The sequence below is a fragment of the Rhinolophus ferrumequinum genome, chromosome 9 (assembly GCF_004115265.2).
Source record: "Rhinolophus ferrumequinum isolate MPI-CBG mRhiFer1 chromosome 9, mRhiFer1_v1.p, whole genome shotgun sequence".
Taxonomy (NCBI): domain Eukaryota; kingdom Metazoa; phylum Chordata; class Mammalia; order Chiroptera; family Rhinolophidae; genus Rhinolophus; species Rhinolophus ferrumequinum.
The window spans coordinates 90,534,135-90,800,239 of NC_046292.1; the positions used below are offsets into that span (position 1 = coordinate 90,534,135).

Consider the following 266,105-nt stretch of genomic DNA (forward strand, 5'->3'; position numbering starts at 1 on the left):
AAGGTTATTTCATTATAAAGAGAAAATCTGATAAAAATATGGCAAGATGTTAATATCTACATAATATTGTTGTCTGTTATGATATATTCTGATTGTTTCTCTTTGCTTGAATTATGTTACTCAAAATTAATGTGTCAAAACTACAGGCCAGTAAAACAAACATTAACTTTGATTACTTTTTTAAAAGTCAGTGCCTACAATTTGAAACCTATGCCTCAGTGACTTTCCAATTGGGCTCCCAGATGAAAAGACATGAGACTTTCTGAGCCTACCTTAATGCTTGGGCTACGTCTCCTCTGGGCCGGCACACAGCCCCCTGCACTTCGTGCAGCCGTGCAGGAGGGTGGCTTTGTAACTCTTTGAGAAGTCCCCCAGGTCTCCAGCATGGACTAACATTCAGATCAGACCATCCCAAAGGTACCACTGAATTCAGTGGGAACCTGCCAAGCTGTTCCTGCAAAATGCAGTCACAAGCAAGTAGAAACTTGATTTTTGTTCAAATAGGTAAGAGAGAGACAGCAGTCATTAGATATCATTAGTGATGTGACTTTGAAATAAAAATTTACCACTGATAAAGTTTTCCGGCTTCTGGATTACTTTAAGGAGAGACTCTGCAGAGCTGGCAGGGCAGGTGTTGGTGGTTACAATAACTTCTAATCAGTGTCAATCATGACTCCTTGACACGGTATAACTGAAATAAAATACAGTGATGACTGAAGCCCTGGGCTGACAAAGGCTAAGACTGTCATCCTTAACTTTGATTTCCAGTGTTTGCTCCTCCCAGGCAGGGCGCCGCGTTTTATATAATGAAGTTCTAAGGGAACACAGCCACGTCAATTCCTGTGCGTGTTGTCTGGCTGCTTGCATACAAAGCAGAGTTGAGGAGTTACAGCAGAGACCTTATGGCTCACACAGTCTAAAATACTGACTCTTTCAACTTTTACAGAAAATGTGAGCCGACCCCTGCTCCAAACAGGCATATTGTTCTCTGTCACTGTCTTATAAATATTGTCATAAATGGAAACTTACAAAATGCATGGATAATAAAACAGTAGCTTTTTTTCTATTGGCACTCTTCACAAGATTTTATCCTAAAAGCAAGCAAACAAGGAATCTGCTGCTACTAAAACTTGAGAACTACTGTGTTATGGCATCATCTCAGGGAGAGGTGACTTGCAGTTCACAGCAAGATGAAACTAATTCTATAGGTAAGCCCCGTGAAAGTCAGTCTGCACATCTTCAAGATCTGAAAATAATTGTCAGGTTGCTAAGATTGGGGGCATTTTTTAACTTAAAATTATCCTATTATTGGTTTTTTTGTGACAAAATATAACAAAAGCAGACTTTCAATGAATTGCTTACACAAGCTTTTGAAATCTATGGTTATTTCTAAAAGTATTCATACACTGATTTTTTTTCTTCTTCTTCTTTTATTATTTATTGGATACACTAGTTGGTAGCATGTTGTTCCTATCTGCACATTTTAAAAATAACAATTTTTATACTTTCTAAAAGAAAATTGGCATCATTCCAGTGCCTACAGTCTCATCGCCCCTGATTGGGCTAATGAGAGTCCTGAGCACTCACTGGCCCTCCACAGCCCACCAACTCCTGCAAAGTTCACAGGGCCAGGACATAGGCCGCACTTCTTGATGCCCTTCAGAATCAGAAAACATTCACCAATTCCCTTTGTATCTTTGAAGGGTATTCCCCGAGTCCCTCCGGTGGCTGATGGCTACCCAGCAGTTTGAGTCTGCAAAGAAGCTGATCCTTCACTTCACACAGAAGAACTGCATGAACCCTGAAAGTGACATCAAAGGCGTGATGCCGGGTGAGTACAGCCCAGCGGCCGGCCCCTCCAGCCTTGGGAGAGGTGCCACCTGTCCTGGACCAAGTCACCACTGAGCAGTTCCCTGATGCTGGCATTGGTTTTGTTTTACCAAGCAGCTGCCCTTGCTAGCTGTTTAATTTCCTGTGACAGTTGGTCTACAGCGAGGCTAGAAACGTGGGTGAATTGAAATTCTCTCCACCTTCTAGGTAATGAATCTTTCCTGATCAAGTCTAACACACTGTGGGGCCCCACATAGCCTGTCCAAACCCAGAAGTGAGACATGAGCCTAGTGAGCACCTGATTGTTAAGGGAATATTTGGGAGGGGTAAGAAAGCCCAGGTTTGGCACACAGCCCTGCCTGCCTGCCTGCCAGGTTTAAATGCTGGCAGAGTTCTGGCCGGGAGTGCAGCTGGCCTTCACTACCTCTGTTTTCCTAAGTATAACCTTCAGAGAGCTGCCATTGTTTGTCATGACCTATTTGTGGGGCAACTGAAGAGGTGGAAAAGTGAAGTATTTTCATATATGGGTACTTGATGGAGTTTGTGTGTATCAGGAACATTGCATCACAAGCTAGACTGGAGCTTTCAGGCTAGGGATCCGTAATATCCCCAGGAGGTTGTTAAAATCCAGACTCCTGGGCCCTCGCTGGCACCCAGAGATTCTGATCCAGTGGTCTGGAATAAGACCTAAAAACTTGCAGTTTTAATAAGCATTAAAAGAGATGCTGACACATGAGATGCTCAGAATTCCTTTGGAAAGCCCCTGGTAGACCAGTCCCACGCTCTGACCCACTACCCCAACCTGAAGGCCTGGTATCGATGAGACTGTTGTTACAAATTTCCCAGGAGGGTAATCTGCAGCCCTTGTCCCAGGGAGACATGCACATTTCCCCGTGATCTGACATTCCATCCCACATGTATTTACTAAACGCCCACCATGTGGCAGACACTGATCTAGAGCAGAGAAGAAAATGGCAAAGCCTTGCTCTCGTGGAGCTTTTAGGCAATTGGGGAAAGGCAGACAATGACCAATTACATGTATAACAGTTAGCAGGGTTGCATGCTGTAAGAAAACGCCACAGAGTGGAGGGATAGACGGTGGTGTGCGTGACCACCACCAGAGCGTTGGGGAGCCTGCCTCCAAGGTGACAGGTGAGCAGACACCTGAACAAAGTAGGAGAATGTACCCTGCAGGTCTCCATTCTCAACAGGGAAGGAATACGTGGGAAATCTGAACCTGGGAAGGCAGAGTACTCTGGCCAGGAAGGGCTTCTGGACTCGCCTATTCCATGGCTCCTAGACAGTCTGTTCATTAGACTCCTGACTCAGAAGATCTGGGGTTCAGTGTTAATAGAAGTCCCCCTAGATGCTGCTGCTGCTCAGCCAGGACATCCCTGCGTTAGCCTATGCCCAGAACCCGGTAGATGGGGACAGGAAAGCTAAGTCACCTCCACCAGTGGGGCAGGCATGGTCGACTGAGCACTTCATACAGGCAGAAGAGCTCAGGAAGCATAGAGCCCTTGTTCACTGGAATAAAGAAGGACATGAGCAGGTCTGTTTTACATGAAGAACATTGAATGCTGGTGCTTTGCACAGGGCCTCTGTGGTCCCTTTTTATCTAGTGACAGTGATCATAAACAGGACGTTTACATAGTGCTTGTACATCAGTCACTTTTCTAAATAACTTGCAGATAGTAACTTATATCTAATATTTAATCCTAAGTGCTTGACACATTTTAACTTATGTTTCTTCACAACTTGCGTCCTATGAGGGAGGTACTATAATTATCTCCATTCGCAGCTGAGGAAACTGTGACATAGGGAAGTTGAGTATCTTGCTGGTGGTCACACATCTAGTAAGTAGCTGAGCTGGGACTTGAAACCAGGAAGTCCAGCCGAAGGGGCTTCCCAGTGCTGTTTCTGAGAGATCAGGACAGAGATACTAAGGGGACTGTATGTAGAGGAATGAGTACTGAATTAACTTTTCCTCTTTTGGGCCATGTTTCCCAATTTTGGAATGTCCAGCTATCTTCCCCAAACTTCTCCGGGCCCCATTCATGAGGAGATTAACTCTCTTAAGTCTTTCAGTGTGATTTTTTTCCTGGCATTTCCCTAATTAAATCACACGCTCCACTTCTTTCAGCTTAAAATATTGTCTAGGAAAAACTTGTTTTCTCAATGCAAATTACACTGATTCATTTCCTTCCTATTTTTAGAAATTGGTATTAATTTTTTTCCTCTTTCTTTGCTTGTGTTTTACTGGTGTTTATTTGTATGGTGCCCCAGCAGGAGGCTGGGGGAAAGTAGCTGGCACATGTGACTTCACCCCCACTTGGGAGCATAATCACAGCATCCACTCATGGGGGCTTGCTTCACATCTTCCCCTGGATCCTGCTCACTCCCAGGCCCAGCGATCATAGGCACTGATGGCCGCATCATGGCAGAAGCCGGCCGAGTGCTTGCGGGGAAGGCAGGTGTCTGTTTTATCTGAATTGGATTCGTTTTTCTGCTTGGAGTCTTCCCATCACGTCAGCTAATCCACCTGCCAACGCATTAGTCTATTACTCCACCTCTTACCTCTCTTGACTCCATCCTCACTGCCTCCCTTCCCTTCACATCACTACCTGCTCAAACACTCTTAGTGGCCTCCCAGGGCCCGGGGCTAGAGCCCCAAGTCCTTCAAGCCACTCTGAGACCCTCGCTTACCTCTGCCTGCCTCTCACAGATGCTCTGGCCTGTGCTGGGCTCTCAGAATGCACCAGGCACCTCCCCTCTGCAGGGCCTTCCCATTCCAGTCCTGCTCTCATTTGGCAGCTCCTTGAAGACCAGGCTAGCCCGATTCCCCAGGCCCAGGCCAGGCCTGCGGTGATACCCCATCACAGTGCAGGCACTTTGCCCTGTGGCCCTCATCCAGCTATAACAAAGGGTTTGTGGAGCTTGGGGTCTGTCGCTCTGTCTGCAGAGCCGGGTTCCACTGTTTCCTGACACGAGCAGACCTGACTCGTAGGAGGCATCCCATGAATGTCTAGTGAATAAGTGACTCTCGGTCTCTTGTGGTCAGGGCTAGGGCAATTTCTCATGGGAATCAGCTGCAGTTGCCGGCTATGTCACCTCTGGATAGAAAGGGTCTCCGGTTTGGCTGTAGATACCTGAGTGTGCTGGGAGGTATGGGGTGCTCCTACCCGGCCAGTGCATCCTAGCCTTGGAGTCAAGGTAGAAGAAAGCTTCATGTTTCAGGATTTTCCATGCCCTTTCCTCGTTTAAAGCAATCTTTGGTTTATCTTTGAGCATGGCAGATTTTCTCAGTGGAGTTTGCAGCTGAATTACTGTACATAGGTGGATGTTCTCCCAAATGTCATTCTCACAGTATCATTCCTACAAAGGTTCATGTCACATGATGTGTCCAAGCACTGACAGCTCTCCTCATATCATAATCCCCCAAATTTGAAGACTACTGCAGGGTTAGTCCTGCTGGTTTCAAATGTAGATGGCAGCTCACTGTACAAAGGGATCTTAGAATAAGAGCTGCACTCAACCCCATCCTCCTAATCATTAATACAAGCAATCAATGGGCAGTGACCCCAAAAGGCATGAGGTGAAACACTTTTCATGAATTTGATCCTCATCAGAGCCTTAGGAGGTTGATAATCAGATCATCCCTGCTTTACGTGTGAGGAATTGGGGCCCAGAAAGGCTAAGTGTTGGGGAGAACTGCTTCCCTATTGCCCCCATGCCCTCCACGTGAAACCCCGAGGAAGGAAAGTGAACTCTCTCCCTTCTTTTTCCCCTTGGAAGTGAGCTACATGCAGGGAGTGGGTCCTGTGTCATCACATATCAGGCCCTCTCTGGGCAGCACCCCGAAGAAGCCAGGCTGGCCCAGCCTTGCCAGGATGTGCCAGTGAGTCTGTACCATGCAAGCATCCCAACCTCAGGCCCTTCCCAATGATCCAGGGTTGATTCTGCCCTCACCTGCCTCACTCTGTCTTCTCGATCTGTTTGGAACCTGAGGTGAGAAGAGGTTCCAGGTATCAGACTACCTCACAGTCCCCGGCATTAGGTAACTTGTCCAAAGTCACATCACTAACAAGTAATAAAACTAAGGTTGACCCCAGCAGGCTGACTCCAGTGCCCTGGAACTAACCACTGCGGCAAGCCACTCCTTCCCAGTAGGAGGCTTCCCCAGCTGCCTTTACTAAGGGACTTACAGAGGTCAGAGGTGCAGGGTGACTTGTGGGAAATTTGGATAGATGTTGGAGAGTGGGCTGTCTGAGGTAACTTTATGATAAGATTCCTATACGCGCTCTCATCTGCTGCTTGCATCTAACGCAAACTCATTCAATTGGCCAAGTGCCACCATTTCTAAATCCATACGTGAGTGGTGAGGGCCACATGGAGGAGACAGCAGGTGCTTCTAAAGTGAACATGGCCTCAAGCCACTTCTTTGAAGCTTTTAGTACCTGCATTTTGTGATGAATCTTGTAGGGGTGGATGCAGCCCCTCCTCCTCTTTCTGCTCCTCCTCCTCCTCCTGCTCCTACTCCACCTGCTCTTACTCCTCCTCCCGGAGATTGTCTCCTCCTCCTGCTCCTCCAGATCCTCCTCCTCCTGCTCTTCCTCCTCCTCCTCCTCCAGCTACTCCTCCTGCTGTTCCTCCTCCTCCTGCTCCTCCGTCTGTTTCTCCTCCTCTTGATCCTGCTCCTCCTGCGCCTCCTCCTCCTGCTGCTGCTTCCCCTCCTTTTCCTCCTCTTTCTCCTCCTCTTTGTTTACCTTTTTACCCCCACTTTCTTCCCCGCACCTTCTGTTTTGGTCTGTTTTTGTTTTCATATCTCTAACTGATGATTTCCCCATTTCACTTGGAATGTATTAGCAGTGTGCACAAGTATAAAGGCAAAGCCAGTTACTTTCACACCCCAAGCCAAATGCATGCAAGTGTCCCTCATTGTGTGTGTGTCCCTGCATCTCTCAGGCTGGCCTTAAGTGGCCTACCACCATATTCTCCCTCTGCTGTTCTCTTGCAGCATAGTTTGGCCTCTCCCCTGGATCTCTAAGCCACAGAGACGTCATGACACTTCCAGTGTGTCTGTAGGGACTCCTCCCCTTTCTGCAATCAGTGTTGTGAAGCTGGGACAGTCTGGGTCAGCTGGAGCCCTGAGGGCCACACAGCGCTTCTTATATTTGGTCTTCATAACAGTTCTCTGAGGTGGGGGCATTGTCCCACTTAACAGATGAGAAATTGAGGCACAGACTAACTTTCCCAAGGAACTCCAACAAAAAGGTTAAAAGCTGGGACTCTGCTGGGGTCTCAGACCCCTTGCTGCACCAAGTTCAGGAAAGGAGATCCTACCTAGCCAGGCCAGTGCCCGCTGGTTGTATGTCACAGGGATCAACTGAAATGCAAGGGGGCAGGGGCAGAGAAGGGCTGAGGGTGAAGTAGGAGGTGCCTGGCTTGTCGAAACTAAACAGGCTCCGCTTGTTTTTCGTTTTGAAATTTTTCTGATGGTTCTAAATCAAGTGGGTTAAAGAGTTTGGCCAGAGGAGCAAGGAGAGGAAAGACTTTCACAGTTGTTTCCTTGATGTTCAGAGTGTGGTTAGCACTAAATGCCCTTTTTTACTCCTATTATTTCTATGTGCAAGGACTTTAGAAAGTCCCTGAGATTTCTGTCTAATAACCAGAGAGCTGGAAAGGCCTCTTTCCATCACTCACCTATTAAGTTACCATGGAGGGGTGGGTCTCAAAAGTCATCTAATGTTTCCTATAACTCACAGCTGGTGGATTTTTGTCCCAGAAGAGCAGACCTAGTGCTGAGCAAGTTTTATGTTGTTGTTGATAGGCTAGTGATGTGTGTAACAGAGAGAAAATATCAATAGCCCTAGACAGGTTAATTTAATTCCTTTTAGAATAATACAGTTACCTCTGTAGACCACAGTCAATTCTTTAGACTTGGGGCTCTAGAGTTTAATGCTATAAAAGAAAAAAAACACCTCAGATCATAATTACAGTTGTTGTAGCTTCTTCATTACCATCTATTTAATATACAATAATGTATTACAAGTTAAATTTGGGCCACAGTGCAAAAAAAACAACCTTTAAACTTATATAAACATGCTAATGGACATTTAAATTTTCTTCTTGTAAGATTTCCATGGTGAGCAAGTGTAGCTATTGTACTTGATTCCTGATAAGTTTTACAAAACTGAAGCTACCTAGACATTGGATCCAACATTGTCTATTAACCATAATACTTCTGTGCTCTTTAAAAGTTTTTTAAATTTTTAACCATAGGGAAAGTATGTCTGTAAATCAAATTAGCCTATTTTACAAAGGGGAACATAAAGATCAGGAAGACCTCACCAGAGATTTGTGGACAGATAGTGACAAAATGCCAGCCATCTGGCTTTTGTACAGACCTCAATCTTTGCACCTATATATGGTAAGGGAGAAAGTTCTAGAAACTCAGGTGGCATAGTATCCCTCAGATACAGGAAAGATTTTTCCTTTTCCTTTCTATGCTCCAACTGTTGATACTGATCCCCCCCCAAAAAAAAAAATTTAATAAAAAAAAACAACCTCCTAAACCATTATAGTTAAGCAACATCTTTTTCTTCAAACTGCAAGTGATGAGGTTTGTGACCCTCCTACCATTAGATGGCAGGAAGGAGATAGAAGAGGAAAGAAGTACGATGGGGGCAGGTGGCTGGGGGCGGGGGCATTTGGGGGGCTTGGGGGGGAGTGGTTGGAGGGGGCACACTTCAGAGACACAGTCTCCTGAGGGAGCTGCCACTCCTGGTTGCTCCTGAGGTGATCGTATTTCCTCCCAGCACCAAAGGCTTGCTAAGTACTGGGGCCTTTTCACCCCCACTGCTGTTTCTTTTTTATTATTATTATTAAACTTTTTTTGGAATAAATTTAGGTTTACAGAAAAGTTGCAAAGATAGTACAGAATTTCTGAATACCCCCGACTCAGTCTCCTCCCTTGTTAACATCTGATATTACCATGGTAGTTGTCACAACTGAGAAACTGTCATTGATACATTACTGTTAACCAAGCTCAACCCTTTGTCTGGATGCCACCATCCTTTCCATTAACCTCTTCCTGCTCCAGGATCCATCCAGGATGACATTTGTCCCATCTCCCCAATCCCCTCTGGTCTGTGACAGTTCCTCAGTCTTTCCTTGTTTTCATGACTTTAACAGAGTACTGGCTACCCATCCAATTGGTTCAGTCTCCTTTTTCTCTTTTAGCTCTTGACGAAGGAATTATTCCCCAAGGACATGCCTGGTTAAGAGAGCAGGGTGGGCCTGGGAGGCTGAATGTCTGGTTTTTCTGCTCACAGATGCATGCGGAGATCCTGGAGGTCTGGGCATTTTCTGTTCTGATCTTCCCTGTTAAATTGCTAAGTCAGCACCAGGACCTCAGCAAACTCATTGACACCGTCAGAGTCTGTTCAGAATGCCTTTTGGAGCAAGTCTGAGCCTCACAAGAAACTCTGTCTCATAATTTTGTAGTTGGTCACATCACTTTGAGCCAAAACGTCATCTGTCTTCTCCAGCTCCCAAAGATTTTGACCATCATTAACTAAGACACATATGTGGATATGTGCATATATGTGTGTATACACATATCAGCACACATGTTCCTTCATGTATGTATTTCTCTTTTGAAGATACATGCACTCAACAGGCAGCTTCAGAAGCAGCTACAGCCATCATACGTTCTGCCCACAAAGTTAAGGAGCATATCAGCGTGTGCTTCTCCCGGCCTCTGAGCAGTGGGAGATTGAGACAGATCCGACTCTTTACGGAAACAAACCCCTGTTCTGATGCGCCCAGAACCTAATTAGTGCTCCGTAATCTAGAACATCATCATTTAGCCAGAGTGGAATGAGCCTATGCTGATGGTTTATGTGTGTGTCCAGCCTGGTTCCCAAGAAAGGCTTTGCAATGGGGAGGTACTGTATACTGACAGCGTGCCATGGCTCCTTTCAGACCCCATGGGGAAATTGGAACTGCAAAGTTAGAGAATTTGTGAATGCATTTTCTACTCTTCAACCCCTGGCTTAAGGGGCGGGGGGTGGAACACCTCCCCCTTCCATCATGCCCGAATTCGGGACATGGGGCTGTCGATGAGGCTGTCTGTCCAGCACTTGCCAAGAGTCACAGGTTCTCTTTCTCTGCAGAGCTGGAGAAGGAGCTTTCCCGGAGACCCAAGAAGGTCTGTATCGTGAAGGTGGTGGGAACCAGGAACCTATGGAAGAACATCGTGGTCCTGTGTGTGAACTCGTGAGTCATTAGAGGGACACACCCAAGTCGAGGCCATGGTCAGGGAGGGGCCGGAAAAGAAAGCCACTAGAAGGAAAGCCAGCAGGACCCCCCTCCTCCCCAGCTGGACTTTTAATTATGACCGCGCCACAGTCCTCTGGCCTGCCCAGGGCTCCGCTCTTTGCTAAAGGGGCCTTGGCTATGCCTGACAAGCCTGTCAGAGCTTCCTAACCAGCGGTCTGAAGGTTACAAGTGCTGGAGGATAGGCACCCCCACCCGCCACCTCAGGGTAGTTAGTGCCCCAGCCAGCCACCCCCAGCCCAGGAGGCAGGCATCTTACACTGTGTGCTGCACAGGCCGGGTGCCCTGAGCTAGTCCATACAGACATGTGTCCTTAGGCTGTCAGAGAGCAGGTTCACGTCCATGGAAATCCTGGTCACCGTGTGCCTTCCAGTGAATGCACCTCCTTCAGAGGCACAATGGGTAGGGGACTCTAAGTTGGAATTTTCAGGCACTGGCACAGGAGAGGGGCTTCGAGACCAGTGGGGCCCTAGATGTGTCCTCAGCCAGGCTGCTCAGTGGCCTGGCTCCCACTTGGAGCCGGCGCCTACCGCCCAATCCTGGTCAGAGGCCCAGACTCCAAGGCAACTGCAGGTTGTGGCGGGCCAGCCTGAACCCCCCACAGTGAAACCCAGATGTGCTCTAAGACACACGTTGTCCACATCTAGCCCTATTGCCACAATTTTGGACCCTGTATCCCCCAGTCACTCACACAGTGTCCTGACAGCTTGTTCCAGGCTCAGTGTGTACCTAGAAGGTATTTCCTGTTGACTCATAGCTCAGCAACCCTGTCCTTTCCTGACCACACAAGGTGGGCCCTCATTCAGGGTTAGAGGTCATCTGAGGGATTAACTCTCATTCAGGGCGAGAGGTCATATAGGCAAGTGGGGAGGGTTAACTCATTTGGGGTGAGAGGTCATGGGGGGGAGAGGGGATTTGTACTCATTCATGAAAGGTCTCAGACTGTTGTCAGATAAAGGGAGAGGCGCATGGTTACTCTGGACCCACTGTTCCTCACAGTTATTTCTATCAAAGTAGCTCCATTTAATCAGTTCTTGATATGGGGTTCCACATTAAATTTGGGGAAGGATGCAAAAGGTTCTACAGACAAATGGTGGGAGAGCTCAGATCTAATTTACGCCCTTCTTGTCCTACAGATGAGGAGACCAGGCCCAAGCAAGGGAATGACCAGCCATGGCTCGTGGTCAGGGCCGAGACTTCAGGCCTTACCCTCCCGGCCCAGGGTTGCTCTGGGCACAGCCACCATACCACTGTCCAATCTTGGCAGATACTGGCTATACCAATAGGGCCATTAAGAATGGAGTGACTTCTCCAAGTTTTATTTTGGAAAACACAAATTGTGACAGACAAGATGACGTTTCCATTTTAATGATTCTTATTGGCGGGGAGGGGAGGAATCCATCTCTCCAACTTTGTTATCTTAAAATTACCTTTTGTGGTCTATCATAGCAAAAGTGGACGATTTCCCTGAGACATCAGTAGGCCCAGAAGAAGAGACAGTCATCCAGGATCCTAGGAGGCTAACCAAAGCAATTGCTAGCTTATAAGAGGGTGACACATGGGAGCTGGGTCCTTGGCTATTTCCCAAGTCGAAATGTATTCGTTTGGCAAAGGGCAGCTTCCTACTGCGGTGGATGGGAGTCTGCTGCAGTTGACCTTGATGCATTCTCAAGGTTTGATAAAAGCATGCAAGAGTCGTTGGGAGAGAAGGGAGGTGTCAGCTCTAGGATGGATGCTGAGCACCGACGTGATGAATGGGTTCTCACGGCACGCTGGGCGTTTCACACACAGCCACGTGCGAAGGAGCCCTCCGGAGCCCTGGGGACAGCCACGCGGTGTGCATCGTCACTGCTGCAGCCTCCCTGGGCATGCGTGTTTATGCCTGTTCCCCAGAGTGTACATCTGTCTATAGCAACTGGGACACACACTTCCAAGCAGGTCTCTGTGATCCTGTGGGGGCAGTAAAGAGGCTTGACCCAGAAGTGGAGGGAAACAGTGGGAAATGAGGAATTGAAACAAAAGTCTCCTGCCTTCCTCCTGGCTTCTTCAGGGTGACTTTGTCAAGCAGCAGCAGGAAAGGGTTGAATAGGTAACTCTCTGGATGGGTACCCAAGTTTCCACAACTCTTGAGTGCCGAAGAAAGAGGCAGAGACGCAGATGGACAGTGTGCTTTAAAAATTGTCACTTGCCAGCTGAGTAACCTTGTGCAAGCTGCTTGCCCTCCCTGAGCCTGTTTGCCCATCTGTGAAGTGGGTCTGACAGTAGCTCTGACGGTATCCATGTGGGATTAAATGAGTTGCCACACGGGGAGCACTTTGTCTTACATGTGGGGTTCCCATGAAAGGTGCTGTTTGAACAGAAGGTCTCACTGCTTTTATGCTCGTATCTTTCTACCAAAGCGATGGCAGGGAGAGTGAACCTATGCCTCCATGAGCGGGCACGCTCCTGCCACGTCTCTGAAGTCCTCTCTGCATTTCACTCTGTTGTACATTCATTTATGCATGCTTTCAATTACATGTGGAGTCGCTTGTATATTTCCTGGTTATTGGACACAGTGACCTCCTGGGGGTGGTGTGGTCTCTTGCGTCTCTGCACACCCCACACGGCCCTCTTGGTGTGTCTCCCGCAGGCTGACAGGGTACGGGATCCACCATTGCTTCGCCAGGAGCATGATGGGCCACGAGGTTAAGGTGCCGCTGCTGGAGAACTTCTATGCTGACTATTATACCATGGCCAGCATTGCCCTGGCATCCTGCCTGGCCATGTGCGTGGTGGTCAGATTCCTGGGGCGCCGGGGAGGGCTGCTCTTCTTCATGATCCTCACTGCCCTGGCCTCGCTCCTGCAGCTCGGGCTCCTCAACCGTGAGTGGGGCAGGGCTGGGTGGGGTGGGGCGTGGGGGTCTGGCACGAAACAAAGGGTGTTTGAAAGGCCTGGGGAGACTTGAGAACAGTTTTCACTGACCTGTTATTCCAAAATCAACAGTTTGGGAAGAACAGATTTAATTGGAATGTGGACAATGACTGCCTTTCTTCCCCTTCCCCATCCTGATCCTGGGGCTCCAACTCACAGCCTTCCTGGCTGCACCATGACTCTGGGCACATGAGGCTCTCGGGATCCTGGGGGACGTGGCTTCACTAATGGCCAGTCTACCTTTTTATGCTACATCACCCAACAAAGAACTTTTATTTTTCCTGTGAAAATAAGGGGGAAATAAATACATTTTGACTTTCTTGCATTGGGACACTGCTTTTCAGTAGATGTTCCCAAGTTCATCAGCTTGTCTTTGGACTAAAGAATTTCACATTAAATGTTTAAAATAATTTAAATAAAAGTAAGCAATTCATGTAGCCCCTCCAGCTATAATAGGCCAACTCAGGACAGTACCTCGTGAACAAACACCCACCTCTGTGCATGGAAAAAGCAGCAGGCATCTCTCTGACCTGCCCACAGGGAGACATGAATGAGCAGGGCAGCTGAGCCCTCCTCGAGCCAGGCACTTTCCTCCCAGGATAGGTTGGGACGCTGCAGGGGCACAGACGCCACTCATTAATTGTTCTCTCCTTCACCAGGAGAGCTAACTCGACTTGTGGGTTGGGGCTCAGTGACCGTCCAGTTGCACCATAGATCAGAGCCACTGAGAAAACAGAAAGACTTCTAGTATTTCAGGTTTCCTAGTTGTGTCTGACGTGCAAGAGTCAGTATCCAAAACAGAAGAGAAAGAAAAGACTCACAACCTTCTCAGCCTTATTGTACAAACTGGATTATAGAATAGCTGGTTTCAACCTCAGGAGCCATCTTTCTAACTTGGGCAAGTTCTCATGCATTCTACATCTTGCTGGGAGACTGGTCTTTGTTTCAGCTGTGACTGACAAGGCCACCAATAAGTGGTGTCTGTCTCCCAACCATCCTGTCACCCTCCCCCCGCCCCCACCCCCCACCCCCAGGTGGGGCCTCTGTGAGCTCACGCAGTTCAAGTGGACATGCAGGGAGCAGCAGCCCCCGGGAGTGTACAGTGTTCTTTGTCACCAAGCAGGAATGCCACAGGAGCTTTAGGCAAAGGACAAGTAGCTGGGAGCTGGGAGCTACAAGAAATGTCTCCTGGTGAATCTGTCCCCGCAGCACTCACAGCACTCATGCTCCCTTGAGCAGAGACCAGCCGTGAATAATTTTATGCACAATGAAATTAACCCTTTGGCTTGAGGTCAGGGAGGTGTGCAAGACTCTTTCTGAAGAGCTCAGTTTTCTCACCATGATCTGAAGCCAGTAGGGCTTTAGCTGCCCTTTAGAACACAAAGAGCTTTGTTTAGTCCAGTGCTAATTCCAGGACAGCCCCGGGACTGTCCCCAAAGATTTTCTTCCTCTCTCTGGCACTCTGGCCCCAGACCTGGAGGGAATGCACTGAGAAACAAGTCACATGGAAACACGCAGTAGTCACTTCATACCTAACGTGCTTTCTTTCTCCCTCTTTTCCCACTTTCTTCATCCTCATCCGTGTGGGTGCCACCATCTCCTTGACCCAGTGATTGGAAAATACAGCCAGCAACCAGGCTCAGGTGAGCCCCAAATGCTCATGCGTGCGTGTCATCTTTGTATTGCATCCAAATGGGCATTTTCATAAACACTCACGGACCTGTGGTTTTCCTCCCTCTCTTTCTCCTCCTCCCCATTACCCTCCAAGAGTTGCAGATGAAGTTGGCCGTAGGTTGGACACTATAAGCATATATTTGTGTTTTCTACCCCGTCTTGCCTCTAGAGAGCGGCTCATTCCCGTTCGCACCCAGCTTGCACGCATGCCCTCGCCTCTTCCCCTGGCACCAGTACCGGCAGTCCGCACAGGCCCTTGGCTGCTGCCCATGCAGTGATGCACTTTGTCTTACGGACAGTGCCTGAGCGAGATCAGAAAGCCTGCGAAGTGTTGGAGGCCCAGCTGACCATGCTGCCAGGGGAAGCTGCTGTCCCCTGGTGAATCACGCAAGCCTGCTGCTCTCCACCACGGGGATGGCAGAGCTGCTTCCATGCACCTCAGTGCTGCTGTAATGTGTGCCTGGCCTGACCCCAGCCTATGCCACCAAGGCCTTCCACAGTGAGAGCCCTGAGGTCCTGATGCAGCCTTGCAGGAGCCTGAACTATGCTCTAAATGTATGACCCCAAAAGCATGCCACTGCCCTGCGCTACACACCACCTTGGCATGAGGTCAGACTCTGGTGCCGTTTGCAAGATGCTTGGGTTGGTTGAGCCCCTTTCCCTCCAGGCCCACAAATTCTCCTGTTTGGGTTATTTGAGTATTTGTTCCCTTAAATCAAGCTTAAGATACCCTGTCCTGTGCATTGGACTGGGCAAACCTGAGGCCCGAATAGCCAGGGCTCTCTGAAAAGCAAAGACCTTTCTCTGGAGCCAACGTGGAAGGCTGGAACAGGAGACCCCAGCCTTCCTTCCTGCCAGGCTAGCTTGTGGCCTAAGGAATTCTGGCAAAGTCAGTGTGTGCTCCAGCTTTCAAGACCCACGAGGGACTCGCAGGAACCCGGGCAAAGTCTTCTGCCAAGAGGGTCTGACCTTCTATGCCTGGAGGTGCTCCTCCGTCTCCAGATGGAACTGAGCACCCTGGTCTGCACCTGAGACTGCAGAGAGAGGACGAGGGAAGACCATTCGCATGGTCCCAGGCCTCCCTCCTCCTCTCTCCCTGCTCGCTCCACCCTGGCTCGTACTAGCTTCCTTTCCCCTTCCCTTCTGCCCACCCCTCACCATCCCCTTCTGATTCTCCTTCAGGTATGAGTGACAGTGTCAAGGACAAATTCTCCATCACGTTTTCCATCGTGGGCATGTTTGCCTCCCATGCGGTGGGAAGCCTCAGTGTGTTCTTCTGTGCAGAGATCACCCCCACGGTGATAAGGTACGTAATGGGAGACGCCCCACAGGACGTATTCTTAGGACCCAGGGAGGCTGCCTGCTTATTATTCACCAGGCTCCTGGTGAGTTAACCAATGTCAGCTTTGTTCTGCCCTGGCCTCTGGGAAAGGGTGATGCATGTGCTAAGGTATAAGCTGCAGGATGGGGTTATAGTCTCCACCCTGCCCCTGAGGCAACTGAGAATCAGGTAAGAACTCCACCCTGGGTCCTGTCCAGGCAGTAGCCAGAGGAATGGGGGGGAGCAGGGAACTTTTGGGGGGACAGGAAACACAGCAATGATTGGAAAAGGAGAGAAATCCATAGATAACTTACACCCATACGTCACCTAAAATCAAATGCTATCAACTCTTCTAAGAGGCCTCAATTTGAAAAATCTATTTCAAAATAAAAACTGAAGTAGAAAGGATCTTATTTTTTCACTGGCTTGAAAAGTTGATGTCACTAGTCCAAAGAAAGATCTCATGGAGAGAGCCCCGGAAGTTGTATCTTTGGTATTCTTAACGGCTGTGTATCATGAACCTGCTGTGTGCGGGCAGTAGGCCCAGTGGTCAGGACAGCACAGACACAGCCCTCATGGTTGGTGGTTATTTCATGCTTTCCTGAAACGTGGTGTCAACTTGTGCTTAGCTCCTTTTGTTTTAGTTCTTGAAGTGAGGTTTGGTCCTTTCTGGTCCTGTCCCCGGGTAGTGGTCAGCGGGCACTCACACCGCTTGATGTTACTAAGATTATAGCATAATAAAGGGTTTGCCTTTATTTAAAAAGGCACCACTTAACTGCAAAGTCCTGTCGTTTTCCTATAATTACTGTGTGTGACTTACAGCAGAGTTCATCTTGATTTACTTTGAACTTTGTATGAGAATATCATTAGCATTTCTAACACACGCTTTTTTCACATATAAATTGTGAATATGGGCAATTATTCAGCTGTGAGATAAAACCCAGAAGTCAGCATGACAACACCCTTTCCACCCTTACTTTCCCACCTGGGAAAACAAGCAGAGGCCGCTACAGTTCAAGATAGGATATGTGCAGACTAATTGTGTGAGCCCCGAGGCTGCGGGGAAGGACTCTGGGAGAAGGCGGGTAGGTTCACAGGTTCTCCTCCTTCCCACATTTCCAGTAGGCATGCTGACAATAGAATTTTCACATGACCTCATTTTGATTCATTCACCTGGATTTTTACAATACATGCCAAGCCTGAAGATTCCTCAGTACCTGTGGAATAAAATGCCAAGGAATTGTATATTTAAGAAAAAAGCAATTAAATGGCAAGTAATTCATCCTGTCCAACCCTCTGCCTAAGCCAAAGTGAAGAAGAGTAGAGCCTGAAGCTTATTTTATGCTAGAAACTATAAAATACGTTAGGCAGACAGCAGCTCCTTCTGTCTTTTCTTTACCTAGTTAAACTTCCTTTACAAAAGATGACTGCAGAGGATTCTTTCAACAGAGCAGAAGTCAAGTTTAGACCTCTGGCTTTCCGCTGCCCTCTCCCAGCCTTTGTGTGATTAGGGATATTTCTCTGGGGGTGGCCACCCCTTCACTCCGGTAGTGAGTAGACCTTGTTATTCATTGTGAGATTTTGCTTAAGAAGCTAAACTGAAGGAAATGCAGTATCCTTTTCCTCTTTGATGCAAACCTGGAAAGATGATTTGGGGATAGAAATTCAACAAATATGTTCTCCGCTTCAGCTTGCCAAGATGACGAACTAGAAAAATACTGGCCCCTCGGTGATGTTTTTGTACTTGTAGAGAATGAAAGGAAATTCAGTCCAAAGGTGGAGAGGGAGGCGGGGGGGGGGGGTCTCCCGGCCGGGGTGGAAGAACTTCTGGTGTTACTGATGGACCACTCTTCACACCGTTTCCTTCAGAAGACCATCTCTTCTAACGTGTACACTCAGGGACAGTTCCCACAGAGCACCTAGGACAGGCGTGGCCTTCTTACCCGCCCCCACACTTCACACAGATAAATCCACGGTAGCTAGGATGGGCAACTTGCGGTTTGTGAGCATCATTTTTCTTAATACAAAACTAGCCTTTTTCTAAACACACCTTCTGAACAAGAACGGTAAGCTGCCAGGATTGATTACCCGCAAATGGTAGGATAAGAACCTTCCTGCACAAAAACTTGCAGAACTCCATTGTCCAAGAATGACAGTGACTCACCAGAGTCCTAATTAATGAATTCATAGTTTTGTGAGATTCCATCCAGACTTTCTATTGCAGAGAAGCGTCTCCCTCCTGTGCAGGCCCATCCAGATGCTGTTCAGGTATCATCAGCCGAGGCAACAGGTTCCTCTCAGATTTGCTTCTCAGGCTTCAGGGGTGGGGTAACTGCAGGCGGGTTGGGAAAGACCCCGGGTCTGCGGCACCGTCTCCCCTTTGGCTTGGACAGAAGTGGCCGGGGTTCGGGGTTGATCCAGATCCAGTTGGCAGGTCATCTTTTCTATGCATGTCCACCTGGAAGCTGCAGGTGGGAGCCCCTCAAGCCTTCGCTGTCTTCTTGTCCCCTCACGAAGGCGTCGGGTAAGAGAGGAGGCAGGTGCTGGCGACAAGAAGCCTGCTTCATTTTCCCACAATTCCTCACAGGTTCCCTCAGAACTCTGGGCCTTCGCTGTGAATCCCCCACTCCGTCTGAGCTCCTCTGCAGGCTGCCTCTCAGTGCCTCCTCCTGCACTGCTTCCCCTCAGGCCGTCCCACCCCTTTCTTCTAGAAAGGATTCTTGGAACATGCCTTCTCTGGAAACTTCCTTCTGACTAAATCATCCCTGTTCCCACCTCAGGACTAAACCCGGGCCCTGATGTCCTGTTCTAAAGTTGCCTCAAGAACAGGCACCAAGGGCAAAGATGGCCTATGTTTAACATGACATCTGGAATCTGTTTAACTTATTTTAAAACTTATGTCTTAAAAATATACATGTATATAATGTTATAATAAATGCTCAGTGAGTGACCTGAAGCCAAGGAGATAAAGCACACATGCTCAAAGTTGAATAGTAGGATGAGAGACAAAGTGCAGAGGATGTGGCCTAGAGCCTAAGATTCGGGTCTTTAGCACGGAGGAAAGAGCGGGATGGGGTGGCGTGTGGTCCCAGGGGCCACTCTGCCCTAAAAGGAGACTCCTTGTGACCAGCTGATGAGGCGGTCATGATGGGGGAAGAGAAAGTGTATGTAATAGTCTGGCCTCACTAAATGAAAACTGATTTTGTGCACTATTAGCCCTGCCTGAATATTTTTGACAGTTATTTTTATTTCTCTAAAAATTGACACAAATATTTGTTCATTCTTGACTTCACAGAAATCTGGTAAAGACAAAATAAGTAATATAAAAGAGGAAGTGAAAAATGGGAGCTGTGTTTAAATGCTGGGATTCACATGTATAAGCCAAATGTGACAAAATTAATTCATTTGCTACTTTCAGTAAATTTCCTTGTATTTGAGTCTTTCTATCCTTAAAGTAATTTAGAAATTCTTACTAGTAAAATAAAGATATCCTGTGGATGTCCAAATTTTTGTGTTCCTAAAGCAGAGGTAAATCTTGCCCTCCTCTGTTACCTTTTATCTGTAAATTGAGGCGGCCTACTGTGCTGATATTTAAACATGGGCATATGCTGCCCTCTACTGACAACCTAGAGAAAAGCAGAAAAGTGCACAAAATCAGCTTTTGGGGGGAAGAAAATGAAGCTATCACTTTAAAACCAAGCATGTAATGATCCCATTCTCTAAACTGAGATTGCAACAAGAAAACTCAAAGCCAAAAATGGCAAACCATACCAAATTCTGCCAAAATCGTTTCTAATCTTACTGAATAATTTTAAGGTATCTTTGATAGAAAACCAAACAGAAAATTGCTTTCATGGAAAAAAATATATAGATATATTGCACATTATATATACATGTGTACGTACATATATATGTAGGTACTTTTTTAATGATCCATCTAATGCTACCAAAAATCAAATATATTTCATTTCATTTCATATGATTTATTAACATATCGATATGATATATAGTTCATTTGGTATGATGAAGGGAGACTTGTCCAGTACTGAGCACTATTCATTTAACCATGATTCTGTGTTCACCTTTCCTTGTGGGGCTGTGCATTCTACCTTCCTGCATATAAACCCATATGTGGTCTTTACATGCACTGAGCAGGGTAAGTCTCTCTCACTGTTTGTCAATGGCATCCACACTTAGTGGCAAGGTCAGGTGGAAACCTGGGAGGTTTCAGAGAAAATGATGTCTTATTGGTATCAAAGGCCCAATGAAACACATCCATTATCCCTGGCATCCGATATATCCCTTGCAACATCCTGTGGCTTCCTGAAGTAGACGGAACTATCAAAAAGACTAAGTGGCTATTTTAGGTGTTCATATTATTCATCTTACAGATGGAGTCACTCCTTGACCTTGAAGGATTCATAGACTAATAAGGATGGTGGTAAGCATATATTCAAACACTAACAGAAAGGTGTAGAGTGTCTTTAAAAGGTTGTCCGGAACCCTCTGACTGGGAAAGGGGTATCTGGGAGACACTCCCCAAAACACTGCTGTTTCTCATTTGTGTCCCTTTGGTGGCCCAGTAGCACAATGATGTGACTGTTCCTATAGCACCTTCAGTCTCTCCCTTGGCAAGAGGCTTTCTAATACATAGTACCAATGACACATCACAGCCTGGGTGAGATGTGGCTGTCTGTTTTCCTCCATGGCTAAGATTAGGGAATTCTATCACTCATTGAGTGTATTAGTTATCTATTGCTGTGTAACAAATTACCCCAAAACTTAGTGGCTTCAAACAATGCATGCAATTGTCTCACGGTTTCTGTGGGCAGGAGTCTGCATGGCCTCGCTGGGGCCTCAGCTTCAGGGTCTCCTACAAGCTGTAATCAACTGGGGTAGAATTAGTCTTCAAGTTCATTCAGTCATTAGCAGGTGTCTTAGTCCATTCGGGCTGTTATGACAGAATACCATAGAATGGGGGTCTTATAAACAACAGAAAGTTATTTCTCACATTTCTGGAAGCAGGGAAGTCAAAAATCAAGGTGTCAGCAGATTTGGTGTCTGGTGAGGGCCTGCTTCCCAGGTCATAGACAGCAGTCTTCTTCTTGTATCCTTATATGATGGAAGGGGCAAGAGTTCTCTGGGGTCCCTTTATAAGGGCACTAATCCTATTCACTAGGGCTCCATCCTTATGACCTCATCACCTTCCAAAGGCCCCACCTCCTAATGCCATCACATTGGAGATTAGGAGTTCAACATATTGTTACCAGGAAATGATGTTGTACCTCGGTTCTTGTCTTCTTGAAGGAAAGACTTCAATTAAGAGACAGAATTTTGTGCAGTATGAACAGCACAAGTTTATTAGTAAAAGAGAATACATTCCGAGACATGGCGCAGGCTGACCCAAGAAAGGGAAGCAGCCCCGCTTACATTGCAGGAAGGCTTTTATTTCTGTGGGCAGAATTACCTCCCCCTCTTTCTTCCCTGGCATTTAACAATGTATTTCTTTAATTTAGGGATACATGTAAACACATCCCCTTGGGGTATGTGTAAACCTGGAATCCTGCTGGGCCAATAAGGTGTTGGTGGTCCTGAAAAGCAGGATGGATTCCCCCCTTCTTTGACTTTTAACTACATCTCTTTGATTTAGAGGTATGTGTAAGCCTGGAGACCTGCTGGGCAGCTGCCAGGGGTCTTGAGCCAAGTAGGAGCTGCAGCAGGGGGCTTTCTAACCGGGGCTGTCTCTCCTTCTCCTGCCCGTTTCTATCCAACTACCTACCCTACCAATATGAATTTAGGGGGACACAAACATTCAGACCATAACGTCAGGATTCAGTTCCTCACTGGCAGTTAGGCTGAGGGCCTCAGTTCCTTGTTGGCTGTTGACTGGAAGCCACCACAGTTCCTTGCCACGTAGACCTCAACAACGCAGCAGCCTGCTTCATCAGAGCCAGCAAGAGTATCTGCTAGAAGTCACAGTCTTTTGTAACCTAGTCATGGAGGGACGTCTCATTACCTTTGCTGTATTTTATTAGTAAAAAGTGAGTTACTAGGTCAGCCGATACTCGAGGTACTGGGTGTGAGCACTGGTGGGAATGATTAAGGCCATTTTAGAAATCTGACTACCATGCTGAATAAATACCCAGGCGCCAGGCCGCTCTCAGCCAGTGCCTGGGTAGAGGCTAGGAATAGCTAACTGAGTCAGATCTGGCTCCTGCCCTTGAAAACCTCTTAAGTCTATTAGAGACACACAGACATGCAAACAGGAGTGAGTCTGGGCTATAACTCAAGTGTGCTGAGGATATGGTGGGAGCACCTGAGAGGGAGGGAGGGAAGCGCAGAGAGGCTGAGAGCACTGTGACGCACGCGCAGCCTATGCTAGAATGCTGCCGGGAACTGGGAGTTCCAGGAAGAGGATGCAGCGAGCAGAGGTCCAGGAGGGAGGCGCATGCACAAAGGAACAGCACAGGGAGTGAGGCTTCATTCCAGATGATGCAATGAGCTGGAGCAGAAGTCTCTGGAAGGGAGAGAGTGATGGGCATGAAGCAGCTTCCAGAGGCATTGTTTGCAGGGCTTGGGGGGAAGGAAGAGGAAGAAGGACCAAAGTGCTTCCAGCACCCTCTTGCAACCTTCAGGTCGCCATGCTATCGCTGGCAACTTTGGGCCCATAAGAAGTGCTCCTCCTTTTAGCCTCTCAGTTCTTGAACGTGCTCAGCTCAGGCCCTGCTGTCAGGCTCCTCCCCAGCCCTCACCAGACTCCACCACCCCTGAACCAATCCACTGATCTCCACTGTCCTCCTGCAATTTGTCACTTATTTAATATTGATGCAGCAAGAAAGAAGTTAGAAGTGCATCGATATTTCTGCTCTGTGGAGCCAAAAGAAAAGGGGAAGAGAGAATAGACAGCTGGAGAAATAACCGCAGCAAACCTGTACTCAGCCCCTCCTGTACCAGCCTGGTACACTAGTGCTCCCGTGCTCTTCTCGCCCCCATCTCATGATCCTCACTGCAGCTGACAGACAGAGGGGAAGCTGCTCAGTGGTGAAGCCAGAATGCGACCCAGGCCAGCGAACTCCTGAGTTACCTGTCCAGGAAAGCTGGGCTTGAAGCACCCAGGGAGCTTAGCTGAGCCAGGGTGAGAGAACCTCACGGAGGGAATGAAGGAGAGAGTGAGGAACTCTGTGGCCAAGAGTGGTGGGGGAGAGGGTCCCCGGAAGAGCAAGACAAAGGGCAAGGCAAGAGGACAGGAGGGAGTGAAGGAGCCCTCAGGAACTGCGTCATCTGGATGCAGAAGGGAGCCATTGAAGGACTTGGAGCAAGTGAGTGGCATGATCGGCTCTGTATTCTAGAAAGTTCACTTTGTCAGCTGGGAGGAAAGAAAGTCTGAGGGGATGGGAGGAGGATCCCTGTGGGAGACACCCCAATTAGCGGGATGTGACCCAGATAGCAGCCATCAGGACTTGGTCACTGGTTGGACTGGAAGGGGGTTGGGAAAGCAAAGTCATGGACTCCCAGGCTCTGGCTTTGTCCCTAGGGCAATGTGCCTGGTGAGACTGTCCCTTTCCCAACCCAGCCCCAGGCCTTAGCCTGCAGGCTACAACAGAGAACTGCTTCCCACACCCTGCACCTTCTCACCTCCTCTCCCAGCACAAAGGAAGTGAGGAGAGCCCTGCCCACTGTGCCTGGGGCAACACCCTCAGCAAACAAATAAAGCCATTCCTAATTTAGAGAGAGAAAAGGGGGAGAGAGGTGTCTTCCATTTTTTTGTTATTAAACGTGACAAAATGGGGAAAGACCACCCATTGTGCCACCCATGTACACACAATTGTCATTCTTATATTTTGTTCTTTGAGAAAAATGTTTGCAAGGCTGTGCTAAGCACTCTTTACCATGGAACTGTGTGTCTGATTTAAAGTGACCCTCAGGTACAGTTATCCACGGAGCCCCAAGACCGCCCTTTCTGCCTGAGGGCCCCTTGTCCCTGTTACCCTGTTGATTCAGGACTGGCCAGCCAGAGGGCCTGTTGTAGCAGGACAGCAGGGAACAAAGGCAGGGACTCTCTCCCCTCCTTGGTGACAGGAAAGCCCCGAGAAGGTCCTGGAGAGGTGAACCTGCAAAGAAGAGCAGCAACCCCCACCTGAGCAGCAGGGGTGACAGGCAAATGGGAGCCAGACAGTCTGTGAGTTCTCAGGAAGAAAAGGTAAGGCCTGAGTGGCCTCCCTAGACTGGAAGCTTTGGAGATTTGTGTCAACAGGAGGCCCCCACAGCTAAAACAGTTTTGGGGTTTTCTTAACAGCTTTATTGAGGTATAATTTACACACCATAAAATTCATCTATTTTTAGTATACAATTCAGTAACTTTTAGTGCAGTCATCACCACAATCCAGTTATAGCACATTTCCACCACCTCAGAAAGCTCCCCCATGGCTCTTTGCAGCCTGTTCCCACTCCCAGCACTAGGCAACTACTAATCTGCTTTATATTTCTATAGATTTGCCGTCTTTTGGACATTTCATATAAATGGAATCATACGATCACTTAACATAACATTTCTGAAATTCACATGTTCCTGTTCTTATCGCTGAACACTATCCCACTGTACATGACATTTTGTTTCTCCAGTCACCAGTTGATGGACATTTGAATTCCGTCCAGTTTTTGGCTATTACAAATAATGCGACAATGAACATTTGCTGATAAGTTTTTATGTGGACATGTTTTCATATGTTTCATAGGAGTGGAATTGCTGGATTACACAAAAGTTTATCTTTAACTTTTTAAGAAACTGCCAAGCTTTTCCCATGGTGGCTACACCATTTTTCTTTCCTACCAGCAACGTATGAGGGTTCTAGTTCTCTGCATCCTCATCAGCACTTGTTAGTGTCTGTCTTTTTTATTACAAGCATCCTAGTGTGTGTAAAATGGTATCTCACGGTGGTTGTGATACACATTTCTCTAATAAGTAATGATGTACATCTTCTTGTGTGCTTATTGGGTATTTCATAGTTTACATAGTTTCTCTAGAGAAATGTCTATTTAAATCTTTGGCCCATTTTTTTAAAATTGGGTTCTCTTCTTAATGAGAGTTCTTTATATATTCTGGACACAAGTCCTTTATCAGATAAGCTTTGTAAGCATTTTCTTCTAGTATGGCCTGTCTTTTCATTTTCTTAGGAGTGTCTTTTGGAGGGCAGAACTTTTTAATTTTGATAAAGTCCAACTGATCTTGTTGTTTCTTATAGATCCTGCTTTTGATGTCATCTGTAAGAAATCTATTTCCTAACCTAAGTTCACAAATATTTTTTTCTTCTAGAAGTGTTATAGTTTTAGCTCTTACATTTATGTCTATGATCCATTTGTAGTTCATTTTTGTATATGATGTGCACGTGGATATCCAATTGTCCCAGTACCACTTGTTGAAAAGACTCTTTTCCCCATTGCATTTGCCTTTGTCAAAAATCAGTTCACCATAAATATATGGGTTTATTTCTGAACTGTCAATTCTGTTCCCTTGATCTAGCCATACACCAATACCACACTGCCTTAATTACTGTAGCTTTATCATAAGTTTTGAAATTGGAAGTTAGTCCTCAGATTCTGTTATTTTTCAAAATTGTTTTAGCTATTCTGACTCCTTTGCATTTCCATATAAATCTTGAGATCAGCTTATCATTTTCTGTAAAAAAAAAAAAAAAAAAGTCATGGCAATTTGATAGGGATTGTGTTGAATCTATAGATCAATTCAGGAAGAATTGCCATCTTAACAATATTAAGTCTTCCAATCCATGAACATGGAATGTCTGTCCATTTATTTTTATCTTTTTAATTTTCTCTCTGCAATGTTTTGTAGCTTTCATCATGCACGTCTTGCATTTCTTTTGTTCTTTATTTCTAAGTATTTTATTCTTTTGATTGTGAAAGGAATTTTCTTAATCTCAGCTTCATCTTGTTTGTTGCTAGCATGTAGACATACGGTCAGCTTTTATATGTTGATCTTGTGTCCTTGTAGAACAGTATTTTTGTAAGTCCGAGGCATCTACAGTGTCCACCTCTCATCCCAGGCTCCTCAGGACCTGGGAGCTCACATCCCTGTCTCTCACACACTGTAGGGGCCTCCTCTCTGCTTAAGCACATCCAGGAATAAAGGTCACTTCACTAAAGGACAGTGCCCAACTACTAAGCAACCAACCGAAATCCGCATCCCTGTACCTTCTGCCCAGTGGTCTGGATCTGCTCTTTAAGGAGAGGCAGACAACTGCCTTGAGACAAGACCTCCTCGCCTGGCCCTTTCATTGTGACCACAGAGCTGACTGTCCAGCCCTGTCTGGCTTGTGCAGTGAGGGCACAGTGGGACCATCACCTCCTGTCACCTGAACACCATGGTAGTCTTTACTGCAGCCCAGCACCGCACTGCTTTCTCCATGTCCACATAACACTTTCTCCCCAATAACATACCTTTATGTCAAAATAGATGTTAGAGTTATAACAGTTTTTTCATATATTCTGTATCTACTAATCCCTTTGGGACTTTTAATAGGTTCCCTCCTATGGCAGAGGAGCAGAGGTAAACATGTCAAGCGCTAGGCTTGCATTGAGTACTTGCTGAGCTCAGTAATGCAGTGAATTTCTGTCGGTGCATGGCTTCTGGCAAAACATTTCCCAGAGATGGGACAGTTTCCACTGGTAGCGTGCAGAATGATTTTAGGAAATACATGGGACACAACAATAAATAACATCAACTCAGTGAGAAAATTACTATCTTTTATAGTATCTTCCGATCTCTCTGATTGTGGCAAGGAGAGAAAAGCTGTTAGTGCTGGCATGTCTTTAATGACTCTTTAATCCGAGTCATCCTTTACCCGACCCTCACCCCCACCACAATACCCCTTTTCTAAAGGAAGGGCAAGCCTTGGGAAGATAGCATGATTTAATAATACTGTTTTTCATTGTACGTATATTATTTATGGCAAGTGACATTGGTTTTCCATTTACAGTGATATTATAAAGTTGTCTTTCAAAATAAAGTAAAAAGTTCTGAGTTGATGAGGAAACTATTAACTGAACTAGAGGTGGTGTACAGATACGGCCCAGGTGAAGGTGCTTTGGGATGTCCCACTTGTGGGAGGCTGCACTGGTGTGGGGCCCAGGGCCCTGATGGCCAACACCCAAGCTGGGCTTCTCCGGTCGGCCATGAACTTGCCCTGTGATCCCAGTCAAGCCGTGTCCACACTCCGGGGTCACTGTGCCCCTGTGCACCTGGGTCTGACCATGGACACTGACCGTGTGCGCTCACGCCCTCCTGCAGGTGCGGCGGGCTGGGGCTGGTGCTGGCCAGCGCGGGCTTCGGCATGCTGACGGCACCCATCATCGAGCTACACAATCAGAAAGGCTACTTCCTGCACCATATCATCTTCGCCTGCTGCACGCTCATCTGCATCATCTGCATCCTCCTGCTGCCTGAGAGCCGGAACCAGAGCCTGCCCGAGAACATCTCCAACGGGGAGCACTACACGCGGCAGCCGCTCCTGCCGCACAAGAAGGGGGAGCAGCCCCTCCTGCTCACCAACGCTGAGCTCAAGGACTACTCCGGCCTCCACGACGTGGCCGCTGCCTCCGCTGCGGGGGACGGGCTGCCTGACAATGCCACGGCCAACGGCATGAAGTCCTGTAGCTCTGGGCACGGCCTGCCCTGACGGGGGCGCTGTAGGGTCCCAGGTTCAGGGGCTGTTTGGGCACAGGCTTACTTACAGACAGGGACCTGCACGTGGCCAGGGCAGGAAAACCCAACTCTGACGCCACCGAATCATGAGACTTTCAACTGGTGTGGGGAAATTCTGTCTTTCCAAAACTCTAAGGATCGTGTGTTTGAGGAAGCAAACTCTTTGGAAATAACCCTTCAAAAACTTTCTTTTCTGCCATTAAATGTTTGTATTTATTTTGGTCATTTTTACGAGAAGCACTTTATTCCCTTTCCTCTCACTGATCTTGAAATGGAAGCACCTCCTTTGGAAGAGGGACCCAATTGCCCGAGGAAGACGCTGTAAGTAACCGAGCACATCGGCCAGTCTCCTCCCTGCAGGTCAGCCGGCCACTCTCACCCAGTCCCTCAGAGCAACCAGATGTCACCTCTGCCGGCCAGAGCCGCGTCCCAAGGCTGCCTGCCTGTGTACAGAGACCCAGCCCATCATGGAGCACTTCCATGGCTGCAGTTTAGAGTGAAATGTAAATGATTAGGTTTTTGCTAGAGTCTGTGTATGGTTTGTAAAGGTTTTTCTCTATTTGTAAGGTCAGAGCTTCTGTTCCATGTGTTGGGGGAAAGCTGCTTACCAGTATCATTAAAACCAGCTTAGTCTTTCCTTCGAGACCATCCTTCTAAACTTGATGCTGGAAGCTCCTTAGGATAAAGCTTAACCATTTCAGCCCAAATCTTAAACAATTAGTGGTAATGTCACCAGTCTTCTGACACAAGTTTGCCTAGTTAAGATCACAACTAGCCAATGTGTTGAGGACTGAGACATGTTAACATTATTAATATTCCTTCCCAAATTTAGCTCCAGCAGAAAAGTTCCCTCTTCCACAGTAAACATGGCTACTTTCTGGACTGAAAACAATAGGAAAGAACTGAAATAAACGACTAAGACAAACCCGCAGAAGGGAGGGTGCTCTCTCAAATATGGCCCGTCACCCACATCTCGAGCACACACCATGTAGAAATCACCAGCTTGGATGACTGTCAGCTCTCACTGACTTCACACTGAGAGACTGCAAAGCCTGTGGGAGACAGTCCCCCTCATGTCTGCCTCTGCCTACTTCCTGCCACTTTTGTCAGTACAGAGGTGGGGCTTAGGGCAAGGAGTGGGGTTCTCACTGGTTAGTCCAACTGACCTCCAGTCTCTTAAAGCATCAAGAGCAATTGAGAGAAAGCAATAACTCACCAAAGTTTAACTCGTACCCCCATCCCCAGTATCCAAGGGTTTTCCATTGTGTTCTTCATTTTGTTCCAGACAATGAAGGCTTCCACTTGCCTTTTCACATCAGGTTTTCTCCACCTGTCTGAGGCGTGTTTCAGAGGAAACTCGGAGGGCCTCCTCAAGGACTCCCAGGGAACCACTAAGAAACAAGCTTCACTGGCACAGGCAGGCGCCACCTTGTAGCAACACAGGCACCTGATATTTTGGACAGCCTAGGTCCCTTCTAGAATTGTCCACCTCCCTACTTTGTGACATGTTGTCTTTGTCATGGGCTCTGTTCTTCCAGGGGAATCGTAGTCTTGGGTCTGTGTGACCCCCAGCTGATGGTTACTAGAACTCAAAGGGCCTAAAAAGAGGTTAACTCAAGTTCCCTTTCTCCCCTTCCAGCTTTCTACTTGTTCTGCTTCTTACTGTCCCCACCCACCACTCTCCTCCAAATCTGGTAGAAATCAACAGGAGCCTGCTGACTTGATAACAACACTGGGAGGAGGCGAACACGCTAGCAGGCATGTGTGATTCCAGTGAGTAAACCACACGTTCTCTGTCTCATCAGTGGGGCCTGGGGTGTCCAAACTCGTCCAAGGGCCAGCTGCCCAGGAAGGCAAGCCCTCTGGCCAGTGTCCCCAGCTCCACCTGCTCCAAGCCCAGCTCATCTTGCCTTCCCTCATCTCTTTTAAGTCACTTTTGTTCCATGTTTCAACGTTAGTCACATTCACCTTACTTTAAAAAGGCCTTTACAAATGTGCAGCCTTCGCGTGCCAAACTTGTGAAATACCCTTTGCCTTCTTTAGAGTACTTGGCAGAAAGCCACCTGGTAGCAAGACCATTAAGTCCAAGACACGACATATGCAGCGGCCAAGCCATTGGGCAGTTGGGGAAGGTGGGAAGGAGCCAGTGAGGTCCTGGGCCTGCACCTACCAGGTATACATCTGCATCCATCACCCCAGCACTAGGACATCTTGCAGTCCCTTTACTGTACAACAGAAGGACTTGTGAGACCTTCTTTAAGAAACACTGAAGCTATAGAGTGCTGACGGTTATGCCTAGGAAGGCGGAGGCGAGGAACAGCACATACAAACTCCACGGTCTCTAATCTCCATCTTAAATGACAATAAAAATACTGGTCCAGCGGAGACAGCACTGTCACTTCAGCAATCAGAACTAACTCATGGATGACTAGAAGAGAAGCTAGCTGTGAGGACTGGGTTCTTGGGACGTGGACGTGAATGAGGTTGACTTGCCGACATTTGATACCGTGTTTCCCCGGAACTAAGACCTCGCCGGACCATCAGCTCTAATGCGTCTTTTGGAGCAAAAATTAATATAAGACCCGGTCTTATTTTACTATAAGACCGGGTGTTATATAATATAATATAAGGCCGGGTCTTATATTAATTTTTGCTCCAAAAGATGCATTAGAACTGATGGTCTGGCGAGGTCTTAGTTCCGGGGAAACACCGTAGGTGACATCTCTGGGCAAAGAGGTCTCATCGCTCTTCTCTCCCGGCAGCTTCAGGATTAGGCTGAGCTCCTGTTCTGTTGCTAGTTCAGCTTAAGGATATCTGAAGTTCTTGAGGAACACCTTTATGAAATGTAGCCAAAGCAGAAAAGCTTCCCTGTGGGCTGAGCCCCATGGAATCCCACACCACGTGGGCAAGGCAGCAGGGGCCCACCGGAGCATGACACATGTTCGGTCCTGCCTTGCTCTGCGTGGGAAGGGTCCGCGGCCACCAGCGACCTAGCACCCGCTGCTCGTGCTTGGACTCCTCAGTCCCGTTTCCTTCATGGTCAGTAGGGAAACACTTCTCAGGCACCTGCCGTTTCAGGTCTGCCCTGCCTGCCGCGTCCATCCCCGCTGCCGGGGAACAGTCCCGGGTATGTGCTGCTGCTACTGTCCTCCACCAGCCACTCCTGCATCCTGCTGTCTCATCAGGGATCTGTGATCCCTTTTCAATAAAAGTTACGCACAAATGTGAACACCTGAGGTGAACCCAGGGCTGGAGAGCTCATTTGTTCTTTTCCAGAAGTCAGTAATAACTCTTATCAAATACCCTAAATACTAGCACCCAAGACAAATAAGAAAAAGTTTGAAATGTTTTGTTTTCTAAAGGAGTATAATCACATGCAACTAGAGGAAAGGGGCTGGTAAGTTGTTTTGGCCACAACAGAAAGCAAAAATAAACCTTGTAAAGGAAGTATTGCACTCAAACATTACCACTTCCTAGAGCCAAACAAGAAATGACTGACGTGCCATTAAATGAATTGTGACCATCACATCGCCAGCCCCTAGGTGGCGCACGTGCTGGGGCCGGCCCACACTTCAACCCTTTCCTTTAAAGGACACCTCACTTTAACGTATTGTTTTGGAAGAGCAGCACAGTGTGTTATGTCTAGTGGGAATACTTACCTCTGTCTGTCTCTCTACAACCCCAACATTTGAGGTGTCTAGTAAGAACCGTGTTACTATACATGTCACCCGGGATCGCTCTGGAGGTGCTCTTTCATAGCACAAGCCTAAATAGAGTTCTGAACTGTCGTTCAAAGCTAAATGTCTGCATGATGTCGCACCTGTTATACCTTTGGGGAAAATTTGTATGTAAATGTACAGAAATAAAAATGTTGCCCCGTTAACAAATTTCCTCTGCAATGTCTTCCCTACCTCATCTGATGGTATCCAGTGAAGGGCATTTCACGACCATTGACGACAAGTAATAAAAACTGTTTATTCAGCTCTTGCTGCGTCCCTACTTTGGCGCCTCTGTAAACCGAGTCTCCGCTCTGCCTGGGAACGGTGGGTGGTCTCTCATCTGCTTGCACAGTCCCAGTCTCAAAGGCAGGCAGAGGCAGAGACAGGATTAAACATACTGTTTACTTAGTGCCCATCTCAGACCCCTGAGAAAGGGCCACCAGTAAGTTTAAGAGTGCTTTTCTCTTGTATGTTGATGTCCTGCTAATCCACGGCCTGCAAGTTCCTCGAGAGGCCAAGAAATGACTACCTTACACTGTGACTCTGTGAGGAGAGACTGGTAACCCAAAACGCTCTTCTTTAATGTAGTATTTTTTAACAAGAAAATAATGTTTCTCTAATAAAGTATTTATACCAAACTCTTCTCTCCATAGCCCTGATTTTGTGTTACTTACTTTTCCTAGAGAGGTGTCCACTGTGCTTCCAAGCTACGATAATGCTGGCTGAAGCCTCAGAGGTTAGCCCAGGACGTCTGCTAAAGAGGGAAGCATCTTAAACCCCAGACGTACTCCTCTCAAGTGCCTTCATGTCCCGGCCAAAGTGTCACCACCAGTGGCTGCTTACCACTGGCTCAGTGCGAGCCCTTTGCCACTGCATGAAGAGTGTTAGAGAGCCCGAAACCTCTTCTAGTAACAAGAGAGGTCCAGCTGGACCCCGAAGATGAGAAAGTTCTTTTCTGGTGGTCCCCAACTTGCCCGTGCTGGGAAGCACCTAGGAGGCTATTCAACCTGGCCAAAGCCTGGGCCCCAGGTCATCTGAATCTCTGGGGAAGGGTCAGGCATAGGCAACCCGTGAAAACTCCCCCCAGAGATCCTAATGTGAAATCAGGATCAGGAGCCACTGACCCATAAAATATTGGCTTTTGGGGAAAGATGTGAAAACAAAATGTGTAGCATGTGGCACTACACATTTTGGAATCCATTTCAAGGGGCAGGCAAAAAAAAAGGCTAAGGATTAAAGATGGCCAAAGCAGGTACCTGGAACTTGAGAAAAAAAGAGAAGGGAGAAGGAAAGACAGTGATAACAGGCAGAATAAGCATTTGGATCCACAAAAATGAAGCAGGTGAAACTATAATTAACATCTTAATTGCCATGGCACTTAAAGTTTGCCAAGTATATCGGTGTATTGCATCCCAACAATAACCCCGCAGAGTGAAGATTACTCAGGGCCCAGCATAATGAGAGACCACCAAGTCCACACATCTTGTGAGCAGCGAGGAGCACGTGGCTGGGCCTACGGGAGAGCAGAGCAGGAAGAGATGTGCTGGGGAAGGACAGCGCTGGAACTGGAAGGAAAGGAGATAACCTGAAGCATATTTTATAAAGACTTATTACTTCAATTCTAATTGGAAATGGACATAACAGAATCATGACGAATTTACCCTTCAATCTAATCAGCCCCCTTCAATCCCAACAAAATCTCATTTTAACCCCTTTTCTCCATTATTTAGCAGTCACAAGGAAACTACTGTCCATTTTGCTTTTCTCCTTCCCCAGCTAGATCAATCACAGCCTTGTGGCCCACACGCTGCTGAGGGGAAGAAGGAAAATTAATAAGATCAATCCTTTAAAAACACATCAACCTGGTGACAAACGGTGAAATTCAATCCATTTATTTAAATGTATATTTTACATAAGTTACAAATCCTCACTTTTGCGACTCAGCTAGAACTTTTCGGGAAAAGCCTCCATTTCTTCCTTGATCCTGTTTTCTACAAGTAATGCGAAGTTGCTCTCTGTGTTTTGAAGGTTATAGCTGACAAACACCTGCTTGTTGGTCTTCCTGGCTAAAAAGAAAACACATCGACACAGCCATGACTGAAATACCAGAGGTTCTGTGTGCCTCGTGCCTACCTCACAGCTGAGAAATGCCTGGAAGACAACAGGGTTTCAGGGAGAGAAAAAAGTTCTAATTTTTATGGCTCTCCACAGGCAGCTGCTGCAAATGCAGACTACAGTCATCTGGACCCTCTCCTAGCCTCTAGGACCAGGGTTCTTCAAGTGTGGTGCCCACATCAGCAGCATCCCTGGGAACCTGGCAGACATGCAGATTCTCAGCTCCGCCCCACCCCCAGGCCAACTGAATCAGAGGCTGGGGTTGGGGCCAGCAATCATGTCCAGGAGCCCTTCAGGGGATCCAAAAACTGATGCTAAGAACCTACATAGATGGTTGATTGGTTTTCCTTTTCAAAAACACCGATAACATTAAAGTATTTAAAATATTAAAGTTCCCATTCAGTACCACCCTCCCAGTTCTACCCTCCTCCCAGAGATACTACAGTTCTACATTTCAGTGCATGTATGTACACACACACATACAAATGTGTACTTTCCAATTCGATGCTGAATATATGTTTTAGCCCCTCTCTACAGAACCAATAATAGTTGAGCTGTACTGCTCCAAATACAGAAATCAAGCAGACTCACATGCCCACAACCTGAAAGACAAGACAAACACCCTGCAGACAAGTCAGGCAGTAAGCCTAGAGCAGTTAAATCCTGCGACTGCACCAGAGCTGGCACCTCCTCCCTGGGCCTCGCCCCGCGCACAGGGCGGGCGCAAACTCCCCCTCCCCCAGAGGCGCGCACCCCACAGACTTCAGATGACCAGCCAGCCCTAGCATCAAAGGCAAAAGGTGCTGAGGTGAGGAGGTGAGGCTGAAGCCTGTCAAGTCACACCCGCTCGATGGTAGAAAATTCAGTCCCCGAAGGGGGCTATTCTGATCCCAACTGCTCTACTTGCTAAGACAGGGTCTTACAGGGAGCAAACACATGTCTTCCTGCATCGTCTGCCTAGCAGATCCAGCTCTGCCCTCCAGAGCTACACAGAGTGAGGGGGTCCCCATCCACACTACAGCCCTCCAATGCTTCCAAGGTTACTCAGAACCCTCTAGATTATCTCTTTTCCAACTTCTTTTCATTTTCCTTAGAAGATAATGTTTCGGGACAATGCTCTCTTTTCATTATCCCTCTAGACAACTAACAATGACTAATAATGCATTTTCGACTAATATGCATAATAATAATAATAATGCATTTTTCAGGGTTGCACTGGACAGCCCCTTCGTGATCTTAGCACCGTGTCACCAGCCTTTGGTGATAGCAGCAGCCACATTACAACACTGACTTTTCAAGCTTTTTCTGTGTGCCTAACCTTGTTGGGCAATGGCTGAGAGCTGCCAGTTTTTGCTAATACAGGCAGGATGGGACTGTTTGTTAATATTTGACTTTAATAAGTTGGTAAGGATATTATTTTTTGTTTGTTCTATTTCAATTGGTGTAAATTATTGTAACTTGATATAAACCACATGAGAGGAAAATGTTAATTTTAAAAAGCCCCAACATTTACACAAAACTCAAAAAAAACCAGAACCCTAGTTTTTTGCATACAAACTGCTAGGCCTCCATCTCAAGGACAGCCAAGAGCCCATCTTACTTTCTCGGCATAAACAATTAATTTGTGGCGCGCCAAAGAAGCTCTCGCCACCCTGCACGACCGCAATCTGTCATCCACACTGGTGACCCACCCAGTTTTCTGTCCCTAGAACTATGAACACCCCCAAGTTTTCACCGGACCAGGCAGGGCACAGGACGGTCTGTGGGACACAGGTGCGTTATCCCTTAAACTGGCAATACACAGTGAAGCACGTGGAAGCAATCGTGTCTGCAACTTACTTTCATGTGGTTCAGAAAAAACAATGATATGAATACACAGCGGGGATGATAACAGCTGGGAATCTGGGTGAAGGCTAAGCAGGAATTTTGCATCTTTTCTTGCAACTTTTCTAGAGTAAATTTAAAATTACTTCCTAATAAAAAGTTACCAAAATAATCTACTCGTCAAATTTCTGTAAGTTCAGGATAAAGAAAAAGTATAGTAACTGCAGCTGCCTTCGTGGTCTCCACCCTATGCGTGCAGAGAACTCAGTGGCAAGTCTAGGCCGACCTGCCCTCAGCCGGCCCACGACACCGGGATCCACCTGAACTGTGTGGCTGAGCTGTTACATGGGTACATTCCAGAGGGACTGACATACCAATTCCCACTCACCAGGGATCAGGTGGCTAGAACTGGCAACACAACTAAAATACAGGGGCTGGGTCCCTTTCGCCATGCACCCCCAGCACCAGCTCAGGGCTCCAGAACTGGCACGAGCACTGAACTGCCTGGGAACACGGTAACCAGGAAGACTGAAGGAGACGGAGGCTGCCCTACTGTCCAAGGTCCCTGGGCAACCTGTGATGACACATGCTGTCCTCACCTGAACTACCTGCTTACTTACAGGAAGTGTGTTTGGGCTGCGGGAGATGGTAGACCTTTCAACCTCATGATCTGAGCACTGGCTCTACGTCACACTCAAGCCAGGCCAGTCTCCTTCTGAACTCTGAATGATGTCACAGGGAGCAAAAGCCAGTCCCTCCTGCGTGCTGCTGGCACCCTGCTCCACAGGCTCCACTGAATCCATGGGGAGGTCCAGGAGGCTACCTGCAGCCGCTGCCCACTGGGTGCTGTGGGCATCATTCACACTCTCCCCCCATGAGTTGGAAATGTGCTTACAGAAGGGAGCTAAATCACCTGTCACTCATCGGCTTAGATGACAGCCTAGGATATGGGAGTCCGCTGGGAACATGCTGGCCCTGAAAGAGCAGTGGAACCACGTGGGCATGGATACGCTCTCCTTAAACAAAACCCAATATACAAAGGTCTGAGCTTATCCCACAGTGCTGAGTTGGTTTATCTCTCAGTATAAATACCCTTTATTTCTACAGTGACCTGCCTCATGGTTCCAGTGAGGCCCCATCGGCTGCTCTTGCAGGCCCACTGTGGGTACATACCTAAGCGCTGGGCAAGGCCAGTGGAGGTCGTGTCGGAAGTGTCTCCGAGGAGAGAGGTGGACACCGGGATGGAGTCCTAAAAGAAAAACAGAGAATGCAATGCTGCTTCTCCCTCAGCCAAACTTCTGTGGCTTCTGATTCTGCACAAAGGTTGTAGTGGCAGGTCCTGGGAGGTAGACACATCTACCAAGGAAAAGGTCTGGCAGTGTGTCAACAGCCAGGTAAGTTGACCCTCTAATGCATATGAGGTAGTACAACTGGGAAAGATGAAGAGAAGTCACCTGAAGATGGCATCACAGTGCTGTCACTAAGTTCTAGGACTTACTATTCCACATAAAGAGTTTGTTTTAGTGTTGGAACCTCCAAAGCATGCTGAAGGGCAACATGACGACCAGATCATTAAGGCCACCAAGAAGAAAGCTATCAGAGTCTGAGCCAGGTGCCTCCAGCTCCCTCTCGCCCCCATGGTGGCCAGCAGCGGAGAAGATATGACACCTAATCTCCTCACCTGGACCTGTACGAGAACACACAGCTCCACTCTCCTGAGAGTATCTGGGCTCTTCAAGGTCAACAAGGGCCCTGGGATTTTGCAAACGGGCACCAGTCATCAGCATCCAAATTTCTGAATATGCTTAGCCAATCCTCATCTCAGATAAGAAGCAATAAAACTAAAGATAAATAAATGTGGCCCTTCTGAAATCTAGAGTTAATCTTACTTCCAATTACTTTGGAAGTAATCTCCCTAACCATTAAAAAGGTCTAACTTAAAAGGAAAAAAACGCACCCAACTTATAATACGACCAAAATTACTTTTATCGTGAACAGAGCACAGATCAGAGACTGTTCCGTATCTCCTAAGGGCTCAAAGTCACTTCAATACAGACAGAATTTGTTCAGGTCTATTAAAAACAACCAAAAAGCACAGGATGCGAATGAAAGCTTTACTACACATTTTTTGTTTCTTGAAAAAGATACAAAAATATGATCTTAATGAATTTGTTTACAGCTTTCAAGTTCAACATTTAACTATTAATAGTATTTATAGTTAAACCTTCTAAAACCAGAAAAGTCTACCCTGTTCAGGTAGGTAAAAATCTACCTTAACAGGGTAGACTTTTCTGACCAAAACCAAAACTAAAAACCCAGTACTGCTACCCTTTGTAATACTTCATTATTTCTGAAGTCATACTATGCCACGCTGGTCTCCCAGGCAGACCCATGCCTCGATGGTTTTACTGTGGCTGGAGCACCGCCTTCCGCTCAGCCAGGTGGGCCAGATGCATCCCAGATTATCTGAGTACACAGGGCCCCACACCCATCTTCCTTGGTCCCAGGCCAACTGCCCTCAGCATGGTAGGGCCCTGCAGCATCGTAGCTCTGCAGCCTCTCTAGGCAGCACAAACAGACCCGCTTGATGCAAGGCGGGCCACCTGGAAGAGCAACAGAGCTGTGTGGTTTCGTTCTCCAGGTCTAGTCTTACATGTGGGGCTTTAGAAGGCAGGGAGGAGGGAGAGACCTCACAGACCCTTCAGTGCCGTCCTCCACTAAGAAGGGCCAGATGGCAAACCGTTAAGTTTTTATGGACCACAAGGTCCAGGAGCAACTGCCAAACTCTGCCACTGAAGGGCAAAAGCTGAGACAGACACTACTGACTGGATGGGCATAGCTGTGTTCCAACAACACTTTATCACAAATAGTATACACAGGCCAGCCCACAGGTCAGTCTGCCCAGCCCAATTCCACAGGAATCTTTGTTTTCCTGCCTTAAGCTTTGGCCTGCACCTCTTCTCTCCAGCTGGCCTGGTCCTCAGCCCCTGGAGGGCAATGTCTAGGCACACAATGTAGCCAGGCAGTGGGAATGATTCCTTTCCTTCTCCTGCCCCAGTCTCGATGGAGGGTGACTTTCCAGCTGAGACACTCGCACTACTAAGAGCTATGACTACCGAGCGGTCAGACCACCAAAGCAGCCCACAGGAGGAGCCTTGAAACTGATTCACACGCTCCCCGCACTGAGGTCCTGGGCCTCACGCAGCCCACAGCCTTACACAGGTCTCTGACCGCGTCCTTAGGATTAGGAGACAAAGGTTAGGTGGCTCCAGGGCGCCATGACCTCCAAACACAGCCACACCCATCAAACCCCTGCCCCTCTAGGCCCTCCTTGTCTCCTCTAATAAAGGAAGACCTGGAATTGTCACCTGCCCAAAGGCCCACCTGCTGGTACCCACCAGCAAAGAAATACAATAAAATAAACCTAGGAAAAGAAGATTGAGAAGAAGGGGAAAGGCATATGAGAAGAGCAACCAGAAGGCAAGGGGGAAACTGTGTGAGGATATCCAGAAGCCCCATTCAGAGGCTGTGTCCTTCCCGACGCTTTGCCCAGGTCCTGCCTGATGCCTCCCTCCTCTGATTTCCCACCATCCCCGAGGCCCCTGGCTATGGAGCCTGGTCGTCCTCCCTAGCAAAGGGGGAATTCCCTGCGGCTGCCTCCCCCATTCACTCATCAAGGGTTTAATGGGCAGCCTATCAGGCACTAGGGACACAAAAACTCATAAAACGGACAAACTGCAGAGGGAGCAACACCTGGGGGCACAGCAGTGGGCTTAGAGCAGCCAAGAGGCCAGGCAGGAGGGTAGGAGCAGGAGAGCTCTCCCAGGTAGCAGGGTCTGGGGGTCACAGAAAAGGCTCCGGACTGTGCTGAGTTTCTCTCCGGAAAGGTCTGGAGCAGAAGAATGACATGTCTAACTGCAGTCTGCTGCCCCACGGAGAACTGGCCGTAAGGCACTGTTTGGGTTGAACATATCCAAAAAGATATGTCCACGTCCTAAGCCCTAGTACCTGTAGATGTGACTTGACTTAGAAACAGGGCTTTGCAGATAAAAAGATGTCAGCTAAGATGAGGTCATACTGTAATAGGGTGGACCCTTAGTCTATTACGACTCGGGTTCTTATGAAAAGACACACATAGACAGAGACACGCAGAGAAGGCCACGTGACACTGGAAGCAGCAAGTCAAAGAACACCAAGGATTGCCAGCAACACCAGAAGATGGGAGAGAGGGAAGGGATAATCTCTCTCTGAGCCTCCAGGATAAACCAGCCCTGCCAACACCTTGATTTCAGACTTCTGGCCTCCAGAACTAGAAGAGAATAAATCTCTGTTGTTTTTTAAGCCACCCAGTTTGTGGCACTTCATTACAGCAGCTCTAAGAAAGTAATACAGGAAGCGAAGGGGGAATCAGCCAAGGAGGAGAGATCCTGCAGGCCTGGCCCAGGGCACCAGGCCTGAAGGAGGTGAGCTGTGGTCGGATTCTGTGTATGTTTGTTTTTTTTTAAGTATGGTTGACATACAATATTAGTTTCAGGTGTACAACATAGTGATGATTATACATTTGTATGCCTTACGATATGGTCACCACAGTAAGTCAAGAAAACATGTGACCATACAAAGTTATTACAATACTGTTGACTATATTCACCATGCTATCCATTCCATCCCTATGACTGACTTATTTTATAACTGAAAGTTTGTACCTCTTATTCTCCTTCAACTTTTTTACCCATCCCCCTACTCCATTCCCTTCTGGCAACCATCAGTTTGTTCTTTGTATCTACGAATCTGTTTCTGCTGTGTTTGTTTGGGGTATTTTTCAGATTCCATATAAGTGAAAATCATACAATATTTGTCTTTCTCTGAACACTTAGTATAGACATGTGTGTTCTGAGGGCAGTGCCCTCAGATTCGCTACCATTCAGCACGTGGAGCGTGGAAAGGAGAAATCAAGGCTAACTCCTGGTTCCAGTGGAGTTATCATAACAGAGATAGGCTGGCTGTTACAGGAGCAGCTTTGGGGGAAGAAGTCAAGAGTCTGGTCTTGAATATGTCTCGTATGAGATGCCTATTAGACTTCCAAAGTAGAGACACAGGAGTCTGACGCTCAGGAAACAGGTCTGTACTGGAAACACAGATAAATGTCGGTGTGGTCAATACAGAAAGAGCATGAAAACTACGGCAGATGCCAACCCCAAGGATGGGAGTGTAACGGGAGAGCAGAGGTCCTACGGTGAAGCCCCTGGACACTCCAACCACAGAGGTGGGAGCCAGCAGAGGAGCGGGAACCGAAGGAAGAGGCCTGCCTGTGGTCCCACGTGCTGGCATGACGGCACACAGCCCCCCTTCGGGTGGTGAAGGTCCACACAGACCCTCCCTTCCTTAAGACATCACAGAAAGAGTTCTGGAGTGGATCCGGGGCCCACGCCCGCGCCGAGGCCCTTCACTCACCCTCCCGCCCAGTCACTCCGGCCCCCCAGCTGGCCGCGCCGCCTAGGGACCGCCGCACCTCCCCGCGTCCTCTCCTCTTCTCCACCCGCGCTCCGCCCGCCCAGCCCAGGCCGACACTCACGTAGCGGCTGCACATGGCCACGGCGAGGTTGCGCAGGTGCGGTGTGGCCCCCACCCACAGGAAGAGCGAGTCCGTCAGCCGCATGACGTGGAAGTGGACCAGCTGCTCCCACAGCCTCGCGCTGAAGTTGTGCAGGGACACTTCCCCACCCGCGGAGGCCCACTGCCCCTCCATGCCGCCCGGCGGGCCCCCGGCCCACAGGAGCCGCAACTCTAGTCCCCCTAGCGGTCGGTGATCCGGTCAGACCGGAGCAGACGAGCGCCGAGCGACCGAGTGTGCCTCCGCTTTCGGTCCCGGGCAGTGGGTGGGGCCTAGGGCCGGAGTGGGTGGGGCCTAGGGCGGGAGTGGGCTGTGCCTAGAGCTTGAGTGGGCGGGGCCTAGGGCTGGGGTGGGCGGTGCCGAGGGGCGGGGCCAGGCAGCTCAAACTCTCGGTGCAGACAGGATCCTGGCGGCGCCACCCCGCCGCCTTCTCTAGGCGCTTCTGTTCATCGTTGAACGCTGGAGGGAAACCCGCTCTTGTCACCAACCCGGACAGGCACCTACCGCCGCCCGGCAGAACTCGCCCTCGCTTGTTCCCTTCCTCCGCCACCCCAGTTAGTGCAGACTAGTAGCACTGCTGTGCTGGAGCTAGGGGCAACGTCTTCCCAGGTCGTGACACGTCGCCCTACAAAGACAATCCCGTTTTAATTACGTAATTCCTTAAGCACCCGAGAGCAGCCACCACCTATCATACCATCTTGTGTTTAGATTATCAAAATCTTCCTCCTCCTGGCAGCCCTGTAACTCCAGGCTTCCCTGGACATAGATAGCCTGAAGAATGGCAACGATGTTGGGAGAAAGCTTCTATAAAGGAAAATTGCGTGGACTGAGTTGCTGGGAGAATGAGCAGGCACGCTTATGGATTCAGACCTCCCTCTCTCTCACACACACACACACACGCAGCTGCAGTTATGTCCAAGCCTTGAACTAACTTTTTAACGTCTCTGAGACTCAGTTTCTTTATCTACAAAATAGAAATAATAGGTACCTCTCAGAGAAGTGGAAAGGAATATGAACAAGTACGAGAGAAACACAGTGAATGGTGGCCATTATCCCTGAGGGACTCTTTAATTTTAGTCACTTTGAGACACTACAAAGTTGAAATAAGGAAGCCTTCAGAATGTTAAAGGACATTGCAATAAAAGCAAACGGTCCATTTTGTCCGATTCTGTTAGAACTGACTGTTGGATTTTAAGTCAGAACTATCAGTTCTGCTTTTTAAATCTCTAATAGGTTTAAGTTGACTATATTCAAATTTTAAAGAGTAAGTATTCTTATAGGTTTGTCCTATTTGCTAATTATCAGTGATTCAGTAATATAGTTAATTTTCAGGTCAATTTTTAAACAGCTTTATTAAGATATAATTGACATGCAATAACTGCACATATTTAAAGTATATAAATTGAAGTTTTGACATATATATAACCCATGAAACCATGGCTATAATAGAGATAATGAACATGTCCACCACCCCCAAAGGTTTCCACAAGCCCCTTTGTAATCCCTCCTGTCTCTCCCCCAACCACGAGTCTGCGTTTTGTCACTACAGATTAGTTTGCATTCTCTAGAGTTTTACATAAATGGAATCCTACAATGTGTACTATTTTTTGTCTTCTTTTTCACTCATAATTATTTTGAGATTCATCTAGGTTGCTGGGTGTACGAATAGTTCATTCCTTTTTATCGCTGAGCAGGATGCTATTGTATGGCTACTCCACCGTTGTTTATCCATTCACATGTTGATGTTCATTTGGGCGGTTTCCCATTTGGGGATATTACAATAAAGCTTCTATGAACGTATGTGTACAAGTGAGTCTCTGTAAGGACATATGCTTTCATTTCTCATAGATAAATACCTAGTAGAATGGTTGTATCATATAGTGGTTATATGTGTAACTTTTCAAAACCTGACAAACTGTTTCTCACAGTGATTTGCATTTTCTTAAGTTCTAATGAACTTCAATTCATATTTCACATCATACACAAAAATGAATTCAAATGGTTCATGCACCTAAACATAAAACATCAGACTATAAAACTTCTAAAAGAAAACAGGAGAAAACTTTTGTGACCTTTAGTTAGATAGACAAAGATTTCATAGATAAAACACCAAAAGCATGATCTACAAAAGAGCAAATTGACAAACTGAATTAATGGAGCAGATGATCTCACCCTCACCTCAACTCTAATACCCTCTAATGCTTTGTACTCCTAGAAGACAAACACAATTTTTAAAATGGAGACTTTATATCTAGAGGATTTTAAAGACCTGTCTGGGGAAATGTAATAGTTAACACCCTATTGCCTCACTCTCCTCGCCAACATCCACGCAGCACAAGTGAAAGCATGCTCCTCTCTGCTTCTTCGTCTAGGCTCTGAGCATGCCTGGGAAGTCACATGACCCTGGAGGAATGGTTAACAACCAGTGATGCCCCTCAACATCAGCTGCCCCTTAAACACTGCCCTGCCTTCCCCAGACTGTGTACTCTCTCGCTTACCCTGAGGACTATGCTCTTCAAGCCCTAACCCTACAAACCCAAGTTCAGCAGACGACCCTGCTTCTGATTCTATAAAGAAAACAGAGGTTATCAGGCTTGATGTTCCCAATTCCTTGTCCCTCTACTCAAACCCTCATCTTCATCTGATCCCATTCTTACCTCCTCCTACTTCTCTTACAGGGAAAGACGCGCCTCCTCTTGTCAAAGTTTAATCTATCTACTTGTGCTCTGACCCTATCCTTCTCCACGTCCTCAGGAACCTCACTCCATCGACTATGGTGGACTCTGAGATGTCCCTCCTACATCCCCTTTCAAGAAAGGACTTCTTGTCCCAGCTGCTGGAAATGCTGTTAGCAGAATTCTTCTGCTGTGTCCTCCTTCAGAGTCTGCACACACTTCCTAGGGCAGCCCGTATCCAATGACTCATGGAGGTAATAGAATAAAGGCCAGGCCATTTTGACCCAGTGCAGGACAAGGACAACTGTGATGGGCCATTTTCACTCCAGAGCGTCTGTGGGATCAGCGGAGGCTGACTACTACAAGGGTAGTATTTACTTTACACCGTCAGAAGGAATCAAGGACAGATGATCAGGAGGCTGAGTGCAGTCATCCTAATAAATTCTTATGGTCCCTTGATCAGTTTCCAGACCTGGAACTCAGTAACTGAAGAAATGGCCCGGTTCCCTGCAACACCGTGTCAAGTATACACGTATTACTTCCCAGCCCTTCCCCAAAGGGTCCAATGGCCATTTATTCAGATAACCATATACTAGGGAAAGAGGAAGACCCAAATATTTCAAGGGTCAGAGTTGGAATGGAGTTCTGGAGACCTGAAGTGTCATCAATGTCCTCCTGCTACAGTGGGAACATACAGGAACCAGACAACAAATGGAGTCCTGGCCAAGGATCCATTGGGTCTACAGACCTCTCTGGGGTCATTTGCCTGGTCCCTGAATATATAATTGGAATGGACATAGTTGGAAGTTGGCACAGTCACCACATCGAGTCCTTGGCCTATGAGTTAAGAGCTATCATAGTGGAGAAAGCCAAGTGGAAGACTATGAAACTGCCCCTTCCCCAGCCAATCAACATTGCATCCAGGGGAGGATGGTGAAAATTAGTGCCACCTTTGGGGACCAAAGGATGCAGTAATGGTGGTCCTCATCATATCTCTACTTCACCATCTGCATCCTGGAAGACGGCACTGGACTACCATACTCAGCCAAGAAGCAGTGCCAGTTACAGCTGCCATAGCAGATGTGGTATCTTTGCTAGAGCAATATAATAAGGCCTCAGGTACATGGTATATGACCAAGGATTTGGGAAATGCATTCTTTTCTATTCCAATCAGAAAAGAGGAGCAGAAAGAGTTTGCATTTACATGGGATGAACAGAAATATTCATTTATAGTTTTGCCCAAGAATATGTTAATTCTTCACCTTCTATCAGAATGTAGTTTTGAGAGACTAGACTATCTAGATGTCTAGACATTCTACATAATATCACATTGATGCATTATATCATAGTCACCTCAGTTCACCAATGCCCTGTCTTTGGTTCACACCTATGGCCATACGGGGATCCCACAGAAATAGCTGAAGAGTGAGGTAAACGCCTAAGTTTAGCTCTTGGATGGGTCGGTGTGGGGTAAAAGCTACAAATGGATGGCAGCTGCACTACAGCCTCACTCTAGCATTGCACCCAGCTGTCCATCTTGCTGCTGCCACCACCAAATGTCCTAACTACCAACAGAGATCTAGCCTTAGGCTCTGTTATGGCACCATCCACATGGTAGCAAGTTGGTGATGTTGGGCTCTTTCCAGCCAGAGGGGCCAACAATTTGTTCTGACAGGAAAATAACCATGTTTCAGGTATGGGATTTCCCTCCCTGTCCACAGGGCCGCAGATGGCGCCATTATCTGAGTACTTTCAGAGAGTATGGTCCTCCTGCATGGCACTCGCATAATATCACATGAGGCAGCAAAAGAGGTGGGAGAGGGGGCCCAGACCCATTCCAGCCACTGACATACCACACTGTATGCCACCCACAAGCTGCTGCCCACAGCAGGTAGAAATGCTCAGAAATGATCATTTAGAAGGATGGAGAGTTGTCTTCCAGGACCCTGTATACAACTTGAACCAAAGTTTGTATGATGCTGTGTCTCCAGCAAGAAAACCTCATGAGTCAGGGATCCAAGAAGTGGAAGCAGAAGCAACCTCAACTCCCATCATTCCCAACAACACATTTAGGGGATTGTGCTTCCCAAACAGATTAGGGGCTCTGTTTCCCAAAAGGAGGACACTGCCACCAGGGGACACAGCAACAGTTCCACTAAGCTATGTTATGGCTGCCACTGGGCACTTGGGGCTCCTGTGTCCAGAGTCCAGCAAGTTGAAAAAGAGTCACCATCCTGACAGGGGAAGTCCACCCTGATCAGCAGGAGGAGATAGGGCTTATCACCCAGTGGGGACTGGGAGGAAAATGTCTGACACCCAGGTGATGTGCGTGGGTACTATTTGGTACTACCTTGTGCAATTGTGACAGTTAATGGACCAAACTGCAACTCTGGCCCAGGGCAGACCCTTCTTCCTGTAAAAAATTGCTGTCCAGCTACTGGGAGAATGGGGCCTTCCAGGGTCAAGCCCCTTAGGATTACTTCAGCTACCATGAGCTGTTTTGCCCAAAGGTCTTTCCTGAGGTGGCTCTCGATGGGAGGCAAGGAAATGAAGATGCAAAGAATTTGGCCCAACACAGTCAATTCCAACAGCCATTGTAGCTCCGGAGCTCCCCAAGGAATCAACTGAAGCTTTTGGGTCTACATCACAACTTTCCTTCTCCCTTTACCCAATCCTACTTCTTCTCCCGCCCTTCCATTAAGTGTCAATTCCAAGGGTACTTCTAATAAATATTCATACTGAACTCTCTGAATTTGCTCTCTGGAGAACCCAACCTGAGACAGGCTTCTTCTGTGGTCTTTTCTTATCTCACTTTATGCATTCCCTGGGCAATTTCCTCAATGACCATGATTTTGCTTGTCACCTAATTTCTAAAGCATGTATCTACAGCCAGCCTTGCTCTTCTTAGCGCCACATACATACCCAACTGGCCATCACTGCCTAAGTGTCCCCTAGCACCTGGACCCTCAGCACGTCCACACCCCATCTCTTGCATCCCCTCCGTCCTGCCCCCAAGCCCTTTCCTTGCCCTGCATTGGTGAATGTACCACCACTCACACAGGTTTCCAAACCAAAACTCAAACCCATCTTCTCTATTACTGCAAACAATGCTGCCTGCTGATATCTCCCACAAACCCCCTGCCATCGTCCCCACCTGCACTGCCATCCTGGTGCAGACCTCACCTTTCTCTGGCCTGGACTGCTGCTATGACTTTCGGACTGGCTTCCCTGCTTCTTGTTTCCCTGGCTTCCAATTTGTCTTTCTCATTATCTCCAGAGAGATCTGTTGAACAAATAAGTTTACTCATGTTACTTCTTCTAATAAAAAATCCTTCAGTGATGCTTAGCCTAGACACCTATGCAGACACACGAGGCCCCTCACCCAGTTGCCCGTCTACTTCCTGGCTAGCCTATTCCCTCACCTCCGAATTTACGCTCTCGTGATGCTGAACTCCATGAGGCGGCTGGAACCCCCACTTCCATTTGCCCTGTGCCCCATTGCACATGGTGCCCCTGCCTGGGCCTGCCCTGGACTTACCTGCCAAAGAAACCCCTGGTCTGGAAGTTAGTCTCAAAGCCACCCCTGGCGGAAGCCTCAGGCAGGTTGGCTGCAACTTCATTTTTGCCTGCTACAGAGCAGTCATTTTATGCAGTGGCCATCTTCTTTCTCCGGAAGCTCCTTAAGGGAAGCTAGGGGTCTTCCAGGTTCAGTGCAATGCACAGCACGGGCCCTGCACGTAACAGCCGTAAAACAAATATTGATTGAATGGTTGAGTATGTAAGTGAATAAATGCTGAAAGAATAAATAAGGGTAAATACAATACTATATTAGTTTCAGGTGTACAACATAGTGATTAGACATTCATATAACTTATGAAGTATCCATCCAAATTGCTTTTTATTTTTATAGAGTTGCTAATCACAAGTGATGCCTGAGATTTGATTGTTTTTTTCTTGTGCAAATATTTCAAATCAAGTTAAAGGCCTTTTTCGGTGGCTATGGCTCACTTTAAGTCATGCTGTTTGACTATGTCAAAAGGGAAAAAAAAGAATAAATAAGGGCCTCCTCCGGGCCTTAGGCTCTAGGCCTGGCTCCACCACTAATTAGATCGTTGCCTCTGTTCTAGGTCTCTGTTACTTTAGCTGAAAATTGAGAAGATTGGCTTAGATTATCTCTAGGGCGCCTTCCAGAGCTAATACCCTATGAAGATCAGATAAGAAAGCACAAAGGTAACGCGAGCCTTCTTCCGCCAGCCCTAGGCCGAGAATGCCATTCTCCGGGGAACCACTAGGTGGCAGGTGGGAAGGAAGCGGGTTAGACGCAGTGCCTGGCTTTCCCTTTCATAAAGGGAGAGGTGAGGGCCTTGCTGTCTTTATTCTCCAGATTCTGCAATTTTAGAATACTCCGATGGAGCAGGAGGCCCTGTTTCCCAGATAGCCCAGAGCCCACCAATGCAAAAGTACCCAGCAGCAGACTGTGAAAAAGGCCAGCCCACCAGCTGTCTGCTTGAAGAGAGAGGGTGAGGGAGTCTCGGATATTTTGATTCATCCCTCTCCTCTTCCTGCCACCAGTTTGGGTTGTGAGCCTTTGTCTGGTGTGAAAGTCATTAAAAACCAAGAATTACAGAATTTTTTAGATTGTGGATAAGAAAACTGCTCTGTGGGAAAGACACCTGTCACCTCCCTTCTAGGTGAAGCTTTAAAGGTAAGTCCTGGATTTATAATGTACGCCATCTGAAGATGGAGCTGCCCCTGGCATGTTCACAGTGCTAGTCATGAGAACCTCCAGGAAGTTTACAGCATCACAGTAGTCTGTCATGAGATCCTTGGGCCTTTAATCCAGAGTCAGCTCTGATTTTTGTTATTTGCCATGGTTGGTAATGTGGTGTTTGGGTTAGGAATAGGCTAGGTTATGCTATGCTAACATTTTAACCCTGAAATGGCAATTGCTTGATGAAATAAATTTTATCTTTAGCTCATGATGTACTTCTGTCTTAGGATGGGAGGCAAGGGGGTAGGAGGTGAAGTGAGGACTCTGCCCCATGTAGTCCTTTAGGACCCAGACTGACACCTTGGGTCACAACAGCAGAAGAGGGAGCTGCAGGGTTGTATCTGGCCTTTTGGTGCTCCAACCCAGAATGACACATCACATCTTCTGCCCATTAGTCAGAAATAGTCACCTGTCACTGCCTACCTGCTGGGGACGGGAGGAAGGGGTTGGGTACAAAATGTGAGGAGCAGATGGAATTTTTTTAACCTTTTGACCTCCTTTACTCATTTCTCCCATTCCCTACCTCCTGCATCTGGCAACCACCAATGTGTTGGCTGTATTTATGAGCTTGGTTGTGTTTTTGTTTGTTTGTTTTGTTGGTTTTTATAGATTCCACATATAAGAGACATCATGTAGTATTTGTCTTTCTCTGTCTGAGTTATTTCAATTAGCATAGTGCCCTCAAGGTCCATCTGTGTTGTTGCGAATGGCAAGATTTCATTCTTTTTTATGGCTGAGTAATATTCCATTACATATATATATATATATATATATATATATATATACACACATATATATATGTATATATGTATATATATATATATACACACACACACACACATATATATATATATATATTATATCACAATTTCTTTATCCACTTATTCATCAGTGGACATTTAGGTTTGATGAACCTAAGGTTTCCTGTGGCTGTCTCCACTTCCTCTTCCCCCTTTCTTTCTTTAACTCACTGCAGTCAGGCTGCCTTTCCCTTCACTGAACTGTTCCCACCTTCTCAAGCTGCACTGCTGCTTCTCAGTCCCAGCCTCCCCTGTTAACGTGCTCCAGTGTCCAACCACTGCTCTAGCTGCTCTCCCTGCGAGGTGGTCTCCAGCAGCCCCTAGCTATGTACCTTCTGCACACCAATGAGGACTCACAAATTTGAGTCTCTGGAGACAAACTCTTTCTGAGCTCCAACTTTATAGAGTCAGCTGCCCACCCAGCATCACCATCTGAATGTGTGCTGGAAACTAGTGACTTAACAAGGGCTCCCCCAGGAAAGTCTGCCCTTCCCACAATCTTCCCCATCTCAGAAAGGAATACATGCCTTCTTCCAGGCAGTCAGTTCAAAACCCTTGGTGTTCTCCTTCACTCCTCTCATCCTTTCACACCTTACATCCCCTTCATCAGCAAGTCCTGTTGGTTCTACCCAAACTCTGACCACTTCCATCACCTCCACCATGGTCTTCTTTTGGACTCAGTGCGCTAACCTTCTAAATTGTCTCCCTGCCTCTGCCCTCATCCCCTTACCATCTATTCTCAACACAACAATTTGAGTGATTCTTTTAAAGCAGCTTTTCCTTTTACCTCATTTTTGAAATAGGAGGATTATGTTCTTATACCAAGATTGCCTAATACAAGTAATCTACTTCCAGGGAAGACTTCTTGAATGTTAGATTGTCTTAGTGCTATAAGAACCCTTCATATATATTTTTTAACTTCCCCTATCAATCCTTGAATCTCCTAAAAGGCTAGTTTCTCAACCACATCTACCTCTCCTCCCCTGACCCTGCCCTCTGCCTCCTCATCCAAGCTTTCCCCACTCACTCTTCACAAATGCAGACAAAATATTTTTGTTGGCAGCAGTTGTCCCATAATGTTTCTTAGCACACAAAAGAAAACCCTCTGCCCAAATTCTGATGTCATCAGGCCCTGGCACAAAAGGAAAATAAGATAATCGTATCTTATTGCTCCAGAGGGGGGAAACAACTTAAAATGAATGGAAACAAGTTGAACTGTGCGTCACTATTACTCACAGGCAAAATCGAAAAAAACTGTTTTAAAAATGCCAACACAGTTTCTTAACTAACTAAGCTTCAATACAGCTCTGCCCTTCCCAGAGGACAGCTTGTTAGTCAGCTCAGCCTCTGCATTAGACTGGGCGGCCCCACCCAGGGCCACAGTGGAGGCTGCCCCCTTCTTCACTCCACCCTGCACTCCACAGGAGCCCAGAGTCTACCCTCCCAGAGTGCAGATCTGGCTCTCGATGAACCAGGAGTGATGACTAAAAAGGTGCCTCCTCAGTCGGGCGGGACCAAAGGAACAGCTGGGTGCACATCCACTCATTTTAGGGAAGGCACAGACAAAGAGCCTAGGATTTAGGAGAGCGAAGCAGGAAAGGGGTTTCCAACAAGAGAGCAGTTGGCACCCACCTTATTGATCCCTGCTTCTGTCAGCAGCTTTTGTGATATGCTGAGCTCTGAGCAATAGAGTATCTAACCATGATTTCCAGGCGTAGAGAGCCTGTTGCAGAGACAAGACAATAACTAACAATGGAGGGCAGGGCACAGAGACGGTCAATGAGGGGTGGAGGCACCAAGAGTATGGGCCAAGGGTTTGAAGAAGGCTGAGTTAGGCTAGACAGGTCGCCAGGCCGAGTGGGGTGGGGGTGGGGGCTACCAATCAGTTAGGCTGAAAGAAGAGAAGGGGGTGTGCTGGGGCAAGGGGAAGAAAAATGTGAGCAAAGCCTCTGAGCTGGGTATCATGACTCACATTTTCAAACAAGGAAATGAACTGTCAGAGAATAGACGAGGAGCCCAGAAGGCACTTGGTTGCTGCAGGGTGAATCTGGGCCTTGGATCCTGCACCCAGCCAGAGCCTCCTCTCCCCTGCAGCTGGAAGAGGGAGGGGGAATGGAATGCCAGGCCAAGTAGCCCGAATTGAAGGGAACACACAGGCTTCCAGACAAGGGAGGAAGACTTGCCCGCAGGCGCCAGATGGAGCTGCACCATGCCACCTCCCCGGGTCAGCTCCTGAGGGCTGTCCCTCCATGGTGGGCCCTGGATGAAGATGGACAGGTGCTCTGGGGCAGTGCCACCAAAGTCAGTGGGACTTGTATTCTGTCCTCTTGCTCTGGTTTCTTATCTGATACCTCAGAATTCCCCACACAATCCCAACTTTTAATATTTCAATTAAGTGTCAGTCTCAGTGTGATTTTATTTTGTGACTCAATGCTTTTTCGATAAGCAAACACCCATGGGGGAGAATGTTTTTCATGGGTGGTGTGTCCCCTTATTTGGGTGAGAAGATAGGTGGTTGTGTGTGTTGTACCCGTGAGTGTGCTGGGGAGTTACTTAAGGCTCTGAAAAGAATGTCGTGTCGGGTGGCACCGTGAGACTCACTGAGGAACCAAGAAACAACAGCTATCACATGGAAGACAGGACTTATATCCCTAGGTTCACATCAGTGACAAGTGAAAGACCATCCTGTCTCATGGGTGAATCTTCTGATGTTTTATTAAAATCTTCCAGCCAGATAAGCAATCATGGAGGATAGCAGAACAAAAGACTCTCTCTCTCTCTCTCTCTGTTGCTTTCTCTCTCTCTCTCCACACACACACACACACACACACACACACACACGCACACCCTCTTGCTAAAAGGGACCATGTGATATAGAAACAGATTCGTCTGCAGAGGTCCTGCAGGTAGGAGGGGGTGGTGGGCTGGCCATTCCGCAGTGTGGGTTTTTTTCCCCAGAATGTCAAAACCCCTCCCCCCACTGGTGCTGGGACATTGCCTGAGTCAATGACCTGTCTGCCAGCCCGTCATTCTGAGTCTATACACAGGCCCTTTGAGTCCTGATGGACTCTGAACCCCCATCTCGTGTGTAGACAGTTCTATTCTTGGCACAAAGGAGGTCTTTTTTTGCAGAGAATATGGCTGCCTTGGAGGGTCCGTTTCTGCACTTGTTTTTTCTTCCTGGCACTGAAAACAAGCACAACTGCCCAATAAAGACTCAGCCCATGAAAGCAGCTGTATTTCAAGGAGAGTCAGGGAACAAGCCAAGGAACAAATGAAAAGATCCAGTGACAAAATGCCCATTCATCGGGTTCACTCAGCAAACATTTACTGAAGCCATCTGCTCCTGGCCCTGCACTGAGTGGTGGGGAGACACAAAGATGCCCTTGAACACGGTGAGCACTGCCCCCCCGCGGGCTGTCCACTCCCCGGGCTCCACACAGGCACCCAGCTTCGGGGTCGAGGCACACCTTCACATAAATCAGCACAGCTCCTCATCACAGTACCAAGGAGGCAGCATGGTGTCAGTGGTATCGTGGCATCGTAAGGAACTGGGAATGGCGGGGGAGGTGTGTGAGTGTGTGTGTGTGTGTGTGAGTGTGTGTGTGTGTGTGAGTGTGCAAGCAGATGAATGAATCTCTCAAAAAGGAGCAAGACACAAAAGAGTACAAACTGTTAATTCCATTTCTATAATGTCCCTCTAGGGCAGGATACTACACCCCTGGTGCTAAAGGTCAGGGCAGAGGTTACTCTTTGGGATGGGGATGGGAGGCACCCAGGGGCTCCTGGAAGGCTGCTGGTGTTTACTAGGACATTTATCGAGCTGTACACCTACGGTCTGAACACTTTCTAAATCTATCCTTTCGTAGTTTAAGAATCTATGTATGTCTATACATATATTTGTATATTAAATCAGAGAGCAGGAGGTCTTTAAAGGCGCCAGATGGAGCTGCACCATGCCACTAGTCTGTGCATTACCTTTGCTCAGGACCATATCTAAATACGTCTGACCGTTTCAGTATTCACCCCAAACTTTAATATGTCTCCACCAAAAAGGTCTCCTTTATAGCTAATCTCAGTTCATAAAATGCAGCAATCGTAATCATGGCACCTGGCTTGTACAGAAGGCCACTCTTCAGAAGGTGAGTTCCCAAGCACGTCTTTACTTATTCATGCATATGTTTATCCTACAAACAATTATTGAATGACTACTGTATGCCAGGCACAAGTGATACACACACACACACACACACACACACACACACACACACTGCAACAGTAGTCACTTAGTAACTAAAGACTGCCAACTATGGGAAAAAAAAGAAAAGTTCAATGACACTTAGTGAACAATGTTTTTAGTCTAATCTATGTACTAATCTATGTACTAAGAGTATGAAAGAATACAGAATCATAAGAAAGTTAAGTTCCAGGGTGCAACTACAAGGGTTATATTAATCCAACTTTGACGCATTACCACCACTGCTATAATAATACCCTGCTATAATAATCCTTCGGTACCAACCTTAGAAGAGTTCAAAGAACATGGCAACATTATGTCATCTTAAGAAGGCATGTCATTATTCTTATTATTCCCAGGGACCCAATCTGCCGCAGGGACAGATTGGGTGGCCTGTCCAATGTCACATAACTAGTCATTGAAAGGCTGAGGAAGCTAATGTATGTGGGCAACTCTTCTTCCTAGTAAATTGAGCGCCTCTTGTATTTTGAAACCAAACTGTCATTGTAAACATAGTCACCTACCTTCCAAACCTTCCCTGGCTAACCTGACAGTGGATAAGGATGTTGGGGAAACCCTGGTCTTTCTGTGTGGTATTACGTGTGGAAGAGCCCAAAGGGTGGAGTCCTTTAGGCATTGAAACTTCACTCTTGCCTGGCTATCGCTATGGGAAGAAGGAGTAATTTTTTGGTTACTGGTGGGAATTGCTGTTCAGTTTGGGTCTTCCAACATGATTTGGCTTTTGACTTAGAGGTCACCTTAGTGATGATCCTCTAATGACTAAAGACACCAATTTTTAGGCTGAAGGTTTGTTTCTTTGGTGTGTGTGTGTGTGTGTGTGTGTGTGTGTGTGTGTGTGTGTGTGTGTGTGTGTGTGTTTTCAATGAAATCTCAGAATCACTTGTTTTCCTATAGCAGGTTGTGGGGACAGAGTCCCAGAGAGCAGTTTCCAGGCTCTCGGCCTCATGTGGAAAGGTGCTGGCTCGGGTAGTAGATGGTCATCAGCTGTAATCAGATGGCCATCCGCTGTGGCTGGATGGCCATAGCTCTTAACCGGTTAGCCATTAGCCACCTAATATAACTGCCGTGGCTGTGTTGGTTGGTTGGTTGGTTGGCAGGCAGAAAAGTAGACGGTGGATTGCGGATCCTGTGGATCCTACTTCCTGTGTGCATCTCGCCCGGCCTCCAGCTAGACTGGTGCAGGAAGACCCCTTGTTGGAGTGCTGGCAGATGTTTGCTTCCTGTGTCTCCAACCCAGCCGCCAGCGAGAATATAGTGGTATGACTCCCCTGTCTATGGCTCCATGGGTGTTCCTTTTTGGCCTCACCATATCCTGCGTCCTTATGTGGGGAGCGGGAGCTGAGACCCCGCATGACACCCAGCATGACACAGGTAATAGAGAAAAAGAAATAGAAAAGGGAGGAAGGAGAGCCAGACTGGAGAACAGAGCAGTGTCATTACTGAAAGCATCTGTGTGATTCAGATAACCTTGATTGCACCTTGTCTAATAAGCCGTCCCGGACACTTTTTATTACAGTATCACCTAAGTCCTTTGAAACCTTTAATTACTCTGTCTCACCACATTCTATTTAGCAGGAGAAAGAAGGAAGGTACAGAAAAGAATAAAAACGGAATGAAAAAAACCAATGATGGAGAAAGGAAACAAGGAAGAAACAACAACAGCAAAAAGGCCAGAACCTGCAGACTTTTCTAACTTGACAATTTCAACTGAAGCGTTAGCTGCAGGAGGGCATGGATTTAGGCTGCTGTCTTTCCGCTGCCTAGACCAGTGCCTGACACACAGTGAATGTCTGAGGGATGAATTCAGTGGCCTCTAATTGTCACCTTAAATGATGAAGCTGAGTGCACCAGGCTGCAGCCCGAGGCCCTCACACAGGATCCTAGTTTACCTGGAAGAGGAGGCCAGAGCCATCCCATTCTCCTTAGAAGGGCTACCACATCTTTTACTTTGCCTACCTGGGGATAGTGCCAGTGTATCATATTTGGTCCTACACCTAGAACCAAAGTGGCTTTGAGAAGCATTGTGACGCAAGCCCTGTTTTCTCATATTCACTTTCCATGGGACATAACACATTCTCCCTGGCAACTCCATGCACCCTTCAAATGGCAGTGTTGCCCCTCTCAGGACACATATGATTTCAGTCAGTTTCTAGGATAAAGGCAACAACTAGAACAAAGGAACCAGTCACAGTGGTGACATTCCAGGTCATTCGATTCCTGAGTAAGGGAATTAGTATGATGTGTAGATGGAGACCTCCTCACTACACTTCAAATTACAATAAGGGTGTCTTTTTTCTCCATGTTAGGGTAGCTTAACAATATTTTTAAATTAAAAAAATATATTAATTAAAGATATTTAGTTTTCAAAATATTTTCATAATGTTTAAAATAATTTGCTAATTACTTGAATTACAGAAACCAAAATAAAACAATCAGGTAATACTGTAGGTGGCTTCATCTTCACAGTCTGCAAAATGTGGCTCAAAATGCACAATTTCAGGTCAGCTCAAGCAAATAAAAAATTCAGCAAAAAGTAGTAGGATTTGAAATATAAGGGATGTTTTCAACAGTCCATTCATTGTCACCATGAAGGTCTGGGGAGATCTGTGAGTTGTCCTGTGACAAGCCAGGAGAGAAGGATCAGCTATGGAGCCTAAAGACATTCCTGAAACTTGCAAAAGGTGAAGACAAATAGCCCCTGGCCCGGGGATGGGATGAGGGGGAAGTGGTCATCTCAGGTCAGAAGCAGAGGACTTGAAAGGCTCAGATTCTGAAGGGTGGATTCTCTTCAGGGCCAGAAGACAGGTCCCTTACTCTGTGTGAAAGCCTGCTTCAAGTATGCAATGTTCTCTAAGTCTGGAGGAGAAGCCCAGCAGGAATGTGACATGAAAGAAGATGCAGAGGCCCAGAGCCACCCATGGTGAGGGGGTGCCCCAGTGGACTGCGTGGGTATCCTCCTATTGGAAGTCCAGGTTCTCTGACAACAGCATTACTTTTTTTTATTATTATTATTGGGGAAGGGGAACAGGACTTTATTGGGGAACAGTGTGTACTTCCAGGACTTTTTTCAAAGTCAAGTTGTTGTCCTTTCAATCTTAGTTGTGGAGGGCGCAGCTCAGCTCCAGGTCCAGTTGCCGTTGCTAGTTGCAGGGGGTGCAGCCCACCATCCCTTGCGGGAGTTGAACCTGCAACCTTGTGGTTGAGTGGACGCGCTCCAACCAACTGAGCCATCTGGGAGCTCAGCGGCAGCTCAGCTCAAGGTGCTGTGTTCAATCTTAGTTGCAGGGGGCGGAGCCCACCATCCCTTGTGGGACTTGAGGAATTGAACCGCAACCTTGTGGTTGAGAGCACACTGGCCCATGTGGGAATCGAACCGGCAGCCTTCGGAGTTAGGAGCACGGAGCTCCAACCGCCTGAGCCACCTGGCCGGCCCCAACAGCATTACTTTTGATATTCATCACTGTTAAAGGGAAGAGGTTACTTGGGTTTATTGATAAAGCCTCCTGGAGCCCAGGTCCTAGGCAAATTTTGTTCCAGAAAATTCATATCATGGCCCAGATCATATGGCTTCATCTTCACAGTCTGCAAAATGTGGCTCAAAATGCTCATTCAGACTTGGGCCCGTTCACAGATTATTTGGGACGTATCTCTTTCATGAGAGAAGTAAACTTCAGAGCTGTGAGTACATCATCCGCGTGGATACAGGGCAGAGCTTTTGTGCCTCCAATTTAGTGGGTACAGGAGAGGAGCATGGTGAAGAGGATTTCTATCTGGAAGTCACTGGTTAAGCTGCATTCATGTCTGTCCAGGCTGGCGTAGTTCACCTTCCACTTCAGTGAGAACCGTGGGCCAGCTGTCATGAGATTTCTCACCAAAAGAACAATCTGGGGTTTTGTAAGATCTCTCTGTTGGCCATAATTCATCAATGTCTCTTCATTCTGCTTGTAAGTTTTCACTTCCTCTGCAGCTGGTAGCTTCTGCTGTTTCTTTTCCTATTTATACCAGGCATGAATCAGCTTCTTTTTCAGAACCATGTATTTCTCGAGATAAGAAGTCATGAAGGATTCGTACATTCTGCTGCAAGGTTTTTTCTTTTGTTTTCCAGCAGGATTCTGGACAAATGTTATGCTTAAACGTCACCTCACTAGTCAGTTTATGTTAGAAACCAAGGATTTAACAAAGATTTGTCTATGAGCTCTTCATCTTCCTCCTTCTCCACAATCTTTAATAAAATCTCACTCCAGTGATCTGCCTCTGCTGCCACTACAAAATGCAATGATTTCAAACTACAATTTCCTTCTCTTTGCACACAAGGTTTCTGGTATCTTTCTAAGAGTTCCCATACAATTTTGTTAGCTCACTGAGCTCAGAGTATTTCTTTCTCCAGTCATTTTCCCACAAAAACTGCTCCTCTTAAATTGGGTCATTTTCTTCTTAAGCTTGGTGGAAACTAGACTTCATCTTTTCTTTACTAGTTTAGCTTCATTACAGCATATTTTTGCCTCTGAAAGTTTTTACAAAATTCCTTATAAAAATATGTGATGTTTCCAGAGTTTTGGCATGTTTCTCTAACATGGCATTCATCCTTAGTTGTCAAAGTAAGAAGCAGATTTTCTATTGCAATCTGATTCCTTTCTTCAAACCCTCTGACCGTGTCTGTAAGCCCACTCACCTCTTCAGACAAACTCTTATTTTGCATAGTGAGATCTTTAAAAGATGCCTTTGTTGCTTTGATCTTCAGTCTAAAAGTCTTACAATTTGTTATGATATTTTTTATGTGATACTTTTAAACATCTGTGCAATCTGTTATTCCATCACTTGATATCTTCTACTCTTTGTGACAGAAGTAGCTTCCAGAATAAATTGGCAAACAACCGATTCCCTGTAAGGCAGTAATAATCTCAATTTGTAGGAGACTTGATGAAGACCTGGCAGTCTAATGTCCTTAGCCAAGGTCACCACCAGCATCTTGGAATAGCATTTTCAATGCCCTTCACTGAAGGAGCAGAACTTTCCCCATCTGAAGGACTTCTGTATTTGTTTCAGAGGCAGCATTATACCTTAGGTCACATGCTATCAAAGAGCCAAACCTTTCTAAAAATCTATTTCTATATTCTCTGGGATCCTTTTTTTCCCCAAAAACAATTACTCACAAAAAGTACATTTCCTTAGTTCTTTTACGTTCAAAAATATTTATTTGTTACCTTTAAAATTAAAAGGCAATGTAACTGGATGTATAAATATGGGGGCACATTTTCCTGGAAAATTTTATAGGAATGTTCTATCATCTTCTAGCATTGAATATTGTTTCCAAAAAGTATGGGACAATTGTGACTTTTCCTAACTTTATACATGACTTAATCTTTTTTCTAGGTTTCCCAAAGGAATCTTTCTTTACAAAGGGAATCCAGAAAGTTGGTACTGACTGTTTCATCTTTCCTTTAGGTTCATGAAAGATGGGATTCACATTTCTGTTTCCTCTCCTCCTTCAGGAGAGGGAAATACCACTTTGTTCTGTCATCTTCAAACATGCTTGCTCAGAAAATAGCTGCCTGATTAATTCCCCTGTTTTACATGCCAAGGAGGACACAGTAACTCAATGGTGATTCCTAAGGAATCTCTCCTTCCCTTCTGCCCCATTATGTAGTCTTAACCAGGAGTCTCAGGTATGCATTCCCACTATGGACAAGAGAGTGTAAATGTGAGAAAAGGGCTGGGCAGCTTCCGACAGCGAATTGAAAGATAACTCCAGAGGAGGGAGTACCTTCTGGGACCTGCAGTATCCAACATCCCCCTTGGACAGCAGAGTCTGTGAAGGATGAAATGTGGCCTGGCTAGGCCAGGCGGTAATGATAAAGAAAAAGGATGGTTTTCTAGTGCTTACCTGAAGAACAACTTATTCCTGTTTGGGTTAGAAATAACTGGTTTTGTTTGTTTGTTTGTTTGTTTGTTTGTTTCTGATTTCCATATATTTGAGTACTTTAGTTGCTCAAAGAATATTTATTATTTGTTTATACTTAGTTTCAGGCAATGTGGGAGATATAAAGGCTAATAAGATATGGTCCTTGTCATCAAGGGGTCAAAGAGAAGCCAACAGAGGCATCTATGGAACTAACTCTAATCTAATCCAGAGGTCTCGATGTGGGGCAGCAAGAGCAGCCCTTGCAGTGTGGGAAGAAATGATAAGAACTGTTTATACTTCTTTCCTATAAAAATAAACTATGCTTTAAAATGTTAATGTTCCAAATGATGCTGGTGTCTTCATAGGATGCTTATGTCTTGAGGCTGTGATTCATGAATCACTCCCTGGAAAAGAAACTCCACAAACGAGGAACTGACCATGTTATCTAGATTTTGCTCCACTGATCCTCACAACTGGGCAAGTAGCTTAAGAAACTACAGCAAAGAAATTGCAAAGTGAAGATGATATCAGTGATGCAAAGACATAAAAAAATAAGGAAATGGAAAAACTGACACTCTGCTCCTTATAAAAGCTCTTAGTTAAGCCCATTGCCAGGTTAAAAAAAAAAACAAAAAAACAGGAAGAACTCAAGTCTGACAAGATGTTGGCCAAGAAAAAATTAAACCTATGGAAAAGTGTATTTGAAATATTGACGAACATCTGATATGATACACCTCATTCTAAGTACACGTATATTGTACCTTGAAATACTAGGTTATAAAAATAAATACAAATGGCTTATGAATAAATAAATATACACATATTGGGAATGTGTGCTTAACCTTTTTTTTACCTAGTAAAGGTGTGCAATGAAAAAGCTTGGTGACCATTGCTGTAACGTAATAAACATAAAACCCATAGTACCTATATGAAGAAACCTTTGGGAGAACAGAGCATTGGAAGTTCATTATTTCTGGCAACCAGGGGACGTATCACAGATAGTTGAGGTGCATCATGAAGAATGAATGAAATGTCACCAGATGAAAAAGGGGAGATGGTCATTTCAGTTGATAGAACAGTACGAGCAGAGGCTCAGGCTCAGAGAGCGCGTTCTAAAAAGGAGACCAGTGGGCAGGTCCATGTCTCCTGGAATGCCTAGGCAGAAGGATGGCAGGTAATACTGGAAAAGTCGATCACATCTAGATTTGAAGGGCCTGGATTCTCTGCTAAGAATTCGGAACTTGAGGTATAGGGAGTCAATGGAAGCAAGGAAGCGTCATGATCTAATTAGTCGTTTAGATGTCCCTGACATCACTTTCAGTGGTCAACTGGCCATAAGACTGAGCAATAAATGATAATATGGATATTGGTTTTTAAAATATCTATCTATCTGTCTATCTATCTATCTATCTATCCATGTGAAATCAACAGCAAATCATAAAAGACTAGGCATATTAGAATTTAGCTTTTAGTTAAAATTACTAAATTAGCTTTTTTAAGAGTCATAGCTGCACTGGAACATGGTCATGTTCTGGAGCCCAGAGGCCTACCTATAAAGCAAGTTTCAGGGAAGATTAGAATGGTATACTTTGCGTAAGATAATAGAAGAATGTAGCCTGTTAACCACAAGATGTAAAGTCTATTGTTTTTTTAATTGGGGAATATTGGGGAACAGTGTGTTTTTCCAGGACCCATCAGTCGTTGTCCTTCAATCTAGTTGTGGAGGGCACAGCTCAGCTCCAAGTCCAGTCGCCGTTTTCAATCTTAGTTGCAGGGGGCGCAGCCCACCATCACATGCGGGAATTGAATCGGCAGCCTTGTTGTTGAAAGCTCGCGCTCTAACCAACTGAGCCATCTGGCCGCCCCTCTGGAAGCTCAGCTACAGCTCGTTGTCTTCAATCTAGTTGTGGAGGGAGCAGCTCACTGGCCCATGTGGGAACGGAACTGGCAACCTTGTTGTTAAGAGCTCACGCTCTAACCAACCGAGCCATCCGGCCACCCCTATAGCTCTATTTTGTTGTTGTTATTTTTGTTTCCTGCTCTTAAGATAGTATCACTGACTCACAATCTCAAGATGTCCTGCAGAATTCTGTAAGCAGGAAAGACCACCTGGCTACAACCACAGAGACTCTTGACAGGATGCCACCAAGAGCTAAATAAATCAGATGAAGAAAATTACTGAAGCTTGCAGAAGAATTGACCAGTCAACACAGCTCATGACCCTGAACCCCGTACTTACGATTAATCATGATTTTTTGCCTTTAAAACTCCCTGATTGCAAGCCATTGGGGAATTCTTGTTTTTAAGCAATAGCTTCCTGTTCTCCTTGCTTGGTGCCCTGTAATAAAGCAACAGTAACTTCTCCACTGCAATTCTCGGGTGTTCAGTGTTTGGCTCTGCTGGGCACCAAGTTTTAGTTTCATTACATATTTTTGAGAAACTTGGAGCACTATATTAGCACCAAGACAAAAAAATTCCACTCATTATTTAGAAGATACTGGGAAACTAATCTTTTTTAAACAAATTTTATTTTCAGTTGTGGTAAAATTCACATACAAAAAAATTTCTTCTTAAGCATACAGTTCAGTGGCCTTAAATACATTCACGTTGTTGTACAACCATCACCACCTTCCAGCTCCAGAACTCTTTTCATCTTGCAAAGCTGAAACTCTGTACCATTAAACACTGACTCACCCTCCCCTTCCACCTAGCCCCTGGTAACCATCATTCTTTGTCTTTATGAATTTGACTACTCTTGTACTTCATATACATGAAATCACAGTATTTATCTTTTCATAACTAGCTTATTTCACTCATAATATCTTTCAGTTCATCCATGTTGTAGCAGCCTTTTAAGGCTGAATAACATTCCATTGTATGTATTGTTAAAGAGAAAACCACAGGCCCAAAACAGTCACTTGTGCTAAAGCCCATGATACCAAACCTAGATTGAATACCTGACCTAATTGCTACAGAACAGAAAGAGTTCATCCAATCGACTCTAGCAGAGCCAAATACTAAACACAGAATTGCAGTGGAGGAAGATTGGCTATTTTATTATGAATGACACCACCCAGGAGAATGGGAAGCTAATGCTCAAAAGCCTGAACTCTCCAGCAGTTTAGGGTTTGTTTGCGACAGGTTTTTAAGGGTTTGGGGGAACAAGTGTGTAGAAGCTCTGGCCAGGCAAGTTTTAATTGGAGGAACTTGGAGCTTGGCCACTTAAGGTAAGAGACATCAACACCAGATCTTCCTGGACAATGGACCTTCTGCTTCTGAAAGGGTTCTGGTGTTCAAGTTCCGGTTATATCAAATTCTCTCCTCTGCACATGCTTTGGCTGTATGACTTGCTGTTCTAGTCTGTTGTCTCTGAAAAGCAACTCAGCATCTCAATAAACAGGATAGGACAATTTTGACCTGGTTCTGTGGTTACAACCGCTGTTTCTACCTCTTCCATAATCATAATCTTAATCAACCTGGCTGGAGTTTTCTGGTCAACCCCAATGAAGTAATCTGTTCTATCATGTGGGCCCTCTCCATCCCCCCTTAGAAACAAATGGCAATCTGCATTATAAAAACCCTTGCCATTCCTTTCTCCCCAAAAGAGGGTATCCTGGTCTAAATATAACCCTTTCTTTGCTTTTGTTAATGGCTCCCTTGCCTCACCTTTCTTCCCATTAAAAAAACTTCCATTATGTACAACTCCTTAGAGCTCTCTTCTAGTTGTTAGGTCGGATGCTGCCTGATTCATGAATTGCTTTATAAAGCCAACTAGATCTTCAAATTTACGTAGTTGAATTTTGTTCTTTAACAGGATATACCACATTTTGTTTAATCACTCATCGGTTGATGTACACTGAGATAGCTTCCACCTTTTGACTATTGTGAATAATGCTGCTATGAACATAGGTGTCCAAATATCTGTTTGAGACTCTGTTTTCAATTATTTGGGGTATAAGTGAGAAACTAAATCTTTTGATATGTTTCCTTTCTAGGGGTTATTTTGCAAGAAGTAGTGAGTTATCCCAGAAGTTCTCATAATGCATTCTTTTCTTGAAAATGCATGAATATATGGTGGCCATTCAAAAGTAGGCTGGGCATGTCAAGAGTTCCTTTTCAGAAGCTGACCCGTTTCTGCAGTGAAGACATAGTTAATGCCCACCAGGCAGCTAAATCCAAGAGGAAAAATGTTTCTGTGTGTATCTATTTACCTAACTATGCATGATTTAATGGCATGCGAATCTAAGTCTAGGGCAGATTTAAAAGAGAAATGGTGAGCTGCCTAGATCTTTACAAGCAGCAGTTGTTGGTGGAACAGTTTCTAATGTGGAACAGTTTCTAAGTTTCTTAGAATCGCATTAACACTGTAACAATCTGCTGCTGAAACTTAAAATGGCTCCCCCATCATATCTTCCTGTGTGTACTCATTCATTTCATATTGGATTTATTTAACAGCTTGTTGATTTCATGGACTGCACCTTGCAAGGGCACCCTGTCAGTTGTAGTATTGTATAATGTTTTATTTAAGAGTACCATGCGCTCTTCCATTTCTGTTTTTTACACAATCTGGACCTGTATCATGAAATGCCATTTACCTAGGATTCAGAAAGCGAGCCCTCCCCTAGCCTAGGAATCTTACAAATCACTGATAGTGTGGGGCAGGGGAGAGTGCTTATAAAATGGAAATGGTTGCTGGAAAGCCAGGCTCTACTCCCTCTGCCGATTTGTATGACAAAGAAGGCAAATCCCTTCCGTGAAAGCTCAGCACTCTCAGTCTGGACTCAGGCCATTTAAACCCCAATTCGAACGCCGGCAATGGGAAAACAGCCAGCCTTACTGAGGAACAAAAGTAGATGTTACCGTATTGCCCTGCTTTCATAGCCTCGGAATCTTCTCTGCTCATTCCAGTCTTTTGTTACCTGGGCCAGCTGATCCCCACCAGCCATGCTACTGCGGAAGTACTAGGGCTCTGAGGTCCCCGCCCTCCAGTCCTTCGATTAAAGAGCACAGGGGCGTCTAACTCTGCCAGTAGCAGCTGGCTTCTCATCTGGGGGAAGGAAAGCCGGGGAGGAAAGGGGGAGGACAGTGGGCTATGAACAGGGGGATGAGAAAATAGAACCCCCCTCCGCTATCCCCTCCCCACGGTTACATTATGGGGCTGAGACGTTCCTAGCCCCAATCCTCTGGGCATTTGACGCCTTTACATAAACGTTAGGATTATTAGCTTTCCAATATTTCTAGCTGGAGCGCATAGAGAAGAGTAAAAAGGGAAATAATGCTGGATTTGCAGTCGCTTTCTTTCAATTCCTCTTCATTCATTGGCTAAGTGTCGGTTGCCTAGGAAACCGCGTGTATCTCCGCAGCAGAGATGGCTGTCAGGCTACCCCATCAGTGAGCTGCGTGTTTACTGGTGAATGCAGTGGGAAAATCCGAAAGCTAGATGTCTTGTAATGTCAATAAGTGTGTAAAAAATATACCTCGCTTTAAAACAATGCTTTAAATTTTTACTACCAAATCAGCTATGTATTGCCTCCTTTCTAGCAAACTTCTTCAATTAATTAAAACAATGACTTTGTGTGATAAATGCAAAATCTCTTGAGAATCTGCCATTGAATATACTCTGAAAATTGTGAGAGCAAATATAATTTCAATAGCTCAATCTTACCTCAGCCACACCATCAGTTATGCATAAAACAAACATTGGATTTTATTTTACACTGAGTTATTTCTCAACTGTCTTAAGAAGGGAAAATTTAGAAATGTTAGTGCATCATTAAAACTAAAAGTGATGAAATACATTGTTCTGACACTTTCGTGTCTGATGTACAATGACTTAAATGGAGAGGAATTGTGTATAACAGAGAAAAAGAAACGCTGGAGGACTCAGGTGAGGACTTTTTTTTTTTTTTTTTTTTTTTTTTTTTTTGCTTTGAAAGACCCTTACCAGTGTCTGTCTTCTCAGGGGCTACACAGAATAAGGATGAGGGTTAGCAGATGAACTGAAAGACTTCAGGGAAAGACTTAGCTCTCATCAGTATCCAGCTTTCCAACAGTAAAACAGCTCCTTGTGAAAATAAAAATGTGCAGCATCATAATTCCAAATTGGGGAAGGGAAGTAGAACCGTTAACAAGAATGCGGGATCGGAAGTGGGGAGGGGTAAGGGGCAGTATGGGCAAAACATGGAAAAGGAAAGCAGATCTTGAACCAAAAGCGCTGAGTCCCGAAGGGCGTCCGAGCTCTCAGAAGGATGAGTTCCAGCCTCACCCTATCCCAACCTCAAAGAAACCCAAAAGGAAAGGGGTCCCCTTATCCACATAATCTTGAACACGCGTTTTCACCCAGGCACTCCGCAGAGATCTGACTCAAACAATTTGAGAAAATAACCCGTTAGGTGAAGGAGGTGGCGAGGGGCTCAAATTACTCGGCATTAAGCTGATCGCTGCCCCCTTGACGCTGGCAGGCCGGCGATAACCGTTAGCAGAGCAGGTGAAGCTCTCGCTTACTTCCCACGCAGCTCGGTCCCACCGGAGCCCTAACCCCAGGACCGGGTGCTGACACCAACCACAACCCTTTCGGCCTGGACGTGGTCACCTTCCCCGAGGGCTGGGGCGCGGGAAAGACCGATTCCAGCCTGAGCCCTGTCTTTACTTTGCTGTGTGACCTTGGAGGTTGTTAGCCCTCTCCGTTTCGGCATCTTCATAAGATGGATTAGAAACTCGGGGTCAGGCCCCAGGTCCTTGGAAACCCACGAGTGGGGCATATGGCCGGACTTTCCGCTCCTCCGCTTCTCGCCGGACCTCACGCTAGTCCCTACACCCGCTACTGCGTCTGGGGAACTCTGCTCCGAGACCTTCCATCTGGGCGCAACGAGGACGGCTAGGCTTTTTGTTCTGGGTTTCTCTTTGTGCACTGGAATGGAGTTGAAAGCCCCCACCCCACCCCCTTCCACCCTCCAGCAGGGAAGAGAGACGGTGACAGCTTGCTGATAGTTCTGGGAGGGTCTCACTCAACAGCTGCCGGCTCCGTTCCGCCACGGGAACCCGGGTCATTCGGCTGCTCTCGCCAGAGGATGAAAAGGGGTCACGTCACCTCTCAGACGACCCGTCGGGAGGGGGAGGGGTGCTTCACCCGTGGAATTGCAGGGACCAGGTTCCAGGTCTGTAGTGAACGTTTTAGCCCTCCCCCGAGTGCACGCAGGTTCAGTGTCTCTCTGCTCTAAATGTCTCTCTCTCTCTCTCTCTCTCTCTCTCTCTCTCTCTCTCTCTCTCTCTCTCTCTCTCTCTCTCACTCACACACACACACACACGCACACACACACAAAGTAACTAAGAGATCAAATCATTCTTCGACTACCTAGTAACTGAGTTTTAAGGAGGGTCGGTGCTCCGAGTCTGCGCACGCGCTGTCTGCGCACGGGCTCTCGCGGGGCCTCTCCTTCGCAGTGCGGCAGTTTTTAGGCGTGTCCCTCACCCCCATCAGCAGCCCAAAGGTTGGGGACCTCGTGGCCGCCGCGGGGTCGGGAGCCTGATGTAAAATGCGAATGTTAGCGGTGGGGCAAGTGATGATCACGCTTGGAATCCATGCCCATACTGGACAATACATGAACCGAGCCCAGATCCGGGGAGCGCCTGGGGTGTGATTTTTTTTTTTGTTAATTCTTTTTTTTTTTTAATTTATTTTTAATTTATTGGGGTGACAATTGTTAGTAAAATTACATAGATTTCAGGTGTGCAATTCTGTATCACATCATCCATAAATCACATTGTGTGTTCACCACCCAGAGTCAGCTCCCCTTCCATCATGATTTTTAAATACTCAGTTGTGGGAGGCATCCCATGCATTTGTGAGCCCTTTGTTATGCCGCAGCCCCGCCCCCCAGACGCCACCCTCCTTCTTTCTGATGGCGGGACAGTCCACACTGCGCAGTCAGTCACAAAAACCCCATACACTCCCAAGGAACAAAAGCCAGCCCGCGGGTTGGAGGGGTCCTTGGTACCCGCTGAGGAGCTGTGGACTCTTGGAGAGGGTGTTGAGGGTCACGCCGGTCCTGGAAGCTGCAGCCACAGCGAGAGAGAGCTAGAAGCTCTAGACAGAGACAAAGAACTGAGAACAAGAGGATGCTGAGGGCGGGGCGGAGGGCACCCTGGGGCTCTAGAGCCTTGGATGTCCCGGGTCACGGCCCTTTCAGACCCCAACAATATGATCGCACACGACCTTCTCTTGAGACCTGTCCTCTCCCAAGTGTGACTGGTGCTCGGCCTCTGGACAGTCGTCGGCCTCTAGGGTTGGGGCAAGGGTCAGTGGTCTCACTGAGTACTGGTGGCTTAGGATCTCTGGCCCTTGGCAGAAGAAGGGACCCAATCTGCGCTGGCGGCACCACCTGTGCCACCTCAACCCTACCACCTGCCAGTACTCCGAGCATAGCGCACTCCTTTCTGGCGCACCTGACGGCCTCTCCACCTGCTCCAGCCCCTCACCCCCACCCCATTCAATGCCAGCTCTCCCCACGTTCCTGGCCTGCCACACTCGTCGCTCTCGGTTTCTTCACCCACCCCCAATTCTCAGTACCCAGCTCTTTCCACTCCACCTCAGCCCCAGCCCTAGCGCACGCCCCCACCCTACTCCTGGACAATGCGTACGTCCCCACCCCCCACCCCCACTCCGCAGAGCCCACACTCCTCACTGGGTCCGAAAGCCTGTGCTGATTGGCGGCTGGCCCATGGTTCAGCCCCCTGGACAGTCCCTGGGGCTCGGAGCATTACGTCAGCCGGGCCTGGAGAGCGCTAGCGCGAAGGGGACTGGGGGGCTCGGGCTGGGGGCGCGGCCTGCGCGAGCCGCCCCACCCTTCTTGCATAAAAGGCTGAGCTCTCTGGGCCGCCGCTCTTAGCCGGTCGATTCCCGAGCGCTTTCCCGGTGACCCCGCAGAGGGAGTGTAAGGGAGGACGGACAGACTGACCAGACGCCGACCGGGGCCAAAAGAAGCTAGCTAGCACCATGCGTGAGATCGTGCACATCCAGGCGGGCCAATGCGGCAACCAGATTGGAGCCAAGGTGGGCGCACCGAGAACTGGGTGGGGATGGAGCGAGGACCCAGGCCTAAAGAAGAGCTCTTCTGGGTTCCTGGGCGCCGGCGGCATCCTGAGCAGGCCCAGGGCTCTCCAAGAGCAGACTGCTTTGTGCAGCCGAGTGGGGCGTGGGCTCGGAGGCGACTTTCGTGGGGGATGGGTAGTAACCTTTTTTTCATTTTTGCTGTGATTCATTTGGAATCCTGGTCATTCCTCGGCCTCCGCTTCCTCCCTGCTCTTCACTTAGCCAGACATGCGGGCCTGGAGAAGGCGCCAGTGTGTCTCCGAGACTGCGCGCACGCGTTTGCGGGAGGCGGCGGGACGCAGGGAGAATTGATTTGACTCGCTTGAACCCGAGTCGAGCTGCGGGGGGAGGGAAAGAGAGTGATTGTCCTGAGGTCTCGGGACGTGCTTTGAATCTAAAACCACCCTCCTTCAGGTCCCTCCACTCGCTCTTCCCCACCCACTCCCTCCGCGCGGGCTGGAGTCCCTGCGCTCCCGCCTCTGGCGGGCTCGCGCAGCTGTGACCCTGAGCGCTGTGCTTCGCCGAGGATGCGGCTGGTTCTATTGCTGGTCCCTCCCTCTCATTCCCAAACCCTCACCTCCTGCCACGAGCAGCTGTTCCCTCGGGAAACGCCTAATTTCAACTTTTTGCCTCTGCAAATACAAGCCCTGCGGCTGTGCCGGGTCACCCAGCCCTAAAGCTCCCTGAAAGGAAGGGTTGTCGGAACCGGGGGGGGGGGGGGGGGGGGGGGGGGGGGGGGTGGGTGCTATTCTCTGTAAGTCGTGGCCTTTCTTTCTGACCGTAAGGCGTGGCTAAATTTAACCATTTACTGTGCCACAGTTTTGGGAGGTGATCAGTGATGAGCATGGGATCGACCCCACTGGCAGTTACCATGGAGACAGTGATTTGCAGCTGGAGAGAATCAATGTGTACTACAATGAAGCCACTGGTAATTGCTTTTACTTCCCACCGCCACTTCAGCTTTTTACCCCTCTGTTCCGGGGAACTAGCCCCAGGAGTATGGCCCCAGGGGAGGGTGGACTAGAGAATTTGGGATTCCTACTCTTTAACTGTGGTATTTCAGTGGGCTTTCTGGTTCACAGTCGAATGAATCCTTTGAGAATTTGGTGGGTCTTGTGTGAGTCTTTGTTTGGGGGGCAACAGTAGTGCCTGCGAAAGGGAAGCTGGTACAAGTCTTTCTCTTCTGAGCTCTCTACCTGCAGGTCTAAGTCCAGCTCTGTTCCCCTCAGGTAACAAATACGTACCTCGGGCCATCCTCGTGGATCTGGAACCAGGCACGATGGACTCAGTCAGGTCTGGACCATTCGGCCAGATCTTCAGGCCCGACAACTTCGTGTTTGGTGAGTGACTGGTATGGCTGATGGCATGGAAGGCTCATTTTACTCCAGGTATCTCAGTGTGGAGAGGTGTGACTACCTGAGGGAAAGTATGAAGAACATCCAGTTGTGTGTTCATTTACTCTTAATATAAGCTAAAACAACCTCTAATAGCTAGGTATTCCTAGACTTCTTTATTTATAATTATATCCACAACCAAATATTTTAACGTCTGGACAGTTAGGTAATAACGTGAATTAATCTTATCTGAGCAGTGACTCATTAAGGGGTTTAAAGTAAACAGGAATTTAAACCAATCATCAGTGACTTATGAAGTGTCTTTCCCTCTGGCAGGCCAGAGCGGGGCAGGGAACAACTGGGCAAAGGGCCACTACACGGAGGGAGCTGAACTGGTAGACTCAGTCCTGGACGTGGTGAGGAAGGAGTCAGAGAGCTGTGACTGCCTGCAGGGCTTCCAGCTGACCCACTCGCTGGGGGGCGGCACGGGGTCCGGGATGGGCACACTGCTCATCAGCAAGATCCGGGAAGAGTATCCCGACCGCATCATGAACACCTTCAGCGTGATGCCCTCGCCCAAGGTGTCCGACACGGTGGTGGAGCCCTACAACGCCACGCTCTCCGTCCACCAGCTGGTAGAAAACACAGATGAAACGTACTGCATCGACAACGAGGCGCTGTACGACATCTGCTTCCGCACCCTGAAACTGACCACCCCCACGTACGGAGACCTCAACCACCTGGTGTCGGCCACCATGAGCGGGGTCACCACCTGCCTGCGCTTCCCGGGCCAGCTGAACGCAGACCTGCGCAAGCTGGCCGTGAACATGGTGCCCTTCCCGCGCCTGCACTTCTTCATGCCCGGCTTCGCCCCGCTCACCAGCCGGGGCAGCCAGCAGTACCGCGCCCTGACGGTGCCCGAGCTCACCCAGCAGATGTTCGACTCCAAGAACATGATGGCCGCCTGCGACCCCCGCCATGGCCGCTACCTGACGGTGGCCGCCATCTTCCGGGGCCGCATGTCCATGAAGGAGGTGGACGAACAGATGCTCAACGTGCAGAACAAGAACAGCAGCTACTTCGTGGAGTGGATCCCCAACAACGTGAAGACGGCCGTGTGCGACATCCCGCCGCGCGGCCTGAAGATGTCGGCCACCTTCATCGGCAACAGCACGGCCATCCAGGAGCTGTTCAAGCGCATCTCGGAGCAGTTCACGGCCATGTTCCGGCGCAAGGCCTTCCTGCACTGGTACACGGGCGAGGGCATGGACGAGATGGAGTTCACCGAGGCCGAGAGCAACATGAACGACCTGGTGTCCGAGTACCAGCAGTACCAGGACGCCACTGCCGACGAACAGGGGGAGTTCGAGGAGGAGGAGGGCGAGGATGAGGCTTAAGTTCACAATTTAACACATGTTAGGGAAAGTTGATGAGGAAAGCATGGGGGAGGGGGGCTTACTGGTGATATTTTACTGGTGAAAATACCTTGGCAGTTGAAGGAAAGAAGCATGGTCTGCTCTAGGTGTGCGCGCTGGTTCTCTGGTGCTCTTCACTGTTGCCTGTCATTTTTTTCTTTTTGTAATACTGATAACATCAATGTAACACTTGAGATATTTCTGAACTACTGTTGTAATGGCTAAAATCACATAAATATTTGTGTCCTGATGGTCCTCTTTTCTGTCTCCTCTTTATTGAGTTCTTTATTATCAATTTAAATGTAACTTACAGAACACATAGTAAATTCTTCCTTTAGAAACGGGAAGGGAGAGGTAAAAGTTCAAATGAATTTACTCTTTCGGTGGTCAAGTTGAACCAACCAAATACAATTATACCCAATTTAAGATGGGAGATAAATCCAAATGTTGAAATGATTGTAAGTAAATATTTTATTAGTTGAAGTGATGCCTCCCTGAAATCACACTAAATGTATTTTCATGTAGAAATCCTACTACACCTCTTGTTCCTTTACAAAAATTTTTTTGAATATTTACTACATCCATACAGGACAAAATAGAGTGGAAAGTCTCTCTTCCTTCTGTGTCCCTGGGTATAGCTTCTATGCTGGAGGGTAACCATTCTTAGCATTCTTATCTGTCTTGCATCCTTACAGAAATATTCCATATACTTCAAACCTATGTAGATTCCTTTTTTCTTTATTCACATACATACTAACACTGTTCTCCTGCCTCCTTTATTTACTAAAACACAGTTTCTATCCTTTAAATGGATACACAGTGTCCATTATGTAGTTGTGCCATATTTTTAACCAATTTCCTATCAATGGACATGTCAATTTTTTATGCTTTTTGATATAGTATAGTACCACAGTGAACCATTTTATGCATACGCTTGTATGATTGTGGATATGAGACTGGCTATCCTGTAAGTTTCTCTAAGTGGAATTTTCTGACAAAGGGTATGATACTATCTTTATAGGTTAATGAAACCAGCTGTACTTAGGAATAGCCACAGATTTATAAATTGTTAATACACTAAAATTCTCAAGCAAATTTTCTTCTCAGCAATCATGTTTATACTACATAACAAACTATTTTTACTTAAGTTAACACATTTGAATTTATATGAAAGTATAAATTCTGCATTGGAGAATTTTACTTTAAAGGGCAAGACACAATTTTTACAGTTTATTGCAGTCTTACCATGCAGAGCTGGAATTTGGGATTTGAACCTACCACAGCCTCTAGACTCAAACTCTACCACTAAAGAAACCATGGGATTCCAACAAGTGACTTTCAGTTAAGATCATCTGCTTCTGTGGGATCAATTTTACTTTGTCAAAATGGTATGAATGCATGCCTTTTCTGGGCCAGTGTCTTATTTTGGGAAGAGAAGTGGAGTGTAAGTTATAAACAAATGTAAAAAACTTACTTACATACCTCTATAGGAAGAAAAAAATCAGTAAAATTGTAGGTTTATGATTTTTCTAATTTTTAGACAAATTCAAAACTAGAAGAAAATAATACTTTAACCCTTACCCTGTTTTCATTTTATTCTATTTGGTTCTACTCCTACTTAAGCGTTTAAAACAGAAGAAAAATGAGGGCTGGATAGGGATTTCCATATTAAAGAAACTGTCATATATTTGAAAACAGTTCCAAGAAAAGCAAGCAGTGTCATTCTAAACAGTGTGAAAATATGTTAATTCTACCAAATAGCCCCCATAAATGGAAAAGAGCAGTAGTTCACTCCACAAGTATTATATATCAGGAAAATTAGACCTAGTGCTGAGTGGGGTCAAACAGATAAGAAACCAGTGACTTCTGCTCCAGTTTTCTATATTTAACAGGGAACTGGCAGGTGCCATTCCTGGTGAGCTGGTGTAAAGCTTCCAACAATCTAATTGAAGGGTAACATTGGTTTTAAATGACCTGAAGACTTGGGTTAGCTGCCAGGGCCCCCTGGATCTATCCTTGGTCATGCATTCCCCACAACCTGTCAGACACATAATCAGTAACTTTGGAGAAGAGAGGGATTGCTGCCAGGTGCCTCTTGGCATGCTGTAAGTATCTTGCTTCTCTTTCCCACCTTGTGAGAAGAGGGATAGGCAGGCACCCAGCAGGCCAGCCTGCTAGCCTGTCAGCATACCCACAACTGCACACTGCTAGAGCTTACTGAAGCATGATTAGAAGAGTGGGTGCCAGACTGAGCAGTCAAGCAGATGCTCTGGGGCAAAGCTTTAAACTTGTATAACTTGTATAACATCAATATGCACATGAAACACATACTCAGGAAAACGGTTCAAAAACAGGAAAATACACAAACTAACACCTAGATTAAGAGTTACTGTTTGAAATTGAGCTTCCTTTGTTTCATTACTGTTGTGTGATGGGATTTGGTGGTGGTGGTGATGGTGGTGTGTTTCAACACTCTGTAAAGGAAATGTCCTGTCTCTTCTTGATGTGCCAGCAGGACAATATTCACTTCTGGGCTGGCACAGCACCCAAATTACAGGACCCACTAGCATGTGATGCCGAGTCAGAAGTTAGCGTTAGGGAGGGAATTAGAGTCACCTTGAGGTAATCCCGGAAGTCTGAGAAGAAACGGGAACCCTAATGTGCTCCAAATTTACCATCAGCCCCAGAGATGATCTAAGTCTGTTAGATTTCCCATTTCATCCCTAACAGCATATTAGATTAATAGAAATTTGAACTAAAAGTAACTTTAATCGATCACCTAGCTTGACCTTATTTTGTAACAAGTAGCCTGAGGGTCAGAGACTTTTGTCTAAGATCATAGGGTTCTCTCTGCACAAATCAGATCTTGAACCCAGTGTTCTTTTCTCTCCAGCTGCATATCTCAGGTCCTATTTATACAAGGCCACATGAGGATTATGAAGACAGGAAAAAGAAAGTTCCTGGTTTCAAGGAAAAACTCAGAGGTGTCCTTGGTCCACAACTCCACCTCCCTATGTGGGCTGAGCACAGGTAACATGGCAAACCTTTGTCTCTAATGACATCATTTTGACAGATGATGCAGAACTTCTGGTTCTAAAACACCACCAACACCGTGTTCTAATGCAATCATGAGTGCAAGAAGAATATTCTATCGGGATATTTATTGTGCAAATGAGCAGGAAGTTAATAAAAATTCTTTGGAGTCCCACGTTTTACATACCCCCATTTTAGTTAAGATGTGTTTTGTATACTAGACAAAGCCGCTTGATAACTATTATAATGCCGATTTCTTTTCAATGTGTAAGCAATAGTCTACTGTGATGTCACACTTTTATAAATGTGCCTCAAACTTGAGCCATTCACTTGAAAATAGATTCACTCATACCTTTGTTTCTTAGAGGCTTTCCCCCCTACTTCCCCTACCCCTCATATTTTTCTTAGGACATACTCGCCAACACATACCCAGAGAAGCTTATCTTGGTGCAACTGATTTCACCCAAAATGTTCCATAGTCATTACTTTTTCTTTTAACTGACATATAATTCATATGTCATAAAATTCACCATTTAAAAGACTACTAGTCAGAAGAAAAAAAAAGAGTACAAGTCAGTGGGTTTTAGTATATTCACAGAGTTGGGCAACTATCACCACAATGTAATCCCAGAACATGGTCATCACCCAAACAGAAATCCCATAGCCATTGGCATTCCCTCCCCATCCTCCTCACCCTCCAACCCCTGGCAACACTCTTCTTTCTGTCTCTATGAACTTGCCTATTCTGAACATTTCATAAATGGAATCATATATGTGGTCTTTTGTGTCTGCCTTTTTATATTTAGCATAATGTTTTCAAGGATTATCCATGTTACGGTATGTCTCAGTACTTAATTCCTTGTTATGGATAAATAATATTCCATTGTATGCACACGAGGTATGGCAATTAAGTTCGCGAATTTGCTACCGTGCGCTTACATTGGCAGCACTGTACAAACAGCTCAGTAAGGTTTCATAACCTTGGTATATCAGTGTCTCACAGCTGTATTCGTGTCAACATGTGGCGGTGTCTTGCTGAGTGGCGTTCATTATTGTTGTTGCGTGTTTTTGTGTGCTGTCGCAAGAACGTCTGAACTTGAATTAGAGCAATGAATAAACATTAAATTTCTTTTTAAACTTGGCAAAAGTGGAAGTGAAATCAGGAACATATTAGTCCAAAGTTTATGGGGATAATGCCATGAAGAACACAGCAGTGTACAAAGGGATTAAACGTTTTTCTGAGGGGAGAGAACACATCACTGATGAAGAGAGGTCAGGGCGGCCAGTAATGAGCAGAACTGACAAAGACATTGCAAAAATTCATCGAATTGTGTGTCAAAATCGTCGGCTGACTGAGAAGCACAGCAGGCCAAATAAACATCAGTAGAGAAATAGGAAAATCTTAACTAAAAATCTTGACGTGAGAAAGGTGTGTACAAAAATGGTCCTGAAGGAGCTCTTGCATCAGGACAATGCACCAGCTCACACGGCACTGTCTGTGAGGGAGTTTTTAGCCAGTAAACAAATAACTGTATTGGGACACTCTCCCTACTCACTTGATCTGGCCCCCAATGACTTCTTTCTTTACCCGAAGACAAAGGAAATATTGAAAGGAAGACATTTTGATGACATTCAGGACATCAAGGGGAATATGACAAGAGCTCTGATGGCCGGCCATTCCAGAAAAAGAGTTCCAAAATTGCTTTGAAGAGTGGACTAGGCACTGGCTTTGGTGCATAGCTTCCCAATGGGAGTACTTCGAAGGTAACCATAGTGATATTCAGCAATGAGGTATGTAGCAATTTTCCTAGGATGAGTTCATGAACTTAATTGCCAGACCTCTTATACCACATTTTATTTACCCATTCATCAGTTGATGGGCATTTAATTTGGTTCCACTTTTTAGCTATTAAGAATATTGCTGCTATGAACATTCATATGCATGTTTGTTTGTGTTGTATGCTTTTATTTCTCCTGGATACATATCTAGGAGTAGAATTGCTTGGTTATGTGGTAATTCTATCTTCATAACCATTTCGACTTCTACCTAAGGATATATACGTGCTTTCAAATTTGCCCAGAAGGCCAATATAAAATAGAGATCAGGCAAGCCTTGGGGATTCTGTATTTGTGGACCCATATAGAGTCTTAAAATTGTAGAGTTTTAGAAATGGAGGGAAGGTCTACTAGGACCCCATCAGTTTACAAATGAGGAAACTAAGGCTCATTGCTTAATTAGCAATGTTCCCACATCACTGTATCAGTTAGGGCTGATGTTCAACGTCTAGCAACAGTGGCTTTGAGTTATTTTTTTCCTCTCGCTTAAAATGTCTAGAGACACACAGTGTGGCTCTACGATATCCTCTTTCTGCTCCACCTAACCGTGTTTCCCCGAAAATAAGACCTAGCCGGACAATCAGTTCTAATGCGTCTTTTGGAGCAAAAATTAATATGAGACCGACCCGGTCTTATTTTACTATAAGACCGGGTCTTATATAATATAGTATAGTATAAGACCGGGTCTTATATTAATTTTTGCTCCAAAAGACGCATTAGAACTGATTGTCCGGCTAGGTCTTATTTTCGGGGAAACATGGTATCACTTCCATTGGCTTTCAACCTCAAGTTCTCCTCAAGCCTCAGGATGGCCAATGCAGATCTGGTCATGATATCTGGGTTCTAGGCAAGAAGGTGTTGGAGGGAAAGTAAAAGGGCACCTTCCAGCCGAGAAAGCCACTTTAAAGACCTATGCCCGGAGTTCCTCCAATGACTTCTGCTTGCCTTTCCTTGGCCACCTTTTTTTTGCAGGGAAGGCTGAGAGAAGTAGTCTTTTAGTTGGGTACATTATCACTCCAACAATTTAGAGGTTCTATTAGGAAGGAAGGTTTCTTTTATAAGTAGATATTGCCTAAGAAGTGATACTAACCCAGATCTCCTAGTTCCTCTTTCTGTGCTCTCTGCAGACATGAGTTTGCAAAGTGTTTCATGCTGGGAGTCCTCATTTTCTAAAATGGACAGCTGAAGACTTAATGAAAGAAGATTTCTTCTTTTTTCATTTATTTTTTTATCTTTTTAAATTTTATTTTTTAGTTACAATTGGCATACAATATTATATTAATTTCAGGTGTACAACATAGTGATTAGACTTTTAGATAACTTGAAAGATTTCTTGATCCAAATTTCTAACTTGTAGTCAGTTGATGACAACACATATCCATGACTTCTAGGTGAATTCCTTCCAATGACCTATAATGAAATGTCCATGTCAGGTTGTGCTGATCATGAACATTTATCAGCTCAAGTAATGGGATTTGTTTTCATGAATATGTTCATTGACTTGCAAAGCTGGTCACTGAGGAGAAAGAACCAAAACTGCTTTGGTGAATTGGGTGGGAGAAGAGGGCAGCAGGATGCACACCAGGCATGTGCAGCTGTGGGGCACCTGGGTCACACAGGAGAGATTGTGGGACACACCTGCCCAGGGAGAAACTGGTAGACGTCTAAGACTACTGCGAGTCAAAGGCCTAGAGGGCCAGCCAGGGCCAGGGCATCTGTAGGATGCCCACATCCAGAAGTAGCTGAGAATGTGGAAGGTCAGGTGAAAGGGACCGGCCTTCAGAGGCGAAGACAGGAAGGTTCTAGCATTGAGTACGTCAGATCATTCAAAGATAATGCTCTGAAGAGCGAACTATACCTAGGGGAGCCAGAATCTAGAGAAGCAACTTTCCATATTCTGCTTTCTTTTAGATCTCTGGGCATATAGGCATGATTTTAGGATCTCATTTATAGGAAAGGAGAAGGGAGTCAACATTACCAAGTGCCTACTATGTACAAGAAATGTTACTATAGAGATTACCGTGGAGCATGGAAAGATATTTCAATTGTGTAATTTATTAACCTTGGAACATTTCAAGTTACTTCACCTCTCTAAATCCCTCTATAAAATAGAGTTCTTAATATCTTCTTGTATGGAGAATTAAATGGCATTAAGGTATGTGTAGTGATAAGAAAGTGATAATAGCTAGTACTTATTGAACATGTGCTCTTTATTACACATTTATGTGATTTCATCCTCACAGGAATATTGTATAGTTTGGGTGCTTTTGATTGTGTCTGAAAGAAATTAAAATTTTGCTTACAGAAGGGGTAAGGTTGAGAAATTATTGGCTCACATAATTAAAAGGTCCAGGGACTGATCTCTCAGGTTCTATCATGGCTACATCTGGAGCTTCTGAATATGTTATCAGAACTTTCTTCTTTATTACTTACTCTCTTGGCTCTGCATTCTTATATTTTGGCTTCATTCTTTGGCAGGATCTCCCCACATAGTAGCAATTTTAAGTTCATACCGCTCTATTGCTAGAGACCAAGAGAAAAAAAGAACCCAGACTGGCCAGATCTGTGTCATGTGTCCATCCTTGAATCAGTCATATGGTCAAGGGAAAAGGGACACTGATGACTAGCCTAGATCACGTGCCCTCCTATAAGAATGGGCCATGTGACTGGCAGTCTCATCCAGTAGAGAACTGATAGTTCCTGAAAGAACTCAGGTTTAGATTAAGTAACTTGCCCTCAAGTCATTCAGCTGTAAGTGCAAGACCTGGATATAAACCCCAGCATTTTCTGACTCTAATTGTATGTGAAATATAGCACCCAAAAAGGTGATTATTACAGTTAAAGAGGGATATCTAGAGCAGCCGCTGAGGGCAAGGTTCTAATTCAGACATAGGAAACCTTTAGAGGCTCAAGTCTAAATTCAAGGCACTTGCACTTGACCGTCTGGCCAACCCCTTTGCTGCTCAAGATTCTCTTATAACTTTCTGCATGAATCTTCTTCAGCTAAAAATATTGTACTTCCCCTTCTCCCACCTTCACCACTGCTATGCCATTCTCCCTCTCTAGAATATCTTATTTCACTTCTCTTCCTGAAATGCTTTTCAGCTCTTAAAGTTATGTTGAATTTCCAATTTTCCTCAGAAAACTTTTCTTACTCAGATGCTTTATGTGGCACATTATTTTGCACAGTTGTTTTAATAAGAGCACAGTCCTAGGAGCCAGTCTATCTCAGGTCTGCTCCTGATATTTTCACTTCACTTTTGGCTATTGTTCATTGGTTCTCTATTATGAGTTTTATTTTATTCCATTTTTATCTCCAATATTAGCTTATTTCTGTTTATGTTTTCAGTGGTTGCTCTAGGGTTTATAATATAAATCTTTAATTTACCACCATCTACCTTCAAACAACATTATCTCACTTTATGCATTGGGTGAGATCCTTACAACAGTGTGCTTCCATTTGCTGTCCTGTCTTCTATGCTTTTGTAGCCATATCTTATTTTCACATATTTTGAAAACCCCACTATACATTATTATTGCTTTTGCTTTAACAGTTATCATTTTAAGAGATCAAAAATATATTTATTTATCCACATATTTACCAATTTAGGTCTTTTCATCTCTTTGGGTAGATCACATTTCCTTCTTCCTGAGAAAACTTCCTTTAACATTTCTAGCAGAGCAGATCTGCTGGCACTGAATCTCTCACTTTTGTTTAGCTGCAAATGTCTTTATTTTGCCTCGTTTTGAAAGATATATTTGCTGGGTATAGAATTTTAGGTGGGTAGCTTGTTTTCTGTCGGCGCTATGAAGACGTCATTCTTTGTCTCAGCTTGTGCTGTGTGAGCAGTCACTAGTAAGTGTCCACTTTTTTCCCCATATGTGATGTTTTATTTTTCTGTCTGGCTGCTTTTAAGATGATTGCTTATTACTATTTTCCAGCAGTTTTAATATGAGGTGCCTTGGTGTGGTTTCCTCTACATTTATTTTACTCGGGGTTCATTGAGCTTCCTGAATCCGCGAGCTTATAATTTTCATCAAATTCACATAATATCCACCATAATTTTTTCAAATATTTTTTTTCCATCTCTCCACTTTATTCTGGGATTCCAATTACATATATTTTTAGACTTCTTGACATGGTCTAACAGTTTACTGATAATCTATTCAGTCTTTTCTCTCTGTGCTTCCAAATTTTGACAGCTATACCTTCAACTCACAGACCTTTTCTAAAGTGTCTAGTAATCTACTGTTAATCTCATACAAGTATTTTTCATCACAGATATTATACTTTTAAATTTTAGAAGTTCTATTTGTGTCTTTTAAAATTTTCCATTTCTCTCCTCTGTGTTCATGTTTTCCTCTACCTACTTGAATGAATGCTTTCTCTGCTTATTTCATCATCTTTTGCATTTCTAGGTCTATTTCTATGATTGATTTTTTTATATACCTTATCTCATTTAATCCTCCCAACAATATTATCAGGCTGGTACTGTGTTTCCCTGAAAATAACACCAGGTCTTATATTAATTTTTGCTCCAAAAGATGCATTAGGGCTTATGTTCAGGGGATGTCATCCTGAAAAATTATGCTAGGGCTTATTTTCCAGTTAGGTCTTATTTTCGGGGAAACATGGTACTACTGTTAGGGGCTAAGTGAGGAAACTAAAGTACAGAAAAATTAAGGAACTTGTCTGAAATAGTGAGGGCAGCTCCTAAATCATTTAACCTCTGCAATTAAGAAGATGTTCTGCGTGTGTGTGTGTGTGTGTGCGTGTGTGTGTGTGTGCATGTACGTATGTGCCTGTGCACCTGTTATAACCAAGTGGGTGGGCTAGGATAGGAAGAAAAGGAAGGAAAAAAATTAGAATCCAGGAAGTATTGTTTGTTTCCTGGGGCAGCTGACACAATATTGTGTAGTTTTGCTCCTGGATCTGCTACTTACTACCTAAGTAATGTTGAGCAAGTCATGTAACCTCTCTGAAGTCAATTTTCTCATCTGCACAATGGCAACCTACCTCAGAGTACAGATATGAAAATATACAAACTCAGAATTTCTGGGTGTGGAGCCTGGAATCTACTTTTTAACAAGCACAGTAGGCAATACTTCGAAAGACTCAAACTCGAAGATCATTGGCCAAATAGACTATATTAATATTTTATATTGCGAAAAATTTTTGTATAAATTATTACAAAAGAAATCAATAATGCCAAACATAACACTGATGGACAGTATTACCTGATTGTTTCTTTCTGCTTAGGATCGCATAGCCTGCAAATACAAACGTGATGACATTTCTGTCTGTCCTTCATAGTAAGGAAGCCAATGTCAAGAGACCAGTCTTAAGAATTTTTAAAGCACCTTCTTAAACACATTAAATAGTACATAGCAAAATAAACTCTGTTATAATTTTTATAATCTAAGCACAAAAATTCCTCAAAGGAAGGAGGTTGTTTTTGTTTGGTTGGTTTTTTTCATTTTTTAAACAAGCATTACCAAGTTGGATGAATCTTTAAAGACTGGCTCTATTCTATTTTCCTGTAATTTACAAGTTTCGATACCTGATGTTCACTTGAAAAATGAAAGTAAGCTGAAATAACATTTAGTTGTGTCTAGACATGTTAATACAATGAAAGGAAGCTGAGAAAGATTGATAATACTCACATTTTTGGTCTGGTAGAGCACTAGGTTTTCTTGTAGTCCTTTAAATATTGTTGGACCTTGTTCTGGCACACAATTACATTACTTGAAATCAGTTGGATCTTTTTGAAACTTGCTTGTAACCTTTATTAGATCTAATGTGATTCACATAATAATGAGAATCGGGGTTGTTTAGGAAGGTGGACTGATTTAAGCAATAGCACTTAAAACAGCCAAGATAATGTTATTAAAGAAAATGCAGCTGGATAATTAGTGTTGTCTCCTTCATAGAGCTGCAGGCTTATAGAGCTGCACACCAAGGCACATCATAATCATTGTTAGGCTGGCCTCCTTTTCTTTTATTTGTTTTCCTCTTTCCCTAGCAATTTTGACAGATTTCTGGGAAGAAGATAGTATGGTAGTTGCTTGGTGTAGATCCTGTCTCTTTCTCTTTGAGGGAGACACACCAGATTGTAGCATTCCATTCTTCTGCTGAAAGAGGAGTCTTGTGTTGATTATTTCTGAATTCTTGATCTGTGGTATTCATCCCCAGCCCTGTGCCACCCATCACCTGGGTAGGCTCACAGGCTAGCTCCTCAGCTGGCATTTCACACAATCATGCCCCTTTTTTTGGATATTCTCATAAAAAGCCAAAGGGTTGATGTGTGTGCTTCCATAGGAAGAGGGCCAGCTGCCATCTACCTAGCTTTTACCCAGAGCAGTCTTTGTGGGCAGATCTTCGTTATACAGTACCAATGAGCATGTCTTGCTTCCATAAGAATGGGGGAGTATTAAAAAAAAAAAAAGAATGGGGGAGTATTGTGTGTGTGTGTGTGTGTGTGTGTGTGTGTGTGTGTGTGTGTGTTGAATCCTGTATTCAATTATGCAAAGATTCAGTTAGAAATGTTAAAAAGACACAGAAGATGTGGTTATAATTTGGAACTTGCAGTATTTCCTCAGTCTATGCTGCTACGTCTTCCTACAGAACCAGAAGCCCAGAAGTAACTAACCTCTAAGGCCAGGAGCAGGGAGGGTGTCAACTAAAGTCAGCCTTGCCCTGTATGAGCCCCCATAATGGCCATCCAGCAGGGGGAGCCTGCTAAGGCTAAGCACAGCCCCAAGTTGTTGACTAAAGGCGGAGGAGGAGGAAGGTAATTCAGAGTCCAGGAGAGAAGGGATTAGAGCCTTCCCAGCGGCCCCCAACCCCTGCCCTTCTCGGTGCCTTGTCATCCCTATTTCAGCTTCCTTCACTCACACTCAGGCTCTGAGGCAAGTCACTGCAGGAGGCCACTGCTTCTGGCCTCTAGGGGTTCACCGACATGCCCCCCACCAATTCTTCATCCAAGTGAGGAAATCCCCTTTGGAAGATAGTTCTGTAAGATGAGGTTAGAAACTTTCTTGAAGAAAATAGAAATTCTAAAGCTTGGAAGCAAAGGATGTCCAACCTACAAGATTTTTGTCCTAACTCAAGTGTCTTACAGATTGGCTCTGCAGGCACAGCTCACAGGGCTCCCTCCCACTTCTTCTTCCTTAGATCACCTCTGAGTTGGGCACCAAGCAGACAGACTCAGTCATTCAGACCACAGTGGACCTGGGACAGAGCCCTCAGTCCCCCTAGGCACCAGTTCTCTTCTTTCTTTCACTCTTGGGCATTGCCCAAGTTTGGACCTCTGGCATCAGGCTTCCCCAAAGGTTCTGTTTTGTTCTCTCAGTTATCCCTGGACCACTGGTGATGAAGACACTGCCCCTTTGGACAGTCAGCACTTATCTTTGGGGCTTCAAGCCTTCTGGAACAAATCCTTCAGCTGCCTCTATCCAGGAGGTCCCTATGGCCATGGCCTGGCTTTCCTCCCTCACTTCTGTCCTGCTTCTCTTGGTCTTGTCCGGCCTTCTTCATAGGCAGCTAATTGTGATAGTGGCATCCTTCAGTGAGGTCCCTCTATTTGTCACAGTGGCACAGGCTAGAGTTTGGGCCTGATTATGCTAGAGGTTATGGGGACTCAGTAGGAGGAACTTGGTTACTGGAAACTCATCTGCCTTACAGTGGCATTGCCAGAATAAGATTCTTTTCACATTCTTGTTTTCTTAACTCATTTGAAAACCATTCACTATGTCTCTAGTTCCTTCTCAGTGGTTTCTCTGGCTCATCTGTCCAGCAATAAGTGATAAAAGCTCTTCTGCTAAAGGTTTGGTACAGTATTCAGAACATCAAGCAGCTCTGCCATTACAGCACAAATGATAAGCAGGCATCACTCCATTTACAAGCTGTGAGTCTTGGGCAAGTTACTCAACCTCTCTGGGCTTTAGTTTCTGCATCTATAAAATAGGAATGATCATTAGGCCTGTTCCGTAAGGTTAAATACAAATGCAGCACTTGCTGATACATTAAAGGTGGTGCAGAATTGTCACATCTGAAACAGAGTGCCCTTCTAGGCAAGCGTCCTGCCCATCTTTCCTCCGGAGGCATGGCTGACACCCAGGCCAGAGGGCAGGAAGATGGTGACGTTACCTGGTAAGTGAGTGAATAGGATAGCGGGTGCTTAGTTACAAGAGTTTCACTCTTGGCACTCCCGAAATATGAGTTTGAATCATAAAAAATTGTTGGAGTTTGGAGAGAAAACTACAGGTTTCTGTTAGTGTATCCCCACTTTTAATCAGGCAGAGGAGAACTGGGGAAATGTGGGTTTTCAGGTCTCCTAGCTCTTATCACTTCTCCCAGGTACTCCTGATGACTCATCACTTAGCCAGAGTGTCTGTGTCTAGGCTTGCTCCCTAAACCTTAAATCTCGTGCTCCCCACCTGAGGATCTTGTTAAATGCAGATTCTGAGTTGGTGGTACCAGGGGGTAGCTGGAAATTTTACTTTTCTAACAAGCTCCCAGCCGCCCTGCCAGACCATCCTCTGAGTAGCTGGGCTCTAGAAAGTTGTCAGTAGAGTCTTAGCTCTGGAGATCCCAGGATTAATCTTTCCCTTGCAATATTAGCATATTAAAAACAAAATAAAACAAAGCTGCATTGGGCCTGTGATATCTGTGTCACCCCCCCACACACACACACCCACCTGTCTGGAGTTGCATTTTTTGCTGCAAGTCCACTAAACCTATTGTGGGGACAGAGTCCCAGAGAGCAGTTTCCAGGCTCTCGGCCTCACGTGGAAAGCTGCTGGCTCAGGTAGTAGACGGCCATTAGCTGTAACTAGTTCACCATCAGCTCTAACTAGTTAGCCATTGGCCACTGATATGACGGCCACTAGCAAGCTCAGATTGTGGCTAGCAAGTGCAGTTAGCAAGCAGATTGTGGATTGCGGATCATGTTGATCCTACTTCCTGTGTCTTGCCCGGCCACCAGCGAGACTGGGGTGCAGGAAGACCCCTCGTTCGGGTACTGATGGATGTTTGCTTTTTTGTCTCGACCAGCCACTATCAAGAATATAATGGTATGACTCCCCTATCTGTGGCTCCATTGTTGTTCCTTTTTGGCCTCACCCTATCCTGCATTCTTGTGGAGGAGAGCAGGAGCTGAGTCCCTGCATTACACCTGTTTTTGTCTTTCCTTTCTTCACTGACCATTCATTCTACAGATATTTACTGAGCACCTACCATGTGAGAGACATGGTATATGAAGACAAATGCCTTTGTATTGCAGCTGAAGTATCAGAAATGAAAACCTGATTCTTACAATTCTCCTGTTTCCCCATGATATGAAGTGCAAGTGCCCATAAATGGCATTTCTAATACCTGCTAAAAGTAGACTTATTCTCTCATCCACAGCTCACCTGACCTCAAGCCCTACCTAGTACTCGTAATTGCCTGCTGACCTGCCTAGGAGCTTGGCTCCTGCTTCCTCCTTCCTCTCCCTGTGAGCACTCTTCCCACCACTGTCATTGATCATCCATTGCTCACTCACCCCCTTCAAGATGTAGCTCACCACGACTCCTTTCAGGGAGCCTTCTGAACTCTCAGGTGGAGTTCCTGTACCTGCTTCATTCTGACAATTTTACATTGAAATTCTGGTTCTCTCCATGCTTAATTTTAAGTTTCTCAAGTATAGAGAAATGTCTCAGTCATTTCCCCAACACCAAATTTCTGCTGAATTGCAGTTTGGTTTAATTACTACACCACCTGGCAGGAACTCCTGCCTGCAGGTTTTCCCATTTGTAATGCCCACAGGCTGTGACCTGCTTCCAAGTCATTAGTTTTCACCTCCCAGCAGCTGGCAAAAGGCTAGATTAGAGACTGCTGGGGAATGAGAAATGTTCCAGGGTGAATGTGCGTCATCCGTGGTATGTAACATTTTACAGCCCAGCTGTTGAGACAAAATCAATAAAAACTCTGTCAGGCTGGTCTACCACAACCATGTTACACTTAGAAATTGAGCAGGACAGGAATTTTAGATCTGCTCCCACCCTGGCAATCTCTCAGCTTTTGATATAATGAGATGCTTCATCTAATATTTGGGATGGCTAATCTTTCCTAATTTGGCAGCTTTTGTAACCATTTCACTTTTATGTCATTGAATTTCTATAAATCTATTCTCCTTTTATGACAAGAGGGTTTTGCAAAATTTTTGATTTTCATTCTTTACTCTTGAAATCATAAGCCCCATTCAAAAATCACACATACACACCACCAACATCATCACAAACCAGATTTAAAAAATTTAACTAGGTACATAACCCATTTTTATTGTAGGAAGAAATATACATGTAAGTAAAAAAATCATTTCACTTAGTCCCACCATACACATGTGGGACACCTGTATTGTGTATATTTCCAGATCTATTTCTGTGCACATACACATGTGTAAATGTTATTAGAGAAATATGATCACCGTACGATTCCAGGAGAGGACAGGGAAGACCTGCCAGCCAGACTCAGGCCCACCCACGCGGCTGAGACCCCTAGAGGTGTGCAAACACCAGGGACAACACAGTCAAGGGCCCAGCTTAAGAGGCACAAGATTCAACACACCCAAAGGCCAACTCCAGACCAAACCAGAGTACTACCGGGTTTGACCTACAAGTGATACACCCAGAGGGAATTCTCTACAGGTACAAGGGCCTATAGAGGCCAAACCTCATGTAAGTGGTCAACCATCATGCAGCAGAACACCCTGCGGTGGGCAGAGCCAAGTCTCACAACTAGTCAGCCTAGGAGTTAACCCCACCTACTCACAAGCAAAAAGCAATTAAAGATCTTCTTTAACAGGACAATATACACAACACAAGAGTCATCTTTGGAGCACACACAGAGGAGAAGAACAAAGTAGTGCAAGTCAAATGTAAAGGACACACACTACATAAGATAACCCAGCAAAAACTAAGAACTCTAGGGGATCTACCTAATACATCGAAGCAAACACAGAGAGAATCTGCCAGAAAGGGGAAACAAAGAAACATGTCCCAAATAAAAGAACAGAAGAAACCTCCAGAAGTGGAACCAAATGAAACAGAGGTAACCAACCTATCAGAGACAAAGAGTTCAGAACACTGATGATAACAATGTTTAAGGAGCTTAGAGACAACATAAAGAAGGATGTAGAAATCATAATGAACAACCAGTTAGAACTAAAGAACACAATTACTGAAATAAAGAACTCACTTGAAGGAATTAACAGCAGGTTAGATGAAGCAGAGAATCAAATCAGCAACTTAGAAGACAAGTTAGCAGAGATCACCCAAACAGAACAACAGAAAGAAAAAAGAATAAAAAACAATGAGGATGGCTTAAGAGACCTCTGGGATAACATCAAGCGCAACAACATGTGCATCATAGGAATACCAGAAGGTGAAGAGAGGAAGCAAGGGATTGAGAACATATTTGAAGTAATAATGTCCGAAAACTTCCCCAACCTGATGAAGGAAACCAACATACAAGCCCAGGAAGTGCAGAGAGTTCCAACCAGGATAAACCCAAACAGTCCCACACCAAGACACATTATAGTTAAAATGGCAAAGCTGAAAGACAAAGAGAGAATCCTAAAAGCAGCAAGAGAAAGACAGAGGGTTACATACAAGAGAACTCCCATAAAACTATCAAATGACTTTTCTACAGAAACATTGAAGCCTAGGAGGGAGTGGCAGGAGATACTCAAAGTGATGGAAAACAAAGGCCTACAACCTAGATTGCTTTATTCAGCAAGGCTATCGTTTAAAGTTGATGGAGAGATAAAGAGCTTCCCAGAAAAGAATAAGCTAAAGGAATTTATTACCACCAAGCTAGCATTGCAAGAAATACTAAAAGGACTTCTGTAAATAGAAGAAAGATGAAAACAATCTAACTACAAATTTAAAAATGGAAATAACTATGTACCTATCAATAATCACTTTAAATGTAAACGGATTAAATGCTCCAATCAAGAGACATAGGGTGGCTGAGTGGATAAGAAAGCAAGACCCTTGTATATGCTGTATACAAGAGACTCACTTCAGATCAAAAGACACACACAGGCTGAAAGTGAAGGGTTGGAGTAAGATATTTCATGCAAATGGAAACGAGAAAAAAGCTGGAGTTACAATACTTATATCTGACAAAATAGACTTTAAAATGAAGAACATATTAAAAGACAAAGATGGGCACTATATAATAATAAAGGGATCGGTCCGACAAGTGGACATAACCCTAGTAAACATCTATGCACCCAACATAGGAGCACCTAAATATATAAAACAGATATTGACTGACATAAAGACAGAGATCAACAGCAACACTATCATAGTAAGGGACTTCAACACACCTCTGACAACAAGGGACAGGTCTTCCAGACAGAAAATCAATATGGAAACAACGGCCTTAAATGACACATTGGACCAATTGGATTTAATCGATATTTTCAGAGCATTTCACCCCAAAGGTGCAGAATACACGTTCTTCTCATGGAATACATGGAACATTTTCCAAGATAGACCATATGTTAGGCCACAAAACAAGTCTTGATAAATTTAAGAAAATTGAAATCATACCAACTGTCTTCTCTGACCACAGTGCTATGAAATTAGAAATGAACTACAGGAAAAAAACTGGAAGACACACCAATTCATGGAGGCTGAATAACATGTTACTAAATAATGAATGGGCCAACCTGGAGATCAAGGAAGAAATCAAAAGATATCTTGAGACAAATGAAAATGAAAACACGATGACCCAAAATCTATGGGATGCCGTGAAAGCAGTCCTAAGAGGGAAATTTATAGCATTACAGGCCTACCTAAAGAAACAAGAAACATCACTAATCAACAGTTTATCTTCACACTTAAGGGATCTGGAAAAAGAACAGCAAAATAAGCCCAAGGGAGTACAAGGAAGGAGATAATAAAGATCAGAGCGGAAATAAATGAAATAGAAACCAGAAAAAACAATACAAAAGATCAATGAATCCAAGAGTTGGTTCTTAGAAAAGGTAAACAAAATTGACAAACCTTTAGCCAGACTCATTAAAAAAAGAGAGCGAGGACCCAAATTAATAAAATCAGAAATGAAAGAGGAGAAGTGACAACAGAGACTGCAGCAATACAAAAAAATTTAAGAAATTATTATGAGCAACTATATGCCAACAAATTTGACAATCTGGAAGAAATGGACAATTTTCTAGAGGTGTACAACCTTCCAAGGCTAACTCAAGAAGAAACAGAAAACCTGAATAGACTGATTACCACCAGGGAAATTGAATCAATAATCAACAATCTCCCAACAAACAAAAGCCCTGGACCAGATGGCTTTACAGGTGAATTTTACAAAACGATCAAAAAAGAATTATCACCTATTCTCCTCAAACTCTTCCAAAAAACCCAGAAGGAGGGAAGACTCCCAAACACTTTTTACGAAGCCACTATCACCCTGATCCCAAAATCAGACAAAGACACCACAAAAAAAGCAAACTACAGGCTGATATCTCTAATGACTGTAGACGCAAAAATCCTCAAAAAATATTAGTGAACAAAATTCAGCAATACATTAAAAAGATCATTCACCATGATCAAGTGGGATTCATCCCTGGTATGCAAGGGTGGTTCAACATCCGCAAATCAATTAATGTGACACACCACGTTAACAAAACGAAAAATAAAAATCACATGATCATATCAATAGATGCAGAAAAAGCATTTGATAAAATCCAGCAGCCATTTATGATAAAAACCCTTAAGAAAGTGGGAATAGAGGGATCATATCTCAACATAATAAAGGCCATATATGATAAACCCACAGCTAACATCATACTCAATGGGGAAAAGCTAAAACCACTCCCCTTAAGATCAGGAACAAGGCAAGGTTGCCCATTTTCTCCACTTCTATTCAACATAGTGCTGGAAGTTCTAGCCACAGCAATCAGACAAGAAAAAGAAATAAAAAGCATCCAAATCGGTAAGGAGGAAGTAAAATTGTCATTATATGCAGATGACATGATACTATATATAGAGAACCCTAAGGACTCCACCAAGAAACTGTTAGAGCTGATAGATGAATTTAGTAAAGTAGCAGGATACAAAATTAATATTCAGAAATCAGTTGCATTTCTATATACCCATAATAAAACATCAGAAGGAGAAATTAAAAAAACAATCCCATTTACAATTGCTCCAAAGACTATAAAATACCTGGGAATACATTTAATCAAAGAAGGAAAAGATCTGTACTCAGAAAATTATAAGACACTGAAGAAAGAAATGAAAGAAGATACAAATAGATGGAAACACATACCATGTTCATGGATGGGAAGAATTAATATAGTTAAAATGTCTATACTGCCTAAGGCAATATACATATTCAACGCAATTCCTATCAAACTACCAACGATGTTTTTCACAGAAATAGAACATATAATCCTAAAATTTATATGGGACCATAAAAGACCCCAGATAGCCTCAGAAGAACAAAGTTGGAGGTATAATGATACCTGACATCAAATTATACTACAAGGCTACAGTAATCAAAGCAGCATGGTACTGGCATAAAAACAGACACATAGATCAATGGAACAGAATAGAGAGTCCAGAAATAAATCCATGCCTATATGGCCAATTAACCTACGACAATGGAAGCAAGAATGTACGGTGGGGTAAAAACAGTCTATTCAATAAATGGTGCTGGGAAACCTGGACAGACACATGCAAAAAAATGAAGCTGGACCACCTCCTTACACCATATACAAAAATAAATTCAAAATGGCTTAAAGACTTAAATGTAAGATCTGAAACCATAAAATTCCTAGAAGAAAATATAGGAAGAAACTTCTCAGACATTACCCGGAGTAAGATTTTTACTGATATATCCCCTCGCGTGAGGGAAGTAAGAGAAAAAATAAAGATGTGGGATTACATCAAACTAAAAAGTTTTTTCACAGCAAAGGAAACCATCAATAAAACAAAAAGGGATCCTACTGAATGGGAAAAGATATTTACCAATGATACATCTAATAAGGAGTTAATATCACAAATTTATAAAAAACTCACTCAACTCAACTCCAAAAAAACAAACAACCCAATTAAAAAATGGGCAGAGGACATGAAGAGACACTTTTCTAAAAAGGACATACAGATGGCAAACAGACATATGAAGAAATGCTCAACCTCACTAACCATCAGAGAAATGCAAATAAAAACCACAATGAGATACCACCTCACCCCGGTCAAAATGGCTATCATCAATAAATCAACAAACAACAAGTGCTGGCACAGATGTGGAGAAAAGGGAACGCTTGTGTACTGTTGGTGGGATGGCAGATTGGTGCAGCCACTATGGAAAACAGTGTGGAGGTATCTCAAAAATCTGAAAATGGAACTACCCTATGATCCAGTAATTCCACTCCTAGGTATCCGTCCAGAGAAATCCAAAACTCCAATTCAAAAATCTTTATGCACTCCTATGTTTACTGCAGCACTATACACAATAGCTAAGACATGGAAACAACCGAAATGCCCATCGGTAGATGACTGGATTAAGAAACTGTGGTACATTTATACAATGGAGTATTACGCAGCCATAAAGAAGAAAGAAATCTTACCATTTGCAACAACATGGATGGACCTAGAGAACATTATGTTAAGTGAAATAAGTCAGAGAAAGACAAATACCATATGATCTCACTTATATGTGGAATCTGAAGAAAAGGATAAGTGAATGAACTAATGAGAAACAGTTTTGGAGACATACAGGAAAAACTGAGGGTTCTTAGATAAGCGGGGGTGGGCGGGGTTAAGAGGGAAGGTGAGGGGATTAGAAGACAGTCGGTAACCACAGATGGCCACTGGGTTTTGAAAATTAATTTGGGGAACAGAATCAATAATGTTGTAAAGATTTTGTAGGGTATCCGACGGACACTTGTCCCATTTGGGAGACCACCTCAGGGATGATGTAGATGCCTGATCACTGCACTGTACACCTGAAGCTGAACAATAATGAATGCCAACTATAATTATATATATATATATATATATGTGTATATATGTATGTATATACTTACAAGAAGCAGAGTACAGCATTAGGAATAGAGACAATGGAAATGTAATGGCTGTGTGCGATGTCAGAGGGATAGTGGATGGGGGAAGGGGGTTCACACAGTGTGAGGGACATACATGATAATCGTCTAAGTATTGCTTTGTCTTATGCACCTGAAACTAATAAAAAAAATATGATCACACTATGAATACCATCTATAATGGAATCTTGGTGTCAATTGAGATCTATATCTTATTGGGTGTCAATATAGATCTGTATCATTAAGACTGCATAACCTTCTGCTGTATAATGTACCAAAATGTATTTAATTCTATCAATTAAGACATTGTAAACAATGGCCAAACAACATCTTTGTACCTTTATCTCTGGTGTAATTAATTCCTTAGGATAAAGTCCTAGATGTGAAATTCCATGATCTGAGAGGTTATTAGCATTCTTAAGGCTTTATGTCTTTAAACTGTATGTGTTACACCTTGCTTCCATACAAATTCCTCTGTGTAGCCAGTGCCCAGACTACAGCATTCAGCACAGGTGAAGACGGCCAGGATGCCCCAGACAACACTCCGGCCCACTCTGTCCACCTTTAGGTAGTTAAGCAGCTGAGAAATGACCTGGAATTTGAATATTCTCTAGGTACCACAGGAGCAATCTGGAATATCCTTTTCCAGAAAAGGATATTTCACCAGAAATCCAGATGGGGACAAACCTTCTGCCATATGTGATAATCTGTTCTGGTTCAAGGACTATTTTAGTTTTAAACTTCTGGAAAATTTTATCTTCCCTGGTTTCATGTTTTGATGTGGAATTCAATTCTTCCTCTGCTGCTTCACCCATGCTCCCTAAAACCTCTAACTTATTTTCCTTTTCCACCACTTCAGGTATTATTTCATCTTCTGTTTCTATTATCATTTCAAATTCTGGAAAAAGGAACCTGTGGTCTGGAACTGTATCGTCCCAGTAATCTGATTATGTACAAGCCTGCTTCTGGCCCCTCACCAATGTGGAGTCTGATGCTCCTTACTGCAGTAAACGTGCCCGTGGCATCTGGAGAGTCGTAGGAGCCTAAGCAGCCACAAACCCTGCAGGAATGAGCACCAGACTTAAGCTAAAGGCACAGGGATTCTCCTGTCTGTGTGGGAGGAGACTCAGAAGGTTGCTCATATGAGTTAAAGTTGTTTTTCCTGAGTAGCTGATTTCTAAAAAATCACAGGCCAACGCAGCCCTGCGGCAGCGGCAGCAGAAGAGACTGGGTGGTCTGGGTACGTGCAGCCAGGCAGCCGAATGTACAGCTGAAGCACTTGCAGGGCACAGGCTCAGCCTCCCAGACACAGACAGCACCGCCCAGCAGTGGGCGTTGTCCAGCCACCCCGCCCCGACCCCGCCCACACGCCAGGGAACTGCTGTCTCCCCTGGGAAGGCTGGTTCCTGATCTATGCAGCCCAGCTCTGTGGACCTACGGGGGAAGCCTCCGCTGTGGGCTTCTTTGGGTTCATCTTGTTTGGGACTCTGCTTCCTGAGCTTGTACGTCGAGTTCCTTCACCCCATTAGGGAAGTTTTCCATCATTATTTCTTCAAATAGGTTCTCAATTCCTTGCTCTCTCTTTTCCTTCTGGTACCCCTATAACGCAAATGTTGGTATGCTTGATATTGTCCCGGACCTGAAATCCAGAGTCAACTACACTCATTTTTTAAGATTCTTTTTGCTGTTCTGTTTGGGTGTTTCCTGCTACCTTGTCTTCCAAATTGCTTATTTGAACCTCTGCTTCATGTAATCTACTGTTGATTCCCTCGAATGTATTCTTCATTTCAGTTATTATATTCTTTACCTCAGACTGATTCTTTTTTACGCTTTCTATCTCTATTTTTATGTTTCCTATCTCTTTCTTGAAGTTCTTACTGAGGTAAGAACTTATAACCAGTGTTTTGAACTCTGTATCTGGTAGATTGCTTGTTTCCATTTTGTTTAGTTCTCTTTCTGGAGCTTTCTTCTGTTCTTTCATAGGACATATTTCTTTGTTTCCTCATTTAAGTTGCTTCCCTGTGTCTGTTTTTATGCATTAGGCATAGAGCTACTATGTCTCCCAGTCTTAGGAGAGTGGCCTTATGTAATAGGTGTCCTGTGGGGCCCAGTGGGCCAGTCCTACTGGTCACCTGAGTCAGGTGCTCCAGGTGTGTCCCTTGTGAGGGCTGTGTGTACCCTCCTATTGTAGTTGAGCCTCGATTGCTGTTTGCACATCAGTGGGAGGGATTGACCCTCAGGCTGATTGGTTGTGAGGACTGGCCAGGACTATAGTGGAGGAGCTGATGTGCAGGGGCTGACCCATCAGAGCAGGATTTGCTTTAGCAGGGCTCTGGTGCCTGCCCAGTCTGCCTTTCAGGTGTGTGGTCTGTGGAGTGGCCTGGTGGTGCTCTGGTGCAGTCTAAAGCTGGCCATAGGGGGTGCTGGCCCCTGGGGCCTTCTGGGAGGGGCTCTGCCACAAGCCAAATTCACTGTAGCCTGTACACTGCTGGGCCACCTGGCATGGGCCACAAAGCAATCCACAAATATCTCCCACTTGCCCCAGGCATGAAGGTGCCTTGGAGAGGCTAAGCTACAAACCGAAGCCAGCTGCCACTAGTCCTGGGCCTGGGGCTGCTTAGCAAGAGGTACAGGGCACACTGAGGCCAGATGCTGCTTGTTTGTGGTTTGTGAAATTTTGAGAGATCTTAGCAAAGTCCACAGAGGAGCCAAGACAGGCCGTTTGTATGGAAAAGCCACTGGAAGCAGCTTGAGTGGGCCCACAAATTGGGAGGGGCAGGGTCTCAGGGAATCACCAAGGCAGGGAAAACAGTGTTAACCAGATTGCTGGAGACTCAGATATGGTGGCTACCTGAGTCTGCATGCTGGGAGGGGAAAGGGCTCAACAAAGAAACAGTAGCTTCTTCCAGCACTTCTGTCTGAGAGAAAGCTGCCCTTCCAGTCCTCCCCCTGTAGCCAGACAAATCGTTCCTCCCTGTATGTCCTTGGCATCTTTCAAGCTGCTGCCCCAGTGCTGGAACTCAGAGCAAGTGAGTCCATCAGCAAATAAGTCATGCTTAGGCCCTTTAAGAGGAACGCCTGGGACTGCAGCAGCCCTCCATCTCACTTAGCCATAATCTCCACTGGTTTTCACAGCCAAAATTTAAAGGGACTTCTCTTCCTGGCATTGGAACACTGAGCTGGGGAGCCTGGTGTGGGGCTGGGACCCTTCGTTCCTCAGGGGGGACCTCTGCAGCCAAGATATGCCTCCCAATTTTTAACCACCACATATGAGTATGGGGACCAGCCCATTCCATGTCTCCATCCTTCCTACCAGTCTCAATGTGGCTTTTTCTCTATATCCTTAGTTATAAGATTTCGGTTCAGCTGACCTCAAGTGATACTCAGTGATGCTTGTTCTGTAGTTTAGTTGTAATTTTGATGTGGTCGTGAGAGGATGCAACCACAGCATTTACCTACTCTGCCATCTTGACCAGAAATATTCCATAACAGCTCTTTTAAAATCATTGTCTGATACATTATTTTTATGTGTCATTTCTGGGTCTGTTTCTATTGCCTTAATTTTTTTATCCTGATTATGTGTCACGTTTTCCTACTTCTTTGCATGTCTAGTATCTTTGAATGAAGGATATTGTAAATATGTCTAGTATCTTTGAGTGATACTTGCATGTCTAGTATCTTTGAATGAAGGATATTGCAAATATCAATTGAATGAAGTATATTGCAAATATTTCATTTTTTAAGCACTTGAATTTTGTTATTGTATTTTAAAGACAACAAGATATTTGAGCTGTGTTCTTGCAGGTAGTTAATTTACTTGTAGATCAGCATGGTCCTTTCTGAGGCTTATTTTTAAGCTCTTTTGGGTAGATCAACAGTAGCTTTTACCCTGGTGCTACTTAAGTTCTGTTCCTAAGGTATGACTTTTCTAGGATTTCTATTGAATGTCCTGGGTGTTCACTGAAATATCTCTATGTGGCTGGTCAGAACTCAAATGTCTCCAGTCCTGTGCAACCTATAATTACCCAGTGAGTTACTCTTTTCCCTGGTACTTGTTCTTTGTAAGGACTTGTGGAATCTCACCTGAACATCACAATGTAGCATTCAGCCGAAATCTCCCAGGTACCATGCAGATTTATGATTTTTTTTCCTTATCTTTGAAAATTCAACTTCCCTCAGCATTCCAAACATCTATCTCAGTCTTCTCAGCTCTCAGCTTCTCAGCACAGCAAGACTGCTGCGCTCTGCTTGGATTCCTTCTCTTTGTGCCAGAAAGTACTTCAGGCAGAAAGCAGAGTATTGTGGGACTCATTTGTTTCCCTTCTTTCAGAAGTTATAGTCCTTGTGTGTCTATTTTCCAAAGACTGAAAAGAGTTGTTTCATTTATTTTGTCCAGTGCTCTGGTTGTTTATGGCAGAAGGATTGATCTGGTATCAATTATGGGAATACACTCTTTTTAAATGAGGCTTTTTTGTTGTTGTTATGTGGTAATTAACCAATAATACACCAGTTCTGGGGAAGGGCTTTTTTTTTTTCCTGTCTTAAACATTGTTGGGGAAAAAATAAATAGTGCCTTTTTTGCTTCTGACACATGATGCCAGGAACTGTTGCAGCAGCAACCATGAGGGAAGCCTATTTACGAAGACAGGCCAATGTGCTGAAAATGTCAGACTAGAAAGAATGAAAACTACTGGGTCTGTGAAAACATCAGTGAGATGATACATCATAACCAACCCTGAAACTGTCTTAGCTCTAAACTAGCAGTTCTCAAAACTTTTGGTCTCGGGGCCCACTCTTAAAAATTATTGAGGACACAACCAGCTTTTAAATGTGCATAGTATAGCTGTCAGTATTTACCATATTATTAATTGAAATTGAGAACAAAATGGTACACAGAATAAAGAAGGCTACCTTAAATCCCACTGCTCAAACACAAAAGGTAGCTTCATTTTTCATATTACCATCTAATCTTTCCTTAACTACACAGATAGTTTACGTACTTATAATGATCTGTCATTAACCAAGCATTCCCCCCGTGAGCATTAGACATCAGTCTGCTATATTTAGTCTGCAAACACATATCATAAAAACAATGGTATTATGGATCAGCATGACCCTTAGCTATTGTAGAATTCAAATATTGTCACATCTCTTTATTTCACTTTTTTCCATTTATCCATTCATTCACTCACTCAACAAACATTTATGGTGCTAGGCAATGGGGGTACAAATATAAATATAAGACAGACACTGTCCGTGCCATAAAGGATCTTACCATCTAGGAGGGGAGATGGACATCATCATGTGATTTCATGCATTTATCCATATGAGCCATGCATTCGTGTTATGTTTGCACAAACGTCAAAATATAGAATGTCTAATTTTTTAATGCTCTTGCGAATTATGTACAAGAGGCCAAATGTGGCAGCTCTGTGTGTTTTGGTTGACCAAGTTAGTTCCTCAATTCTATAAAAGCAGAACGATGAAAGGGATGTGTCTTCCACTTTTGTGGTTTAATCTCCAGACAGCACTCTATTCTACTTCCTGACGCAGGATGGCTAGTCAGATAAAATGCTCTTTTGAATGAGGAGAACAATTAAGTATTCAAAATGTGAGAACAAGAAAACACAAGATAAAAATAGAACTCACCAGCCTGCTTTATGAAACGTATTTGTAACTGGTGGATTTAATCGTAGCATTTTTACCATATTCCATCCTCTCTGGGGTAGACCACATTTATAAGGAGGAAGTCAGCAAAACATTAACCGTACCACTTACTCTATTTTTTAACTCTAGGCCAGTGATGAAGAAATCTGTTTTCTGTTTCAGTCATAGAACTAATCATAAATTCTAAAAAAAAAAAAAAAAAAAAAAAAACCTTATTTAGAAAATAAAACTTCCAAGTTGATAGAATAGCACAATCAACCTTTGTGTACCCTTCCTCTAATTTCAACAGTTATTAATGTTTTGCCCATTTTTGCCACATTTGCTTGTATATGTATACTTTTTGGTCTGAATTATTTGAAAGTAGATTATAGACACCACAGCATTTCACCCCTAAAAGTTTCAGTACATACCTCATAAGGACAAAGACATTCTCATATAGAGCCACAATGTCATTACCACACCCAAGAAACGTTATCATTAATTCAATAGTATTAATTCAATAGTAGCCCTGGGATTGTATGTCGACTCAGCCCATCTTCCTGCTGGAACTAGCTCCCTGCCCCCCTACATGGGCACTGAGCCCTGTCCCAGCCCTGTCCACTGCCTGTCCAGAACGAAAAGCCTGACTTGGGATGCTGTTACTGTCCAGAGACTGCCAGGCACCTTCATCCACCAGCTCAGAACTTGGATGCTGATGCCTTCTACACCCCTAAACCAGTCTATCATTCCCCATCCCTGCGGGCCATCCCCACAGTTAGGCTAATGCCTCTTGACCTTTTGACCTTGATCTGTGGCCGTTTGTAGCTTCCCATTGATATTTAAAATGGCAAGACATTAACTATACATAATAGGACCAGCCATAGACATTTCCAATGTGTTCCTTGTACGTAATGCTACCAAGAAAAATGCTTTCAGCAGCAATACCCATGAGCTTCAATTTCATTAATATTTGGGTCATAAAAGCGAAGTGCATTCCAGCTTTGTAGTAAGGGAAAATGCTTTGGAATGATGAAGGTCAAATTGTTGAAGGTGGTGAGGGAGTGGACAGCGTTGACTCTTATTCTCCGCACTTATTTAACCTCTCAGCCTAAGCCTGTCTCTTTAGCAGGGCAGGGAGAGCAAATTCTTTAGGTCCCAGTGGGCATCTGCAGTGACCATCACAGCACAGCACACAATAAGCAAAGACTCAGTACCAAGATGAACAGGCATGTGACAGACATTTGCCAGCCTTGGTCCCTGTGAGGTCATTTGCAGGTCCAGGGAATGGCAAAGACTCTGCAGAGCACTTTGACCATGGTGATGTTCAAGGGCACAGGCTCATTTGAATAGGAGTACTCACTCCTGCTGTCCTCCAGTAAAAGGAACTTGCTGCAGGAACAAAAAGCCTGAGAGTAAAGGAAAAAGCAGGGGAGTGAATCAAAATAGAAACAGGCTCAGTGCTCTGACAGGCAAGGTTCTCAATGAATCTGGTCCTTCAGTGAGTAGAAATATCTCATTTGAAATAGAACCTCATCAGCAAGTTCTGGGCTTTCTCTTTTGCCACATTAATGCTCTGACAAAGGCTGCAGCACTGCTGATGTAGGAAATGAGGGGGAAGAGTAGACATTAAATGGATCTTCCATTCCTCCCTTTTATGCAGACGGTATTGGAGGCTGTGTGCTGGTTACCTAGGAAACAGCTTGGATGTGAAACTCCAGAAAATGTGCTGTCAGGCAGCAGGAGATGCAATTGTTGATTTTTTTTTGCTGGCATTGCATGACGCCAGGCCATTTTCTTAACCCCTAAGAATCCGTTTCCTCCTGCGCAAGGAGAGAATATCTACTTCGCAAGTGTGTGAGTGTACATGAGTATGCATGTATGTGTATGTGTGTGTGAAGCACCTTAGCTGGTTGTAGAACACAGAGAGAGCTCAGTGTGGATTTCCTCCCTTCTTTCCTACTTGCCTCACAAGCATGCCACACTTAAAAGGCGCCACTGATTAAATGGGACATAGATCTGTTATAGAAACAATATGGGTGATGAATGAGAAGTTAATTCAAGTTTTTGTAACAGGAATGATACTTAACACTTAATAGGAAAATTCATTATGTGGTATTAGATGATAAATCTTTTGTAAATCAAAAAATCATTTAAAATGTAACCTTTGTGAATTTGAAATTTTTTAAATTTAACGTTGTAGATGTTCTCTGAATGAGTGCAGCTGCATAGCAGCGGTATGATGGGCCTCAGAAATCTCTTTTGTTCTGCTCAAGTTCAGAGCAAATGAGAGGTGAGTGTGAGAGCTGGACATGTCAATGGCAAAATGGCAGCATTATTACTGATAAGATACATGTTACTGACCTGTGCAGCAACAATGGGCCTTTTAATGTTGCTCCCCAGAATTGGAAAGATCTCCCCCTCCCCTCCCGGTAGCACTGGACAGTTGTGGCCACTGCCTGCCGTAGCAGCCCAGCTGGCTGCTCAGCGGAGGCAGCCCACAGCACACTCTCAGTAAGCAGACCCCTAACTATTAACTATCCCAGCAATGCCATAGAATTAGAGGTTGTTGACCATGCATGCATCAAAGACTTCAAAGACGTTAAGGCTACAAGTTTCCAATTTCATTAAGGAAGTGAATTCCCCCTTCAGGACTATGAGGCTCTCATCTCCCCAGCTGCTGCCGTCCGGGCCACTGATGGCCCTCAGCTGAGCCCCTCTCTTAGCGTTACCTTCAGCTAAAGAGAGCTGCCTCATCCAGAGGTGTGGTCCCTTCCTCGGGGACACCTTATATGCAAGAGCTTGTCCATGGGAGGAAGGTACAAAGGTTTATCCCCCTTGCTTCAATTTGGGACATCTCTGAAGGGTCACCTGAGCTCCAGTGCACCCCGTGGGATTGGCTGAGCCCTTGATGGGGACTGCACATTTCAACTCCTCACTTCCCCCAATCCTGCTTCCTTTATGCTCCAATATGCTTCTTGTGCAAATCTCTCTCTGTTTTCCAAGAAACTGATCTGACATAATTATTTTTCAAAGTAATTAAATCATGCATTTATTTTATTTTATTTTATTTTTTTTTTGTGGTAGGTTAACAGGTAAATTCTTTTTTTTTTTTTTTTTTTTTTTTAATTTATAAATCATGCATTTAGATTGTAAGGAGGCGACGGACTTCACCAGACAGAATTACATCTGGAAACTCACATTCTTCTGTCATTTTCTTGATATATTTATATGATCATATTTCTTCTTTTTTTGTTTTTTTTTTTTTCCAATTCTTTCTCTGTGGTTCCTAGTTATCGGATGTTGGACTTCTGGCTGGTCTTCTAATTTTCTTATCAAATTCTTTCCTATTTTCCATCCCCCTCTCTTACTGTACTTTCTAGATTTGCTTGACTTTATCTTCCAATGTCATCAATTGAGTTTTCATTTTCGCTTGTGTATTTTTTAATTTCTAAGAACTTTTTCTTAATTCTTTAAATTTTATATTTTTATAGTATTCTATTCTTATTAAATGGATGCACTATCATCGCTTATCAGAGGAGATTCATGAGATTTTTCAAAGACATTTTTATCTCCCTACATAATTTCCTCCATGTGTCTTTTTTCTTTTTTAATTTTTGTTTGCTTGTTTTAGCCTCTGTCTTTCATGATAGAGGTTTTCTTTAGATATCTGGCAATCTTTTGTGTGCTCCTTTTAAAGAGAGATAGGAAGAAGCTAATTGGGATCTCTGAGCCCATGGGCAGAGCTTTTTGACTTGAGGATTCATTGGGTAAATTATGGGTGATCTGTCCAGTTGTTTGCTTGGGGAACCATCAGAGACAGTGTACAGATTGATTCCTGAATATTTGCTCTGTGATAGTGCAATTTTATGTCTCAACTTGGCTAAGCTATGGAGCCCAGCTGTTTGGTCAAATAGCAGACTAGATGTTGCTGTGAAGGTATTTTGTAGACCTGATTCACATTTACAAGCAATTTACTTTAAATAAAACAGATGACCCTTCAAAACATGGATGAGTCTCATCCAAATGTGTGAAGGCGTTTAGAACAAAAACTGGTTTCCCAGAGAAGAATCCCTTCAAGACTGTAGAAATCCTGTTTGAGTTTCCAGCCTGCTGGTTTACCCTACAGATTTTAGGCTCTATTGGTCCTGTTTCTAGAGAACCCTGACTGATACACTCTTCTTTGCAATATCACTTTTCTCCTCTACCAATCAAGAGGTGGAGTCTATTTCTTTACTTCTTGAATCTGTGTTTAGCTACATGATTTGCCTTTGCCAATGAGACATTAGCAAATGTGATGCAAGCAAAGATAGGAAAAGCCCTTGTGAATTGGAGCTTGCCCTCTCCTGCCGCTGGGGACCCTTTTGCCACCAAAGGAATAAGCATGATTAACCTGATGGACAATGAAAGACACAGGACTGTTGTTCCAGCTGACATTACGCCAACTGCCAGACATAACAGTAAGTCTCTCACTAGACCAACAAGCCTGTCAACCACCAGATGTGAGTGAAGCCATCCTAGAATATCAAGCCCCAACGGAACTGGCCCATAAAAGAAAATTACTCAGCCAACTCTCAAACTCGTGATTAATAATAACTGTTCTGTCTTTTCATGAAGATGGTGCCACAAGTGAAGAAGGACGCCGCTGCCCCTCCCGAAGCCGAAGCCAAAGCAAAGGCTTTAAAGGCAAAGAAAGCAGAGCTGAAAGGCGTCCGCAACCACACAAAAAAGAAGATCCGGACATCACCCACCTTCCGAGGGCCAAGGTACTGCGGCGACAAAGGCGGCCTCACTATCCTCGGAAGAGCCCCGGGGAGAAATAAACCTGACCACTCCGCCATCAGCAAATTCCCCCTAACTACCGAGTCAGCCATGAAGAAGACAGAAGACAACAGTACACGTGTGTTCATTGTGGATGGCAAGGCCAACAAGCACCGGATCAAACAGGCTGGGAAGACGCTCTGTGACACTGACACGGCCGTGGTCAACGCCCTAACCAGGCCTGATGGACAGAAGACCCTATATACGCTCAGCTGGCTCCCGACTATGATGTTGCCAACCAAGTTGGGGTCATCTAACCTGAGTCCAGCTGGCTAATTCTAAATACACAATTTTTTCACTGTAAAAAAAAACAAAATAACTGTTTTGTCTTAATCCACAAAATTTTGGGTTAGTTTGTTACACAGCAAAAAATAGCAGATATGATCATTATTATTACATCTTTCTTCTTGAAATTATCACATACCCCAGAACAGCCCTGCCGATATCCCACTTCTTATGCCTGGCTGCCAGCATTCTAAGAGCTGCGTAGAAGCCTGGAGATTTCAGCGTTTAGCATGTAAATATTTACTTAATCCCCTGAATAAACTAGGGCCAACTACAAACTTTTATTTAAACGGCACAAAGTATCCACATAGAAGCCTACCCTCACTTCTGACAAGTGCAGATTTGAGAGGTTCCCAAAACTACCCTCAGTTTCCATAATTTGCCAGAGGACTCACAGAACTCACTGACAGCTGTAATGATTATGGTTTATTATGGGGAAAGGATACAGATTAAAATCAGCCAAGGGAGGAGACACAGGGCAGGAGTCCAGAGGGGTCCAAATGTAGAGGTTCCAGTCGTTCTCTACCCGTGGAGTAATGGACAATGTGAACTCCCATAATCAATGTGTCACAACAAGCACTGTGGCCTCCAACCACGGAAGTCCTCCTGAGCCTGTGGTGTCCAGAGTTTTATTGGGCTTTGGCCACATACTGCCCACACAGCCAATCTTTAGTCTCCAGCCGCTCCTGGAGGTTGGGCTGATACCTTTAGTCTCTAGTTCCTGGGAGATCTGAATTGGTACCATGTGGCCCACAGCCTCTGTCACAAATCACACTGATAAACTGTCAGGTGCACAAAGCCCCCAAGCAAACAAAGATCCTCCTATTAGGTAGGACATTTCAAGAGCCTAGAAATCACCTCCCAGGAGCCAAGGGCAAGGGCCAGACATGTCTTAGGGTAAGATGAAATATTCACTACACAGGCCATCCTCTGGCCTTTGGCTGAGACAGGACCTTGTGGCCTGGCTCATGCTTCCCTAGAAAGAAAAGCCTATTCTGTGTGATTTTGGATGCTTGCAGATGTCTGAGATTAGCACATTCTCGTATTGCAATAGTCTTTTTGGTTAAAGTTGCTCCGTATCTATGACTGGATATGTGTTTATTTGACAGTAGGGTCCCAGAGACGAAGATGTTAGATAATTTCCCTAAATGAGCACCATCTAGATATGGTGACATATAATGCCAGTCTGGCTTCCTGTCTGCCAGGCAACAGGTGACAGCATTGGGGCTGCAGTTACCCACCACAGTGGGTGAAACAGGAGCAGTCATGGTGCATCGGTGTGGGCCGGCATCCGAACAAGGACATGGTCTCTGTCAGAACAGCCATATTGCCCACCCTGACCTCCCCACTCGCTTCTCTGCTGCAAATTCACAATGGAGTCTGCGCCCTCACCAAGGCTAGCTCCATTCACTGCCCCAGTCGTACTCCCAGGCCTGCCCGTATCCCTCGACATCCCCTGCTGTGTGTGCTCAGTGGCCAGAGGCAAGTGTGGATGTCAGTGGTATAAAACTGCACTGCGTGGAGGGCTAGCTGGGGTTTGTGCCAGAAGACTCTGATTCCTAAGGCAGCCAGAGGGGGAGATCCACCTGGTCCTCAGTCCTGCCGGGACCCATCCATCAGCTGGGATGCGGCAGCATCAGCCCTGCCTGGGGGTGACAGCCTCCCCAGCATCCATGGCTTCCCCAGAAGGAGAAGGCCACCCTTCTCCGTCAGTGCCCCTCCCAGCTTTTCAATTGTTGCCATAATATGGCCGCTGCTCTGCGGATTTCCAAGCCCCTCAGCAGCAGCTGCTGGAGGAAGAGAGGCGCACAGCTATCTGGTCTGTCTAGCACTCTTTAACTGTCTGACCATGATGGCCACTCTTCCAAGGACACAAGAGGAAGAAGTGGGCCATCCTTTCTGATATTTAGGATGCTAGGCCATCACGTGATTTTTTCTCTTTTTTTTAATTTCCAGTTTTGGGAGGTCATCAGTGATGAACATGGGATTGACCCCACTGGCAGTTACCATGGAGACAGTGATTTGCAGCTGGAGAGAATCAATGTGTACTACAATGAAGCTGCTGGTGATTATTTGCATATGGTTTGCTTTCCAATCAGTCTTGCTTTCCATACTGTGGCAGGTGCAATGTACTAGAAACACGCAAATGACAAAGAAATGCTTCTTGCATACGTTTTAAATGTCAACTGCTAAAAAATCCACTCTGTGGTTCCTCAGGACTCCTGCATGTTCGCCATGACTAAGCATGCACATTATCTCCTTTTTAAAGCAGAAAAGCTCCCCTATTCTCCTACTTTGGTCTCACGTGCTGGAACTTTCTCTAATGAATCCTGCTGTGAAAGACGCATAGAGTACTATCTAGTCTGCTTCCTTTGCCAACCGCAGGTCTAAGTCCAGCTTTGTTCCCGCAGGAAACAAATACGTACCACGGGCCATCCTTGTGGATCTGGAACTAGGCACGATGGACTCAGTCAGGTCTGGACCATTCGGCCAGATCTTCAGGCCCGACAACTTCGTGTTTGGTATGTAGTCGTGATCATTGGGGACTGGCTCAGAGAGTCTTCTTCCTAAACACCGTGGAAACCTGGGTTCTTGGGGCTGAACACCAAGGTGGACACTGCGGGTGACCACAGACAGCCCTGAGTCCTGACCTAACTCCTCCTTGTCCACGGGCGGTAACTCTAGACAGCTCTAAGAACAGTGTCAGCCTGCAGAGGGCTGCTGTAGCCCTCCTACTACAGAGCAGTCTGTGAAGGGGAAAGAATAAAGGGAAGAAAAAAGCTTCAAATGAGTTCATAGGCAACTGGTAATTTCAGAGGACTGGTGACAACAGGTAACCACTTCAAGAAGCAAAGGCCAAAGGCACAGTTTATGACCGGAAGTGAGACAACTGCTTAGGGCCCATGTTCTCCTCTGATCTCGCTGTGCCTTCGCCCTTGCCTGTCAGTTGGACCTGCTTTAACGCAGACCTGTGCACACTGGCTGTGAGCATGGTGCCCTTTCCCCAGTATAGGCCCTGACAGTGTCTGAGCTCACTCTGAAGATAAAGTGTCCTTGCCCACAATCCACAAGCTAGCAGCAGAGGGAAAGAATGGGTGAGATGGTTCTTGGCAGCTCCACAAAGAACCAGGTCAGCTTTATAGGAGTCACCAGTATGATGAGGCTGCGCAGAAGCCTCAGAACCGCATTCATTATAGTTCTCAGTTAAGAACAACCCTACTACGAGTGAGAAGGGAAGGGATTGAAATATACAAATTGCCAGTTATACAAACAGTCACACGGATGTGCAGTCGATGGGGAATATAGTCAATAATGCTATAATAATGATGTATGGCGTCAGATAGGTACTAGACTTATAGGGGTGATCATTTCGTTAGTTTTATAAGTGTCTAATCACTATGACCACTATGTTGTACACTTGAAACTAATATAATATTGGATGTCAACTGTAACTGAAAAAAAGTTTCTTTAAAGAAAAAGGAAAAAAAAAAGTATAACTTGATTAGTTTTGAATCCTGTGCTTCCCCAGATTATGAAGGACCCAAATCCTGTTTCACGGGGGGATGTAGGGGCCCAGGAAGGGACTGGAAATGTTTAGCTGGTATAGCTATCTGAAAAGTGTGGAGAAGACAGACATCAGCTAAGGGGCCAAACCAGGACCGATAGCTAAATGGCAGGTGTAAGGAGACGTGGAGAAACTTTCTTCCGAACATGTTTGTGGCCCGCGCTGTTGGTACCCACCTATGTTCCTTTGACCCTCATTCTTCCCAGATTCCCTACTGCATGTCCTACCTGTAACACCCCTTTGGAAGGAGAACCCATTCAAGGACAGGCTGTAGGCGGATAGTCCAGCTTCCTAACTCCGGCTGCTTCCTGGGATCAGCTCCCTAAAAAACTTCCACTCAATCCTTGTCTCAGATTTGCTTCTGGGGTCTGATGTAGACACTCACCAAAGAGGAGATGGTATAGTAGTTTTCTATTGTTGTGTAACAAGTTACCACAAACTCAGTGGCTTAAAACATCATAATCGTCTAACAGTTTCCATGGTCAAGAGTCTGGTGTGGTGGGTCCTCTGCTCAGGGCCTCACAAGGCTGACCACCCTGAGCTGCTCCATCTGGAGTACAGGGCCCTCTTCCACGCCCCTCAGGCAGTTGGCAGAATCCAGCTCCCTGCAGACGCAGGTCTGCGGTCCGTTTGGTTGCTGGCTGTTGACCAGAGGCTGTCCTCTGCTCCTAGAGACTGCCTGCCATTACCTGCCACATGGCCCTCTCCACCAATGGCAGCTGCCCCTTCAAAGCCAGCAGGAGGGTATCTCTACTGCTTCAAAACACTGACCTTCTCTTCTGCTACCAGCTGAAGAAAATTCTCTGCTTTAAAGGGGCTCATGTGATTTGGGAAGGTCCACCTGAATTATCTCCCTATTTTAAGGTCAACTGATTTGGGACCTTACTGACTTCAGTAAAATCCCTTCACTGCACCTCGATTAGTGTTTGATTGAACAACTGGGAAAAGGTGTGTGCACTCCAGAGCCAGATGACTCTTGGGGCTGTCTTAGAATTTTGACAACCACCAGTGGGCAGTTTGGAGAAAAGAAAGATGTTCTTTGGAACATCTTGTTCATAGAGTAAGTGACTTTTCTGCTTCCTGGTAGTATGGCCTTGGGCAAGCATTTTAATCTCTCTGAGCCTTAGCTTCTTTTTCCAGAAAATGGTGGTCATTGTACTTACTTCAGAAGGTTATTATGAGGATTAAATGGAATACTTTATGAAAACTACTTGTCACATGATGTAAACATTATGTAAACTACTTGGCGCTGCCAAGAGCATTCTAGTAAGGAAGGTGTTCAAGGAAGGGCTACATGACTTCTTGTCAGGAACTCTACAAGGGGAAACCAAGACAGATTCATTTAGGAGTATCTGTTAATTTTTAGAATATATGATTTTCAGGTCCCTTTTGATCACAGAAGTCTATGGCTGTATGTGAATATTCTTGGAAGAGTTAATAAACTTACTTATCAGAATAAGGCCTTAATTGATTAGTATTAAATTATTTCCTTGGTACAGATTTTCATAAGAGGTTGGAATCTGTGTGCTCAAATTGGGGGAAGAGTAGCAAGAGGTGGGAAAAAGAATCTAAAAGGAAGCTTAACCACCCTTACAATTTCACTTAGGTTAAGTTCCAATTTAGTGAGTTCAATTTGCAACTGTAGCTACAATGAAAATTTCTGTCTTAGTCTGGCTCATAGTAGCAACCTAAGATTTCCTGAGGCAGTCCTGCAGGGCAGAGACATTCCCTTCTAACTTACTGCTGACATGTGCTTCCTAGTTTTCTTGTCTTGCTCTTTCATCACTTCCGTTTAGCCCAGATCTAAGATTGGACAGCAGCTTCTGATCCTGGCATTAATTTCTGGTCAGACTTGATAGCTCATTTGTTGACTCAGCTCCAGATCTTGTTGGGCCTCCGTCCTCCCTTACTCTTCCCGCACCCAACCTATGGACAGTCTCAGTCTCTGCATGATGTTCAGCTTCATTTCCCCAGTGTCAGTATTGGCATCTCATCCAGATCTATTTACCTCATTAATTACAAAATTATCCAACCTTAGAAGTCATCTGTGAATTAGCACAATATACAAGTATTCCATGAAAACAAAAATTTGACTTTGAAACACCCAGTACAAAGAAATGTTTGATTGTACATTGCTTCTCTATCCTATAATTCACCCAAAGGCCTACCTCCCCCCTCTTCCCTCAACAAATGTACAGCAACAAAGCTGTCCTTGGCCAGTGCGCCCCCTGTTGGCCAGTGAGGGGAGATGACTGACCCAAGACCTCACCACCTCCTTGATTTTCTTCAAGGTAACTGTCCACACACCTGCTCCTCCCTTTCCTGTTTCAACATTCACAGCTCTGTTAAACCTCTTTCACATGATGCCTTTCTAACGTATTTGTCTCGATAGTCTTTAATCTCTTTCTTCTAGTCATCAAAAAAATTCTAATTATTTCTTTATGTCCACAAAAATGATACTAACAGTGAGTGATGGATGAAGCAAGTTTAAGAGCTTTGTCGGTCCAAGGCACTCTTAGTTTTGGAGGCACCATGCCACATCATATCAAAAATATTTTCATTTCTATTTTGTAAAATTTTTACATTAATTATAATTTATGTTATGATGTAAAAGTTAAGTTGCATTTGACTAGTAGACGTGATGTGCTCTATAGATATGTAATCAAACATTTATTAATTTTACTATTGCAGTTTTCTTTTCATATTTTGCAATTATCACCCCACTCCCCTACTCCAGCACCCCATCTAAATATCTTAGGTCTTGAAAACTAGATGCTTATTAGTGCCTAATGGTAAAATTGACCTTTCTGATAAGATTACAACAGTGGAAGTAACAAATATTCCTTCTAATTAAGAGAAACAAAAGACTATTGGCAGCGTGTTACATAAGTATCAGACATACGAGTGTTGAACAACATTTGGTATAACCATATAATAAATTTTACAAAATCAATCCACCACATATTTGAAATGATGCCTATTACTATGTTTGTACTACATGAAAATAAGGCATAAATAATAATTGATAATAAATAAGTAATAGTGTTTGTATACAAATTGAGTATTTCTGGGATTTAGTCAGAAACAAAAGAAGAAACCATGAATAAGAAACAATTTGGGGGTTTCTCTGAGGACTCCTGGCTGCACAACTGAGGAGGCCTTGGGAGATTGGATTTTTCCCGAGTTTAAAATAAAAGGCACTTAATATTTTGAGCACATTTTCCCCCTAGGTATTTTATGAGTTTGGTGGTGGTTGGTTTGGTTGTTGCTCCCACTGCAAAGACTATTCTTGAGAAAGCTGTATAGACCATGTTGTTGGTGGGGTGGGGGAAGCCGGAGAGATTTCTATATTACAGGCTTAAACGTTGGCAGTTTGGAAGGGGCACAGATTAAGGCATGGAACGCCTTCCAGGAGAGCAGAGCTGGGGGAGGGGCAGTGACAGAAGAGAGGAGGGCTGCAACAGCAGGACCAGGACACCCCAGGTGGCAGCTTCTCCCTCCCCCCTCCCCCCACAGCACCAACTTGCTCTAAGCCTCTCCCAGCACATGATCAGCAGAAGCCAGAATTATTAGGTTCTGCACAGCCTAACTAGCTTTCTCACCATGGGGAGGAAAATGTTGACGTCAACCTTTCCGTAATTGCTCTTTGCCTTGAAAGTGAAACAGGACAAAACTTGAGCTCTGGAGCTACTCAGAAAATGACCAGCATCTTTTCTGCACCCGGCTTGGCCCCATGGAAGTCAGCATGCTTAGCCCACCAAAATTCTTTGGCAACTCAGATTTTGTCATGAAAAAGCCTGTTTTCAGAAAATAGGCAGCGAGGGAGTCAGAACATTGGAAAGTGACAGGAAAAGGTTCTCTTGGGTTCCAGGCCTCCTCCAGGAGCTGGTCCAGTCCTGGGGGTGCTCGGGCTCAGAATCATCCTCAAGGCATGGGGACCCCATTGACCCACAGACCCTAGAGGGTTTGGGTGAGACAAAGAGCATGGTGCCTCAGCTCACTGCTTGAGTTGTGCTGCTTGTTTGTTTCTACAATAGCACCTTTCCTTGCTGTGGACAACCTCAAGGACTAGGGGTCAGGATTATAATACAGAGGTGTGTACACAATGTTATGGGCACAAAGGAGGGAGCATCACAGAGAAAGTGACATTAGAGTTGAGCCCTGATTTATGAAGATGTCCTGGGGGGAGGGAGGGAGGGAGGGAGGGAAGGAAAGGAGGAAGGAAGAAGGAAATTGTAATACTGATTATAATAACTAAAATTTATATAACACAGTGAGTCAGGCGGTATTCTAAGTGCTTTCACATATTAATTTATTCAATTTTTGTAATAACCCTAGGAGGTAGGTACTATTATTATTCCCACTTTACACATGAGACAATTGAAGCACAGAGAGGTTAAGTAACTTGCCCTAGGTCACACAGCTAATAAGTGGCAGAGTCAGGATTTGTATCTATTCTGCACAGGGCCTGTGCTCTGAACCACTCAGGGAATGTGGGGGTGGGCTGAATCAGAGTGTGGGGGGGAATTCATTCCAGTCATGTGAACAGCCTTGACCATGTGAAGCAGAGAGTCTGCGCAGAATTCAGCATGGCCCAGATACTCTAGATCAGGGGTGTCCAAACTGTGGCCCATGATCCATTGTTAATTGGCCCCCAGCAAATTCCAAAAATATATTTCGTTTACTTAAATAAACCATGTGAGGCAATACGTACTTCACCTCGAGTGAGTGGCCCGGCTGTTTGTGTATTTTACCGCATGTGGCCCTTGGTGAAAAACGTTGAAAAAAGTTTGGACACCCCTGCTCTAGATTATGGGGACAATGGTAGCAGTTCAGAGAAGTTTAAATATATTTGAAAATTTGTGAGATTATGTCTGATTTAAATCATGGCATAAGAAAATGTAGTATTTTTCCATTCTTAATATCAAAGACAAAAATAATTGAACTTATGTTAAAAAGAAACAAAAACACCTAAAAAAACCCACGAAAAGAAAAAAAGGAAGATAGTGGCATCAAACATGAATAGTGAAAAAAATACATTTAGAGAAGAATGGAAAGATATATTTTTATGTTCTTTAGTATTTTCTAAATTTGTAATCAGAAAATATATACATATAAAATAAATGTTCTTAGCACAATAAAATATACATGTATACAAGTGTATGTGTATATTATACTCACACACATATATTTTCAATTTTTAAAGGTCCAAATTGAGAGTTCTAGTAAAAATAACACAAACTAGACATGAAACATTCCAGAAGGTGGCTGAAAAACATTACTATATATTTACTCCAAATTATTATTGTCTGGTGCAAAAATGCATAAACTTTGGTAGAGCTGACATTTTCAAAGTAAATTAAATTGGGGTTGAGACTGTTTATAGTTTAGGCAGCACTATAAACTGCCTAAAGGAAGTACCTTAAATGCTGTAAGCAAAATTCCTCCATCTTCACAAAGAGATGTTTTATTAAAAGCCTGAAAATGTGTGTTCACAGTCAAAGGAGCGCAGGGCTGTTTTAGATGAGATTCATGGGAAAGAGAAACTGGGGTTCTTCATCCCCTCAGCCTTTTCTGAGAGCACAGTCATGTCGGATGTGAGACTGTTCTAGAATAGTTGAGACAATTTTATTGCTGGGATGGTTCTTGGGTTTTCATTATTCTGCAGGGGGTCCTCAAAATTTCAGGACCCCCAACCAGATCTATTTCAACTAGCTCATATCTGTCATTTTAGAGATGGGATCAATTAACAGTGATTATCACCATAATACCACATGCTCAGAGGGCACTTTCACTAGAACCCTCTCACTGAAAGAAGGCGAGGAGGAAGGGCAGGCAGAGAGAAGGGTAAGATCCTGAGACATTTTGTAAAAGGCACTGCTGAGCCTCCTACGGGAGTCACACCTTCCCTCTCCAGTCTGAATTCTGTCATCATCACCCCAAAGTGCCTTCTGGGTAAGGGTGGCTCAACCATTGTTGGTGACATCAGTTCCAAAGCAGGACATGACATGTGGCAGTAGAATGTTGGCTCCCTTCCCCATCACTCTGCCCAACAGAAATGGAGAAAGGGAGAGTAGAGGGGACCACCTTCCCCCCAAAGCTCACAGAAGCCCATCCCAGGGAAAGAGAGGATCAGCTGGCCCCATTTCCTCCTGCTATTATCTGCCTGGATGCTGTGTGACAGCCTGGTAGCTGGAATGCCCACGTGGTGGAGGGAGCAGGAGCTCACAGTCTTGGATGAGTCACTCTAGGTTGGGCAGGCATTATTTAAAAATCAGCTTGTGTGCTTCTCTGATTATACACTAACAGACACCAGGGGCAGGTGGTGGGGGAGGAGCGGGCAAACAAGTAAACAGGCTGGGGTGTGTATGGGGTGGCAGGAGGAGGCAGGCTTGGGAAGAACATTTGTTGCCAGTAGTCCACAGAGCAGGGAGTCCTCAGGTGGCTGGGCTGGCTGTAATAAATGTTGTCACTTATTGACTGCACGTACACTAAAGGTCCAGTTCACAGACACTGTCTCTTCATGATGTAATAAAAACAGATTTCCATATTTCAGAGATGGTAATAGAAGCTCTGAGAAGTTAGGTGACTTACTTAACAACCCAACCAGGAGGCAGCAGAGTGGGCATACTCCAGGAGGGTATGTGTATATTATACTCTCGTCCTCCAAAGGTAGGGAAATGGCCACCTGCTAGAGTCCCCATGTCCCCAACAATCCCTTCCAGGTCTCATCCTCTGCTCGTCTTTGGCCCAAAATTCCCACCATGAATGAAACATCAAAGGCTAACAGGCAATTATCTCCAGAATATCTTTGTGGAACTGTGTAATCAGTGAACTTACCTGGAGCAGGGCCATTCTATGGAGAGGTTCCGGAAGACTCCAGCTGGCTATGAAGAGCCAAGATGTGGGAGTTGGTGATAAAGGTGAGGAGCAGGTGGAGGCCCAGCCCTAGGAACGTGGGAACAACACCAGTGGGCTGGGCTGTCCCCGGGGCCCCAGCTGCGTGGGGAGGGGACAGAGGAGGAGAAAGTCTAGGAGACCTATCCCACCCTGAGAGGAGGCCCCAGGTGCCTGCTTGTGTGCTGGGGGATCCTACAGGACCAGCTTCCTAAAGCAGGAGTGATAAAGCCATGATTTTGCCCTTCCACTTCTGACATATGCCCACTATTAACATGACAAATAGGCTTAGTATTTATCATAGCATCACCTTGGGTTTTATGGGGTCTTTGTGCTCCATACACTTGACCCACTTTCATATAGACCTTGTCATTTCCTACTCACAAAGCTGGCTGCGGGGTACCTATAATTATCATCATTTTATAGCTGGAGAAACTGGCCCCAGAGAGGAAAAGGAGGATATGCTGGGAAACAGAAGCAGTCCCGGGTGCCTGCTCACCTAGCCCACTGTTAAGATCGTCTTGGAGAAGAATTAGGTTTGAGTCTTACCTCACCCCAACTAAGCCTTTAAAACTCACCTGGCCTTGCTCTTTGTGCAAGATCTAGGTGCCTGCACTTACTGGCTTTGTGGCCAGTCAACTCTTTCCGCCTCCTTTCCCAGCTGTGAATTGGGACAGTAATAACGTTTGCTCTAGAACAGTGCTGTTCACTAGGTAATTAAAAATTTTCTAGCAGTCTAAAAGACATTAAAAAAGTTAAAAGAAACAAGTGAAATTAATTTAAAAAATATATCCAAGATATTATTCTGATATGTAATGATATGTGAACAAGTTACAAAATCAGTAATGGAGTAATTCACATTTCTTAGTGATCCATGGAATCCTCTGAGTATTTTACACTGAAAGCATATCTCAATTCAGACTACACGCATTTCAACTGTTCCATAGTCACAGGCGACTGACTGGTGCTGACAGACCTGGACTGCCAGCTCTATAAGGATGCTGTGAGAATGAGTTGATACAATGTGTGTAAGGCACACGTATTTTGGCTGACGCGTGGCTATTATATTCACATTCATCCCCCCTCCCTGACACACAGGCACGCAGAATTTTCCACATGTAAGTGGCTTTTACGTGGACCCCAAACCCAAAACAGGTATGAGACAAATCCAGCGCCGAGTCCCTTTCCCTAGCCGCTCCCAAACCAACCATCTTCCTCACATATAGAAGCGAAAAGCCGCCACCCTGCCATCCTAGCTTTCCCTGAAGACAGCTTCCTGCCCATCAGTTCTCACCGGGGAACCCCCGCTCCTCCCCATCTGACGCCCCACCCGGTGTTCATACTCGTCTCGAATTCCCATCCGGAATAGAAAGAGAAGGAAGCTGGGAATCCAGGACCCTAACCAGGATGCAGGAAACCTTAGTGAACAGCTGTAGTAGACCCCACTGAAAATTCTGGGCTCCCTACTCCAAAAGGGTGCTCGATGCCTCTCGCCCCCACCCCGGGAGGCGAGGACCCTGTTTGGAAGCAGCGTCTCCCCTGGTCCCTGGACCCAGGTCTCCAGCCCCTTTAAGGGGATCCAGAGTGGACGCGGTGGGGTGGGATGCGACATTCCTGTGCACGGTCGGGTGCCTGGCTTGGGTCGGAGGCCGCGGGATGCCGGGGCTGGACGCCCTCCGCCGTCCCAGCGGGCGCGGCGACCGGCCGGAACGCCCCCGCACCTCGCACCGCGCCCCGGCTCCCTCTCGCGGTGCCGCAGTCCCGGGCGCACCGCCCCCCTCAGCTCCGCCCGCCATTACGTCACCGCGGGCCGGGAGGGTCAGTCAGTATAAAAAGAGGAGCTGATGGGCGGTGACAAGTCTCAGACCAGAGTGTGCCGGTCCGCGCCGCGCGCACAGTTTCGAGGGCCAGCGCCTCCACCCGCTCTGCAGCCGGCACCATGCGCGAGATCGTGCACATCCAGGCGGGCCAGTGCGGTAACCAGATCGGCGCCAAGGTGGGCGCGCCCGGGGAAGGGTCCGGGAGGGGGCGGCGGACCCCGAGGCTGCGGGCCGGGACCGGGGGTAAGGGGCGGCGGCGGTGGCAGGCCCGCTTGGGTGGCGCATTCTTCGCGCGGCAGCCGGGCGGGGCCCAGAAACCCACACAACCTGCCACGATGAGCGCAGCGACGCAGCTGTATATGCCTTTAATCAAGGCCCTTTGAAAGTTCGTAGTGAACCAACCCTTCTGCGGTATGTAGTGGGCATTTCTCTGGGTATATTAGCCCATGAAATTTGGATAGAGACTGCGGTCATATTAATACACTGGCCTCACGTGGAAATTAATTTGGATATTTTTGTCTATAGTTTGAATGAAAAAAATGCAGTGTCATTGAGGTGACAGATGTTACAGAGACTACCCCTTCCTTGGACTACAAAACAAAGATGTTAGATAATTTCTCTAATAAGAGCACCACCCAGACGTGGTATATAATATAATTCCAGTCTGGCTTCCTGTCGGCCAGGCAGCAGGTGAAAGCTGCAATTGCAACCGGGGCTGCAATTACTGACAGCAGTATGCGAAGCTGGAGCAGGCATGGTGCATGGGTGTGGGCCGGCATCCGAACAAGGACATGGTCTCTGTCAGAACAGCCATATTGCCCACCCCGACCTCCCCACTCGCTTCTCTGCTGCAAATTCACAATGGAGTCTGCGCCCTCACCAAGGCTAGCTCCATTCACTGCCCCAGTCGTACTCCCAGGCTTCTGCCTGTCCTTATCCCTCGCCATCCCCTGCTGTGTGTGCTCAGTGGCCAGAGGCAAGTGTGGATGTCAGTGGTATAAAACTGCACTGCGTGGAGAGCTAGCTGGGGTTTGTGCCAGAAGACTCTGATTCCTAAGGCAGCCAGAGGGGGAGATCCACCTGGTCCTCAGTCCTGCCGGGACCCATCCATCAGCTGGGATGCGGCAGCATCAGCCCTGCCTGGGGGTGACAGCCTCCCCAGCATCCATGGCTTCCCCAGAAGGAGAAGGCCACCCTTCTCCGTCAGTGCCCCTCCCAGCTTTTCAATTGTTGCCATAATATGGCCGCTGCTCTGCGGATTTCCAAGCCCCTCAGCAGCAGCTGCTGGAGGAAGAGAGGCGCACAGCTATCTGGTCTGTCTAGCACTCTTTAACTGTCTGACCACGATGGCCACTCTTCCAAGGACACAAGAGGAAGAAGTGGGCCATTCTTTCTGATATTTAGGATGCTAGGCCATCACGTGATTTTTTCTCTTTTTTTTAATTTCCAGTTTTGGGAGGTCATCAGTGATGAACATGGGATTGACCCCACTGGCAGTTACCATGGAGACAGTGATTTGCAGCTGGAGAGAATCAATGTGTACTACAATGAAGCTGCTGGTGATTATTTGCATATGGTTTGCTTTCCAATCAGTCTTGCTTTCCATACTGTGGCAGGTGCAATGTACTAGAAACACGCAAATGACAAAGAAATGCTTCTTTCATACGTTTTAAATGTCAACTGCTAAAAAATCCACTCTGTGGTTCCTCAGGACTCCTGCATGTTCGCCATGACTAAGCATGCACATTATCTCCTTTTTAAAGCAGAAAAGCTCCCCTATTCTCCTACTTTGGTCTCACGTGCTGGAACTTTCTCTAATGAATCCTGCTGTGAAAGACGCATAGAGTATTATCTAGTCTGCTTCCTTTGCCAACCGCAGGTCTAAGTCCAGCTTTGTTCCCGCAGGAAACAAATACGTACCACGGGCCATCCTTGTGGATCTGGAACCAGGCACGATGGACTCAGTCAGGTCTGGACCATTCGGCCAGATCTTCAGGCCCGACAACTTCGTGTTTGGTATGTAGTCGTGATCATTGGGGACTGGCTCAGAGAGTCTTCTTCCTAAACACCGTGGAAACCTGGGTTCTTGGGGCTGAACGCCAAGGTGGACACTGCGGGTGACCACAGACAGCCCTGAGTCCTGACCTAACTCCTCCTTGTCCACGGGCAGTAACTCTAGACAGCTCTAAGAACAGTGTCAGCCTGCAGAGGGCTGCTGTAGCCCTCCTACTACAGAGCAGTCTGTGAAGGGGAAAGAATAAAGGGAAGAAAAAAAGCTTCAAATGAGTTCATAGGCAACTGGTAATTTCAGAGGACTGGTGACAACAGGTAACCACTTCAAGAAGCAAAGGCCAAAGGCACAGTTTATGACCGGAAGTGAGACAACTGCTTAGGGCCCGTGTTCTCCTCTGATCTCGCTGTGCCTTCGCCCTTGCCTGTCAGTTGGACCTAATTTAAGTATTTACAGAATGTCTCTGTTCTTAACTGAAAAGCAGTTGGGATTTGTTAAGCCATCTTCTTGTTCAATTAATAATTTCATTTGAACTCAACCTGCTTATTTTATTATGATCTCTTGTGTTTTTGAGGTCACTGATACAGGATATTTATCTGTAGGTGAGAAAAGGTATCTAAAAGAGTAGAATCTCCAATTCCAAGATTGGTCCAGAGTCAAAATGACAGAATTTGGAATTCCTTATGCTTTGGTGTATAATATTCTCCTTTCCCTCTGGCAGGCCAGAGCGGGGCGGGGAACAACTGGGCAAAGGGCCACTACACGGAGGGAGCTGAACTGGTAGACTCAGTCCTGGACGTGGTGAGGAAGGAGTCAGAGAGCTGTGACTGCCTGCAGGGCTTCCAGCTGACCCACTCGCTGGGGGGCGGCACGGGGTCCGGGATGGGCACACTGCTCATCAGCAAGATCCGGGAAGAGTATCCCGACCGCATCATGAACACCTTCAGCGTGATGCCCTCGCCCAAGGTGTCCGACACGGTGGTGGAGCCCTACAACGCCACCCTCTCCGTCCACCAGCTGGTAGAAAACACAGATGAAACGTACTCGATCGACAACGAGGCGCTGTACGACATCTGCTTCCGCACCCTGAAACTGACCACCCCCACGTACGGAGACCTCAACCACCTGGTGTCGGCCACCATGAGCGGGGTCACCACCTGCCTGCGCTTCCCGGGCCAGCTGAACGCAGACCTGCGCAAGCTGGCCGTGAACATGGTGCCCTTCCCGCGCCTGCACTTCTTCATGCCCGGCTTCGCCCCGCTCACCAGCCGGGGCAGCCAGCAGTACCGCGCCCTGACGGTGCCCGAGCTCACCCAGCAGATGTTCGACTCCAAGAACATGATGGCCGCCTGCGACCCCCGCCATGGCCGCTACCTGACGGTGGCCGCCATCTTCCGGGGCCGCATGTCCATGAAGGAGGTGGACGAACAGATGCTCAACGTGCAGAACAAGAACAGCAGCTACTTCGTGGAGTGGATCCCCAACAACGTGAAGACGGCCGTGTGCGACATCCCGCCGCGCGGCCTGAAGATGTCGGCCACCTTCATCGGCAACAGCACGGCCATCCAGGAGCTGTTCAAGCGCATCTCGGAGCAGTTCACGGCCATGTTCCGGCGCAAGGCCTTCCTGCACTGGTACACGGGCGAGGGCATGGACGAGATGGAGTTCACCGAGGCCGAGAGCAACATGAACGACCTGGTGTCCGAGTACCAGCAGTACCAGGACGCCACTGCCGACGAACAGGGGGAGTTCGAGGAGGAGGAGGGCGAGGATGAGGCTTGAGAACTTTTCAAATACATCGTGCATCTTCAGTAAACTTCTGTTGTCCTCAGTCAAGCATGGTCTATTTGTATACTATGGTGCTCAGTTTTGCCTCTGTCAGAAATTCACACCATTGATGTAATAGTGTGGAACTCCTCTAAAAATTACAGTATTGTCTAAGATATCTATACTAATTAAAAAGCATGTGTTCAAAACCGCTTGTCTCTTTATTCTTCCACTAAATACTTATGGACTCTCTTTCTGGGTTTAGGAATTTTTAATAGAATTTCTAAACGTTTTAATTAATACTCTTTCTGCTGGTTTTGTGGAGAGATAAAAAGACATTTTTTTTCATCTTCACTGCCCCAAAGTATTTAAGTAAAGGAATCCAGTAAATGTAAGGGAGTGAGTAGAGATTTAAGGATAAAGCAAACCTTCCTTTTGCTGTAGTTAGAGCAACCCTGTGAAAATGTAGAATTGAGGACCTTCTATATCTTTACTTCCCTTTGAACAATGTGATAAATACAAATAAAAAGAACAGTGAATGCTTGTGCCTCTCAGATAAAAGTTGTATTATCAATTCAAGGTGCCCTGAAACAGCAGTCATGAACACTACGAATGCTTCATCTAAGATTTATTTGCAAATAAAGGAAATCACGATAGGAATTTACTTTTTAAGACAATGGTAGAAATTCACAGCTTAATGTTAAAAAATCAGATTTAATTTTCTTAGCTATTAAAGGTTGAGAATGTTTTTAGTATGTCATCGTTCATATTGCATTAGCATCAGTTACAGGGAGGAGTAGAAAGCCTAGAAGGCAGGAGACCAGAGGTGTGACACGGGGATGGATTTCAAAGGCAACAACAGCCCTACGCTAAAGAATCACCAGGTCACATGAATCACCAGGTCATATGTTCTCGGAGACATTTTCATTGTAAAAAGTCTTCTGCTAATTTGTTGAATTCATTCGCAAAACGTAAATGCAGGTTGTGCTTGCCTTCTGGCATCAGATGCAACCTAAAAAGAAAAACTTATGATTAGCATGCCGTTTAAAACCTCTTCCCCTCCCTAACATTTCATGAAAATCTCAAGTGAAAACCGGCCACATTTTTTTTTCCTGACTATTATTGGGGAGAAAATATAAGGTACATAGTATAGACTTTCTGTGAATATAGACTTGACCGAAAGCCTCCCGGAGTTTACTTGTATGAGTACCCTGGAGGTTGACTTGACAGTAACAGAACACACACACAGATGGTTGTTTAACTGTAAACCTGATTGACTGGGGGATACAATTTGGTGGTTACCTAAAAAAAAATCCATTTTAACAAGGTTAATTTTAAGAGGTTGGAAAGATGATGAAATACAAACAGTCCAGAATCCATTGATTGGAACAGGTGAGTTTCTTGGGGCATCTGTAGTGGGAAAACCCAAATCAATGCAGCTACCTGTTCAAGGTTCCAAATCACGGTTATGTTTGGAGGATTGAATAACTAAATACAAGCCACTAGACCAGGGTGAAGAAGTGTTCCTTAGGACTGTGAGGGCGGCAGAAGCCTGCATCAGTAACCCTTTGTTCACTGTCCTCATAAGGCTTCTTCCTTTCAAGAGGGTTTTGGTCAAACGTGACTAGTTTGCAATTTCTTTAATAAAGGCAGCCTTCTCTGAGTTCTGCATTTTATTTACTGGCTATAAAAATGCAGAAATAAAAGTTTTAAACGAAGCTTCTAGGACATAAGTGCAAGTTTGAGCTGTTTTGTCCACAATGACAATTGGACATTAAAAGCACTATATCGGGGCAAAATGCCAGTTATGGCATTACCTAATTCTCTGATCTTTCACCACCTGGGGGCGGAGAGCTCTGAGGACCTCAGTTAGCAGCAGTAAGGAGGATTTGTGGGGAAAGGGTGCTGGGGGACAGAGCTGTCCTTGGATGGTGTCAGACCTCTTGCAACTCAAGCACATGGGGATGGGGGTGGGGGTACTGAGGTAATCAAGGTAATCTACTTGAGAGGAGGGTGTATTATTGGCATCTTTCTGAGGCTCTTGGGAAAGTCAATAATGCCATTTATAGTAACTAGAATATTTCAAATTCAATTTTAATGCTGTTCAGAAAAGAAGGGCATGCTATACCATCCCCAAAGATGGGTTGCCAGTTGCCCTACACAAGGAACAGGGCGGAACAGGGCTTGTCGGATGCTCAAGGCCTGTTTTTTTGTTTTTTTTTAAAGATTTTTTGGGGGAAGAGGAACAGGACTTTATTGGGGAACAGTGTGTACTCCCAGGACTTTTTTTCCAAGTCAAGTTGTCCTTTCAGTCTTAGTTGTGGATAGCGCAGCTCAGCTCCAGGTCCAATTGCCATTGCTAGTTGCAGGGGGCGCAGCCCACCATCCCTTGCGGGAGTCCAACTGTCAACCTTGTGGTTGAGAGCCTGTGCTCCAACCAACTGAGCCATCCAGGAGGCAGCTCAGCTCAAGGTGCTGTGTTCAATCTTAGTTGCAGGGGGCGGAGCCCACCATCCCTTGCAGGACTCGAGGAGTTGAACTGGCAACCTTGTGGTTGAGAGCCCACTGGCCCATGTGGGAATGGAACCGGCAGCCTTCGGAGTTAGGAGAATGGAGCTCTAACCCCCTGAGCCACCAGGCTGGCCCCAAGGCCTGTTTTTAAGAGGCAGAAAGAACAAACTGCTGAAAGGTCATAGAAGGGCACATGTAGACTAAACTGCATGCTCTAATATGCGCTAAGCAGGGATCCCAATCTGCCCATCTTGCAAGGCCTCCTTTGTGGATAGCCACGCTGGATATCACGTGCCCCACCCCATTTCTATGATTGGTTCAGATTCCCGATAAGGAGGGAGAAACACCATCTGACAATTCCTCATTTTTAGCCTCAGTGTTGACTGCACTCCTCCTATAGTAATCTCTAGGTCTGAAATAAAAACTAGGCCTCCTTCATTAAAAATATGGGAAACCTGTTCTGAGGCATCTACATTCAGAACTGCACTGAATTATGATGGATGGACAGAAGGATGAGCGCATGAAGAAAATTGCTCTTCTCCTTGGTAACTTTTGGGGGTCATTTGAAGGTCACTATACTTAAAGCCTATTGTGTGTTCATCTTTTGGAACAGTACCACACTAGACTATATAGCTGTCAAAGTAATGTAGTAACTCTATAGCTGACCTAGATTCTCACCCAAGTAACAAGGATCTAATCGCATGCCCCATGGAGAGTGGTTTTCAAACAATCACATTTCCCAGGAACATTAGTAGGAATCGGCCCCCAATGCCAAACACACGGTTCAACTGGAAATGAAGGTGCCTCCGAGAGGGTCAATGAAAGTTCCTATTTGCCAGGGCAGGCTCCTCTTTGCATCTGGAACCTTTAGAAAAAGGGATGTGATTCTAGATCTTTTGACAAATTAAAAAGTCTGACCGCACAGTATAAATTCAGTGGTCACTTAACTTGTGTTTGATAGAGTCCTTCTAGGATCTCACTATCTATGGACAAGGTAGTGAAGGAGAAATTATTTTACGTTCCTTTCCTCAGTCTAACCTCCAGCTTTTCAAATAAGCTCTGAGAGCCACAGAAAGGAGCAAGGCCCTAAGCAATGTGCTGTAGCATTTTTCCTCCTCTCTGGATGTGACAGAACTCTAAATTATTTACAAACCGATGAAGTTGCTGGTAAATCTGTGAGCATTTTTGTTTTAATTGAAAACCAAAGTAGGCTACTGGTTCTTTGTACCAGCATCTCTTCCATTATGCAAAATGGACAGCAATGTGGCTAATAGGGACATTGTCACTTTCAGGCAGTCCTTTCAAGGCCATCCAAACCTGGTTGCCAATAATAGCCCCTTTTAATTTTTTTAATTCTTTATCCTCTGCTCCTTCAAGAAAGCCCCATCTAAGAAAAAGGGAATGATGGGTGGGTCACAATCTCCTTCCAGTGGTGGTGGTGTTGGGGGAGGGGCCGGACATGATAGGTAGGCTCCCCCCAATCAGCCCAAGAGCTGATCAGGAACTTGGAAACCAGGGTGGGGCAGGCCTCTTATGGAGAAGTTCCTTTTCTCAAGTAGAAGCTTGTCTTAAGCATTAGAAAGAAACAAAACTGCCTCAGAGGCTGCATTTTAGGTAATGCTACAGGTTGGAGTGGACTCCTTGGCTGTCAGGATCTGCTGGATCTATGCTTCCCAGTGGGGGGTGGAGAAGAAAATCTTGCCAAATCTGCTGGGACCTAGTGGAGGCCTTCGGAGTGGACTGGAAGCTTTCTTCTGGTCACAGCAGAATATAACTGAAAGTGGTATCACAGGGTTAAGGCACAGGCTTCACGGAATCAAGCACGTCCAATGTAACCAGTGTGGGATCTGTCTGTTATACCACCGCCCTAAGCTACAGTTCCTCATCTGGAAAATGGGGACAGTAATAGTATGTACCCCACAGGATGGTTCTGGAGATGAACTGAGATAACGCGTGTTAAGGCACACAGCACAGGGTCACCAGGAGCACAGTTAACAGTTAATAAACATTTGCTATTATTTTATTATTCTATTTATATTGCACTTTACAATGTACAAAGTCCTACGAAGGTTCTAATTATGCATATTAATGAAATTCTGATTGAGAGCACAATTTATTTACATTTAGTGGCTAACTCAATCAACTCCAATTGGAAGATTCTTACCTCAAGAGAGATTTTATAGAAGGTCATGGATAAGATTTGTCTAGAAAGGATGCACCGCCACTCTCTCTGAAATACAAAGGACTCAGCTTTGTGAGGACTAGGTTAATCCTGTAAGCCGGCCAGAGTGAGTCTTGAGCTGACTGCTTTCCCTTCAGCTGCAGCAGCAAGCCGGTAGAGGGGAGGAATTAGCAGCAGCGCCTGGGCGGATGAGGGCGTGGCGAGGCAGGGCATATCCCCAAGGCTGGAGGTGGTCTAGAAGTGGAAACTGAGGCAGCCGTCCAATTTTCAGGGTCACCTACCCCCAGAAACCTGGCTCACTTTACTAGAGCTGGAAATGAACCTCTGCGCACAGCATGAAATCTGTCTCCCCTAGGCCAATCCACTTCAGTCCTGCTAGTGCTGTGGCTCCTGCTGGCCCGCCTTGGAGGCTGGGCTCTCACCACAGGTGGCTAGACCTGAAGAGCCCAGAAACTACAGAGACCTTTCCTGCCTTCTGTGATTCAGACAGAGGACACCATCTAGTCCACTACGTGGGTGGTGCAGGCCGCCTGCTGGCACACGTTCCCAGGAGGCCACGACCTCCGTGCAGAGCGGCACGTGCCCGTCACCCTCCCCCATGATGCCGCTTGGTTTAATGTGTCCACTTGACTAGGCCACAGGTGCCCAGATATTTGCTCAAACATAACTCTGGGTATTTCTGTGAGGGTGATTTTGGTTGAGATTGACATTTGAATCAGTAGGCTTGAGTAAAGCAGACTGCCCTCTCCAGTGTGGGTGGGCTGCATCCAATCAGTCGAGGGCCTGCACAGAACTAAAAAGCTGACCCTCCCCTGAGGGAATCAGTAAGACAGGACTCCTCCGGCCTGACTGCCTGTGAGCTGGGATATCAGCTGTTTGATGCCCTCAGACTCAAACTGAAACATCAGCTCTTCCTGGTTCTCAGGAAGACGCAGGAACTACAGTGTCATCTCTCCTGGTCCTCCAGCTTCCTGACTCTGCTCCAGCTTGCTGACCGAGAGCTTGGACTTCTCAGCCTCCACAATCACAAGAGCCAATTCCTTATTCCTTATAGAAAGCAACCCCTGCCCTCCCCCCACCACCAGCCGTGTGTGTGTGTGTGTGTGTGTGTGTGTGTGTGTGTGTGTGTGTGTATCCCATTGGTTGCTCTTCTGGAGAACCCTGACTAATACACCCATACACCTATACTAATATTGGTGCTGAACACTGGGACAGAGGGCAGCTTGCCTCCAACCTACTATAGCTGTACCCTGGCTATGTCCTGGGTTCCCTCATCACCTGTACCCAGACTGGCATTCCATCCACAAAAGTGGCAGCTACTGTGTACTGAGCATTTACTAAGTCTTAAATGTACAAATACTCATTTCTCAAAAAGTACTTTGAGATGATAGCTATTATTACTCCCACTTTACACACAAGAAAGCAGAGGTACAGAAATATATGGACTCTGCTGCAGGTCATAGTGAGGGACAGAGCCAGCAGTCAAACTTCTGTCCAAGTCCCGCCAGTGCCCACCACATTATGAGTGCCACCAGCGTCCCAAAATACTAACTCTGCCCTCCAGACAAAAGTCCCCTGTAGTTGACACTGGTCCCAGGTGCAACTCTGTGCACATGGAATTTGCCCCTTGTTCTTTCCTGCCTGGTCTGGCTCTCTGGCCTCAGCCCCAGAACATGCACTTGGACTCCACACTGTACTTTCTGAGCCTGAGTCACCAGTCAGTGATCCTGGCCATCCACAGACGCTACGCCCTGTGTGCTTCTCTTCCTCTCACATTTTGTCTTCTAACATGTACTAGACTGCATCTTGGGATAGGTGTTGACATGATCGATGGAAGGAAAATTAAATTCACATTCTAACAGCTATAAAAAGGTATAAATAAGGAGCCATGTGGCCTCAGATAGATGAGTAATTGGAGGAGGAGTAGGCAGAATTTGACTTACAACCTGAAGGATGAGTACACTTGGCCAGGCAATGAAAAGAATTCCAGGCAAGGTGCTGGTCATTTGCTGCTGGGTCTAAAATCCACATCTTGACTTCTGCTGGGCCTCTAATTCCTGAGATCTGAGCATCTCCTCAGAGACATACCATTATGGGCTGAACTGCACCCCTCCCCCCAAAATTTATATGTTCAAGTCCTAACCCTCAGTACCTCAGAGGGCGACCTTATTTGGATATAAGTTTTCAAAGGGGTGATTAAGTTAAAATGAGGCCCTTAGGGTGGGCCCCAATGCAGTATGACTGGTGTCCTTATGAGAAGAGGAGGTTAGGACACAGACACACACAGAGGAAAGACCATGTGAGGACACAGGGAGAGGGTGGCCCTCCACAAGCCCAGGAGAGAGGCCTCAGAAGGAACCAACCCTGCCGACACCTTGGTCTCTGACTTCCAGCCTCCAGGACTGTGAGAAAATAAAGCCGCCCAGTCTGTGGTGTTTGTCGTAGCAGCCCTAGCAGACTAACACACATAGTTAAGGACACATATGGCCCAATAAGCTGTGTGGTCACATCCTCTTCTGAGATGGCTGAGCCCCACTGCCTCCCAGGGCTCAGCCACTCCAACCCCAAAAAGTGTGCTGGGTGCCAACATCTGCTCAATGCAGATTCTCTGAAAATGAGCTGGAGATGGCCTCATGGGTGATGCATGCCTGGTAACAGGAGACACCCAACCAGAGGTGGCTGGCTAGATAGGTGGTGAGTGACATCAGTGCTTTTCAGTCTAAGAGGGAGGGCTGGACCCACAAGAGACGCCCAGGGGCTGGGTCAGGACAAGGAGAAGCAAAGGGCAGGATATGCTCCCCGTCACTGTTATAATCAGAGCAGCTCTTATTTTGTTTTATATCTGCGACTTCTGCAGATATAAGACTTTGTTAGGAGGAAGGGTTCAACTGCTTAAAAACAAATTGTAAAACCAGTGAACTTGAATGATCTCTAAAGCCTCTTTGCTTCTAAGAGACTCTGTCCTTCTTCTCCCACAAAGAAAGAAGAGAGACAAATTCGCATGAGCAGGAAGCATGCCTGCTACACAGCCCCATCCTTCATTAATCTCCTGAGCAGACAACGGCATTGGTTTCATACTTGAGATCTATTTGTTGGTAAAATCTTTGAAGGGATAGGCTGTGTCTTTAGTTATAAATGTACTTGGCAAGGTAATGAAACACCAAGTTCATTGGCGCTTGCTTCCCTGTTGTCAAGTGGTGTGGTGTACAGAGTCACAGTATGACTTTGATGCTCAAGGAATACACCTTCCTTTTGTGGGGTCCAAAATAAACCACCCCGTTCCAGGTAAGTTCATGCCCAACATAAAGGGCTGTTTTAGCAAAGGAACGTAGTAGGTGTAAAGTGCAAGCCACTTTAGACAATCATTACTAGCAATACTTTACCTTCAACTGATTTGTTCCAAAGAATACTGCTCTAAGAAAATGACCTTCCGCAAAATATTCTACTGAAACAATTAACATCAGAACAGTAAGGGAATATTTTTCTCCCATATTGATGTATTCTGTTGCTAGGAGATGGGTTTGGAAAAGAATTCCTGCATTCAACTTTCTTGTAGACTGACTTTTATTGAACCTGGCTCTCCAAGCGAACCCATGCATTTACTAAGAAAGTCAGTGTGCAAACACCTGTCATTTCTGAAGCTAGGAAACAATTAACCAGATCAGCAAGTAGGTAATCCAGGCATCTTACCATCATGTTAAAATAAGAGTATGTTTATGAGAGGCAGCTGTCCTGTGGGGGAAAGCATGCTATTAGGAGAAAAATAATCTAGAAAAAACAATCTAGGATTTGTCATTTATTAGCTACGCAACCTTGGATGGTTACTTAGTATCTCTCATCCTTGATTTTCTCATCTGTAAAATGAGGACAATATATTTTTCATAAGTTAGTTGTGAAGTATAATTAGATACTGTATGTAAAATGTATTTTAAAATATAAAATTCTGTATGGATATAGAAATTATACAGGTTTACAGTAATTATACTTTATTGTTGAATAAGAAGCAGGGCCCCTACATTTAAAACTTCTCTGAAAAATGTGTTTGTTAAAATATATTATGGAATAGTAATGCACGATTAGAGAGTAGTGGAACTGTTTTGGAGTCTGCTGCTTTCACTGCTGCATGTGGGAGCCCCCAGGACACGGACAAGCACTCACCACCTGGGCAGTGCTGGCCCACAGCAGGCATCAGAAACTGAGTCATGGAGGGAAAGGAGGAAAGGAGAAGGGTGGGAGGGAGCAAGGAAGAAGGGAGAGAGCGAGTGAAGGAGCAAGGGTTTGCTTAAGCCACTAATAAAGCCAATTTCAGAAGAATTCCACAGAATTTCAGAGACGCGCTAGGTAGTGACAGTAGCTCTGGAATTAACATATAGTCTCTGAACGTGTCAAGGCTCAGTTGGATGTTTATTTTCCAGTATGTTTGTTTAAAAAAAATAAATTAGGTCACTATCTGCTGGTCACACCTCATTTTCTCCTTCAGGATATGCATCCATTAATGGCATATGAAAGAAATACTGAATTTATTTAACTTTGAATTTTCATCTTGATATATAAGCTGGCTACATATTTTGGCTGGCAAAAGCTAGCTCCAGTGTTAGCCAAAATATTTAAAATATCAATTTCTATTCACTCCATAGAAAAATGCACGGGACTGAAGAACAGCATTACTGCTGACATGTCTTACAATGTTCTCTGATGTCCAAAGCTGCTTAGCAGAAACAAGAACACAGAGAACAAGCAACACGTATCTATTTAATCAAGTGAGCCACCAACACGGCTTGACGCATGTTGGTATTTTGTGATTCTGAATAGCAGGTTTCTCATCTGGTGTGTACATATTTAAGGCTGAAATAACACAAAAAGTTTACAATGTAATTTTAAGTGGGAAAAAAGCAAGAGTCAGAGTTGAATACAGAACTTGATTATTTCTATGTTAAAAAATACTGGAAAAAGAAACACAAAAATGCTAATAGCGAGAGAATTTAAATGGGTGGCAAGCAAAAGGCAATTTGTTTTCTTCTTTTGATTTTACAAATTTCCTTTATTGGTAGGTAGTGCTTTTATAATGATAAACTAATCAGAAAATTCCAAAATTACATAAAATTGTTTTAGTTAACAATTGTTTAAGTCCTATCAATAGATCTAAACTGGCAGGAATGTTACAGAACGGAGAACACTCATATTACCACACTGCCTGCACAGCAACAAGTCACTTATCTGAGAATTCCTTTCCTTCTCATTACTGGTTACCCACAAATCAGGGCTACTTGTGCTCCATATTGCCATGGCACCCTAAATACAGTGGTAATACTTATTGACATTGGCAAAAGGGGGGGTATACCCTAAAAACCCCAACCTTCATGTTTCTTTTCCTTACTATAGCTTCTCCCATTTCCTTCCGAAGCCTCGGAGACAGAGTACTGAGGCGGAGACTGGACTTACCGGGACCCTTTCACGTGTTTATGGATGAAGTCGGCATGAAAACGGGGGACCATAGGATCCTTTGCACCATGCACAATTAAGGTGGGGCATTGAACCAAGGGCAGCAAGTGCCGACAGATATTACCTGAAAGACAAGTGCAGGGAAAGTTGGCTTTAACGCGAGCATTCCACAAGGTAAGAGAGCTCAGGTAAGCTGTGATTCTCTTTGGACTCAAGTGTCCCCATCTGGAAAGTGGTTTGGATTAGATGGGGTCTGAGGTGCCTTCCCACTCTAACATTCTTTGGGTTTCCTTTTCTGTGTCTTCCCTGTTTTTCGTTTGTTTGTTTGTTCTTTTAAAGCTCTACTAGTGAACAAGCAGTTTTGCCTGATTTAAATTCATAATTCGTGTAAAACATTAAGGAAAACACTGCCCCCACCCCCAGTTCTTTCTAGTACATAGAGGCAGTTCCCTGTCTGCAAAATGATGGTAGATGTGTGGCATCTGCAGAGTTTTCCTGTGAAATAACGTCTGAAGCGGTCTTTGGGGTCCCAGCTAGCCCTCAAAGCACATATACCTCACAATGAAATTACAATTTACACGCGGTAACCAAGCTTCTCTTCGTCCCTCCTGCCTCCATGACATTCCTGACGGATACTTCTGAGAGATTCTAAGATCCTCACCCCCATCTGTAGCAACATTTCTAAGGCAAACACGGTACCACCTGGGTTCCAGTCCTGTCCTGCATCTCCTTCCTGTGAGGTCTTGGCGGTTCCTTAGGCATTTGGAGCTTCATTCAAACAGGGATTAACCATAGTCCACTGGGGTGGTCACAGGCTAAAAAGAGATGCCATAACTCAGGTTCCTGGCACCCAGCAGGTACTCCATAAAGCCAGCTCCTTCTTCCTCCTCCCTTCCTCTGCCTGTGTCAAGAAGAAAACCTGTAGTTCTGAGAAAGCTGGGAGCCACCAGGGGGTGGGGTTTACACACCTGGCCTCTCCCCTCCCCTTCAGTTGGCGGCTAAATGAGAAGGTGACAGGCTGACCAGGGAAATACTTCTCTAGGGCTCTGGAACTTCCGTGTCCTACCCCGGGGATGATCTGTACCTGCCAATTGTACACTCAGGTGATTGAAGCTAGTGTTACTGAGCACTCACTGATTCAAACTGTTGAATACCCGTGAGACACTTATAGTAGTTACATGTTTCAAGTCATTTAGTATGTACCATTATTTGTAAATCTAGTACTTTTATGAAGCACTTACTCTGTTCTTGGTGCTGTAGAAAAGCTGGACATATATAACCTCATTTAATTCTCATAACACCTTTATGAGGTAGTTATTATATCTCCAGTTCTCAGACAGGAAACTGCAGCTTAGAGAAGCTAAATCTGCCTGAATCCATTCTAACAACAAGCCAAGTAGCAAAGCCAGAACTGACACCCAGGCCTGTCTGACTAATTGCAAATCTGTGCAATTAATCCCTATGCTAATCTGAATATCCATAAACTTGAGTGCACAACCATGGAAAGGGCTCCTGTCAGCTCAATTAGTACAGAAGGGAGATTAGTAGGTTACTAACAATCGTGCTTTAAGATGATTCATACATTGTTAGATCCTCTATATTATGACTTTTTTTTTCACTCCCTTTCTTTTTTTAAAAAAATAGATTTTATTTTTTAGAGTTTTAGGTTTTCAGAAAAATTGAGTGGAAGGTACAGAGATTTCCCGTATGTCCCCTGCCCCCCAACATACATGGCCTCCCCCACTACCAATAACCCCCACCACAGTGGGACATTTTTACAATGGATGAACCTCCACTGACACGTTATCATCCAAAGTCCACAGTTTATCTTAGGGCTCACTCTTGGTCTTGTACAGTCTATGGGTTTAGACAAATGTATAATGGCAGGTATCCAGCATGGTATCACACAGAACATTTTCACTGCCCTAAAATTCCTCAGTGTGGCTGTTCTGATATGGTGTTTCCCCGAAAATAAGACCCAGATGGACCATCAACTCTAATGCATCTTTTGTAGCAAAAATTAATATAAAATATATTAAAATTAATAATTATATATAATATATAAATATATAATTATATTTAACATAAAATATATTAAAATAAGACCACATCTTTAATATAATATAATACAATATAACATAACATAACATAACATAACATAACATAACATAACATAACATAATACCGTGTCTTATATTAATTTTTGCTCCAAAAGACGCATTAGAGCTCATGGTCCAGCTAGGTCTTATTTCCGGGGCAACACGGTAGGTGAATAGTGGGATCTCGTCTGGCCCATTTTTTAATCTGGTTGTTTGTTTTCTTATTGTCAGTATTAAGACTTCTTTGTATATTTGGATAACAGTCCTTCATCAGATAGGTCTTTTGAAAATATTTTCTTCCAGTCTATGGCTTGTCTTTTCATTCTCTCGTCAGTGTCTTTTGCAGAGCAGAAGTTTTAAATTTATCAAACACAGGACATCTTTTTGAACTGCTGATTCAATTCTGCTTCTACTTTTCACTCCTCTCTTCAAGAAAACATAAAAGTTTACATTTGACAAAGTTGCCTTCTTTAATGGAGAACTGTCTCAGACATTGTTTTGTAACATTTTGTTTTGGTTTAAGAGCTGAAAGAAACATTTCAAGGACCTGTTTCTATGAGTGGATACTGTATTTGAACAGGATATATTTGCTGTTTTACATTTAAACCAAGAAAGTAACATTTCCAAATGTCCTTTTCATTGTGAAAGTTTTGACAGATGACTCATGCTGGAAATAACTACTTAAGAGATCAAACTGGTCCTTCAATCACAATGGTTTTGTAACTGAATGTGCTCCAAGATTAGACTCTAGCTACTCTCTATTCTTTCAGCAATTAAAGAAAAATGAGAGCTTACAAATGTAAATATCTATATAAAATAGACTTCAATTCAGAATTTTTCTTAACAATGTCAACTATTACTGAAATTGGAAATCATGTTAATTTTTTCAGATAAAGACAGAGAGCTATCTATCAGGGCTAAAGTCATATAACTTAGTTCTGAAGATGGGAAAAGAACTGAACATTCTCTTCTTCATATTAATTCATGACAGAAAGCCCTTCCTTCTTTGTCCTAGGGTAACACATCTAAATGTGCAAAAGAAAAAAAATATGGTATATGTTGCAGCTTGTTTGCTTCCTTATTACTCATTCTGGGATTAGAAAATAAAGACTATTTGAGACTTATGGAGAATTATTTTGTCATCATACATAAAGGCTTAGAAGGAAAAAATAACAGTCTGCTATTAAAGACTCAACAATATAAATCTTTGTACATACAATCCGTCTCTATTTTAATATACAAGAACTTGTATTGTATACATTCACTAGCATCCTCTGTTCATACATCAGTGTGTAAGGATAGTGGGCGAATGCATTAATCCCTGAGGAATTCTGGGACATCAGAGGAGGAACTCAAGCAGCCTCTATAATCAGCAAAGGAACCATTAAGTAGTTCATGTAACCTACCATCTGGAAGATGTTTAAACTGTTTCATGCCATCCACCCATTTTTCACAGGTTTTTGCAAAGTAGTCATACCCGTATAGGGTTTCTAGAGGCTTTCTTATTTTCTCACTCCATTTAGAAACATCTCGGATACCTAGAAAATAGAAGTGTGGACAAGAATAGGTTTAGTTTCATACTAAAGTTTATCTTTAAATATTCCAAGCACAGTCCAGCTCAGAGCCACTGTGTTTGCTATTCTATCTGCCTAGAGTGAGTCCCCAGGTTTCCCTGTGGCTCAGTCCTCCCTCACTTTATCCAGGTCAGTGAGGCCTTCCCTTCCTGACCACCCTCCCTATACCGACTCTGCTCAGCACTCTGCAGTGTTTTCTGTATCCATGGCTGAGTATCTGTCTCCCCACTAGGATGTAAGCCCCAGTGTAAGAGACTTTGCTTTGTTTTGTTCCCGATTGCACCCCCAGGGCCTAGACCAGTGCCTGGTATAACACAGGCACACAATAAATTCTTACCAAGTGAAGAAAATTATGTCTGCATTTAATGCTTTCTGTTAAAGGTATAAGATAAAAGAAGATATTCCTCTAATTAGGGTCATCTGAATGAGAGTGACATTATTTACAAAAGAGTTTTTTCTGAATTGCATTTATGTTCATTGAGAAAGACACACAAATTATTTACTCCAATTTCTGCTACCGTAGAAATACGAGTGTAAAAGGCTAACTACTAACTTCAAACTATACTACAGATGATTCACTGTTAGGAAAGGAAGTACTAGCTAAAAACTGTCTTTAAAATAAATAAACACATTCAATTAGCCTTCTTTAAACACACTGAGATAAAGATTCTAATCTTCCTGAGCATATTAAATATTGCTTATCTAGAGCTTTTAGTACAATGCTCCTGCTACATGATGCTCCTTAAAGACAACATGACACTAATGATATGAATTCAGATCCAACACTAACCTACACAGAGCTCCAGACAGTTCCAGGCACCCATATATACTTACTGAATGGAGAAAATGAAATGGAAAACACTGCGATTTGCAACTACAACTGCCTTCTAAAGAGGGCAGATCCTGTCAGAGTGCTTGCCTTTCTTCTGCTGATTGGTTTACATCTGCAAAGGAATGCCCAGAGTGGCCTGTAGAGACTGAGGAGAGCTGAACAGCTCTGCACAAAAGTGAAAAGACTCTAGAGAGGGGTGTAGAGAGGAACTTGAAAATTAAGAGGTGGGAAGAGACTTGGGAAGAAGAAAAAGGAGAGCTGGAAAACGGGAAGTGGAGAGGGTGCTAGTAAGATGGTGTGAAGCTGGCCAGTAAAAAATTCCCTGTAGATATTTCTACGTTTGGCTGTGTAGCAGACCACACACTCAGAAGGGGCCTCTTACAGTGGAATAACTAGATCTTTCATAATATATAATTTTTGTTGCATTGTTTAATTGTCCTAATTAATAGACTGAATGTGTATGAGTGAGTGTGTGTGTGTGTGTGTGTGTGTGTGTGTGTAAGAGAAAGAGAACCCTGAAAATAGAACAAAGAGTGAGTGATAAGACTACTAAAAGGCAGGGTTGTTTTTGAGGAAAATATAACTGCTAGCTGGAGGTGGATGGTTAGAGGTAAACTTGAAATTCCTGGATTAAGCTGAGATAAAAATGGCCCTAACCTTGTCAACTGTAATTGAAAAAAAAAAATTACAACGTCCAAATATGACTTATAAGTAATCCACTTAGAAACTAGGAATTTGAGACAACTTTCTTAATCTAATAAGGATTTTCTGCAAAAACAAAACTATCAGAAACATGTGTACTTAATAGCAAAATGTTGAAAGCTTTCCTTCTGTGATAAAGAATAAAAGGATGTATTCTATAATCACTACTATTCATCACTGAATGTGAGGCCCCAACAACACAAAAGTCCAAGAAAAATGAATAAAAGAATATGGATCTTTAAGCAAGAAATAAAACTGTCATTCTTATGTGAAAACAAAAAAGGCCCCAACCTCCTATGATCCTGCAGTTCCAAAGAGCAGCAAATGCAAATCCTCTGAGAAGGAAAGCATTCTCAGTTGATGCTCACCAGGACTTTGTTATTTGTTGCCAGATTAAAAGTAAGCAAATATTCCCTCCTAATCGAAGGCCACAAAACAATCAGAATCTTCACAAAGCTAACTGAAAACTAGAAAAGTTGAAAAGAAAGCATAAGAAATTATGCAGAACACCACATCAAGAGATAAGATGAACAAGAGATGGGGAAGATGGAAAGACAAGGTCTACAAAGTCCAATAAATCCCAGAAGTGGGAAAGAAGGAAAGTGGAGGAGATCCAATATTTGAAAGAAACAGGTGCAACTGTTTTTCAGAAATGAGGAAAGATAAGAATCAACAAAAATCAAATGTAATTCAAATAGGAGAAATAAAAAGAACCTACACTTAGACACAGCTTAGTAAAATAGCACTATATCAAAGAAAAAGAAAATCTGAAAAACAAGCAGAGATAAGACATCACTCCAAAGGAAGGAAAATTAGACTGACAAAACTTCTCAACAGCAACTAAGGAAAGCAGAAGACAGTGAAATATGTGAGAAAATAATTTTCCATTTATATTTCTGTTCTTAGCCAAACAGTCTTTCAAGAATAAGGGTGAAATAGTGACATTCTTAAGTAAAATCTGAGTTGATTATTAATAGACCTGCCCTTTAAAAACTTCTAAAGAATAATTTCAGGAAAGAGAGAAAAGATCTTAGAAGGAATGTCTGAGATGAAAGAAGGGAAGTAAATTGACAAACATGTTAATAACTGTAAAGACTCACCAAGCTAATGAGAAAATAAAACATTGTAACATTTCCTTACATTAAAGAGTGCTGTCCATAAAGAAAGCAAAAGACAAGCCACAAGCTGTGCAGCATAATTACTAATACAATTCCTAACCGGCAACAGGTTAGTAGTTAGGTTATCAAAGAACAACAAATAACACCCCGCCCTCTCCCTGACCCCCCACAAACCAATAACACTGAAATAATATTGGAAGTGTTCTAGTCTTGAGTTGGGTAGAGAGTCGTTGGGGGTTTGTTCTGTCGTTATACCTATTGTATTACATGTATCAACTATTACATAATAAAAATTTAAAAATCAATGAAAACACATGAATAGTACAGAAGAAACCCCAATGGTACATAAATACTTAAAAAATTCTCAACCTTGCTAGTAACAGAAAAATGCAAATTTAGACTCCCAATAAGATATTTTACACGCACTTTACTGGCTAGAATTAAGAAGTCTGATGCTTCCAAGTTTTTGTTGAGGATGCAAGTTAAGGAACCTCATATGTTGCTGGTCAAAGTGTAAATTTATTTAATTGCAAAACAATTTGTCACTTATAACAGAGTATATTTACATTCCACAATACTCAGCAATTTCATAGAGCCTTGAGAGACACTGCCGCTCATATACCCCACAGAACCCCACAGAGCATGTTCATTAGGCCACTGGAAATAGATCAACTGTCCATTGACAAAAGAAAGGGAAAATAAAATGCAACGTTTGCCCAATGGAATAGGATACTGAAACATCCTGAATCTTACAAACATAATGTTTGTGAAAAGTGAGTCAAAGAAGACGATCTATAGTATGAAATCACTTTGTATAGCTCAAAAACAAATTATATAATAAAATGTGTAACAATATATAATAAAAATATAAATATATGTTGATTTATAACATTTATAGGTCTAATATATCATTATATGTAACATTAATATGTAATATAAATATATTTTATATATTTTAAATTTATATATTTTATAAATTTATATGCATTTGTACAAAATAAAGAAAGTCCCCTGTGATGGGAAGGCCAAGACCTTTTAAGAGTCAAATTGGCTAATGGTCAATATGAAGATATGTTTCTTGCTAAAATGTAAATTCCTCCTATTGCAAGATAGCAAGAGATCCTTAAAATGAATTAACTTGGTGAAAGCAGGGATTTGGAACAAGAGATATCTATGGGAATGTAAAATTGGGGGCAAGACCTTAGACTCCCACAGCAAATATTATCTAAACCTCAAAAGGCAGGGAAATCCAGCTGTAGCTGGGGCAAATCAGATGTTCATGTCAAACACCACGGTTAAGAACACAGACTTGGAAGTCATGCTACCTACATTTGAATCCCAGCTCTTGTACTTACTAGCTCTGTGACCCCGAGCAAGTTCCTTAACCTCGCTGTGCTAATTTCCTCATGTGAAAAATGAGAATTAAAATAACACTCTGGGATACAAAATAAATAAGTTAGAAATGAAATGTGCTAACAACAATGCCTAGCATATAGCAAGCACTCCAAAATATTCTGTGCATTTATATATTTACTTCTGTCATTTTTTCAAGAGTAAATCAGTTTTACTCCAAAGCATAATTTCCACCAAAAAAATGAAAAATAATTACGATTCATAGTTAAGTTCCTAAAATAACCATTTCAATCAATGCATTTGCTGATCCAAAACACCTCATTTCTATCTGAAAAGAAACTGAAATATATCTTTTGTTGAGCGCATAATTTGTGCTAAGCACTGGAATCGTAATAAAGAAAACATTTGCTCATCATTAATGAGTGAGTTAATCCAGTAAGCATCATTCGAAGCCTGCTATGTGTTAGTCACAGCAGATACAAACTGAAATGGGATATGGTCTTTGTCCTTAAGGGCCATATCCTCTAATCAAGAACTTGTAAACAAGCATGGCAGAATGTGCTAAGTGTGGGAGAGGCTGGGGAGGACAGAGGAGGGTCAGTGAGCGTAAATGGGCAATGGGGGGAGTGGGAATGGTGGGGGCTTCCCAGAGGATACACAGCTGCTCTAAGTCTGTGAGAACAGAAACCAGCAAGTGAATACAGGAGCAGGAACAGCACGTGCAGTGCCACAGAGGCAGAGCCATGCCGCCAATGACAGAACTTCAGGGGTTTCCAGGTTGCTGAAGAAAAGGAGGGGAGTGTGGGGGTGGGGGAGACAAAAGTGCTGGGAAATGGACCTAGAAAGACAGAGTGTCCTGGGTCACTCAAACTCTGTGAGCAAAGCTGAGAAGTTCGAACTTTACTTACCCAGAAAGCCATGGGAGACCTTAAGGATTTTTAAGTAAGATATAATGAGATTTACATCTTACCAAACTCCTATCAGAGCAGTGTGGAAAGTAGATTGACAGGAGGTGAAGACAGGGGACTGGTTAAAAAGGCATTGAATCAATCTAAGTGGAGACTGCTGAGTGTCTGGACTTGGAGCCTGGCAGGAGGAGTGGCAGGGGTAGGATGGGTCTCAGACAGAGCAAAGGAAGACCGCAGAGGGCGGATGAGCACACTGTAGAGATTAAACACTTGGCTTTTAGTGTCAGACGTGAACCGCCCCACCCAGTCGGCCACCATGGCTGGTTTCTTTACTCCTTTGTGCCCTGATTTCCTCATCTAAAGAACAGGCTGATTAATAGATAATTTACAGGGACGTTGTGTGGGTAAAAATGTTAGCTCATAGCAGGCATTCAATAAATAGTAATTTAAAATATTATTTTGTGGGGGAAATAGTCTATTATGTTAGGTATCATTTACCAAAATAAGAAATTTAGCAGGAAGAACAGGTCTGAGGAAAGATTATGAGTTCAGTTTTAGACAACCGAACGTAAGGCTCAAGGGGGCAATCAAATAAGAAAACTGAATAAGAAGTCGACCACCAGGATTTGGGAGTTTGGTGAGGCCACGGGATGCGTGAAGCTACTTGGGTATAAAAATGAGAAGAGGGGCAGAGTGCCAAAAATGGTGTTTGGGGACCCCAATGTTACAGGGCCAGCAGAAAAGAGTGGGCACTGTCACAGCCAGAGAAAACCAGAGATAGGAGGGGGAAGTGAGAACACGGCTGCAGGAACTTCAATACTCGAAGCTTCAAGAAGAGGGGTGTGATCAGTATTATACACATCACCTGTGTGTTCTCAAACGCTGCAGAATGACCAAGGAACCAGAGGGCAGGACGTGTCTGCCGGGCTAGGTAGCAGAAGTACTGTTTTCTCTGGACTGCATTGGGCAGCCATCTTAGCACCAATTAAAAAGAGACAGGGGCTTGAGGAAGGTGGAATGAGGGCTGGGAAGGGAAAGAGAGGTATATCAGACAGAAAAACTAAAGCAGGGTGTGAGGTTGAGAAAGAGTTTTTTGTTTGTTTGCATAAAGAAGGGAAATCAGGTCTGCACATGGTATGTTCACAATTTAGTGTGAACTTTACTGAAGTGGAGGCATAAAAGGATGGCACTGCAAGGGACGAAGGGCTGCAGTAAAAGTGTGTGCAGAGAGTTACAAAGCCCCAGAGGGAGAAGTACCCTCCAGGTCCACGGGTTCAGGGACACCCCTACGAAGGTGGTGCTATAGGAGCTGGGAACGGGATGAAGGCGTGTTTGCTGAGGAGAACGGGGCTGGAGGGGAAGACAAGGCAAGCAAGCACATCAGCAGATGCCAAGGCAAAGAGACATGGAAAAACAAAGCTTTTTTCAGAAATGGGGGAGATGCACAGGAAGGCTGAGAGGAAAGGAGACGAGGCTACATGGGCTGGCGCGGGCCAGGGGCTTGAATGTTACTGAAGTTACTGAAGGACGGCCAATAGCAGGATTAAATGATCAGACTTTTACCTCCGTGAGAAAAGTCTCCTATGGAAACCAAACTACAACAACAGGCCAAGGGACTGCATCAGGAAAATGGTGAGTAGGAAGCAAGGAGCGGGTCCCTTTGGAGGTCCTGTGTCTGTGGTCTCATTAGAAGCCACTCGTAGCTAGATGAAGAAGACAGAGTCCCACAGGGACGAGCCAGGGCTTCTAGCTGAGATCCCAGGGAGACTGTGGGCCACTGACCGAGACAGAGATTATGGGCTGTGTGTGGAATGGGTCAGGAGGTGACGAGTTCAGTTTTAGACATGATTGTTTTTCACAAACTTACAGACTATCCAGAGGAACGTGCTCAGCAGGTCAACAGAAACGGCTGCGGGGCTCGGAGAGGGGTCTGGCTGAACACAGTAGTTTGGAAATCATTCACCCCCAAGTCATAGCACCAGCTGTGAGAATTAATGATTTCCTTCTGAGAACAGAGCATGAGAGGTGGGCCAGCACCCCAAAAGAAGAAGAGAGAAGAACCAGAGAGCCACTCTAGAGGCCCTAAAGGACAGAATTTAAAGAAGGGAGTGGTCAACAGAATAAAATCTATAAAAGATGTCTGCTCAAGCGAGCACTTAGTATCTCTTGGGTCTCTGGTGCTGGCTAAGGTGGAGTGAGCCCACTCCAGCCTGTCTCTCTCCAATTACAATAAAACTCCAGACAGGATACAAGAAGCAACTACCTGAAGACTCTTCAAAGTTATAAGCGCAGGAGATGAAACAGACTCAGAACTTGAATAATGACCCAGAATGGGGATGAGTTTCTTATTTTTCCTCCGAAAACTGAAACATTGGGAGAAGGCCCTACAGTGAGTCAGAGAACCAGGACCAGGTGCCCCTGGGTACGGGAGCTTCTTTACCTTTTTTCCTCTCTCTCTTTCTGCTCCATCCCTGCCCAAGTTTTGAAACTGCACTGCAATGGGGCTACATAGCACAGAGGCAGGTCAGGCACCTAAAACCCAAGAGAAAATCAGCTCTCTGACCAAAAGGCACCAGGAAAAGGGGCCCCTGGTATCTGAAGATTGTAGGCAAAATCTCTGTTATTTTTTTTCCCTCTTTTTTCCTGCCACTTTGTTCTAGTTGCAAAAAACTGTACAACACCAGGTGAGGGAGAGCACAGAGGATCCCCGAATTCTGGTGTATGAACTGATACAAGTCCTGGGATCACTCACCAGCTCTGCCTGCATGGGCAAGTGGGCAAGACACAAAGAGGCATACGGCATAAGCTTTAAGAACTAAACCACAATATAAACCATCATCCAAGTCCCAAAATAGCTCCTGAATAGGGCATGAGTAGGGCAGACACAAAGAAGCAGGCTTTGAGAACTGACCTGATACTGGAACTACTGCTCACAGAAGGCTAAACAAAATTTGCAATCTGAACCTAACCAGACTGACTGCACGCCAAGGAAAAAAAAAAATCAATATTCTTTACAGTACTTTAACAGGATACAGTCTCACATCATAGTTAAAACAAAAACACTCTAAAATTAATCAATATACAAAACATACAAACAAATAAAGGAAAAAACCCAATAATCAAATCCCAGGAATATCTGAGCAATTCTCAAGAGAAAAGACAATTAACAAGTCCTAGAAGAGAAAGATATTGACAAAGAAAAAATATCTGATGGAATAATAACTACAAACTCGCCAAATTTGGTGCTCCAAAATACACAAAGCAAAAACTGAAAGGAGAGGGGTGGCTGGATGGTTCAGCTGTTTAGAGCGCGAGCTCTTAACAAGGTTGCCCGTTCGATTTCCGCATGGGATGGTGGGCTGTGCCCCCTGTAACTAAAGATTGAAAACAGCAACTAGACTTGGAGCTGAGCTGTGCTCTCCACAACTAGACTGAAGGACAACGACTTGACTTGGAGCTGATGGGTCCTGGAAAAACATACTGCTCCCCAATATTCCCCAATAAAAATTTAAAATAAATAAATAAAAAACTGAAAGGAGAAAGAGACAATAACAGAAAGCTACCTGAGAAACCCCTAATATTTGTAAATTAAATAATATTTCTAAATAATAATGGGTCAAAAAGGAAGTCTAAAGGGATATTAGAAAATATTTTAAACTGAATGAAAATACACAGATCAAAATTTGTAGGATGCATCCACAGCAATACTTAGAGGGATATTTATAGCATTAAATGTTTATATTAAAAAGGAGCAAGTTCAACATCAATAATCTAAGCTTCTACTTTAAGAGATTAGGGGAAAAAAGCAAATTAAAACGCAAAGCAAGCAGAAGAAAATAAAAGCAAAAACAATGAAATTGAAAACAATAGAAATCAATAAAACCAAAAGCTAGTTCTTTGGAAAAAAATCAACAAAATTGATACTCCTCGAGTGAAGCTGGTCAGGATAAACAGAGATGACACAAATGACCAGTTTCAGGGAAAAATGAGGGGAAATCACTATAACTCTTACAAACTTTTAAAGAGTAATAAGGGGATACTACAAACAACTCAAAAAGAATCCACTGGCTTTGACAACAAAGAGATTATACTTACCTCAATGAGAACAGTTTTAGTAGAGCAGACCAGAATGGGAGATGGGCCAGCATGAGCTGAAGAAGGAATGAAAGGAGACTGTGTAGAAGCAGAGAGTGCAGACAACTCTTTCAATAAGTTTGTGGGAAAGGACAAAAAATGGTAAGGTAGTAACTATAGGTAAGAAGGGCAACCTTTCAGAGAAGGAACAATGCTCACCTTTACAGGCTGAGAGGAAAGATCCAAGGAGAGAAGTCAATGATACAGGAGAGGGAGAAAGGACCAAAGGCACGTCCTAGAGGCAACAGGAGGTAATGGACCAGCAACAAGGCGGAATGGCCTACGTTGCACATGACAGGCACTCTCCTCTGAACCAGGTGGGGATCCAATAAGGACAGGCAAGCATACTGACTAGAACTGGTAACTAAATCAGATTTACCATTTAAGACTTTCATAGTTCTTTACCAAACAGAAAGACTGTCAAGAACTAAGATTCTACAATAGAACACTGCCATTAAATAGCTCACCTAAGTCATGTGAAATTTCAGAATAGCTGAAAAAGACTAGTCTTGTGATATTCTAGTGCATGAGTCTGCAAACTTTCTGTAAAGGACCAGAGAGTAAATATTTTAGGCTCTGCAGGCCTAGAGGCAAAATCAAAGGTATTCTCTAGATAAAGGAGAGAAACTTCTGATCTGCCTGGCCCTCATTGTCTGGGGTGGGCCAGGCCAGCATGGGGTGATGGTGGGGCATCCCAGGGCAATTTTGCTTTTTGTTCCAGGGACCCCCGACCCTAATGTGTCTTCTGCTTCTCCCGAGGGTCCAGTGGTCTCAATTTGGGCAGCTTGCTGGAGGCTAAGCAACTCCTGAACGGCCAACTGAAATTCTATAACTGAGTGCCTGGTAATGGCCAACAGTCGCCAATGTGGAGGTGGCCACCAGAACAGGCCCTGGGCAGCAACACTGGGAGTGGAGGAGGAAACAGGGATGGTAAGGGACACCCCGTCTTAGTCTCCAAGGCTCAAGGGGCTAGCCTCCTTTATTGGTACCTTACAAAAACAGGCGGCAAGCTGGATATGGCCCATAGGCTGCAGTTTGCTGGCCCCTGTTCTCCTGTCTCTAAAAACCTCAAAGATAAGCCTGAAAAGATAACCTCAAAAATTGTGAATAGCACAAAAATTCTTTATCAAAATATAAGGTTTCATATTTGAATACAATGTTCCCTTTTGCGCTCACATTATTTTAAATACAAAGGTTATGAGTAACACTTCATACCAAGCCTCTCCTTCCTCGAAGTTCACTATCAGTAGAAAATGTAAATACTGACTTCGCCTTTTCCTGAGTCATTAAAGCATCACTTCTTGAGAGAGAAAGCTTTAAAACACAGACTGATTAAATTGCATTACTTTTCTGAGAACTCACTTTTCTTCCTACCTTAGAATTGAGAACTAGAAGCGGATGAGATATGACGTGTCAGCATATATCACCATAAGACATGACAGGGGAGAGGGAAGCGGAGGGTGCTACTGTCATGACATCTCCAGTTCACGGAACCTACCTTGATAAATCATTTCATCCTCCTTAGACACATAGGCGTTGGCTCCCCAAATCACCATCCTGTGGATGTAAGATGGATACTTTGCAGCTGCAATGAGTGCTGTTATACCACCATCACTCCACCCCAGCAAAGAGACCTTTTTAAACTTCAGTGTCTGTGATAAATACAACAAAAAGCACAGCATTGCTTATTGCTCCTCTCTGTTAAAAGAACATGATAATCAATAATTAACAGAATCAATACAACTGTGGGGGTTTGGAGTATCAATTGGTAATTAAAGAAAAATCCTAGAGTTCACCATTTAACGACATATTTTCTCTCAATTAGTTTGGTGTAAACATAATTGTCATAAAAACTTAAGTACGTAGTATTGTTTTGAATTATGAAGGAACCACATCTTCTGGTTGGGTAAAATCTCAAGAAACTGGAAACAATGGCAATCAACTGTACCTGAACAAGACAAGTAACGTGTGTGCACACACACACCTGAGTAAAGACTTTGAGAACAGTTAGAGAGGGAAACTAGATGAAATGAAGTCATTGCATCTGGTAAAGCCACTGATTGCAACCTTGTGAAGAACTGACTAGAGGAAGATTGGAAGAGAATGGTGTCATGGGGAGGTTATGTTAGTTCTAGGGTGAATCAATCAGGCACTGAAAATGTGTTTCACAGGTTCACAAAGATTAAGCCTGAGAGATGCTGTCTAGAAGTAAAAATTGAAAAACTGGAAAAATTAAGTTAAAGAATTAACAAATATCAGTCCAAGATATTTCCTGATAAACTGGGATAACTACTATGGGTAACAATTTGGCACCTTCTTGTAAAAACTCTTGCACATGGGCACAAGGAGGTAGGTCCAGGGTGTCCACACCAGTGTTGTTTATAACAGCAAAAAAAAAATGAGAACTAAAATGTCCATGGACAACAGAATGTTCACTGCATTTCTGCTTTTAATCACAAAAAAGGCAACTTAAAAATTAAGTTATTTATCCACCATTAGAAGAGAGGTGAAATAAGACATCCCTACAATGGAATATTATGTGTCTATTATAATACTGATGGAAACTTTTATTTATTGACATGGGAGTATCTCCTTGACAAATTGTTCAATAAAATAGTAAGTTGGAGACACATTAGGAACAGTATGATTACATCAATATAAAACTGTGTATTTATATATGTAATAAGATTGGCCAGAAAGGCAGAGCCTCAAAGTCTTGGTAGCGGTATCTCTGAATATTAACAGTTGGATTATGGGATATTTCTACTTTCTTCTTTATCCCTATTTGAACTCTTTAAGTTTTCTATAGAAATCACATGGTATTACCCTTGTAGAAATAAAAAACAAAAACAAAATAAATGAAGTCAGGCCCAGCCATTCTCCCTTGCTTGGGCTCTTTTTTTCCTAAGAGACCCACCTTCATCAAATCAACAGCATCTTTTGCATCCCTTTCAAAAAAATCCACGGGATAATCTCGATCTGGGGGTCTGGAATGTCCATATCCTCGAGGATCCCAGGCAACCACTGTGAAGAGCTTCTTATTCAGGTTCTTAATCTGAGGTCCAAAATCAGTCTCGCCACATCCTAAAAATAGCCACCTGGTTAATTCAGGTGAATGCGTTCATTATTTCAAACACATTACTGTAAAAGCAGAAATAATTACAAAATTAAAACAAAGTAACTAGTTTACTCAAAGTTAGACATCAGAATGTAATCAGCAAAGGGGCCTTGCAAAGATGGAATCCATTTACTGGAAGGCAGACTTCCTTTCCTGGTGGAGTTCAGAGCTGCCTCTTATCCCCCCTGGTGGCTATCTTGAAAAGACAGACGCCCTCATTCTTCATTTGGTCCTTTATTATTATTCGAGTCCTGAACTTTTGGTACCTTTCAGCTTAATCTTCCTTAAAAAAAATAAAAAATTATACTGCACAGAAACAGATATGCTCCTGGTTAGTTTTTTCTTTTTTTTTTTTAAAAATGAGTGTTATAAGCGAGAGATCCCAATATCTGAAGACAAATTTATGATATTTGGTCCAAGTTATTCAAAGTAGAATTCTAAAATCCCAGATTTTTTTTTTTTTTACTAAGTTAATGTGAATAGCCCTTTAGATTTGGGGGTGGGTGGTTATAACTAGAAACCATAAAACTAAACACAGAAATGAGGGGGGCGGGCAGGGTGTGGAAAAAGAAATCCAATTAGTTTATTTCAGTAAAACATTACAAAACAGCGTATATTAACAAGCTGGGAGTGGACTCGACTGGCAGTCCCCAGCCTGCCCACGTGCTCACATCCACTGCACGCAGTGTGCAAGGCCAGACTCTCAAGGAATCCAGTCCAGGGGCAAGTCAGCACTTTATTTTTAAGGTTTCCTTGGTTTCTGAATACTCCTAGCTCAGGCCACAAATGGATACTAAACATCTTGCTTGATAAACTAGCTATTATTAGAAAATGTCTTTCAATATGGTGTACGATCTCTTACCATTATCAAGGACCATCACTTGATAATGTTCCTGACAAGATATACCCATCTCAACATCAGGTAAATAATTCAGAAAACCCAAGCCAAAAACATAAATGGATTTCAAACTCATGTCTACTGCTCTGACATTTGAAGGTTCTCTTATAGTCCCTGAACTGGAGGGGCAGGTGAGAAGGCAGGAAAAGGGAACAGTCTAACTCAAGACCAACTTCAGAAATAATAACACTGGCTGTCTGGTACACACATATACATTTGAAGACCAGCGCAAAGAATACTGGAACCTTAAAAAATTATTTTCACTAATCATCAGAGAAATGCAAATAAAAACCACAATGAGATATCACCTCACCCCAGTCAGAATGGCTATCATCAACAAGACAAATAGTAACAAGTGTTGAAGAGGCTGTGGAGAGAAAGGAACCCTCATACACTGTTGGTGGGAATGCAGACTGGTGGAGCCACTATGGAAGGCAGTGTGGAGGTTCCTCAAAAAATTACGAACAGAATTACCATATGACCCAGCAATCCCTCTCTGGGTATCTACCCAAAAAGTCTGAAAACATTTATCCATAAAAACACGTGTGCTCCAATGTTCATTGCAGCTTTGTTTACGGTGGCCAAGACATGGAAACAACCAAAATGTCCTTCGATAGATGAATGCATAAAGAAGTTGTAATATATGTACACAATGAAATACTATTCGGCGGTAAGAAAAGATGAAATAGGACCATTTGTGACAACATGGATGGATCTTGAGATTATAATGCTAAGCGAAATAAGTCAGAAAAAGTAGAGAACCATATGATTTCACTGATATGTGGTGTATAAAACTGAAAACAAAAGAACAAGACAACAAATGAAGGAACAAAAACTCATAGACACAGACAATAGTTTAGGGGTTACCAGAGGGGGCAGGGGGGCTCTAGAAGAGGGTAAACAGGGTCTAATATATGGTGATGGAAAGAGAACTGACTCTGAGTGGTGAACACACAATGTGAGATATAGATGATGTATTACAGAATTGTACACCTGAAATCTATGTAACTTTAGTAACAATTGTCACCCCAATAAACTTTAATTAAAAAAAAAGAAAAACAAAGGAAAATCAAAATTAGATTGGTATGAGTGGAGCATCGTAAAGCTAGCTGGATCTCAATCTCATTTTACAGATAAGTAGTGTAGATGTAGAAAGTCCAGGGGAAATTTTTCCAGTGATCCCAGGACTTCTCAAATTGTGTTAAGGGTTTTAGTATTGTTTTGTTTAAATAACCCCAATATGTACTTATTTCCTTATGATTTGCTTCTTTCTCCTGAAATTTTTCAATTACTTGATGTTCCACTTGACGGAGCCTCAGCTGATGGGTACCATCGTAGCTATGGAGGCATCCTTGTGCAGGTAGTAATTAGTACCTTTGTACCCTTAAGCTATTGTGATGGGGGACATTTACCCCAATGGCTGATGTACAGCCAGTTATCTATAAAAGCAATGAACAGTTTACCAGCTTGGATTTCCATTATTTCAGCATTGCAATCATTATCCAGGTATAAAAAAATTTTTTGACACTTTTTTTGTTTATGTAAAACCTTATTCAAAAATCAGGAAGTCAAACAATGAGATCCTCTCTCCCAAACTCTTGCCCCAGCACCCAGTGCCCCTCTCCACAGGCAACCAGTGTTGATGTGTTTTTGTCTCAAGTATCATATACTCGTAACTGTTCCTTAAAGTAATTTTTTTAAATTAAACTTTATAGGGGTGACAACTGTTAGTAAAGTTACATGGTTTTCAGGTGTACAATTCTGTAATACATTATCTCACATTGTGTGTTCACCACTCAGTCAGTTCTCTTTCCATCACCATATATTAGACGCTGTTTACCCTCTTCTAGAGCCCCCCTGCCCCCTCTGGTAACCCCTAAAGTACTGTCTGTGTCTATGAGTTTTTGTTCCTTCATTTGTTTGTCTTGTTCTTTTATGTTCAGTTTTATATACCACATATCAGTGAAATCATATGGTTCTCTACTTTTTCTGACTTATTTCGCTTAGCATTATAATCTCAAGATCCATCCATGTTGTCACAAATGGTCCTATTCCATCTTTTCTTAAAGATGTCTACTGCTCTGACATTTGAAGGTTCTCTTATAGTCCCTGAACTGGAGGGGCAGGTGAGAAGGCAGGAAAAGGGAACAGTCTAACTCAAGACCAACTTCAGAAATAATAACACTTGCCGAATAGTATTCCATTGTGTATATATACCACATTTTCTTTATCCATTCATCTATCGAAGGACATTTTGGTTGTTTCCATGTCTTGGCCACCGTAAATAAAGCTGCAATGAACATTGGAGCACACGTGTGTTTATGGATAAATGTTTTCAGATTTTTTGGGTAGATACCCAGGACAGGGATTGCCGGGTCATATGGTAATTCTATTTGTAATTTTTTGAGGACCCTCCACACTGCCTTCCATAGCGGCTGCACCAGTCTGCATTCCCACTGCAAAAAGCCTTTAAACTCATCAGTTTTGTTCTTAGCTCTTGCTTTAATCGGACACACAGTCAACCACAACAGGGCGATCAATCCGTCTTTCAGCACTGAGTCTCCCATCCTGGTACCCCTCAATTCCAGGCAAACTGGAATGGATGGTCACCCACTCGTCTTCTTCCTTCACCCGTCCCTTCTACCCACACCGCTTTCCTTGACCCCTGTCATCTTCCCAAAGTGTAGACTACTAACTACCCAGTGTACTTGCATGAGAAAATCAAGGTATTTAAAGGAATACAAAAATACATATAGCAGAAAGTTATCTATCTATATCACCTAAAGTGGACTGTAGCAAATATTACTTAAAGCATTTCAGCAAAGCACTAAAATTAACAATCGGTATTTGGCAACTACTGTGTGAAAGCATCGTGGGCTACACAGCAGGCAAGAGCATTCCATTAAAACCTTCCAGACCCAACATTCCAGGAAGCAGCAGGACTGCGTGGTCGCCCTCTCCCGTCTGCTGATAATGTAAGTGGATGCCATTCACAGCCACTTTGGCAGAGGTTACCGAGGTGCTAGAAGAGAAAAACCAAAGGAAAATTATTATTTAGTGCTGCCAATGTAATACGACCAAATTGTCCTTTTATACACGAGTCAGCTCCAGTACCCTTCTCAGGCTTCTTGGATTATTTTGATTTATGCATCAGTTTCCCAAACCTAAAAAGGACATGGGTTTGTATGTTCCTTACTAGCCTGCAGATCTGGATTGCCTTCATGTTTGAATATCCTACAGCACCAGCTCAGGGCTTACCCTGCAGTAGTACTGAGAGGCTTGCTCAAATCCATGGCCATTCAGGCCCATGGGCTGGGGAGCGGGAAGCCAGTGGTGCCAAAGCGCAGGCCGACACAGGAGCTCCATACAATGGAATGTGAGGGTGAGCATCAGCATCACAGACCCTGGGACATCACCTGGACCTTAGCAGGTCTAGAGGAGCCACCTGGACTTGCAGCTGCCTTAGCAGCATTCCCAAGGATGAGCCTGGTCTCAGGGGTCCACAGGGAAGGCCTTGATCTCCAGGCTGTCTAGGCATATGGCTTCTCACGTTCTCTAGCCACCTACAGAGGGGCTCTACTTAGGAATGCCTGTCCACACGGATATGGTCAGACTGGTTTTTAGGATGTTAAAATCTTTGTGTTGATTGCTATACACTGTGTTTCCCCGAAAATAAGACCTAGCCAGACCATCAGCTCTAATGCATGTTTTGGAGCAAAAATTAATATAAGACCCAGTCTTCTATTATATTATATATGATCTGGTATTATATTATATTATATCTAAGACCTGGTCTTATGTTAAAATAAGACTTGGTCTTCTATTATATCATCTAAGACCCAGTCTTATATTATATTAAGACCGGGTCTTATATTAATTTTTGTTCCAAAAGATGCATTAGAGCTAATTGCCTGGCTAGGTCTTATTTTTGGGGAAACGCGGTATAGCCAGGTCAATAAGCTCTCTTATCTCAAGAGCCTTCTCCCTGCCACCGACCCTCCTTGGCCCAAGACTTCCCATGATGCAGCATCTAACTGCACATGTTTGGCACAAAGAGGGACTCAAGCCAAGGCTACTGTCAGGGTCTGTTCTGACTGAATGATGCGTGTACTATTCCAGGTGTTCTGTTCTGATGAACCTACTCAGCTGCTGTCCCAGAAGCTCTGGGATGACTATGCCAGGATATACAGCAAAAGAGCACACACAAGGCCCTGCATCAGGCTCTAACAGCGTCCCCACCAATTTCCCAGATGGCTGGGTGACAGGAGGGAGACATTATGGCATGCCAGGACAGATGCTGGAACAAATGTGTTGAACACAGGTACATCCAGTCTTAAACAACACACAATTTCTGGGAAAATATGACAGAATTGGGCGGTAATAAGGCTTGACATAACTATAAGCTCATTATCTGCAGAAATATTATGGGAGGAGCAATAATAAAGCCACTGAGCAATGTTAATTTCATAAGGACACTGCAAAGTTACTTATTACTGTTCTATTCCTCTGAGTAATTCATTTTTATTGTTAAGATGGCTCTAGGAGCAAGATAACAGCAAATAATAGTCTAATGATAACAGTTCATTTCAGCAAACATTTGTTTACTGACATGTTTGCTTTGCTCAAAGTAAAAGAAAAGATGAAGACAGAGATTCACCTGCAAAGCCTCAGGGAGGGGTAGGTTGACTGAGGAAGGAAGAGCTTGAGGCACAGGGTTGGAGTAAGTTACCAATATGTCCTGTGTTCACCAGGAAGGACGCAGCTCCCCAATAGACTAGTGTTTGCATAGCTCATGTCAGAGATGAGGCGTACCCTTATTACTCCTCGTGCCCTAAAGTTTTCTGAGGGGCTCCCCTCCTGGCAGTATCAAGGGCATGCTCATAGAAATCATCTTGTACAGTGAGAATATTATGTACAATAAGAGGAACCTCACCCCCACCCCACCCACTTTCTCAAGGTCCAAGCCAGTGGGTTTTCATGACTGACTGGGTATTGCTGTCCGCATCTCTCCAGGGCCCCAGGAGCCAGCCTAGGGCACAGGTTTACACAGGCTTCCTTCCCTTCAGCTTTCATGATCATTCTGCAGTCTCTTCCACAAAAAAAACCCTTAATTTCCCTCTGCACTTTGCTGTATCTGTGTTTTGATTCCCCATTTCAAATTTCTTTTTTATTATCCCCAACCCATATTCTTTTGGTTGCCTGGTAAGAATGTAGAAATAAAACCAGATAGTCTAGAAGTGGGCATAATGGCAACCTTCTAAGACAGAAGGTTCTGAAGGTGGCTTTAGAGAGACAGAGAGATCACATCAGGGTTGGAGAAGAGTGAGAAGGTAACATTTGAGGTGAACTCCCAAGATTGTAGGAAGGGTGCTTCCAGAAGAAATAGTGTGATCAAAGGCCCAGGAGCAAGGGACAAGGCCTGGAAGGAGTGTGGGGGCAAAGAGGGAGCATATTTTTTTGAGCCTAAATAGTGAAGGGGTTTGCAGGTAGGCTAAAGGGAATGCAAATGTCCCTAGTGCTTTGTCATCAACCTCCTGCCTGTCATCACAGCAGAAGCACCTGCCATTATCACATCAGCCAATCCCTTAGGGTTTCTGGAGGCTGCCCAAACCTTTCATCAGTCTCCAGTTTGGGAAAACAGAAAAGAAGACTGTGTATGAACAAAAGTAAATCAAGTGTGGTTTTGGCAGCCGGATGGTTAAAGCGTGAGCTCTGAACAACTTGTCGGTTAGATTTCTACATGGGCCAGTGAGCTGCGCCCTCCACAACTAGACTGAAGACAACGAGTTGCTGCTGAGCTTCCAGACAGGCAGACGGATGGCTCAGCTGGTTAGAGTGCAAGGTCTCAACAACAAGGTTGCCGGGATGGTGGGCTGCACCCCCTGCAACTAGATTGAAAACGGCGACTGGACTTGGAGCTGATGGGCCTGGAAGAAGCACACTGTTCCCCAATATTCCCCAATAAAAAATAAAAAAATAAATAAAAAATAAAAAAGCAAACTACGTGCAAATCAATTTCAAACATAAGAAAAAAGTTTTATTTAAAAAAGTTACTAAATGATTTATTTTCACATAAATATAATGGAAATGGGGATAGCATTTTTTTCTCCAGGTAATCAAGGGGCCCCTCAGACAGCAGGCAGGCCTCAGATAAACTGTTCTGTGCAGCGGGAAAGAAAGTCAGCCGCAGAGATCGGGACTTGAATGGCCCTGACGTACTTATTACCTGCACTACGTTCAAGATACCAAAATGTCCATACTCTCGGGTAGGAAGAATAGAAAACTTCAGAACATTTAAAGAAAAAAATGAATCCCTTTCCCTTGGGGTGTCACTTTTTCCTTTCCACCTTCTCCCTCCTAATAACGCCTTCTCTAACCCAGATGTTCTTAGAATTACCCTTCGAGAGTTAAAAATGTACCTGCCAGGACAATCCTGAGAGGCCATCATTCAGTAACGGGTGGCATGTACTTTCCAAAATGCCAAGACCCTACTCTTTGTCTGGGTGTTCCATGTCGCTTGGAGGCTGGCAGGGAAGACAGATAATTAAACCTGCAACCAGCAGGTACTATGCAGTTTGTCAAGTACTATGACAGAGAAGTAGGGGGTAAGGAGACCCCGGGGGTGTAGGCAGCAGACCCCAAGTTCACCATGTGTCATGCAGGGTGCCATGCGCGGTCTCTGGTCCTGCTCCCCACATAGGAACGCAGGACATGGTGAGGCCAAAAAGGAACACCCACGGAGCCATAGACGGGAGTCATACCACTATAGTCTCGCTGGCGGCTAGTTGGAGAAAACAGGAAGCAGGAGCCACACGATCCACAACCTGCCATCCGCTTCTCTGCCAACCAACCAACCCTGCGCAGCCACGGCAGTTATATCAGGGGCCAATGGCTAACCGGTTACAGCTGATGGCCATCTACTCCCCGAGCCAGCACCTTTGCACATGAGACGGAGAGCCTGGAAACTGCTCTCTGGGACTCTGTCCCCACAGCTGCCCACTCACCTCCTTTTCACGAGAGCATTTCCTGCCCCTCACTGTGTCAGTGGGGCTCAGACTTAGATTTGAATCATCTGGCAAACTTTTTATTTAAGTGCCTAATAAATTTTAATTCTTATTATAATTAATTTGTTTCTTCTTTTCTGGCAAACTTAAACCTCTGGCTACCCAGGCTGGATACCCAGAAAAAAAGTTTGATTTAAAAAAGTTACTAAATGATTTATTTTCACATAAATATAACGGAAATGGGGATAGCATTTTTTTCTCCAGGTAATCAAGGGGCCCCTCAGACAGCAGGCAGGCCTCAGATAAACTGTTCTGTGCAGCGGGAAAGAAAGTCAGCCGCAGAGATCGGGACTTGAATGGCCCTGACGTACTCATTACCTGCACTACACTAAATAGCCTATTACCTGGGCTATACTAAATCAACATTTCTGGGATGGGATCCAGGTATCTGTATTTTTTAAAATCCTTGAGATTCCAATAGGTAACCCAGGTTAAGAACAACTGTACTGAGTTAATTTCTTAGAGAAAAAATTCCGTAGTCCCTTTAGACGACAGCCTACAGGAAGGCACGCTCAGTAGAAGAGCCTGTGTCTCACCTCATGTTTTTCCTTGACTCCACTGTTTTCTGGGAGACTAGACAGGCACGTTGAGAAAGGGAAGGCGTTCAGGAGTAATACAGCAGCAATCATTCCCGACTGAGAGGGATAAACTGCTCCCCTCAAAGAAGGAGGGTTTACCATAGGGGAAGGCAAGACGGTAACAGTTCGGGGCAAATAGTTAAACTAAACCTAAAATGTGGTTTAACTATTAAACTAAATAATGCACTCTGCTAAGAGTTTATCTCATCTCACTCAGTTTGCTATGTGATGCACATTACACCTAATCTCATTTCACCACTGAGGAACCGGAGAATTGGAGAGTTTAGGTAACCGGCCCCGTCACACCACTACCGTGTTTCCCTGAAAATAAGACCTAACCTGATAATCAGCTCTAATGCGTCTTTTGGAGCAAAAATTAATGTAAGACCTGGTCTTACTTTATTATCATATAAGACCGGATCTTACATAATATAAGACCGGGTCTTTGTCATGCTGGGTGTCATGCGGGGTCTCAGCTCCCGCTCCCCACACAAGAACGCAGGACATGGTGAGGCCAAAAAGGAACACCCACGGAGCCATGGATAGGGGAATAATACCACTATATTCTTGCTGGAGGCTGGGTGAGACACATGAAGTAGGATCCACACGATCCACAATCTGCTGTCCGCTGTTTTTGCCTGCCAACCAGCTAACCAACCAACACAGTCACGGCAGTTACAGCAGCAGCCAATTGGCCAACCACCAGCAGCACCAGCACCCCCCCACGCGAGGCTGAGAGCCTGGAAACTGCTCTCTGGGACTCTATCCCCACAGTCTTATATTAATTTTTGCTCCAAAAGACGCATTAGAGCTGATTGTCCGGCTAGATCTTATTTTCAGGCAAACACAGTATGAAGCGCAAAATCAAGACGAGCATCTGATTAACAGCAGAACCTTTGGCACTTTCACACACTACTTGGAAATAAAAATGGGGGCTATTAATAAGATACATCTTCACTTTGAAAGTCCTTCACAGTCGCTTTACCTTGTGTTTAACTATTTCTTTTGTATGTTTTCCAAAGTAACCACTAGCTACAATAAATCTATCCCCAATTTACATGAATTTTGATGACATATTTTTACAACTTTTCTACATTGTGTTATTATTTATTCATATTTGTGTCACTACTAATTTTACCTACTAATTACTTAATTCTTATTATGTCCCAGGCCTATTACATTCATTGTCTCAAATTCTCAGAACAATTCTGCAAGGCACGGTCATACTCAGCCAGCTAGGAAGTAGCAATGTCGTCATCTGAATGCTTTGTCTGTAACCTCATAGCTGAAGAGAGTCCCCAACAGGGCTCCTGCACTGGGGCCACACTCACCCTGACTGCCAGACAGAAGTGGAGCTGGGCGCCAGGGGGAGGAGAGTCTGGATTCACTGGCAGAGCATCCCAAGATTGAACTTGGAAAATGTTTTTCTTTTCGGCAGGTTGTTAGGCTCTGTAAATTATTAATATAGCAACTGTACGTAACATACAATTCCAGGTAGAAAAGGCTTTTTTGACCTGGCCCTGGAACAAACAATTTTACAGACAATGAAATAAGAAGAGTCAGTGTTCCAAACAAGACTCACAAACAAATTTTTGGAATACAACTTCAGGGTAGGTTGGGCACTGGCTGTTCTGAAGCAAAGGTTTTACAGGAGTGCCTTTACCTACTTCCTTGGACTGCAGCCTTCTTTAAGGATTAACCAATACTACTGTTTGTTTTCCGAGTACATGTCCTACCTATTTGCAACTGCATTTATAAAATGGCAGTTCAAAATCCAGACAAACCTGTTTTCCAAAGATATTTTAGGAAGAGGGATTTGCACTGCTAATGATGGGGACTTCCTGCAATCATTAAATAATCCATTGTAATTTTGATATTGGTACAATCACAGTACCTATTTCAAACCCTTTCTACGAATAGGAAACTGGAAAAATCGCAATTTTTCAGTGTTGATTTACACTGCTACAGACATTGACATATTTTTCAATCTGTATCAAAATAGTCCTGAAAATCTGAAAAGATCTAATAAAAAAAGAACCTAAATCAAATATAAAACTTAAGAACTAGCCAATCACAATATAAAAACGTCAGACTTTTCCTCCTTTCTCCTTCTAAATTAAGTTTTCAAATGAGAAGTTTCCACATTAGATAAAGTGAAGTTATAAATGCCAGGTACCAATGTAGCATTTGACTTTTCTTCCCAGTCATGAATGGAACTTACCAATCAATGGTTAATTGCATACATGCTTTGCGTATGTCTCTGTGTATGTAGGTGTGCAGGGAATAAAGTAGCACAAGCTTCATGATGCTCTATCCACATTTTCTGCCTACTATCTCTTGGAACCAAGGGCCCCATTTTTAAGACAGTGGGTCTAAGATTAGTTGTTTGTTGTTGTTGGTTTATATCAAAGTGTGTGTGTGCCAAGGGATGTCAGGAGAGCAAAAGGCAGATTTTTGGGCATCTCCACAGGCTTACAACATCAGAACCTCTGGGAGTCAGGCCCAGGAATTTGAATTTTCCCAGTTCCCAAGATGATCTTCTACACATTCAAGTACGAGATCAGCAAAGAGAAGACTCCGGGTCTTGGGAACCGTGACTATGAGAGCTAATACGTCACAGACATTCTCAGGCTGGTTTTTCATAGGACACGAGAGATTATTGCCCTGAAGATCTGAGGAGACTGAGCAGGGCAACGGACTAACAGTGAGGGGTTTGAGGTTTTAATCTGTCATGAGTGTGGCTGTGACAAAGCCAATTACATTTCCTCCCTGGGTCTCTTTCGTCTGCATGATGAAGGGGTTGGATTCCACGGCGCAAATCCTTCAAGGCTCCAGCGTCACAGAACCGAAGTCCATGATGGCCTAACTGCTAAGCATCAGAGCAGCAGAGGCAGAAGTCAGCTCCACCGCCGCCCGCGCAACCCCCTCGCGGGGTTCCAGGTCTCGATTTAAACGGCAAGAGGGGGGCGAGGGAGGCTGCGCCCACGGCTCCTCTCCAGGCCGCCCCGCCAGCACCCGCCTCTCTCCCGGGCTTCCTCTCCCCTCCCAAGTGAACGCGCGGTCCCCGGAGGGGAGCGGGAAGCCATTACCGGAAAGTGGCCGCGGGTCGGGCGAAGGGACCGTAGATCTCCGACTTCAGCGCGGAAAGGAGAAACCGCAGCCGCCGCGCGCCGCGGTTGCCCAGCGCCACCATCATAGACCCCGGCGGCGCCAGCGCGCAGCACGCGTGCAATGAGCCCTGCAGGTCGCCCCGGGCCCTCGCTGCCCTCGCCGCGCGGAACGCGCTTGCGCGGGTTGTCCAGCGGAAGGTCGTCGTCCTGGCAGCCCTTCGCTCGCCTCCCTCCGCCGGAATACTTGGCCCAATAGCCCGCCCGGTTCTTGCTGATTCCTGACAAAGGCTCGACTCGTGATCCCACGACACCTGGGCGCAGCTCATCTTCTCTTGGGGTTCCAGGTCTCCCCATTGGCTCTGCCTTGCCTCCACCCATGCGGGGTAACCTGGTGGTTCAGGGAGGCGAGGACACCTCCCCGCCCCCCCAACACACACACACACACACACACACACACACACACCCTCCCCCATCTTGCCCCCCTGGAGTGGTCGGCCAGGCGGGGCTCAAGTGGGGTAGGTGGAAAAGGGGGCTTTCATGTCTGGCTCTAAGATGGGACGTGCATTTGCTTCAACAGATGGGATTTAATTTTTTTTTTCTTCCTATCATCTCACACCCATTGGAATGGCTATTATAAAAAAAAAATTGATGAGGATGTGTTGATGAGGATGTGGAGAAATTGCAGTTAACAGGAATATAAAGTGGTGCAGTGGCTGTGGAAGATAGTATAGCAGTTACTCAAAAAAATAAACAGAATTACCTTATGATCCAGCAATTCCACTTCTGGGTATATACCCAAAAGAATTGAAAACAGGGTCTCAAACCAACATTTATACACTCATGTTCATAGCAGCATAATTCCTAATAGCCAAAACGTGGAAGCAACCCAAAGGTCTACCAATGGATGAAAGTATAAATAAAATGTGTCTACAAGTAATGGAATATCATTTTGTTAAAAAAAGGAAATCGACGTGCTACAATATGGGTGAACCTTGAGGATATTATGCTCAGTGGAATAAGCCAGTCACAAAAGGACAAATACTGGATGATTCCGCTTATACGAGTATGAGGTACCTAGAGTAGTCAAATTCATAGAGATAGAAAGTAGAATGGTGGTTGTCAGGGACTGGGGTTAGTGTTTAATGGGTACAGTTTCAGTTTTGCAAGATGAGCAAGTCTGGAGAAGGATGATGTGATGGTAGCACAGCAGTGGGGATGTACTTAATGTCACTGACCTGTACACTTAAAAATGATTATGATGGCAAATTATGTGTATTTTACAATTAAATTTTTTCTTCTTCAACCATATAATTCAAGCTTTAAAGAGTTGTAAACATCTGCAATTGATTCAGTGCACACAAAAAACTACCCCTTTAATTCTGACTACCATTATGCTTTACCTTAACTGGAAATAACGAGCAGATTCGTGGCTACTGTTTAGCCTTGACTTGAATTGTTTGAGATGATAACAGTTTCCTTGCATATTTCATTATTTCTCCTTCAAGAGCCTCCTCCATTGTAATAGTCCTGTATGCACAGTGCTTTTAAGTGTTACAGCCATAGGAAGTTCTGTTAACCTGTAGTGTCCTCAATGGCCCACTGGAGTTTCTTGAGTAGTAAAGGCAGGTTTGGCTTATATATGGAATATGCAAAAAATATTTTTATTCTACTTTCAACATAAATCTATCACATCAAATTTCCTGCATAGAAAGAAAGAGAAATACATATTTCAGCTGACTACTATCATTTGACTTTCACAAATCTTAGGTGGGGTCAAGATTTCCTTATTTTTCTCTGAAATATTGAGTGGGATTTCTTGTCAGAGATGATGAAGGTTAAAAATAATTGTCTGTACAATTTTAACACCAGTTATCATTACTGGTAAGCAAAATGGTAGCACTGTGAGGTTTTAGGTTACCTATGTCAATCACAATTTAAGTACACACTTAAGAACTAGTTCTTTATGTGTAACACAAGTGTGCAGTTTAAAAAATAACTACTGGAGAGGATTCCTCATACACTGTAGAAAAGAAATTATTGTTTCAGAAGATAATCTAGCAGGTTCTTTCAAATTTAAAGTATATATCCTGTGCCCTTCCCCCCCCATTCCTACTCCTGGGAATTGATGCCATAGAAATAAAAGTACCAGTGACTGGTGTGTAAGGATATTTACCAGTAAAAATAAATAAGTAACTACTATTTTTATGCCAGCACCTTATGATGCATTATCTTACTTAAATCCTCACACCAATCTTATGTACTATTGCCCTCTCTACACATGAGGAAGTGCAGGCTGAGGAGGTTAGGAAGCAGGCCCTAGCTATACAAGTTGAGGGTGGCAGAGGAGAATTTAAGCCTGCTTCATTTCAAAACCCTGTACATGGATTACGACATATTACAGAATTCACCGCTGGAGCACTAGCCCTGCAGTGATTTCTTTGTGATCAGAGGCCTCTGAAATCTTGATCATATGAACACCTATTTACATTATTATAATTAGGAAAACTGTTCTCTATAAATAACACACATTAAAATGTTCAGTAAAATACTATTTAAAACATTTTGTGAGAAAGAACTCTGTTTCTTGTTCCTGAAGTCCTGACTTCATATTATGAAGCAAATTGTTATGACCCAAAGATTATGACCATAGCAACAAGGGAGAAATCTGCCAAGCAAGACAGAGAGCAGGAAGTGGGTCTTACCAGTAGTAAGCTTAGGGTCTGAGTATTTTTTCTGGAACCAAGTATGGATACTTTTCTTTCTCATTTTGTAGTCTGTGTCATCTCACTTAATTGGTTTCTGCCCAACACTAGTTTTTGTGGTGCTTGGTCCTTGTACTGAAACTCCTCAGATATATATTTAGCTCTTTTCAGCCACGTTTTTAGAGTCTCAAGGCAAGGCCTCTGAGCCATGTTTGGAGGACAGCAGTGCTACAGGTTCAGGACAGTGAGCTTTTGTCCAGAGAGACAAAATTGCTCCAAAAACTTCTCTCTTTACCATCAGCTTCCTCTCTCCTGCCAATAATAGCAGGCGGGTGGGAGGGGAGTATGTACAGGAACTGCCAACCTAAGTGGTCAAGTCACAGTGGAGAATCCCAAACTGTCTCATTTATACAAACACACATCATTTCAATGGCTTATATTTAATATAAAGTACAAAATTTTACTTTCAAGAAGTCGATTAAAATACTTTCCATTTTTGCTCTTAAAATTGATCATTCAGTATCTTCAGAATTTAGAGATTTTAGAACACTGTTAGGACAGAGGTACAGGGATACATTTAAGAAAGAAATCATCCAGCCCCCGGCTAGCAAAGCCTGGGACCCTTCCCCCTCCAGTTTTCCTTTTGGTATACTCGTATGTGGTGCAATGCTGTGTGGCAGCTAAGTATTGAGCCTGAATATGCGTGGGTAAGAGAACTGAGGTTCTTACTTTATAGCAGTGCCCTTCTCAACTGGGGCAATTTTCCCCGTCCAGGAAACATCTGGCAATATCTAGAGACATTGTTGTTTGTCCCACTGGGAATGGGAGGAGGGGAAGAAGAGCGCTACTGGCATCTAGCGGGTAGAGGCCAGGATTGCTTCCAAACATCCTACAATGCACAGGACAGTACCCACAACAAAGAATTATCCAGCCCAAGATGTTAATAGTACTGAGGCTGAGAAATTCTGCCTTACAGTCCCACTGCAGGAGTGTGTGTGTGTATCTGCTGGGGCCGGAGGAGATTTAAATCAGAACCAACAATACTGTTACCAACACCCCAGACACTAGAATCTGTTCTGACAACCAGATTGACCACACTGCACCCTTCTTTCCTTCCCTCCGGGGAGGCCTAAGCACAATGACATGCCCTCTGTGTTAAGTGCCGGCAGTGATGCTGGGTGACTCGGTTAGCTTCAGTCTTCCAGTTTCTTCAGTCATTCCTGAGTTTCACGTGGGCTTTGAAAGGTTGAGTGCACAATTACCAGATTCCGAAGCTGTCCTTTTTTTATATCATAGCCCGCAGAAAACAAATGAAAATATTTCTCCAGTACCCTGGGGTAAACTGGGAAGTTGTCCAGCAGTGATCAGTCCTGAGGCTCCCGTCATCGGGGTGGGGGTGGAACTCCCTGCATACCTGCTCCCTGTTCAAGGCACACAGGTCGGGAAAGTGCATAAAGTATTAGAATGCTAGGAAAGAACTTAAAGTTTCATCAAGAATTTTTGTAGTTGTCACAGTTAGTAGCAATTTCTTACAACAACTGCCTGGAAAATTCTGATATTTTTGTGATCTATTTTTGTTTTCCCTTTCTTAGTATTCCTTAAAATCCCTTCAGCTAATTTATGGAGCAGAGAGTGCATGCAATTCTTGAAGCCCATAGTGATTGACACAGCATTTTGATGCTGAACTTAACAGACCCTATAATGAACTGTGGTTGTGATACAAAAAAAACTAAAGAGAACTTGGAATTTTTCTGTACTTCAGTTATAACAGGAGCTTATGTGGAGAAGAGAGCACCAGATAAGAAAGTTGATTTAGTTTACATTCTCTGAGTTGTTGTTTTTCTCCACCACTCAAATAAAACTCCGGGAAACTGAATGAACAGCATAATGGAAGGTTATGGGATGAACAAAAAGAAAATGATCTTCCTCAAATCTCTCTTCTTTCCCTTTCAAAACCCAATTAGGCTTCTTTTTTGATTGGGGCTTGGCCATTAATAAATGTTCCTGTTTAGTCGGTTGTCTGCCGTAGATTTCCTTCCCATTCCCCGTATCAGTGAGGAAAGAATTCTGGGTAATCTGAGGCAGCACACTTCCAGTGGATTACCAAGTGAGGACTTCACTTCATGCTGCCAAAGCCCCTTCCAGACTTAGTTTTGGCTCATGCGTATCAAAGAGTTCAGAAGGTCTATTCTTGAACATTGGTAGAGAGAATAGGCCAGCTTTCCCACTGTGGCCCCCTTACTGCCTTCCCTCATCAGCCACTTTTGGAGCATCTGGTAAACCTTTTCTTTTAATCCATCTCGCTCATAGTCATGGTCAATTTCATCAATCTGCGATTCAGTGAAGCCCAGTTTACGGGCACAGCTTTTCCAGCTCCTTCCCAGATTGTCCCTGACTGGGTCCAGGTGTTTATCAGTCAGACTAGTGGTATTATCTGCCAGAAAGAGAAGAGAAGGAGACATCAAGCTGTAACCCATTTGAATATTCTAGCTTCAAAAACCTGTATACAGTGAATACCTTGAGTACAGTGAAAAAGATAACTTCTTATATAGTTGTTGACTCATTGGATGACACTTTACATGTCTACTAGCCCACTGGAGTCTTTGTGAAATAGGGACCCTCTTCCTCCTAGCAGATACATCTCTGAGCCACAGCTGATGGCTTCGGGAACAAAACCCCTGCCTGACTACTGGGCTATTTTATACAACCGTAGCCAGCAGCCCTGTGCACATTAGATCTTTCTGATGTAAAGAGGGAAAACACCACTTTTGTTCCTTTTGTGCATTTTCCACTTATATCTGTCCAGAGTTAAGGTCACTCAACTCCTGGTCCCCATTCACCCAACAGTTCACTTTCCTCTTAAAAGGAAACTAAGACCATCAGGTGTGAACCTATCAATTACAATGCCTACCCTCATCTTTTAAGGGGTGAGGCATCTATAGGCTTCAAGGTCTATTTTTAGACTCATCCCTTCCCTACCCCAGCTGCTGTCTTCTCTTCTCTCATAGCCAAAACCTCTCTCTTCCTATTGCTTTCTTCCACTTAGGCCTTTGTAAAAACAGTAAAAGGAAACAAAGTATAAAATAACCACCAGAAACAAACCACATTCCTTGATCCTCATACCGCAATAAGCGGAACATAAGGAAAAAGAGATCTCATTTGTGCCCCCTCAGCTCCCATTCTTTCCTCAGCTCCCCACAATGCAGCTTTTATCATCACCACTAGACGTTAGCAATCCAAAAACCTCCCAGGATTATTTGCCAAATTTCATACCTCTCTGGGAGAGGAAACCCTGGATTTCATCAGATCCTCAAAGATGCCTTTGTTTCCCCCAAATTTGGAACCTCCGTTCTAGGTATTTTAAAGACTATCCTTCAAATGGGCTAGACCAGGGATTGGCAAATTCTGGCCTGTGGACCAAATCGGGCCTGTTGCCTGTTTCTGTAAACAAAGTTTTCCTGGACTACAGCCATCTGTGTACATACTGTCTGTGGCTGCTATCGCACTACAATGTGAGTTGAGTAGTTGGAATAGAGATCTCAGGGCCAGCAAAACCTAAAATATTTACTATCTGTACCTTGATAAAAAAGAAAATTGCCAATCGTAGGGTTAATCAGAAATTTGGGTCCTTACACCACATTGTTTGGGCCTCATGACTGCTTTTCCCAGGTTGTGTTTGGGGATTAGTATTATGAGCGTGTACAGTGGAAGCCTGTAAGAGAAAGCCTTCAAATTTATTGCAGAGGTGCTGTTGAGGGCATAGTCTCCTATCATTTACAGAATTCCTTTTCATGAGGACCTGAAGGAACTCTCTCTCCTAGGTCTGAGTAGTAATATTCATGATGATGAGTATGATAATTTAATACTATTATAGATCTTACTATGTGCCAGTGCTCTGAGCTCTTTACACATAATGACTCATTTAATTTTCACAACAAATCTATGAATTAGATATTGTAATTATCCCCATATTAAACATAAATTACAAGGGAATTATATGGAAGTTACAGACATATTTTACAGAGGAACCATGAGACTTTCAGGGAGAATAATCAGAGGGATTTTAGGATTCCACTACATCCCTCTCAACAAATAAGAGAAGTTCAAGGTTGCTAGACAATGGGTCTTTAAAGGGCATATTACCAAAAATATCTAGATACTTAGAAGCTGGCTCTTCTTTCAAGTTCATGTATGTGCTGTCCAGTAATGGCAAACTCATTCCACCAACATCCATAAAATTGTTGTCTCCAATCTGAATGCCGGTACTGTTGTATATGGAACATTTTACAGACTCATCTGAGTAGACAGAAATACACAAGTAAGTACATCTAAAATGAAAGCAAGATAAAAAATACAACATGGTAATGGGCAAGGGCTTTAATCCAAATGTTTAAGTTAAATTATTTATCCTATGCCACCCTGTAAAATTTTATTTTTTAAAATATGGCTGAACAACCTCACATTCATTAGGATGACTACTATCAAAAAAACAGAAAATAATAAATGTTGACAAGGATGTAGAGAAATTGGAACCCTTGTGCGCTATTGGTTGGAATACAAAGTGGTATAGCCACTGTGGAAAACAGTATGGTGGTTCCTCCAAAAATTAAAAATAGAATTACCATATGATCCAGTAATTCCACATCTTTGAGTATATACCCCAAAGAATTGAAAGCAGGGTCTCAAACAGGTATTTATATACCCATGCTCATAGCAGCATTATTCACAATAGCCAAAAAGTAGAAGCCATTCAAATGTCCATCAACAGATGAATGGATAAACAAAATGTGACATATACATATAATAGAATATTATTCAACCTTTGAGAAGGAAGGAAATTCTGACACATGCTGCAACATGGATGAACCTTTAGGACATTGTGCTAAGTGAAGTAAGCCAGACACAAAAGGACAAAAAAACTATGTGATTCCACTTATATGAAGTACCTATAGTAATTAAATTCATGGTCACAGAAAGTAGAACGTTGATTGCCAGGGGCTGGGAAGAGAAAGGAGAATGGGGAGTTATTGTCTGATGAGTACAGAGTTTCATTTTGGGAAGATAAAAAGAGTTCTAGAGATGGATGATGGTGGACAATGTGGTTTTCATCACAAATGGTAGTCTTTGGCCTATATAAGAAATAAAAATATTCAAGACATTTCTTACCATCAGAAAAGTGCAAGCAAGTAAAATACAAGTAAATACTTTCACTTGCCTCAGAGATTGGGTATAATGGGATGTTGTGATCCAAATTAGAGTGGAAGATGCCTACCAGTTATAAGAACCTGTAAACCAACATTTTCGGCAACAGCAATGAATCCTACCCAAACTGAAATATGCCCAGGCAAAGTGGTCTGATGGACTATTCCATGGTGGCAAGTTGCATCTGGCCGCTGAAGACTCTGAACAACTTGCCCTTTGTTATCTATAGACAACACAAGAGCTAATGGCTGTTTTATTTTCAGAAAAAATAAAAAAAGATAAGATTGTAACTGAAAGGCCTGTTTACCTCTTGATGGAAAGGAGACGAATGGAATGGTGGGTGTGTTTCCTAGTAGGGTGGTCTCAGGCACTGGAGTTTTATGCAGGCTTGGCATTTGGCTTGGATTTGGCCCACACCAAACTCTGGAACCTACTGTTTGTACATCCAATGGTCTTGTCCCGAAAACATGTGTACCAAATGATGCATTGTTCCAGTACAGTACTTGGGGTTGGCTGGTCAGCCCCGTTGGTTGGTGTACCGCATTACTTTGACTGGTTGTACTGGTAGGAGCAAGGCCTTTTATTCCTGGCTTCTGAACATTCTCATAAGGTCTCGGCTGTGCAAAAGGGTCATGGGAGACTCTTCGTTTCCTTTCCTCATCTCTATTGTAAGCCACATTCTGTCTGGGTTGCTCTTTTGTCTGCCTGTCCATGCGGCTGCCAAAAAGATGGTAGTTGGCCTCCTCCTGGAGTTTATTCTGCAGGCTGAGCTCATTTTCCTCCTGCTGGTGCTCTGGGAAAGAAGCAAACCAGGACTCCTCCACGGGACCCATCCTGAGTCCCTGTGAACTATGTAGAGAACTGGGCTGTTCGGTGGCTGAGAAGAAATGATTGACATTGGAGAAAGCTTCATAAAATATTAAAAAGTAAAATGAAACCTGACCCCCCATAATGAATCTGTATCTCAGAGTAACATACTGAAAACTTTGAAAACAAGTAGAAAGTATTTACTAGATGGCCCTTTTCTTTAATACGTAGTAAGTAGGAGCCCCTGCCTGGCAGTGAGAGCGCACTAGGGAAATTATAATAAGCAACGGAAAAGTGGGTGTTGCAGGAATGACCACGGAAGAAAGGGACTTATGTTGTAGCAGAGAAGGTGGCTGTCTCCTTGGTGTGACGCAGGGTTGGAAAATAAGAGCAGTAGGTTTGTGCTAATCACATTCCATGGGTTTTCTTTCATTCTTTAAAAGCCCTACAAGAGTAGGAGTAATTATGATTTGATGGATGAGGTTTAAGAGGTTAAGTGATTTGCCCCAGAACAGATAGCTAATAAGTGACTTCCACATCCTACATTCTGCCTTCCCTTTTGTTATAAGGAAAAAAAGTATCCCTGCTTGAATCTGAGACCAACCTCTCTGCCTGTATTCTGGATCTAGTCATCCCTGACCTTCTCAAGGACTCTGCTCCCTTGTATGCCCTCTTCTTTTTCCTGAACCATCACTTTCTCCCTATCAGATACATTAGCACTCTTATATTCAGGATACTGTATGATTTTGGTGAACTCAATGTTACTTAATACTTCAAATATATGAATCTTGACTCCCAAATATATCATAAATTCCTTTAAGGCAGGTGTTAAATTTTATAGTTTCTTGTTTCTCATATGGTTGTGAATAGTATTTTAGAGTACAGTGAATGAATGAGCAAACAAATAAGTGAACAAATATATTTTTCGATCACAGTAGAAGCTACCTGAATTTGACCTGCTTGGAGGTATTGCTACACAATCCATTTGGAGAGACTGCATTCTCTTCACCATTTCCTTTTGGTCAGGATACTCTTTCTATAATAAAAAGCATAGATACACACTTTAGTAAACAGCAGAAACAGCTCCAGAAAATTATTACAAGAAGAATGAATCTTTTCAGAAGGTAGAAATTTCATATAGCTCTTACAAGCTGTAACTATTTTTTAAAAGTAAAACGTTTTTCCCAAATAGCCAAACAATCTATAAAAAGAAGAACAAGTTGGAGGGCCCACACTTTCTGATTTCAAAACTCACTACAAAGCTACAGTAATCAAAACAGTATGGTGTGGCCTAAGAATACACATGTAGACCAATGAAACATAACGGAGAACCTAGAAATGAACCTTTGCATAAATGGTCAATTGATTTTCGACAAGAGTGCCAAGACCATTCAATGGTGGTACACTGAATTTCCACATGTAAAAGAATGAAGTGAGAGCTTTACCTTTCAACATATACAAAAATTAACTCAAAACAGATCAAAGACTTAAGCTTAAGAGGTAAAACTATATAACTATTAGAAGAAAACATGGGGGGAAGCTTCAAGACATTGGATTTGGATATGGCACCAAAAGCATAGGCAACAAAATAAAAGTAAACTGGCCTACATCAAAATTAAAACCTTCGGTGCATCAAAGGACACTATCAAGAGAGTGAAAAGACAACCCATTGACAAAAGGAAAAAAAATATTTACAAATCAAATATATCTAATAAGGGATGAATATCCTGATTATATAAAGAATTTTTACAATTCAACAACAAAAACAAACAACCCAATTCAAAAATGGGCAAAGGACTTAAACAGACATTTCTCCAAAGAAGATATACAAATGGCCAATAAACACATGAAAAGATGCTTAACTTCATTAGCCATTAGGAAATGCAAATCAAACCCACCATAAGATACATATACCACTTCACACTCATTAGAATGGCTATGATTAGAAAAACAAAACAAAACCCAGAAAATGAAAAGTGTTGGTGAGAACAGAAAAACTGTGCATTGATGATGGGAATGTAAAATGGTGTAGCCATTATGGAAAACGGTTTGATGGTTCCTCAAAAAGTTAAACATAGAATTATCATACAATCCAACAATCCCACTGCTGGGTATATACCTAAAAGAACTGAAAATGTTCATTGGTATACAGAATTATTCGTTATAGATAAAAGGTGGAAACAAGCCAAGTATCCACCAACAGCTGAATGAATAATCAAAGTGTGATATATAAATACAATGGAATCTTATTTATCCTTAAAGAGGGATAAAGTTCTGATACATGTTACAAAATGGATGAACCTTGAAAACATGCTAAATGAAATATGCTCAATGCAAAGTGACAAATGATGTACGATCCCACGTCTATGATGTACCTAGAATAGGCAAATTCATAGAGACAGAAAGTAGAATAGAGGTTGCCAGGGGCTGGGGAGAGAAAGGAAAGGGTAGTTGTTGTTTAATGGGTACAAAGTTTCTATTTTGGATTAAAAAAGATGGAAATAGATACTGGTAATGGTTGCACAAAAATGTAAATGTACTTAATGCCACTGAATTTTACACTTAAAAACAGTTAAGATGGTAAATTTTATATTATGTATCTTTTACCACAATAATAATAAAATTTTTCACCTATAAAAGTAATAATACTCATTATAAAAAAAAAAGAAAATGTAGGGAATTTATTTTAAAAGAAACATTACACATAGTGCCTTTATTCAAAGGAAAAAAATTAACATTTTGGTATTTTCTTCAAGTTTTTTTTTCCTAGTCATATTTGCATTTTGCTCCTAACAGATTGCCTGCTACATAGGTGGTCAAAAATATTCACTGAAGGAACATATGAGTGATTTGGGAGAGAGTGACAGGATATTAATTATGTACATAGATTGTAGCATTTTATATACTGCTTTTTATTCAACATGATAAGCATTTTTAAGCTATTTTAATTTTATAAAAGCAATTTTTTTTTATGGTTATTTTTTATTACACAAAATATGTAAGTACACATTCCTTTTAAAAGACTCAAACTGTGCAGAATCACACAGAGGAACACTTTAAAGTTGTTCCTTACAACTCCCACTCTTTCATTCTTTAGAGGTAATCTTTATCCAGAGGATGTTGTGCATCCTTTTAGTCTCTCTAGGTATTTGCATATATATTCTGGAAGTATACAAATGTGTATATATTTTAAGATCAAAAGGATCACAGTCTAAGTATTGTTTTGACTTAATTTCTCACGAATAGGTTTTGAAAATCTTTCCATATCATTGTATGTTAGTTTCTACCTCTTTTAAATGGCTATACAGCATTCTGTAGTTTCGATGATTCATTATTTAGTATATCTAAATAATGGGTCATAAATAAATTGGGTCATTTCCAATCTTTTATACTCAAAAACTAAGATGCAAAGAACTCCCGAAGCTAAATCATTGAGGATATATGTGAGTAGGATCGATTACTAAAGAGTAGAATTGCTGCAAACGTTACGCTTCTAAAAGTTTGATAGATGCATCATTTTTCAATAAACTTCACAAATTCATACTCTTAACCAATACTGCATTAGACTGCCTGTTACTCTGCATTTTCACCAACACTTGATATTACCAATCTTTCAAAACATTGTGAATCTAATGGATGAAAAATTATAATCAATTCACTTTGCTTTTCTGTGTTAATGAGGCCAAGTATCTTTTCCAACCTTCACTGTCTATTGATTGATTCATTGTGTTTATATTTTATTCAGGATTTTTACATCTATATTAAGTGAGACTGGTCTGTAATTTTCCTTTCTTTTATCTTCTTTTTCAGGTTTTGGAATCGAGGTTACGCTAGTTTCATGAAATGACTGGGAGAGTTACCTCTTCTCCATTATCTGGACAAATTTTTATAAGATTGGGATAATTTATTCACTGAATATTTAGTGGAAATAACTGATGAAGCTATCTGTGAAATTTTCTTTGCGGGAAGAATTTTCATCGCTAATCCAATCTCTTTTAATGGTTATAGGAATATTCAGGTTTTTAAACTCTGAGTCAGTTTTGCTAAGTTATACTTTTTTCTAGAAATTTGCCATTTTATCCAAATTTTAAAATTAATTAGCAAACACTTGTTCACAATATCCTCTTAATACCATTTTGATGTCTATAGGAGCTGTACTGATGCCTCTTAATTAATTATTTCAGTCTCTGTTTCTCTTGATCAGTCTTAGTTGATTTTATTAGCCTTTCCAAAGAACCAACATTTAACTTTTTATCCTCTATTAACTGTTTTCTATGTCACTAATTTATGCTCTTCTCTTATTATTTACTGTTTTCTATTTGCTCTAGATTTATTTTGCTATCTTCTCCAGATGAATGCCTGGCTAATTCATTTTCAGCTTTTCATATATGTGTGTGTGCACACACACACACACACACATATGAATGACTATACTAGTATTTTTTTGCAAAGGGCATTCTATACGTTTTAATATGTAGTGTTTTTGTTAGCCTTCAGTTCCAAATATTTTCTAAATTCCATTATTATTGTCTTTTTTAACCTAAAGGATGTTGAAAAGTATATTTCTTAACTTCTAACCACATGGGATTTTCTAATTATCTGTTAAGATTAATTTCTAGCATAATTGAAACGTAGTCGGGGAACATTCTTTATATGATTATAATCCTTCAAATTGATTGACACTTGTTTTATTTCCCAGTACATTGTCAACTTTTGAAAATGTTCTATATGTTCTTGAAAAGCCTTTAAAGGTAAGTATTCTGCAGTTATTAGGTGCAGTGTTTTATATATTTCCATTAGGTCAAATGTGTTAATTATGTTCTTGAAATTTTCTATATCCTTACTGGTTTTATCAATTAAAAAGAAATTTGTATTAAAATCTCCAACTGTGATTATGGATTTGTCTGTATTTCTTCTTTGAGTTCTGTCAATTTTTGCTTTGTACATTCTGAGGCCATGTTGTTATCAGCATATACATATTTAAAGCTATTATTATCATCCTTATGAATTGAACCTTTTGTCATTATGAAATATTACTGATTATTATGGTAATGCTTTTTTGTCTTGGTGACTATCTTTAATGATGTCCTTTTGATTGCTTTCTTCGTTTGTATTAGAGATCTTTTTTTTAAGATTTTATTGGGGAATGGGAACAGGACATTATTGGGGAACAGTGTGTACTCCCAGGTTTTTTCCAAGTCAAGTTGTTGTCCTTTCAATCTTAGTTGTGGAAGGCGCAGCTCAGCTGCAGGTCTAGTTACCGTTGTTAGTTGCAGGGGGCGCAGCCCACAATCCCTTGTAGGAGTCGAGGAATCGAACCGGCAACCTTGTGGTTGAGAGCCCACTGGCCCATGTGGGAATCGAACCAGCAGCCTTTAGCATTAGGAGCATGGAGCTCCAACCGCCTGAGCCACCGGGCCGGCCAGATATCTTTTATAGTGTAAAAGTCTGGCAATTCTTGACTGTCTAATTTCTTTTCCTTTTTTTTTTGTACTTTAAAATTGTTTTATTTACTGTAGTTTCACTTTCATAATTCTAGCAGTATGTTGCTGTAAGACTTATGACAGTATCTTGTTTCCTGAGTGTGTATGTAGGTAAAGTCTCTTTTTCTTTCTTGGTTAGTAACAGTCTTTGACATAACTCTCTGACCCCAGACATCACTCACTGTTTCAGCCCGAGGCATATGCTTCTCCCATTTGTTGCTTAGGGAATTAGGGGGAGGAGCTAACTTTTATAACTGGCACAACTGTGGATCCCAAATGACTTTCCCTGTCAATATCCTAGGTGACCATGCTGTTTCTTTTGTACGTTGAGTCAAGACGTGCTTCTCCAGTACTCCTTCTTCAGCATTATGTTTTGGGTTAGCTTTTCTTTTTCTGTTACAGATGTCAGAAAATATAATTCTGTCAGCTTTCTATCTTTCAAGAATTCCTCAAAATGACTAATTCACCTAGAATACTTTCCACTCTATTCCAGAGAAGTTGTGCTTTGTTTTCATATTGCTATGTATATTTTCTCTCATTTCATTAGTTTTGAAGGAGGAATGGGTCCAGTATGCCAAGTTGATGATATCTGCATAAACTTGCTAATTTTGTTGTATGTGGTTACCAAGCTAGCTTACCTCAAATCTCTGTAACAAATTATATTGCTACGGTTTTCATAATTGAAAATATATATGCTTTGATATGTTAACATTTTTAGCATCTGCTATATTACCTACCTTTAAACTCTTCACATCCTCTTCTACATATGCTTCTAAATGATTTGAATAAAAAGGCCTAAATTTGTCTTCAATACCTACATAAGAAAAATAGTGCTTTAAATTTCTTAGATATTTTCTAAAATAAAATTAAAATATTAATAATCTATTACCTTTAAATTACTTACCTTTATCTGTGGACAAAGCAGTAAAATAAAAATTTGATTGCTAATTCATTGACTTTCATGAAAAGACTAACAAGATTATTAACTAGGTAGCCAGAACACGGAAGAGCACAACACTGGAAACCACGGGCTCCTGCCTAATAGCATGTAGTTTTCCTGGCTGCAGCACAAAGCCTTTCTAATGTGAGTTAATCTCCAAGTGAACAAGAATGGCTAGACTCTTTGTTTCTCTCCCTCTGGCATTTATTATAGGATTTATTACAGGATGGAATACTTAGAATAAGGATTTGCTATAAAGAGTTAGAACTGCTGGCCTTAAAAGGAAAAGGCAACTTCCACTTTTGGGAAGATAGACTAGATGTACTTTTCTGTATTTCTCCCACTATGTACAACAAGAACCCCTAGATATTACATATAAAAGAAATATAATGAGACTCTGAAAGGAGGCAAGACAAAGGCAGACCAGCTAGGGACTTTGGGATCTGAGGAAAGACATGGCAGTGAGTTCACTGGGTTTTCTTTTTGTCTCACAGATCCCAGACTTAGACCCGAAGAAGCTGGCAACCCAACAACAACAACAACAAAAAAAAAAACAACTAAAACCTGCTCTTTCTAGCCAAAGAACTAAGCAAGGAGCAGGCTAGTACAACAAAAAACCTTTAGTCAATAACCACTCTCCAGCCAAATGACATAGAAAAAACTGTTGCTCCACCCCCACCACTATGAGAAAGGCTGAGTATAAGCATAGACTTCCAATCTCACCAGACAGTAACAGGGTGCCCCAACACCCCCACAGGATAATGTCAGAGAGGGCCAAATAGGAAGCCAGGACTTCCTTTCCTCCCAGATGGCAATGAGTCCTTCCACTCCTGTGGTGTCAGTGGACTACAAGGGCAGATTGGACTTGCAACCTCATTTTGCAGTAACAAAATGTCCCTTTGTCATCCCAATGGGGATGTGTCAGAAGAGGCCTACCTAGTGGAGAGTCAGGATTTTCACCTCCAATGCAGTGTCCATGGAGACGAATGTGGACTCCACTGGAACTTCTACCCCCAAGCAGTAGTAACAAGGAGCCCCCTGCACCTCAGGCGTCAACAGGGACAAGGGGGAAACCTGGACTTTCTTCAACATGGCACTAACAAGGTGTCAAAACCATTCCACTGCCAAAACCGTGTCAGATAGAGCCAGCTACAAGAGGAGGCTTAAAGAAGATCTAGAATCTCATAACTTGGTTAAAAAAGGTACAAGTTTCAATAGAAAAATCACTCATCATACTAAGAACCAGGAAGATCTCAAACAATGAAGAAAAGACAATCAATACATGCCAACACTGAGAGGACAAAGATGTTAGAATTACCTGTCAGAGATTTTTAAACAGCCATGATACAAATGCTTCAATAATCAATTATGAATAAGTTTGAAACAAATGAAAAAAAATAGAAAGACTCAACAAAGAAACAGAAGATATAAAAGAGATTTCACTGAAATTTTAAAACTGAAAAATACAATAAACTAAAATAAAAAGTTCAGTGGATAAGCTCAACCGTAGAATGGAGGGGACAGAGGAATGTTGGTGAAATGAAAGACAGAACTATAGAAATGACCTATTCTGATCCAGAGAGAGAAATAAATTGAGAAAAAATGTATAGGGCCTGAGGGACATGTGAGACTATAACAAAATATCTAGCATTTCTGTCATCAGAATTTCAGAAGGAAAGGAAAAAGAGAGTAAGGCTGAAAAAGTACTCTAGGAAATAATGGCTGAAAGCTTCCCAAATTTGACAAGGGACATAAATTTACAGATTCAAAAAGCTGAGCAAAACTCAAACAGAACAAACCCAAAGAAATCCACAACAAGACAAATAATAATTAAACCTCTGAAAAATAAAGACAAAGAAAAAAATCTTGAAAGCAGCCAGGGAAAACTAATACCTATCAGGAAAAAAAAAATTAGAGTAACAGAAGATTTCTCACCTGAAACCACAGAGGTCAAAGGAAGTGGCATAATATTTTTTTAAGAGCTGAAAGAAAAGAATATCAACTCAGAATCCTACACCCAGCAAAAATATACTTCAGGAATGAAGGGGAGATCAAGACATTCTCAAATGAAGACATACTTAGAGAATTTGTCCCCAGCAGACATATAATAAGAGAACAGCTAAAGGACGTTCTCTAAACAACAACAAAACAATGATCATAGAAGACACCTTCGAATGTCCGGGAGAAAGAAAGAAAACGTGGTATGATAAAAAAAATAAATGTTTGGTCTTTTCTCCAGGTTTAGTTGGCTCTGGGCAAAGAGCTCCCCAAATCCCTGGAATCTCCTAAATGATAAGAATATCTTTTGTATGCTAATGATATGGCTTCTGGCTGGAGGAGTTGGAGGTGAGGGAGGCTAGATAGCTTCAAACTGGAAGCTAGTTATTAGAAACGCTGAGCTAGGATTACAGGGTTGGAACTTTCGGTAACACCCCTAACCGCCAGGGAGGGGAAAGGGACTGGGAAGGGCTCTGTGGCATCCCCCTCCACCAATACATTGCTTTATGCATCTCTTCCATTTGGCTGTTCCTGCGTTGTATCCTTTATAATACACCAGTAAATGCAAGTAAAATGTTTTCCTCAGTTCTGTGAGATGTTCTGGTGAATTATCAAAACTAAAGTGGTGTTGTGAGGTTCCCTAAATTTGTGTCAGCTGTGCAGAAGTGTTGGTTGCCAGGGAACCATATTTGCATCTGATGTCTGAAATGGGGATAATCTTGCAGCAGGACTAAGCCCTTAAACCTGTGGAGTCTGACAATAACTCTGGGTAGTTAGTGTCAGAATTCAACTGAATTCTAGGACACCCAGTTAGTTAAACATTTAGTATCAGAAGTAGTATTAGAAAAAAGACACCACAATACAGCAATCAAAAATATAGGCAAAGACAATAGGCTTTCTTTCTCTTTTTGCATTTTCTAAATAATTGAAGCAAAACTATAACATTGTCTGACATATTCTAAGTGTACGTAGAGGAAATATTTAAGGCAATTATATATAAAAGAAGGTAAAGAGAAGTAATGAGAATAAACTTTTTATACTTCACTCAAACTGGTAAAATAATGACATCAGTAGACTGTGATTAATTATATATAGATTATGTAACACCTACAGCATCCATTAGAAACACTATATTTAAAAATACTATAGATAAGTCAAAATGTAATATTAAAAAGTATTCAAGAACCCACAGGAAGGCAGGAAAAAGAAAACAGAAATGAAAAACAGAAAGAACAAACAAAAAAATTAAATGGCAGACATGAGCCCTAACATATCAATAATTGCATTAAATATAAACGATCTAAAAACACTAATCAAAAGACAGAGATTGGAAGAATAGATTATTTTTTAAAAAATGACCCAACTATATGCTGTTAAAAGAAACTCACATCACATATGATTATAGGCAGCTTAATATAAAAAGATGAGAATAGATGTATCATGTAAACATTAATAAAAGGAAAGCAGGGTGGCTCTATTAACATCCAATAAATAGACTTCAGAGCAAAAAAGATTACTGGAGACAGAAAAGGATATTTATGTATGATAAAAGGATCAATCCATCAAGACATAGCAATCCTAAATGTATATGTACTCAACAACAGAGATGCAAAATATATAAAACTAAAGAAGATAGACCTAAAAGCAGAAACAGAGAAATTCACAGTTAGAGTTGGATATTTGATCACCCCTCTCAAACAATTGAAAAAACACAGAAAATCAGTGAAGATATAGAAGAACTCAACAACACTATCAACTAACAGGATCTAATTGAGATGTGTAGAATACTCTACCAACAACAGCTGAATACCCATTCTTTTCAAGTGCCCACAGAGCATATACCGAGATACACCATATCCAAGGCCATAAAATAAACCTCAACAACTTTTTTTATTAGTTTCAGGTGTACAAACCAATGTAATAGTAAGACATTTACACCCCTCACACAGTGATAACCGCCCCCAATCTCTATTACCCTCTAACAGCGTATATAGCTGTTACTGTATCACTGACTATAACCTCAACAATTTTTAAAGAACTGAAACATACAGAATTTGTTTTCTAACTACAATAAAATCAATAACGGAAAGATAACAGCAAAATCTCCAAACTCTTGGAAACTAAACAACACACTTTAAAATAATGTATAGATCAAAGAGAAAGTCTTAAATCAAAAAATTTAAAAATTGCATTGAAGTGAATGAAAAGACAACATATCAAAATTAATGGGACACAACTAAAGCAGGGCTGAGAAGGGAATTTATGGCATCAAACCCACCATCAGAAAAGAGAAAAGGTCTCAAATCAAAATCAGTAATCTAAGTTCCCACTTCAAGAACCTAGAAAAACACAAACAAAAAGCAAGTAGAAGAAAGGAAATAAACAAGATCAGGAATCAATGAAATAAAAAACATTTTTAAAAAACCCAGAAAATTAAAGCTGGTTCTCTGAAAAGATCAATAAAATTGATAAATCTCTAAGAGGACTGACAAAGAAAAACAGAAGACACAAATTACCAGTATCAGAAATGAAACAGGCGCTATTACTACAGACACTGCAGATATCTAAAGGACAATACAGGACACTACAAACAACTTTACACATATAAATTTGACAACTTAGATAAAATACACCATTTCTTCAAAAACTACATACTACCACAACTTCTCTGATATAAAAAAATCATCTGAATGGACTTATAATCATTAAGGAAATTGACTCCATAATTTAAAAACACCTCCCAAAAAATCTCCAGGCCCATATGATTTCATGGTAGAATTCTACCAAACTTATAAAGAATAAATATCAATTATATACATTTCTTCCAGAAACAGAAAAAACACTTCGATTTATTTTATGAAGCCAATATTGACCCTGACATCAAAACCAAACAAAGATAATTCAAAAAGCAGACAGCTATGGACCAATATCCTCATGATTATACATGCAAGAAGTCTTAAAAATATTACCAAATGCAATTGAGCAATAAATAAAAAGCATTATACACCATGACCAAATAAGTTTTCTTTCTGGGGTTTGGAATTCAAAAATCAGCTTCTGGTCAAGATGGCAGAGTAGACAAATGCTGTGCTTGCCTCCTCTTATAACCACATCAAAATTACAACTAACCTATGTAACAACCACCATTGAGAACAGCCTGAAGTCCAGCAGAACAGAAGTCCTATAACTAAGGATATACAGAAGAGCCACATCGAGACTGGCAAGAGGGCAAAGACTCGGATTGGGCTGGTCCCACATCCACATGTAGCAGTTAAAAATTGGGAGGGCTATCTTAGCCTCTTAGCTGTGGAAGTTCCCCCCAGAGCAGTGAGAGGTCCCAGCCCTACACCAGGTTCCCCAGCCTAGGGTTCCAGTGCTGGGAAGAGAAGTCCCCATAACTTCTGGCCATGAAAACCAGCGGAGGTTGTGCCTGAGTGACACAGAGGGCTGCTGGTGTTCTAGGCATTTGCCCTAAAGGGCCCAAGCATAGACTTACTCACTGATGGACTCCCTTGCTCTGAGCTCCAGCACTGGGGCAGCAGCTCAAAAGGTGCCAGGGACATATGGGGAGGAACTGAGTTGTCTGGCTTCAGAAAGAGGGCTGGAGGGGCAGCTTTCTCCCAGACAGAAGTGTTGGCAAAAACTACTGCCCCTTTGTTGAGCCCTCCCACTACTCACCCTGCATGCATACGTGGCTGCCATATCTGAGTCTCCATCGACCTGGCTAACACCATTTTCCATGCCCTGGTGATTCCCTGACATTTCACCCTACCCAACTTGCGGACCCACCCAAGACGCTTCCAGTGGCTTTTCCATACAAATGACTTGCCTTGGCTCATGCTGTAGACTTTTCCTAAAATCTCTCAAACATTCACAATTCCTAAACAAGCAGCATCTGGCCCCATACCTCTTGCGAAGCACAGCACAAGCAGTAGCCGGCCTTGGTTCACAGCTTAGCTCTCCCAGGTACCTCCAAGCCCAGTATAGGTGGCAACCATCTGCAGGCCACTTTGTAGCTCATACTAAGTGGCTCCTGGCAAGATACAGGTAGCAACTGACCATGGCCTGCAATAGAGCCCATCCCAAGAGGCCCCAGAACCAACACGCCTGATGGCCAGCTTCAGACTACACCAGAGCACCACCCAACCAACTCCACAAACAACATACCCAAAGGGCAGAATGAGTACCACCAGAGACCTGCTAAAGTGAGTCCTGCTCCGAGGGCCAGCCCCTGTACAACACCTCCTCCACTGTAGTCATGGCCAGTCCTTACAACCAATCAGCCCAAGGGTCAATCCCTCCCACTGACGTGCAAACAGCAACCAAGGTTCAACTACAACAGGAGGGCACATACAACCCACACAATGGACACACTGGAGCACCCTGCTCAGGTAACCAGAGAGATTGTGCCACTGGGCTCCACAGCACATCTTGTACATAAGTCCACTCTACTAAGATCAGGAGACACAGTAGCTCTACTTAATATATCGAAACAAACACAGGAAGGCAGCTAAAATGAGGAGGCAAAGAAACATGTCCCAAATAAAAGAATAGAACAAAGCTCTAAAAAAGAACCAAACAAAATGGAGACAAACAATCAACCAGACACAGAGTTCAACACACTGCTTATAAGGATGATCAATGATCTCAGGAAGAACTTCAACAAAGAGATAGAAAACATAAAAATGAAGAAACAAAACATTAAAAAGAACCAGTCAGAAATAAAGACTATAATAATTGAAATGAAGAACACATTAGAGGGAATCAGATTAGACAAAGCAGAGGATCGAATCAGCGATTTAGAAGATAAGGTAGCAGAAAACATCCAAACAAAGGAGCAAAAACTAAACAGAATCCAAAAAAAGAGGATAGTCTAAGAGGCCTCTGGGACAACATCAAGTATAACAACATTTGCAGCATAGGGGTACCAGAAGGAGAAGAGAGAAAGAAAGGAATTGAAAACCTAGTTGAAGAAATAATGACTGAAAACTTCCCTAACCTGGTAAAGGAAATAGACATACAAGCACAGGAAGTGCAGAGATTCCCAAACAAGATGAACCCAAAGAGGCCCACACCAAGATACATCACATAATAAAAACGCCAAAGTTTAAAGCCAAAGAGAGAATCTTAAACACAGCAAAAGAAATTCAGCTGATTTCTCAACAGAAACTTTGCAGGCCAGAAGGGACTGGCAGGAAATAGTCAAAGTGATAAAAAGCCAGGACCTACAACCAAGATTACTCGACCCAACAAAGCTCTATCATTTGATTCTAAGTGATAGAATCAAAGGACAGATAAAGAGCTTCCCAGACAAGAAGAAAACCAAAGGAGTCCAAAAATACCAAACCAGAATTACAAGGACTCTCAGAGGGACTTCTTTAAGATGGAAAAAAAAAAAAGATAAAAAAATATGAATAATAAAATAGCAGTAACTATATGTATATCAACAATTACTTTAAATGTAAATGGATTAAATGCTCCAATCAAAAGACAGGGTGGCTGAATGGATAAGAAAGCAAGACCCTTAAATATACTGCCTACAAGAAACTCACTTCAGATAGAAAGACACATAAAACTGCAAGCAAAGGGATGGGAAAGATATCACATGAAAATGGAAATGAGGAAAAAACAAATCTGGAATAGCAATACTTATGCCACATAAAACAGACTTTAAAACAAAGGCTGTAACAAGAGACAAAGAAGAACCTAGTAATCCCACTTCAGGGTATTTATCCAAAGAAACCCAAAATGCTACTTCAAGGGGACGTGTGCATCCATATATTCATTGCAGCATTATTTACAGTAGCCAAGATGTGGAGGCAGCCTGGGTGTCCATTGATGGATGAATAGATAGAGAGGAGGTGGTATATCTATACAATGGAATATTACTCGGCCATGGATGGGAATGGGTTCTTGTCATCTGTGGCAGCATAGATAGACCTGGAGGATATTGCATTGAGTGGAGTATGTCAGACTAAGAAAGACAGATGCAATGTGATTTCACTTATGTGTGGAATCTAAAGAACAAAATAAACAAACAAAACAAAAACAAACTCATAGATTCAGAGAACATTTTGATGGTTGCCAGAGGGGAGGGGAGTTTTGAGTATGGGTGAAAAAAAAGGAAGGAATTAAGAAGTACAAATTGGTTGTTACACAGTAGTCATGGGGATGTAGGGTATAGCATAAGGAATATAATCAATAATATTGGAGCAACTATGATTGGTGTCAGATGGGTATGAGATTTATTGGGGTGATCACTTAGTTACATAAATGTGCAATCATTATTTTACACACCTGAAACTAATATAATATTGTATGTCAATTATAATTGAAAAATAAAAAATATTAAAAAAAATTCAAAAATCAATTGACATAATCCATCCACCATATTAACAGGTTAAAGAATGAAAATCAGATGACCATATCAATCAACGCTGAAAATGCATTTGACAAAATTCAAAACCCACTTATGATAACTCAGAAAAACAGGAATAGATATGGTGAACCTGCTCAAGTGATAAATATCTACAAAATACCTACAGCTAACATCAAACTTCATGGTGAAAGTCTGAATGCTTTCCCCTAAGATTAAGAACAAGGTAAGTATGTCTGCTCTTATTGCTCTTATTCAAGATAGTGCTGGAAACTCTAGGCAGTAAAATAAAGCAAGAAAAGGAAATAAAAGTCATTCAGATCAGAAAGGAACAAATAAAACTGTCCCTATTTGGAGAGGACGTGAAAATCTAAAAAAATCTCCAAAGAAGATCCGAGAAATCTCCGAGAACTTGTATATGAGCTCAACAAGGTCACAAGATACAAGATTAACATACAAACAAAATCAACTATATTTCTATATTCTAGTTATTAACAAGTAGACCCTAAATTAAAAATACAAACTACTTAGAATTGCTTAAAAAAAGAAATAAATATATAGGACTACTATGATGAAAACTACACAACACTGATTAAAAAAAATCAAAGATCAAATAAATGGACAGACATACCGTGTTCATGGATTCAACAAAGTAATAGTGTCAGTTCTCTCCAAACGGATATACAGATTCAACACAATTCCTATCAAAATCCTGTAATATTTTTTTTGTAGAATAGACAAGATTTTTCTAAATTTTATATAGAAAGACAAAGGAACTAGAGTAGCTAACAGAATTTTTTAAATGAAGAAAAAAGTGGGAGGAATCAGTTGACTTAATTTTAAGATTTATTGTATCACTACAGTAATTAAGACTGAATATTGGTAGAAGGATATCTGAATACATAGATCAATGGACCAAAACAGAGAACCCAGAAATAGACTCACACAAATATTCCAACTGATTTCTGACAAAGGAGAAAAACCAATTCAATGGAAGAAGGAGAGCTTTTCAAAAAAAATGTGCTAGAACAAATAGACATTCATAGGCATAAAAATGAACTTCAAATTAAGTCTCACGCTTTATTCAAACATTAATTCAAAATAGATCACGGTATTTTTCCAATATGATATAAATCAAATAACTAGCAAGAAAGATAACCAAATTTTAGTTCTGTGCTGTTGTTCTTCTGTTAGCAATAAAGAATTTTCCTTCATAATCATAGAAAACAATGGACTTAACATGGACTTAAATGTAAAACTCTTAAGAATTTTAGAACAAAACATAGAAGAAACATCTTTGGGCTCTAACCCTCTAAGTGTTCTTCGACTTGACATTAAAAGTACAATCCATAAAAGGAAAAATTAATGAACTAGACTTCATCAAAATAAAAAACTTTTACTTTGTGAAAGACCCTACTAAAAGAATGAAAAAAACAAAAAACTACAGATTGGGAGAAAATATTAGCAAACCACAAATCGAACAAAATAATGATATATAGAACATATAAAGAACATTCACAATTCAATAGTAAAAAAGCAAGCAATCCAATTAGAAAATGGGCAAAAGACATAAAGCAACACTTCACCAAAGAAGATATACAGATGGCAAATAAGCATATGAAAAGATATTCAACATCAGTAGTGATTAGAGAAATGCAAATTAAAACCACAATGAGTAATCACTACATACCTATCAAAATAGCTAAAATAAAAATACGACAACACCAAATGTTAACAAGGATGCAGAAAAACGGGCACTCCTACATTGCTGATGGGAATATATAAAATGATAGAGCCACTCTGGAAAACAGTTTGGCAATTTCTAAAACTAAAAACAAAAATAACCTAAACATGAAACTACCATACCACCTAGCTATTTCACTCCTGGGTCTTTATTCCAGAGAAATCAAGACTTCTATTCACACACACACAAAAAAACTGTAACATGAACATTTACAGCAGCTTTTCCTCCTAATAGCCAAAAACTTAGAACAAACCAGATGTCTTTCAAAGAGTGAGTAAACCAACTGTGGTACATCCACACCATGGAGTGCTTCTCAACAATAAAAAGGAACAAGCCACTGATAGATAGACACAACAACCTGGATGAACCTCCCGAGAATTAGCTGAGTAGGAAAAAGCCAATCCCAAAAGTTTCCCAAAAGGTATTTTATGATTGCATTTATGTAACATTCATGAAATGACAAAATGATAGAAATGAAGGACAGATCAGTGGTATCCAGAGGTGAGGGAGGGGTGAGGTTAGGGAGGCAGGTGGGTGTGGCTATAAAAGGGCAACATGAGAGACTCTTGTGGTGACAGAAATGTTCTGTGTTCGAAGGTCTCAATGTCAATATTCTGGTAGTTAGCACTGTACTGTAGTTTGGCCAGATGTATCATTGGGGGGAACTAGGTAAAGGGTACCTCATTTCTGACAGCTGCATGTAAATCTACAATTATCCCAAAATAAGAACTTCAATTAAAAAGTGAAAAAGGCATGAGAGAAAAGAAGAAACCAAGCCAGAAGATTCAGACTAACTGAGAGAATAAGGAAACAGGCAACTACCTCTACATACCCTTCTAAACCTTTGGTTGTAGTGGTAGGCGGGGCTTCATTTCTGTTTTCTCATAGCAAGATGCTCCAAAGTGCTTTCCTACTATTTATTTTTTCCTCACCCGATTTTCTTCTTTCCTCTGCCCCTTTCCTCTGATTTTCTTCTTTCCTCTGCTTAGGATCTTAGCAAGATCCTTGGTAACATAGAGGAATGGGAAGAGGTGCAAGCATGTGACAAATCCATATCCCTTTCCTTCTTCCTCTACTACAGGCCCAATCTGACAAAACACATTTCCAAAGATGACAGCTACACAAAGGGAGGGAAAAGAGATAAAAGAAGCTAAGAAACAAGGTCAGTGGAAGCAACCCAAGTTGTATCCATCTACAGATGCGTGGATAAACAAAATGTGGTGTATACATACAGTGGAATACCAGTCAGCAATAAAAAGGAAGGAAATTCTGATACCTGCTACAGCATGGATGAACCTTGAGGACGTTACACTCAATGAAATAAGCCAGGTACAAAAAGACAAATACTGTAGGATTCCTCTTATAATGAGGTACCAGAGTAGTCAAATTCAGAGAGACAGAAAGTAGAAAGGTGGTCGCCAAGGGCTGGTGGAGAGAAACATGGGGGTTTTGTTGTTTAATGGTAGAGTTTCAGCTGGGAAAGATAAAAAAGTTTTGGAGATGGATTGTGATACTGGACGCACAACACTATGAATGTACGTAATGTCACTGAATTATACACTTAAAAATGGTTAAAATGGTAACCTATGTGTTATGTATATTTTAACACAATTTTTATAAAGTTAATTATGAAAAAAACACACACAAGCGGGCCTTCAATGCCTTCATGCTTTGAGGAGGGATGGCATCTTTCATTGAACTAAACATTTAAAATCTAAAACATGAGTTTGAAATCACAAGTGGAACTCAGTTTTCTTAAGATTCAAAGCAACTTCCTGACATCTTACTAGGAAAATTGCCACACAAGTGATCGTACAGTCACAAAAAACACCCTTACCAGTAAATGTGGGCCGGACTTCCGGATTCGCCTCCCAGCATTCCTTCATGATGTTGATAATCTCCTTAGGGCAGTACTCAATGATGTCTTCCACATTTGGCCTATTCCCGGATTTAATGCACACTATCAACTGCTGCTCACAGATAGCATCTACAAAGCAAGGGAGCTTAAGTCAAGACTTTCTTTCAGGTCCTGCTCCTCCCAGGCAGGGAGGTGGCAGACCTTGGACAATACCACCCATCTGTCTTTGCCTAGGGCATGCTTTTAGTGTAGCCGCCTCATCCAGCAGGGACAGAATGGCCCTGTGGCAAGGAGCTGACATCTTCCATTGTAGTAATAATGAAACAAAATTTTAATTTTGGTAGATGAAAAACAGCATTCACAAGAAAGCTGCCTCCTAGTAGAACAAACGGAATATTAACGAGAGTGACTTAAAATATAGCGTGATAATTGCCACTCACGAAATAAGTTCCAGGGGTTCTGGTAACACAGCCTTTACCAGAAGGCCCGAGAATGCTTTGTTGGGTCCAGAAAAATAAGCAGGAGTGATCTAGGTAAAAAATGGGGAAGGAGAACTCAGAAGAGGATGATTCTGGGCTAGGGAAGCAGAATATAAATAGATTGGAAGTTTCAGAAATCATGATGTATCCCAGACATTAGTAGTTCAATATAACTGGGCACATTAACTAAGGAAAGAGAGGCAAGGAATAAGGCTAGAGAAAGAAGCAAAAGCCAAATCAGAAAGGGCCTTGTATACTGAGGAATCTGAATTTTATCCTTAGGCCACAGGGAGCCTTGGAAGGATTTTAAACAGATGAGTGAGATGGTCCTACTTCCTGTTGGGATTACCAACTGGGCGGCAGCGTGAATGGTAGATGTGCATGAAGAGCTTGCAACAGAAATACGAAGTGTTTGAACTAAAAAGAGTCTGGTCGTGCCAAACAGAAGTGGATGGATTCAGGATGTACCTTGAATCATACATATATACCTTAAATCCATAGGTTTTAATGACTGATTGGAAGTAGGACAAGAGGGACAAGGTTGAGTCTGAGATGACTAAGGTTTCTGGTCAGGCAACTCAGTAGGTGGATGGTGATGCCATCTGCTGTCATGAGAAGAGGAGCAAAGGCTGAGTGAATGACGGGGAGAGCAATTGGAAGATGAATTTGTTTGGGGGGATATTGCTTTGGGGTTCCTCTGGTATGTGTAATGGATCTGACTAACAGAGAAGTGGGTGTCCAGGCCAGGACCACAGATAAGAGATTTGAGAGGCATGGGCAAAGAGGTGACCACTAAACCATGGGAGCTAATAATCACCCGATGAAGAACGGTAAGGAAAATGGCCATTAACTTAAGCACTTAAACTGAGGAATGACTACTTATGTGTCTGTTCCCCTGCACGAACCATGTCTTTCTCATCTCTGTATTTCCAATTCTGATTAAAGTGCCCACATAAATTCTGAAATAATTCCTCAATGAAGGAGTAAGTGAATGGATGAAAGTGTGAAGTGTATGACTTGTAATATTTAGTCCTCATACGCAAACCTTCCTGTCCCAGAAGCTGGGAATTTTACAGTACCTTCCAAATTTAGACGTATTATCAAGGTTCCTACTTGTTCCGTGATTCCTGATTCCTAAACTGAGATTACTCATTCAGTCAACAAAAATGTATTGAGTACCTACTCCATCCTAGGCACTATGTGTATAGATACTCAGGGAATAGCACTGAATAAATCAGATGTGGCCCCAGCCTTTGTGGAGCTTACAGTCTAGTGGGATCAGACAGACACTAAATGAACAAACAATTATAAATCTTAACCGACTTCACTGAAAGCCATTATTTCATTTCACAATTTTGATTAATACCCAAATCCCACTCGTTTATAAATGTCTTACTTTCATACGGCTCCTTATTCGCAAATATTGCCCAAAGCACTATGGCAAAGCTGTACACATCTGACTTCTCCGAGGGCCTTGCATTGATGTCATTCAGGTGCTCAGGGGCCATGTAGCAGAGGGTGCCGCCATTTTTCTTAGAAGGACTCTTCACTTTCCTCTGCTCATTATGTTCTTCTTTAGTCAGCTTACTCCACGTCTTAAATGAAGCGGCGCCAAGATCAGCTATCTGCAAGAGATCAAACCAACGGGATTGTTCTGTGAAGGCTACAAGCACATCCGATTTGTCTTTAAATTGGGGGCTTATGTGAGTTACAGGGAATTTTCCAGAAATGGTGGCACTGGATAGGTTTAAAACAGCTACTTCTGAACAGACTAATAGAAACTTTGCTGTTTCCTCAGCCTTTTGGAAAATCTCCCGTAAGAAATGTCCACAAGAAATTTTAGTTATCTCAATTCTAATGCAATTAAAAAAACAGAAAATTTGCTGGCAGAGTTGGGGGGAGAAAGAAGGAGGCAAAACAAGACATTTCTGACATGAACAACAACAAAACGTACTTGTTCTAATCCCTCATCAACTCTACATATGCTTTTCAACTATTTCTGGAGCTAGGGGGAAAAAGTGTTTTCTTTTCAGCAGACTCGTGTAGCAGACAGTGACTACATACTGCACCTTCTATTTTCCCAAATGGTGTCCAGAAGCCCATGGATGCAAGTTTCTAGGGATTCCTGACACACTGAGCCTAAGGACTGTGTTGCTGCTTGTATTCAGTCGGTAGCCTGAACCTAAGAGGAGATGGGATGGGAAGGAGGAGAAAAACAGACAAAAAAGCAGAGAGAAAAATACCAAGGTCAGACACAAAATAAAGGAAGTGGCAGGGCAAAATGACAGGACAATACAGTTAAGAAGAAATCAGAGGTGACAGTTTCAGTTTTGTCTCTAGGAATCCAAGTACTTGGGGATGAATTTTGGTATGTGATTACATAAAATCCATAGATTCTAACCCAGAACATAAGAGATAACGTTATTAACGTAAAGAAGGAACCTTCCTTTACAGACAGGAATAAAACCCATCCGAGACTAGGACAAAGTATTAGCAGCAGAATGTTCTAGCAGAGAGTGACGCCCCTGAAAGCAGTTCCTCAGTCCTTCCCCCAAGGCCGCTTCCCCTTTCAGATTCTCACACTTTTGAGTCCTACTGCCAGAGCCAATTAGCTATGATGACCTGCCTAGTTAAATCTTGCTCTTGAGTGAACAACAACAGCAAAATCCCTCTCTATTGTTTCCTTTCACGTAAAGTAACAGTTGGAGTTTGCAAAAGGAAACAGATAAAAAATACAGATGAAAGTGAATGAATACATACAAAATATAAACTCCATCAAGTCTGTATCTTTCTTTTCAATCCTTGGTAGAGCCTTTAGGCACCACCATCACCAATTAAAATAAGCGAGGTCTTCCTTAGAGTCTACCATGCACAGAAATGTATTTACAGTGAAGAATTAAAAGTAAATTACCCCAATCTTCTAGAAGCCTTGAGGTTAAGGTTTACCTTAATGTGAAAGTCATTATCAACGAGGATATTTTCAGGCTTTAGGTCCTTGTGTATTACACCTTCTGCATGTAAATACCGCATTCCTTCAATGGTCTCCATAATTATCCTTCCTTTTACAGAAAGGGGGAGACTGATCTGAAACAAGTAATATTAAGTCAGGAAATGGAAAGGTAATCAAACAGGCCAAAGCAACTATTTCCCTCAAGAGTAGTAGGGTCTGCACCTGAGAATCCAGTTACCAGGCTGCCTTTGCTCATGCTCTGCAGCACTACTGACGTTGTAAAACAAGCCCCCTTTCGAAGAAAGAGCTCATCCTGGTGGTAAGGTATCAGTGGTGTGTTTTGTCAGTGTTAGAATAAAACTTCCATGACAATACAGCAATATATAAAAATGCTATACAATTAAACTTCTGGAAGACAAAATATTATTATTATTATAATTATAATATATATATTATATATATATAATATAATAATAATTATATTACTTAGGATGTATGCTTACTACCTAGCATGATACATGGAATGTTTGGTGAATAAATGGATAAATACATATACAAAAGAAACCCACACACAAATATTCTGTATGGTATACTAATATGATGTTCTATTATATTTTAAATATGTGAAAAATGTCATGGAAATGCATGTATGAATAATGTTAACAGAAAAAAGAATACAAGGGAACATGTTCACACTGATTACAAACATGTAAAGATTAAGCTATGAGATAACATAATCTTAATCCTGAAATGAATGTGGCATCTATTTTGTGATTTGTTATTACGTACTTCAGGTCTTTGTAGAAACTCAGGTCACTCTCACAATTGTATTCTAGTTATATGAATATCTATGCTAATATAGACAATTCCAGTTTCTATTTATAGTAATTAGATTCACTTAACACTGAAAAACACAAACTCACTCTGTGTGTATGCACACATGCACCTGCAGTCATTAGTTTACAAATAGTCTGTTTCCTAAAAGTTCATGTGTATGTTGGTTATTGGTAAACAGGAGAAAATTTTAAATGATGGAAGTTAGATTCCCAAGTCAACCCCCCAAAAAAACCATATTTAACTCATAATGTAGCTGAACGTATTCATAATCCAATCAGTACCCTACAAAAAACTGCCAGTTTCCTTTCTTCCATGGTACACCTTTGGATTTAGGGAAAAATTCTGAGCAAGCAAAGTAGATCCCTTTCTCATCCATGTCTGCTTCTCTACCTATGTCCTCCTTATTTTCTTCTTGAGCTCCAATTCGTATATGTCATCATTGCCTGACCCCCCAGAATGCTTCTTGTCCCAAATGATTTATCTCCCAATCAAAATGCCTACTTACTTCATACAACTGATCTTACCTAGTTTGGGGTAGAAGAGCAACTGGATCAAATTATAATACAATGTGCACAAGTGATTGTCTTTTATCTTTCCCACAGGTATTTGTGAGCGATGTCTGTGACTTAAAAGAATTGGCATAGCTTCGGCAGTTGTGGAGACAGGGGAGAAGATGGGAAAAGGGGAAATATCTGCCATAAAGACAGTCATATCCCACCACCCCCCAAGCAATCTATGCTCTGGCAAAACCCAGTTTTTTGCAGTTTCCAAATTTGGCCTATTCTCATCCCATTGCACATGCCAATCTCTCTGCCTGGAACACTTAGTCCCTAATTCTCTGCTCCAAAACCTCTATCTGTCCTTGACTCAAGCATCCTCCTTCTGGAATCCCTCCTCATCCATTCCACGCTGGGGTGTTCGCCTCTCCTCCTGTTCCCACAGCACACGATGAGGTTGCCTAACAAAACACCATACACTATACCGTTCCCTTACCTATCTGTCCCCTTTTGTCTGTGTCATATTTGCTACTGGTTCATATTTGCTACTGGTTCCTGAGCAACTAGCACGAGGCCTTGCTCTTAATAAGTGCATAAACTCTTAAAAATGCTTTAGTTATTTGATTTTGGTACACAATTTTTATTTTCCTGTTTTAAGTCTTATCCATTATCATTGCCTCTAATGTTCTATATCTGAGCTGTAAATTTCTTAAATAGTATCCAAGTGCAATTCCATGTATTCCGTCTTCTCATACAGTCCTTTACAGAATACATCCTTTAATGAATCAATCAAATATTTGTTATCCGTTATGCATATTGCTCACATCGGACCGTGTGCTCCATGAAGACAGGGCCCATCTCTGAATTGTAGACCTTACAGCAGCTGACAAAAGGGACATGGACAACTAAACTATTTGCAGGGACTGAGAGGGGGGCAAGACCACCCTCTGGGCAGGGAAAGTCAAGGAAGATTTAATGAGGGATTGACTTCAGAAAATCCAAAATATCCCGCAAAACAAAAGGATGGTTTTACACCAACAAGCTAAAAACACCACCAAGCGATAACCGCAACAGACAAGCAGCACCCAAGTCGCTGCGCCTGCACGGAGCGCCACGGAGACAGTACCTCAGCTGTCAGCACACGCATCAGGTTGCCCCTTTCCATGTACTCCATCACTAGAGAGTAGTTTCCCTCCTCTATGATGACGCCTAGGAGCTTCACCACCCGCTGATGCCTCAGCCTGTGCATCATCTTGCCCTCCTCAAGGAGGGATTCATTGTACCTGTGGGAGGGAAAAGTGCTGTTAGGAGGGGCAGAGTTCACCCCTTTTCCCTTGGTGCCCCCAAGAAATGCAGGATCCACGTTCAATGCATCCCATCGCACATGCTTTTGTCATTAGCTGTTCATGTGCTGATAGACTATTACTAGCTTTAGAAAGCAGAGTAGTTTCTCATTCATCTTTATATTCCTCCTTCCCAGTGACCGGCAGTGAGCGCTCAAGGAATGTAAATGAACAGCAGCAATGAAACCGCCTGAAAAAAGGACGGTGCGGGACGGTATAATAAAAAATGCAGCCTCTCTCATAATCACTCTGGCAAGAAGAGAGAGAAGAAAAACTACTTCATCAATTGCTTTAAAGAGAGGGTTCCTGGAACAGCTAATTAATGAACCGATGTTTTTTTTTTCTTTTCCATACTTAGTCCTCATAAAAATGTAAAGCAAGTAAATAAGTCTGTCTTCACTGATCCCTCCCATTTCCTTTCCATTCCCTTCCTCACCACCCTTGATCTCCTCCCCTTTCTCTATTTCCTACCCTTCATTTCTCTTCCATTATTTACTAGCTGTAAACTTTTCACTAACCAGCCTCAGAATCCTTACCAGCAACACAGGAATAATAACCACCTTACAGGGTTGAGGGCTGACTTGACGCCCGTGTGCTGACACACTACTTACGGTCTGTCCCATTCTAAAGCCTGTACCGCGTATATCCACTGCTGGCTCTTGCATCTGCACAATGACTGCTTCCTGCCGTCAGCCTGCAATAGGATTCCCCCCCACCTCCCGCACCCCTGCACCGCTGCTCCCAACTCACTCGGTGCACTTGGGCCCCGTGTACACCTTTTTCAGGATTACGAGTCCATGCGATCTGTGTAAACACAAAGACACCTTTCCGAAGCCTCCGCTGTCTAGATACTTCTTCTCCAGGAAGTCACTAGACTTCATCTTAATGTCATCCAATGACATGTCTGGTTTCCTTCCAAATGCTCAAAAATACACCTTTTTCCCCCCTCAGAGCTGTGCCCTGCAAAGGAAACAAGAGGACATCTCAGTACAAAAAAGTCATTGTTTAAAAAACTTACGTCAAGTTCCACCATATGCTTGGTGTGCCTTTTTTTTTTTAACAGACTTATAGTCTCTATGATGAACCTTTTTTTCACATTTCTAAGAATCACAGAAGACTACAATTTTATTCCTTAGACTTTTATTTCTGGCAACATGGAAGACTAGAAAATTTGAAAGACCTCCTGCTACAAAGGACCTAGTATATATGTTGGGTAACATAATACAAGCATCCACTCCTGTGTACAGCTAACTTCAGTGGAAAGGAAAGAAGTTCAGGGACTGAAAACAGACAGGGTGCTGGTCATGAGGCTGTGGCCCACTCGGTAGCTGCTGTGGAATAATTGTTTGTGTCCACCCCCAAATTCATATGTTGAAGTCCTAACCCCAATGTGGCTGTATTAGGAGGAGGGGCCTTTGGAGGGTGATTAGGTCATGAGGGTAGAGACCTCTTGAATGAGATCAATGTCATTATAAAAGACATGAGAGTTCTCTCTCTCTCTCCACCTTGTGAGGATATAATGAGAGGACCGCCATCTGCACAACAGGAAGTGAGCCCTCACCACACCTTGACTGTGGACTTCTTGGCCTCTTGCGCTGTAAGAAATAAATGTCGATTGTTTAAGATACCCGGTCTGTGGGAATTTGTTACAGCAGCTGAACTAAGACAGTGGCCCTCTGGGGCACTACTAACCTCGCCATCCAGAGGTCAGGGATTAAAGCCCAGACAGGGACAGGAGCTGAGGTCAGAGAATGCAAGAAAAGAGGGTTGAAACAAAGACCCCCACCCCCCCTTAACATGGCACTCCTCAATATGCTACCCTACCCCTCAATGAAAGGATGGACTAGAAAAAAAAGCAGCCCACTAGCAAAGGAACTTGTTTCTTAGAATGGGCATGGGGTATAAAAAATGTCTCTGTGAATTCATAACCTTGGGTTTGTTCTCAAATAGATTTAAGCTTTTAATTTATACTCCTCTTATAGCCAGGATCCCCCAAACTAAGAACTTTTATATAGAAAGTGGTCACAGACTGATTGCTTTCCTGGATTATAAGGCTAAAGCAAACAAAACACCCTCAAGCCAGGCCAGACAGGATTCCCAGAAATAAAGCCTAACTTAACATGAGCTCCCTTTCCAAAATTATAAAACACAAAAGTTCATCATGAGCCAGACCAGTAGATAAAACAAACAGCAGTATTAGGCACCAAAGAACTTCAGGTAATTAAACTATTGAATAGCCTTAGAAAATAAAAAGGTTTAAAGCGATTATGCACAAAAGAAGGAATTTAAAGAATATAAAAAGAACAATGCACTCTCTAAAAAGAATAGGAAGATGTGAAAAGGATGAGGATTTGGAGAATTTGCACATCAGTGCTATGAAGCATACAATCTCTAACCATTTATTTGCTTCATCCTTCTCCTTTATTTCCATTCATTCATATTCATTCATTTCCCCCAAACTGAAATGAAAAATAAAAATCCATGGGGGACCACAACAGGATCCTACACACCTACTAGACTATCCAAAATTAAAAAGGCTAATATCACCAAATACTAGCAAAGATATGAAGCAACCAGAACTCTCATACATTGTTGGTGGAAATATACAATTGTACAATCACTTTGGAAAAAAGTCTGACAGTTTCTTATAAAACTAACACACACCTACACTGTGACCCATCAATTCCAATCCCAAGAGAATTTAAAACATATCTCCCAAAAGACTTGTACAATGTTTACAGCAGCTTTATTCATAATATCCCCAAACTGGAAACAGTTATTCATCAATAGAATAGGTAATGAATAGAAATGAATGAATAGGAATAGAACAGAATGGGTAAAACCAACAAACAGAAAACCGTGGTATACCTACCAATAGAAGGGAATGAACTCCTCATACAGACAACAATGTAAATGAGTCACAAAAACATTATGCTGAGTAAAAGAAACCTTATACAAAAGCATACTATATAACTCCATTTATGTGAAGTTCTAGAACAAACTAATCTGTGTTGGGAGAAGAAACACAGGTTGCCTGAGAGAAAGGTGTGGATTGAGTAGGATAAGGCATGAGGGAGCTTTCTGGGGTGAGGCTAATGTTCTAGCCTCTCAGTGGGGGTTAAGGTTATACAGGCATAAGTGCTTGTTAATACTCAACCAATGTACTCTTGAGAATTTTACATCAGAGGAAAATTCTGTAAACATACTGAACTCCAGTTAGTGGTATGCATGCTGAAACATTCAGGTGGAAGCGTACTCTTATCCTCGATTTAATTTGCAGATAGACTAGTGGATAGAGAGGGATAAGTGATGGACAGTTATACGATAAAGTAAATAGAGTAAAATGAAATAGATGGTGGGTATATGAGAGTTCACTGTAAAAACTTTTTAACTTTGCACTTTGAAATTTTTCATAATAAAATATCGAGGGGCAGGGAGTTTAAAAAAATAAAAGTCCCTGGAGAGGTTTCTGAAAACGCCTAGGCTGGCGGCAGTCTTGTGGAGTGAGTGGCCTGCTATAGCCGGGTGCAGGTAGCCAAACTTCTATACTTTGTACAAAGGCTGGGGGTGGGTCCAGCCACCCCAACCACGTGTACATATCAAACAGTGGAAAACACTATGGCCCATCTTTCTGTAACATGAGATATTGCCAAATAAGAGGTAGTACCCCCTCAGAAAAGTGACACATCTGTGGTGCAGAGGGGGCAGGGGCTGCCCAGATAAAGGACATAAGACTGAGGGGCCACAAGCGTGGGGCAGGAATTGAAGGTACGGTAGTGGAAGCCATAATGGTGGCGGAAGGAGCACAGGCCTTTCTCTTGTATGAAATCCAGCTTTGTAATTTATTAGCCCTATGACTCGGGTAACTTAAATAAGCCTCCATTTTCTCATTTGCAAAAGGAAATAATGACTGTCTCTGAGGACTGGTAAGAGTTATATGAGAACCAATACGTGAAAACACATCTGTTGCCTGCTTTATGGCTCTGGCTGTGGTTGGCCGAGCCACTCACATTCATCCACATTTATCCCGTTTTACTCAGTTTGGAGAATGCCAAGTGCAGCTGGAATCACTCTGCTCAGCAGCTTTCTACTGACCAATCCTTACGAGAAGGGGCAGGGAGATGGAGGGCCTAAGAGGTAAAACATGTTTTAGCATTTGAGTTAGGCCTCCTTTTCCATTTCCTATAGATCCTCTGGAGCAGACAGAATCCATCTTAGGAGGGTAATTTATCCCATCTGCCCCTGCAACCCTTTTAGGGCGCATTCTTCTCCTGGCTACATACTGCTCATCCTTCAGGTCTCAGCCAAAAGTCATATCCTCAGGGAAGCCACCCTAAGTCTTCGCATTAGAAACTTTCACAGCACGCTGTATTTCTCCCTTTAAACAGTAAAGCAGCTGTAATTTGATAATTATTTCTAATTAAGCTCACAGAAGGCAGGAAATTGTCTTGCAAACGGTCTCCAGTGCCTAGCAAAAAACCTGACACACGGCAGTTGATCATTAAAAAAAGAACTGTTTTTAAAAAAGAACTATTTGTCCAAAAATAAAGGACACAGTTAAATAAATTATAGCACATTCATAAAATGGAATATTATATGGCCATTCAAAATTATAATCTATAAATGAGACAGATATACATACAGGTTATATGTACAGAAAAAAAGACGTAACGAAAGACATCAAAATGTTAGCAAGGATTATATCTGGATGGCAGTGTGATTTTTACTTTCTTCTTTATACTTTTATTACATTTTACAAATTTTCTACAATAAACACAAATTACATTTATAATAAAATTTATTTTTAACGGGAATAATTCCTTCACTCAACATTTCTTTATTCTGAGGAATCAAATCAGAGATGCTGATAAAGATTATGTATGTACAAGGATATTCCCAATAATATAACAAAGAACAAAAAGTACATAAAACAATTTACATACACAGAGGAAAGAATAAGTTATAGCCCATCCATATGCTGAAATACATCTAGTAGTTTTCAAAAATGATGCTGCATATGAATGTTTAATAACATTTTTTAAAAAATCACAGAGTAAAGAAACAGAAGGAATTATATGTCCTGAAATATGCCTATTTGAGTATAAAATTTCAGTTTTATGAGTTCTATTTGGCATCTCTCCTTCAGCCCTAATTTGCCTCCTCAAATTTGCCAAGACCAGCTAGGATTTGCAGTGCCTCCTACAAGCATGATAGAGCTCAGGTGAAGGCTTCCAGGTAGGTCCACTGCACTTGGTGAGGTTGGTTCCTGACCAAGTTCTCCTACAGTTGGTATAGTTTGCTGGGTTAGTCTGGCCGTACTTAATCTTATGCTTCTTTTGCACTGTTTCCAATGATTTTTTTTTTATTATGGTTTTTCCCCTTTATCCACGTTAGTGATTCAACTTTAGAAGTACTGAATATCTTAGGAAGGCCTTGTGAGTGGTTTAGATACCCAAGAGTCACAAAAACACTGAATGTAGGCAAGGTAGAAAATCACATTATAAAGCCCTGTTACACAGTAATCAATGAAAACACACTGGCCTGTTATATACGTCATATATAGATATCTATATAGATAGATAGATATAGATAGATATATAGTCTTGCTCACCTATATTAAATGAGTATGTACAGACTAAATTTTAAAAACATGAAAATATATGGGTCAAAATCAATATTCAGTTATTGATTAATACAGTCGATCATTTTTGTCAGAGTATAATATCCAACCAAAGTATGGGAAGCTATTTTTTTCAAACTCCCAGATCATATTAGTGGTATTAACATGTTATGGATTAATAAGCACCAAATAAGTCTACCATTTTGGAAGTTGGTACTTTAGAAATTTTTATTAATTCTCATTAATATTCACAATCGTGAAAGCAGAATGTATCTCCAGTGCTCAATATAGTGCAGATAGAGGAAAATGAAAATTAAAGTAATTGTTACTGCTGTTTTATCAGTAATAATAAGTTCTAAATTCTGTTTGAAGCAAGTTTAGTCTTCATTTTCTGTTTAGAAAAAGGCAGTTTTCTACATTTCTTTTTTTTAACATCTTTTTTATTACTTTAAGGTGCACAAAACAATCTAATAGTTAGACATTTATCATTTATGTCCCTCACACAGTGACAACCCCTCTTCCCCCATCTACTACCCCTCTGACGTCACACACAGCCATTACATCTCCACTGTCTCTATTCCTAATGCTGTACTCCACTTCTTGTAACCATATATATATATATATATATATATATATATATACATATATATATATAAAATTGTAGTCAACATTCAATATTGTTCAGCTTCAGCTTCAGGTGTACATTTCTAATTGACCATAATATCTTCGTTACTACTGTACCAACCTGGTGATTACAAGATGCAAATCAAGTACTAAGTCACTCTATATTCCAAAGTTCACTCTGAGCTTTGATTTCTTCAAGTGTAAATTAGGGAAGAATTAATAGTAGTGGTTTAAAGACCAAAAAACTTCTGCAAAGTTGGTTGATTTTAACAGCCTCAGGCTTTGTCCAAGATAAACAAGAGTTCTGAGCAAGGAAGAGACAAAACATCAGCAAGACACAAAGAAATGAACACACACCCACTCCTGTGGGCTTTTGTCAAGTGCTTAAGAGAGAAGGATGTAGCTAATCCTCTTCTAAACCCTGAAAAGATTCTGCAGCATTTCATAAAAGCAAACGCCACTAACCACGGAAGAGGCCTCCACGCGTTACGACATTTGTCCCTTTTGTCAATGCGGCTGTAGACCCTTCTTTTCCATTTGCCAGTTCACGTCTAAGATTACGCATTAATGCTTTTCACTGTTTGCAACCCGCTACGGCCTCAAATGCAACAGTAAAATGTACTTTCAAAAGGTTGGTAAGAAGTCCCAACTAGAGACATCTACTTACCCTATTATGGCAAGGGCATCCATGATTGTACCGGAAAGCTACAGCAATGGAAACCCATCACCCCTACCAAAACAACAAAGATAATAACAACGAAAGGTGTGTTCCTACGTCACACGGTTCTAGTGACCTGAGGTCAGGTCTCTCCACTCTAGTACGGATTTACACCGAAACCTCCCGCAAGCCTGAGAGCGACAGAGACCTGGACAGTTAACAATTCTGCACCTGATTTCCCGGAACTCTGGTGGAGGTTTCTAGGACTGGGTAACATTTCCTCTTTTCTTCTGTCCTCCTAATTTCCTTTAAAACAAAATAAAGATGGGCTCCTTTGGCTGAGAGATATCTGGGATTTTAAAACTGAGTACAAGACCCAGATTGCTGCGGGGCATCCGCTCACCTCGTCCTCCCGAACAGGTGCAGGGGAAATTGGATCCACCACCCGATTTCCGGGAATACGACAGGTATAATGCAGGGACTCTGGTCCCGCTCCCCACACAAGAACGCAGGATACGGTGAGGCCAAAACAGAACACCCACGGAGCCATAGATAGGGGAGTCATACCACTATATTCTCGCTGGCGGCTGACAGAGACACAAAAGCAAACATCCACCAGTACCCCAATGAGAGGGTCTTCCTGCAATCCTGTCTCCCTGGCGGCCAGGGGAGACACAGGAAGTAGGATCAACAGGATCCGCAATCCACAGTCCGCTTGCTAACCACACTGGCTAGCGGCAACCTGCCATCCACTTCTCTGCCAAGCAACCCCCTTGCCAGCATAGCCACGGCAGTAGTATTAACGACTAAGGGCTAACCAGTAACAACTAATGGACACCTAGCCAAGGCAGATGGCCATCTGATTACAGCTGATGGCCATCTACTAACCAAGACAACACCTTTCCACGTGAGGCCCAGAGCCTGGAAAGTGCTCTCCCGGGTCAATCCCCACAACAGCTTTACTCACAGACCAACTTCCGGGAATGCCAAGCGCCCCACCCACTACCCAACTGGCCCACTCTCCGCCCACAGCCCGCCCCGTCAGGAAGCCCCGCCCGCCTGCCCAGAAGCAGACAGAGTCCCAAATCTGGCGGGCGCTGCCACTGCTACCGCGCAGACGCACCCGAGTTATTTACTTTCGTTTCCGCGGCAAACTTCCCCAGGCCTGAGTGAGGAAAGAAGCAGCGGTAGGAATTTCAGGAATGACACCGACTTCGCCGCCACCTCGCTGGGGCGCGCCGCGGGAGGACGCCCGAGTCCTGCGGGGCGGGTCACCGGGTACAGAGCTCAGCGGGCTTGGGGAGACCGGGACGCAGAGTGGCCGCCCCGCCGCGCGCTCACCACGCCCGGCTCTGTCGGCCCCGCCGCGCCGCGCGCGTCCAGCCGAGTGGTTCGCACTCCCTCCCCTCGCTGGGACCGCGCGGTTGGCCCTTGGAGGTGAGGGCCAGCCAGGACCCCTGCGCTCGGGGAGGCCTGTCCGCTGTCCCCGCCGTCAGAGCGACGAATGAGTAAGCGCCGGCGGCGGAGGGGCGTGGACTGCTCGCTCCGCCTCCTGCCGGGGAGGAGGATGGGGAGGGCGCCCGCCCTGCGGCCGTGGGGGCGTCGGTCCCCAAGATCTGTCAGCCAAAGAATCCCTGCTCTACTTATTTGAAAGAGTTGGAAGGCCAAAGAAAAGGTAATGATGCCTAGTCCTAGAAACCTCCGCCTTGAGGGAGAGGCCGCTTAGCTGAGTAAACAGCACTGGGTAGGTCTCCCAGGGACTTCTGGGCTCTGCAGGTTAAGCAGCGCTTGAACCTCAGGCAAATTTACGATTCTCTTACCTCTCTTCACATGTAAAGGGGGGATAATAATATCTGCTCTTTGGGGCTGTGCAGGGAGAAATGTGCTATTATTTTCCAGCCCTTTAAAATGGCTGGGAAATGATTGGGAAATCTTCAAGAAAAATGGGAAAAGCTTGATACAGTTCTGTATTAAAAAGCAAATAATACACAGCGTGATTATATATTATATAATCAAGAGAATGAGAAGCCACAAACTGGAAGAAAATATTTGCAAAATATATATCTGATAAAGAAAAAGACATATCTGATAAAGGACTATTATTCAAAATACATTTGACCCTTAAAAAGCGGTTTTGTACTGCGCGGGTCCACATACAGGGGTATTTTAAAAATCTGTGTTTAAGTGGACCCACGCGGTTCAAACCTGCCTTGTTCAAGTTTCAACTGTATTTTCATGTTTGGAAGGCAGACTTAAGTTATACCCAGATTTTGGACTGCATAGGTTGTGGGCGCCCCACACCCCCAACTCTTGTTCAAAGGTCAACTGTATATTGAAAACAACTCAACAATTAAGAAAAGAAACAACCCAAGTAGAAAATGGGCAAAAGATCTAATAGACATGACAATACAGATGGCAAGTAAGCATATGAAAATATGCTCACCATTATAGGTCATTATTGAATTGCAAATTTGAAAAAATAATAGGTACCACGTTACACACCTGTTAGAATGACTAAAATCCAAAATATTGACAACATCAAATGTTGGTGAGGATGTGGAACAATAGGAATTCTCATTCATTGTTGGTGTGAATGCAAATTGGTACAGCCACTTTGGAAGAAAGTTTGACAGTTTTATTTTTTAAGCTAAAAACAGTCTACCATATGATCCAGCAACCACATGTCTTGATATTCACCAAATGAGTTGAAAGCTTACATCTATACAGAAACCTGCATGCAAATGTTTATAGCACTTTTATTTCTAATTGGCAAAACTTGAATGCAACCAATATTATCCTTCAGTGGATGAATGGGCAAAAAACTTGTGGTCCACCCATACAATGGAATATTATTCAGTGCTAAAAAGAAATGTGCTATCAAACCACAAAAAGACATGGAGGAATCTTAAATGCTTATTTCTAAGTGAAGGAAGGCAATCTGAAAAAAGGTACATAATATATGATTCTAACTGACATTCTAGAGAAGACAAAATTATGGAACCAGTGAAAAAAAATCTGTGGTTCTCAGGTTTTTGTGGTGGGATGCAGGAATAGGTCGAGCACTGGATTTTTTAGGGCAGTGAAATTATTCTGTGTGATACTATAATGGTGAATACAGTATACATTTGTTAAACCCATGAATGTACAAAAGAGTGAAACCAAATGTAAACTATAGACTTTGCTTGATAATGATGTGTCAGTTGGTTAATTGTAACAAAGGTACCACACTGGTGCAAAATGGTGGAAGAGGCTGTGTTTTTTGTTTTGTTTTGGGGAGAGGGTAGAATATGTGTGAACACTCTGCTCTTTCCACTCAGTTTTGCTGTGAAACTAAAACTGCTGTAAACAATAAAATTACACGTATACAATGAAAGAGGCCTATTCATTTAGCAGACATTTCTGACTACCATATGCCAAGCAGGTACTAGATACAAGACTTCCAGGACTTTTTTTCCAAGTCAAGTTGTCCTTTCAGTCTTAGTTGTGGAGGGCGCAGCTCAGCTCCAGGTCCAGTTGCCATTGTTAGTTGCAGGGGGTGCAGCCCACCATCCCTTGCGGGAGTAGAGGAATCGAACTGGCAACCTTGTGGTTGAGAGCCCACTGGCCCATGTGGGAATCGAACCAGCAGCCTTCAGCGTTAGGAGCACGGCGCTCCAACCGCCTGAGCCACCGGGCCGGTCCCAAGAAAATATTTTTAACTAAATGATAATAAATATGTGGATGACTTTTTTTAAGATAAAGCCAACTTCATTCTTAGAGTGATATTTCTGGCTTGTAATGCATATATTATAAGATAGGTTGAAAATCAATTATTTGGATGCTCATCTCAAGTTGCAAAAACAGGAAATTAAACTCAACAAAAATATCGTAAGTTTCTAATAAATCTAAGAAAATAAATCATTGAAATAGAAATCATACAACAGAGGAATTAACCAAGAACAAAAGTTGGCCATTTGTAAAGATTAAAAGTGATAACCCCCCAGCAAGATTGACCCTGTTGACAAAGAGAGAGACCAATATTATCAAGAATGAAACAAAAATTATACAAAATTTAAAAGGATTAAAAAATAAGGGATAATTATTAACAATTTTATGTCATTAATGTTATAATGACAACAGTGTGACATAACGAACTTTTATGTCACTGTAGAGGGACTAGAGAAATTTCTTGAAAAATACAACTTGTCAAAAATGATTGAAGAAGAAATAGAACACTGAAATAGTCCTGTATTGAATGCATCAGTAAAAATCAAAGAAAACTCCACACCCAAATGACTTCCTTGGTAATAAATACTACATAAACTATTCTTAAAGATGAAATAATGCAAATCCTACATAAACTATTCTAGACAAGAGAAAAAGAGAAAACTTCCTAAAAGCTTTTAATATGACCACCTTAACTTTGGTAGCCAAATTTGACAAGGACAGCACCAGAAAAGATAATTATAGTTTAATATATCCCATTAACATGGAGGCAAACAATCCTAAATTAGATATTATCAAGTTGAATCTAGTGACTCTCTAACAGGATAATACATCATGACCAACTAGGGTTTATTCCATACATGCAATGTTAGTTTAACATTTGAAAATCAAAGTAATTCACCACATTACAGAAGAAAAAACATCATATAACCTACTCGAGAAAAAGCATGGATAAAAATTCAAGACTTGTTCATGATAGAAACTCTTAGACAACTAAGAATAGAATTTTCTTAATTAAATAAAGAATATTTACACTAACCTATAGATAACATTATACTTAACCATGAAATACTAAGCACTTACCTTTGCAATTAGGAGCAAGACAAGAAAGTCCACTATCATTACTTCTCTTCAAAATTGTACCAGGAGCTCTGGCCATTGCAACAAGAAAAGAAAATCAAAACATAAAAATATTGAAACGGAAAAAATAAAATTGTCATTATTTTCAGAGGACATAATTATGTGTGTAGACTATTCAAAGGAATTTAAAACAAACCTAAAATTAATAAGTGACTTTAGTAAGGTCATTGGATTCAAGATAGATATTAAAAATCATTTGTATTTCTGTTTCTAGCGAGAAGCAATACAAGATGAAGTTAGAAGAGCATCAGCATTTACAATAGCATTAACATTGCAACTAATACAGTAAAAAATATGTAGGACCTCTAAAAAAAGAACAAAATACTGCCAAGAGACGTGAAAAAAGACCTAAATAAATAAACAGATTTTCCCTCTTTCTGGACTGGAAGACTCAATGTTAAGATGTTAATGCTCCTCAAATCAATTTTTTTTTCTTTTATAGATTTTTTTTTTTTGATGTCATGTCTAAAAACTCTTTATCTCAGCCCAGGTCATAAAGTTTATTCCTATATTTTCTTCTAGAAATTTTATAGCTTTATTTTTTACATTTAGAAGTATGACTTATTTTGAGGCAATTTTTGTATAAAGCATGATGTTTAATTTAGATCAAGTTTTTTTTTTTATTAATACAGATAATCCAATTGTTCTAACAGTTTCTTGTAAAGATTATCCTTTGAATTGCCTTTTCACCTCTGCTAAAACTTGATTGGCACATCCAGTTTCAATTCCATATGTAAACAAAATGGAAGTTATTGCTCCTATAATTACAACAAGAAAAAAGGTAAACAAACTGAAAATCAACCAATCTCTGTTTAGACTCAACAGAGAATTGAAGTCAAAGTGCAAACGTCTACCTTGAAATCTGTAGACAGATCAATATGGGCAATCACAACTAATATCACCATATCTGGAGCAGAAACTGCTGGGACAATGAACTGGTAAAACAATTAAATGGTAATTTTGGTAAATTTCTGGGGAATGAGTTGATTAGCTTGAGAGTGAGAAACTATTAAGGGCTCAGACTTGGGGGCAGGGATGGATACACTTTCATGGATTTTACCATCAGAAATCCCACCAAATTCTCAAGGTAAAGAACCAGTGAAAATCTTCTCATGTTTTTGGAAGTGGGAGGGGGGAAGAAACCATTTTGAAATACATCCCAAGAGTTCAACATATCAAAGACTTGCTCTCCCAGGGAAAAAACTTTACCAGAGTGTTATCTATCTGGGAGAAGGAAAATCAGTCCACTTAAAATGGAAAGGCTGAGATTTAATCATAAGATTATAAAATGCTTTCCCTCCTTCACAAATTACCACTACATCAAAGGGGTTCCAGAATAATAACAGTGGATTAAATGGAAAGACCTACAAGATATCAACTCTGTATGAAAGAGCTCTTAGAAAAACAAAAAAACAGCAGAGGAGAGAGAAAAAAAGGAAACTAGAAAAAACCTAAAACGTCTGGCACCCACAACTTCAGCAGACATTAAACATAGCCCAACTCCTAGGTAGATGTAATGACAAGTGGGGGAAAAGAAGGCAGAGGAGCATACTAGAGTGGGACTAATTGATTTATTTAACAATATCTAATCAATTTATTTACCAATATGTAATAGGAAAGACAAAGGCACTTAAAAGAATGTGCTAATGACAAAGTAAAGGTGGTTAAGACTAAACTATAACATTGATAACAATATGTCAAAGAGTACATATACATGTAAGTTTAAGAGATCTCAACATATGTTTACTATTGATCAAAAACCACTTGGCTAAATACACAAATAACATCAGTAAGGAGTATCCAAAAGCAGTAATAAACTCTATAGGAGAGCAACTATTACAGTAGATGCCAAAATCTCACCAAACCATAGGAACAACACTGGAACAGTCAGGAATCAAAACTGTGCCAGGTCTGCAGCTGAGAGAAACTCGGCCATCTCCCACTGCTGCATGTTAGTTCCCAAGAATGCTGCTGCTGTTGCCGTTGACATTGCTGTTGCTGTTCCTAGAAGTTAGGGTGTCTTCTGATGCTGCAAGCTGCAAACTGCAAGCTGCAAGCTGCAAGCTGCATACAAGTTACCAAAAATGGTAGAATGATGATGATTCACCAACAAAGAAGTCTCTACTGTCCATTGAGGCAAGTTCCGATCTCGTACTCTGAAACAATCCAACCCTGAAAAGCAGTCCTGAAACAGCAAATCTTCTGAACAGCAATCTCTTGAAATAGCAATCCATCAATTACCCATATGCCACCTGAGGTCTGTCTTATATATCTCTTTAGATACACACCCCAGAGCCAAGTTTTGTGTTCCTGCCTCCCTTCTCAAGGAGTAGACAGTTCCGGGAGGGTTCGGCAGTTAATGATAACATTGTACATCAGGGTGATGAAAATATTACCTACTGTTTTCGCCTGGCATTGGCCCAAAGCCTTCCAAAGCGTGGCAACGTGCCTGTAACGTTATCCTGATATAACTTAAGTACTTCTTCACTTCATCTGTTGATGCAGGTGAAACAGACAGAAAGTAACATCATCTCATACCTCCCCTGCCAGGAATGAGACAGAAGGGGGAATTCTCTCAACCCCAAACCAAGAGTTCTCTTAAACCTAAGTTGACCATCACCTCATATGCAGGAACAGACAGAAGTTAACACCAGCCTATTAAGGCAAATTTTCCTCAACATCTTCCCTACAGCAGATTAATGTAAAACATCACTAAAGACATATTTACATAATTTACTATTACCTTGTCCATCATGTCCACTGTCAACAAAATGTTAGAAAGCTAAAAGTCAAGAATAAAGACAGTCCAATGAGATAAAGCAAGCATCAGGACCATATAAAAATGGTTTTGGAATCATTAGATAGAGAATTTAAAATAACTATGTTTAATATGAAACAGGCTCTAATAAGAAAAGTAGACAACTTGCAAGAACAGATGGTACTTTACGTAGAAAGATGGTGACTCTATCAAAGAGAAATGCTAGAAATTAAAAACACTAACAGAAGTAAAGACTGCTTTTGATGGGCTCATCAGTACACTGAACATGATCAGGGAAAGTGAGCTTGCAGATATGTCAATAGAAACTTCCAAACTGAAATGCAGAGAGAAAAACGAATGGAAAAATTGGGGGAAAAGAAATCTAAGAACCGTGGAGCAATTATAAAAATTATGTAATCAAAAAATACAGTGAAAATTTAAATTTAAAAAAATGTATTACAGTAAAAGACACATTGCCATTAATCCCCCTCAAAATAATTTCCCTTGCTTCAAACACACTTATCCAATTGTTCCTGCCACTTTCTGAAGCAGTCCTGGAAGTCTCTTTTGTATGTCTTTAGTTGTGGCTGCCTTGATGTCCTGAATCATTTTCACTTTGAGGAAGAGCCACAAGTCGCACAGTGCCAAATCTGGTGAGTAAGGTGGATGAGGACACACCATAATGTTTTTATTTGACAGAAATTGCTGTATACCAGAAGTGATGTGTGACACAGAGCGTTGTCATGATAGAGGATTAAGTAAAGACACTCACAAAAGAGGACTTCCATAACTGCTTCAGAAAGTGGCAAGAATGATGGAATAAGTGTGTTCCAAAGTGAGGGGGAGTATTTTTAGGGGGACTAATGGCAAATGTGTCTTTTACTGTAATAAATTTTTTTAAGTAAACATTCACCGTATTTTTCGATCACACCTCACACACGTAGTTGTAACATCAAAAGGAAAAGAGAGAAAAGATCAGTAAAAGTATTTGATATAATAATGGCAGAAATTTTTTCCAAAATTAAAGATATACACCAAACCACATGTCCAGGAAGCACAGAGAATTCTAAGCAGGATAAATACCAAAACATATATAGATATACATATAGACATATTATATCCAAATACAAAAAAATCAAAGACAAAAATAATATCTTAAAAAAGGCTTAAGTTAAAATAAATAAATAACTTTACCTACAGAGAAACAACCATAAAAATTCTATCTGGAGCTATGTCAGGAAAATGGAAGAGTAGGACTCTTGTCCTCCCTCAAAAAACATTAAAAAAAAAAACAGGCAGAAACTGTCAGAATCAATTTTGTAAAAGCTATCAAAGATTTACATCATTCAAGTGAACACAGAATGAAGAAGGGAGGACTTCAATTTCTGGTCAAGATGGTGGAGTAGGTAAAACTGTGCTCACCTCCTCTCACAACAATATCAAAATTACAATGAAACTACAGAACACCCATCTTTGAGAACTGCCTGAAGTCTAGCTGGACCAAAGCCCTACAACTAAGGATATACAGAAGAAGCTACCTCAAGACTGGTAGGAGGGGTAGGGATGCAGAATGGGCTGGTCCCATACCCTCACGTGACCATGAAAAATCAGGAAGGATATCTCAACTGTGGATGTCCACTCTGGAAGAGCAAGAGTTCCCAGCCACACACCAGGCTCCCCAGCCTGGGGTTCCAGTGCCAGGAAGAAAATTTCCCATAATTTCTGGCTGTGAAAACAAGCAGAAATTGTGGCTGGGCTGGGTGAGACGAGAGTGGCTGGAGTCCCAGGCGCTCATCATAAAGGAGCCCTGCAAGAACATACTTGCTGAAAGACTCACCCCGAACTCCAGCACTGTGGCAGCAGCTTGAAAGAGGCCGGGGACATACAGAGAGGAACTGAGTTGTCCGGCTTCAGAACAAGGGCTGGGGGGTAGCAGCTTCATCTCGAATGGAGAAGCCATTGTTTCTTTGTTAAGCTACGTCCATCACAGTGCCCCAGTGGAAGGCTGATTGAGCTACTGAATGCAGGTATCACTCCCTCTTGTAATGTCAGTTAGAGATCTAGAAGGGCAATTTTTTTGTGTGTCATTTTTTTATCTCCAGTGTCTGGGCCGAGGTCAACATTTGTATTCATTTGTTAAACTAAAATGAACTGGAGGAAACTGCTTCAAATACCAGGTGATCCTTTGGCTGCTATGAGCATATTTCTGAGCTGTGAGGCATATTACTACTCCAATGATAAGTACAGAGATAACTAAAGGAAAATTCACCTGCTGATGATTATTGTTACAAAGCTTTATTTAAATCTCCCAGAATAATTAAGAATAGAGCGTTTTTCCTTATGTAATAATCTTACTGATTTATACGTGGCAGAAATATTCATGGAAATCCTACTGACAATATAAAAATTAAAGCTCTCACCTTCTGCCACCCAGGCATTCATGTGTTGCATGGACACATCTGCAGGCCCAGCAAAGGACAGCACTTCTGGCTTGGCCTGATAAAATTTCTGGCAAGATTCTTTACGTCCTGGGGGAAAGACCAGTATTAAAACAATCCTTCCAGTTCCTAAATAGTCGATAACTTTTCTGAGAAATGAAAATTCTGAAAATAGTGCTGACAACATAGTCAGCTTCCTACCAACAATTCCAGATTGTCTTGCATGCAGGACTACATGGTAAAGAGGGTAGAGAGTGACAGCGGTCACTGACCAGCCACACACAAATGGAGAAAATGGCAACCTGCTGTGGTGAGTATCAATCATAAAACTCTGTACCTCTTCCCATACCTTGCCCTATGTAGTTACATCCTTTGTAATAAACCAGTAATTGTAAGTAAAGTGCCTTTATGAATTTTGTGACACATTCTAGCAAATTATTGGCTATAGGGGAAGGTCATGGGAACTCCAAATCTGTAGTAATCTGGACAGAAATATACATGTCCTGGGCACCCCATTAGTGGCTGGCATCCCCACTTCAGGGGACAGTGTTGTAGGACTAAGCCCTTGTGAGATCTGTGCTAACTCTGGGTAGTTAGTACAAAATTCAATTGAATTTTTGGACATCCGGTTGGCGTTGAAGAATTGATTGGTGTGAGAGAAAACCTCTCAAGCATCTTTCCTCCGACTTCCTGATAGCATTGCTAAGTTCACAATTATTTTTTCTTATCAGTCATGATCTCTTTAGACATGATTACCGAGAGGAAATCATGTGTTCTCCCCAAAGTGTCTGTTGGCCTTTGGAACCAAGTACTCAGTTCCTTGATGGTTAATGTCAATGAGATGGTTAATGTCAGTGACTGGTACCCTTCACGAGTGTCTTTACCTCTATTGACAGAAAGTCCCTTTTGAGAAAAGAAAAATAGGGTAACTTAAGTGTTGCCCTTCAGTTTCCCAGAGAATAATGGGTGTTCACTCAGGAAAGCTCTGTACTTAGCTCCACAGGGTCTTTTCCTGTCTTAACAGAGAAATGCAATTACTTCGTTGGGAGGGTCAGACATTTGGGGGAAGATCACGTGATAAAATTAGAAAGAACCCAAGCAGGAGTGTTAATATTTGATAGCTAAAACTTACTCTGTTCATAAGTAATCAACAATGAAGAGAAATGACAAACGGCACATCTGATCTGAATGCGAACAGAAGTGCTCGGAGCACTATTAAACCTGTTATCTACACATACTTGTGTTCATCATTTGTGGTTAATTAATAAAAGGGCATTTGGAACACTTTGTGCTCTCCCTGCTCTAGTCATGCAAGTTGACTTGTTCCTCAAGACAGAGTTACATATGCAGAGTATTTGGGGGGAAATCTGCCATGTCTTTGTCCGATAAAACTGAATTAACTAATATAGTATCTTTACTATTTTTAATAAACACAAAAAACTTGTTACCTTAAAGACTTGGTTTCTCAAATGTTAGTCTGAAATAAATTCCAAAGTAGATTAATACAAAACAATAGAATTATAAAAACTAAAGAAAAATATAGGTAATTATTTATATAACCTTAGTGTCAAGAAGCCTTTCTATATATGACATGAAAGGAAGAAGGCATAAAAAAGTGATGTAGTTGACATTAAAATGAAAAGATGGCATAGAAATGTAATTATGGACACTGAATAAAGTCCATGTAATATTTTTTGAAGTGAAGTATTTATAGGTAGGACAACTCTAGCTATTTAGTAGCTAAAATCATAAAGATCCAGCAATAGTGATTTTGTGCATCTTCTCCTAACCCAGTTTTAGCTGAAATCAACTGAAATGAGTACCTACAGCAATCTTGCTTATGGGACATTGCACAAGAATGATCTCTTCTGTGTCAGTGTCTCAGAAAATGAAGAGAACAGGATGCTCAGATGCTGTCCTGATGACAGAGTTTTAAGAGACGTAACAAGGAAATACTATGCATAACTGTGAATGGGTTTTCATTTGAAGAAACGAGCTGTAAACAGTATTTACAGGACGTCATCAAAATGGCGGCGTGAGGTGAGCCTCTGGAAATCTGCCCTGGAATTTACAACAAATCAAACAACTATAACTCCACAAAGGACTCCCTGCACAGCAGACGGCAAGACGAAGAGGCTCACTACTGAATTCAGCAGTGTTTACAGGACCACTGGGAGTGGTCCTGAATATGGACTGAGTATGAGGAAATAATTGTTGCTTTATTTGGTCAGTGTGAAGATGGTATTATGGTTAGGGAGGAAAATATTCTTTTTAAGAATAACAAATGCATACTGAAATATTTAGGGGTAAAAGTCATGATGTATATAATTCACTGATTCTTTTATGGCAATGTCCAATCTCTGAAGCCCATCTACCAAATTTTTCATTTCAAATTTTTCAGTTCTAGAATTCCTTTTTTTAATAAAGTTTCTGTTTCTCTATTGTGTCTCCCCATCTGTTCACTCACTATGCCACATATTTCTAAATCCTTTAACATATTGATAACAGCTGTATTGCAATCTTTGCTAATTCCACCAACTGTATCATTTTTGTGTCTGTTTCTATTAATTGCTTTTTTTTCCTGGTTATTGGTCATATTTACTTACACTTTTGTATATTTAATAATATTGTATTCTATGCTAGGCATGATTGATTTTGTTGATTTCCTTTCAACAGAGTTGAGTTTTGTTCTTACTTGATGGCTCAGCTTGATGCTTCAAGGGTTAGGTTTTGGGGAGGCTCTAATAGCCATGTTTAGGGGGCTATATTAACCCTAGTTCTAAGTCAGAGTCTTTCTGGACTCTCAGCTAAATGCCCGTGGTGTTCAGCAGAGGTTACTTAACTCTACTGGGTCGGAAATTTAACACTGTCCAGCGCCATGCATCTGGAATCTCGGTTCGCCCACTTGACGCAGTCTGTACTCTGCCAAATGTCACAGCATCTCATCCCGTGCTTGCAGCTTAGTATTCAAAGACTAAAGGAACCTCCTATGCATATTTTGGGGGCCACTTTTCTGTGTTTCTCCCTCTTCGCTGGTGCCATGTCCTGCAAATGTACGTTGCCCCAGCAACCGTGGACTCTGATCTCTGTTTGTTCTGCCCAGTGAGACTGCTCCTTTCTGTTTGGGCTCCTCTTCCCCGTGCTGCCCCCAGACAGAATGTGGACCTCATCTCATGTGCTGCGCTATTTCAAAATCACAGCCTTGCACTGTCTGCCCAGTACCTGAAAGCAATTGGTTCGCATCTTGCCCAGCTTTATGGTCAGTCCTATTGGGAGTGTAAATCTAATGCTTGTGACTCCACTGTGGCTAGAACTAGAAGTGACATCTACTTGCTTATTAACCTCTGAGCCTCTGAGCCAGATCAGTGGTTCTCAAACTTGAGCATGCCTCAGAACCTGCTCCTGGAGGCTCTCTTCCTCAGAGTTGCTCAAGTTGGGAAAGGGTGCTCAAGTATTTGCATTTCTAATGAATTCCCAGGTGATTCCAATGTTGTTCATACAAAGACCACATTTTGAAGACCTGCTGGACTAGATCCCTGTTTTCAACACTGGTTGGTGGTACATAGAAATCACCTGGAGAGGTTTTAAAAAATACCCACACTCAGGCACCAACCCAAAATTAATTTAATTAAAGAGATGCATGGCAAGGGTGCCGTTTGCTTCAGAGCGGCCTCCATGGTGGAGGGTCTGGAAGCAGAGCATAGTGAGAAATGGATCGTTCCTTATGTGTCTGAAAGTTTGTTATACTCAAGGGCAGGCACCTTCTAAGAAGCAGCAGGATATTCAAGGATGCCTGGCTGGGAGCTGTGCTTCCCCTGGCCTGAGAGAGGCACAGGGCTCTTCCCTTGGCTCCCAACCTGGGGCTGCGATCTGCAGCTCACCTCTGAGACCCTCCACTGCCCCAGAGAAGAGGCCTCCCAGGAGGTAGGAGGGGGCATATAGCTCATCTGCCAGAACGCCAGGCCAGGGACTAATTCCAGGTCCCAGGTAGTCAGTGTCTAGAATCAGTGCTCATATCAGTACATAACTTCTTGGTTCTCAGTGCCTTCCTTCCCTGACCCTGCCCAGCTTCTACTCTACTGTGTGGTTCTCAGAATAGGGATCAAGAGCCATGCCCTTGAGAAAACGGACATCGAGGTGTTGTCCCTGCAAGTGCAGTTGCAGTTAAACAACCCAGCCCTCTCTATCTTTGTTTCCTAATTCCAGACACACACCAGATCCCTAGATCCTGTTAGACTTTCCTTGCCTTCCCCCAAAGCCAAAAGGAACTCTGGTCGGGCCCCAGGGTTCCCTTGGGAAACACGTGGCAACAGCTGGCTGAGACCCAAAGCCGTAGACCAGGTTCCCATCCCCCTCTCCTAAAGCTCCCAGGGGACCTCTCTCTTCTTCTGGGCTGGGCCACAGGGCCTCAAGGGCAGGGTTGAGGCATGATCTGGGCAGCCCAGGATTCTCCCAGACCTGGGAGAATGCTCTTCTTATGCCCCATCCCACCCTGAGGTCTGGGAATTAATCTCTGGGCCAACTTACTTCACACCAGGCATTTTACTACACCGAATACTGCCTCATCCTGTCCACCCAGGCCCGAGGTCCCAGATGGTGGCACAGACCCATGGGCACCAAGAGCCATCCTCCTTGGAGAGATCCATCTTCGGATCCTAGCTATCCTCACCCTCCCCGTGCCCACCTGTCCTGAAACTTCCAGCAGTAGAGACTCCTTAACATGTAAGGAAAACAAGGACAAAACACTGGTAGAACATCACTTCATTATGGAACAGGTGAAGATGCCGGGAGGACTCTGGGCTAGGCCCTGTGCATTCTGGGTCATGCCAGGAGTGGGGCGAAGGCTAGGGAGCGGGCAGACCAGACCACCGCTGGCCCACCTGGAGGAGGGGGACAACACCCCCAGGCTAAAGATGAGGAAGGACAAAGGATGGCTTGTGGGAAAGCATTGACTGTAGTCTGACAGCCCTAGCTTCCTTTCCCGTCTGCCTCCTACCTCTTCACCTCCTATCAGGAACAGAACAGTTGCTTAACCTCTCTGAGACTCAGTTTCCTCATCTGTCAAATGGGTACCACTATTTACCTTCCTGGTGGCTGAGAAAACTAAGTAAAACAATGCTTGTACAGTGCCTACCACAGTCTGGCAGGAGGCAGGATTTAACAAATGCTACTTACTCCTTTCCCCCTTGAAAGGGGATTACTAAATCTTATTTTTCTCTTATAGTTTTTCAGTGGAGTCCACCTCTTTTTAGAGTAAGTGGATTAAGCTGTACTTTGCCTGGTTGTCAAAGAGATGTCCAGAAACATAGGCTTGGAAAAGGTTGGAGATGGAAGTCTTTTCCATTTGGACCTGTTATTTCATAGTCCTGAAAGGTAAGGACCCAGCCCCCCAGCAGGTGGTGGGGAGGGAAGCATTAGAACTCAGGCTGCTGTCTTCTGGGTTGGTGGTCAGTGTCATGGTGTGGGGCTGGAAATCTTCCCTTGTCGCATGCACATCAGGCAAACAACCTTAGCTTCTTAGGTGCGAGTCAGAGAAGCAGCCCAAATCCCAGGGAACAAAGACAGTTGATCCCTGTAGTGACAGCTTCCTTTTAGAGGCTCAGCTGTATTTCCAAGTGCTTTTGACCTTCACTGTTGACCTACCCCGCTCTATGAACCTTTTCCACCTTCACATCACAATCAAACAGTCTCTCATTTTATAGACCAGGAAATGAAGCCCAGAGGCCAGACAACTCTAGTGTGGCCCATTTTGGTTTGTTGGGATCAATGCTTGCACTCCCTGGACAGGTTGCCTGGGCACTATCCAAATATCCTGCATATCCAGGGGACATGAGTCAAGCTCACTTACAGAATCTCTCTCTGTCTCTCTCCTATGCACAGGGGTTGAGGGAGTGGCCCCTAGCACTATACAGCTCTCTGAGGAAAAATCTCTGGCCAATACCCTCTCAGATGGTTCTCTCTAAGTCCTCTTATCCAGGAGGGATCCAGAGATCTGGGTAATTTTCTTTTCAAATCTGCATAAGGGGAAATGGATGATGCGTGTGCGCGGTGGGAAAGAAATGCCCCTTTCTGCAGCATTTGCCTGAACTGCCTCTTGTACTTCATTGCAGCTCATCAGAGCCGCCTCGCCTGTGAGGTTCACAGGGACTGTGAACCTCGGATGCCAGGTCTCCAGAAGATCTGACACTGCTGACTAGGGAGTTTGTACAGACCGGGGGGGCTCATTCTGTCCTATCCAGACTGCTGGGTTTTAAAAGCTCCCCCATTCCAGCCTTTAAAATACGCCTGACTTTTCCCTCTCAGCAAACTACTCGGTGAGTTTCTGATTGTCCCCTTGCCTGGCTAGTCAACGGCCTCAGCCTTGTCATTCCTTCATAGCTCTGTTGGTCTTTGTCTTGGTCTTTAACATGTTTGGGGCAAAACTGAAACAGAAAGATTCCCATTCCAGTATCCTGTTACAACACTATTTAGGAAAAAAATGTGGCTTCTTACCCTTTTCAGCCAAGGATTAGAAAGTTAGAATTCTATCTCAAAATCTTAAAAATCCTGGAGTGTGTATTTGGCTCCTGTGATTAGCATTCTCTGGGAAGGGCCAGCTTCACTTGCAGGCTACTGTGTATTTGCAAAAGATCCCTCTGTCAGAAGGGTTCCCTACTTGATTTGATGCTCTGCACTGGAGCTCTTGAAATTCAAAGAAGGGATCGCTCCTTTGCATTTTGCACTGGGCCTCATAAAGTACGCTGCTGGTCCTAGTGCTAGGTGCTGAGGGGACAAGTGTGGGAAAACTCCTGCCCTCAAAGAGTTTGCAATCTTGTGCACAAGGGTGAATAGCTCATTTTAATTCGCTACAGCAAGTGCTTCTGCTTCAAAGAATGAAACACTCAAGTGGAGTATTTAACCCACGAGAATCTGTGAGGGTTAGCAGTGATGCGGGCTGTGGGGCTAGGAAGGTGGGTGGAGGGGGAAGAGCGGGAGGAAGGGTTTCCTGGAAAGTGGAAAGTGCTTTGTACTCTCTAGAGGTAAGACAGAGCATGGAATAGTAAGAACCCTACAACTAGGTGAGGCTACAGTTGAAGGTTGTCCTTGGAGAAATGGCAAAGGACGGAGAGGAGCGTGGGTTAAATTATGAAGCACCTTGTGTTAGTCTGCTATTGCGGCCATAAGAGAATACCACAGACTGGGTGGCTTACACAACAGAAATTTATTTCTCACAATTCTGGAGGCTGGGAGTCCAAGATCAAAGTGTAGGCAGGTTTGGTTTCTCCTGAGGCCTCTCTCTTCTCATTGTGTCCTCATACGGCGTTTTCTCTGTGCGTGAGTTTCCCTAATGTCTGCCTCTTCTTCTTAGGTCATCGGTCCTATCAGATTAAGGTCACACCCTATGACCTCATGGGACTTAGTTACTTCCTTAAAGGCGCTGTGTCCACATACAGTAATGTATCACTTACATTATGAATGAAGGGGATACGTTCTGAGAAATGCGGCCTTAGGCAATTTCATCATTGTGCGAGCATCACAGAGTGCACTTACACAAACCTAGATGGTACAGCCCACTACACACCTAAGCCTTATGGTGTAGCCTTTGCTCCCAGGCTGCTATCAGGAAGTAGTTGAGGTTGTGGAGAGAGGCTGTGTAGAAAAGTGCTTCATGAATCTTTCCTGTTAATGGTTAGCCATCTGGGGGAAAGGTAAGTACACCTGAGAGACACTGGAGCAACTGAAGGTGGGCAAAACAGGGCGAGCAGGGGAGGATGGAAGAGGCAAGTGCAGAGATGTGGGCCACAGCCCGGAACTCACTGCAGTCCTGGGAGAGGGGAGAATTGAGACTGCAGGCTCACTCTCTGTAGCCCCTAGCATTCCTGCCTGAGGGATCAGAGGGATCAGTTGTGGGGACAGAGCCAGGAGTGCAGTGTCCAGGCTCTCGGCCTCTCATAGAAAGGCGCTGGCTCAGGTAGTAAATGGCCATCGACTGTGATCAAATGGCCATCAGCTGTGGCTAGTTGGCCGTCAGCTGTAACCAGTGAGCCATTGGCCACTAATATAACTGCTGTGGCTACGCTAGCAGAAAATGGGGGCTGCCAAGAAGATGGTGGCGGAGCTAGCAAGCGGCGGAGTGTGGATTGCAGATTGCAGAGAGGCGGATTGCTAGCAAGTGAGATTGTTTGGCAGAGACAAGTAAATGGCGGGTTGCGGATAGTGTGGCTGGGGCTTCCTGTGTCTCCAACCCAGCTGCCAGCGAGAGTATAGTGGTATGACTCCCCTACCTATGGCTCCGTGGGTGTTCCTTTTTGGCCTCACCATGTCCTGCGTTCTTATGTGGGGAGTGGGAGCTGAGACCCCGCAGGCCGCCTTGCACGACATCAATATATATAATATGCTGAACCCAGTGATTTGGGCAGAGACCTTGCAGCAAAGACCAAACAGAGAAGGGTAAGAACTGTGGTTCAAGCCCTCACTGCCCTGCGGAAAACAAAATCACTGAGCCTGGCCACCTCCCTCCAACCTCCCAGAGCTGTCTCCCCCTCAACCTCCCAGTGTTAGTAGTGCGCCCCAGAAGAAACTGTAGCAGTTTCAGATTAAAGAGTAGAATATCTATAGCCCTAAGAACTGGAAAGACAGTTCTGGAGAGGCAGACGCACAAGTACGGCTAATTCCAGTGACAGGGAAGTTACTATAGGGGCAAGACAGCTGTGGGCTGGAAGTCACCATTTTTCAGAGCCACAAACACACATGCCAGTCTCTCCCAGCTCACCCCGCCTCCACCTTTCCTGGCTGATCCCCGCAGGGGCACCCAGGGCTGCTGAAATACCCAAACTCTGCATCGGGATGCAGGAGCAGCATTGAGGTTTCAGAGGCTCAGAACCCCGTCACCTACCACATCCTCCCACAGGGGCGGTGCGCTGAGACTTAGGCGGCCTGATCACAGAGGAAAAGCCCACCTCTCAGGAAACCTCCCACTGTGGGAGAAGCTAAGAAGCCAGAACACTGCAAGAGAAAATAAAATGCTCCAACGCCACCTACTGGAAAGCAAAAGAAAGACCTCTTCATATAAACCTGAGGCAGAATCCACTCCTGTAGATGCCCAGGAAGAGGAATCCATCAATTGCCATGAATAACCAAGGTAACAAAGCAGCTTGGAAAGAAAATGAAAAATATCCAGAAAATGAACTTGAAGACATGGAAATATGTGACTTAAATGACAAGGAATTAAAGATTGCAGTTCTGAAAAAAATTCAACAAGATGCAGGAAAATTCAGATAGGCAGTTTAATGAACTCAGAAATAAAATCAACAAACAAAATGAATATTTTACCAAAGAGATTGAAAAATTTTAAAAGAACCAAATAAAAATTCTGGAGCTGAAGAACTCAGTAAAAGAGATGACGAATGAAATAGCCAGCTTAGCTAATAGAGCTGACAAGATGGAGGAAAGAAATAGTGATATCAAAGACAGAAATCTGGAAATGACACAAATGAAAGAAGAGGGAGACCTGAGAGTTAAAGGAAATGAAGGAACTCTATAAGAACCATCTGACTCCATCAGAAAGAGCAACATAAGAATAATGGGTATACCAGAAGGAGAAGAAAGAGAGAAGGGAACAGAGAGTATATGCAAACAAACAGTCGACAAGAACTTCCCATAACTATGGGAAGAACAGGACCCTCAAATCCAAGAAGCAAGCAGAACAACTAAGTACCTCAATCCCAACAGGCCTTTTTCAAGGTACATTTATTGAAGCTGGCAAAAATTAATGACAGAAAGAATCCTCAAGGCAGCCAGGGAAAAGAAGACACAGTAACCTACAAAGGAAAACCCATCAGATTATCATCAGATTTTTCAGCAGAAACTCTAACAAGCCAGGAGGGAGTGGTATCAAATATTCAAACTATTGAAAGAAAGAACTTACCAGCCAAGAATAATATATTCAGCAAAGTTATCTTTTAGATATGAAGGAGGAACAAAGACCTTTCCAGACATACAGAAGCTGAGGGAATTTTCTAGTACATGACCTGCATTACAGGAAATAATGAAGAAGGCTATTTGACCTGAAACAAAAAAATCAAAAGGATACAAAATCATGAGCAAGACTACTAACAGACAGTCAGAAGCAGGAAATGGCAACCCCTACACAGAATAGGGCACTATACACTTAAACATAATATAAAAGGTAAAGAAGATAAAAACATAAAAAAAGAGAGAAACAGAGTATTTCTACTGCAACTCAGAAATCAACTCACAGCATAAATAGGGATAATTTGTGACAATAAAAACATAAAAGGGGAGAGAGTAAAGGTCTGAATTTGCAAAGGGAATGGCGATAAGAAGCATGCTGAAGAAAAAGGACTATTGTATATATGAAACTTTCTTTTACATAAACTTAATGATAACCATTCAAATAAAATATTAAGAACTGAGACACATAACATAAAAAAGAAGAGACACTGGGAAAATTTATAGAATACCACCAAACTAAAATAACAGACAGAAACAAAAAGCAAAGAAACAATGGAGATACCAAGTTACCACAAAACAAAAGATAAAATGGCTATAAGAAATCCTCATATATCAATAACCACCCTAAATGTAAATGGACTGAACTCACCAATATAAAGTCACAGAGTAGCAGATTATATCAAAAAACAAAACCCAACCATATGTTGCCTCCAAGAGACACATCATAGCTCGAAGGACAAATACAGACTCAAAGCGAAAGAGTGGAAAAAATACTCCAAGCAAATGGTATCCAGAGAAAATCAGGTTTATCCATCCTTATATCTGATGAAACAGACTTGGGGATAAAAAAGGTAACAAGAGAGAAAGACATTTCATAATGATAAAGGGGACAATACAACAAGAAGACATAAAACATCGATATATATACACCCAATCAAGGAGCACCAAAATATACAAAGCAACTACTAACAGAACTAAACAGAGAAACAGACAAAAACACAATTATAGTAAGGGACCAAAATATGCCATTGACAGCTATGGATAGGTCATCCAAACAGAAAATCAGTAAGGAAATATCGGCCTTAAGTGACATATTATACCAAATGGACACAATAGACATTTACAGAGCACTTTATCCTTGAACACCAGTCTATACATTCTTTCCTAGTGTACAAGGAACATTCTCAAGGATAGGCCATATCTTGGACACAAAACTAGCCTAAGCAAATTTAAGAAGATTGAAATCATACCAAGCATATTCTCTGACCACAAGGCTTTGAAACTGAAGATCAATTGCAGAAAGAAAGTGGGAAAACCACAAATATGTGGAGATTAAACAATATGCTATTATGTTAAAGATTAAATGGGTCAAAGAAGAAATAAGAGGAGAGATCAAAAGATACACAGAAACAAATGAGAATGAAAATACATTATATCAGAATTATTGGGATGCAGCAAAAGGAATAATTTATATAAAAGAGAAATGTATATAATTATAGACCTATCCCAAGAAACAAGAAAAATCCAACTAAACAACCTAATATTACATCTTAAAGAACTAGAAAAAGAACAAATCAAACCAAAAGTCAGCAGAAGGAAGGAAATAATACAAATTAGAGCAGAACTAAATGAAATAGAGAACCAAAAGACGATAGAAAAAAATAACATAACAGAGCTGATTCTTTGAAAATATTAATAAAATTGATAAACTCTTGGCTAAACACACGAAGGTAAAAAGAGAAATGAAAGAGAAGTTACCATGAATACCATGCTAATCTTCTCTGTAGCATTCCAATTTTAGTATATGTGCTGCCAAAGTATATGAGCACAATCCTGACTTTTAATCAGTCTTGTAGTGTGCTTAGGTATCAGTCCTAAGGTATCAGGATGAAAGCTTAGTGTCTTCTCAGGTCTTTACTCAGTATGCATTTTGTTTCAGATGTGTGTGTGTGGTTTTCTAAATTCCTCACTACACATGATTGCTTTTGAATATTTTAATTTCTTTACTTTTTATTTATTAAATTTTTGGTTTACAATCCCGTATTTTATTTCTTATGGTATTGAAAATATGAATGCATAAAAATTAATTAAAAATCTATTATTGGGCATACAAAGATGTAATTTGTGACAACATAAATGAGGGAGAATGGAGATACATAGGAGCAGGATTTTTGTATGCTTTTGAAGTTAAGTTTGCATCAATCCAAAATAGATTGATTTAAATTTAAGAAGTTAAATGTAATCCCCATGGTAATCACAAAGAACATACCTACAGACTACACACAAACACACACACACACACACACACACACACACACACACATACACACAAAAGGAAATAAGAAGGGAATTAAAATGATTCACTACCAAAAAAATGACTAAATTTAAAAGAACCAGCAATGGAGAAAATAAGGAACATAAAATCTATAAAACATACAGAAAACAAATAGCTAGATAGCAGAAATAGTTCTTTCCTTTTCAGTAATTACTTTAAACATAAGTAGATCAAATTCTCTAATAGAAAAACAAAGGTTGGCTAAATGGATTATAATTATGATCCAACTATATGCTATCTAAAAGAGACTTACTTTAGATTGAAAGAAACTTATAGATTTAAAGTAAAATGATAGAAAAAGATTCTCATTCAAATAGTAACCAAAATAAAGAAAGAGCGGCTATACTAATATCAGACATAATAGACTATAAACCAAAAATAGTTGAAGGAGACAAAGGAGATTATATGTTGAAAAATGGGTCAATTCATTAAGAAGTTTTAATTATAAACATATATGCCCCAAACAACAAATCCCCACACTACATAAAGCAAATTTTGACACAATTGAAAGGAAAAATCATGAGTTCTATATTAATAGTTGGACACTTTAATACTCCACTTTCAATAATGGATAGAAATAGGCAGAAGATTAGTAATAAAATAGAGGATTGAACAAAACTAGAAATCAACTGTGCCTGACAGATATATAAAGAACACTCAACTCAACAACAGCAGAATACACACTTCTCTAGTGCACGTGGAGCCTTCTTCAGAATAGACCATATTTTAGGCCATCAAACATGTCTCAATAAATTAAAAAAGATTGAAGTCATGCAGGATCTTTTCTGATCACAATGGAATAAAGCTACTAATCAATGACAATTGATGTACTCGATAATAGAAGTAAAACTGGAAACCTCACAAATAAATGGAAATTAAGCAATACACTATGCCCCCAATACACCCCCATCTGCAGGGTATCAAGGAGCTGCGCTTTGAACCTCTGCTCTCCTGCAAGCAGGGTGCTGCAAACGGTGCGCAGCATGCAGGTGGTGGCCAGCAGCCTGCTCTTCCAGCCCTGCCCACCACACCACAGCTCTGGGGTCTCAATTGGGTGCCATCTGGTCGCTGCGCATGGGCCCCAATCTGTTCTGGGTGCATAAATTTACACAGAAACATGAATGAATAACAACAGAAAATGGTATTACAACAGTAGGAATCAGCAATTTTGCACAAGAAGCTTTGGGAGATGTTGTTTACTGTAGTCTGCCTGAAGTTGGGACAAAATTGAACAAACAAGATGAGTTTGGTGCCTGGGAAAGTGTGAAAGCTGTGAGTGAACTCTATTCTCCTTTGTCAGGAGAAGGAACTGAAATGAATGAAGCTCTTGCAGAAAACCCAGGACTTATCAACAAATCTTGTTATGAACATGGTTGGCTGCTCAAGATGACTCTGAGTAACCCGTCAGAGTTAGAGGAACTAATGAGTGAAGAAGCATATGAGAAATACATAAAATCCATTGATAACTTTACTAACAATTGTCACCCCAATAAACTTTAATTAAAAAAAAAACTATTGAGTAATGAATAAAGTAGTATGAAACAACTTAATCTACCATAGTTGTCTTAAATTAGTGGATACAAGATTTAATATAGCAACTTTTATTAATACCAATGGAAAAAGAAACTATAACAATGCTACTGGAAGAAAATACCCCTTAATTTTCTAATGATTGCAGATAAACACAATATGCACCTTTTTCACAACACCCTATGATTATTTTATGCTACCCTATAGTTATAATATTCACAATTCCAAAATTATTTGTAGTAAAATCTAGTTATAAAAATTATGTAATTCAATGATAACATTATTGCCTTAAGCCCTATATAATATTGCAACTTGCTTACATCCATCCATCTCTGGATTTGGGTCAAAATACTTAATGATATTTCCATTGGAAATAACTGGAAGTGGAGAAGAGTTTTTGTTAGTTGTTACAGTGTCAGATGATGAGCAACACTGCCTTAATTTTGCAGTATACTGTGTTTGCTGGTGCTATTTTTATACAGTGAAGCAATAGCTTTGCAGGAGAACAAAGGTTAATAATAAAACATTCAACTTCTTCATTAAAAAAACAATACACTATTCAACAATAAGTGGGCCAAAGAAGAAATAAGAGAAATTAGAAAATACTTGGAAATGGATAAAAATTAAAACAAAACTTACAGGATTCAGTGAAGGCAGTGCTCAAAGGGAAATTTAGAGCTGTAAATGCCTACATTAAATAAGAAGAAAGATCTCAAATTAATAATATAATTGTACTTTTAGGAACTAAAAAAAAAATAAAAGAGTAAACTAAGCCCAAAACTAGCCCAAAGAAGTAAGGAAATAATAAAGGTTAGAGCCAAGGTAAATAAAATGCAGAATAGAAAACAATAGAATCAATGAAACGAAAAGTTGTTTTTTTCGAAAAGATCAACAAAATTGGAAACCATTAGCTAGACTAAGACAGAAAAAAAGGGAAGACAAATAATTCAAATAAAAAAAAAAAGAAAGTCGGGACATTACTGCCAACCACACAGAAATAAAAAGGATTATAAAAGAATATTATTAACAATTTTATGACAACAAATTGGATAACCTAAATGAAATGGACAAATTTCTAGAATCACACAAATAACCTAAACTGACTTGATAAAGTCACTTTAAAACAGACCCATAACAAGTAAAGAGATTGAATCAGTAATTAGAAAACTCCCCCAAAAAGAAAAGTCTACGACCGATTGTCCTTCAAGGGTGGATGCTACCAAACACCTGAAGAATTAACACCAATTCTTCTCAAACTCTCCAGAAAATAGAAGAGGAAGCAACACTTTCTAACTTATTCTATGAGGCTATTATTACCCTGATACCAAAGCCAGATGAAGGCATCACAAGAAAAGAAAACTGCATACCAATATAATTGTGCATATTGATGCAAAAGTCCTTAACAAAATTTTTTGCAAACCTAATCAGACAGGATAGTAAAAGAATCATACATCATGACCAAGTGGTATTTCACCCAGAAATAAATGATATTTCAATGAAAAAAAATAAATGGAACACAGCACATTAATAGAATGAAGGGAGAAAAAAAATATTTCAATAGATACAGAAAAAGGATTTGACAAAATCCAGTACCAATTCACGATGAAAACATTCAGAAACTAAGAATATCAAAAAGGTTCCTCAACACTTAAAACTAATATGAAATAATATTGAATGTCAACTGTAACTGAAAAGAAAATTAAAGAAAGAAACTTCTTCAAAATGATAAACTGCATTTATAAAAAATGCACACTCAATTGTACTTAATGATAAAAGACTGAAACTTTTCTCCCTAAGATCAGGACTAAGATGAGGAGGCACACCTTCACAGTGCTATTGAATGTTGTACTGGAGGTTCTAGCCACAGCAATTGGCATAAAGAAGAAATAAAAGTGATCCAAATTTGACAAAAACAAGTAGACATATCTCTAATTCACAGATGATATCATCCTATATAGAGAAAATCTCCAAGAATCCACAAGAAAGCTACCAAAGCTAATAAACAAATTCAGCAAAGTTGCAGGATAGCAAATTAACACACAAAGTCAGCTGTGTTTCTATATACATGCAATGAACAATCCAAAAAAAAAAAATTTAAAGAGTAATTCTATTTACAGTAGCTTCTAAACAGCAAAATACATAAGAATGGATTTCACCAAAGAGGTAGAAGACTTATACACTTAAAACTATAAAGCATAGCTGAAAGGAATTAAAGAAGACTTAAACAAATGAAAAAAATCCCACGTTTATGGGTCTAGAAAGACTTAATAGTGTTAAGATGTCAATACTACCCAAAGTGATATATAGGTTCAATAAAATCCCTACCAAATTCCAACAGCCTTTTTTGTAGAAGTGGAAAACAAATTCTTAAATTCATATGGAATGCAAGGAGTTCTTCATAGCCAAAAGAACCTTGAAAAAGAACAGAGTCAGACTCACAATTCTTGATTAAAAAAACACTCCATCGAAACACTATGGTACTACCGGTAAGGATAAACATATAGGTCAAGAGAATAGAATAGAGAAATCAGAAACAAACCCATATATCTATGGCCAATTGGTTTTCCACAACTGTTCCAAGTCCATTAAATGGAGGAAGAATAGTATCTTCAACAGATGGTACTGGGACAATTGGATTCCCACATGCAAAAGGATGAAGTTGGACCCCTACCTCACAATGTATAAAAATTAATCCAGAAAGGATCAGAAATCTAAATATAAAAGCTAACACCATAATCTTATAAGAAAATATAAAAATAAATTTTCATGACCTTGAGTTTGGCAATGGATTCTTAGATATGACACCAAAAACATGAGCAACAACAACAAAATAGGTTGCTTAGACTTCATCAAAATAAAAAACTTGTGCATCAAAGGATATTATTAAGGAAGTGAAAAGACAGCCTACAGAGTGGGAGAAAATATTTGTAAATCATGTATCTGATAAAGGTTTAATATCCAGAATTTATTAAATTCGCTTACCATGCAATAACAAAAGGTAAACCTAATTTAAAGATGGGCAAAAGACTTCAACAGACATTTCTCCAAAGAAGATATATAAATGGCAAAAAAGCATATAAAAAGATGTTCAACATTCTTAGTCACTAGGGAAATGCAAATCAAAATCACAAGACACCACTTTACACTACTAGGATGGCTATAATTAAAGAAATGAAAATAACAAGTGTTGGTGAGGATATGGAGAAATTGGAATCTTTGTGCATTGCTGGTGGAAATGTGGAATGGTGCAGCTGCTGTGAAAAACAGTTTGGCATTTCGTCAAAAAGCTAAACATAGAATTATCATATGGCTCAGCAATTTCACTCCTAGATTTATACCTAAAAGAAGTGAAAACACCCACTCAAATAGATATTTGTATGCAAATATTCAATGCAACTTTATTCACAATAGCTAAAACAACTCATGTCTATCAATGTATTAATGCACAAATAAAATGTGGTTTACACGTACAATGGAATTTTATTCAGACATGAAAAGGAATGAAGTTCTGATTCATGATACAAGATGGATGAATGTTGTAAACATAATGGGTTATTCTTGATTAGGCAAATTCAGAGGCAGAGAGTAAATTAGAGGTTATGAGGAGCTGGAGAGAAGGAGGAAGGCAGAGTTACTCCTTAATTGTTGCAGAGTTTCTACTGGAGGGTAATGAAAAATTTGGAAGTAGATATTAGTAAGGATTGCACAGCATAGTAAATGCTTCAACAGAAATGCTACTGGATTGTATACTTTAAAATGATTAAAATGTCATGTTTATATTTAATTTATATATTTTTACTATAATGAAATTATGGTGATGAATTACCATAATGAAATATTTTGCCATAATGAAAATAAAAACACTGAAGCCTGCTGGTGAAAATGTAAAATCATCAACCACTTTGGCAGTTTCTTAAACAGTTAAACATGCACTTACTGTTTGATCTAATCATTCCACTCTATGAATTTATCCAAAAAAAAAAAAAAAAAAGAAAAAGCATATGTCCATTAAAAGGTATGTACAAAAGTGTTTATAGGAACTTTATTTGTAATAGCCCAAAGCTGGAATCAAACCAAATGCCTACTAACATGTGAATGAACAAACAAATTGTGGTATAGCCAATTCTACTCAATAATAAAAACAATGAACTATGAAGCAAAATGGATGAATCTCAAAATAATTATGCCAAGTGAAAGAGGGTGCAGGGAGTATAAACTGAATGATTCCATTTATATAAAACTCTGGAAAATACAAACTAATCCATAATGACAGAAAGCAGATTATTGGTTTCTTGGTGATAAGAAAAAGCTGGAGTGAAGGCCTATAAAGGGGCACAAAAAATTTTTTCATAGGGTGAATATGTTCATTACCCTGATTTTGGTGATGGTTTTATGAGTGTATACAAATGGTCAATTCTTATCAAATTGTACACATAAAATATACACTACTTACTGTATGTTAATTTTACCGCAATAAAACTACTTTTTAACCCCCATGAATTACATCTGATTCATTATAAGACACTATACAATCAAGAAGAGAATGGAGTGAAATACATAGTGTTGGAAAAAAAACACCCACCAATTCATAATTCTCTATCCATTGATATTATCCTTCAAAAATGAAGAAGAAATAAAAATGCCCTGAGAAAATAAGAGAATTTGTCACCAGTAGATGCACCCTGCAAAAAATGTTAAAATAAGTTCTTTAGAGAGAAGGAAAGTGAAGTGGATCAGAAACTCAGATCTACATAAATGAAAGAAGAGTGTTAGAAAATCAATAAGTGAAGGTAAAATAAAACCTTTTATTATTCTTAAATGATATAATAGGTAACTGTTTAAAGTAACAATAATAGCAACATATTCAGTGGTTATAACATATGGATAAGTGAAAAGAATGATAGAAATATTATAAGGGATTGGAAGGAAGGATTAGGAATACTCTATTATAAGGTATCTGAAGCAGCATAGTGTTATTTAAAGTAGATTTAGATTAGTCATAAATGTAATGCAAACTCTAGGGCAACCACTAAAATAATTTTTTAAGTATAATTGATATATAAAGAGAGGAGAGAAAATGAAATCATAAAATGCTCAATTAAAACCACATAAAGGAGAAAAATGGGAAGTTTTAAAATGAGGAACAGAAAACAAGTGCAACAAATACAAAACAGTTACAAACATGGCAGATATTAATCTAATGCTATCAATAATCACTTTACATGTGAATGGTCTAAATATACTAGTTAAAAGACAAAGACTGTCAGATGTATAATAAAACAAGACCCAACTACATGTTGTCTACAAGAATCTCACTTTAAATATAAAGACACAGATAGATTAAAAGTAAAAGGATGGAGAAATTTATCTCATGCTAACACTAACCAAAAGAAAGTTGGAACAGCTATATTAATTTCAGACAAAGCTGACTTTAGAGCCAGGAAAATTATCAGGAATAAACAAGGGCATTACATAATAATAAAGAAGTCAATTCTGCAAGAAAACAAAACAATCTTTTATGTATTTGCAAACAACAACAGAGCATCAAAATATGTGAAACAAAAACTGATAAAACTTCAAGTAGAAATATTGTAGTTTGAGGTTTCAATATTCCTCTTTCAGTAATTGACAGATGCATCACACAGATAATCAGTAAGACTATATTTGAACTGAACAGCACAATGATAAACAGAATCTCACTGACCAACAGAATCTCAATGATCAACAGAATTTTATTGTTAGAATACTTCACTCTCAGACAGTATAACACTCATCCTTTTCAAGCTCACATAAAACATTCACCAAAATAGACCTCATTCTGGGCAATAATAAATATTTTAACAAATTTAAAAGAATAGAAATAATACAAAGTATGTTCTTAGACCATAATAGAATTAAAATAGAAACAAATAACAGAAAGATAGTGGAAAATTCCCAGGATATTTAAAGATTAAACAACACACTTCTGAATAATACATGAGTCAAAAGAAGTCTCAGGAGAAATTTAAGAATATTTTGACTGAATAAAATAAAATAAAACAGCAAAATTTGTGAGATGCAGCAAAAGGGGTGCATAGAGGGAAATTTTTAGCATTAAATGCATATATTAGAAAAGAAGAAGTTTCTAAGATCAATAATGTAAGCTTCCACATTACAGAGCTAGAGATAGAAGAGCAATGTAAGCCTAAAGCTAGAAGAAAAAGAGAAATAACAAAAATTAGAGCAGAAATCAATAACATTGAAATCAGGAAATCAACAAAGAAAATCAATGAAACCAAAAGCTTGTTCCTTCAAATGACCATGAAATTGGTAAAACTCTAGCCAAGCTAAGGAAGAAAACAAGAGAGAAGGCACAAATTAATTTTAGAAATCAAAGGGAGGCCATCACTACCAATTTTGTGGACATCAAAAGGGTAATAAAGGAATATTATGAACAACCCTATGCCCAAAAATGTAGTAACTCAGATGAAGTGAACCAATTTCTTCAAAGACACAAACTACTGAAACTCACAGAAGGAGAAATAAATAATCTGAGTAGGCCTATAACTACTAAAGATTTGAAAAAGTAATAATCTTTTAGAAGAGAAACAACAAGGTCCAGATGGTTTCACTGGTGAATTCCATTAAAAAAACAACAACAAAAGATATCAATTCTCCACACTCTCGGAAAACAGAAGCAGAGAGATTATTTCCTAACTCATTTAAGAGGCCAGAGTTACCATAATACCAAAATCAAACAAAGATTTTACAATAAAAGAAAACAACAACATTTCTTATAAACATAGATGCAAAAGTACTCAACAAAATATAACAAACCCCAATCCAACAATGTATACAAATAATTATTCATGATCAATTGGGATTTATTCCAGATATGCAAGGCTATTTTACATTAGAAAATCAATTAATATAGTCTACCATATCAATAAGCTAAAGAAGAAAAATCATATATCAATTACACAGAAACAGCATTTGAGAAAATCCAACACCTATTCATGATAAACTCTCAGCAAACTAGGAATAGTGGGAAACTTACTCAATTTGATTAAGGACATCTACAAAATTCTGTGGGTAACATCAAGCTAAATGGTGAAAAACTGGATGTTTTTCCCTAAGACCAGGAACAAGGCAAGTCTCCTCTCACCACTTCTGTTTAACATTATACTGGAAGTTTAGCTAGTGCAATAAGACAAGAAAAAGAAATAAGAAGTGTACAGTTTGGGAAGGGACAAAGAAAACTGTCGTTGTTCACAGATGACATGATTCTCTATGTAGAATATACTAACGAATTAGCAAAAAAGAACAAAACCAAAAAACTCAACCTTATTATTGATTTTATAGCACAGTTTCAGGACATAAAGTTAATATACAAAAGTCAATCACTTTCTTTGCTGCTATGAACCATTGAAATTTAAAACACAATACTGTTTCTATTTGCATCAAAAAATAAAATAGGTATATATCTAACAAAACATGCATAGGGTCTCTAGGTAGAAAACTACAAAATTATAATGAATGAAATCAAAGAAGATCTAAACAAATGAAAAGATATTCCAAAATCATGGATTGGAAAAATAAATATTGTTAAGCTGTCAGTTTTTCTCAACTTTATAGATTCAAGGTAATGCCAAATAAAAATCCCAGCAATCTATTTTGCAGATTTTGACAAAATGTTTCTAAAATTTATATAAAGGTAGAAAGCTCAGAATAATCAAAACAATACTGGAGAAGACAAACAAATGTGGAAGGCTGGAATTAGCTGAATTCAAAACTCTACAGAACTACAAAGATTGACAGTATTGACAAAAGAAAAAGACACATAGATCAATGGAATAGAATAAAGCATCCAGAAGTAGACCCACACTTATATAGTCTTCTGATCTTTGACAAAGGAGCAAAGGCAATTCACTAGAAAAATACTAGTTTTTTCAGCTAATGGTACTGGAACAATTGAATATTCATATACAAAAAAATAAAATAACATAATCTAGACACAGACCTTATACCTTTTACCAAAAACTAGCTAAAAGTTAACCTTAGACATAAATTAAAAATACAAAAGTATAAGAGAAAACATAGGAGAAAAACTAAGTGATGCTTCATTTGGCAATGTGTTCTTTATCACACCAAAGGTCTGATCCATGATAGAAAAATTGATGTTAGACTTTATTAAAATGAAAGCTTCTGCTCTGGCAAGAAACCATTAAGAGAATGCAAAGATATTTGACATACATGGAGAAAATACTTGCAAGCACGTATCTGATAAAGGATTTGTACTAAAAATATTTTAAAAACCTCTTAAAACTCAACAATGCAAGAACAAACAACTCAATTTAAAATGGGCAAAATATCTGGATAGCTCACTGAAGAAGAAACACAGATGGCAAATAAACATATGAAAAGGTGGTTGACATCATTTGTTACTAGGGAATTGCAAATTAAAACAATAATGGGTTGTTTATACACTTTAGCCATCAACACACCTATTAGAATGACTGGAAAAAAAACACACACAAAAAAACAAAAACCCTGACAATGCCAATTGCTGGTGAGGATGTGGAAAATAAGTAACTTATTCATTGCTGGGGGGAATGTAAAATGGTACAGCCACTGTGGATGAAAGTTTGGCAGTTTCTTAAAAAGCTAAACACAGTCTTACCTATGACCTATCAATTGTATTCCTACTTATTTACCCAAATGAATTAAAAATATATTTCCACACAGAAACTTATACATGAATGTCTATAGCAGATTAATTCATAATTGCCCCAAACTGAAAACAACTAAGATGTCTCTCAATAAGTGAAAGATAAACTATAGTACATCCATGAGATTGAATATTATTCAGCAATAAGAAGAAATAAACCATCAACCCATGGAAAGACGTAGAGGAGCCTGAAATGTATATTGCTAAGTGAAAGAGGCCAGTCCAGAAAGGCTTCCTATTGTTTGTTCCAATTATATGACATTTTGGAAAAGGCAAAACTATAGAGAGAGTAACAAGATCAGTGGTTAAAAAACAAAAATCAGTGGTTGCCAGAAGGAGAAATGAATAGGTGAAAAGGGCATTTCAGTACAGTAAAACTATTCTATATGATACTGTAATAGTGGACATATGACATCAAACATTTGTCAAAACCTATAGAACTTTATCACACAAAGAGTAATCCTTAATTTATGCAAATTTTAAAATAATAATTTTGGAGCTCTGGAATACCAGGAAAAATTATAGACTGTCACAAGAGAATCTAACTGAACTACAAATGTATGAAAGAACCTCAGTGAGGGGATGGAGAAAATGTGCTGAGCTAAGTTACTTTGGAAATGAATGAAGTCTAAGACTAATGAAAAAAAGGGACTGCATATGAGTACTGTACTTTAATTGATAAAGTTGATTCTGACAGACTATGAGTTAACAATTCTGATATTGCTATACATGTATACTGGAATTGAACAATTAAGTAAATGGATCGTGAATGGTGGGAGCTATATTTCTTGTCATTAAAGTGGAAATTTACAGATAAGCAACTCCACATGGAAGAGGTGGAGTTGAAGATAGTAAGAACTTAATGTAGATACAGATGGCTACGTTTAGAATTATTAACAGATGTGTGTACATATATGGGTTGGTATACACATATATTTTTTTGCTTTCCCAGTTTAGAGAGCCTGGAAGAAATCACACTATACAGTATCAATGAGCACACTTACTGCCCAGGTCTTGGTTTCTAAAAGGGTTCCCAGTGACCAAAGCTGGAATACTTTGAGCAAGAAAATCAATAAAGTAGCACTGTATTACAACTTAAAGTATAAAATAATATCCATGCGTGCATATTGATACAAATACACGATTAAATAAATAAGTAAATAAATATTGAATAAATAAGTAAACAAGTGGAGAAGAGACAAATCTATGCAGAATTCCAAATAAATTATATAGATATTCTACTCTACAGTAGGGGGAGCATAACTCCTACTTTTTAAGTGTAGGCTCCACAAAGTGACTTCTTTCCAAATAATACAACATAAAAAGGTGGAAAATAGAATAACTTTATAACTGCTTCAGCCAGCTGACCAAGTTCAACATCACAGTCATAAATCATATTTATAGTATATATACTTAATGTGATGTGTTGTAAATGGCACTTTCTCTTTGTGATCTTCTTCCCCAAACCCATAGCTGCAGTCTAATAATTAGAAAAAATCAGGCACATCCCATTAAAGGGACATCTTATGATATACCTGACCAATATTCTTCCAAACCATCAAGGTCATCAAAAACAAGAATCTTAGAAATTGTCACAGATAGGAAGGGCCTAAAAAGACATGAAAGCTAAACGTAACATGGTATCCTGGATGAGATCCTGGAAGAGAAAAAAAGATATGTAAAAAACCCAAGGTAACCTAAATAAACAACAGACTTTAGTTAACAATAATGTATCAATATTAATTCATTAATTATAACAAATGTACCATATTAATATGAGATAGTAATAAGGGAAACTGTGTATAGGGAGTATATAGAAACTCTGTAGTATCTGGTCAATTTTTCTACAAATCTAAACTGTTTTAAAAAATAAGTCTATTAATTATGAAAAGGCTAAAAAAACACCTCAGCTCTACTGTGTGGGTCTAGTCCTCTTTCTTTTCTCTCATCGATTTTGTATCTATTCATGTGCTAATACAATACAGTTGCTGTGTTCATTACTATAGCGTTAGAATAAGTCTTAAAATTGGGCAGTGTGCATCCAGTGTGTATGTTTTTTCAAATTTGTTTTAACTATTCTGGCTTCTTTGCCTTTCTCTATAATTAAATCAACTTGTCTATATTGACCAAAAATTCTCTGGGATTTTAACTAGACTTGTATTAAATGTATGTGTAAATTTGGGGAGAATCGACACCTTTACAATACAGAGTCTTCTAAACCACGAATATGGTATATTTCCTCCATTTATTTAGATCTACTTTTTTTTATAAGCTGTTTGTTGTTTTCAGCATAGAGATTGTACACTCGTACATGTTTTGTGCGATTATCTCATTATTGTGTCTACCATAAATTTTATTTTATTTTGGTTTCCCATTGTACATTGCTAGTATATAAAAATACAATTTGTAAAAAAAAAAAATACGTTTGTCTTACCTTGTTGACCTTTTCTTGTGACCTAGCTAAACTCTCTTATTAGTTCTAGAAGATATTTTTTGCTTGGCTGGTTTTTTTAGTTTGCTTTGTAGATTCTTTTAAAAATCCTATTTAAATAATCATAATTTGCAAATAGGGACAGTTTTATTTCTTCCTGTCCAGTGTGTATAGCTTTTCTTTTCTTTTTTTCTGCCTTATTGCACTGACTAGGTCTTCCAATATGATGTTGAAGAGGAGTGGTGAGAGTGGTCATCCTTGCTTTATTCCTAATTTTATGGGGAACATATAAAGTTAACTTTAGGTTTTAGGTGCTCTTTATCAGGTAGAAATCGTTTGATTCCAAGCTTGCTGAGAGGTTTTTGTTTTTCATTAACGGACACTGAATTTTGTCAAATGCTTTTTTCTGCATCAATTAATATAATCATGTGCTTTTTCTTCCTGAATGTATTATGGGTTATATTGATTGATAGTCGAATAGTGAACCACACTTGCATGCCCGGGAAAAACCCCACTTGCCATGCTGTTTATACATTACTGGATCCAATTTGATCATTTTTCATTGAGGATTTCTTTGAGGATTTCACTGACTTACTCCTATGTTAAAAAATATAGTGGTCTAGAATTTTCTTTTCTTTCTGTCTTTGTTTTTGCTATCATGATAGTGCTAGCCGCATAAAATGAGCTGGGAAAGGTACCCTCTTCTATTTTCTGGAAGAGATTGTATAGAATTGATGTTTATTCTCATTTAAATAGATGGTAGAACTCACCAGTATAACCATATGGGCCTAGAGATTTCTTGTTTGGAAGGCTTTTAACTATAAATTCAATTTCCTTAATAGTCATTGGGTTATTCAAGTTGTCTAGTCCAGCTTGAGCACATTTTAGCAGTTTGTAGTTTTCAAGGAATTGCTGGATTTAATCTAAAGTTTGTGTAGAGATGTTTATAGTATTATTTTAACATTTTATTAGTTTTCAAATGTCAGTGGATCTGTAATGATGTCCCCTCTTAGTATTATAATTATATCAATAATTTGTGTCTTCTTTTTAGCTTTGTCAGTCTTTCTAGACGTTTATCAATTTTACTGATATTTTCAAAGAACCAGTTTGGAGTTTGATTTTCTCTATTGTTTTCTGTTTTCATTTCATTGATTTCTACTTCTATCTTTATGATTTCCTTCCTTCTGCTTCTGTTGGGTATATTTTGCTCTTCTTTTTCTTACTTCTTAAGGTAGAAGCTTAGATTATTGATTCATCACCTTTCTTCTTTTTTTTCCTTCTCTAATATGATGCAGTGAGTGCTATAAAATTTCTCTAAGCACTTCTTTGGCTACATCTCACAAATTTTCATATGTTGTATTTTCATGTTCATTCCATTCAAAATATGTTCTAATTTTTCTCAAAATTTCCTCTTTGACCCATGGATCATATATGTATATTGTTTAATTTCCGAGTGTGTAGTGATTTTTCTATTATCTTTCTTTTATTGATTTCTAGTTTAATTTCATCATGGTCAGAGAACACATTTCAATTACTTTAAAATTGTTAGAACTCAGGATATGGTCTATTTTAGTGAACGCTCCATGTATAATTGAAAATAATGTGCTTAGAGGGAGTGCTATATAGGTGTCAATTACATGCAGATGGCTGATGATTTGTTTGGTTATTTCATCTCTGCTGAGTTTCTGTCTCTAGTTTTATCTATTTCTGAGATAAATGGTTTATGATGAGAAATCTGTAGTCATTTAAAATGTTGTTCCCCTATGGGAAACACATTTTTTTCATTTGGCTGCTTTCAACAATTTTTATTTGTCTTTAGCTTTCAATAGTTTCATTAAGATAGATTCATTGTGATACATCTAAGTGTGAATTGCAGTTTATGCTGTTTGGGTTTGAATTTGTAGGTTTATCTCTTTAACCAAATTTGGGGAGTTTTTAGTCACTATTTTTCCAAATATTTTTTAGCAGTGCACTCAATTCTCTGCTGTGGTTTTTCTGCACTCTTCTTTCTTCCTCCCTATTATCTCCCCAGTACTTTCGGGTTCGATGGGACTTCTATTCCAGCCTGCAGACAGAAAGCTGGGACTTTAATTGCCCTACTCTTTTACATGCTTCTAAAAGTGCACCTCTGTCTGGAGCTAAGAGATGGGAGGACAGACAGGGAAAGAAAGCAACAGGATTTGGTCCCAACCTCTTGGGACCACAGTGTCACTGACTGGAGAGGAAGGTTTTATTTCTTTATGGTTTTGACTGTTGCTGGCCCCATTTGTTGCCACTGTAGGATTGCTTGAATGCTGGTTTGCCAGAGAAAAGAAAGAATGGGGGATTTTGCACTCATCTTGAACATTAGGAATTCCCATTCTTGCCATTCAAACCAGTACTATAGGGCTCCTCTTAGGGATGTTTCTGAATTCAACCAATACCTACTTCAGGATTTCAGGCTGGGAGTGCTGGAAGGGTAAAAATGGTAAACTCATTGCCAGGTGGTTGGTATTTTGAATTCTGGTTTTCTTTCCCAATCCACCTGCTACTATTTACTTTTCCAGGCTCCTATAAAAGCTGCTGTAAGCATTTTTCTGGGCTTTATAGCCGCATTCAGTGGGAGACACATGGTGAGTTGTGCTTATGAAGTACAATTGAAAAATATAGTGAATGTTTAAATTTAAAAAAATTTATTACAGTAAAAGACACATTGCCATTAATCTCCCTCAAAATACTCCCCCTTGCTTCAAACACACTTATCCCATGGCTCTTGACACTTTCTGAAGCAGTTCTGGAAGTCCTCTTTCGTGAGTGTCTTTACTTCATCCTCCATCATGACAACGCTCCATATCACGCATAGCTTCTGGTATGGCAATTTCTGTCAAATAAAAACATTACTGTGTGTCCTCATCCACCTTATTCATTACATCTGGCACCGTGCAACTTCTGACTCTTCCTCAAGATCAAAAGACCATGAAAGAAAAACATTTTCAATCAATTCAGGACATTGAGGCAGCCATGACAGTGCAACCAAAGACACTCACGAAAGAGGACTTCCAGAACTGCTTCAGAAAGTGGCAAGAACGATGGTGTTTGAAGTGTGTTTGAAGCAAAGGGGATTAATGGCAATGTGTCTTTTGCTGTAATAAGCTTTTTAAAATGTAAACATTCACCATTTTTGTTGATCATACCTTGTATATGATCTAATCCAGAACCATAAAACCAAACAAAATTTAATGTCCAAATGGTTTTACTGGAGAGTTCTACCAAAAATTGAAGGAACAAATGATTTAATTCTTAATCAAGTTAATCTAGAATATAGAGAAAGAGGTTGTACTCCCCCAGTCATTTTTTAGATTAAGCGTCATATTAAAATCTGACAAGGACAGAAGGAGAAAGAAAATTACGGGCTCATCTAACTCATCAACATAGATGTAAAACTTTAAAACTAGCTATTAGCAAACAGAATTCATCAGGAGATCATAAAAAAAGATCATACATAATGGCCAAAGCTGTTTTCCCAGGAATGCAAGGTTAGTTTAAAATCAGGAAAGCAATCACTAAAATATATCAAGAGATTAAAGTTAAAAACATGATTATCTCAATATATGCATACAAATATTTGATAAATTCAACAGATATTCATCATACTAATGATGAATCTTTAAAAGCTTTCACTTTAAGATTAGTAACACAATAAGTGTGCCCATCCATTATACAGGACATTTCCATAAAAAGACAAAAAAATTACAAGAGTTGGAAAATAAAAAACAAAACTATCATTATTCACAGATGAAAAATGCCTAGTGGACATGAGAGCCCTGAGAGCTCAGTGCTCACAGGGGGTCCCCACGGAGAGGTGCAGAGCTATAGCTGCCACCTGGAGCATTCAGAACAGACTACACACTCCCTGTGATCTGTAGGAAGGACAAGGAGAATCTGGGAGGCTTCTGTGACAAAGGTAAGAAGCACCAGAAAGAGGGAAGAATTCCCTTCCTTAGTTTTCTGAAAATCAATATTGGACAGTATTTTCTGACCATTGTCTACATATGAATGTATATATATACATACATGACAAGAACAAAGAACAATGCTGAAGAAAATATTACCACACTAACAAAATTATATTTATTTTTTTCATGCTTTATGCCTAGTTTTTACCTTGTTGATGGGAAAGGCACTGAGCACTGAGATGCCTGCAAGTTCTTGCTGAGTATGCCAAGGATGTTTGCTCATTACCTGGGGCTATTTCTCAGGGTTCTTTGAAGTGGGAAACCTCAATAGATGAATTAACATGTATTCCCAGTAGAGGGCAGACTTGCTTCTGCTGTCTATAAAAGCAGTGACTCTCCCAAGCTCAGTGCTCCTCTCCGGTGAGGTAACCCTCCGTGTGTGAAGGCATAAAATGATGGGCCTTTTGTGTTGCCTTCATGGGACTTGGGAGGAATGGGGAGCCAACATGAAATATATGATAAGCTCTAGTTACTGCATTTGCTGTGAGTAATAAAGTCTTTGGTCTCTGACCAGAAGCTTCTGCCAGCATCCATGAAATAGGATATAACAGGCTAACTTTTTAGCTTGTAAATAGGGTAAAATTCTAGAACCTGCACAGTTCTTGACAATGATGTAATGCTATTTCTTACAACAGTTTTCATGACCAGGTCTTATATGTTGTGTGTAATACTATACTTATTTTTTCTATTAGATTTATACTGTTACGTCAAAGTGAAACAACATAATTTGCTTAATCAACCCATATTTAGGATTCTTTTCTTCATTTAAAAACAATACATAACTGGACTTCCCCTCCGGAGTCCGGGTCTCCGCCTCCTCCTTCCACCTCGCCTGCTCGGCGGCGGAGGCGGCGTTGGCGGCAGCGGGTGTCCCTGCCTCTCCGCCACCTCCACCTCGGCCTTACCCCAGGCCGGCGGCGTTGGCGGGGAGGGGGACAGTAGTTGTAGACGCCCGCCCCTGCCTCAAAGAAGCTCCCCAGTTGTTGCACAGTCTCACTATTTGGGTAAAGTCTGTGCTAAGAAACTGAAGCAATTAACGGGTGAATATGATCAGATTTCTTCACCAAGTTCTCAGCCTGATAAGGAGAATCCCTTGTTGTCAGCCTAATGAAGCATTCAAAGACATACGACTCTTTTCAAGATGAACTTGAAGATTATATCAAAGTGCAAAAAGCCAGAGGCTTAGAACCAAAGACTTGTTTCAGACAAATGAGAGAGGACTATTTGGAAACCTGGAGGTACAAAGAAGAATTTGATTCCAGACCCAGGTATAGAATGTTTGATCAAAGATTCCCAACTGAAACCATCCAGACCTACTCAAGAACATGCAATATTTCACAAGCAGTGGAAAACCAGTTCCCTCAGTGGCTACCAGCTCATTACAATAGGCAAAGACAAGACTCCCTGAGCTACTGTCAATTCACCAGGGATCGTTTCTCAGAAAAACCAGTACCCCTGAACCTTAGTCAGCAAGAGTATAATTATAGCTCATACAGTGTAGAGCCTGGAGTTTATAAGCACCTCTCCTCAGAAAACACCACCAGTGCCCATCCAGCCGCTCATAAACAGATACATCGGAAGAGAAAAAGGCACGTAGAAGAAGGCAGAGAAAAAACAGAGGAGAAGAGGCCCAAGCATAAGAGGAAAAAAGGTTGGGATAAAACAGATTTAGACAAGAGCCTCCAAAGAAACAAAACAGAGGTAGAAACAGTCAGGATCAGTACAAAAAAGCTTAAGAATCAAAAGGAGAAAAAAAGCCGAGATGTCACCTCTAAGAAAGAGGAACATAAGGGTAGAAAAGAAAAAAAGGAGCAAGGCAAAGAAAGGACAGAGGAGGAAATGCTTTGGGACCAGTCTATCCTTGGATTTTGAAGCTCTTGAGTTGATTCTCCTGAGGATAAATTGAAAAAATAGTTGAGGAGAAGCTTGGTTTTATGATGTCCATGTTCATACCACTTTTCTCGTGTAAACAGGCACTTTAGCTTGTAGCGAAGGCCAAGGGAACAGAAAGTATTTATTTAGTATGCTTGATCTCCAACATGGAAATTACTTTGCCTCATTTTCTAAAAGTATTATTGCATTTTTTATGTAAAATGTAATTTCCTTTAATGAGAGTGGCTTTGCTTTTATTCATCAAAATGCTATAATGATGGAAGTATTTTTCCCTTGTGAAGTCATTTATTTTAAACTGGAGGATTAACAGGCTTTGTAGAATCTATTTCTTGATTGGGTTTGGGGTATTCTTACTCATATATTCATTAGTTTTCTCTATACAACAATTTAGAATTGATTTTTTTTTCCTATATTACATCTGTGTTTTGTTTTTTTGAAATTCTTTGTATTTTCTAGATTAGAAAGTGGAAAACAAAATACATTATAATAAAAATAAGCTTAGGTTACATATAGTTTTAAAAGTTTCAAAGAATCTTTATATAAAATCAGTTTATTTTCTGGAAATGTTTATAATAAAGTATACTGATTTCTAAAAAAAAAATACATAACTTAATTTTAAAATAATTTTTATGATAAATTCTCAAGAATGTATTAAAAGTATTCAATGTAATAAATATTTTCTTCATAAACTTTCATTACTTCCTGAAAGAAAAATATAGTAATAGTAGAAGAAAATCTAGCTCTATGATCATATTTAAGATTAAAAATAATCATAAGTGGAGAATATATTCCCCAGATTGTGTCATGGGTATATGAATCCAGGTATCTTCAGAACAGCTTTTACAGACTTAGAAAGATTTGATTTTACTGTGTAAAATGTTAAGCAACCTAATTCATGAAAGTTATTTACTATTTGTGTTGTTTACCATAAAGCCTTTATTCACATCATTACATGAAGCAGCCTGGGCCTAAGCAGGAGATACAAAGCACCTAATATGTTAGATAGGAGAGGTTTAATAGGAAGAATTATTAACTGTGATAAAAAAGTGACTATAAGATATAAGGCATTTCTATAAGGTTCCCTTGGGTTGAGGGACAGTACCTATGAAAGGACAAACGGTGGAGGGTTCAGACCTGTTGGAGCAGGTGCAGCTCGGTCCACAGATGGCCACAGATGGCAGAGAAATTTGCTGGTTTGCTCGAGCTGGAGCTGGTCTGGAGTTGCTGGATGAGCAATAGACCATCCCGGGGAGTGCAGGCAGATGAGCAGCATCTGTGAAAAGAGTATCCGGCAGGCAAGGACCATGGAGGCTGTGCAGACCCTCCCTGTGGGCCACAGGTGGTTGCATGCAGGCTGGGGTGCGGGGTTCTGGTTGCCCTGCAGAGAGGACTACGCTCAGGTTCTGCCAGGCCGAGGCTGTGACTTGGTGGTGTATTCGATTCATGGTTGGGCAGGCTTCACCATGGGTTTTGATACCACACCCTGGAAGCCTGGCCTCCCCTGGAAACTGCCAGAAAGACTTTTCCTGTGGCCCTCGAGAGCCCCCTACTGATAAAGCTCAATTTCATGCTTGTTTTAAAGGAGAAATGCTTGAAGGAATTCTGTTCACCACATAACAAATATTAAAAGTGGCATTCAGGGCCAAGAGGCAATAAATTGTAACTGACACATTAAGTATATTCAACCAACTTTTCTGGCAGTTTTAATTAACTATAGTCCCCTCTGACCACTGTTTGGTGGGCTGAGTGTGTTGAATGTCATTGCCCAAAGTACCAAGGAGGAATGCAGCAGGTGGGCTTTTCCTTCTAGAAGGTTGTCAGTCTCTGGGCCCACAGTGCCATCATCTCTATCCTGTCTTTGTCTGATGCATCCTCAGGAACAAAACTCATCTGAGGGGCAAGCACTTTAGGTCCACAGAAGCGCAGCACACAGTGCTGGAGTCACAAAGTCAGAAAAGAACTAGTTAGAAACCGCCCCTTACACGTCCACTCAGAGATATGAACTCTCAAAGCCCTTTCTAGAAGGATTAAATGCCAGTTAACTAAAAGCAATCCCCAGTCCATGTAAGGTCAAAATGCACAGGATACACACATTTTCCTATAATTAAGATACCTACAACTTTTCAGAGTTCTGCTTGTAGCAGTGGCAAATTATGGTGTTAGTGTTAGTAAAGACAGAAGGCAGTTTCCTGTGGTGATAACCTAAAGCTCCTCACTCCTTCAGAATTTTAGTTCTTAGAACCACTAACCGATCTCCTTTCTAAGTAGACACATTTTTCTCCTAGAAAGAATGCCCGTCTTCTACCTTGTGTTCCTTTAAGACCAACCTCTTGTAGCAATCCTAGCATAACTGCACTTTGTTTCAGATGCCCTGAGACACTGGATTCTCCTGTGGCAACCTCAGCATAGGTGTACACAACTTTCCACACAGCAGAAAACACAGCGCAAAAGGTTAGCATTCAACTTCATCCAAAAGGATTCAATTAGTCCGCGCTCAGAGGGCCTTGTTAGAAGGCACTGTCAGCCTGCCATCGAGCTTTTTCATACAGTACTAGAGAGAGAATGACAGGGCAAAATAGGTTAACATTCCCTAATCCTACTTTTATTTCTATATTTAGAATCAACTCAATAACTAATAATTGATCATCAAGGATGCAGTGGCTGCTGCTTCACTCAGAGGTGGGGCAGGAGGTGGAGGGAAGGTCGGATGCAATGACACATGGCTCTAAGAGCAGGTGTCCATTCTTCATCTGTCTATAGGAATACCATTAACGATACCTACTTCATAGCTTTCTTATGAGGATGAAATGACACACTTCATGTAGAGTAAGTAGCTCAGTACACAGCACAGCCTGAGCATTCGCTAAACTTCAGCCATTGTTATGATCCATGTTCAATGAAAAATTAGCTTCCGTTCTGGGCTAGGTGTCTAGGAACAGTCTGGGAGAGGACCTGGGCAGCAACTATTCCCTCAGAGTTAGAGGAGGACACGGAGTCCTTAAATGAACTGGCCTGAGCCCGAGGCTCACTCCAGGACCCACCACCAGGGGGAAGCAAATGCACAGCCTGGGAGCGAGTCCGGGGGAGTGAGTCAAACTGTCAGGCCTCTTTCGCTTTTTTTAGAGGAGATCCAGAGGCCGGGGAGGCCCGCCCTCTCTTCCAGGCATGCGCACACAGTACCCAAGGATGAGCAGTGCATAGTAAGCAGCTTCACCTCAGAACACACCAAGTCAGGTGTTCAGAATGGGTACCCTGGGAAGGTGTTGACTCAGGCCACTTATCGATTTGTGAACCAGGTAAAAAACAAAAACAAGTGACATGTGACAATTATCAGGGTAAACAAAGACAAGGAGGATTTTTCTTAAATTCTCCAGACTTGTCAGGTAGGTGGCTTGTTGTAAGCCTAAATGACCTTGATAATCTCATCTTGGCAATGACAGGTCCAAGCTGGCCTGCATCTAGGCCACCAAAGGAGCAGGGTTGACATGTGGAGGGTATCCTTGAGTTAGCACAGGTGACAAAGGGCCCTCTAGCTATAGATAGAATTTAGAAATTTGCGATCCTGGTGGTTCTGACTGACTAAGCAATCAGATGTGTGAGTACCATTTTTTGATGTACTTTACTAAGTATATATCTGGTACTTACACTACACTGCAATCTGAAGATAACTGGCTTATCTTATGTTAAGAAATATCAAATATATTTAATAGGAGGAAAAACAAACCTGAAATATCACATTAGCTTCTCGCATCTTCTTTTGCTCCTCAAGTATATCTCTGGCCACTATATCCTCTTACAGCCTCCATATGCTTCCAACTCATAACTGAAGAATCTGGGGCAGCAGAGAGTTTGTGGGTAGAGAGATGTCATACATAGATATTCTTGCCCCCAAGCCCAGGGGATAGCTCACGCAAGTCAGAGATCGTCCCCATTACACAAGGCTAGAATAATCCTGTCTCTTCAATTCCACATGTGTTCATTGGAGTTCTAGTATGTGCTGGGCACCATTAGGTTTCCAATGCTTGTTCCTATTTTCATGATGTGCACAGTCTATTAGGGGGTACAGATGGACAAAAAGGAACAAAATATATGTAGCAATGTAGGAAGAAGGAGCTACCTGCTCAGCCAGCTATATACATCCAATCAACCCTGGAAAAGGGAGATTTCAGTGAGATTCATTCATAATCAAAATCCAAGGCAATAATGTGTGCATTCAATGAATACAGCAAGTGGGGGAGGGTGGGGAGATGAGCTCCATTTAGGGGAGGTCAGGAACACTTCTCAGTACATTCTTATTGGAATTTTGAAGGATGTGTAGGATTTTCCAGAGAGAAAAGTCTGAGGAGTGGCAGGGACAAGGTCATTGAGGGTTGACTGCATTGAGGGTTCTCAGCCAAAGCATGAGATCTGTGTGTACCAGGGCTGGACTGTGCCAGAGTTTGTAGCATAGCTAAGGGAGGATTAGGGAGCCTTAACAAGAAAGCAGACTAGGGCCATATCATGGAAGATCTTGGACTTTATTCTGAAAGCAGTGGGCAACACTGGAAGGCGTTTAACCTAAAAGTTTAACTTACAGCATGATCAGATTTATGTTTTAGAGAGATCCTTTGGTAGAAAAGGGCAAGGTTGGAGATTAGGCAACCAGGTAGGAGATGACTATAGAATGATAAAAATTTTCAGAGCCCCATGTGGCCTAGCATCATCAGGGTTTCACATTGTGGAAAAAAATGCAACAGCTAAAAGTTACTTTTTTAAGTTATTAAAAAGCAATTCCAGTCTTTTCTCATTTCCTCATGCCTCCCAAAAAAGAAAAGAAAAGAAAAGAAATGCTAAAGGGACTACAATTCAAAATACGTAGCAACACACTGCAGCAGTTTTTCCTCTTCAGCAATCCACACTCCCTAAATGCAAGCAATGAAGAAATTCTGCCTGTCTTGTTTTTTCTTGTATCCATAGCTCTTAAGAAAGCATTTGGAGCTTAATAGGTGCTATGTATTTTTTGACTCCACTGTAGAACCTCTCATACTGCAAACCCAGTTCTCCCCACCTTCAGTCCACCTGGCCCACCTCCTTTTCCCCATCTTTGCACCACAGAAATCTGGGCACTCAACTGGAAAAGTCTGTGCTCTGCTTGGAGGCTGGTGGAAAGCTCTGAGGATAAAGAAGAAATCCCTTCGTGGAAGAGAGGCTGAGGACATTTAGATATTAATGACTTTTGCCTCTATCTCAGTTGGGATACTCCAGGTGAGAGATGATGAAGACCTAAACTCCAGCACTGGTGATGGGGCAGAATGCAAGGATAGCTAGGACAGATGAGGGAAACATCAATGGAACTGCCTCCCTCTGGACTAGAAAGCTGGAGTTTCACCCAGACTAAAAGAAAGACTACTGTGATTTATTCCTTGAACACACATGTGGTCTTGAAAGCTAAAAACAAGAGTTAATGTTTATTGAGCATATAATGCATGGCAGGCAGTATACTACACTAATTTGGCATAAAAACATTTTTAAAGTAATACACATAACACTGATTGAGTTACTGTTATTGCCATCTTACAAATGAAGAAACTAAGGCACTGAGAAGATAGGTGATTTGCTTAATGTCACAGAATCAGTAAGTAGCAGAACTGGGACTCAAACCGAAATCTACACAGCTTCAGAGATCAAAATAATTAAGGTAGTGTTTATTTGTATAAGAGTTTACAAATACTGGTTTGTCTTCGTAGGGAATTAGAAGCTGTCCTGGTGTCATTTTTAATTTTTTTTTATTTTGCTGTGCTGTCTTTTTTTTTTTTTTAATTTATTGGGGTGACAGTTTTTTTAAACCTACTATTGTGTGGGTAGAAAAGAGAGAACAATGGTGTACAAAATATTGTATTTATGAGAAAATCTATCAACGTGATTGCTTTAAGTAGACGTCTGTGATTTATTAGCTAATGATATTAGATCATGCTGTACTAGTCAATCAACAAATTTTGGGGGCACTTTATTGAGATATCTACACTAAACACTGAGAGAAACTTTGAGAAAGGCAAACAGGACCAATACAAATTGTTGGGTCAAGCGGTATTGGTATAGTCTAGTTATGCTGAAAATCCATCTCAGGCCCTTAAACTTGGCTAATAAACTTTTGGGCAGTGACTCAAATGGCTAATTGTATACACTTCTATGATGGGTGTACATTTATAACTTTGAAATGTTAAGGGGCAAGGGGGACTCCTGGTCAAGATAGCAGAATAGGTAAATGCTGTGCTTACCTCCTCCCATGAGCACATCAAAATCACAACTAAACTACAGAACAACCACCACAGAACCGCCTAAAGACTAGCTGAGCAGAAATCCTACAAGTAAGGATATACAGAGGAAGTCATGTCGAGACTGGTAGGAGGGCTGGAGATGTGAAATGGTCTGATCTCACACCTATGTATGGCAGTTAAAAATCAAGAGGGATATCTCAGCTGTGAGGGTCCCCTCTGAGGAGGAAGGAGTCATAATTAAAATGTCAAAGGTTAAAGACAAAGGTTAAAAGCAGCAAGAGAGAAGCGGTTAGTTACCTACAAGGGAGCTCCCATAAGACAGTGAGCTCATTTCTTAGCAGAATCCTTGCAGGTCAAAAGGGATTGGCACGAAATATTCAAAGTGATGAAAAGCAAGGAACTATAACCAAGACTACTCTAACCAGCAAGGCTATCATTGAAAATTGAAGGACAGATAAAGAGCTTCCCAAACAAGAAGAGACTAACGTTTATCACCACCAAATCAGTATTGCAAGAAATAGTAAAGAGACTTCTTTAAAAATAATTTTTTAAAAAGATAAAAAATGTGAATAATAAAATGGCAATAATTACATGTCTATCAACAATTACTTTATATGTAAATGGATTAAATTCTCCAATCAAAAGACATAAGGTGGCTGAATGGATAAGAAAACAAAACTCATACATATGCTGCCTACAAGAGACCCTCTTCAGATTGAAAGACCCACATGAAAGTAAAGAGATAGAAAAAGATATTCCATGCAAATGTAAATGCAAAGAAAGCTGGAGTAGCAATACTTATACCAGATATACCAGATAAAATAGACTTTAAAACAAAGGCTCTAACAGGAGATATAGAAGGATCCAACAATTCCACATCTGAAAATTTATCTAAAGAGACCCAAAACACTAATTCAAACAGACACATGCATCCCTATATTCACTGCAGCACTATTTGCAATAGCCAAGAAATGAAAAGCAACCTAAGTGTCCATCAATAGATGAATGGATAAAGAAAAGGTTATATATATATTACTCAGCCATATAAAAGAATAAAATCTTGCCATTTGTGACAACATGGATGGGCCTAGAGAGTATTATGTTAAGTGAAATAAATTCGACAGAGAAAGATAAATACCATATGATTTCACTTATATGTGGAATCTAAAAAAAACCCCACAAAATAAATGAACAAACAAAACAGAAACAAACTCATAGATACAGAGAACATTTTGATGGTTTCCAGAAGGGACAGGGGTTGGAGTGTGGGTGATAAAGAGGAAGGGATTAAGATGTGGAAATTGCTTGTTACAAAAACAGTTATGGAGCTGTAAAGTACAACTTAAGGTATATAGTCAATAATATTGTAATAACTATGTATAGTGTCAGAAGGGTAGTAGTCTTATCAGGGTGATCACTTCGTAAGTTATATAAATGTCTAATCACTATGTTGTACACATGAAACTAATATATAATATAGTATGCTAACTGAAACTGAAAAATTAAAAATTATTTTAAAGAAGTTTAAACCCCCATTCCTTGTCCTTGTTTTGCCATTCAATATGTGATCAGAGGTAAACAATTTCTTATGAAGAAATAAAGGAAAACTTTAGAGAAGGGATTACAGGGATCCAGTAATTCACATCTTTCCTGTGGCTCTCGGCTCAATGCCCATGGTGTTAGATCAGAAATGCTGTCGGTGCAGCCCTGCTTGCTCAGTTCATCCACAACCACTTTCTTCAAAGATCCATTGAAAGACCTGTGTTCTTGATGTGCATAGAAAATTAGCACTTTCTTACCTAAATCAGGAAAAGAAAAAAATCTTTCTGGGAAAATAAAAATTCCTGTTGGTCATAATTCAAGAAAGAAGAAAACCATTAGCAAATATTTAAGTGCATCACCACATTAAAAGCTGAGAAATAAGATTTTTAGTGCATACTCTTTTAAAATAGCAACCATTTTAACTGTTTTAAAGGGTGCACTTTTACTCGATTTTACAATTGGAAAATACAATAGAATGAATTATGTCCTGTCAGGATGAAACAAGCAAACTTTATTAAAAGTCTCATATAATTTGGTTATTCTAGGTGAGAGGTTTTAACCTTGTTCTTGTGAAAATAAAAATAGTTCACACTGTAAGCTGAATGACAGGGGCACTAACTTTTGCCTTCAATCATGGCTATACCCTGACAAATATCAATCGATTACAAGAATGGAGTTATCTTTCCTTCTCCTCCAAGCTAATACTCAACACACAGTGGAAAGAACTGGCCTAAGATTCCACAAACCTGAGACCCATTACATTTTGGGTGGTGACATAGGTAACAGACAGGAATCCAGGACCGGTGATGGCTCACAGGCTTCACTTACATCCTGCACCTCAACCATCTCTGATATGGAGCTCTATCATTTCAGAAGTCCCTGTAAGATTTTTCATCTTTCTTCTGTACATCAAAATGGCAAACACCCTCTGTGCCAGAGCGTTGTAATAAATGTCAAGTACTAAAGTGTGAGCCAGAGCAACTACAATTAAATTGACGAATTCTTGATTTTGAATGATCTGTTCAGGCCCCAAGGAAAAAATATGTACATAAAGGTCAAATAATCTGTTTCAGATAATTCTACCAAGATAAGAATTTGAGAATCAAGCAATGTTATTTTTGAGGTTTTAATCCTTATCTCTCAAAATCATGTTTCTCTTACCAGCCATGACTTGGAAATTCTTTTTTGTTTTTCCTGAAGAAAATTTTATTTATGGCTCAATCTGGATTTTGCAAAACATAGAATCTCCTGATAGGTCTGGATTATCTGCCAACCTCAACTTTATCCTGAGGTGGCTTCAGCTGGGAAGAGGGCCATTCTCCATGGAGGAGGAGTTGTGAGAAAGGTCTTGAGGTTATGGCAGGGTTGTGCACCACCTGCTGCCTGAGCTTGAGTGGGCTGGGAGGGGGGGAGGGCGACGTTAGATAGCCAGCCCTACCAGAAATGCACCTAGAGCTGTCTGCCTCAGCAGTTTGCCGACACAAAGCCTTAATTTTCTTCCCGTTAATCCCATGGGTCCCTAAATGCACTTATTAACTGGGCTCTGCCTTTCTATCTTAAACTGTGCAAGAACCCTGGGGATTTTCTTAGGGTTTGTGCTTCCAAATCTCAGGAGGTGAGATTTGGAACATCTAATCTGTCCGTCAGCACTGGTGCTCCTGACCCTGACAGTTTGGGGTCACTGTTGAGTTTATATCTTGCACAGCTTTATGAACATTTGTCCACTGGGATAGTCATGCCCTAGATTTTTCAGAGCCCTCACAGCCCCCAGGTAAGCCCAGAGTGGGCTCCAAAAGGGCAACCTTTTCAGCTCACATTCACTCAGCCATTTTCCCCAAAGCAGAGCATCCAGCCTGGACAATTGGCATGAAAGGTCTTTAAAACAATAAGTATCTAGATTTACCTTATTATTATTACATTCTTGAAACAATTTCAGAGGTGAGTCAAAGATGGCAGCATAAGAGGATTTGGAGCTTGCTGTCTCCCATGAACACACCAAATGCATACCTGTATTCACAGCAATTCACCCTGAGGGCCAACTGAAAAATTTCTGCACCATAAAGGGGGGGGGGAGGGAGGGGAGAGAGAGAGAGAGACTGCTTAGAAAAGATTGGGGAAACATGAGGATTGTATGGAATCTGAGGGAACCCACTAGGACTGGAGGAGCCAGTGAATGCCGTTGTTTGCATTCCCCTTGCACTTGGATAGCACAGGTGGTTGCTCTATCCAGGTGTCCTGGTTGACCTGAAAGGTTGTAGTAGTGTGTCCCCAGTCATCTCCCACAGTGCTAGCTCCAGCAGGGACAAGAGAGCACCATAATAGACACACACAGGACCCTCCCCCCCTCACCTGGAGCTAGATCCAGTGGGCCCAACAGGGTGCTGAGGGTCACCCACATTAGGCCACAGCTGTATGCACCCACTGGACTGAGCCTCCCAAACAAAAAGTGGAACCAGCAGGGAGCCAAAGTGTGCATACTGCTGGGTAGCCCTGCCTGCCCAGAGTGAGAGTGAATTGGCAGGGCACAGAGGTGACCATGCCCATGGGATATCCAGCTTGGAAGGGCTCCCAAAGCAGCAAATCAAAGCAATGGGGTGTAGCAGCAGGAAGCCCCATCCAGAGTAAGAAGGAACTAGCAGAGTGCTGCAGAGCATGTGCTCACAGGGCTCCCCAGCCCAGACTAGCAGCAATCAATCAAAACAACAGGGTGTGCTTCATGCACATACACCAGGCAGCCCTGCCTGGATTAGGAGAGGAATCAGCAGGGCTTTGTAGCATGCCCCTACAGGTCTGCCCCATGCAGAAGCAGGGCATAGAAGTACACACACAGCAGGCTGCTCTGTCCTAACTTTGGTCTGGCATGGACAGTTGGAACAACAGGAATCTACCACATGCATTTGCACACCAGACTAGTCTACTCTGAACCCACTCCTGGCCACGCTGCACCCTAGGCACTGCATGCACCCACCCAGACTCCAATTGTCCTGCCAAAACCACCTGGCACACAGACTACACAGAGGCCACTTCTACACAAGATCACTTTCTCAAGATTGGGAGAGACAGCTATTTTATACAGCTCATATGAACAAACACAGAAAGTCAAACAAAATGGGGAGACAGAAGAAAATGCCCAAACTGAAAGAACACACACACACACACACACACACACACACACACACACACACACACAAAGGGAAAAAACAAAACAAAACCCCAAACTCTAATGAAATGGTGATAAGTAATTTGCCTGATAAAAATTCAAAGAAATAGTCATAAGGATGTTTAACACACTTGAGAGTAGAATAGAAGAACTCAGACAGAACTTCAACAAAGAGTTAGAAAATATAATAAAGAACCAATCAGAGATGAAAAATACCTTAACTCCAATAAAAAACACACTAGAAGAAACTGAGCAGATTGGTAAATAATGACCTGGAAGATAGAATAGAGGAAATCACTCAATCAGAAGAGCAATAAATAAATAAATAAATAAATAAATAAATAAATAAATAACCCAAAAAACAAAAAAGAAAACAAACAAACAAAAAACCCAAGAGGATAGTATAAGGGACCTATGGGACAACATCAGGCACACTAACATTTGCAGTATATGGATCCCAGAAGGAGAAGAGAGAGAGAAAAGGGGCAGAAAGTATATTTGAAGAAATAATGGCCGAAAAGTTTCCTAGTCTGGGGAAGAAAACAGACATCCAGGAAGCACAGAAAGTTTCAAGCAGGATAAACTCAAAGGCCCACACCAAGATATATTGTAATTAAAATGGCAAAAGTTCAGGATAAAGAGAAAATACTGAAGTCAGCAAGAGGAAAACAACCAGTCACACACAAGGAAATTCCCATAAAGCTGATTTCTCAGCAGAAACTTTAAGGCTAGAAGGGAGTGACAAGAAATATTTAAAATGCTGAAAGAAAGAAACCTACAACCTAGAATACTATACCCAGTAAGTTATGATTCAAAATTTAAGGAGAGATAAAGAGTTTCTCAGACAAGCAAAAACTAAAGGAGTTCATCACCACTAAATCTGATTTACACGAAATGTGAAAAGGTCTTTCTTATGCAGAAAAAAGAAAGAAAGAAAGAATATTATACAGGAAAGAAAACAATTTACAGGCAAAGGCAAATTAACACAGTGAATCAACCACTTAAAAAGCTAATATGAAAGTTAAAAGACAAAGGTAGGAAAATTAACTATGACTATAATAAATAATCAGGAGATACACAAAACAAAAAGATATAAAATATGATGTCAAAAACACAAAGTGTGGAGAAGTGAAAATGTAATGCTTTTACAATGTGTCTGAACTTAAATGCCTACCACCTTAAAATACACTGTTATAAATATGGATAGATATATATGAACCTCATGGTAACCATAAACCAAAACAATTACAAACAAACAAACAAACAGAAAAGACACTAAAGAAAACCAGCAAATTCAAAGAAAGGAGATCAAAAGAAGAAGAAAGGAAAAAAGAAGAACTACAAAAACAAAACAAAAAACCAACAATTAACAAAATGGCAATAAGTACATAACTATTGATAATTACATAAATGTAAATGAACTAAATGCTCCAATAAAAAACATAAAGTGGTTGAATGGGAAAAAAAGAAAAAGAAAAAAAATGAGACCCATTTATATGCTGCCTACAAGAGACACATCAGATTGAAAAACACACAGAGACTGAAAGTAAAGGGAAGGAAAAAGATATTCCACGCAAATGGAAATGAAAAGAAAGCTGGGGTAGCAATATTTATATCAGACAAAATAGACTTTAAAGACTGTAAAAAGAGACAAAAAAGGGCATAACATAATGAGAAAAGGGGTCAATCCAAGAAGACTATAAGTATCATAATATCAAAAATCATAAATATCTATGCACCTAACATAGGAACACCTAAATATAGAAAGCAAACATTAATGCACAGAAAAGGAGAAATTAATAGCAATACAATCATACTACAGGACTTTAATACCCTTCTAACATCATTGGACAGATCATCCAGATAGAAAATTAATAAGGAATCAATGCCCTTATATGTCACATTAGACCACATCAACTTAATAGATATTTATAGAACATTTCATCCAAAAAATGCAGAATACATATTTTTTTCAAGTGTACATGGAACATTCTCCAAGTTGATCACTTATTAGGCTACAAAACAAGTCTCAATAAATTTAAGAAGATTGAAATCATATGAAGCATTTTTTCTGAACACAACAACATGAAACTAGATATCAACTACAAGGAAAAAAACTGGAAAAACAAACAAACAAATATGGAGACTAAACAACATGCTACTAAACAACCAATGGATTAAAGAGAAAATGAAACAGAAAACAAAAAATACCTTGAGACAAATGAAAATGAAAACACAACTCCCTAAAATTTATGGCATGCAGCAAAAATAGTTCTAAGAGGAAAGTTCATAGCTATACAGGCCTAGATCAAGAAACAAGAGAAATCCCAAATAAAAAAATTTAACTTTACACTCAAAGGAATGAGAAAAAGAATAAACAAAACCAAGAGTAAATAGAAGGAAAGAAATAATAAAGATCAAAGAAGAAATAAATGAAATAGAGACAAAACAACAACAACAAAAACACAGGAAATACCAATGAAACTAAGAGCTGGTTTTTGAAAAGACAAACAAAATCAACAAAATTTTAGGCAGACTCATCAAGGAAAACAAAGAAGGAGCCTAAATAAATAAAGCCAGAAATGAAAGAAGAGGGGTTTCTTACACCACAGAAATAAAAAGGATCATTAAAGAATACTATGAACAACTATATGCCAACAAATTGAACAACCTAGGAAAAATGGATACATTTCTAGAAATATACAACCTTCCAGGAGTGAACCAGGAAGAAACAGAGAATCTGAACAGACCAATTACTAACAATGAAATTGAAGCAGTAATCAAAAAAAAAAAAAAAACACAAAAAACTCCCAGCAAATAAAAGTCCAGGACCAGATGGCTTCACAGGTGCATTCCATCATACATTTAAAGAGTTAATACTTATCTTTCTCAAACTATTCCAAAAAATTGAAGAGGAAGAAACTTTCAAATGCATTCTATCTGATACCAAAACCAGACAAAAATACTACAGAGAGAGAGAGAGAGAGAGAGAGAGAGAGAGAGAGAGAGAGAGAGAGAGAGAGAGAGAGAGAGAGATTGATTACAGGCCAATATCCATGATGATCATAGATGCAAAACTTTTCAAAAAATACTAGCAAACTGAATTCAACAATACATTAAAAATATTATAGACCATAATCAAGTGGGATTAATCCGAGATGAAATGATGGTTTAATATCCTCAAATCAATGAACATGATAAACCATATCAACAAAACCAAAGATAAAATATCTTCGCAATAGTACAGAAAAAGCACTTGAGAAAATTCAACACTCATTTATGATAAAATCTCTCAACAAAATGGGTATTGGGGGGAACTTATGTCAACATAATAAAGGCTATCTATACGACAAACTCACAGATAACATCATATCAACAGTGAAAAGCTGAAAGCCTTTCCTCTAAGATCAGGAACAAGACAAGACGCCCACTCTTACCATTATTATTCAATATAGTATTGGAAGTCCTAGCCACAGGAGCCAGATGAGAAGTAAAAGGCATCCAAATTGGAAAATAAGTAAAATTGAAGGATGACATGATACTATATATAGAAGACCCAGAAGACTCCACCAGAAAATTATTAGAATTAACAAATGAATTCAGTAAACAGCAGGATAAAGAGTAAATATACAAAATTCCATCATGTTTCTATACACTAATAATGAACAATCCAAAATAAAAATAAAGAAAACAATCCCATTTACAATGGCATCAAAAAGAATAAAATATCTAAGAATGAATTTAAGGAGGTGAAAGACCTATACTCTAGAAACTATAAGACACTGAAGAAAGAAATTGAAGAGGACACAAATAAATCAAAGGATATACCGTGTTCATGGATTGAAAAGATTAATACGGTTAAAATGTCCATATTACTCAAAGACATCTACACATTTATTGCAGTACCTATCAAAACGCCAATGACATTCTTCTCAAAACTAGAAAAAGTAATGCTAAAATTTATATGGAACCACAAAAGACCATAAACAGCCAAAGAAATCTTGAGAAAAAAGAACAATGTTGGAGAAATAATTCTCCTGTATTTCAAACTATATTACAAAGCTATAATAATCAAAACAGCATGGTACTGGCACAAAAAACAGACACATAGATCAATGGAACACAAAAGAAAGCCCAGAAATTAACCCTCACTTACTCGTAGAACTACCATATGTCCGAGTAATAACACTCTGGGTATTTATCAGAAGAAACCCAAAATACTAACCTGAAAAGATGTATGCACCCCTGTGTTTATTACAGTATTGTTTACAATAGCCAAGATGAATTGTTAAAGGAGATATGGAAATTATTCAGCAATAAAAAAAGAATGAATCTTGCCATTTGCAACAACAAGGATGGACCTAGAGGGAATTATGCAAAGTAAAATAAGTCAGACAGAGAAAGACAAATACCTTATGATTTCACTTACGTGTGGAATCTAAAAAACAAACAAACAACACAAAACAAAAGCAGACTCATGGAAACAGAGATTAAACTGATGGTTGCCAGAGGGGAGGAGGATGGGTGAAAAAGGTGAAGGTGAACATACTCAATGATATTGTGATAACTTTGCATGGTGACAGGTAATTACTAGACTTAGAGTGGTGATCACATCATAAGGTATATAAATGCCTAACCACTATGTTGTACATCTGAAACTAGTATCAATTGTATATCTACTCTACTTAAATAACAAAAACAATTTTACATATATAAAAGTAAATGCTGCATACATATGACTTAAAGGACAATAAAATGAATACTCAAATACCCACCATTTAATTTAGGAAACAGAACAATAATATACTTTTAGAAACCTGTATGCCCCTCCCATCATATTACTAGTCTGAATATTTTATTATAATTCTACCTGTTCAGTATGTATCACCAAATGATTCTTTATTTGGCATGTTTTTATACGTAGTCTAAATGATATTCTGTAACCTGTTTTCTTTTTCCACTTAACTTTATGATTATGAAACGTATATACTTTGATGTGTGCCTGTAGTTAATTTTTTTGTTGGGTAGCAAAATGTGTAAATGCTCAGTTTTACACAGTAAATTTCCTGAAGTTGCACTGATATACCCACCAGCAGTGTATACGTTTTCCTGTCGACCCCCACTCTCACTAGCATTTGCTACTATCTAAACTTTTAGAATTCTGCGTCTGGTGGTTGTAAGATGTATAACATTGTGCATTTGATATGTATTTCTCTTTAAAAATTAAGTTGGCATTTTTTTTAATGTTAATTGGCCAGGTATGTATCCTCTTCTGTGAAATGCTTTGCATTTGTGTGCATGCACAGGTTTGTTATCTCTTATATTTGATATTTAAATTATTAATTTTCAGTCTATTCTTTGCTAATGAGCATTCAATTCTATAAATATCCTTCAAAATACTATGAATATTTGAGCTGTAACCCACAAATTTTGATAATACAGTATTTAATTATTATACAGTTCCAAATACTTTTTAAACGTTTCATTCTAATTTCAACTTTGATCCATGAGTTATTGAAAAGAGTGTTGTCAAATTTCAAATGATATGGGGGTTTTTTGTTTTTTAAATTAAAGTTTATTGGGGTGACAATTATTAGCAAAGTTACATAGATTTCAGGTGTACAATTCTGTATTACATCATCTATAGTTCACATTTTGTGTTCACCACCCAGAGTCAGTTCTCCTTCCATCACCATATATTTGATCCCCTTTACCCTCATCTACCACCGTCCCCTCCCCCCGCGCCTTACCTTCTGGTAACCACTAAACTATTGTCTGTGTCTATGAGTTTGGGTTTCTTCATTTGTTTGTCTTGTTCTTTTGTTATTTTCAGTTTTATATCCCACATATCAGTGACATCATATAGTTCTTGACTTTTTCTGTCTGATTTATTTCACTCAGCATAATAATCTCAAGATCCATCCATGTTGCAAATGGTACTATTTCATCTTTCCTTATGGCAGAATAGTATTCCATTGTGTATATATACCACAACTTCTTTATCCAGTCATCTATCGAAGGACACTTTGGTTGTTTCCATTTCTTGGCCAATGTAAATAAAGCTGCAATGAACATTGGAGCACACATGTCTTTATGGATAAATGTTTTCAGATTTTTTGGGTAGATACCCAGGAGAGGGATTGCTGGGTCATATGGTAATTCTATTCTTAATTTTTTGAGGAGCCTCCATATTGCCTTCCATAGCGGCTGCACCAATATACATTCCACCAACAGTGTATGAGTGTTCCTTTTTCTCCACAGCCTCTCCAACACTTGTTATTATTTGTCTTGTTGATGATAGCCATTCTAACTGGGGTGAGGTGATATCTCAGTGTGTTTTTTATTTGCATTTCTCTGATGATTAGTCATGTTGAATATTTTTTTTCATATGTCTATTGGCCATTTGTATGTCTTTCTTGGAGAAATGTCTCTTCAGGTCCTCTGCCCATTTTTTAATTGGATTGTTTTTGTTGTTGTTGTTGAGTTGTATGAATTCCTTATATATTTTGGACATTAGCCCCTTATCAGAGGCATTATTTGCAAAAATCTTCTCCCATTAGTTGTCTCTTTATTTTGTTGATGGTTTCTTTTACTGTGCAGAAGCTTTTCAGTTTGATATAGTCCCATTGATTTATTTTACCTTTTAATTCCCTTGCCTTTGTAGTCAAATTCATAAAATGCTCTTTGAACCCAAGGCCTATAAGTTTAGTACCTATGTTTTCTTCTACGCAGTTTATTGTTTCAGGTCTTTTGTTTAGGTCTTTGATCCATTTTGAGTTAATTTTGGTACATGGTGACAGATAACAGTCTAGTTTCATTCTTTTGCACGTGGCTTTCCAATGTTCCCAGCACCATTTATTGAAGAGACTGTCTTTTTTCCATTGTACTTTTTGGCTTCTTTGTCAAAACTTATCTGTCCATATTTATGTGGGTTTATTTCTGGGTTCTCAATTCTATTCCATCGGTCTGTGTGTCTGTTTTTTTGCCAATACTGTACTGTTTTGATTATTGTTGCCCTGTAGTACAAGGTGAAGTCAGGGAGTGTGATACCTCCAGCGTTGTTCTTTTTTCTTAGAATTGCTTTGGCTGTTCAGGATCATTTTTGGTTCCATACAAATCTGATGATTTTTTGTTCTATTTCTTTTAAAAAAGCCATTGGGATTTTGATGGGAATGGCATTAAATCTGTATATTGCTTTGGGTAATATGGCCATTTTAACTATGTTGATTCTTCCAATCCATGAACATGGAATGTCTTTCCATTTCTTTGTGTCTTCTTCAATTTCTTTCAAAAATGTCTTATAGTTTTCAGTATATAGGTCTCTCACATCTTTGGTTAAGTTTATTCCTAGGCATTTTATTCTTTTTGTTGCAATTGCACAAGGAACTGTTTTTTTTTTATTTCTTTTTCTGAGATTTCATTGTTAGTATATAGGAATGCAATGGACTTTTGTACATTGATTTTGTAGCTGGCAACTTGACTGTATTCGTTTATTGTTTCTAATAGCTTTTTGGTGGAGCCTTTAGGGTTTTCTATATATAGCATCATGTGATCTGCAAAAAGTGACAATTTAACTTCTTCATTACCAATTTGGATACCTTTTTTTTTTTTAATTTATTTTTAATTTATTGGGGTGACAATTGTTAGTAAAATTACATAGATTTCAGGTGTGCAATTCTGTATCACATCATCCATAAATCACACTGTGTGTTCACCACCCAGAGTCAGCTCCCCTTCCATCACTATACATTTGATCCCCCTCACCATCATCCCCCACCCCCCAACCCCTTTACCTTCTGGTAACCACCAAATTACGTTCCCCAGAATAATTTTCAAACCCGTGGCCATCCTGTGGTCACCGACTGCCCTCCAATCCCCTCACCCTCCACCCCTCCCGCCCATCTAGCAACCCTCAGTTTTTCCTCATTGTCTCCGAAACTGTTTCTGATTAGTTCATTCACTTATTCTTTTCTTTAGATATACCAATAATAAAACATCAGAAGGAGAAATTAAAAAAACAATCCCATTTACAATCGCTCCAAAGACTATAAAATACCTGGGAATAAATTTAACCAAAGAAGTAAAAGATCTATACTCAGAAAATTATAAGACACTGAAGAAAGGAATGAAGGAAGATATAAATAGATGGAAACACATATCATGTTCATGGATAGGAAGAATTAATATAGTTAAAATGTCCATACTGCCTAAGGCAATATACATATTCAATGCAATTCCTATCAAACTGCCAACGTCGTTTTTCACAGAAATAAAACATATAATCCTAAAATTTATATGGGACCATAAAAGACCCCGAATAGCAAAGGCAATCTTGAGAAATAAGAACAAAGTGGGAGGCATAACAATACCTGACTTCAAATTATACTACAAGGCTACAGTAATCAAAACAGCATGGTACTGGCATAAAAACAGACACATAGATCAATGGAACAGAATAGAGAGTCCAGAAATAAATCCACGCCTATATGGCCATTTAATCTATGACAATGGAAGCAAGAATGTACGATGGAGTAATGACAGTCTATTCAATAAATGGTGCTGGGAAACCTGGACAGACACATGCAAAAAAATGAAGTTGGACCACCTCCTTACACCATATACAAAAATAAATTCAAAATGGCTTAAAGACTTAAATGTAAGATCTGAAACCATAAAATACCTAGAAGAAAATATAGGAAGAAACTTCTCAGACATTACCCGGAGTAAGATTTTTACTAATATATACCCTCACTCGAGGGAACTAAGAGAAAAAATAAACATGTGGGATTATATCAAACTAAAAAGTTTTTTCACAGCAAAGGAAACCATCAATAAAACAAGAAGGGATCCTACTGAATGGGAAAAGATATTTGCCAATGATATATCCGATAAGGGATTAATATCACAAATCTATGGAAAACTCACTCAACTCAACTCCAAAAAAACAAACGATCCAATTAAAAAATGGGCAGAGGACTTGAAGAGACATTTTTCTAAAAAGGACATACAGATGGCAAACAGACATATGAAGAAATGCTCAACCTCACTAACCATCAGAGAAATGCAAATAAAAACCACAATGAGATACCACCTCACCCCAGTCAAAATGGCTATCATCAATAAATCAACAAACAACAGTGCTGGCGCGGATGTGGAGAAATGGGAACGCTTGTGCACTGTTGGTGGGATTGCAGATTGGTGCAGCCGCTGTGGAAAACAGTATGGAGGTATCTCAAAAATCTGAAAATTGGATACCTTTTATTTCTTTCTCTTGCCTGATTGCTCTTGCTAGGACTTCCAACACTATGGTGAAAGCAGAGGTGATCGAGGACAGCCCTGTCGTGTTCCTGAATGTTGAACAAAGGGCTTCAGTTTTTCACCATTAATTATGAAATTAGCTGAAGGTTTCTCATATATGGCCTTTAATATGTTGAGGTATTTTCCTTCTATACCCATTTTATTAAGTGTTTTAATCATAAATGGATGCTGTATCTTATCAAATGCTTTTTCTGCATTTATTGATATAATCATATGATTTTTGTCCTTCATTTTGTTTATGTGGTGTATCACATTGATCAATTTGCATATCTCGAACCATCTTTGTGCCTCTGGAATGAACCCCACTTGGTCGTGATGTATAATCTTTTGAATGCATTGTTGCATTCGATTTGCTAGAATTTTGTTTAGGATTTTTGCATCTGTATTCATCAGAGATAATGGTCTGTAATTTCCTTCCTTTTGTGTTATCCTTACCAGGTTTTGGTATCAGGGTAATGTTGGCCTCATAAAATGAGTTAGGGAGTATTGTCTCTTCTTCAATTGTTTTGGAAGAGTTTGAGTAGGATAGGTATTTGATCCCCTTTGAATGTTTGGTAGAATTCACTAGTGAAGCCATCTTGTTCTGGACTTTTGCTTTTGGGAAGGTTTCAGATGACCCATTCAATTTTCTTACTAGTGGTCCGTCTACTTAGATTGTGCAATTCTTCATGATTCAGCTTAGGAAGGCTATATGTTTCTAAGAACTTGTTCATTTCTTCTAGGTTATTGAATTTGGTGGCATACAGTCCTTCATAGTATTCTTGGATGATCCTTTGTATTTCAGTGGCATCCGTGGTAACTTCCCCTCTTTCATTTCTGATTTTGTTAATCAGTGTCTTTTCTCTTTTTATCTTAGTGAATCTAGCCAAGGGTTTGTCAATTTTATTAATCTTTTCAAAGAATCAACCCTTTGTTGCATTAATTTTTTCTATTGTCTTTTTGTTCTCTGTTTCATTTAGTTCTGCTCTGATTTTTATTATTTCCTTCCCTCTGCTGACTTTGGGTTTCATTTGTTCTTCTTTTTCTAGTGCTTTAAGGTGTAACATGAAGTTATTTATCTAGGATTTTTCTTGTTTCTTGAGATAGGCCTGTAATGATATAAATTTCCCTCTTAAAACTGCTTTTGCTGCATCCCAAAAATTTTGGTAGGATGTATTTTCATTTTCATTTGTTTCTATGTATCTTTTGATCTCTCCTCTTATTTCTTCTTTGACCCAGTCATTCTTTAAAAGTATGTTGTTTAATCTCCACATATTTGTGATTTTTCCTGCTTTCTTTTTGCAGTTGATATTCAATTTCAAAGCCTTGTGATCAGACAATATGCTTGGGATGATTTCAATCTTCTTAAATTTGCTGACACTAGTTTTATGTCCCAATATGTGGTCTATCCTTGAGAATGTTCCATGTAAACTAGAAAAGAATGTATAGTCTGATGTTCTAGGATGAAGTACTCTATAAATGTGAATTATGTCCATTTCATCTAATGTGTCATTTAGGGCTGCTATTTTGTTATTTACTTTCTGTTTAGATAATCTATCCATAACTGTCAATGATGTACTTAGGCCCCCTCCTATAATTGTGTTTTGGTCAATTTCTCTCTTTAGTTCTGTTAGTAGTTGCTTGATATATTTAGGTGCTCCCTGATTGGGGGCACAAGTATTGATGACTGTTATGTCTTCTTGTGGTATAGTCTCCTTTATCATTATGAGATGTCCCTCTTTGTCTCTTGTTACTTTTTTTATCCTGAAGTCTTTCATCTGATATCAGTATGGATACACTTGCTTTTCTCTGGCTACGGTTTGCTTGGAGTGTCAGTTTCCAACCTTTCACTTTGAATCTATATTTGTCCTTGTAGATGAGATGTGTCCCTTAGAGGCAGCATATAGTTGGGTTTAGTTTTTTTATCTAATCTGCCACTCTGTGCCATTTTGTTGGTAAGTACAGTCCATTTACATTTAGGGTGATTATTGATGCATGAGAATTTCTTATCATTCTATCTTTGGTTTTCTGGTAGGATGGTGTCTCCATCCTGTCTTTGCCTTTTTGTTGCTATCTATTATTTCAGTGTGTTTGTATTCTATGATTTATCCCTATATTTCTTCTTTTTTTTAACGTTACATTTTTCAGTTCTGGATTTTTTTGGGGGTGGTTACCATTAAGTTTATGTAAAAGAAAGTTTCATATTTAGAGTATTCCATTTTCTTCAGTATGGTTACTTTCTCCATTTCCTTATGCCAGTGCAGGCCTTTACTCTCTCCCCTTTCACGTTTTTGTTGTCACAAATTATCTCTATTTATGCTGTGAGTTGATTTCTGCACTGCAGTAACAAATTATCTTTTTCCTCTTTTTTTAGGTTTTTTTTTTTTCCTTTTTTATTCTGTATGTTAAGTTTAAGTGTATAGTGTCCTATTTGATATAGGGGTTGCCATTTCCTGCTTCTGTCTGTTTGTAATGGCTTTGTATTCTTTTGCTTCTTTGTTTCAAGTCAAATAGCCTCCTTCAGTATTTCTTGTAGTGCAGGTCGTGTGTTAGACAATTCCCTCAGCTTCTGTATGTCTGCAAAGGTCTTTATTCCTCCTTCATATCTAAAGGATATCTTTGCTGGATATATTATTCTTGGCTCATAATTTCTCTCTTTAAATAGTTTGAATATTTGATTCCACTCCCTCCAAGCTTGTAGAGTTTCTGCTGAAAAGTCTGATGATAACCTAATGAGCTTTCCTTTGTAGGTTACCATCTTCATTTCCCTGTTGCCTTGAGGATTCTTTGTCATTAATTTTTGACAGTTTCAATAGAGTGTGCCTTGGAGAAGGCATGTTCAGATTGAGGTAATTAGGTGTTCTATTTTCCTCTTGGATTTGAGGACCCAGGTCTTACCACAAGTTTGGGAGGTTCTCGTCGACTTTTGTTTGAATACACTCTCTGTTCCCTTCTCTCTTTCTTCTCCTTCTGGTATGCCCATTATTCTTATATTGCTCTTCCTGATGGAGTCAGAACGTTCTTGTAGAGTTCTTTCATTTCTTTTAACTCTCATCTCTCTCTTCTTCAGTCTGTGCCATTTCCAGATTTGTATCTTTGATATCACTGATCCTTTCCTCCATCTCGTCAACTCTATTACCTAAGCTGGTTATTTCATTCTTCATTTCTTTTATTGAGTTCTTAATCTCCAGAAATTCTATTTGGTTCTTTTTTAAAAATTTCAATCTCTTTGGTAAAATGTTCATTTTGTTCTTTGATTGTGTTTCTGAGTTTATTAAACTGCCTGTCTGTATTTTCTTGCATTTCGTTGACTTTTTTCAGAACTGCAATCTTGAAATCTCTGTCATTTAAGTCACATATTTCCATGCCTCAAAGTTCATTTTATGGAGACTTTTCATTTTTTTTCTGAGCTGTCTTGTTACCTTGGTTATTCGTGGCAATTAGTGAATTACTGTTTCTGTTCCTAGGCATCCACAAGAGTGGGTTCAGCAATAGGTTGATAGAAATAAGTCTTTCTTTTGTTTTCTAGTAAGTGTTGGTTGATTGTTTTATTTTCTATTCGACTGTAGCCTTTTAATCTCTCTTAATGTAGTGTAGTTTAATATAACACTACATAACACTGTAGTGTTATATTTTCTCTGCACTGTTCTGGCTTCTCACACAATGGGAGGATTCCCTGGAAGGTGGGCTTCTCGTCTGTCAACAGGTCACCTGGGTCACAGGACACTGTCTTCGTGGGGGATGTGGAGAGCTTCTGAATTTCCAAAGCTCTTCCTGCACCAGTTTCAGAGCCTGTGTTTCAATGACTCTGTTTTGTGGATTGGCAAAAATAACTCTCCAGAAAATCCACCGAAAGAGCGGTTCATTTGGGAAAAGAAAAAAAAGGAACAAAAACCGCCACCATAGTGTGGCAATACACACCTCCAACCTGGGGCTCCAATCGGCTGTCCACGTGAAGAACAATCCTGGTTCCAAGATGGCTATTCTATATATCCACCTCCCTTCCCCAGTAATTACCACAAAGTCCAACAGGAAGTCAGGACCAGAGAGCCAACAAGAGGCCCAACTCCACCCATACGCCTCCAAGCTCTATGGTTAAGCATCTTAAGATGCCAATCCACTTTTATCAGTTTACTCCTGCAGGGATCCACCCAGATAGGTGGGGACAGGGGTGGGGTGGGTTGTGAGATGTCGCTGTGAGCAATGGCTATGACCACCAGCACAGCCTGTCCTGCACCCAGGTTTCCTTGCTCTTTGCCAGAACTAGTTGGGCTGCAAATCCATAGTGTAAGCTGCAGTTCTCGGATCTGCAAATAGTCTGTTCTTTTGATCTGGCACTGTTACCATTCCACTTCTAGCACGAGGCTGGTGGGGGTGTGGCGAGCTCTGGGTGGGTAGGAGGGGTTGGCTATGCTCAGCGTCTAAGCCTTCTGTCCTGTGCTTGGCAGTGAGGGCTTAACCCTGTTTTCACCCTTCTTCCCTCAGTCTTTGTTCCAAGGTCTCTGCTGTGAGCATTGGGTTCAGCTGTGTTATATGCTGATCCCTCAGGTGGGACTGTGGGCCATAAATGGAGCACTAGAAGTTCGAATTCTTCCCTCTCCCACCGCTGTGGTAGTTCCAGAATGCAGGAAGCTTGGAGCTCCGAGCTCCGGTCTGCTCCTAAGCCCTCATGTCCTGCGAGCTCCACAATTTCTGCTTCCCTCCTCCCCTGCTCGCCCCATTTGCCCACCTTTAGATGATTTCATTTGTGCGCCTCTTATTCTTGCCTGTCTGCTATGCAGGGAGTTCTTTGTGGAATTATAGTTGTTCAACTTGTTGTAAATCCAGGGGAGATTTCAAGAGGCTCACCTCACACCACCATTTTTTGATATGGGTTTTTAAAATTATCTTTATTTTATGATTTCTGAATTAATCATAGCTTGGTCAGAGAATGTCTTCTGTATGTTACCCATTCTTTGGAATTTGTTGAGGTCAGAATTTTTATGATTTTTCATGAATGTTTGAAAAAAATATGGATTCTCCTATTGCTGGGTACAGTGATTTTTATATAAGTATTAAATTAATTTTGTTCAAATCTTTTAATTTGGCCTATATTTGACCTACTCTTTGCTAGGAGATATGTGCTGAAATCTCCTAATCTAAGTTGATTTGTCAATTTCTTTTTATAATTCAATGTTTGCTTTCTGTAATAGTCCAGTGCTGTTTTACTAAATACATATAAGTTTGGAATCAGAATAATTTCATATTGAATTGGAACTTTTATCATTACACTGAAATTTTCTTTATCCCTAATAGTGGTTTTTATCCTACTATCTATTTTTGTTGGATATTAATACAGCTATTCCACCATCTTTGGGTTAGTATTTGCATGATATATCTTTTTTCCATCCTTTTATCCTTAACTTTTCTGTATTTTTGGTTTAGATATATGTCTTATCCACTGCAGATAGTTAATTTAATTTTTTATCCATTTTGACTGCCTTTTACCTGACATTTTTTACCATTTACATTTTTTTGTTTTAATAAAATATTTTTATTATAATAAATGTCCATGTTACAACACATTAAAATGCTTGTTTAGAAGTTAAGAATGGTATTATTCTATGAAGAAAGATTACTTATTTTTCTTTTTCTTTTTTTAAAATTAAAATTTATTGGGGTGACAATGTTAGTAAAATTACATTGGTTTCAAGTGTACAATTCTGTAATACATCATCTATATATAACATTGTGTGTTCACCACCCAGTCAGTTCTCCTTCCATTACCATATATTTGACCTCCTTTACCCTCTTCTAGTATTTCCCCTCCCCCCTTACTCTCTGGTAACCACTGAACTATTGTTTGTGTCTATGAGTTTTTGTTTCTTTGTTTGCCTTATTCCTTTGTTGCTTTCAGTTTTCTATCTCACATATCAGTGAAGTCATATGGTTCTCTACTTTTTCTGTGTCACTGATTTTGCTTAGCATAATAATCTCAAGATCCATCCATGCTGTCACAAACATACAGATGGCCAATAGACATATGAAAAGATGCTCAACATCACTAACCATCAGAGAAATGCAAATAAAAACCACAATGAGATATCACCTCACCCCAGTCAGAATGGCTATCATCAACAGGACAAATAGTAACAAGTGTTGGAGAGACTGTGGAGCAAAAGGAACCCTCATACAGTGTTGGTGGGAATGCAGATTGGTGCAGCCACTATAGAAGGCAGTATGGAGGTTCCTCAAAAAATTAAGAGTATAATTACCATATGACCTAGCAATCCCTCGTCTGGATATCTGCCCAAAAAACCTGAAAACATTTATCCATAAAGATGTATGTGCTCCGATCTTCATTGCTGCATTATTTACGTTGGCCAAGACATGGAAACAACCAAAATGTCCTTCGATAGATGATTGGATAAAGAAGATAAAGATAGGGCTGGCCTGGTGGCTCATGCAGTTGGAGCTTCGTGCTCCTCACCCCGAAGTCTGCCGGGTCAATTCACACATGGGCCAGAGGGTTCTCAAACACAAGGATGCCAGTTCGACTCCTCGACTCCTGCAAGGGATGGTGGGCTGTGCTCCCTGCAACTACAACAGCAAGTGGACCTGGCGCTGAACTGCGCCCTCCACAACAACGATTGAAAGGACAATAACTTGACTTGGAAAAAATCCTGGAAGTACACATTGTTCCCCAATAAAGTCCTGTTCCCCGTCCCCAATAAAAAATCTTAAAAAAAAAAAAGAAGATAAAGATATATACACAATGAAATACTATTCTTCCATAAGAAAATATGAAATAGTGCCATTTGCAACAAGATTACTTATTTTTAAAAGAAGTACATTAGTATTTACCCATATTTTAAACATTGGTTTAGGTAAGATGTAACGTAAGTGTTCCAAAATAATCATAAAAGCTAACCTGCTAAAATGTATACAAAACTGTTTTTTGATAATAAATTTGCGAGTGATAAAAATCAAAGAACTTGGTATCTAAAAAGAAGCTATATTCAAATTAAAGTATATAGACAGACATTATTAACATCATCAGATAGATTATGAAGCTATAGGTAGCTTGGTATATTACATTTTACAGAGCTTTTTATTAAATCAAATTCCCAAACAACTGCATATAATACTTTTTAATCTGTTATAACCCTCTGAGGAGAATAGCAGGTTGGGATGGCCTGAGCACTTGTCATCCATTATTATTCATGAAGCATGTGATAATAAATGAAATACTTAAAATAGAAACCAGCATGCATTCCTAAATAAGAAACAACTTGGTATTCCGCTCAAAGTGAGATACACACAAGGTACAAATGCTTATCTTTGAACACTGATAAGAAAATGCATTGGATGGTGTCATGCCATGTGTCATGCGGCGTGTCTGGTCCCGCTCCCCACATAAGAACGAAGGACATGGTGAGGCCAAAAAGGAACACCCACAGAGCCATAGATAGGGGAGTCATAGCACTATATTCTCGCTGGCGGCTGGGTTGGTGTCGTGCAGGGGACCCTGCTTGCTGCGCCATTTGTCGTGCAGGGCGGCCTGCAGGGTGTCAGCTCCCGCTCCCCACACAAGAACATAGGATATGGTGAGGCCAAAAAGGAACACCCATGGAGCCATAGATAGGGGAGTCATACTACTACATTCTCGCTGGCGGCTGGTTGGAGACACAGGAAGCAGGAGCCACACTGTTCGCAACCCTCACTGCTCTGCTTACAGGCTCAGCCACCATCTTCTTGCTAGCCCCCCCCCATTTTTTGCTGGCGTAGACATGGCAGTTATATTAGTAGCCAATGGCTCATTGGTTACACCTGATGGCCAACTAGCCACAGCTGATGGCCATCCAATCACAGTGTATGGCCACTTACTACCTGAGCCAGCACCTTTCCATGAGGCTGAGAGCCTGGAAACTGCACTTCTGGCTCTGTCCCCACAGATAGATTTTCATAATTGAGAAGTTTCAGAGTGGCTGTGCAGCAAAAGGAACCCTCAGACAGTGTTGGTGGCAATGCAGATTGTAAAGGCAGCAGAAAAAGGACCAGCTGGGAATTCTACGCCACGGAGAAGAGTTGACTGTGCTGGCTCGAAGCAACTCCATGATGCTGGGATTTCCAAGTCCTCAGA

At 41.9% G+C, this 266,105-nt stretch overlaps 8 protein-coding genes and 1 pseudogene across 14 annotated transcripts in view; 5 read left to right on the plus strand and 4 right to left on the minus strand.

Annotated features, from left to right (window-relative positions):
• Positions 1-33,206, plus strand: part of SLC22A23 (solute carrier family 22 member 23) — a 186,347-nt gene extending 153,141 nt beyond the window's left edge. Inside the window, exons 5-12 of one of the 3 annotated variants that reach the window (XR_004423919.1) lie at positions 1,704-1,831; positions 10,008-10,110; positions 12,800-13,032; positions 14,692-14,724; positions 14,850-14,873; positions 15,938-16,061; positions 27,382-30,278; positions 30,485-33,206. Coding sequence is in view for 2 of the 3 variants with exons in the window: in XM_033115241.1 (XP_032971132.1) it covers positions 1,704-1,831; positions 10,008-10,110; positions 12,800-13,032; positions 14,692-14,724; positions 14,850-14,873; positions 15,938-16,061; positions 27,382-27,769 (1,033 nt within the window). In the remaining variant the exon portion in view is untranslated. Of the gene's footprint in view, positions 1-1,703; positions 1,832-10,007; positions 10,111-12,799; positions 13,033-14,691; positions 14,725-14,849; positions 14,874-15,937; positions 16,062-27,381; positions 30,378-30,484 lie in introns of those variants that run through there. The other 2 variants (XM_033115241.1, XM_033115243.1) reach the window with 2 other exon arrangements.
• Positions 33,207-33,385: 179 nt separating this feature from the next.
• On the minus strand, positions 33,386-41,334 carry PSMG4 (proteasome assembly chaperone 4). Its single transcript, XM_033115244.1, has 3 exons — positions 41,026-41,334; positions 36,627-36,702; positions 33,386-33,580 (listed from the first exon to the last, which is right to left on the minus strand). Exons 1-3 carry the CDS (start codon positions 41,197-41,199, stop codon positions 33,459-33,461), a joined length of 372 nt encoding a protein of 123 aa, XP_032971135.1. The 5' UTR covers positions 41,200-41,334; the 3' UTR covers positions 33,386-33,458.
• A 26,919-nt stretch (positions 41,335-68,253) lies between these two features.
• On the plus strand, positions 68,254-71,556 carry TUBB2B (tubulin beta 2B class IIb). The gene is made up of 4 exons (XM_033114146.1): positions 68,254-68,522; positions 69,381-69,489; positions 69,791-69,901; positions 70,232-71,556. Exons 1-4 carry the CDS (start codon positions 68,466-68,468, stop codon positions 71,290-71,292), a joined length of 1,338 nt encoding a protein of 445 aa, XP_032970037.1. The 5' UTR covers positions 68,254-68,465; the 3' UTR covers positions 71,293-71,556.
• A 21,168-nt stretch (positions 71,557-92,724) lies between these two features.
• Positions 92,725-95,758, minus strand: LOC117027131 (programmed cell death protein 2-like; annotated as a pseudogene).
• A 6,793-nt stretch (positions 95,759-102,551) lies between these two features.
• LOC117027132 (60S ribosomal protein L23a-like) lies at positions 102,552-103,031 on the plus strand. The gene has a single exon (XM_033114513.1). The coding sequence runs from the start codon at positions 102,552-102,554 to the stop codon at positions 103,029-103,031; it is 480 nt and encodes a 159-aa protein (XP_032970404.1).
• A 12,309-nt stretch (positions 103,032-115,340) lies between these two features.
• Positions 115,341-119,311, plus strand: LOC117026902 (tubulin beta-2A chain). The gene is made up of 4 exons (XM_033114147.1): positions 115,341-115,498; positions 116,773-116,881; positions 117,228-117,338; positions 118,055-119,311. Exons 1-4 carry the CDS (start codon positions 115,442-115,444, stop codon positions 119,113-119,115), a joined length of 1,338 nt encoding a protein of 445 aa, XP_032970038.1. The 5' UTR covers positions 115,341-115,441; the 3' UTR covers positions 119,116-119,311.
• A 402-nt stretch (positions 119,312-119,713) lies between these two features.
• On the minus strand, positions 119,714-157,035 carry BPHL (biphenyl hydrolase like). Of its 3 annotated transcripts, XM_033114150.1 has the most exons (8): positions 156,036-156,090; positions 153,764-153,779; positions 148,890-148,993; positions 144,873-145,039; positions 143,454-143,607; positions 132,741-132,872; positions 129,236-129,359; positions 119,714-120,112 (listed from the first exon to the last, which is right to left on the minus strand). In XM_033114150.1, the coding sequence occupies exons 1-8, from the start codon at positions 156,073-156,075 to the stop codon at positions 120,025-120,027; spliced, it is 825 nt and encodes a 274-aa protein (XP_032970041.1). In that variant the 5' UTR covers positions 156,076-156,090; the 3' UTR covers positions 119,714-120,024. The 3 variants fall into 3 exon arrangements, with proteins under 3 accessions (XP_032970041.1, XP_032970039.1, XP_032970040.1); XM_033114148.1 differs by lacking the exons at positions 153,764-153,779; positions 156,036-156,090 and adding an exon at positions 156,703-157,035 and having other exon boundaries at positions 148,881-148,993; XM_033114149.1 differs by lacking the exons at positions 153,764-153,779; positions 156,036-156,090 and adding an exon at positions 156,703-157,029.
• Positions 157,036-159,846: 2,811 nt separating this feature from the next.
• On the minus strand, positions 159,847-198,848 carry RIPK1 (receptor interacting serine/threonine kinase 1). Of its 3 annotated transcripts, none has more exons than XM_033114469.1 (11): positions 197,978-198,848; positions 190,690-190,899; positions 189,723-189,879; positions 187,259-187,396; positions 185,709-185,937; positions 183,813-183,962; positions 171,655-171,731; positions 166,380-166,470; positions 164,935-165,504; positions 163,569-163,721; positions 159,847-161,859 (listed from the first exon to the last, which is right to left on the minus strand). In XM_033114469.1, the coding sequence occupies exons 2-11, from the start codon at positions 190,839-190,841 to the stop codon at positions 161,573-161,575; spliced, it is 2,004 nt and encodes a 667-aa protein (XP_032970360.1). In that variant the 5' UTR covers positions 190,842-190,899; positions 197,978-198,848; the 3' UTR covers positions 159,847-161,572. The 3 variants fall into 3 exon arrangements, with proteins under 3 accessions (XP_032970360.1, XP_032970358.1, XP_032970361.1); XM_033114467.1 differs by having other exon boundaries at positions 197,965-198,848; XM_033114470.1 differs by lacking the exon at positions 197,978-198,848 and adding an exon at positions 196,851-197,772.
• Positions 198,849-236,643: 37,795 nt separating this feature from the next.
• LOC117027042 (lysine-rich coiled-coil protein 1-like) lies at positions 236,644-237,943 on the plus strand. Its single transcript, XM_033114471.1, has one exon. It carries the CDS (start codon positions 236,942-236,944, stop codon positions 237,704-237,706), a length of 765 nt encoding a protein of 254 aa, XP_032970362.1. The 5' UTR covers positions 236,644-236,941; the 3' UTR covers positions 237,707-237,943.
• Positions 237,944-266,105: the final 28,162 nt, after the last annotated feature.

Bases quoted from the DNA above. Each gene is read 5' to 3' on its own strand.
- PSMG4 (XM_033115244.1), bottom strand. From the start codon at position 41,199: ATGGAGGGGCAGTGGGCCTCCGCGGGTGGGGAAGTGTCCCTGCACAAC. The intron at 36,703-41,025 runs GTGAGTGTCGGC...TTTTTCTTTTAG, and splicing joins TGGCCATGTGCAGCCGCTAC to GACTCCATCCCGGTGTCCAC. The intron at 33,581-36,626 runs GTATGTACCCAC...TTTTCTTTTTAG, and splicing joins TGGCCTTGCCCAGCGCTTAG to CCAGGAAGACCAACAAGCAG.
- TUBB2B (XM_033114146.1), top strand. From the start codon at position 68,466: ATGCGTGAGATCGTGCACATCCAGGCGGGCCAATGCGGCAACCAGATT. The intron at 68,523-69,380 runs GTGGGCGCACCG...ACTGTGCCACAG, and splicing joins GCAACCAGATTGGAGCCAAG to TTTTGGGAGGTGATCAGTGA. The intron at 69,490-69,790 runs GTAATTGCTTTT...TGTTCCCCTCAG, and splicing joins GTACTACAATGAAGCCACTG to GTAACAAATACGTACCTCGG.
- LOC117027132 (XM_033114513.1), top strand. From the start codon at position 102,552: ATGGTGCCACAAGTGAAGAAGGACGCCGCTGCCCCTCCCGAAGCCGAA.
- LOC117026902 (XM_033114147.1), top strand. From the start codon at position 115,442: ATGCGCGAGATCGTGCACATCCAGGCGGGCCAGTGCGGTAACCAGATC. The intron at 115,499-116,772 runs GTGGGCGCGCCC...TTTAATTTCCAG, and splicing joins GTAACCAGATCGGCGCCAAG to TTTTGGGAGGTCATCAGTGA. The intron at 116,882-117,227 runs GTGATTATTTGC...TTGTTCCCGCAG, and splicing joins GTACTACAATGAAGCTGCTG to GAAACAAATACGTACCACGG.
- BPHL (XM_033114148.1), bottom strand. From the start codon at position 156,809: ATGATGGTGGCGCTGGGCAACCGCGGCGCGCGGCGGCTGCGGTTTCTC. The intron at 148,994-156,702 runs GTAATGGCTTCC...TTTCTCTTCTAG, and splicing joins CGACCCGCGGCCACTTTCCG to CACCTCGGTAACCTCTGCCA. The intron at 143,608-144,872 runs GTGGGTCTCTTA...TATTTATCACAG, and splicing joins ATGCTGTTGATTTGATGAAG to ACACTGAAGTTTAAAAAGGT.
- RIPK1 (XM_033114469.1), bottom strand. From the start codon at position 190,841: ATGTCATTGGATGACATTAAGATGAAGTCTAGTGACTTCCTGGAGAAG. The intron at 185,938-187,258 runs GTAAACCTTAAC...GATCTCTTGCAG, and splicing joins ATAATGACTTTCACATTAAG to ATAGCTGATCTTGGCGCCGC. The intron at 161,860-163,568 runs GTAATATGCCCT...TCTTTCTGGCAG, and splicing joins TAAGTATCTAGATATTTTTG to ATAATACCACTAGTCTGACT.
- LOC117027042 (XM_033114471.1), top strand. From the start codon at position 236,942: ATGAAGCATTCAAAGACATACGACTCTTTTCAAGATGAACTTGAAGAT.